This window comes from Rhinoderma darwinii, chromosome 4 (assembly GCF_050947455.1).
Source record: "Rhinoderma darwinii isolate aRhiDar2 chromosome 4, aRhiDar2.hap1, whole genome shotgun sequence".
Classification (NCBI taxonomy): Eukaryota; Metazoa; Chordata; class Amphibia; order Anura; family Rhinodermatidae; genus Rhinoderma; species Rhinoderma darwinii.
This window is the reverse complement of record NC_134690.1, coordinates 275,230,415-275,490,923: the sequence shown is the minus strand read 5'-3', so window position 1 is coordinate 275,490,923 and position 260,509 is coordinate 275,230,415. Positions and strand designations below refer to the sequence as shown.

Below are 260,509 nucleotides of genomic sequence, written 5' to 3'. Positions count from 1 at the left end.
AATATTATAACCTCTCAGATTTGGAATGTTAACTCCCCCCTGCCAATGATATCCCTGTAATTTAACTAGCGCTATTCTGGGTCGCTTATTTGACCATATAAATTTTGTTATAGCAGAGTTAAAGTCTTTAACATCCTTATGTTTCAGTAGAATAGGTAATGTTTGCAGTGGATACAATAGTCTAGAAAATGATATCATCTTGACCAGATGACATCTGCCAAAAGTGGAGAGCGGCAATGCATTCCACTTTTGCAGTTCTAGCTTTATTTTTCGGAAGATATGTTCATAATTCAGGTGGTATAAGGTTCCTGGGGTTCGCCCAATCCGGATCCCCAAATATGTTATCTGCGCTTTCGCAATCTTAATCCCCAGGTGTTGGAGGTTGGTATCTGTAGTATGATTGTGTGTTGTTAATCCTAAAAGTTCTCTTTTGGTTGGGTTTATTTTGAAGCCTGCAAATGACCCGTATTCCTGTATCACCTCAAATTTTTTTGGCAGATGTTCAGATGGTTGAGAAAGAAACAGCAGAATATCATCTACAAATACTGCAGATTTAACTTCTGCCTTGCCCAATATATCTGCCCATGTTCTAAGACCTGTATCAATGGTTCCAACGCCAGGTCAAATAAAAGCGGTGATAGGGGACAGCCCTGCCGTGTTCCTTTGTGTAATCTAAACGCTGCTGACCTAAATCCTGGTGTACAAACCGCCGCTGTGTGATTATTGCATAATGCTTTTAGATAGACTCTAAATTCCCCTTGTATGTTAAATTTGTCCAGGACCATGTCCAGCCACCGCCACTCAACATTATCAAATGCCTTCTCAGCATCTAGTAACACAAGTGCCGATTGGTTGTGCGACGCTGGTCAAGCCATCGTCCCGTCCATGACTCCCAACACTTTCCTGATGTTAGTGACTGCTGATCTACCCTTTATAAAACCCACTTGGGATGGACCTATCAAGAGAGGCATTAAGTGAGCTAGCCTGGCTGCCATAATCTTGGATACCAGCTTGAGATCTTGGTTTATTAATGATATGGGCCTGTATGAGCTCGGTAATAACAAGTCTTTTCCCGGTTTGGGTATTACCCTAATATGGGCCATGTTCGCTGCAGTCGGGATGGATCCACCCCTCATCAGGGAGTTAAAATAGGACAGTAGCGTCGGGGTGATTTGTTCCTGAAGAATTTTGTAAAATTCAGCCGGGTACCCATCAGGTCCCGGGGCTTTCCCATTTGGTAATGATTTTATCGTTAGCTGTAATTCTTCTACTGTTATTGGTGCATTCAGATCATCCAACTGTCCCTGATCCAGAGTAGGCAGGGCCAGCTTGGATAAGAACTGACTACCCCGTTTATCTCCGGGCTCGTCAGAGGTCGCGTAAAGCTGTTGATAAAAGGCATGAAATATGTCGTTCATTTCTCTGGGCTTAGCTCGAATATGGCCTTCACTATCTTTCAGTTTGGTAATATGTGTGTGTGGACGGAATCCTCTAGACAATCCCGCCAGCATCTTACCTGCCTTGTTGCCAAATCTAAAAAGCTTGGCTTCGTAGATTGACCTCCCAAACTTCTCCTTTTTATCTAGCCATATTTCAAACTGTCTTCTAGCCTCTATCCATTTATGGTTTTTTTCAGGTTTAGGATCAGCTAGGAAGGAGGAGTATGCCGCTCTCAGACTGTCACTACTTTCTCTGTATTTCTGTTGTGTCTGTTTTTTCCTGAATGTGATGTATGATATGAGCCTCCCTCGTAATACCGCTTTCGCCGTCTCCCAGAATAACGCCTGATCAGTAGCATGTTCCGCATTATCACTGGTATATTCCAACCACCATCCCCTTATCCGCTGTTGAAAGTCTCCATCTTCTGCTAGATTTGAAGGGAATCTCCATGGGATAAAATCCCCCCTGGTGTGTGTGTCTGCCAGCACTAGCCGTACTGGTGCGTGGTCTGATATAATCATGTCAGTGATGTCTACCTGTTCTATGAGAGTTTTGAATTTGGTGTAGTATAACTCAATTGAATTAATGTGACCACCAATTAACCATAAAACACAACTATTAGATAACAATTCAACTTTCTCCACGTTCTTCGGAGATTCCCAACTCCCCCCCTCATTTCTTCTCAGGACTTCTCTTTTTTTCTGACATGTGATGTTCTCTAACCTACTTCTATTTGTGGCCTAATCAGCAATCCCCAATTTACAATACATCTGTCATCAATACGGTTATGCATTTTTCTGATTTAACTTTATCTCACTATTATCCCATATCATTTAGCCTCAACTAGTGTTATATATATCATATATATCAAATAACAGACTAATTATTTCCAATTTCAATTGTCTCTGGTACTCACGACTCCCGTCAACTTAGGAGCCGACTCTCTTGTAATTCTGGGTGTCTGCTACCCGTGCCTTGGGGTCTGCGGCGGTCTTTTTTCTTTTGGCGGTGGTCCCTGTGAATGCGATGTTCTCTGCTGTGAGCGTCCTCTGGGAACTTTGTTTTCTGCTGTCGACGTTTCAGAGTCTTTAATTAAATCTTTATACACTGCTTCCGCCTCCTGGTGATCCGTGTATGTTTGCATAGTACCGCTTGGAGTTGTGACTTTTAGTGTCGCCGGGTATTGTAGCTGGAACTTCATTCCCTGGTTATGGAATGTTGTGCAGATTTTGCTGAATAATTTCCTTTTTTTTGAGACTTCCGCGGAATAGTCGCCAAACAGCATGACCGTGCCACCATTTATTTTCGTCGGTCCTTGTCTTGATTTGTACAAGCGGAGCAGCGTTTCTTTATCGGAGTAATCTAAATAGCGCACTATAACTTGTCGCGCTCTCTTCATCTGGCCGAGATGCTGCGGCAAATTTTGTCTGTCGGGGCCCACTCTATGTGCTCTTTCGACTTTGCATGGCCCCTCCATGTTTAGCGTTCTTGGTAGGTCGTATTCGCAGAGGCGTTTTAGGTGTGTGGCCAGTATTGTTTCCGGTATTCCCACTATCCGAATATTATTTCGCCTTGACCTGTTTTCTAGATCATCAATCTTGGATAGCATCTTTTGCTTCTCCGCCAATAGTTCCTGTATTGTGCCATGTGCGTCTGCTGCATCATCTTCTAGCAGAGATACTCTCTGTTCGATTTCATCTAAACGTGTGCCATGTTGTGACACTTCGTTTTGTAGTGTTTTCAATGAGTCTGATACAGTATTAGCCAAGGTGTCTTGGATGTCAGGTGTAATACGTTTGGCTACTTCAATGGCAAGCTTCTTGTAGTTTATCTTTGCCGAGGTCCCCTCCCCCTCTTCTTCGTCTGACATTATGTCCTCCTGATCTGAGGATGGACGGCTCATCTCCTGTTTCTCTTTCCGGGTGACCGGTGGCATCGTGCCCTTTTTCAAGTTTGTGGTTGCTTTCTTTAGGGATAAGTCTTATTTTTTTTGTCAGGATATGTGTGTTGCAAGGGGCCGAGACTGATCCAGCGTGGGACTATCTCTGAGCTCAGTGGCAGATGGCTCTCCTTATCTCCTGATATGCGGCTGTGGTGTTTGGCGCCAAAATGTGCTCCCCGTTTTAATATGTGGTCGTATATATCAGTTGCACTATACCTGTGCAGTCGATTGCCTTGTCTTTTCTCTGCCCGGTGTCTTAAAGAGGCTCTGTCACCAGATTTTGCAACCCCTATCTGCTATTGCAGCAGATAGGCGCTGCAATGTAGATTACAGTAACGTTTTTATTTTAAAAAAACGAGCATTTTTGGCCAAGTTATGACCATTTTTGTAGTTATGCAAATGAGGCTTGCAAAAGTCCAAGTGGGTGTGTTTAAAAGTACAAGTCCAAGTGGGTGTGTATTATGTGCGTACATCGGGGCGTTTTTAATACTTTCACTAGCTGGGCGCTCTGATGAGAAGTAACATCCTCTTCTCTTCAGAACGCCCAGCTTGTGACAGTGCAGATCTGTGACGTCACTCACAGGTCCTGCATCGTGACGGCCACATCGGCACCAGAGGCTACAGCTGATTCTGCAGCAGCATCAGCGTTTGCAGGTAAGTCGATCTTACCTGCAAACGCTGATGGTGCTGCAGAATCAGCTGTAGCCTCTGGTGCCGATGTGGCCGTCACGATGCAGGACCTGTGAGTGACGTCACAGATCTGCACTGTCACAAGCTGGGCGTTCTGAAGAGAAGAGGATGTTACTTCTCTTCACAGCGCCCAGCTAGTACAAGTATTAAAAACGCCCCGATGTACGCACATAATACACACCCACTTGGACTTGTACTTTTAAACACACCCACTTGGACTTTTGCAAGCCTCATTTGCATAACTACAAAAATGGTCATAACTTGGCCAAAAATGCTCGTTTTTTAAAAATAAAAACGTTACTGTAATCTACATTGCAGCGCCTATCTGCTGCAATAGCAGATAGGGGTTGCAAAATCTGGTGACAGAGCCTCTTTAAGGTCGGCACTTCTCGGCTTCCCCGTAGTCCGGTCTAAAGCTTCTCGGGCCCCTCGGCAACTACAACCTCCGGTATACGCGGGGAGTCGTCTGTTGATGTCGGAATTTCAGAATTTCGTTTGTCTGCCTGCCGCGCGGTGTAGTGTCACTATTGACGCTCTCGGTGCGATTTTAGGGATTGCTGGCTATGTTAGTCGGTGTTATTTTGCAGCGTAGGTCTGGAGAGCTCTTTTCTCCCTCCTCACATGTCAGCGCCGGAACCGGAAGTCCCTATTATTGCTTTGACCGAAACTCATTTGAGTAGGGACAAGCTAGGATATGTTGGGAAAAATATGGGCTGGCCAGGAATATCACTCAGTATACTCCACATACTCTAGAGGAATTAGTGTTTTGATGCATAAAAATATTGATTTCAAGATATCATCATCAGATATTGATCAAGAGGGAAGATTTATATTCCTTTATGGTTGTTTAGAGGGGGTCAGATGTATATTGGTATTTGTCTATATTCCCCCACAATATTCATCTTATATACTGAACCACTTGCTTGGATTTGTGCAACGGGATATCTGTCATATTGATAAACGGGGACAATAACTGTGTTATGGATCCCCAGATACATAGTTAGATCTGTTACCAGTAGTTATATGGACCCTCAGAGATCTCCATTAGCGAAATTTTGTGCGGAAACAGGGTTTAAAGATCTATGGAAAATTAAATATCAATATAAAAGAGTTTTTTCATGTTTTGATCAGACATATAAATCAATGTCTAGAATAGACCTGTCCCTGGTGGTCTCTTAGGTGGCCTATCAACCTTCGGGTGTATCGGATCACTTCCCTATGGTAAAAGATCTGAAACTAGGGAGAAACGGGGCCCATGGTGCTGCTCTAGGATTAACGCGCATTGGTTGTCCATTATTATTAGACATACACGGATGAAACAACAATTATCATTCTGCTGGGAAATCAACCTTAATTCAACTCCTATTCAATTTGTTTGGGACGCATTGAAAGCCTTTTTGAGAGGGGCACTAATCAAAGTAAACGTGCTGGAGGGCATGGCCAACAAGTGGCATGGACGGTTGCATCTGAGCGGAGCTCCCGGGGACCGTGAATTATCCTGACACTTATCCTGTCATCCCGGCTGGTAACACTCAGTACTGGGACCGGACAACATCTTGGCACACATACCCCCCTACCCGGGGACGTTCTCTGGTGACTTTTTTTCGGCCCTGCGGGCGCAGATAACGCACAGCAGCCTGGAGTTCTGTTGCAGCCTGCGCTGGGCGTGATTCCACGCGGTACTTACCCTGCCTTGGAGACCACGAGGGACTTGCATCCATTCCATCTGAGGTACGCTGTTCATCCCTGACATCTTCTGCTCCTCCCCGGTGCCTTCTGAGTTCCCTTTTGTCCACCTCTACGGTCCTGGTCGCATGGGCTTGTTTACCTCGTGGCGGCTGGAGGTTGATGGCGGCCTTTCTGTGTCTGCACGGCACACCTGATCATATTCATCCTGCTCTGTCTCCCCTGTTCATCGACAGCGGTGCAGTCATCGGGCTCAGTTGTGGACGACAGTGTTGACTTCACTCAGGGTGGCAACTGAGATTCCATTGCTGCCAGTGTTGGAGTGGTGAGTTGTGGCCTCGGGGAGCCATTTTCTATATCTGCCTGCTGTACATTTGGGTCATTGACTTGGCTCCTCTGCTCAATATACTGTTTGGGACTGCATCATACTCCATTTTCTGTCTATGGAGCTTGTGTGTCATTTGTGACCAGTGTGCTATACTGTGTTAAAAGTAGACTGTTTCTACTGCATTATATCTCCTGCTATACAGGTGGGGGGTACCAAGCCTGTTTCATTCATATTGCACACCATGCATAAATCTAAACCTCAGTCTGCAGTGGATAAGATTAAGGATTTTGCCCGTGCTGAGCAGGACGACGATACTTCCTCTACACGTAAAACGCGATCTACTCACCTCAAAAATAGAGAGGACGACGCCCGATCAAGTGGCGGCATGGATTCTGACACTGAGCCTGAACCTACTTTACGTCAGGCAGCTACTACAAGGAAGGCGGATGCTTGTTAGTCCAAAATTGATGACCTTGAAAACAGACAGATGTAATAATTTACGTATTATTGGCTTACCTGAAAAATCTGAGGGTAAAACTCCTGAAGCGTTTATTGAACAATGGCTCAAGACTAACTTGGAGGCGTCAGCCTTTTCCTCTTGCTTTGTGGTTGAGGGCACATCGTGTTCCGGCTAAACCGCCACCTCCGGGTGCTGCCCCTCGTCCGTTCCTGGTTCGGCTTCTAAATTACAGGGATTGTGATGCGGCTTTGCGTCAGGCCAGATTGAACGCTCCATTGAAATTCAACAATTCTACTGTTTCTATATTTCCTGATTTCTCTGCAGACCTCCAGAAGCAGCGTGTCACCTTTACAGAGGTCAAAAGAAAGTTTAAGGAGCGTAACATTTCCTACTCCATGGCATACCCTGCACGTCTCCAAATTGCTTACGATGACAAGGTGTTCTTCTTGCATAGCCTGGCTGAGGCACGAGAGTGGCTCCAGATGCATCCTCCAGTGGCTTGAATGACTCCTCAGCATTTGCCTGTGGGCCTTTTGGGACTGCTCTGTTGATCGGCCTGTCTTCACATGATGAACGTTGATGGGTGATATGTTGTATATTTGCTGTTGAGATACTGTGCCTTATTTTGCTATATCTGCCATTACTTAGGTTGGTTGGTCCCGAGGGGGGATCATTCTCCTTTTCAGATGTTTTATTTACCTGATTTAATGGAACAAGACCGGCTAAAAGTTCCATATAATTTTTATTTGATATTTACTATTGCCAGGATATATGCCTGACCAAGATATAGTCGGTTATTCCCCATTCTAATTTTTCTACCCTAGGTGTCTGCCTTACTATGGTTCTTGGTGGGGACATTTTGGGGTTCTTTTTCTCAGTTCCTTTGTTATGTTTGATAATTGTTCATATGTCTGTCTGTGCCACTAACTATGATTACTCTGTCCATACCTTTTATATGCTCATGCTTTGTCTGCTGCTGTACTGTCTAGGACTGGAAATTGCTCCTCTTTGATGTAATTTGTTTACTGTTACTATGGCAATGTCTTTAAATTGTATCTCATGGAATGTGCGTGGTTTGGGGATGGTGTTCAAGCGGGCCTCGGTTTTTGCTCATATTAGGCTATCCAGCCCCCACTTAATCTGTTTACAGGAGACTCACCTCACTAGTGAAAGGTCTAATTATCTTAAGAAGCCTTGGATACAATGGGCGTGCCACTCCTTTCATACTTCTTATTCTAGAGGGGTTTACCTGCTGGTACATCACACTGTGAGATGGAATCCTATACAGACACGCAGAGACCCAGCTGGACGTTTTGTCTTTGTATATGTAATCCACCGCAGGCTAACACCTCCATCCTTCAGGCAGCTATTGCTTTTGCACATCAGTTTCCTACCTCTTATGTTCTGTGCATGGGTGATTTTAATCAAGTGATGTCTACGGCTATAGACCGTTTCTCACATGGTCCCGCCCCTGGTTTAATACTCCCTACTCCTTTATGTCAGCTGACAGAAGGTGTGGGCTGGATTGATCTATGGCGACATTTTCATCCACAGCTTCTGCAATACACTTGTCATTCTTGTGGGAGACAGGCTCTCTCCAGGATTGATTATGTTTTTGGTTCTCCTGCCTTATCTCTTTATGTGTCTTCTATATCACACTCTCCCAGGGGGTTCTCGGATCATAGTGCGATACTGGACAGCGGTTGTTATCTGCCTGGAAGTTGCATCCTTTCTGGTTGACACTTATAGGACCCTCTGATCGCATCCCTGACCAAATTATAAATTTTTTGCAGGTACATGATGCACCTATTTCTCATGCCTTGAAGTGGGATACCTTTAAGGCTTACTTGCGAGGTTGTTTGCGATCTACAATTTCTTATATTAAAAGGTTCACGGTTCACTCTGAAAGGGAGGCGGGGGAATGTGTGGAATCCGCAGAGGCGCTCTATATTTCTGATCCCACAGACGCACGAGGATAGCTGGTTACATTTCACTCGTTTATATAAACATGTGATCCACCTTAAGACTAAGCGTAAATTATTTTTTACGTGTCAGTATTATTTTGAAATGGGGAATCAATCCAGTCAGTTGTTAGCCCACTTAATTAGACATAACCCTTACAATTCAGTTTTGAAAATTCAGGATTCTGACAGACAATTGTTACTATGCTACTTTATATAGTTCCACCTCTAAATATACCATGGCAGATGTTTTAGCTTATTTGAGTGATCTGACTTTTCTCACCCGCTCTTCATTGCAGGTTGCATTGCTTGACTCCCCTATTACATTAGAGGAACTTCAGGAGGCTATTCGAGAAATGTCTCTCCACAAATCCCCGGTGACTGATGGGCTCCCTATTGAAGTATATAGGAGGTATCAGGAACAAATGGGCCCCATGTTATTAGATACTCTTAATCAGGCTGTACTCACCCACTCACTTCCCTCTACTTTTTTATGATGCTTCTATTATTGTGCTATTGAAGCCTAATAAAGACCCTGTTGATTGTGGCTCTTATAGACCAATTTCCCTGGTTAATGTAGACTATAAGATACTAACTAAGATCCAAGCAAAGCAACTGAATCAAGTTGTTCTAACGATTATTCACTCTGATCAAACTGGATTCATGACCAGGAAGTCTACCACTATAAACATCAAACGTGTACAGACACTTATTCAAATGGGTAGATTGCGTGATATGCCTTGGGCTATAGCCTCCTTAGATACTATGAAGGCATTTGACTCTGTTGAATGGTCCTTCCTTTTGGCTTGCCTTCATCGTTTTGGCTTTGGTCCTAAATTTATCTAATGGATTCAACCCCTTTATAAATCCCCTATGGCTAATGTGGTGGTTAATGGCATCCCCTCTGATTCCTTTCCTCTTGCACGGGGTACGCGGCAGGGATGTCCCTTATCCCCGGTATTGTTTGCTATTGCCATTGAAGCTATAGCTATTAGGTTGCGGTCTAACCCTCTGATGACTAGTGTGCAGTGGGAAGGAGGGACTGCTGTGGTGGGTCTGTACACTGATGACATGGTCCTCTTCCTGCGCAACCCTTATGAGTCTTTTGGTCACGCTGTCCGCTTGCTAGATACTTTTTCGCAATTTTCTGTGTTGAGGGTTAATTGGCAGAAATCTGCTATAATGTATACGGCCCTTCATCCGACACTGGACCCCTTGATTTCACAATGTGGCTTGGCTGTGGTTACTAAATTTACATATTTGGGAGTAGTTATGGTTCTTGATCATACTGAAGTGAAGGCCACTTCTCTAGCTCCTCTTTTAACTTATGTAGAAACCAAATTAAAATTGTGGTCTAAATTGACGTTGTCGGTGGCACGCCGCATTAACCTTATTAAGATGGTCATTCAGCATAAATGTTTGTACCTCTTGCAGCATATGCTGGTTTCGGTTCCCCAGTCTTATTTTAGCTCCCTGAATTCCTTAATTATTAAGTTTATATGGGGCTCTTCCAGATCTAAACTCAAATTGGATACCCTACAGCGTCCCAAAGTAGATGGTTGAATGGCTTTGTCAGATCTATACCTGTGTTACCTGGCGGGACAATTGCAGGGACTGGTTTTTGGATGTGCCTTCCTTGGACTCAACTCATATGATGGCTTCCCGGCTGGCTGGTAATAGCCTAATTAGTTACCTAGAATACCCTCAATCTACTGAGGTTCTTCCTCTGCATAGGGTGGCATTGATGGTTTGGCGGGCTTCCAAGACAGTGTTACATTTTAGGGACACCCTTCCAGATATACCTTTGTGGCATAATCCTGCTCTACCATCCTTATTAGCCGTGTTCGATCCTCAGTTTTAGCGGGGGCAGGGAGTGAAGACAGTGGGAGATGTGTTTAGGGAGGGGTCCTTTAACTCTGCTTCAGTTGCAGGAATTTGGCTGGGTTCACACAACCTATTTTCAGGCGTAAACGAGGCGTATTATGCCTCGTTTTACGCCTGAAAATAGGGCTACGATACGTCGGCAAACATCTGCCCATTCATTTGAATGGGTTTGCCGACGTATTGTGCAGACGACCTGTAATTTACGCGTCGTCGTTTGACAGCTGTCAAACGACGACGCGTAAATGGACTGCCTCGGCAAAGAAGTGCAGGGCACTTCTTTGCCACGTAATTTGAGCTGTTCTTCATTGAACTCAATGAAGCACAGCTCAAGATTTACGAGCGTCTCAGACGGCTCGCAAAATGCGAGGAGCATTTACGTGTGAAACGAGGCAGCTGTTAACAGTCTGTCTTTTCACACGTAAATGCCTCTCATTGTGTGAACATACCCTAACATTGCATCCCTCAATTACAATGGTACCGTTACTTTCAACTCCGCCACGCTTTTTGCTCTCAATTCCCACCTCGTACTGTGGTTATTTCTGTATACCCCCTGATAGGCATATTAAAATCCCAGGGTCCAAAGGGGCTCATATCTGCATTCTACACATTTATTGTCGATGAAGGTGTCCTCCACACCTTTGCTGGTGTTTGATAGGTGGTTATTACAGATCCCGGATCTTACTCCTGACGATAAAACTGATGTGTTCAGTTCTCACTTGACGGTCTCTCCGGCGATTAGTAATAAACTGATCCAGTTGTATATTGTTCATAAGGCATATTTAACACCTGTCAAACTAGAAAGAATGGGCAGAATGTCCACTTTGGCATGTCACAGATGTTATGGTTTAGAAGCGGATTTCTGGCACCGTATGTGGGCTTGCCCTTACATCTCTACATTTTGGTCACATGTCTTTAACTTTCTCACATCCCTTTTACCAATCCCTTTGCCTTTTTCTCCAAAAATTGCATTGTTGGGCATTTTAGATGAAGATAAATGGCCACATTATACACGCATATTTTTGAAAGAGTCTTTATTCTTGGCTAGGAAAACTATAGATATACATTGGATGGCAGACAGACAAGAATCACTTTCCCAATGGAAGACGTTAGTGAATGCCATCGTACCCTATGAAAAACAGGTGTATCAACATAGGGGCTGTCCAGCTAAGTTTCAGAAAATTTGGGGATGCTGGTTGGACACCACTGACTATTGATGCGGGAGACTCTTGATGAGGTCTTTAAAAGTTATTTGGATGCTATTTTATTAGATATTCGGATGGTATATCCGGTTCTCTGTTGGGGCATGTACTTCCGGGTGGCACAGACTATGTGTTTTGTTCTTTCTGTTCATACAGATTAATTACTGTAACAATTTTTGAAAATGTTGCTCTTGCACTTAAAGGAGCTCCGTCACCACATTATAAGTGGCCTGTCTTGTACATAATGTGATCGGCGCTGTAATTTTAGTTTACAGCAGTGTTTTTTATTTGGAAAAACGATAATTTTGGACGGAGTTATGACATATATTAGCTTTATGCTAATGAGTTTCTCAATGGACAACTTGGCGTGTTTTACTTTTTGACCAAGTGGGCGTTGTGGAGAGTAGTGTATGACGCTGACCAATCAGCATCATACACTTCTCTCCATTCATTTACTCTGCAGATAGCAATATAGCTATATCGCTATGTGCAGCCTTATACACACTATAACATTACTGCAGTGTCCTGACTATAAATATACATTACCTCCAGCCAGGACGTGATGTGTATTCAGAATCCTGACCACTTCTCTGTGATTTACAGCACAGCGAGATCTCGCCGTGAATGACAGTTTACAGCATAATCTCGCGAGACTACGCCTGCTATGCTGTAAATCACAGAGACGCTACAGAAGTGATCAGGATTCTGAATAGACATCACGTCCTGGCTGGAGGTAATGTATATTCATTGTCAGGACACTACAGTAATGTTAGTGTTTGTGTATGTGACTGCACAAAAATCGATATAGCTATATCGCTATGTGCAGAATAAATGAATGGAGAGAAGTGTATGACGCCGATTGGTCGCTGATTGGATAGCGTCATACACTTCTCTCCACAATGCCCACTTGGCCAAAAAGTAAAACACGCCCAGTTGTCCATTGAGAAACTCATTAGCACAAAGTAAATATAGGTCATAACGCCGTCAAAAATGATCGTTTTTCTAAATAAAAAACACTGCTGTAATCTACATTACAGCTCCGATCACATCATGTACAATATAGGCCACTTATAATGTGGTGACAGAGCCTCTTTAAAATGTTTCTAATGTCTTTGCTCTGTTCTATCCTCTGATATGTGCATTGAAAACTTGTGTCGATATGTATATTTATCCTGTCTGCAACACTTTAAATAACACGAATTAAAAAAAAAAAAGTAAACGTGCAGAAAAATCGGAAGCAATGGCAAATACGGCGTTCTGTTCCGGCGGGGAAACTTCTTTTACACCTAGTTTTCCGAAAACGGCACGTGAAAATTGCATGTCACCTTTTGGTACGTTTTTGCAGCCGTTTTTCATTCCCTCTATAGAAACACGGCTCCAAGGACGGCCTAAAAAAAAAAAAAAAAAAAAAAAGAAAGCCGCGAAAAACGCCTGCGAATCGTATTTTCACACGTTTTTGAGTTTGTGTGTGCACATACCCTCATGTGTACCAACTCATGTGTATAAAAGATGGCTGGACCATTGTACAGAACACACACCGTTAGGGCTTATTCAGACGAACGTATAATAGGTCCGTGCAATGCGCGTGATTTTCACACGCCTCGCACAGACCAATGTTAGTCTATGGGGCCGTGCAGACTGTCCGTGAGTTTCACGCAGCGTGTCCGCTGCGTAAAACTCACGACATGTCCTATATTTGTGCGTTGTTCGCGCATCAAGCACCCATTGAAGTCAATGGGTGCGTGAAAATCATGCGCAGCACACGGAAGCACTTCCGTGTGACACGCGTGATTCGCGCAACAGCAGTAAAAACTATGAATGAAAACAGAAAAGCACCACGTGCTTTTCTGTTTACAAACAGTGTCATAATGATGTCGGCTGCGCAAAAATCACGCAGCCACGCATCATATGCGGCTGACAAGTACCTTTTGCGCGCGCAAAACGCACACGCTCGTGTAAATCCGGCCTTACACTTTGTCTCCCTTATTTCCTCATAGATTGCAAGCTCTTGCGAGCAGGGTCCTCACTCCTCGTGTTTGAATTGTAAATTAACTGTGACTATGTAAGGTCTAATATGGACTGTTCGTGTTCGCTCTAAATTGTAAAGTGCTGCAGAATATGTTGGCGCTATATAAATAAAAATTATTATTATAAAGAGATTGCCTTCTAGCGCAAATCCTTTGGTCAGAGGGAGAGAGAGTTGGTATCCCAAATAAAAGATTGGGAGGAGAAGCTTGTGGTTGATCCAACGGAGACAGGTTATGTTCACACGCAGTGTTTCAGGCACATTTCGGGGCGTTTACGCCTCGATAAACGCCTGAAAAAATGGAAGCTGAACGCCTACAAACATCTGCCCATTGAAATCAATGAGAAAAACAGCATTTAGCTCATACTGGGCGTCTTTTTACGCCGCGGTTTTAAAAAAAATAGAGCGTAAAAATACGCTCCGTAAAAAGAAGTGCATGTCAGTCCTTTAGTCTGTATTTTCAGACATTTTTGGTTAAGCGTGTGAACATACCCTTAGGGTATGTTTACACGGCCTATTTTCGGCCGTTTTTCGGGCCAAAAAAACGGAAACAGAATGCCTCCAAACATCTGCCCATTGATTTCAATGGGAAAACGGCCGCGAAAAAGTGCAGGTCACTTCTTGGGACGTTTTTGTAGCCGTTTTTCATAGACTATTGAAAACAGCCGTAAAAAACGCTGCGAAAATCACGAGTTGTTAAAAAAACGGCTGAAAATCAGGAGCGGTTTTCCCTTGAAAAAAGCTCCGTATTTTCAGACATTTTTGAGTTTGTGTGCGAACCCTTATAAATAATCTGGCAGTTTACAGAAATAAATATAAAGAGCATTTATTTCATAAGGTACAGCAAAAAAATCTTTTTTTGCGGGACAAAAATCTTTTTATGAAGTGGGCAAGCCGGCGAAAATGTTGGCTGATATTGTTCGAAACCAACAAATACACTGCACACGCAGTGTTTCAGCTGATTTCGTGCCGTAAATATGCAGAAAAATGGCTGAAAAATCGGAAGCAGAACGCCTCCAAACATCTGCCCATTGATTTCAATGGGAAGAACGGCATTCTGTTCCAACGGGGCGTTTTGTAAAAAAAACGCCCACGAAAAAGTGCATGTCACTTCTCTAGCCATTTTTCATAGACTCTGTAGAAAAACAGCTCCAAAAATGGCCATTAAAAACGCTGCGGAAAACGCGACTGAATAAAAAACATCTGAAACTCAGGAGTGGGTTTCCCTTGAAAACAGCTCCGTGTTTTCAGACGTTTTTATTTTGTGTGTGCACATACCCTTATTGTCTTGAGCAAGTTAATTATAACACAAGATAAGGAAGAAATTAAGTTGGAATTTAGTAGCTTTTTCTCTAAATTATACTCTTCCTCAATTGAGAGATCAGATTACAATAGGAAAATATCTTGAACAAATAAAATTTCCCACCCTCTCTGAATCTCAGAGGGCTTTTTTGGAGGAACCATTCTCTTCGAAGGAGTTAAGATTGGCGCTCAATTCATTTACTGAGAACTCTTCACCTGGATTTATAGGAAATATGAAAAGGTTATGTTCCCATTATTGCTGGGAGTTTTTAACAAATGCAAAAAACAGGAGAGGGTACTGGGCTCTATGATGGAAGCGGTTATCACATTGATATTAAAAAAGGATAAGAATCCCAGTGAGGTATATAGACCTATCTCCCTGTTAAATACTGATATTAAACTTCTCGCAAAGATGTTTTCATTGAGATTAAAGAAAGTGATAACAGCTATAATCCATCCGGATCAGTGTGGTTTTATTCCGGGCAGAGGTACAAGTACTAATCTATGTAGACTGTTTGCCAATGTGCAGTGGGGCCAGGGGGGAAACCCTCTCCATCCTGTCTTTGGATGCTTCAAAAGAGTCTGATGGGGTGGAGTGGATTTTTCTCTAGAAAGCAATGGACAAATTTGGCTTTGGTGGGGAATTTATATGGTGGGTAAAACTGCTGTATTGCTCTCCAAATGCAAGGGTGAAGCTTTTCATCGAACCATTAGCAATAATGATTAGAGATGATAATCAAGTGATAGGGTTTGGATGTGAAAGAGAGAGGGATAAGATATTACTATATGCAGATACAGGGGTGAACCTAGCCCGTCTTCCGCCTGAGGCGAACTATAAAAAAGCGCCCCCCCCCCCCCCAAATCTATCAGAGTTTTCTCATTCCTAGCTTTACACATCAAACACGCAATATATACATTTTTTAAATAAAAAAACATTTGATGTTTATTTGTTAGCCCCTGTTCACACGAAGTATTTTGACGAGTTTTTGGGCGCGGAAACCGCTCAGCAAAACTCGTCAAAAACCGTCCGAAAATGCCTCCCGAGAAAGAAGGGGCATGCCCTATCTTCGCGCGTTTACACCTCTGACCTCCCATTGACATCAATGGGAGGCAGAGAGAGGGTATTTCGCTGAATTTTGCCCCTAGCACTCAATGGCCGCGAGCGAAAAACGCGGTGAAAATCGCGGCAAACGACGTGCGGGAAGGACAAAATCTGCCTCAAAATCCCAAACAGAATTTTGAGGCAGAATTTTCCTCCTGCAAAAAACTCAAAGTGCTGTTTGAAGTATGGAAAATATTTAAAGAATTATTCTTACTGCCAATCAGTGCAGTGCAAATAGTACAGTCTGCACTGCACCGCCCCATATCTCTCCTCGGCAGCCAGTCTCATTTGCGGCGTCACTCTCTGCAATTACATTCAGGCCAGTCCAGGACGGACCCCACTTGGCGCTGTTTTGAAACGGCACGTCCTGGGCTGGTTTCTTTGCTCTACCTGCTGTATTGTAGTGGTCTGCCGGTGCTGGCTTAATGCCAGTGGTGGATTAATATGATCTTAGGCCCTGCGCTGTACACAAGTTATGGGCCCACATTCCACACGTAAGTATCACCTACATGTCAAAGTACATCACATGCCACTCTGCAGACAGTCTCTTAGCCTGATCATCTGCTGCCACACTCATACTTCCCCACAGCCCCCACCACAGTAATTTACATAGATTGTAACACCAACATTAACAATAATACCCCATACTGTTACTGAATAATACCCCCATACTGTTACTGAATAATACCCCCATACTGTTACTGAATAATATCCCATACTGTTACTGAATAATACCCCCATACCGTTACTGAATAATACCCCCATACCGTTACTGAATAATACCCCCATACTGTTACTGAATACCTCCATACCGTTACTGAATAATACCCCCATACCGTTACTGAATAATACCCCCATACCGTTACTGAATAATACCTCCATACTGTTACTGAATAATACCCCCAATACTGTTACTGAATAATACCCCCATACTGTTACTGAATAATACCTCCATACTGTTTTGAGATACAGCTGCTTTGTATCCTGTATACAGAGCAGCTGTATATAGCGCTGAGACCTGAATCCATTAGGTCGCCTATTACCGATCACATCTAAGTTATGAACTTAGATGTGATCGTTAACAGCTCAATCCTGCAGGACTCACTGATACTGAATCAGTCAGTCCCGCTGACCTGACGGATACAGGATACAGCGCTATATACATTATATAATATATTTATTGTAATTAGCGGGGGCAGGTTTATGGGGAAGGATTAGGGCCTGTTCACATCAGCGTTGGCTTTCCGTTCCGGGGTTCCGTGGGAGGTTTCCGTCGGGTGAACCCCGCAACGGAAAGTCAAACTGAAATCACAGCTTCCGAAATCAATGGTGACGAAACATTGCTAATGGTTTCCGTTCGTCACCATTCCGGCAGGTTTTCGTTTTTGTGACGGAATCAATAGCGCAGTCGACTGCGCTAAAGGGTGACTGAAACGGAAGCTGTGGTTTCAGTTTGACTTTCCGTTGCGGGGTTACTTCCGACGGAACCCCAGAACGGAAAGCCAACGCTGATGTGAACAGGCCCTAAGGCTTCTTTCACACTAGCATTAATATACGTTTACCTCTCTTCCGTCAGAGGAAGAGAGGATCGATACGTTAAACGGAAAGCAACGGCTCCATTAGAATTACCATTGCTTTCAATGGTAATTATTTTGTATCAGTTGCTTTCCGTTTGTCTCCGTTCGCTAGCTTTCCGTTCTTTTGAACGGCAATAAAAGTTCTGCAGACTGCACTTTTGTTTCCTTTAAAAAAAACGGAAACTTAGCGAACGGAGACAAACGGAAAGCAACTGATACAAAATAATTACCATTGAAAGCAATGCTAGTGTGAACAAAGCCCAATACAAGTAAGATATTAATATAAAAAAAAAACAAAAAAAAAAAAACACAAAAGAACCCAGCTGGGCTTTGAACCACCAACCTTCCATAAGTAAGGCAGACAAGCTGACCACTACACTATATAAGCCGTCATAGTCAATGCCTGTGAAACTGTAGTAGTTGAGGGTTTATCAGTCTATCCTGTCTGACTGCTGCGTGTGAGTGGTGACTGGTCAGAGACTCACAGTCAGACTGGCGGCCGCTGCTGCCGCATGCAGTGTGCACTGGGAGTGACTGTGAGACTCACCAGTCACAGCCCCGCTTGTAGCTTTCCCATGCTAATTAAGCACAGGAAAGCTACAAAGCCCTAATACTGCGCTCAGCTTCCTGCCCCGAGTATACTGCAAGGGGGGGGGGTCTGGGCGTTTCAATGACAGCAGAGGGCTCTATAGGGGGGAATTATCCCCCCACCATAGAACCCTGACTAGTTACTATACTGAAAGGTTAGGGGGGTCTGAGCATCTGACTGACTGCTCTAAAGAGGGGGGGGGAGCAGAATCCCCCCTATAGAGCTCTCTGCAGTAAGTCAGACCCTCACCCACCCACACTAATCCTTCCATTATAGTGATGTGAGGACTCTATGGGGTGGATTATTCCAGCCCCATAGAGCCCTTTGCTGTCGGTAAAATGCCCAGACCCCCCCTTGCAGTATACTCACATCACGGATCCCGGTCCCAGCAAGGCAGGAACTTAGCTCGTGCTGCATACAGCGTCAGAGAGGAGGAGTGTTCCAGACGTTCGGCACGTCTGCTATGTGCATCTGCATAGCCCGTCCCCCCGGTCCAGTCCGTCCTGGGGTGAAAATGCCGCCCCCCCCGTTTGGGTAGGTGGTGCCGCCTGAGGCTGTCGGCTCACCTGGCCTCATGGCAGGTGCGGCACTGTGCAGATGATATTTCGATGTGTCTTAATTCCAAAAAACTGTCCCCAGAGTAATAGAAAGTGTTTGGGAAGATAATTTGGAGTAAGTCAGTTCTTCCTCTGGACGGAGATGTCCCGAGACAGGTTGGAGGAATAACACCTCCCCGCACCCCAACGTAACTGCACGTCCTGGTGAGTAGTTACATTGCGCACCTTGACGTGCAGTTACGTCTGCACTTTAAAAGTTAACAGCCGCACAGCGCTACACCGCAGCAGAGGTTAAATATGCAGGGTGTAGGCCCTGGTCTCCGTGTTGCCAGGCAGTGGTCCATTGCAGCTGCTTTTGGCAATTAACCCCTTAAATGCGGCAATCAATTGAGATAGCCACATTTAAGGGGTTTGTGGCACATTGGCACCCCCACGATGCCATCTCTGGGGGTGCCAATGTTTGGCATGGCAACCGGAGGCCAGGCAATGGCCTCCGGATCTGCCATGTACGGAAACTTTAGCTGCAATTTCTCGCATTTTCAAGAAAATTTCAAAAGGATATTTTTTCAGGGACCAGTTCAGTTCTGAAGTGGCTTTGAGGGCCTTCTATATTAGAAACCCCCTATAAAACACCCCATTTTAAAAACTGCACCCCTCAAAGTATTCAAAACCACATTCAGAAATTATTTTAACCCTTTAGGCATTTCACAGGAAATAAAGCAAAGTAGAGGTGAAATTTACAAATTTCAATTTTTTTTTACGAAATTCATTTGTAATACAGTTTTTTCTGTAACACAGAAGGTTTTACCAGAGAAATGCAACTCAATATTTATTGCCCAGATTCTGCAATTTTTAGAAATATCCCACATGTGGCCCTAGTTTGGTAATGGACTGAAATACCGGCCTCAGAAGCAAAGGAGCACCTGGTGGATTTTGGGGCCTCTATTTTATTAGAATATATTTTAGGCACCATGTCAGGTTTGAAGAGGTCTTGTGTGCCAAAACAGTGGAAACGCCCCAAAAGTGACCCCATTTTGGAAACTACACCCCTCAAGGAATTTTTCAAGAGGTATAGTTAGCATTTTTAGCCCACAGGTTTTTTGCTAAATTTATTGGAACTGGTCTGTGAAAATGAAAATCTACTTTTTTTCTGAAAAAACATACGATGTTTTAGTTTTTACAAGGAATAAAGGACAAAAAGCACCCCAACATTTGTAAAGCAATGTCTCCCGATTACGGCAATACCCCATATGTGGTAATAAACTGCTGTTTGGACCCACGGCAGGGCTCAGAAGGGAACGAGGGCCATTTGGATTTTGCTGGAATGGTTTTCGGTGCCATGTCGTGTTTGCAAAGCCCTGGAGGGACCATAACAGTGGAAACTCCCCAAAAGTGACCCCATTTTGGAAACTACACCCCTCAAGGAATTTTTCTAGTGGTATAGTGTGCATTTTGACCCTACACGGTTTTTGCTGAATTTATGGGAATTATGCCATGAAATTGAAAATCTAAATTTTTTCTAATAAAATGTAGTTTTAGCTCAGATTTTTTCATTTTTACAACAGATAAAGGAGAAAAAACACCCCAATATTTGTAAAGCAAACTCTTCTGAGCACAGCAATAGCCCATATGTGGTAATAAACTGCTGTTTGGACACATGGCGGAAGTTAGAAAGGACGGAGCACCATTTGACTTTTGGAGCTCAAGTTTTGCTGGAATGGTTTGCGGCCCCACGTGACATTTGCAAAGCCACTGAGGGGCCAAAATAGTGCAAACCCGGCAAAAGTGACCCCATTTGGGAAACTATACCCCTCGTGGAATTTATCTAGCGGTATAGTGAGCATTTTGACCCCACAGTTTTTTTGTTGAATTATTGGGATTATGCAGTGAAAATGAAAATCTACATTCTTTCCACTAAAATGTTGAATTGTTTTCATTTTCAAAAGGAATAAAGGAGAAAAAGCGCCCCAACAATTGTAAAGCAATTTCTCCCGAGTACAGCAATACCCCATATGTGGTTATAAACTGCTGCTTGGATACACCGCAGGACTCAGAATGGCAGGAGTGCTACTTGGCATGTAGATTTTGGTTGATAGTTTTTTGGGCGCCATGTCGCATTTGCAGAGCCCCTGAGGTACCCGTACAGTAGAAACCCCCGAGAAGAGACTCAATTTTGGAAACTATACCCCTCAGGGTTATCATCTAGGGGTGTACTGAGCATTTTGATCCCACAGGGGTTTCATAGATTGTATTAGAATGAGGCAGTGAAAATGAAAAATGATTTTTTTTCCCAAAAATATGTAGTTTTGCACCCAATTTTTTTTCCCACAAGGGGTAATAGGAGAAAAAACAACACATAATTTGTTACCCAATTTCTCCCGAGTGCGGCAATACCCCATGTGTGGCCCTAAACTGCTGTTTGGGCACATGGCAGAGCTCAAAATGGAAGGAGTGCCATGTGGCTTTTAGAGCACAGATTTTGCTGGACTGGTGTAGGGGCGCCATGTCGCATTTGCAGAGCGTTCTTGGGTACCAGAGTAGAGTGTACAACCATGAGAAGTGACCCCATTTTGTAAACTACACCCCTCAAGGCATTTATCATTTGCCTGGACATATGACAGGGCTTAGGAGTGAAAGGCGCATGTGAGACCTATTTTGGTGATTTTCGCAGCATTAGCCCACAACGGCAGGGCTCTGAGGTCAAATAGTAAGACAAACCCCCAAGTAGTGACCCACATTTTGGAAACTGCACCCCTCAAGGCATTTTGACCACACAGGTTTTTTTTTCTATTAGAAATGAATGCTCAGTGGATGGTGCAAAGTGAAAATTGCAAATTTCCACAGGTATGTGCCTTTTGTGCCCAGTTCGTGCCACTGAAGACAAATACCTCAAACTGTTAAGCGGGTTCTCCTGGGTATGGCGATGCCATATATGTGGACGTACACTGCTGCTTGGGCACGCTGCAGGGCGCGCCATTTGGCTTTTGGAGCGTGGATTTTGCTCGCTAGTTGTTTTGTTTGGGGTTTTGCTGGTATTTCAGTTATGATGTGGGGGCACATGTAAGCTGTGCGGAGTACATCGGGGTATAATAAGTGGGTATAATAATTGGGTAAATAAATAATTATCCACAGATGTGTGGCCGGTGTCGCACTGATAAATGGCGCCCGATCTTATCCGCTTTTGGACACTTTGCACATTTTGCATCGCCATATACTGAGAGCCAAAACGTCTTTATTTTTTCTCCACCGGAGCTGGGTGAGGGCTTATTTGTTGCGGGTCAATCTGTAGATTTCATTGGTACCATTTTGGGGTACATGCGATTTTTTGATCACTTTGTATTTCATTTCTTTGGCAAGCAAGGTGACCAAAAACCTGCAATTCTGATGTTTTTTTACGGCGTTCGCCATGCGCTATGAATGACAATTTTACGTTATTCTGCGGGTCGGTACGATTATGGTGATACCAGATGTATATAGTTTTTCTTATGCTTTGAAGCGTCTGCACAATAAAATCACTTTTGTTTCAAATAATTTATTTTTGGTGTCATTCTGAGAGGCATAACTTTCTTTTTCCGTCAAAAAAACGGTGGCAGAGCTTGTTTTTTGCGGGACGGGCTGCGGTTTTTAATGGTATAATTTTGGGGTACATGCAACATTTAGATCCCTTTTTTTATTCTGTTTTGCGAGGGGTAGTGACTAACAAACAGCGATTCTTGAATAGTTTTGTATTATTTTTTTTTACGGTGTTCACCGTACGGGTAAAATAGCGTGATATTTTTATAGTTTGGGTCGTTACGGACGCGGGGATACCACATATGTGTACTTTTTTTAATGTTTTTTGGTTTTTCCTATAATAAAAGACTTATTATAGGAAAAAAGGCTGTTATAGTGTTTTTTTTTAACATGAAACATTTTTTTTTACAACATTTTTATTAACTTGTTTTAACTTATTTTTTGTCCCACTAGGGAACTTGAAGGCATGAAGCCCTGATCGCTATTCTAATACACTGCACTACCTACATAGTGCAGTGTATTAGAGCTGTCAGCTATTCACTGACAACAAGCCTATTAGGCTTCGCCTCCCGGCGGGGCCTAATAGGCTTCCGTACTAGGAAGCGATTGTTAGGCTATGGTTGCCATAGCAACCATCGGAACACCCGCGGGTGCCGATGGTTGTCATTAGCAACCATAGGGTACGATCTAAGGGGTTAATCGGCCAGATCGGAGCCTTGCTCTGGTCCTGGCCGTTAGGGCACGATGTCAGCTGTGAAAAACAGCTGACACCCGCGCCCGTGGCAACCATCGTGGTTGCCGACAGGCTACAAGAAACTTCGATGCAGCGATCACGTTGATCGATGCATCGAAGGGGTTAATCGGCCGGATCGGAGCCTAGCTCCGGTCCTGGCCGTTGCAGAGGGGCGTCGGACAGCTGATTCCCGGCGGTGATAGCGCTGGCTCAGCTTCTGAGCCAGCGCCATCACATACACACGTCATGGAGCTGTGATTGGTCAGTCTGCTTTGACTGACCAATCACAGCGATCGCCGGCAGGAGACCGCTGTGAATGGTCCCCTGCCGTCTTACTGTGCCGATCAACTGTCATAAACAGTTGACGGCACAGTTCTGTCACCTTGTCCTTTGACAGGGTGACAGTTTTTAGCCAGGACGCGCCGGTACGTCCCTGTGCCTTAAAGCACTTCAATGCAGGACGTACCGGTGCGTCCTGGTGCGCTAAGGGGTTAATAAGGTTGAGATGATCGCGGATAATAGTGTCTGTTTGGGATTTACATGTTGGCAATTTGGGGTGAATAGAAGGTGTATTGGGTAAACTGGGAGATGTTCCTAGATCCTGTATATTGCTATGTCCATCGTACATCATTCTGTTTCCACAACACTACAGCGATACTAAGTAAGCAACATTTGTTACATTTACCATTAGTGTTAACTTTTGAGTAACTAATATACAAATCATTCCTCCTTTTTTAATATATAGGTTTATATGTATATTTTTTTTAAATTAATACTGTCTTTTTTACTTTAACGGCTTTTTATTCTGACTTACCATTTCACACTCATTTTACTATATTGGTTTTAAATTATGATTTTATTGCTATTTTCTCTTATGCTTTCAAACACGAATGTATGACGTCATCGCTGATCTTTGACCTATACAGATTTGGCGGTTTCTTTCTCCTGCTTAATTCTATGTGCTGTATATAAGCTGCAACAATCAGTGTGATTTTGCTTGGCCTTATGAAGACATCAGTTCGATGTCGTAACGCGTAGCCTATCTATTAATAAAACATATTTATTTATATACTTCGATGTTTTAAACTTCATTCCAGCAGCGCCATTACAGGTGAATTTTTGGTCTTTTTCTGCATATGCAGATAGTCAAATGGATTATTAAATGGCAATGATTTGCTCAGGGCAGTATTTACAATTAATGTTTTCATATGCACATTTTGTGAGTACACCTAATTTATCATTTCTTCCCCAAACATGATTATTAGCCAACACCCCCCCACCACATAATTAGACTGGTTACACAAAAAAAAAAGTAGAGGAGAAAAATCCTAGTTTGTTTGATTTCTTGTCATTCAACATAATTTTTGACAGTTGCTGGATTTTCAAATGTCCCAGATGGATCTGGGCAGAGAAGATTTAAAGATCAGTTATAAGTGTGAAGCTCAAAGAGGGCTTTGTAGTGTCTAGTTCTGTTCTATTTTTTTTCTGACATTTTTGACTGGTTCTGTAGCGGAGGCTCATGACTGAGTCTCCTAACTTAGGGCCTGTTCACATCAGCGTTGGTTTTCCGTTCCGGGGTTCCGTCGGAGGTTTCCGTCGGGTGAACCCCACAACGGAAAGTCAAACTGAAACCACAGCTTCCGTCACCATTGATTCTGTTAACACCATTTTTATTTGCACTACGGTGGCGCCGTGCATTTTTTCTTTTTCTCCCCTACAGGTGTATAAATGTATGTTCCTTGATTACCTTTGTATCAAAATGTTTCTATTGCATTAGATACCCAAGGATTAGATATGAGAATATACTTTATTGATCATAGATAATTATCATTTTAGGGGTAGTTTCATAGTACAGCTATGTAACAGACATCAATCATTTCTAGTCTAGGTCTGTGTCTATTTTGTAGAACGATGTCGAGGAACATTGCTAGTATGATAGCTACAGTAGAGAAGAAGCCGAAGTTTAATTCAGTACTGGTCTGCAGTCTGTTCCCTTAATAAGTTAGATGCATGTATTCTTCCAAACATGTTCAGTCTGGAAACTTGTTGGAGTGGTGAACTAAAGGGGCGGAGGAGGCTATGCAAGGAATATTTGGACTTTTTAAACTACAAATTGGAATCAAGTCAACTAATTTAACTTATGACCTTCTCAGCTGTTGGATCAAGTTGTTTTATCGGGCACTTGGCCAGAACAAATAGAAAAAAATATGCAAGCAATCCCGCATCTAAGGGACGGAACATTAATGGGAGCAGGCACTTTCAGAGTGGACATCACATCTCTTTCTGCATTAAAAAGGTTAGTGTTTTAACTTATAAATAATGTCCCATCAAATATGATGTTTACATCAAAAACTAATCCTAAACTTAGAACACGTGAGCACAAGCAAACAGAGGGGTAAACTTTATGAATTAACATCTGTGTACAGATAAGCATCTTAAATATTATTACTAACAATAAAAATTAAAAAGCAAGAAATCAATCTGCTTTAGCAGCAACGTGGCCAGAAGGTTCTTCCGAATAGTTGATCAATTTATGATTTGTTTTGTATAGTACAAAATATTTGACATCGCAAAATCATCCAAGAAAATCCTGCGTTTGCCCAGGGAGAAATACAGATCAGATTAATAATCTGCGGAGAAATTCCGTTCGCAAAGCACCTCAGTAAGAATGTAATCCATGTGCAGGAAACGCAATGAAGCCGACCAGAATACTAGTCACTGAGTGTTCCGATCAGTCTATAAAAACCAAAGAACCGGTTTTATGCCTTGCAATTATGGTTATAGTTTACATAGAGTGGACACAATGTTTTGAAGGGGAAATTTTATTAAGAGAAATGTGTACAAAACAGCAGAATATAAAAGTCTGTTACTTAAGTTTTAAATAATTTTCATAGTTTGCTTTCAGAACAAACTCAAAGCACCTATCTGTCTTTAAGCTGTCAAGTTCTCCGGACTGAAGCAGCACATTTACATCTGGTAAGTAGTTCTTCAGGTTTTTACCTGTGGAAACACAAGCATTGGTTCAGCTATGCAGGAGGAAAGAACATGCGGTGACCCTGCACTTCTACAATAGAACACAAAGTCTACAAATACATTCGGATAAGATGAGGCGGCGATGTTGATGGTTATTAGGACAGTTGTCCGTGTGATTTAACACTTCCAACATTTACATCTAGAAGTCACTAATGAGATTTACTGTGTTTATTTTCCACTGATTGTCGCATTAGACTCTCCTTACAATCTGCCTCAGCATAAAGACAGACGATCTCCATTCATGCTAAAAGAAAAATATGGCTACTGAAGATCACTAAGATCTTCAGAGATTTCTTTAACAAAGGAAATTAAAGAAATAAAGTGACCTCGATATAATAATCATGAATACAAAGCTACACTAAACTCAACATTAGCGATGGTACTCTGCGTGATCGAAAACACGGAAAGCAGAGATTACAAGACGGTTCATCCACTCACGCGTCTCTTGTACAAGATCTCCCCTTATCCATGGTGGAAACATCTAACGCAACAAGGTATATGACCACTCATTCAGTAAAGGACCAGTGAATCTTGGAAATAAATATAGAACGTTGCAGTCTCTTTCCTTTTAGTGATCTGGTAAGTAATATGACTTAACAATTTTGTATTTCTGAACAAGGACTAGATAGATAGAGATCCACACCAGAATGGTTTATTGGTGTATGTCCCCTATTCACATGGATGTAGAACAAATATGTACCTTCATTTAGTAACTTCTGGAGCACTTTTACAAAAATGGAGTCTTTAGTGGTTTCTATTGGGTCATCTTTCCCATCTAGAGTAGACCACCTGTAAACAAGTGCAGTCCGTTAATAAAACAGCATTTACAAGAACTTCCAATGACAATGTTTATACAATATTACTTCGATAAATATAGTCACTTGTTAGATGCCGAATCAGCAGGCTTCTGCAGTGAACGGTGGGTGAGATCTGCTTTTATTTATTACAATGAGCAGCCTTGTTATCCAAACACATTATGGCTTCCGCATTGCAAAGTACTGACAACTTCCGAAAAGCAACAAGACTTCCGTCAAGAGCTGATCAGGTGGGGACAGTTTAGGTTTGTGTGCAGCGGCTCATGGAAACACATTTCATGGAGCTTCTCATGCACAGTTCTTGTGCGGTCGTCACTTCCAGCGGCAGTTTTTTACATGCCATGTGCTGTGAATTTGCGTGGTCTACCACTTCGTGAATGAGCTGTAATTTCTGGACACTTCCACTGAATAATAACATGTACATTTTACCAGAAAAGATGGGAATTGCCACAAACGGACTTGTGGTGGCATCCATAATACTACTAACACCAATTTTGGTCTATGTATGTTGCATGGCTGTGTGCTTGACTTTATGCATCTGTTTGTAATTTGTGTGGCTAAAACACCTGAACTCCATCTACTTTTGGCTGTTTAATGTCAGATATGCCTCATTTAGTAAAATGATACGAAAAGATTTTTCTTGACTAAACAACATGGTATTCTTCTTTTGTATTTCTTGGTCTGCCTCCCTAGTTCTTCATACTTCGGCATGGCTAGTGTAGTGCTCCCATAATCTGCCCATGGATTTCTAAGGATCAAGAAAAGACCAGAATGCAGATAACCAAGGTTTGCATGGAAACATTTGTTCAACTCCACTATATGTAAAAATAGACAACTGATATATAGCAGATCATCACTAGCACTGAAAACAAAACATTTTTTTATTATGAAAAAGGGAGTCAGCTTCTATGCAGGCAGACTAACATAAAAATATATCTATAAGAATAGGGCAGTGGATCAGATGTTTGGTTTAGGCTCCATGCAAAAGTCCTCTAGTCAGAGCTTGGCTGCTGTGGCTGGCACATGACTGTAGCCAAAATCAGGTATGGAAGACCCCATTGTTCTCATGAATCACCAGCTGGGCACCCTACTACACATCTGTAATAGCAAAAGGCAGAATCCATAATCAACACATTAAATTGTACCCCGGCACATACAGCTTTATCAGCTACTTGAACACTGCCTTTTCCAAGTTGAAGAAATTTGAAGCCGAGAGTTGCATTTCTTTTATCCATAAATTGCGCCTCATCCTCAATGGCGCCCTAGGAGGTGGCATACTCCACCTACCCCTCGTCCTACCCCTGCAGCAATCAGCAGATTTAGCAAAGGACTGAACAGAATAACGATAGTTTGTGCGCAGTCCTACTTTAGGCTACCTAAAGAATGCAGAGATTTTATACTCACGTGTCTCTCTTTATAGCTTTGCAAAGTATTTCCAGCTTCAGCTCTTCAATATCCACATCTTCGTCCTTAAGTAAAAAGCAAGCTTTTTTTAAATTTTGTTTCTCAAACGGGGCAGATTTGTAGCATAAACTGACAAGTTGCGACAAATGTTTTACCGATTAACAACAATAAGCTTCCAGGTCATGGATGCTCTTAACAATACAAAAGTCAACACCAATCAACTCATTCACACGTGCTTTTAGACAGATTTTCATTACCAGACCTCATTAAAAAGGGTTGTTTGCTTTGAAAAATCCCTACTTGTCAGAAGGGTCCTTTGTCAATAAGCAGATCTCAGTGTACCCATGACTAGGGCTGGGCAATTAATGGAAAAATAACCAAAACCGAAATTGAGCACCGATAACCGACGTCATCTTGCACATTTCGGTTCGGTTACATGCAGCCCAGCCACTGCGGTCAGTAACTGTATGCTATACAATGAGAATCGCCGATATGTGATTAACATATCAGCGATTCTGATTGGATAGCATAGTTACTGACGTTTTGGATAGCCAATTGCAGAGCAGGCTTAATGTGACGGCATTGACGCTACTCCTGCAGAGTTCGGAATGGCCGAAGGTATGGTATGCAGAGATCATCATTTTAGGTTAGTCAGTTACAGCAGCTGCAGGCTGGGTGCTGAGGCACATATACAGGCACAAGCAGACCCACCAAATCACCCGGTGGGCCCTGCCTGAGCCAAGAATGGTCCCCCATCCCCCCACATGAGCAGCGCACGGCGCCGTCACTGCACTATTTAAAGCTAGTCCACTAACACTTTGTTTTGGTCAGCCATCGCCGCTTACCCCCCCCCTCAGACAGCCCCCATACTTTGCTTTATTTCGTCAGCTTCCTCTCTGCTGCCGTCGCCCCCTGGACGGTCCCCATGTTTTCTGCTTTGTTTAGGAAACAAAGCAGAAAGCATGGGCACAGCATGGGGGTGGTGGGGTGAGCGGCGACGGCAGCAGAGAGGCAGCGACATTGTGCACGGCCTGACCACCTCGGGCGACAGGAGCTGTATGTGAAACGGGCCTGTGATTCCCATCTTATAAATTCTGCTACTCTTCAATGTTTCTATACTTTTCTTGATGCTGAAAAGAAGCTGGTTAGAAGGTCCTCGAAGATTAAGTACACACTAGTATGGAAGAACCTTGACTTTGAGATGCCTCAGCCAAGTGTTAGTGGGGTATACTACTGTATATAATATATACCCCCTGAGCCTGCCTGCTGTATAATATATATGCTGTATGTATACCCCCTGGCTCTAAACCTTCTGTATACTAGTAGCATACAGCAGACTCTCGGGGTATATTATATACAGTGGTATACTACAGGCTCAGGGAATAAATATTAATTCAATTGCGTATCATGCAATTAGGGGGCGTGGCATGCAAAAAGGGGTGTTGTCTAAATAAAAGTTCAATAATCGTAATCGAGGTTACATGTTCAATCGTGATTTTGAGTTAGGTCATAATTGCCCAGCCCTATATCCCACCCTCCCTGGCACAGGAAAAAGGGGAGGGTCTTGACTTGTAACACTAGGTTTATAACTGGCAGAAATCGAACACAAATGGATTTTGCCAAAAGATTTCAACTTCAAAAAATCTGCAGTATTCCCATGCTGTCTTTCCACTTGCATTGTGCTGTACTTTCTTTAAAAAATTTTCATTGGCTTTCAAATTCTTTTGGAAGCCAGGTGCATCACAACAGATGATCGAGGCAAAAGAAGGCAGTCAATTATCATCAGTACCAAGTATTTATTATCTTTTATTTGGCTCATTATGAACAACTAGGTCAAAAAGGTGCTGAAAATGTAATTTACCACCATATAAAAGTGCGTTCATACCTCATTGATATACTCTAGTAGATCGAGTGCTTTCTTGAAATCATATTCATTTGCCCTTCTGTTCTCCTCGCTTATGTATAGCTGTGACATGAAAGCAGAAACATGTAGTACAATATTATTTTTAGCCTGCAATCCATGTAACGGATACTATGAACCGGCCTTTGTTTCTAATGCAATTATATTTTTACTGAAGTATGTAATATTCTGAATCCACTTAAGACCAGGTTCACACAGTGCAGCTTGGTGCATTATTTTTTTTAATCTTATTTTTTTCACCAAAACCAGGTGTGGTTCTTAAACACCTTTGAAATAGTCATTTTTATTTAAAAGAAAAAAAAAAAAAAAAACTATCAGTGTGTTTGGTGCAACTTTCTACATACATTTTATTAAAAATTATTTTTGCTTTTTGAGATACAGCTGGTTTGTATTATGTATACAGATCAGCTGTATCTAGCCCTGAGACCTGAATCTGTCAGGTCAGCGGCACTGACTGGTTCAGTGTCAGTGGGTCTTGCATGTCTCTGAAACGCAGGATCGAGCTGCTATCGATCACATCTAAGTTCATAATAGAGACACGCAATACCCGCTTTCACGGAATCCGTTAGTCCCACGGACCTGACAGATTCAGGTATTAGCGCACGATACAGCTGCTCTGTATGCAGAATACAAAGCAACTGTATCTCAAAAAGTAAAACATTTTTTTTATTGGTTTTAATACAAACAATTACAAAAACATTCAGAGAAAATGTGTCCCCATAATAAAAAGAACATGACAAATAAGGGCACAGCCCAAACAGAAGGGTAAGCATCACAACCCATGAAGAGCACACAGTACGACAGCCATCTGAGCAATCATAACGGGAAGGAGCATTGCTTAAAAGTAAAGGAAAACATACAATAATTCAACTTCCTACACATCGGAAAATGCAATGGCCATAGCATGTGAGCGCAATCACAGGAAGCAAACGACCCATCAAATTAGACACAAAAAAAAAATTCAAAATGATTTTTAATAAAAAGTATTTTGAAAGGCATACCAATCAAAAGTTGTACACTACCTTTAACCCGTTAGTGACCGGCCCATAGTCTTTTTACGTCGGTCACTAACGGGCCTTATTCTGATGCCATAGACTTTTTACGTCGCGGCATCGGAATAAGTAAACAGAGCAGGGAGCTGTCAAATCTCCCTGCTCTCAGCTGCCAGAGGTAGCTGAGGGCTGGGAGCGTCCCTGCTCTGCCGGGTGAGATCGATATTAGTATCGATCTCACCCGTTTAACCCCTCAGATGCGGTGCTCAATAGCAAGCACCGCATCTGAGTGGTTTTGGAGAGAGGGAGGGAGCTCCCTCTCTCCCACCGACACCGGGCGATACGATCGCCGAGTGTCTGTCTCCCATGGCAGCCGGGGGCCTAATAAAGGCTCCCAGGTCTGCCTGTAATGAATGCCTGCTAGATCATGCCGCAGGCATGACCTAGCATATACCTGTCCGTTTAAACGGACAGGCAGTAATACACTGCAATACAAAAGTATTACAGTGTATTATAATAGCGATCGGATGATCGCATATTAAAGTCCCCTAGTGGGACTAGTAAAAAAGTTTAAAAAAAAGTTTAATAAAGTTTAAAAACACACTTTTTCCCCTTACCAACTGCTTTAGTATTAAAAAACCAAAATAAAGTTAAAAAGTTACATCAGCGGCGGATTATGCGGCGGTACCCGCCACGCAAAATAAGCCGTGTGAATAGGGCCTGAGAGTTCATATCAGTACTCTTAAAGGCTATGTACACCTTTGAAAACAATTTAAAAAAAAAAAAAACAAAAAAAAAAAACGTATCTCAGGGTGTTTAGTGCAACTTTCGAAATACTTTTAATTAAAAATTATTTTTACCTTTTCAAATAAAGCTGCTTTGTATCCTGAGCTGAAACCTGTATTCGTCAGGTCAGCGGCACCGACAGCGGGTCCTGCGTGTCTCTAAGGCTAGATTCACACGAATGTTGTATACGTCCGTGTGCAGTCAGTGAAAACAACGGAAAGCATACGGACCTATGCAACTCAATGGGGCTATTCAGACATCGGTGATTTTTCACGCAGCGCGTTTCCGTTGCGTGAAACCGCATGTCCTATTCTGGTACGTTTTTGCAGATTAAAGTCTATGGGTGCGTGAAAATCACGGACGGCACACGGACGTCATTCATGTGCTGTCCGTGATTCACACACCAGTTTGCTAAAGAAATGTAGAGAAAAGAATAAGGCCTCATGCACATGACCGTAGTGTTTTTCTGGTCCGCAAATTCCAGGACCGTGTTCCGTAAAATTTCCTCCGCAGTTCATCCGTATGTAATCCGCAGTTCATCCGTATGTAATCCGCAAAATGCGGATAAAAAAAAAAAGCCTAGGTAAAACAGGATGACGACAGAACTCATTCCCGGTCGTCGCCTAGCAACACTTCCGCAAATCCACAAACTGCGGTTGACACACGGAGGTGTACCCGCATTTTCCACGGGCCCATTGACTTCTATGGGCATGTCCACATCGAATTTGCGGGCCGTAATAAGACATGTCCTGAGTTTGTGCGGCACGGATTTGCGGACATGCGGGGACCCGTGAAAACACGGATAGTGTGTATGGGCCCATAGAAATGAATGGGTCCACAATTCTCCCGTGGATTTTCGGGGGAATTGCGGATGCAAAAAACACGTTCGTGTGCATGGGGCCTAAATAAAAAAATTTAAACCAACACAGACATCAAAAACGAATGCCACACGGAACACACACACTGAACTATAACTCAGGAAAAACGCTGCGTTTTTTACGGACACGTCCACGTGAATCTAACCTAACATGCGGGAAGAAAAAACAGAACCAAGATCCAGCGCTGGGTGTGCGTTAAAAAGGAACTCCTGTTCCAATTTTATTGGTATAACAAAGATAAAAATGATAGAACTATATGGAGTAGTTCTGTGGCAGAGTACAGGAATGAATGTTAGGTGAAGGATAGCAGTAAGCCCTGTTCAAATGTGCCTACGTGTTTCTGACACGTCTGTGTCCTTATTCATGGCATGCAAGCCATGCGCTGGATCTTGGTTCTGTTTTTTCTTCCTGTTGTGTACCGCTGGCCGCGCGGGAATCCGGGCGCTGTCTGCACTCAGACACAACCAAACGGTGAGCTGGAGGTCTACCTCCCCCCTCTTCCCCATTCATTAATTTTGTGCTAACATGCAGGATCGAGCTGCTGTCGATCACATTGAAGTTCATGTCTTTGATGTGATTGATAACAGGTGGATTGTGCTTGGTCTAGGGAGGAGCCACATATAAACCTTTTTCCATTGGTACTATAGTATTGAGTGAAGTTGCATGTTATTAGACACAGGGAATTCATTGCATCTGTGACCCCCTTGCTGATGCCGCAGCCATTTTCCATTATTATTTTTTCCTCCCCACCTTCCAAAAGCCATAACTTTTGTATTTTTCCATCGATACAGCCATAAAAGGTCTTGTTGTTTTGCAGGATGAATTGTAGTTTTTCCAAAGCACCATTTATTGTCCCATAAAATGTACTAGGAGGCTGGAGAAAAACTGCCGCTATTGTTTTCTGGATTTTGTTTACGGCATTCACCGTGCGATAAAAATTTGTTAACTTTATTTTGCGGGTCAATATAATTACGGCGATACCAACTTTATATTTTTATATGTTTTACAAAATCGTTAAAAAAATATATATATATTGTTTTTTGTCGCCATATTCTGAGAGTCATCTATATTTTTCTATCAGTTGAGTGGTGTGGGGTGAGCTGTAGTTTTTAATGGTACCATTTTAAGGGTACATAACTTTTTACTCCATTTTTTTGTGGGAAACGAAGTGACTGAAAAAGAGCAATTCTGGCGGTTTAAATTTTTTTTTTTATAGTGTTCACCGTAAGTAATGTTATATTGTAATAGTTCAGACTTTTACGGACGCAGTGATACGATATATGTTTATTTGCATTAATTTTGGGGGAAAAGTTTTTTTTTTTTTTACACACACGCACACACACGCACACGCACACAAACAAACAAACCATCTTTAATTCATCAGGTTTTTATTTTCCCCGCAGGAGACTTGAACTAGTGATCGTTGGATCGCTTGCACAGTATACTGCAATACTTATGTATTGCAGTATACTGTGTTTTTTACCAGCTCCAATTAAGCCCTGCCTCTGGTTTATTGACTGCCGCATCTAAGTGGTTAAAAGGGCAGGATCAGGAAGTGTCCGCTGTAACGCCGGATTCACACGAGCGCATGCGTTTTGCGCACGCAAAGAACGCAGCGTTTTGCGTGCACAAAAGGAACTTAACAGCTCCGTGTGTCATCACCATATGATGTGCGGCTGCGTGATTTTCGCGCAGCCGCCATCATTATGACACTCTGTTTGGATGTTTGTAAACAGAAAAGCATGTGGTGCGTCTGTTTTCATTCATACTTTTCACTGCTGTTGCACGAATCACGCGCGTCCCACGGAAGTGCTTCCGTGTGGTGCGCGTGATTTTCACGCACCCATTGACTTCAATGGGTGCGTGATGCATGAAATACGCACAAAGAACAGACATGTCGTGAGTTTTACGCAGCGGACTCACGCTGCGAAAAAATCACTGACTGTCTGCACGGCCCCATAGACTAACATAGGTCCGTGCGAGGCGCATGAAAATCACGCGTGTTGCACGGACGTATTTTACGTTCGTCTGAATAAGCCCTAACAGTGCTAATACCCGCCAAGTATGGACCGGGTTCAGCCCGTGAGACCGCTTCGTACCTCCCCATTCCGACTATGACATAACCCTATGTAGGCAAGGAGTTAAGATATGATTAAGCCTGTTTAGCATATATTTAAAAAAAACTTAAAATAATATAGAAATCAATGTATTGTGCCGAAATGCCCAATACAATACACCTTAATGAATTTTTTTTTTTTTTAAAGTAATATGACTGGGTCCTTAATAAAGCCTAGTTCATATCTGCCTTGAGGGCTTCGTTAGGGGCCTTATAAAAGATCCGTCCGAAAAGAAAATACTGGAAACAATAATAGTGCAGCTTCTGCGCTATTGTATCTGGTAGAACTACAGACACTTCGACAGAACGTAATAAATTTAATGGGCTCTATTGGTGTGAGAATGTAAAACTATGACAAATTAGTTGTCAAACCCCCAGCCCCATAATCGTTAAATGTAGTGGAACCTCACGTGCCCGGCCTCCACTCCATTCAAACTCCTCCATGCTGCAGTATTGCGGAAGGGTTGCGGGAATGAGGTCCCCCGTTCTGGCGATTGTGGGGGCCACAGATGTCGGACCCCCACCAATCTAGCATTTGTCACCTATCCAGTGGATAAGTGAAAAATGATAAAGACTGGGATACCCCTCTTGAGCATTTTAGATTTAAAAAAAAGTTTGATTAAGAACAAAATTTTCAAGGTCATATATTACTTACCCAAAATCCATAAAAAGTGTAAGAAAAAACGAAAACAAAACTACTATGATATCGGGCATTTTGTCTCTTATGTGAAGACTTAGGCCTTATTCACATGGACGTGTCAGTTTTGCGCGCGCAAAAGGTCCGTGTGTCATCAGCATATGGTGCGCGGCTGCGTGATTTTCTCGCAGCTGGCATCATTATGACACTCTGGTTTCATGTTTACAAACAGAAAAGCACGTGGTGCTTTTCTGTTTTCATTCATTTGTTTTACTACTGTTGTGCGCATCACGCGCGCCACCCAGAAGTGCTTCCGTGTGCTGAGCGCGATTTTCACGCACCCATTGACTTCAATGGGTGCGTGCAGCGTGAAACACGGGCAAGTATAGGACATGTCGTGCGTTTCACGCAGTGCACATACGCTGCGTGAAATTCACTGACAGTCTGAACGGCCCCATTCATTAACATAGGTCTGTGCGACGCACGTGAAAATCACGCGCGTAGCACGGACGTATAACACATTCGTGTGAATAAGGCCCTATAGAATACACTGTTCTATATTTGTAATATGCTAAACAGGCCCAAGCATATCTTCAAGATACAATCAATTCACTGTATCCAACATGCGATGTCACTTTACTCAATACTATAATTCCAATGTATTTTATTTTTTTATACATTTTTTCTCCCTTTACCATATACAAAAGGAGTTCATTATTGAATGTATGTATCACTTTGTGTCACTGGCAACTATTTTTGATTTAAAAAGGGGGTTATCCCCCGAAAATACATTTATTTTAAACTTAAATAACCTTTAAAAAGAAGTTTGGAATATGAAAACATGAAAAATTATTTATCAGTTATAATATGTCTTATATTGGTGTCAGTGGTAGCGCCCCCTGAAGTTTTTTCCCCGATTCTTTGTCCATCTTCTGACTGGACTTTTAGTGGACCCACATGCAGTATAATCCAGGCTCTCTCCCCAGCTCACTTAACCATGCATTGATTTTTAGGTGAAGCGGCCAGTGTCCTCTCTCCGATAGCGCTTCTGCACTTGTCAGCGCTTGACATTATATAGAGAAAACTATTATAGTGGAGGAGAGTGCATAATAGTTTTTCTAAATAACTAGTATTAGCGATTCTGCTTCTAACTACAGCACGGACAGTCTATAGTCCGTGCTCATAACTCTGCAGCAGAAGAACCGCCAGCACAGTAGGATCACATTACATTCGACAGAACTGGCGGCTGTTCTGGATACAGGAGCCATGGAGTAGAGCAGGACGCTCTGTCTCCTACTGCAGAGTTATGTCTATAGACAGACCGTGCTGTACTTAGAAGCAGAATCGCTAATACAATTATCTAGGAAAAAACAATTATTGTGCACACTCCGGCACTATAATAGCTTTTCTACATAACAGCAGTAAAACTATAGGTACACTTTAATTTCTTAGACCTTCAGATTTTCATCGTTAAAGGGGTTTCCCCATCTTAGACATTGATGGCATGTCCACAGGATATGCCATCAAAGTCTGATAGTTGCAAGTTCCGGCTCTGGGACCCACACCTATATCAATAACGGGGGTCTCCCAACCCCTGTATCGCTAGGTGCGTCGGCCGCAGAATGGAGACGAGGACTAGTGGAGAGAGGGATACAAATGCGCGCAACTCTCTCCATTGTGTTTAATGACAGTTTCGCAAACAGTCGAGCAGCGCTTGCTTGGCTGTCTTCGTAACTCCCATTGAGCAGAATGGTTGTTAACCCTTTCAAGACCGAGCTCATTTTGACCTTCATGACCAGCCCCATTTTCTCAAATCTGACATGTGTCAATTTATGTATTAATAACTCTGGAATGCTTTTACCTAGCCAAGCGATTCTGAGATTGTTTTCTCGTGACATATTGTACTTTATGTTAGTGGAAAAATTTGATCAATAAATTCATTGCTTATTTGTGAAAAACACCAAAATTTTGAGAAAATTTGCAAAAATTATGATTTTTCTTATTTTAAATGTATCTGCTTGGAAAACAGATCGTAATACCACACAAAATAGTTACTATTTTACATATTCCATATGTCTACTTTATATTTGCATTGTTTTTTGAACATTATTTTATTTTTCTAGGATGTTACACGGCTTAGTACTTTAGCAGCAATTTCTCACATTTTCAAGAGAATTTCAAAAGGCTATTTTTACAGGGGCCAGTTCAGTTCTGAAGTGGCTTTGAGGGCCTTATGTACTAGATAGACCCCATAAATCACCCCATATTAAAAACTGCACCCCTCAAAGTATTCAAAACAGCATTCAGAAAGTTTCTTAACCCTTTAGGCGCTTCACAGGAATTAAAGCAAAAGTACAGGTGAAATTTACAAATTTTCTTTTTTTTGCTGAAATTCATTTGTAATACATTTTTTTCTGTAACACAGAAGGTTTTACCCGAGAAATGCAACACAATATTTATTGCCCAGATTCTGCAGTTTTTAGAAATATCCCACATGTGGCCCTAGTGCGCTAATTTACTGAAATACCGGCCTCAGAAGCAAAGGAGCACCTAGTGGATTTTGGGGCCTCCTTTTTTTAGAATATATTTTAGGCACCATGTCAGGTTTGAAGAGGTCTTGTGGTGCCAAAACAGTGGAAATCCCCCAAAAGTGAGACGGTTTTGGAAACTACACACCTCAAGGAATTTATCTAGGGGTATAGTTAGCATCTTGACCCCACAGGTCTTTTGCTATATTTATTGGAGTAAGTCTGTGAAAGTGAAAATATACTTTTTTTCTGAAAAAATATAAAAAAAAATAATATTTGCAAGGAATAAAGATTAAAAAGCACCCCAAAACTTGTAAAGCTACTTCTCCCGATTACGCCAATACCCCATATGTGGCACTAAACTGCTGTTTGGACCCACAGCAGAGCTCAGAAGGGAAGGAGCGCCATTTGGATTTTGAAGCGCAGATTTTGCTGGATTGGTTTTCAGTGCCAGGTCGCGTTTGCAACGCCCTGGAGGGAGCAAAACCGTGGAATCCCCCCAAAACTGACCCCATTTTGAAGACTACACCCCTCAAGGAATTTTTCTAGGGGTATAGTTAGCATTTTGACCCCACAGTTTTTTTGCTGAATTTAGTGGAATTAGGCCGTGAAAATGAAAATCTACTTTTTTTCTGAAAAAACATAGAAATGTTTAATTTTTACAATGAATAAAGGAGAAAAATCACCCCAAAATTTGTAAAGCAATTTGTCCTGATTACAGCAATACACCATATGTGGTAATAAACTGCTGTTTGGACACACGGCAGGACTCCGAAGGGAAGGAACAATATTTGGCTTTTGGAGCTCAAATTTAGCTGGAATGGTTTTCGGGTGTCATGTTGCATTTGCAAAGCCCCTGAGGTACCAAAACAGTGGAAACCTCCCAAAAGTCCCTTTAGGGGACTGGAACGAGCGATCATTAGGTCGCTGGTACAATACACTGCAGTACTAATGTATTGCAGTATACTATCATTTTTACAGGCTCCTGTAACAGCGCGATCGCTGTTCCTGTCCGTTAGTCCCGGGTGTCAGCTGTAATACACAGCTGACACCTGCAGAATATGGAGCGGGCGCAGCGCATGAGTCCGCTCCATATATAACCCCTCGCACCACGACATGCTATTAAGTCGTGGTGCGCGAAGGCGTTAATGCGCAGCGGATGGTGCAAATTGAAAATTAACATTTTCCACTGATATGCCATTTTAATGCACAATACGTTGTGCCCAGTTTGTGCCACTGAAGACAAATACCTCATACAATGTTGAGCGGGTTCTCCCGGATATAAAATATCATATATGTGGACGTAAGCTGGTGTTTGGGCACGCTGTGGGGCTCAGAAGGGAGGGAACGCCATTTGGCTTTTGGAGCGCAGAGTTTGCTTGGTAACTGTTCTGTTTGGGGTTTTGCTGGTATTTCAGTTATGATGTGGGGGTATGTGTAACCTGTGCGGAGAACATCAGGACATAATAAGAGGGTATAATAATGGGGTACATAAATAATAATCCGCAGATATGTGGCCGGTGTCGCACTGATAAATGGTCTCCCGATCTCATCTGCTTTTGGAACACTGCAAATTTTGCATCGCCATATTCTGAGAGCCAGAACTTTTTAATTTTTTCTCCAACGGAGCCGTGTGAGGGCTTATTTGTTGCGGGACAATCTGTACTTTTCATTGGTACCATTTTAGGGTACATGTGATTTTTTTTATAACTTTTTATTAATTTTTTTGGAAGCAAAGTGACAAAGAAACAAATTCTGACAATGTTTTTTGTATTTTTTTTTTTTACACTTTTCACCGTGCGGTATAAATGACATTTTACTTTATTCTGCGGGTCGGTACGATTACGGCGATACCATATGTATATAGGTTTTTTATGTTTTGTGGCGATTGCGCAATAAAATCACTTTGATAAAATTATTTATTTTCTGTGTCACCATATTCAGAGAGCCGTAATTTTATATTTTTCCGTCAAAAAAGCTGTGTAAGGGCTTGTTTTTTGCGGGACGGGTTGTAGTTTTTATTGGTACTATTTTGGGGTACATGCGACTTTTTGATCACTTTTTATTCTATATTTTGGGAGGGTTGATGACCAAAAAAAAGTGATTCTGACATTGTTTTTTAATTATTTTTTTTGCGGTGTTCACCGTGCGGGAAAAATAATATTATAGTTTTATAGTTTGGGTCGTTACGAACGCGGTGATACCAAATATGTGTACTTTTTTTTAACATTTTCATTTTTTTCCTATAATAAAAGACTTATTATAGGAAAAAAAGCATTATTTTTTTTTGTAACTTTTATAACTTGTTTTTACACTTTTATAAAACTTTATTACTTTATTTTTTACTTGAAGCCTGGCAGCACTGATCGCTGCTATAATACGTATTATATATATACTGTCAGTGTGACGCTGAGAGTCACACTGACAGGAAGCTTATGAGGACCAGCATCCGGCTGGTTCTCATAGGCTGCTGTGCATGACAGACCCGGGGGCTGTTATATGGCCCCCGGTTCTGCCTTATAACCGACTGCAGCACCAGCAATCGGTCCCCGGGAAAGTTTGTTGTAGCAACAAACTTTCCAGTTTGTTATAGCAACAAACTTTCCAGTTCGTTGCTACAACACACTTTCCCTGCGATCACATGACCGGGACCTGAACTAATCAGGTCCCGATCATATCTCCGGGACCAGAGGCAGGTGATAACAGCGCGATCCGGGTGTCAGCGCTACTCTGAGACACCCGGATCGTGCTTTTAACACCCAAGGTGAATTCACGTCGGCACTGCACAGAGCCCAGCAAGCGCCGACGTGAATATACAGTGGGCGGTCGGGAAGCGGTTAAGGGAATAGGTGTTAAGGAAACAGTCGAGCAGCGCTTGCTCGTCTGTTTCCAAAACGGCCATTGACTCTCTCCACTAGTCCCAGTCTGGATTCTGCGGTCGCCACACCAGAAGATATGGTGGTCAGGAGACCCCCGATATCGATATAGGTGTGGTTCCCAGAGCTGGGACCCACATCTATCAGACATTGATAGCAGATCCTGTGGATATGCCATCAATGTCTAAGATGGGAAAACCCTTTTAATAAATAAATCAATACTGACTTTTTAGCACATATTTATTCTGTAACAAATATAATTTTTATTATTCATTTCTTTTGTAATGGGAGTGGACCGAGATTTGCATATGATACAAGCAAAACAAGGACATGCCTCGGAAAAAGCTGAAACAGGAAAACTTGTCGATCTGTGCCACGAGACTGATTGTTTGGTGAGATTCCGTTTCATCCTAGATGTGCGGTCTTTGGATTTTTGTGAGTATAATAAATCTGATTTATAGAAAAGAGAGGGCGTTGCGATACTTCAGGGGCCAGTATCTCCTTCCTATAGGGACGTGAAGTTTGATCACATTATCTAAATTCATCACTATTTCTCTGAAGCTGCGCAGTTCTAATATACTAATTGTGTATATTATTTACATTTTCAGAAAAAAAGTTTTAGCGCTTGTAGCGGAAATATGGAGCGAGATACCACACCCGATATGGAACACATTACATCTTACAGCCCTAAGCGCCTATACTGAAGACTGGATCCCAGGAGGCAGGGCAGGATGCTTTGTCGCCTCCGGTGTTATGCTGTTTCCGTAACTTCCATTCACTTTTATGGGAGTTCCAGAAACAGTATAGCAATACGCACTCGGCTCTATCCAGAAAACAGAAGGTAGGACAGAGGTCAGATGGCCACATTCTAGAAATAGGTGCCATAAATGGAGAATGGTGTACATTTTTCGAGAGGGGAATACCCCATTATATAATAACTACAGATACGAATATACCTAATCATTCCGGATATGACGAAGTAGAATGGAAAACGCCTAGTATGTTGTCACCTACCTTCACTAGTTCTAATGGGGGTAAAACAGGGAGTACATTCAATTCCCATCTTTTTTCCTCCAAAAGCTGCTTAGGCAAGGTCTCTTGGTAAAGAAGAAAACGTTCTTGGCTTGAAATGTCTACAAAAGGATACATTTGTTGAAACTTTTAAAGCAAATATACATACAACATACACATAAGCAAACTACTTTGAAATACGTAGATACCACTTGACAATTAGCGAGGAGTTTCGTTCTTAGTCACAGGGGACTAAGAGGAAGACAAAAAATTTCATCTTTGAGATATGTTTTTTGTTGTCGTGTTAGGAACTGGAAGAATTCTTGAACAGAGCCTGGCCGCTAGAAGGTGGATGCAAAAAAAAAAAGTCTACATCTGCAGTCACGGACTTCATATATTAGTAAGTCAGAAGTTAGTGTGATAGCCAAAGCTTATTAGTTTGTTACTGGTTTTGAACTTTGATATAACTATTTCTCAACTCTGTGGCTTGCATTTTAGCAAATGAAGAAATCAGGATTTCCCTCTCAAGAATCATGTATTAGTGACTGTTGCAAGTCAGAAGAATTGTTTTTAAATACCAAAGCCCCTTCCTCCAATTTCGGTAGGTGATATAACTCAAATCAAAAGTTAAACAAAATGAAAAAAATAAATAATAATATGCGGTGTAACTATAACCAAGAATGTGAAAATGCCAACGCATGCTCTTTTGTTGTCCTTGATCACTGCACATATATTCAATAAACCCTACATGTATTGCTGAATGAGAACTCGTTTTCTGCATGATAGCTTAATTCCTATAGACCTGCACATGTAATAAAAACAAAAAGCTTCTTAGAAGCATAGGATGGGAGGAAAAAAAACACAAACAAAAAAGTCTTCATTAAAACCTATTTGGAAAGATTGTCAGAGTATGAGGTAAGAAATATGGCTGACATATGGAATGAATAACACATTTATTACTGTATTTACCTCCAATCTTTAGAGCAGTGAACACTTTTCTATTATATACGGTTAAATCTTGGTGGCAGCAACATTGCATTTTGTTTATTCTAAGCAACAAGTCTTTTTTGTTACGGAGAAGATATGTCAAGTGACAGTGTGGTGGTAAATTCGGTCCTGTAAGATCAGGCAAGCGTTTTGAAACGCTTTCTTTTATCTGAAAGGACAGGATCAGATCCCGTCCTTGGCATTATGTATACGGATCCAGCATGGCTGTTTGCACAGAACAGTATTCCTTTTTAACAAAGATAAAATGTTTTGGACATTTTTACCACTCATTACTTGGTGGTTATAGAGTTGTAGCTTAAGTTAGGCATTTTGAGGTACATATAAAATTGTGCTTTATATTGTAGGGAAAAGTCAAAATGTGTGAAAAGTACAATACTTTTTTTTTCTACAACAAAAACAAAAGTATGTTAGTAACTTTTTTCAGAGCGTTCCGATGCATCTGGTTATATAGAAAAACTTTGCAAAATATATTATTTTTTTTTAATTATTTAATAAAACTATACTGCTGCTAAGAAGCATCACGGACCAGCCGGCATGTTTGCATTCTGTCCTTTTTTTCGTGGTACCAGCATTCCTCACATTTGGCCATGTGATTTTAATTTGAAAAGACCTCATTAGGATTTCTACTCATGTGCTCTCAGTTTGCCACTGGGACCACATGGAAAGGTAAATGTTTTTGATCTTTCCACTGGTTGCGGTGCTGTGTTGTGGTATCTGTTGTTGTGGTGCTACGCCTGTGGGGGGACGTGGCCCTGGCAGCATGGGTGTTGTTGGGCCTTTGGGTTGCTTCGGTGTTGAGGCGGCAGTAGCTGCCATGCAGCATGGCAACGAATAGAGTAGGGACCCACTTAAAAGAGGTCGCCATGAAGCCACAAGTGGGCTTATACAGTTTGATCAAAATGTAGATCTGCAATCTTTGTACTCCTATGAAGCCTCCGGCAGGGCTTCAAAGGAGACTGTCAGAATCACGATATCATGCAAGTGATCCAACGATCGCTGCTTTAAAGAGACTCTGTCATCACATTATAAGTGCCCTACCTCCTACATAAGGAGATGGGCGCTGTAATGTAGGCGACAGTAGTGATTTTTATTTAGAAAAACAATCTATTTTTACGTTATTAGCGGTTTTAGCGTTATGCTAATGAGTTGCTTAATGTCCAAGTGGGCGTGTTTTTACTTTAGACCAAGTGGGCGTTGTACAGAGGAGTGTGACGCTGACCAATCAGCAGCATGCACTCCTCTCCATTCATTTACTCTGCGCATAGTGACACTGCGTTATTCACTATGTGCTGACTTATACTGACGCTTTAACGTTACTGAAGTGTTTAGACAGTGAATAGACATTCCTTCCAGCCAGGACGGGATGTCTATTCACAATCCCGACACTTTGCTAACGTTTCTGTGGTACTTCGAGCAGAGCAAAGCGTAATCTCGCTGTAACCTGTCATTTACAGTATATTGTAATTTTTTCCAATAAGATGTAGTTTTGGCTCAAAATTTCTTATTTTCACAAGGAATAAAAAACCCCATTTTGTTGCCCAATTTCTCCTGAGTGCGGCAATACCCCATTTGTGGTGATAAACTGCAGTTTGGGCCCATGGGAGGGCTCAGAAGGAAAACACCACCATTTGGCCTACTGGGGATTTTATGGTGCTAAGTCATGTATGCAGAAGCCCCCGAGAAGTGACCCCGTTTTAAAAACTACACCCCTTAACCCGTTAGTGACCGCCAATACGCCTTTTAACGGTGGCCACTAATGGGCTTTATTCTGATGCATACGCCTTTTCACAGTGCTGCATCAGGATAAAGTAAACAGAGCAGGGAGTGTCAAATCTCCCTGCTCTCAGCTGCTAGAGGCAGCTGAGGGCTGGGAGCGTCCCTGCTCTGCCGGGTGAGATCGATATTCGTATCGATCTCACCCATTTAACCCTTCAGATGCGGTGCGCAATAGCGTGCACCGCATCTGAGTGGTTTTGGAGAGAGGGAGGGAGCTCCCTCTCTCTCCCACCGACACCCGGCGATACGATCGCCGAGTGTCTGTGTCTCTAATGGCAGCCGGGGGCCTAATAAAGGCCCCCAGGTCTGCCTGGAGCGACTGCCTGCTAGATCATGCCGCAGGCATGACCTAGCAGATGCCTGTCCGTTTTAAACGGACAGGCAGTAATACACTGCAATACAAAAGTATTGCAGTGTATTACAATAGCGATCGGAGAATCGCTTATTATAGTCCCCTAGTGGGACTGGTAAAAAAGTAAAAAAAAAGTTTAATAAAGTTAATGAAAAAAAAATGTGAAAAAAAAAAATGAAAAACCCAGCTTTTCCCCTTACACAATGCTTTACTATTAAAAAACCAAAATAAAGTAAAAAAGTTACACATATTTGGTATCGCCACGTCCGTAACGACCCCGACTATAAATCTATAACATTATTTAACCCGCACGGTGAATGCCGTAAAAAAATTAATAAAAAACTATGGAAAAATTGCTGTTTTCTGTGAATCCTGACTTTAAAAAAATGTTATAAAAAGTGATCAAAAAGTCGCATCTACTCAAAAATGGTACCAATAAAAACTACAAGTCGTCCCGCAAAAAAAAAGCCCTCATACGACCGCATCGGCGAAAAAATAAAAACGTTACGGCTCTTCAAATATGGAGACACAAAAACAAATAATTTTGAAAAAAAAGCGTTTTTACTGTGTAAAAGTGGTAAAACATACAAAAACTATACAAATTTGGTATAGTTGCAATCGTAACAACCCGCTGAATAAAGTTATGGTGTTATTTATATCACACGGTAAACGCCGTTGATTTAAGACGCGAAAAAGAGTGGCGAAATTTCAGGTTTTTTTCTATTCCCCCCCCAAAAAAAGTTTATAAAAGTTAATCAATAAATAATATGTCCCCCAAAATGGTGCTATTAAAAAGTACAACTTGTCCCGCAAAAAACAAGACCTTATACAGCTATGTCGACACAAAAATAAAAGAGTTATAGCTCTTGGAATGCGACGATGGAAAAACGTAAAAAATGGCTTGGTCATTAAGGTCTAAAATAGGCTGGTCATTAAGGGGTTAAGGCATTCATCTAGAGGTTATAAACTGGAGAAAAAAAAAAAAAAAAAAGAGTCCATACATATCAAAGTATGAAAAAATTAAACATCTTTATTGATATCAGATACACAGAATAACAAAAACGGAGAATCTAAAATAAATCCTTGTCTGGATCGCCAATATATACATTGATCAGAGTATATTAATATATTTTGTATATGGTATAAAAGATTTATTTAATTCAATGTTACTCCAACACAGGGTGCATCTATATTAATAATTTCAAGTACAGGTGGTACAAAAAATAAACGGAGTATGCAGAGTTCAAAAGTATAAGCCTGTATTTACTTAAGGTGACTAGTATCTTTGAAAAACGGCATAAAGCCCGAATAGGTCTAACAGATGCACTTACCCATGTTGAGGAGATTAGTGTGACCCGAGATGTAGAAGTGCGCCCCTACATGTATATATTGGGGATCCAGACAAGAATTTATTTTAGATTCTCCGTTTTTGTTATTCTGTGTATCTGATATCAATAAAGATGTTTAATTTTTTCATACTTTGATATGTATGGACTCTTTTTTTCTCCAGTTTATAATATCTATTATTAGAGTCTTTATCTCTAATTATCTATATGGGTGGTTGAGATTTGTCTCCCACCTTGATGCTTATATGTCTTGTGAGACTTCGTGTCTAATTATTCATCTAGAGGTGTAGTGAGCATTTTGACCCCACAGGTATTGTGTAAAAGATAATGCGCAGCAGATGGTGCAGAGTGAGATTTGCAATTTTCTATACATATATGCCGATTCAGTGTCCGATATATTGTGCACAGCATGCGCCACCGGAGACCTACATCCCATAAACTAATGTGGGTTCTCCCGGGTACGGCAATATCCTACATGTGGCTGTTAACAGCTGCTTGGGCACACAGCACGGCCCAGAGGGGAAAGATGAGGGGGATAAGCTGTGCGGAGTGCATCGGGGTAAGTAAAACTGGGGTACAACCACAATCCAGAATAAGAGAGGCAGCACTCCAGTGTTCTAAAAAGCCAACATTTTTATTCAACCTATATTTCCCCTGAGTATAGCACCCTCATTGCATGCTACGGTGCAGCTACTACTTTGTTTGTTCCTAAAACTGGGGTAGATTTTAAATTTATCATACATCCCTTGATTTTCAAAAACTTTCATACAGAGCTCTGGTTTTTCGGGACACGTGTCACATTGATATATTGTGTCCTTCCTTATCGCCCTCTTTGAGCAGACTTTGCACCTCTTTTTGACTTTTTCCCTTCTTGCCAGTTTGGGGAACTTCTCCTGGAAAGTGTTGCCGCCTTGGTACGATGCGTGTGGCCCCACTTCCAGAAGTACTGGGTGCCCCCCCTTCTTGGGCCCTAAAAATTAGGTTCTTGATAACCACCTCTTGAAATTCCAGGAAAGTTCCCCTCTGGCCTACACATCGATGTAGCACGTACACATTGTACAATGCCATCTGTATGATGTGCCCGGCCAGCTTCTTATACCACACCGCATGGCGCTGTAGGGCTTCAGGACTTGATCTGACAAGTCCACCCCTCCCATGTACCTATTGTAGTCCAGGATGCAGTCTGGTTTGGGGGTCCCTGTACTGGTGTGGCCATGTATGGTTGTCAATACAAGGACACACAATATGTTGCTGCTAGAATGTGCCCTGCTCTCACCCCTTCTGAGTGTTTGCCCAAGCAGTGTCTTAGGGAGGCCTCTCAGATTTCTTCTAGCAGTGCCGCATGCTGAAGTACTTCTGGAAGCGAGGCAGTTGAAGAGTGGGATGCTGGTATAAAAATTATCCAGGTAGAGGTGGTAACCCTGGTACAGCAGTGGGTGCACCAAATCCCACACAACTTTTACATTAACTCCCAGTAAAGGGGGGGGGGGGGGAGCATTCTGGGGGCTGAATACTGGTTTCCTTCCCTTCATATATCCTAAATTTGTACGTACACCCTGATGCACTCGCGCACAACATCTTCATGCTATACCTTGCCCTCTTACTCGGTAGGCACTGGCGGAATTGAAGCCTCCCTTTAAAATGTACCATGGACTCCTCAATAGAAATACACTTCTTGGGGGTGAATGCTTGGGAAAACCGGGCACTGAAACGGTCTAATAGGGATCTCCGTTTATACAAATGGTCAAAACTGGGGTCATCTCGGGGTGGGCACGGGTCATTATCAGTATAATGTAAGAAGCAAAGTATTGCTTCATAACACATCCTGGACACGGCCACGCGGTACATCGGGGTGTGGTATAAGAAAAAGCCACTTTTTTTTTTTTATGGTTCCAGTTCAGTTCTGAAGTTGCTTTGAGGGACCTATATATTAGAAACCCCTATCAAACACCCCATTTTAGAAACGAGACCCCTCCAAAGTATTCAAAACAGCATTTGGAAAGTTTATTAACCCTTTAGGTGTTTCACAGGAATTTAAAGCAAAGTAGAGGTGAAATTTACATATTTCATTTTGTCAGAAAATCTTTTATTAAATTTTTTTCTGTAAAACAGAAGGTTTTACAAGAGAAACGCAACTTAATACTTATTGCCCAGATTCTGCAGTTTTGAGAAATATCCCACATGTGGCGCTAGTGCGGTAATGGACTGAAGCACCGGCCTCAGAAGCAAAGGAGCATCTAGAGGATTACGAGGCCTCCTTTTTATTAGGCACCATGTCCGGTATGAAGAGGTCTTGTGGTGCCAAAACAGTGGAAACCCCCAAAAAGAGACCCTATTTTGGAAACTAGACCCCTTGAGGAATTCATTGTAGTTTTCTTGGGGTGCATGTGACTTTTTGATCAGTTTTTGTTCTATTTTTAAGAGGCGTGGTGACTAAAAAAACAGCAATTCTACTATTGTTTTTTTATTCTATTTTTTTTTTTTTTTACAGCGTTCACCGTGCGCACTGTATTTTAACACAATGCTATGAATGGCCGCGCTGAAAGGCAGTAACACCGTATTTGTGATATATACGCTCATGTGCATGAAGGCAGCTTTCACAGGTCCTCTTCTCTAGTGCATCCATCTAGACAGAATTAAAATTAAAAAAAAAAAAGCCAACCATCGAAAAGGCCAAAAAAAACACAAAATGATACCTTCAATTTTATCCAGTAGTATATCTTCTTGAAAATCAGATGCTAAAGCAGCCAATTTACTCAAGCCCAACAAGGTTTTCTTTTTGCAAAAGTATCGGCTTTCCATGTTTGCTAATGTTTGCAGTGTTCTATGTGCCTGCAAAGAACAGTAAGATGCAAAATTCAGGAAATAGAAATGGTAATACATCATAGCATGCATTAGATGACCAAATATTTTTCTTATTGTAAATCCTTAGTTTAGTAATAGATGGGAACTACTGCCATGCAGCTCAATGAAGCTGTAGTCCTATTGCAATGTGGGAACCTGAAAAGCAGTATAGAGAAAATTGTGCAAGAAGTCAAGGACGCAGCCTTAGGCGGTCAGCACCACGTCACTATGATTTCTCCCATTAACCTGGTCTTCAGTGAAACACTTCTATAGGCCACATCATACAGCCTGACTAAAATAGAATTGCTGTATTAAATAATAATAAAGGAACGATATTCAACTACCGTTAACAGTAACAATTTATATGCGCATTTATTAACGCGAAGCAAAAGTGATTTTAAATATTGTAAGTGAGACAGGATGAAGAAGAAATTTTTATTGCTGAACACCAAACAATTGATTTATTAAAGAGGATTTCTATTTAATACCAAAAAATAGCCATATATTAGTAAAATTAGATTTTTGTACTCAACGTAAATCTTTTTTCACATTGAAGTCATTGGGGGACACAGCACAATCGTTAGAGGTCCTTGCGACTAGGAGGCTGACACTAGGTAGGAAAAGTCTTGGTTCCACACAGACAGGGCATACCCTTCCCACAGACACGGACTAAATCTGTTCGCACAGAAGAAGTAGGAGGAAAAATAAAAAACAACAACATATCCATGGTCCATGGAGAAAACCCACCCAACAGCCAGAATAACAGGTCCCTGGCCAGGAACAAAATTAGGAGGGCGGGATCTGTGTCCCTGAATAAATTCAATGAGAAAAAGATTTTACAGCAAGTACAAAATTCCAATTTTCTCTTTAATATCATTGGGGATACAGCACCACAGGATGTTCTAAAGGCGTCCCAGAGGGAGGATAGAAATAAATGAAGAGATACAGCCATGCGACCTGCCTAACGCACAGCTGCCTGCAGCACCTTGCGACCCAGACTGAGGTGAATAAAGAGATGAGCAACTGAAGCTTGATGCCTGACAGTCCTAGGAGGCGCCAACAAGCCCTTGTAGAATGGGCAGTGAGCAGAAGGGGAGGAACTTTACTAGGGCCCTCAGAACCGTCGCTTCTATAGCCTCGCATTAAACGCATCTGAGGTAAAGTGTGGTGGAATAGCATATCTTGGGAAAAAAGGTTGGGTCGAGTTGGAAGATGTCAAGGTGAGCCTGCAAGTAAGTGGACTAAGTCAGCGTACCAGGCCAGATGAGGTAAGTCCGGCATCCGCAGAATCACAGGCATGCCTTCCCTATTGATTACTCTGTGCTTGGTTTGGAAAGTACAGCCTTTGGCGCCATAAAGGTGCCTCTTCCTGAGAAGGGGTGATGGGGGTCAACGTTTACATGAAAGGTACCACCTACTAGAAAGAGGCTTGTACTAGCTCCAAAAAGAAAAACCGGTGCCATCTAAATATTAAATGCCTCCTACTAAATGACAGCAACAATCACAAAATAATTATAAATGAAATGAAAACAATTTCATGTATTTTAATCTATTTATATGTAATAATAAAGTTTTCATTGAATTTATAATTATTTTGTGAGTGTTGCTTTACATGAAAGGTGTTCCAAGCAGAATGTATAAAACGCCTCCATGACAGTTATAAGTTGTGAATCCAATTGGAGGAAAGAGACTGATCCTGATTGGAAGCAGTTTCTCCATTGCTGACCCTTATAGGGGACCCTTGGAGGGAACCTGACTGTTAGCAGGACATGTCCCTGGCACTTTTGCAACCTTTCATGGGATCTATCACGATAGACTGTGTATTATCCAAGGGAGGGGGAAGGAGGGACATTAAAGGCTACGTGAACTATTGATGGATTTTTTTTTATTATTAACTTAATGTTTTCAATGCTTCTATGTATCCTGTATACATAGAACCAGTATAGTCTCACACAGCTGAGTTGATGAACTTAGATGTGATCGTCATTAGGTGGATCCTGTGTTTTAGAGATGCACAGGACTCCATCTCAGCTAAGCCGTCAGTTCAACTGAATTGACAGAATCAGATGAGAGAACAATACAGCTTTTATGTATCCAAGATACATAGAAGCTGTAATGTAAAAAGTAAAACATTTTTTTTTCATAAAATGAAAACAAAAATGCTCAAAAACACAAAAAACATTGATTTCATAAAAATGTAAATAGAACCATTCAAAGGTGTGTGTAAATAGCCTTTAAGTTCAGCCACAAAATGGGAAGGCAAACGCTCCAAGGGCTCAACCATGGTTCAAGAGAGTCTAGAAAGGTCTGTCCCTTAAAGGAACAGTGTCATGGCAAATAATTTTTTTATATGTTACAGATGTTAGTGCTGTAATAAAAACGTTTATATTCATTTGTGTGTTTGTGTTTTACTGTTTCTTATTTTTACACTTTTTCTTCCCTATGGGGGCTGCCATTTTTTGTTCCATTTCTGTGTGTGTCGATTAACGACACACACAGACATGGAGTACGGCAGCCACAGTCCCATAGGGACTGTGAACGGCTCCCGTCCCATTCACGTCCGTGTACGGCGTCTGTGTGGGAACTGCGCATGCGCCGCTCCCACACAGTCCTATTCGAAATTGGCGCCGTCCGGCGCCATTTTCCTGTGGACCGGAAGTCGCGGCCGGACTGTAATCTTACTACTTCCGGTCGCGGCTTCCGGACTTGTGCACATGGAACAGCGGCAGCAAAGGGAGCGGACGGGCCGGAGGGAGCCGCGGCGGCAGGAGCAGGTAAGCGATTTCAATGTATGTTAGTGTTTGTGTGTGTTTACTACTGTATGTAAACCTACTACACTGTGGGTTACCTCAAAAAATGGCGACACACAGTGTAGGAGGTTAAACCTTTCAAACCCCTCGTTTATCCCGGCACTAGCCAGGATAAAGGAGGGGGGGATGCTGAGAGCTCACTAGAGCGAGAGCTTTTAACCCAATGTTGCAATGCTGCAATTTTGGGAACTAGCTCCATCTAGTGACCAAAAATGGGTAGTATTATAAATTTGAAAAAATTTATAATATTTCCTGACTCGCGAAAAAAATAAAAAAAATTTGAACAATGTTTAATCACCCACACACTAAATGTTTACATTTTAAAAAAAAAACATGTTTTTCGGGCGACACCATGCCTTTAAGGCCCGAGCAAAAGACTTTGCCCATTCATGGTGGTGCCACACTATGGGCAGAATGTGGTAGGCTAGCTGCATGTACGCTTTTTATTACATCCGCCACAAGCATAGTAAGTAGCCATGCCCAAATGTGCAGGCTGCCTGATGGAATCCTCCAGAGATGAAGACATGTCACAAGGGACAGAGTAATAGAAAAAAAAACAAAAAAAAACAGACAACTAACAGACAAGCACAGTGTTAGAGGGCAAAAAGTGCCCCAGGGAAGCTTGCAATGAATTGGGAACGGCCGGACTGATAGGCCCACCGGGAACACGTGAACACTAGGGGGCGCGGCGAGAACTACCTACCTCTGTGGATTGAAGTCTAACGTTGAAACAAGTGGGGGACTGGAGTAGAGCACCGTGGATGGCGCAGTGCACTGCTGGAAGGAATCTGAAGAAAATGCACCATGTTTCCCTAAGGGTATGTGCACACACACTAATTACGTCCGTAATTGACGGACGTATTTCGGCCGCAAGTACCGGACCGAACACAGTGCAGGGAGCCGGGCTCCTAGCATCATACTTATGTACGATGCTAGGAGTCCCTGCCTCACTGCAGGACAACTGTCCCGTACTGAAAACATGATTACAGTACGGGACAGTTGTCCTGCAGCGAGGCAGGGACTCCTAGCATCGTACATAAGTATGATGCTAGGAGCCCGGCTCCCTGCAACTGTGTTCGGTCCGGTACTTGCGGCCGAAATACGTCCGTCACTTACGGACGTAATTAGTGTGTGTGCACATACCCTAAGTATCGTCCCCTGGATTGGAAATTCACTACCATAATAAAGCATTCCTACTAAGATAGGATGTCCTAGTTCCATTAAAGTATTCCCGTTGTAAGTCTCAAAGAGACTACAGTGGTGCATAGACAGGGGAGTGTTGTTAGGAGGGCTCACCCTCACCCTCATTAGTATCCTCAGTAACCTTGCACTATAGTGGGGTTACTGGCACTTCACCTGCGTATGCAGACAAGCTAGTGTCGAAAAAAAACCAAAAAAAAACAGCCTCGTTTCCCAGCACCTGAAGGGTGTTGACTAGACTGGTGACCAGGCTGACAACCCACCAGCAGCTAAGAAGAAAAAAAATGAATAAAACTTTAACAAAAGATGGCAGAAGGTCATGTCTGCCTACTACGGACGCTGGGCTACCTGGGCGGAGCCAAGACTTTTAACTACATAGTGTAAGCCTCCTAGTAGCATGAGCCTATACACATGGTGCTGTGTCCCCTGATATTAATGAGTAATCTGGAGTTGAAGCATTGCCAGCGTGTATACATTGTCACTACGATTACCTTATCAAAATCTTGACTATTGATTTCATGTAACCAGCTGAGATGCTCATGAGCTTGTAAGAAAGAAGCTAGCTGTCCGTGCTGAGAAACTGGTTGAGATAAAAGCTTTCCACGTTTTCCCTTTTCCAAATACCAGCGAAATAAGAAATCTGAAAAATTCTGATTTAAAAAAAAAAAAAAAAAGAAGTACATTTAATAACAACCACTTATTTACACAACTCCAAAATATTCTGCAGCTTTTTACATTTTAGGGATTAAAACAACAAACTATTTGACAAGTAATGAGAACATCGAGCTGATCTCCGTGGTCCAGCTGCCGAAAACCCAGGCAATCGGATGATATTGGCTGGGGGTAGTTGCGAGCAGGCACACATTAAAGAGGCTCTGTCACCACATTATAAGTGCCCTATCTCCTACATAATGTGATCGGCGCTGTAATGTAGGTGACAGCAGTGCTTTTTATTTAGAAAATCTATCTATTTTTACCACGTTAGGAGCGATTTTAGCTTTATGCTAATTACTTTCTTAATGCCCAACTGGGCGTGTTTTTACTTTAGACCAAGTTGGCATTGCACAGAGGAGTGTATGACGCTGACCAATCAGTGTCTTGCACTTCTCTCCATTCATTTAGTCAGCGCATAGTGACACTGCGTTATTCACTATGTGCTGTCTTATACTGACACATTAACGTTACTCAAGTGTTTAGACAGTGAATAGACATTCCTTCCAGACAGGACGGGATGTCTATTCACAATCCAGGCACTTTGTGTGTGACTTACAGCAGAGCAAAGCGTAATCTCGCGAGATTACGCTGTAAATGACAGGTTACAGCGAGATTACGCTTTGCTCTGCTCTAAGTACCACAGAAACGTTACCGAAGTGTCAGGATTGTGAATAGACATCCCGTCTTGGCTGGAAGGAATGTCTATTCACTGTCTAAACATTTCAGTAACGTTAATGTGTCAGTGTAAGACAGCACATAGTGAACAACGCAGTGTCACTATGCGCTGACTAAATGAATGGAGGGAAGTGCAAGACGCTGATTGGTCAGCATCATACACTCCTCTGTACAACGCCCACTTGGTCTAAAGTAAAAACACGCCCAGTTGGGCATTAAGAAAGTAATTAGCATAAAGCTAAATTCGCTAATAACATGGTAAAAGTGGATCGTTTTTCTAAATAAAAAGCACTGCTGTCACCTACATTATAGCGCCCATCTCATTATGTAGGAGGTAGGGCACTTATAATGTGGTGACAGAGCCTCTTTAAGGGAAAGGTTGTAATACATGACGGCATCAAGTCCTCCAGAGCAGTAGTTGCTCTCCCAAGCAGCTCACCGCTCTGGCCCAGTAAATGAACCACCTCTATGATGCCCCTATACCTTAAAAGAACATATAGGAAGGGGTTGTCCTGGTGGCACAGTCCTTCTATATGCAAATATCCATACATTTTGTATTTTTTAGATTTCCATTTTAGCATCCGGTAAACATTTTAGAAATACTACTACAAAGGGAATCTAAAAGAAAAAAAAGTGATATATGCTAAGCTAGCAGGGTAGGCAAATCACCTAGGTGCAAATATTCCTGCAAGTAACATTTCATTGATCAGTCAATTCTTGGAATTCTAAAAGTGAAAGAAAATTTATGCTTTTTTTTTTTTTTAATTACATGGAGATAGTTCTATAAGAACTTAGGAAACTTTTCACTACAATGCATCTGGCAACATTTTTCTTTTTTTTCTACTATGCTACCTAAACTGGGTTCACACAGCGCGTGAATATTACGCTTTTGAACCAGCCTAGAAATTCGCTAACTTTACATTTCGTTGCGGATTTAGATGTGAATTTCATCCATTGCGTTGCAACGGAAACAAATCTGAGGTGAATACTGGATTCATTTCAGCAACCCCTTTCAAACCCGCAGCATTCCTAGAATCCGCTGTGGAATCTTTATGTTGTAAGTGAAAAGAGTTTGTTAAACCTCTATTCGCTTACAATGCACAGTACTATGTTGCAATAATTTGCTGTGGATTCTGCAACAAATACGCGACGTGTGAACCCGACCTGATATGGAAATGATATGAGTCACAGCTTTGCATCATTTACTTCCTCACAGGATGCTTGGAACAACGTAATCATGCCTATTCTCCTTAGGGCTGCTTTATTTGGGTACATTGAGTAGTTTTTGGTCACAGCATAATAACTAACTAATAACTTCATAATAGAACATACAGAAGCCCTATACAGCAGCCCACTGAGTGCCTATGGCTCTGTAGTATGGAGACGCAGGGACTCCGTGTGCATTTATACATGCTCCGTGCACACGGCCCTGCCATGTGCATGAGGCCTTAGTGAGCTTGTCAAAATCTTGCACAACTGCATTAATGTCATCCCCCCCAAACTGGCCAATAGATTGCAAGTCAGGAGAATTCATACTCACAGCCTCATTAGCTGCAACCAATGCAGCAGTACACCCACTGGACAACGCAGTCAAATCATTTTATGAATGTACCAGGATGTTTTATTACTGTGGTCCAATGTCTACACAGGGCTGTGAGATACCAGCAGTGGGAGAAAGATGAAGAACATTAAAAGCCAAGTCTATCAGAATGTGTCTTGGTTTTTCATTTCCCTCAGGTTCTCTTTGATCATTTCAACCTCTCCTAAAGTCACAGATAACCACTTTAATGCAATAAAAGCATAAATGATACAAACCTGATCTGCAAATTGAGTCATGTAGCGCTGAAGTCTGTTCTGATTGTCGGTGATTTCACATATTTGCACCAAGATGTCAAAATCACAGAATTTCTCAGCAAGACTAGATGCCCACTGATACTGACCCAGAGTCACTAAAGGGCAGAAGTAGAAACATTTATAGCACAATGCAAGTAAAAGGACTTTTCAGTTATATGACGTTGCATGGGTACATTTATGCCCTCTCTCTTTACCTTACAGAGGGAAGAACTAGAAAGGCAATGAGTGCCTGCTAATAATGAAGTGCCATGCAGGCGCCCAATGAATCATTGCTGGGAACATTAACACATTGCAGGCTATGGAAATTGAGCAGTGTTCTGTGGAAGTTCCAAAGTCTGTTTGCTCTACCTAGTCATGGATCTGGCCTTCAAACACTGTATGATTTAACATTGTAGACCAGTGATCTCCTATCTATGGTTCTCTAGCTCTTGCAAAACTACAACTCCCAGCAGTACAGAAGTTGTAGCTTTGAAATAGCTGGAGAGCCACAGTTTTGAGACCACTGTTGCCGATAAAGCAGTCTCATTGTTCCTCTAGGACATAAGAATAACTGTAAATTATAGCTTTAAATCAAACTCCAAAAAGGTTATCAGAAGATATGTATTTTATGCTCAAGACATCTCGGTGGTCTGAAAATTCAGCTTCTACTTGCTTAAAATAAAATATTTGACTTACACAATGGAGACAAGAACTCAGATCTTTTCTGTGCATATTCCGTTTCCAGAATGCTATAGCGTTCCTGATCAGTTGGTCGATCCACAGATTTTAACTGAGTGACATAATCGTCAAGAAAATAATTTAAGAGTGCCACCAGTTGTTCAATTAGGTCACTACGTAGTCTGGAATCAGCTTGAGGATAGACTTTCTTCAGAATTATGGTGTGCTGACGTCTAATCACTGTACGGATACCACCAGTAGCTGCAGATACAAGAAGGCGGATTGTACAATAAAATCATTATGTTCTCGGAAAGTCCAAATATTGTGGTGTTCTGGCACAACCAAACCAAAAAATAAAGAACCGTAATAAATGATTCCACGTACCAGTCCAGGGTATATACTCTGGTTCTTTTTCCGTGTGATCACTGTTATAGAGAGAAGCTTTATTTTGTCTGTACTGGAATGCTGCATGCAACATATCCTAGAAATTATAAATAAAAACGAAGCTTTAATAGGATTTATAGACTGACAGAGGTTCAGGAGCCCTAACAAAACTTATTAAAATACATATATTTACATAAAAGGATACAAAGCTATTTAAAAATTTGTTTACATTTCAATACTCAGCCAGGTAAACCAATCCTTACTGAAATTCATTCAGCCAGAAATAGTCCATCGAGTACCTTTAATATTGTGTTGACATCAACAACTATATTAGCCCATTCAATAGAATCCATCATTGTTGATTGCAAATCCGCTTCCTGTTTGTCAACAAGGCATTCGAAGATTACATCTATCTGTGATACCTGGGTTGAAGAAGAAAGGATTACTTGTATTTCCTGGCTTTATTTTTCAATAAAATCAATGGAAAATAATGTGCAAAACAGCGTCAGAACATTGATCTTTAGAAGGAGGTGGTAAACATTAATACGATTATACTAAAGGCTTGAAGGGAGCCGGTCATCAAATTTGACATCTGCAACGTTGGTATTCATAGTGGTGAGATAATTCCAAGGATTCCTAGGTGTCCAGTAAATGCTTAAATTAAGAAATGAAATGTAAAAGATCTGACTGTATGCAAAGCGTACACTAGGCTCTAATGCGGAGGAGTGCTCAGATCACTAAACCCACGCGGACTGGCTTCACATGCCCTTTTCTTAGCTATGTCAAACTTGAATCCAAGTCTCGCACAGACACACCTCAAGGACAGAAAGTACAGGGTATACCAATGCACAAGTTTCTGGGGTGACAGGGAACAGAAATTATCAGCTCCCTATAAAAACAACATATTGCTCACACATCCTTCCTGCATTCAGACCATTGCCATAAAAACCCAAAACCCATGACGTCGCGATGATGTCATGGGAAACTATTACATTGGGAAGGATACTGAAGGGCATGACCCGCGTTCTCCCAGCATTCCGCTGAATGCGGATCACCGCTCTTAGTGATTGAATGGCCAGAAGTCATTAGATCACTATTATATGTGATCTAGATACAGAGGAATACAGGGAGATCACAGATCATGTCATCCCAGCATTCTCCAAACCAAGGAGCAGGGAGGAGAAAAGCTCTATACATAATAAAACACTGTATTAAAAGAATTATAAAATAAGCTGTAACAAATGAAGAAAAAATTGTTACCAGTCTACTAAACAGCACTGCAACGGACCATCTTTATTTTTACATAGATGCATTTTACATGGATGTCATGGACTCAGAACAGTTGGGCAGATTTACTACTAAAAATGCACCAGAAGTCTAGACAATTTATGGTGACGCGCTCGACAAGGGGCGTGGATTAGCCAGATCACACTTGTATGGCATAGGCAATAACTTCTTTAATGATGACAATTGGAACATACCTCTCTAAAGTAGACATCAGCGGCAGTAAGATTGTGGGGGACGGAGCACATCCTCTTGTTCAGTGCAAGTTGTATAGCAGAGTTAACCAGAGTTGGAAGCTTAGTGTGGTGGTTCTTCAGAACTATCGCAGCACATAATTTCTCAGCATGTGCACAGAGTAAAAGACGAGTGGCCATGGTATTTCCTCTCACTTGACAAGAGCTTAAACGATCAAAGAGTCCAACCTGAGTTTAAAAAATGTAAACGGACATTTCTCAACCATTCTTTACTTCGGGATCAATAAATGTATTAATAAATATTCAGTTGCGAACAGGCAGTGTAGCAAGAATCAGAAGGAAGAAACTACGAGGCAGACCATGCAGGAATAAGAGACCCCAGCCACAACTTTATAGTGACATAAATAAACCTGCTCACAGGAGTTTATAACTCAAGCATATGTTGCAACCAACAGAACAGCTCACCCATTACTTCTGGCCATTAACTATTTTATGAATGGGCTATTTTAACCCCTTAATGACAGAGCACAATTTACCAATTATTTGTACATTGTGGCTTAATGGCTATACATTTAAGATTAGAGCAATTTTTATTATTATACCTTTTTCAAGTTTGCACTCCCATTAAATAGAACGGTCCATTAAAAAATAGTACTAATATTAGATCCCATTGATCGGATGTTTATTTTGTTATATACTATAAATCGACACCAAATTAAATAAACAGTGCTAGTCTAACTCTATATAAAGTCTGTGCAGCCTACAGATTAGAACTAACAAAAAGAAATCATGCACAGAAATGTAACCAATAAATATATATTTCATTAAGGTTCATAGACATACATTGTAAAACAACTATTAGTACCGGTGAGTGCCAACCCAGGATCCTATACTGTAGAATTCCCCCATAGCTGTATAATAGTGCTAGTAGTGCAAAGGTTACCTCACCGTTTGTTATATACGTGCAGACATAGCGTCAACAATATACACACACACATGAGGAAGTCAAAACCACATAAAAGCAAACAAACAAGCAATTCCAGGTTGGGAGAGAAACCCCAGGGTTTTCCAGCCACAAATCCAAAAGAAAAATCCACAGCAAATAGGCTACTTGTGAACATAGCCTTAAAGCCCTTTTAGTTTTGGTCTAAAATGTTCCTTTCCTGGGAAATGTTGTCAGACCAAGGGGAGATGCCCGACCCCCAGCAGCCATTTCTCCCTTTTTTTACTTGACTAATAAAATGAATGCCCATGTTAAAATACAAACCTGATGTAGAAAATCCAAGAAAAAGGAGTGTGCTTTCATTTTATCTTCCAGCTGATGCAAAAGAATCAGGGATGTATTACTTAAACCAGTTGCCTCTGTGTAAAATAAAGCAGAAAAAAACAGTGAGGTATTCAGAAACAACCCTGTGCTGTCATATTTATTATATATATGTGTATATGTTCAGACAGCACCAGATACGTGGAAGGGTGGGGTTTTGCACGGATAGGGGCCCAACCCAAATATAAAAGAGTATCCGGCACACCAATTTTGAAACAAAGGTATTTTTATTTTGTTTTTAATGCAAGTGGCAGAGTGCGACGTTTCGGTCTAAGTGACCTTCATCCGGCACTGAGCCATGCTGGAAAACTGCATAGACGAGCGCTAGTGGTACTGATAGCAGCTAACCGATGTGTCATGGCGCCAGGTGATTTATTTTTTTAAATTAATTTATGTATATATTAATATTTCCTGAATTATTTGGAGTTTAAAAATAAAATACTTTTTATAAATTCATATCTACCCAAGAGTGCCTAGTCGTATTTCTGGAATATTTTCTTTTCTTTTAGTTTTTTACATATCTGTTTATTGTGAACTTTGGATATTTTATACGGATGGTGGCCAACCCCTTTAAGTGAAATGAATCCAAAACACGCCCACGTTAAAACTGCATGTTTCGGCAATGGTTAAAGAATGCAGAGTAGTTCAGTGGCGGTCAGGGGCTTGCAGATTGCGCAGTTGAAGCCAAAGACAGTACACTGCGCTTGAGCAGTGAAGCAACACATAGTCCTCAGCTTCAACTGCGCAATGCCCATGGGTCCAATGCCGCTTTACTCATCTTGGTAAGTTCTATATTCTTTCATAAACTATTGCCGAAATGCCCAGTATTTACGTGGCCATGTTAGGAACGCTGAACCCTATCTGCATAACGACATGCTAGGAGTTTAGTGGCTCCGAAACTAGAGCCGGTTCCCATTAATATATTTTTGTGACACAGGGACAGGTTTATTGGGATACTTCCTGGATGACCTATTGCCTTGTGCCCTAGTGATCCATTTTTGCTATGTTGAAACAAATTAATTTACATGTAGGACCAAGCTATTTTTTCTGTTGCTTATACAGCGACCAACATATTCTGCAGTGCAGAGTGTGACATCACATCAGTCCTTGTCCACAATGGGGCTCACAATCTAAAATCCCCACCCCAAACACACACATCCGGCCAAATAACCTAACAATAATTAGGAGGGACGTCAACACTCAGAAACTTGCTGAGTTTGGTGTTTCAGCTACCCATACTAAGATCTTCATGCAGAAACAGAGGGAAAGCGAAGTGTGACGCCTCAAGGACTGGAGGGCTACTGTCTCTAGTCTTTTTGGAGAAGAACACGCAATGTTAACGTGCCAAATAACACTCCCAGGAAGAGAATGCGTTCGGAAGGAGAAAGACACTACTTTGACAGCCTGATCCAACCTAAGCACGCGGGAGTGTATACACCGTGTTCCTTTTTATTATGCACATGGGATTTTTGTTTGCTTTTCTTAAACAGTCAGTATGTGCAAGGTTGTTTTTTAATTCTAAACAGTCAGATTACAATGTGGATGTTATTACAAGTACTGATAATGGCTTTATTTATATTTTGAAAAGAAAACAAAAAAATATGTTGTTCCAAATTATTATGCACAATGCAGTTTTGGAAAATATTCAATGGGACATAATGACATTCATATAATTTCAAACAGAAATCTGCTATTTGTTGCATGCACTGATAACTTTCCATTTAATTAGCACAAGTTAAATCCAAAATATTATATATACAGATCAAGTTACATATTAATGTATGAGCCCTTCTTTGAGATGACGAAGAACTCGGTTATCCATTGAACTTGTAAGTACATGTATAGTTTCTACTTGTATTTCCTTTGTGGATGCCAGTATTGTCTCCCAGTTTAGGTATACTGATGGCCACTCTCCTAGATCTTCCTTTTAAGGATGCTTTACAGGTTCTCAATGGGATTGAGATCAGGAGATGATGGCCAAACCATGATTTTTCTCTAATTTTAGGCTCACAGCAACCAGAGTCAATGGAGTTTTTTGCGGGATGGTGCATTGTCTTGCATGAAAAGGATTTTATTTCAGAAAGAACGATTCTTCTTTTTATACCATGGCAGGAAATGCTTAGTTGGGAACTCCACACATCGTTCAGAGTTCATTTTGACACTCTCAGGGATCCTAAAGGGACCTACCATTTCATCTCCTAATATTCCATCCCAAACCACTCCGTGCGGACGTCGCAGTCTTGCTGGAACAAAGTGGCGTTCGCCAGTCATCCAGAACTCCATCCATCAGGAGCATCCAGTGTAGCACGACATTCATCGGTGAATAAAACGGTTTGAAAATTAGTCTTCATGTATTTCTGAGCCCACTGCAAATGCTTCTCTGTGAGCTTTGTTTAGGGGTGGCCTAACTACAGGTTTACGCACAACTGCCAGCCTGTGGAGGATCCTGCATTGATTTGCACACAAGCCTTTGATCACCATGTGCAATGCCGAGTGAAGGCTGGAGTGGTGTAAAGCACACCGACATTGGACTCTGGAGCAGAGGAAATGTGTTTTCTGGAGTGACGAATTCTGGGTTTGGCAGATGCCAGTAAAATGCTGCCTACTGTAACGCATAGTGCCTACTGTAATGTTTGGTGGAGGAGAGATAATGGTCTGGGGTCTGTTTCCAGGGTTTGGGCTAGCCCCTTTTTCCAGTTAAGGGTAATATTAAGGGTAACGTTAATGCTACAGCATACAAAGTCATTGCGGACAATTGTAAGCTTCCAATATGGTCGCAACTGTTTGGGGAAGGCCAATTCCTGTTGCAGCCTAACAGTGTCCTTGTGCACAAAGCGAGGTCCATGAAGACATGGTTTGACGCGTTTGGTATAGAGGAACGCCAGTGGCCTGCAGAGTCCTGACCTCAACCACATCGAACACCTTTGGGATAAATTTGAAAGCCGATTGCTAGACAGACTTTCTAGTTCAACATCAGTGCCTGATCTCACAAATGGTCTATTAGCTGAATGGACAAATTCCCACAGACACTTCAAAATCTTATGAAAATCCTTCCCAGAACAGTGGATGCTGTTATAATTGCAAGAGGGGGCCCAACATCATATTAAGAGTCATGGTTATGAAGTGGGATGGTCAGCCGTCCATATACTTTATGTATTCGTGGCAAATAATGAATGACACACCTTCATCGTTTGCAAGCTTTTCTGCAAGTAAATATTCTTCTGATCTCTTCCATTTTCAGCTGTCAAATGGCTGTGGTGGTGGGTTCAGACAAAGGGGTCAGGCTTAACATTTTTTTTTTTGTCTCCTAATGCAGTCAGAACAGATAGGGAAAAAGTCTTCTACAGCAGTTGTCTTAATACCAGATACAGGATTGTGAGAAGGGGAGAAATTGCTGATCTGACACATCGTAGGATACTAAAACGGAGGAATCGCAGAGATTTTTTTTGATGTGTATTATTTACGCTTTGTGTTCCTTTAATATCACTTTAAGTAAAATTTCCGTAGTGCCCATAACGTTTTTCTTACCATCTGGTACAGATTCAGCCCATCTAGGGTCAGAAGCTGGGTAGTCATCCACCAAGTCCATACTTATCTGGGTCACTGCCTGGTCTAGTTCATTATCAGCTTCCAAATCTGTTAGAGCAGAGAACAAGTTGTCCACCATGTTCTGTGCCCCAACCATATCCTTTCTGCAAAACAAAAATATATAAATATTTTTATTAACACTATACGTTTCGATTTATTACCAGGAATAGCTGAACGGTGATACGGACACGGACCATACCCACAGCAGAACAGAGAGATTAAAAATAAACTTGCAGTAGAGTTTTCACACCTTTCTAGGCACACAAAACATGGAAGCAGTAATTAAAAACAGCCAACCCTACCCTCGGCAATATCATAGAACCTCTGATAGTATGCAATGAAAAGATAACCGATTGATTATATGCACTCTGCAAACCAAACAGGGTTGTATCAAATACAAAAACAATTAGGATGGGGGGACCCAGTCCTGTTGTGTTGGTTGAAGGAAAATACAGTTACCGGTGAGAATAATTTTTATCTTTGCTCGACATCTCCACAAGAACTTGATATTTATAAGTATAGTAAATATAGCAGTAATGCATTTTAAATTCATGCATATATTTAATGTTTGCATAATTCTTAGAGCCCGCACAGTGCAATGCAAAAAACAAACCCAAAGAAGCAGCAGCAGTCACGCTAGACGTGCACCTGCACATTTATTAATTTGGTAAGGGTGCGCTCACATACATGAGTTGCATCAGCATCAGTTTTATTGTCTCTCAAGTGGTTACAACTGATACAAAAAAAAGTATCAGTTGCCATCAGGCTTTTTCACAATTTTTTTACTACAAAACCATCAGTTGCCATCGGTTCTGGTTAGTAATCACCAATTTTTACCACAATGGACCACTAAAAGGGTAGTCTAGGGTCTGAAAATGTGCCAAAGTGGTGCATAGTTCGTAACAGATTGGATACATGATAGATTAGATACATGTTTGGTACTTGTCATTTCACAAAACTTCTGACTTGATCCTGGAATGTCAGAGCTCTCCTTCTCTGCTCCGGCCTCGGCAGTACACTGAAGTCTCACACACACATTGTAATGTCACGTGTGTCGTATTCAGTGCAGCGCAGAGGCAGACGCCGAGAGAGAGCGCCCAGAAGGCAGATGCTGTCCACTCACCTCAGATCAGTTCTGCGAAGCAGCCTTGTGAACCTGCAAAGGCACCAAACACTAGCCCTAACTTCAGGGGGGAGCTAGTTTATGACGCCTTTACAGCTACCCAATCCCACCCTGCATCTTCTATCCACCCCACACGACGCCAGGATTGCAGCGGTTTCTATTCGCATGACAGGGACCGGGTGTCGGCCGTTAAAAACCGTCTTGGTCCGTTTTTGAAGGCTGCTTTGCATCCGTTCCGTGTTTCCGTTTTTGACGGACGATTGTGACCCGTTTTTTATCCATTTTTCACTGTACGTTTCAAAAATGGATGAATGCCACCCACGTCCCCCCTGTAGATAGCGCCATTGGGGCTCCATCTAGGAGTGGAATCCCCAGCCAGAGCGTTGCCTACGCTCTAGCAAAGGATTCCGCTCCAGGAGGAGCCCGACGTCCCTGTCCATATATGGACGTCAGGGGCTCCCTCTAGTAGCACAATCCCTGGCCAGGTGTTCCGTTCCTAGAGGGAGCTTCTGATATCACTATCCATATATGGACAACGACATCAGGGGCTCCCCTAGGAGCGGAGTCCCCTGCCAAGGCGTCGGCAACGCTCTGGCCGCAGATTCCACTACAGGAGGAGCCCCTGGCGTCACTCTCCATATATGGATAGTGACGTCAGTAGCTTCTCTAGGAGCGGAGTCCAGGCCAGAGTGTCGGCAACGCTCTGGCTGGGGAGTCCGATCCAGCAGGACCCCTGACGTCACTGTCCATTTATGGAACGTCAGGGGCTCCCCCTAGGAGCGCAATTTCTGGCCAGAGCGTTGGCAATGCTCTGGCCGGGGATTCCCAAGGCGGGTGCTGCCGGAAGGTGAATGCGGCTGCACATGGCGTTCATCTGGCGAACAGTACATTTAGATAGGATATGGCTCCTTAGAAGGTGATAACTGTGGTGAGATCACTATTGTAATGTCATGTAATGTGCTGCGGTCCCGTGACACCGCGTCACCATGCACCAAAGAAAAAAAAAAAAAAAGGAGACAGGCAGGGGAAAGCCAGATTAATGCAGGAATAGTTAGCCAATAATAATAATGCAGATCAATACAACACAGTTTTGTACAATGACAACCCGCATCACAAATAACTAGATCACTCTAGGCTATAAACAAATGGCCATTATTTTATAATTATCCTCTACTGCATTACGCGACCATAATGAACAGATTTTGTGAAATAACAAAAGGCATTAAATAAGCATAATAATTACATGGTTGGAGAAGATGAGCTCTTCATATTAACAAAGAAATACTTCATTGTTTAAACATATTTCTTACCTACAAAATTGCAAAAATGCAGCCTTTAACAGTTTAGTCTTATCATCATGTGGAATAGTCTCTCCTCTTGTGGATGACTCCATTAATGTAGCCTTTAAAAACAGAAAAAAATCAACCAACATTAAGTGGAAATACAAAACATAAATGCTAAGAAATAAAAAATAAATAAAAAAACAACATACATATTCCATCAGTGAGAACAGAGACATGCCCCTTTGGCTTCATTCGCTTCTTTTTCAAAGATACTCAATACCAAAACGATACTTTGCCAACAATAAAAGAAAAAGCTCAAAAATATAAAGTTCTTCCATTTTCTGATGTGAGGCTCATGGTGTTAGCAATTTTGAACCTCCATGTGCCTCACATTAATAGTAATTAAGCCCTTAATGTACCTCACATTAAGACAATGGGATCACTTACTATAATAATGGGCACCATTGGGTTAATGTGTGAGGGAAATTATGTGGTTAATTTACATGGCTGTGTTCGGTGCTTGAGATACAGACCGTATATCACCCGCTTTTCCTGCATACAACATAGTTCAGAAAGCCGGGCTCCCGTACTGAAAACATGATTACACTAAGGAACAGTATTCCCGCGGGGAGGAAGTGGCTCACATCAGAATGGATGACTATGATGCTAGGAGCCGGCTTTCTGAACTATGTTGGATCCAGGAAAAGCGGGCGACATACGGTCTGTATCTCACGCACCAAATACAGCCATGTGGATTAACCACATAATTTCCCTCACCCATTAACCCAATGGTGCCCATTATAATCATTATAGTAAATGATCCCATCAAGTACCGTGCTCACTTTTGTAATGGGCAACATTGAGTTAATGTGTGAGGTACATGAGGAGGTTAATTACTATTACTGTGAGGCACATGGAGGTTCAAAACTCACAACACCACGTGCCCCACATTAATAAGTGACTTAATCATTTCCCTCACATAATGACAACACTGGGGTTAATGTGGGTCACATTAACCCCAATGTTCCTCCATGCTGGCTGTCTTTATTTCAAGCTTGTGCTCTGCTGTAATACCTGCCTGGGGCCGATCTGTCACTACACTGCAGTATGAGCGACACGGGCACGTCATAAGGAAACCTGTGTAGCTCGTGACCGTCCCCTCCCTGCCCCTTTCTCGCATTCTCAGATCATTGGTGGCAGTAGAGAAAGGAAAGAGGAGCGTTCCTCCCTCCTACTGTGACGCGGCTGGTACTAATGAAGAGCGGGGCATCCTCCTTCCTTTCTCTACTGGCACCAATGATAATCTGAAAACGTCAGAAAAGGGCAGGGATAGGGTCACCGTAAGAAGAGAACATCGCGGGTGGTTTGCACTGTGCGTGCGCCATGTTCTCTTCATTTATTTCAATACTCAGCTGTGCGGCCACACAGCTTAGTAACGAAATACATAAATTGACGGTATTGAACCGCTTGCCCCTGCACAGCATTGAAATTTCGATGCATCAAAGCCAAAGAATCCAGAATGGATATATATTCATTCATATTATATGAACAATTTGGCTTTCAAAATAAGCCGATGCGAGCCAACAGTAGCAGAAGGGGCACAGTACATTCCTACCATCACTTACACAATTTTGCTAACAATCGCCAGAGGTAACAGTGGTCAGAAATATGGCTGAAAAACTTTTACGCTATGGAAAGCAGCGGGTAAAAACCGTACACTTACAAAGGTGTTGCTATGGCGACACGTCCCTCCATCGCAGTTCGGTCTGGCCTCCCTGAATTATGCTGCAGCCCGTGTGACTGCTGCAGCCTGTGATTGGCTGCAGTGGTCACATGGGATGCAATGTCATCCCAGGCGGCTGGACTTCAGGAAGGAGGAGTGTGTTCTGGGTAATTATGATTTCTCTTTTCTTTTCTGTAGTTTTGATTTTTGTGGCGTAATCACTGCGAATACGCAGCAAAAGACGCAACACTGGCTTTCTGTTGCGGGTTTTGAACCCCCATTGAATTCAAATGGGAAAAACCTGCAACAGAAAATCAACAAAAACGCAGCATAAATTGACATGCTGCGGAATTAAATTCTGCACCGCAGGCCAATTTATTAACGTTTACGCTGCGAGTTTTTTCCGCAGCGTGGGCATGAGATTTTCTAAATCTCATCCATTTTGTTGCTACTATAAATGCGCATTGAGGCTAGACAAGAAGTAAATATGGCGGTCAATGAGAACATGGAGTACCAATTGGATGTCTGAAACGCTAGTATATTCCAGAAGTGCAGCAGAACCTGAAAATATGCACTGATCCACACAGATCGGAGGAGCGAGTATGTATTTTATTAGACATTACACTATGTGGGGGCAGCTATAGGGACATTATACTGTGTGAGGCGGTATATTATATACAGTAGTATACATCAGGTTCAGGGGACCTATATTAGTAAAATGGCGTGGCATGCAAATAGAGGGCGTGGCATGCAAAAAGGTGTGTGGTCTAAAAATAGTTAAACGGAATAGAGTTTACATCTTTTAAAAAAATCATGATTTTGATTTAGGTCCTAATCGCCCAGCCCTAGGGCAGACAAGAAAAAGTTAACTGCTAATTACTTTCATTCAAATTTAGGTCTGGACCCTGTAACAACTTCAGTCCACCTTATAATCTCACTCAATGTGGTGTGGTTTTCGGAGGGAATGTACTGCGGGTTCCAGGTCGAATACGCTGCCTGTTTTTACGCAGCGTATCCGTCCTGTTGGAACCCGGCCTTAATCCCAGAAAATATATATTTATTTTTTTAGAAAAAAAATTACTAACATTTGTATTTTACCTGATTACTAGCTCCAGCTAATGAAGAGGATAGAGAATCTTCAACATCTTCTGGCAAAACTGAGATGCTCTCACGAGGAACAACAGCTAGAAGGCCACTTTTTCTTGTAAAAAAGACTGGCATATCTGCACAGTACCCAGCTCCAATAATATGATCTCCTGGTGAAGAATAAAAAAACAAAAATCGGAAGAGCTGTGATACATTTAAACGATGGGCTGTCACAAAAAAATTCCAGTGGCCATCACACTTGTACTCCTCTCTTCTTTCTTTTGGCTATACAGCTCTGCCGCTCCAGTTGTTTTCCTGGTCTTTGTTTACAAGCAGACAGTGCATGACTAAGGCTGTGTTCACACAGAGTTTTTTTGACGAGTTTTTTGACGCGGAAACCGCGCCAAAAGACACTACTCAAAAACGCCCGAAAATGCCTCCCATTGATGTCAATGGGAGTTGGACGAGTTTTTTACCGCGAGTAAAAAAAAAGCGTCGCGGTAAAAAGAAGCGTCATGACCCATCTTGAGGCGGTTTCCGCCTCCAAAACCCCATTTCAATCAGTCAGAAAGAGGAAAAATATACCTTGACGACTGTTTTGACTAATTTTTGTCAAACCACTGTGCAAAAACCTACTGGAGCAGTTTTTGCAGGATGAATTTTCCTCCTGCAAAAAACTCAATGTGAACACAGCCACAGCCAAACCGATTATAGGGAAAACTCCTGCACTATAATCCTTTTTATTATTGGAGGTACGCTCAATTGGGGCAATCTGCCAATCTTGGCGGATGCGGCCGGAGAGCCGCCGTGTATTACAGCCATGCTTGCGCAACCACCCAAATGTAAACAACGTCTAGATGCCTTAACTACCTAAGGCGGGATTCACACGACCGGGTCGTTCCCGAGCCCGAGTGTCGGCCGGTAAAATCGGCCATTTTGCCCGGCCGGTTTGCATAAAGTTATGCATCCGTGCCGGGCCGGGCAGATCCGGACAGTGACATCAGCGGCAGCTCCTGAAGGGGAATCCCCATGTGTTCGGGGATTCCGCTTCAGGAGTTTCCCCTGATGTCACTGCCCAGATATGGACAGAGACATCAAGCGCTCTGTCCAGGAGCGGAATCCCCGAAAACACGGGGATTCCGCTCCTTCAAGGAGCTAAAGTGCGGCTAGCACATAGCAGAGCGGGGAGATACCTCCCTGCTCTGCTATAGTGGCGTCGCTGCAGTAGTAGCAGCCGCAGCAGCAGCGGCTGCTGCTACTAGCGGCGCCATCGAAGGTGTCGCCGGGCCAGGGTGCTTTTAACAAGCAGGGGAAGGGAGCCAGCGCAGCGCTCCCTTCCACCTGCTGTACACCCCGGCCCTGCAACACAGTGTACAGCGATGCCATTCGTCAGAATGGCATCAACTCCTCCTCCTCACATGCACTCTGCGCTGTGAGGAGGAGGAGATAGAGCGCAAGCGCCGGGAAACCCGGCCATCACTCGGAACACATTCCGGTGATGGCCGTGTAATACCCGGCCCCATAGACTTCTATGGGAGCCGGGCGGCCGGGTGCCCGAGCAAAGATAGAGCATGTCCTATTTTTTGACGGCCGGATTTCCCGGCCGTCAAAAAATCGGTCGTGTGAATAGCCCCATTAGGGGTCTATCATTCCTAATGCAGCCGGGTGCCGGCCGATTTATGAACGGCCGGCACCCGGCCGGGAAACCCTGCCGTGTGAATGAGGCCTAAGGCCCTTGATTCTCTGTTAGGTCATGATAAGGGAAAAAGTTAAGGTCAGCTGTGATGGTTTTTTTTTGTACCTTTTAAGAACCTTACACTGCTATCCCTGTTAGGGGCCTGTCATTATTCTTGCACATGAGATATCCAGTAAAATCATTCACTTTTTTTTTCTTTTTACTGCAGGATAAAAGGCAACACACTTAATTGCAGATACTGCAAAGATACGGATATACTGAACCACTGGACTCCTAGAGTCCGTTCTAGAATTTAGTAAAGACACCAGGGCAGTTCTTACATATAGCCTTTTAATGCACATAGGGGGGGGGGGGGGGTTTGAAATATTTAATGCCATTTTTTACGCCCGGTCACAAAAATTGACACTTCAAAATAATAGAGCAGTAAATAACTGCTAACCTACCTTGAGCTTCAAATGAGATTTTCTCCTGTGGCATAATGACTCGTCTGGTCCCTGTAGAGCATGCAAAAACCATATCCTTTGTATATATGCAAGTAACGTGGCTAGTAAAGTTTGGGATCACAAGCTGGGCAAACAGCATATCTTCTGACTACAGAAAAAAATAAATTCGATGTTTATTATTTATATATGCACGGACATGAAACAGGGGCTGGACAAATACCAGATGCGAGGTTGCCATGGTGACTATATAATCAGCGAATGGGTTGTCCTGCCAGCCCAGCTTAGGCCAAGTGCTTACCACACAGAACACTTGCCACTTCGGTTGTTCTAGTGCCATTTTTTTTTTTTTCCAAATTGATTAATTAAAAGAAATAATAATGAAAAAAACGAACCACAACTATATAGCAAAAACAGTACTGTGCTCTTAGCCGAACCAAGTCGGCCACTGTAAGTATAAAGGTCAGTGGCCACAACAAAACTCAGCCTGAGATTTATTCTGGATTTTTTTTGTGCAGATTCAGTACTGAAAATCCACTACAAAGAACCGTAAAATGCAAGTGAGGGAGTATTAATCACACACTGTGGAAAAAGTCCCCGAAAAAATAATTGTGTGCATAAGGAATAATTAAGAAAAAAAAACAACAACCCTTAAAGAGGCTCGGTCACCAGATTATAAGTGCCCTATCCCCTACCTAATCTGACAGGCCCTGTAATATAGATAACCGTGATTTTTATTTTGAAAAACGATCAGTTTTGAACAATTTTTCAAGTTATGAATAATTTTAGATTTATGCCAATTAGTTTGTTAACCCCTTAATGACTGCCTATGTGTGTTTTCACAGCGGCCATTAAGGGTACTTATGCCAGAGCGCCGCCTTTTCACGGTGGCGCTTTGGCATAAGATAGCACCCCCGGGAGGCGCTTAAACTCCGTGGACTCTGCTACAGAGTTAGCGGAGTCATCGGAGCACAGACCGAGGACCCTTTTTTCCGGTCCCCGGTCACGTGATCGTCGTTATTCAACGAATAACGGCGATCGCTGTAAAAACAGCGGCGGTTCGTTCTCGCTCAGAATATATTCTGCGAGAGAAGAGAGAAATGGTCTAAATAAGGACCAGCAGCCCCCTATTACACCCCCGATCAACCGCCCCCACCTACCTGATCCGGATCGTCAAGATGGCGCGTGACTGACTGTCCCGTCACAATGACAGAACACATTACACTACGTAGGTTATTCAGATAAAAAAAAGTAGATTGTTACCTTTACAGACTAATTCCAATGAATTCAGAAAAACAACTGTGGGGTCAAAATGCTAGCTTTCCCCCTAGAAAAATTCCTTGAGGGGTGTAGCTTCCAAAATGGGGTCACTTTTGGGGGGGTTTCCAAGGTTTTGGTCCCTCTAGTACATTGCAAACGTGACAAGGCACTGAAAACTATTCCAGCAAAATTGGAAATCCAAATGGTGCTCCTTCTCTTCGGAGCCCTGCTGTGGGTCCAAATAGCAGTTTATTACCACATATGGGGTATTACTATAAATCGGGAGAAATTGCTTTACATATGTTGGGGTGTTTTTTTTTCTCCTTTATTCCTTGTAAAAATGCAAAAAAATGTTTTTTTCAGAAAAAAAAAAGTAGATTTTCATCTTCACATACGAATTCAAATAAATTTAGCAAAAAAACGGTGGGGTCAAAATGCTAACCACACCCCTAGATAAATTCCTTGAGGGGTGTAGTTTCCAAAATTGGGTCACTTTTGGGGGGTTTCCACTGTTTTGGCACCACAAGACCTCTTCAAACCTGACATGGTACCTAAAATATATTCTAAAAAAAGGAGGCCCTAAAATCCACTAGGTGCTCTATTGCTTCGGAGGCCTGTGTTTCAGTTAATTCCTGTGAAACGCCTAAAGGGTTAAAACACTTTCTGAATACTGTTTTGAATACTTTGAGGGGTGCAGTTTTCAAAATGGGGTGATTTATGGGGACTTTCTAATATATAATGCCCTCAGAGTCACTTCAGAACTGAATTGGTCCCGGAAAAAATCCCCTTTTGAAATTTTCTTGAAAATATGAGAAATTGCTGCTAAAGTTCTAAGCGTCCTAGAAAAATAAAACAATGTTCAAAAAACGATGCAAACAAAAGTAGACATATAGGAAATGTAAACTAGTAACTATTTTGTGTGGTGTTACTATCTGTTTTACAAGCAGAAACATTTAAATTGAGAAAAATGCTAATTTTTGCAAATTTTCTCCAAATCTTGGTGTTTTTTTTTACAAATAAATATTGAATCTAATCGACCAAATGTTTTCACTAACAAAGTACAATATGCCATGATAAAACAATCTCAGAATCGCTTGGATAGGTAAAAGCATTCCGACGTTATTACCACATAAAGTGACACATCAGATTTCAAAAATCGGCTTTTTCATTAAAGAGACTCTGTCACCTCATTATAAGTGCCATATCTCCTATAGAAGGAGATCGGCGCTGTAATGTAGGTGACAGTAATGCTTTTTATTTTGAAAAACGATCTATTTTAAACCACTTTGAGCAATTTTTAGCTTTATGCTAATGAGTTTCTTAATGCCCAAGTGGGCGTGTTTTACTTTAGACCAAGTGGGCGTTGTACAGAGGAGTGTATGACGCTGACCAATCAGCGTCATGCACGCCTCTCCATTCATTTACACTGCACTAGCAATATAGTTATATCGCTATGTGCAGCTACATACACTAACATTACTGTAGTGTCCTGATAATGAATATACATCACTACCAGCCAGGACGTGATGTGTATTCAGAATCTTGAACACTTTTTGTGTGGTATTACTATCTGTTTTACAAGTAGATACATTTAAATGTAGAAAAATGCAAATTTTTGCTAATTTTCTCTAAATCTTGGTGTTTTTTTACAAATAAATATTGAATTTATCGACCAAATTTTTTCCCTAACATAAAGATCAATATTTCACGAGAAAACAATCTCAGAATCACTTGGATAGGTAAAAGCATTCCGGAGTTATTACCACATAAAGTGACACGTCAGATTTGAAAAATCGGCTTCGTCCTGAAGGCCAAAACAGGCTCAGTCCTGAACGGGTTAAGAAACTCATTAGCATAAAGCTAAAAATCGCTCATAAAGTGGTTTAAAATAGATAATTTTTCGAAATAAAAAGCATTATTGTCACCTACATTACAGCGCCGATCTCCTTATATAGGAGATAGGGCACTTATGTGGTGACAGAGCCTCTTTAAGGCCAAAACAAGCTCAGTCTTGAAGGGGTTAATAGACAACTGGGCGTTGTAAAGAGAAGTGTATGACGCTGACCAATCAGCGCCATACACTTCTCTCCATTCACGTCCATTTGTATTCACTGCACAGCGTGATCTCACGAGATCGCACTGTACTGTCACATACACCCACATTAAGTTTACCGAAGTATCTTGAGAGTGAATAGACCTCCCCTCCAGCCAGGACGTAATGTATATTCACACTCCCGACACTTTATAGTATCGGTATAGTTTTTGTGGGACTTATTCACACAGCACAGCGTGATCTCGCGAGATCACGCTGTGCTGTGATTAAGTCCCACACAAACTTTACTGAAGTGTCGGGTGTGTGAATAGACATCACGTCTTGGCTGGAGGAGATGTTTATTCACTCTCAAGACACTTCAGTAAAGTTATTGTGTGAGAAAGTGACAGCACAGAGTGATCTCTCCTGATCAAGCTGTGCGGAGTACAAATGGACATGAATGGAGAGAAGTGTACGGCGTTGATTGGTCAGCGTCATACACTTCTCTTTACAACGCCCAGTTGGTCAAAAGTTAAAAAACGCCCATGTCTCTATTAAGAAACGAATTAGCATAAATCTAAAAGAGCCCATAACTTGCTCAAAAATTATTGTTTTTCAAAATAAAACCACTGTTATCTACATTACAGCGCCGATCAGATTATGTAGTAGATCGGGTACTTATAAATCTGGTGACATAGCCTCTTTAAAAAGGTCTTTGCCACACCTAGGTTCTGAGAGGCTTACATGTAACATGAAATCTAAGACCATGTTCACACATGGCGGATTACTTGAGCCTATTTGGCGCAAATGAGTTGTAGAAAACCGCATTGTGTGGAAAGAAACCAATAAATCTAAAAACCTGTAGCACCTGCTCTATTCTGTTGTGTCAACCATGGGTGGGGAGAAAAAAAAAAAAAAGTTCAACCATTCCTTTAAGACAAACAGAAGGAAACAGTCTGTAATTCATGAAACTCACCTGAAATGGAGGATTGAGCTGAGTGACCTCAACAGTAATTTCATCAGAAAAGTTGTAGCCTTCATCTTTTACCGTTACAAGAGTGTAATAGTTTATACAAGGCGTATCGCCAGAATGCCAAGCAGCAGCCAATATGACTAATCCGTCACTGATTTGAAAAATGTAAAAGAAAATAAAAAGAAAACAACTTTTTTAAAATATGGGGGTAGATGGGCAGATAAAGAAAAACACAACATTCTATCTCTGATAGATCCACTGGTATCCGGTGGCATTTTTAGGTTTCTATTGATACAAGTAACCTATTCAAATATTTATAGTCTTTCTTCATTAAGTCCTACAAATTATCAAACCATTAGAATGATCATGCACTTGAAATACTATCCTGGTTTTACAACAACCTATTAATAATTGGCACGGAAATGTACACAGTGTAAATACAGAACGTATTGTGTGGAAGTGAAAGGGTCAATTACAGAAGGCAGGCACATCCTAGAAAGGTTTGCCTGGATATTGAATATTGCTGAAGACCATACTTTTGTTACTCATCGTAAAATCATTTTCTCGTCACGTTCATTGGGGGACACAGGTGATGGCCCTGGGTTTAGCTGCTGCCACTACGAGGCAGACACTAGTGTTAGCTCCTCCTACAATGCTACACGCCATCCTGCAGACATTGAGCTAATCAGTTTGTACATAAAGGCTAGGTTCTCACAATGTGGTCAAAATGTGTTTTCTCCCGCGTATCACCACAAATTGTTGGAGGTTTGTCTTGGTTTGCAGCAAAAAAAATATTTTGACTGCGACGTATGAACCCGGCCATAGCAGTAGGAGCAGAGAAACATCTAAACAGTTACACCAAATAATGAAGTCAATAAACCATGAGAATCGGAGAAAAAAATAAAATAAATTAAAATACTTGGGCGGGTGCTTTCCCCCCAAAGAATGGGAAAGAAAAGGAGTAACAAAAATCCAGTTGTTTTCTCATCCTTGACGGACACACGATGACCTTGGGATTTTCACAGTCTGTCCACTTTCAACATTACGCGGCAGAGAAAGGCATCGGAGGACGCATGGTATGCACCCTACAAAGCATAGTAATGAGCTACGAGTCCCAACGGTTTGCTTTTGTTGGTTTTCTGCAGAGGAAAAACTGATGAGCCAGGTTCACCAATTTCTCCTGTAGAAGGGACTGCCGCCAAAATGCCCTAGCCATTTCAAAAACTGTAGCGTCTGCCCTGGGAATAGATGCAGGCTTGGTCAGTTAAGAAACAAGTGGGTCTACCTTAGGCGATGCTGGCCGCTCAGCCAGAACTTCGGATCCTTGCATTTGGAGTAGGAGAAATACATGTCTGGGTGCTTCCACTCTATGAAATAACATTTTCAAAGTCTAAGTGGATAGGAGAAACTCATGACTGGAGTGGAGGTTTCAGGTGCCTCGGCCTGGAGTGTCTCCCAGACTTCAGCGAGAAGGCTGTCCAGCATAACAGCCATTCTAGAACTCTCGAGCATCTAAGTCCAATTCAGGATGGGGTTCCTCCCATTTGTAACAAGTCTTTGCCCTGTTAAAAAAAATTAAAAGGGGGGACGGGGACGTACAGCGCAGTACTAGCGAAGGTAAGCGAACTATGAAGTGCCAAGGGAACTGGTAAGTTTTATGCAGATTGCCATGAGTGGGTCCCTCATGCGAAAGTAATTGATCGGTGTGAGACAGTCCAGGATACCCATGACGGATAGGTAGACCTGGTTGGACAAAACCAAAGACCAGGATCGTGCCCGGTGAGGCTTTGTGGTGGCCATCTTGGGAGGAGGCTGTGCCACGGTTAGCACACTTGGGGCCTGACAAGTAGGGCAGAGGGGTCAAAAGGGACCATATTGGGCTTTAGAGTTGCACATAGGGCAAAGAATAAGAGGTGGCTACTGAACCCGGGCAGGATGTTTCACCCCAGGGTTCTGACATTTAAAGTAGCCACCTGGATACAATGTATAGCAAAAAGACTAACCTACATTGACTATGTTATTTTGTCTAAGGGCGAAATGTGATACTGGATACTCGCAACAGTCCTCGGCGTACCTGCGTAGCCACGCTAGATACAGAGTTAAGTATTAGCACCATTACTTCACCTATAGAAGGTGGATATATGGCGGTCTTGCGCTCGCAATAGTTGCATGCCCATATCAGTTACAGGATCTAGCAATCGCACAATTACTCCGCCTATGGAAAGCGAGCGAGAGAGAAAGCGAGCGAGAGAAAGCGAGCGAGAGAGAGAAAGCGAGCGAGAGAAAGCGAGCGAGCGAGAGAGAGAAAGCGAGCGAGAGAGAGAAAGCGAGCGAGAGAGAGAAAGCGAGCGAGAGAGAGAAAGCGAGCGAGAGAGAGAAAGCGAGCGAGAGAGAGAAAGCGAGCGAGAGAGAGAAAGCGAGCGAGAGAGAGAAAGCGAGCGAGAGAGAAAGCGAGAGAGAGCGAGCGAGCGAAAGCGAGCGAGAGAAAGCGAGCGAGAGAGAGAAAGCGAGCGAGAGAAAGCGAGCGAGAGAAAGCGAGCGAGAGAAAGCGAGCGAGAGAAAGAGAAATAGAAAGAAAGAAAGAGAAATAGAAAGAAAGAAAGAGAAATAGAAAGAAAGAAAGAGAAATAGAAAGAAAGAAAGAAAGAGAAATAGAAAGAAAGAAAGAAAGAAATAGAAAGAAAGAAAGAGAAATAGAAAGAAAGAAAGAAAGAAAGAAAGAAAGAAAGAAAGAAAGAAAGAAAGAAAGAAAGAAAGAAAGAAAGAGCAAGAAAGAGACCTGTACTAGCGGGCAATTGGAAATAAGGCTCTGCCCCGACTCCCTAGGAGTGCAGCCTAATAGACCACAGTAGCCTCGATTTTAGCATGCCCTAATAGGCCTCAATTAGAGCCGAGTGCTAGATTTGCAGACTGGAGAAGACTTGGATGAAGGAGAGCCAAGGAACCAGTGGAATCGGGAAGAGTGGACAACAGAAAGATAATGTAATAGTAGTGGGGGCTGAACCCGGGGTTCTGTATTAGTAGGCCTTAGTGAACACTAGGCCATCTGTCACTGGATTATTATCCTATAAGTTAGATAGAGAGGGAAAAATACTATATAAGGGAGAGGGATGATTGAGAGATATATACTTAACTCATCTCATTATAGTCAAGCAATCTTCATCCGCTTAGTCTCAGCTTTCCTGAGGACCAGCAGTGTCACCCCTTCAGCGACTTTCACCCTATTGTGAGAGTACCAATCTAACCAATCCAGTAACATCTGTGCTTCAAAATCCAAATGGCTCTCCTTACCTTCTGAGCCCTGCAGTGTCTAAATAGCAGTTTATGACCACATTTGGGGTATTGCCATACGCGGGAGAAAATGCTTTACAAACGTTAGGGTGCTTTTTCTCCTTTATTCCTTGTGGAATTTAAACAACTCTATGCTTTATTTGAAACATTTTTAGATTCTAGGAAACACATGTGGGGTAAAAATGCTCACTACACCCATAGACTAATTCCTTGTTTCCAAAATGGGCTTTATTTTGAGGAGGTTTCTTATTTTTTTGGCACCTTAAAGAGAACCCTTCACCTCCCCATACATATGCAGCATGTAATGGGGAGGGCTGCACAAACCCTGGGGCACTTAGAAAAAAAAATATGTTACCTTCCTCCGTTATTTAGATACCGGTGCCGTTATATTTGATGCCCGATATTTAAATAACCCCCTGAACGGTTAATGGGGCGTGTACTCGCAAGGGGGCGTGTTACTATTGCTATGACACTTGTCCAATCCGATTATGGACAGTGCCACAGCAAGAGCGAGGAGAGAGAGTGCGCGCGCACTCTCTCTCTTCAGCTTTGAAGATCAGTCCTTTCACCTGAATTGGCAAGGGGGCGTGTCACTGCTACAGACCGTGTAAGGCTGGGTTCACACACACTATTTACGGACGTAATTCGGGTGTTTTACCCCGAATTACGTCCGAAAATACGACTCCAAAGCGGCAGCAAACATCTGCCCATTCATTTGAAAGGGCTTTACGATGTTCTGTGCCCACGGTCATTTTTTTTACGCGCCGCTGTCAAATGACGGCGTAAAAAAGACGCCCACGTCAAAGAAGTGCATGTCACTTCTTGAGACGTAATTGGAGCCGTTTTCCATTGACACCATGGAAAAACAGCTCCAATTACGTCCGTAATGGACGCAGTGAAAAGCGCCTGCACATGCCATTACGTCTGAAATGCCAGAGCGGTTTTCTCGTGAAACCAGCTCCGTAATTTCAACCGTAACGGACGCTGCCGTGTGAACATACCCTAAGAGCTGTGGAGAGGAGAGTGCACTCATCTCTTTAGCTCTTGTAGCTTGTCTGCCGAACTGGCAAGGGGGCGTGTCACTACTACTACTACTAGCTGGGGAGCGCTTACACTGTCCGTAGCAGATACACCCCCCTTGACAGTATGGCAGACAATACAAGACTGATGAGCTGAAGAGATGAGAGCTCGCTCTAATCTCCACAGTTCTTACACGGTCCGTAGCAGTGACACGCCCCCTTGCCAGTTCGGCAGAAGACTAATCTTGAAAGCTGAAGAGTGAGAGCGTGCACGCACACACTCACTCACTCTCCTCGCTCTGGCACTGTCCATATCTGATTGGGCAGCGTCACAGCCATAGTAACACGCCCCCTTGCCAGTACACGTCCCGTTGACAGTTCAGGGGTTATTTAAATATCGGGCGCCAAATATAACGGCACCGATATCTAAATAACGGAGGGAGGTAGAAAAAAAAAGTAAAGTGCCCTAGGGTTTGTGCAGCCCTCCCCATTATATGCTGCACATGTATGGGGAGGTGAAAGGTTCTCTTTAAATCCTCTGAAAACCTATAGTGGTGCCTGGAAAACATCCCAATAAAAAGGAGGCGCCAAAATCCACAAGGTGCTCTTTCATTTCTGAGGCCTGCGTTTCAGTCAAGTAGAACACTAGGGCCATTTATTTCTAAAAACGACAGAACCGGAGAAATACATATTGAGTTGTGTTTTTCTGTTAACATCTGGTGTGTTAGAGAAAAACTGAATTTTATTTCTGCAAAAAAAACTTGAGAAAATAATCTCACAAAACTGTGACAAGAAAATAATCTTAGAATCACTTGGATAAGTAAAAGCATTCTAAAGTTATAGCCACATAAAGTGACACGTTAAAATAAAAAAATAAAAAAAAGGGTAGTGTCTCCAAGGGTTAAAACCTACCTAACCTTTTAGGTGACTTTCAGACTAAGCGATCATAGGTGTGTACATGAGGAATAACACTATTTCTGGCCATTATACGTAAATTATTATTATTTTGGCCTTAAATATTTTGGGAAAGAAAGGAAAAGGAAAGAATTTGTGTTCTGTGAGAAAATGGAGAAGTACACTACATCAATGAATCTTAGCCACTTTAAAATGGAAGAAGTGTACTCCATTTTCTCACAGAACACAAATTCTTTCTCCCACCAGCCCAGGTACAGGTTGGCATTGGTGGGGACACATGGACTGCCCATAGCCACCCCCTGAGCTGGTGAAAGAACTTGTGATCAAAGACGAAAAACGTATGCTCCAATACAAATCGGAGCAGAGTTAGTACAAATTGGTTGTGTGCACCAAAATGGGTCCATCTCCCCCTGAGAAAGTACACCATAGCTCCACACCCAAGGGAATGAGGAATGGAGCTGTAGAGAGCATCCACATCAAGGCTAGCTAGGAGAACATTGGATTCGACTCGAATACCTTCCAACTTTCTCAGCACCTCCATCGTATCTCTCACATAAGATGGAAGCGCTGTGACAAATGGTCTAAGGATCCTGTCCACATAGATACTCGCATTCTGTGAAACACTGCCAATCCCGGAAACAATTGGTCGGCCTTCCAATGGGCTAAATCCCTTGTGGATTTTGGGTAGACTGTAGAAAGTCGCCACCTGTGGACAGTTTCCCAAAATAAATGCCAGTTCTCTGGCATCAATAATCCTATCACGCTTGGCCTCCACCAAGAACCATTTAAGCTCGGTCAAATAGTTTTGCGTGGGATTATCTGCCATAATGTGATGAATCTAACTTGATCAATGACCTGGGTCTCTATTTCACTTTTGAAATAAAGGATAGAGTGATAACATTCCTTGACATTAAAATAGAAAAAACGGACCAGGGCCACATTCAGACAAAAATGTTTAGAAAGAGCACTGCCACCAATAGTCTATTAAGTTGGGACAGTTGGCACCCTAAACCACTGAAAATGGGCATACCGAAGGGCCAATACATCAGAGCCAGGCAAAATTGCACTACAATGTCAGACTTCAAGACGTCAGCCAGAGGTTTGAACGTAGGGGATACCCCAGTGGGGTTTTAAAATCAGCATATCAAAATGCCCTGGTGGCAGACAGAGATGCTCTACTTAATCCTAGGATACATCCAGAGAAGGATAACACCATCAGAGTAATAGGGACATTTGATGCTGCACACCGTGAAGTTAGGAAAATCCTTACCTCGTATTGGGATATTCTTAAGGCAGATCCGGATGTAGGCAATTTGTTTGGAGATTGGCCCCAAATTACCTTCAGAAGAGGCCGCAATATCAAGGACAGACTGGTACACAGTCATCTGGAGGTTGGGAATACTACTACCTGGCTGTCATCCAACCTTTTAGGATAATTTCAGTGTGGCAGATGTAAAGCTTGCATGTCCATTTGGAAAAGTAAAACTTTCAAAAGTAACGTAACCGGAGATGTCTTCCATAATAAATCTTTCATCAATTGCATCACCAAGGGGGTGGTGTACCTTATTACTTGTGTTTGCAAGACACAATATGTTGGTAAAACGAAGAGAGAGTTTAGACGTAGAATCAGGGACCATATATGCGATATCACTAGGAAAGTGGATACAACAGTCTCCAGGCATGTTTGGGAGTTTCACTCTGGGGACCCATCGGTCATCAAATTCCAGGGGATGGAACATGTCAAACCACCAGTGAGGGGAGGGGATAGGCGGATTCTGCAGGAGGCCGCCCAGTGGATTTTCAGGATGCAAACCATCAAACCACTGGCCTTAATGAATCAATATCCTACCATCCCTTCCTCTAATGATCGAGTATACTGGACTCTATTTGATGCTGGTTAACTTTTAACAGTGCCTTAATTCCCGTTAATACGGGTTCTTTACTATTCTATATGCTGTACCCGTTGCTAGGGAAAATTCTCCTCTTAGTATCATCATTTTGGAGGTTTGTACTCTAGTAACCAACCTCCACAAACGTTATCTTCCTACTTTCAGCATTCGTGACAGTGTTGATTAAGCGTTGTATGTCCGGCCGCCTGGAGCTCCCCCTGGTAACCATTGATGCGGTATGCATCCATTTGATTGGTCACGTCCTCACCTTGGGGCCATCTCATTCGGTGGGCGTCAGTTTTGACGTGTCACTTACCGATTCGTTCATCCCTTTATGACGCAATCATGGAAGGTGGGGCCTTTGCCGTATAAGGCTCTAGTGTTTCCCCGGCGCGCGCTAGACCAGCATCCGTGTCTAGTGCACGTCGGAAAAAGAAACAAACAGCATAATATGTTCTGACCGGCATTTTAGTACAATCAGGCAATTTATACCCCTGAGGACGCTCCCCTATGTTTTAGGGGCGCAGAAACGCGTTGGGAATCTTGTCTACCTGTGGCAATCAGACCAACTAATATTTGTTAGCACGTGTATGGAGCGAGGCGATGTGTTAATAAATAACAGCTATCCTCGGCACTTGTTACTTAGTGCACTTTGACTGTGCATATCGCTCACGCTCCACTGTGCGTCTATGATCTGTGTTGCCAACGTCTGTACCCAGATCTTTGGCATTCAGTGCCCTACTATTTTTAATAAAGTTTTGTCAATAAAATTATTTTAAACGTTTAGACAGGCAGTGAAATTGTATATTATATATTTAAACGTATACCTCCTACACTGACAATTTTGGAATCTAAAATACTAGATAAACCTAAGGAAACAGAACTTGAAATGGATAGAGCCCATCGGACCCCAAATGCACGCAACGCGAATATGGACCGGCCAAGAGATGTGTTGTATAGAATACACTTCGCGGATGTAAAGGACACAATTATATGGAAAGCAAGAGAAAAGGGGGAGATGGACTAAGATGGCACATATATTCAACTTCTGGCAGACCTGTCCAGAACAACCCTTTTAAAGAGAAAAGCACTAAAACCTTTGTTAGATGAACTACGAGGAAAGGACATTATATATTCTTGGGGACACCCGATCCAACTACAGTTGAGATGAGAGGTGACACTGCATGTAATTAGAAGACCTGAGGTCATTAAGACCTTCTGTATAGTCATGGATATTCTGAAAATTTGCATCCAAAGACAGTACCAAAAGAGGGTCAAAAGGAGACAATTTGATATGAGACAATGGAAAAAAAATAAAAATAAAAAATATATGAAAACAAGCATCATAAAATGGGACAAACTGAAGGGAAATATAGGGGTGGCCTTGGCCGATTACACGGCGCTACTGCAAATGGCGGATGGACCGTGGTCTTGGCCAACACCAACATAAACACTAACATAGAAATAATAATCCTAAAATAGATACTAGAAATAAATTATGAGTATTACGTATGACAATTTGACAATTGTAGTGTAGAATACGTTAAAAATAGAGTGAAGGGATCTACAAGATTTTAGTCAATGGATAACCAGAGTTCTAAACATCAACAGATGATCATGAAGATATAAGAATAATAAGGCCCATAAAATAAAGTCAGGCCTTATGGGGCTAAGATGAAATGTGACAGAATACCATACAAAGTGATGCTCGACACCCCAGGCAAAGTAAATTAGTAAGATATTAAATTTGACTTGGTCACTATTGACCCATTATGGTATTAGTGAAATGTATTTGGACATAGGAATACTTTAAACCCAAAGGTGGAGAATGAGAAATAGAGTATAGAGTGAGACTGTATAGGGTCAGGGCAGGGAGATTGTCCCATGGGCCAGGACGGTCAGATAAGCATACACTACTCTTAGTTTGTGTGATTAATGTTGGACGACTTGATAGTCGTGTGTAAATTTGATCAAGGAGAATACGTGTAGGCGAAATGAGGGTTGGTATATAGAATATATAGCCTTTTTCTCTCATAAGGTATGTTACAAATTTTATTCTACATTCGATTGTACTTTTTAATTATGCAAACTTTGTTGAAAAGTTAGTAACCATTATCAATGGTCTAGAAATAAACCTATCCACTGTCACTTTATTTAATGACAATATGGGGATCAAATAAATCTATGACATTAACAATTTGCAGCAATATTTGCAACAATCATTCAGCTATAAGAAAAAGAATGAACATAAGCTCACCTGTTCTGATTTAAATCCAAATAGGCAATGTTGATTTTATCTTTCATTTCTTCATAGTTGCTTTCAGAACCCTGTAAAAAAAATATTTACGTTTATTTAGTTTTAATTAGATGTATATATTTTTAGCCTTTTTTTTAAATAAATAAATAACATTACTAAAGGGATCAGTTTGCGGGTTTTAACATCTTCACCCACACAGGGTCAATAACTGGTTCATGATGTATGTTTTAAGTGATATGATTGATTAATTTTTTTTTATAGAAAGTGGTCTTGTTGGTGTCCCCCTTCTGCATCCGGGTGCAGTAGGGTTACATGTAAAGATTTCTGATCAATTTCAATCCAATCAAGGTCCCTTTACAATTTTTTTATTTTTTTTAAACCACTGATGAACGATCGGTGGTTTGACAAAATTACTGCCAGGGATCTGATAGACATTTCCGTCCTCCCTCCCTGCAGGGGTTGAGGATTTTCCTCCTGGTCAGGGAGGGAGCATCATTGTTGCCAAGAGAAAGCTCCTGCGAGAGCAGCAGCCATTGTAAATCTAACAAGACGCATTTATAGAGATTGTGCCTCCAATAGCAGTACATTTTATGCCAACATGATCGATTAGGATCAATAACCCTGGGCAATTGTCATTATGATTGCTACGAAACAAACAAACAAACAAACAAACAAACAGTGATGATAATAGATCCATGTAAGAGTGTATTGTCCGATTGCAATCTGCCAGAACACTGAGCGGACATGCCTAAAAAATTTGACAGTGATGTCAGAAGCTTTGCAAAGCCGGAGTCCCCAGCCAGAGTCTCGGCAGCGCTCTGGCTGGGGGTTTCAGCTCTGGAGAATCCCATGACGTCACGGTCCATACATAGACGTATACCTGCAACCGATGTCATACAGTGGCGTCAGTCACCCATAGGCTCCCATGTTAAAAGCAGGACCCCTTTGGATGAAATAGCGCAGTCTACTACGCTATTCCATCCTTCCAAAAAAAAAAAATGCAAGTAATACGACAAAAATAATTTATTAGAATATTAAATTATATATGTATTTAAATTTGGCGACTAAATTTTTCATTTTAAGAGCCAAAGGCGCCTAGGTAATTCTTTAGTCTGGAGCATTGACTGATCACTTGTGTGATCACACTGGGGGGTGATCAGAAGGCACAGACAAGAAATTGTGTTTTTTAGTTTTTACTATAATAGCACAGAATTTGGATGTAATTTCTGGTAGGGACCTTGAATGGGTCTTCGCTTACTTTCTTCTCTATCCTCTCAGAATATATTCTGTGAGAGCAAGTACTCTATTTTCCAAAGCCTACAAATGTTTTAACGTTGAAAACCGTAATTCATCAATAACAGCGATCACTTGAGTAGGGACCGGACAAAACGGACCCCGGGCGGTACTCCAAGCCCCAAGCTACATTCGGTAACTGAGTACACCGAGTAGTTTTGCCTCCCGGGAGAGCAGTCTTATGCTAAAGCTCCGCCGTGAAAACTCATAAGTAACCTTAATCACGTGAAAAAAAAACACGCACGAGTGGTCATTAAAAGGTTAAAAACTCGTCACACAAAACAACAAGCGTATGGCTAAGTTGACGTAAAATAATAAAAATAAAGATTGCTCTCAAAATGGAGTAAAAAATAACCCCCCCCCCCCCCAAAAAAAAAAAAAGACCCTGTTGTGTCCCGAATGTACAAAATTGCTTGCACCCTAATGAGCGATCTTCTCTACCCTCTGGAAATCAGCAGTTATCACCGGGGAAAGCCGCAGCAGAGAACATGTAGCATTACACGCAGGCCATTAAAATGTGCCGGTTCTGCTGGAGCGCCTCTCTGTTCCGTCACATAGAACTTATAAGGTACATCTGCCCTAATAGGGCATATGGACAGGGGTTGACCTGATTAGATAATCCCTTTAATGTGTTCACTAAACGAATATAGTAAAGCAAAAAAATTCAAGTAAAATATTCAAATATCAATAATCCAAGCTTGTCTGGTACGTCAATGCAGATAAACATTACTTTTGGATCTAGAACAATAAGTTTGGCACTATTATGAGGCGTGTTGGAGCAAAGGTAGTAGGCATTTTATTGACAAAGACATTTTATGTCAGAAGACATGTAAGAAGCTCTTATTAATGGCAGACCTTGTGCTGTGACCCCCACCATTAGCAAGAACAAAGGAGTTAAAGTGCTCTGTAATGCAATTGTATGCCCCTTCCTCACCTCCCTGTAATTTTGCAGTTTATGCGCGGTTTTTACTTATCCCAAATGAAGCTGTGAAAAGTTGAAGGAGTATTTTTGGTCCAAGAGCCAGGACTAAACCAATGAGAAATGTCTCTAAGACATATCAGAAGTTGTTTATAACTGGGGATACACTTTATGTTGGTCGGATAGGATGGCACTATGCCGGTAAATATCATTACCACTATACAATTAGCATGTGAAATATACGCTTACCCATATGGCATCAGATATGTCTTCTTTCAGCACACGGCTCATGTCCCAGCTTAGAACATGATATTCAGAGTTATCATCCATATCCCACTTATTTATGTTGTTGTTGGTAAGAGTGTAAAAACAATCCACTTTGTCCCACAGCACACTGAGGAGCTGAAAAAAAAAAAAAAATAAGGAAGGAAAAATTAATACTTGTAGCATAAACCTTTTACATTTGTGAACCTGGTTCTAAGGTGTCATTATTACTAATGATATAACGATCCTATACAAAGGTACAATTTCCATATCAATTTCAGCTCCTAACCATTCCCTGCTAGCCCCATCCTGCAAAACAAAGTAGTAACATCGCAATTACGACTTAACCCCTTAAGGACCAGGCCATTAGGCGCTTTAATGACCAAGGATTATTTTTTGTTTTTTCACGGTCACATTCCAAGAGTCGTAACTTTTTTTTATTCCGTCGACATAGCCGTATAAGGGCTTGTTTTTTGCGTGACGAGTTGTATTTTGTAATTGTACCATTTTTAGATGCTTATAATATATCGATTAACTTTTATTAACTTTATTTTAGGAGAGCATTGAAAATAAGCAGCTATTCCAGCATTGATTTTCACGTTATAAATTTACGCCGTTTACTATGCAGCGTAAATAACATGTTCACTTTATTCTATGGGTCGGCACGATTACGGGGATACCAAATATGTAAGGCTTTTATATATTTTCCTACGTTTGCACAAAAAAAAACCCTTTTAGAAAAAAATTACTTGTTTTTGCATCGCCGCGTTCCAAGAGCCGTAACTTTTTTATTTTTTAGTCAATGTGGCCGTATGTGGGCTTGATTTTTGCGGGCCAAGGTGTAGTTTTCATTAGTACTATTTTAGGGGAAAATAGGACTTCTAGATTAACTTTTATTATTTTTTATGGGGGGAATGGGAGAGAGAGGATTTTGCCATTGTTTTTTTGCGGGTTTTTTGTACACCGTTCATCCGGCGGTTTAATTAATGTGTTAATTTTATTGTTCAAGTTGTTACGATCGCGGGGATACCATATATGTGTATGTGTTATTTGTTTTGACACCTTTACTAAATAAAACCACTTTTTGACTGTAAATTATTATTTTTTTTTTGAAACTTTATTTAACTGCTTTACATTTTTTTTAGTCCCACCAGGGGACTTCACTATGCGATCTGGCCTAACAGGCATTTGCTGAAGGAAGACCTGGGGGCCTTTGTTAGGCCCCCGGCTGCCATGGAAACTCGACGGCGCCACACGATTTCTTTGCTGGGGTGCCGATGGGGTGACAGAGGGAGTTCCCACCCTCTGTCAAACACATTAGATGCCGCTGTCGCTATTGACAGCGACATTTAATGGGTTAAACTGCCGGAATCGAGCGCGCTTCGATTCCGGCAGTTGCAGCAGGAGCCAGGCTGTGTATAACAGCCGTGCTCCTGCTGCGGATCGCGTGTGTACACAGGCAGTGCCCACGCGATCAGAGGACGGATATATCTGTCCTCCTGCGCAAACTAGCATTTGCAGAGGATGAATATATCCGTCCTTCGGCGTTAAGAGGCTCTGTCACCAGATGATATGTGCCCTATCTCCTACATAATGTGATCGGCGCTGTAATTTAGAGTGGTTTTTATTTTGAACATTTTTGACAAAGTTCTGAACAATTTTAGATTTATGCTAATTAGTTTCTTAATATGGACGTGTTTTTACTTTTTACCAACTGGGTGTTGTGAAGAGAAGTGTATGAGGCTGACCAAATCAGTGACCAATCAGCATCATACACTTCTCATTGTTCCAGCCCAGCTTGTTTCACCTCGCCCAGTTGTCTATTAAGAAACTAATTACCATAAATCTAAAATTGTTCATAACTTGCTCAAAAATGATCGTTTTTCAAAATAAAAACCACTGCTGTTATCTACATTACAGAGCCGACCACATTATGTAGGAGATAGGGCACTTATAATCTGGTGACAGAGCCTCTTTAAGCAATCTGCAAACTAAAGAAGTCCATGAAAAATACATTTTTGTCATTAGATCCTGACAATTTGTGTGTGATAAACACGCAATCTATTAGGATTCAGGTGGCAAGTTGATAACGCTTGCACTTCGCAGAATCACAAGCGGAGTAGCGGTCGGCTTCTGAAAATACCCTGTTATAAGACAGAAGGCCTTTTAAGCTAATTTGATAAAATCTCATTCACGACCGTGTAACATCTGGCTTCTGCTGTGAAAGAGGACCATGTAAGAACTTGGCCTAAGACACACACTATTCATGTCTTATCACAGTATAATAATGTAAAAGACAGACAAAGCTGTAAAACATGTATCCAAAACTTACCGAGGATTCTACCGAAGGCGATAAAATACCAAAGAGAGTGGAAACTCTACGGCCAATTCCTGAGAGCATGCCTTGTCCGTGCTGCAAGAAACGTTGGTAGATCTTTCCAGAGGCTTCTGGGATCAATCTAATGTGTTGGTTCTTTGAAGACGACAATATAAAACTGCCAGCCTATGAAGAAACATGCAAAAGCAGCGTTAAACTTTTCTGAAAGTTTTATTCAGTTTGTTTTTTAACTTCGTTATGGTTCGGCTTCTACAAGTCAGTTTACGGCTGGGCGTTATGCCTCATAATATTCTTTTTTCTGACTTTTGAAATTTTTTTAATCCAAATTTACTTGTTCCCTATGTAAAAGAAAGGTGGCTCATTGTTTCCACATTGGAATTGCATGCACAGCACTTCCTTAATACAGGAATTATATTATTAGAATTAGTTTTCAGAGTTTAGTTATCAGAATGCAGACAGGCCTGCGGAGATGAATTATAGAACTAATATTTGCCAAGACAGATCGCCAGCATTTCCAGTCCTGGCTGCGAAGGAGAGGAAAATAGGAGGTGGATTCCCTAAGGCTTTTTTTTCCCAACTAGTGCAATACTGCAGGACTTTGTTTGGCTATAGGAGGTTTTTTTTTCATCTACATATGATGTAACGGTTTGGCATAGAATTGTTTAATCTCTGTTTTTGCCAAGCTGCTGAACTTTAACCCCTTAACGACCGGCGTATAGTGTTTTTACGTTGGCCGTTCAGGGTAGTTCTTCTGAAGTGTCAGCTTTTCACGTCGGCACGTCAGAAGAACTTTCCCCGCATCGTGCGGGGTGCTGCTGAAAACCGGCCGGCTGGTAACAGCCTCAGGCTTCAGGGCAAAGATCGGAGACCACTAACACTGGTCTATCATATTTAACCCCTCAGATGTGGCACTCAATAGCAAGTGCTGGCCGCATCTGAGTGGTTTGGGAGGGAGGGGGCCGCATCGGAGCGGTTTTTCCGGTCATCGGGTAATCTGCTTCTGAAGCCAAGGCTGTTCGCAACAGCCTTGGCTTCAGAGTGATGATCGGAGACCAATAACAGTGGTCTCCGTTCATGTGATCACTGTGAGAACCATTCACAGTGATTACAAAATGAAAAACAAAGTGTTTCTCCTACCTGTCTCTCTGTCTCTCCTCACACTTGTTACTCTGTATGAGAAGAGACGGAGAGAGAATTTTACTGTGACACCAAAGACACTAAATTACAAAAAATCTAATATATTAACTTTATATAAACTTTAATTGTATACCTAGGCTAGGGTTATCCTTAAGGCACGTTCACATCTGGCGGAGTTTTTCCGCTGCAAATGTTGGGGCAATTACGCAACGAATCTGCACCAACATTTGCAAATTTGACAGGTAATTCTTAGTTGCAGAAAACACAGCGGACTTTCCACATATTTCAGTTTTTGCATTGCAAAGGCTGAAATCCGCAGTGAAATTCTGCTTATTCTCCGTAACAGACAGTGCATGCTGTGGACTGAAAATTCCGCACCGCAGCCTATCGTCCGCAGCAGAGTTTCCCGCAACGTCTGAACTAACTTTCCTAAAAATGTATAGAAACAAATGTAAAAAACGGCTGCTGGAGAATTCCACTGCTGACTGTCCGCAGCGGAATTCCACAGCAATTCCGCCACGTGTGAATGTGCCCTTAGAGTTATTCTAGGTTCTATTCTAGAGTTAGCCTAGGTTTAGTCCAGGGTTAGCCTCGAGTTTAGCCTAGGGTTTTTCTGTAGCGTACGTGTGTGACGTCTGTATTTTATTTGTGCAAAAAATTTTTTTAAAAAAGTTTTATAGTCTACGTGTTTGTTCGACATCAGCCCACTCTAATCCCCCAGAATATATTGAGTGGGTACCCACAGAGTAATTTTCCCCTAATATCCCAGAATTTATTGCCACACCAGGGCTAAATATTAATGTGGAAAATTTTACAGCCCTCGATTTTTTTTTAAAACATTCATTACAGATGAACTATTGGAGCTGGTTGTCAACCAAACCAATCTGTATTCTCGCCAATTCTTTGCTGAAAAGCCAACGTCCTCCTATGCAAAGCAGTGGCACCCCACAAATACTGGCGAACGTAAAAATAAATTTGGGGCTCATCCTCAACATGGGGTTAGTGAAAAAGCCCTCAATCCAGTCATATTGGGCAACAAGCCCTACACATGCCACACCTGTTTTTCCAGCCGTTATGACCAGAAGCCGATATGAAGTGCTAATGCGCTTCCTTCATTTTAACGACAATCACCAGCCCCCCCCCCGCCGTAGTGATCCAGGCTGTGACCGCCTGTATAAAATAAGGCCCCTGATAAAAATGTTAGAGGAGTCATTTATGCCGGTGTACAATCCCGAAAAAAAACTAGCGGTGGATGAATCGCTGATGAGTTACAAAGGCAGGCTCTCATTCCGCCAGTACATCCCCTCAAAGAGAGCAAAATATGGGGTTAAAAATCTACAAGCTCTGTGAGAGCGGTACAGGCTATACATCTGCCTTTAGAATCTATGAAGGCAAAGACCATGATATTACCCACATTATTAACTCATTTACTTTCACACGGTTTTTGTAGGGAGAACCAAAAGGGGGGGGGGTTGCTTATTGGATAATGTTTCACTGTAAAAATGCAGCAATACTGTATTTTCTGGAAAAACCTATTTTTTATTTCTTTCCACCCATTAAAAATACTCACTATACCCCTAGATGAATATTAGCAGGACATTTATACTTTCAAAATGACCTGCAGTACCACAGCAAATACAGCGTGGTTCCCTAAAATCAGCTCTGGCGTAAAAAGGCCTCCAAAAGCCAAAATGGACTCCTATGATATGCCCTATAACGGGTCCGTATAATAGATTAGACACACATATTTGGTATCGCCGTACATGGGAGAAATAGCAGAATGTGGAAAGGTGTCACTTTTACCAGTATGTCATATGGTGTTTCGAAATGGCTTAAGAAAAGTGCCACTTTTGTAAAATAAAAAAAAATTACAAAAAAAAAAAGTACAATTCTGTAAAAAGTGTGAAGGGTTAAAACAGAAATTGAACTGCTAGAAATAGACTTTAGAGTGTCTAGTCTGTAGAACACAATGTTTTTTTACCATTATTTATTGGACTTTACCCATACATTAATACCATGGTGTAAAAAACTAAATTACCGTATATGTCGGCGTATAAGACGACTGGGCGTATAAGACGACCCCCAACTTTTACCCTTAAAATATAGAATTTAAGATATACTCACCATTTCGTGCAGGAGCGCTTCACTATGGCCATCGGCGGCAGGACCCAGGACTCTGTCTCTTTGAACTCGCGCATGCGCAGATAGGCGAGGTACATGATGGGGTTAATTACTATTAATGTGAGGAACATGGAGGGTAAATTCATCGCACCTCGCGCCTCACATTAATAAGTGAATGAAAGCCGTGTTTATTTCATTTTTTTACAGCGTACACATCATAAATGATGCAAAAACATTGTTGTCCGCGCCATTACTGAATGTGTGTATTTTATGTATTGAGACTTATTTTAATGTTTATTGTAAAAAAGGTGAAGGTGTATTTTTTTTAAAATGTAACCATACTTTGTTTTTACTTTATTTTTAAACTTTAATGTACTGACATATATCAGATATGTGCCAGTACATTAGCCTGTGGACGGATAGCACACAGGCAGTTGTTAGGACATACTTGGGTATATCCTAACAACAAGAGATATGGTCAGACAGCCCTGGGGTCCGTCAATAGACCCTGGGCTGTCTGCCCATATATGGTATGGCCCTCGATCGCGTCACAGGAATTCCCTGTGACGCGATCCAGGGGCATCCCCCCTTCTCACTTTCCCCTGAATGCTGCAGTCAGCTGTGATCGCAGCATTCACGGGAATAACGGCGGAGATGAGAGGTTCTCTGATCTCCGGCGTTATAGAGCGGGGCTGCGGCTGTGTAATACAGCCATTGCCCCGCTCCTGACAGGAAGTGCGCGCGCGGTCAGCATGAGGAGATGCGGCCGGCGCTGCACTAATGAGCGGCAGTTCAGGCACTGAAGACAACATGGGGGTGCTTTGTAGCGCGCCCGCCATGTTCTGTCTTCAGTGCCGCAGATCATTAGTGCAGCGCCGGCCGCATCACATGATGCTGACCCCGCGCGCATATGTCAGGACTCAGGAGCGGGGCTGTGGCTGAATTACACAGCCGCAGCCCCGCTCTCATAGTCATGTGTACTATACTGAGCTGTGCGGCTGCAACGTGCATCCCTAATATCCGACAATATCCGGCATATAAAACGACCCCACACTTTTGACATTTTTTTAAGGGTGTAGAAAGTCGTCTTGTACGCCGATATATACGGTAAGACATTTTAGTGCGCAATTGAAAGAAGGGGCACTTGTTTTATACTATATTTCTGGTCAAAAAAAATAAACTACCCCTCCAAGTCAGGTGTCCTTATAATCAGGATAAATGAAAAAATATATTTCAATACATTTGTATGATACAATTACTTTTATTTTCAAACCGTTACATTTTAAATGATGAAAAATCTAAATGTCTTTTTTTTCTGTCTTTCCACGGCTATAAAAAAAAAAGTTAAATTTTTTTTACCTATACATATATACCACAAAAAGGAAGCCCGACATGTCCCAAGAAAACAGTGCAAAATTCACATCGATACATAAAACACATACAGAGTTATACTGCGTTACATCTGTGAATAGCAAAACTGCGAATATTGCTCTTGTCACGAAGGTTTAAAACACCTTCGGTATTAACTGGTTGCCGACACAGGACGAGTATGCTCGTCCTGAGCGGCGAGCACTTCGCGCATTAGGACGAGCATACTCGTCCTGTGTGACAGCCGTCCCTGCCGTCTCTGTGTGTGCGATCGAGAGCGGGGCAACGGCTGTAATACACAGCCACGGCCCCGCTCTGACAGCGGAGAGGAGAGAAACATCTTCTCTCCGCTGTTAACCCTTTGAACGCCGCGATGACAGCTGATCGCGGCGTTCAAAGAGAGGGGACTGCACATTGATCGCGTCACAGAAAATAACTGTGACGCGATCAAAGCCAACAACTCGTATGGCCAGACAGCCCAGGGTCCAGTGAAGGACCCCAGGGCTGTCTGAACATATTTCCTGTTGTTAGGGCATACTGAGGTATGCCCTAACAACTGCCTGTGTACGATCAGTAACAGGCTAATGTACTGGCATATAGATCTATGCCAGTACATTACAGTTACAAAATAAAAATCTAAATGATAAATCCCTTTATGGGATTAACAAAAAAAGTTAAATGAATGTAAAAAAAAAATAATGGTAAATAAATAAATAAAAAGTAAATAAAATACACAGAAATACACATTTTTTATAATAAATAAACTTTTTAAAATATAAGTCCCAAAACATGAAATAATATGGACATATTTGGTATCGCCACGACCGTAACAACGTGTACAACAAATGTATACCATTATTTATGATGATCGGTGTATGGTGTAAAAAAAAATATATTAAAACTGCTGCGCAACTGCTTTTTTTCTGCATTTTAATCTAATTAAAAATTTATAGAAATTAAACGATAATGTATTTGTACCAAAAAATGGTACGCACATAAAGTACAACTCGTCCCGCAAAAAACAAAGTCTCATACAACTATGTCGTACAAAAAATAAAAGCGTTATGAGCGTCGGGATGCAAAGAGGGAAATGTAAAAAAAATTGCTCTGTCCTCAAGGCTAAAATTGGCCGTGTCCTTAAGGGGTTAAGGGGTTAAAGTGCTGTGGAATATATTGGTGCAATATAGAAAATAATATTACAGGGGTATTCCCAGAACCAAATATCACCTATAAAGAGGATAGGTAATAATTTTTTGATCACAGGGGGCTGAACTACCCATTTCTCCTCACTACACCCCCAGCAGTGAAAAGCTTTAATAGAGTGGCGGTCGAGCATGCAGCCATTGCTCCATTCAATGTATATGAGAATGATAGAAACAGCCTAAAACTGTACTCCGCTGTTTCTATCATCCCCATAGAGTTTGAATAGAGTGGCAGGGCACAGATCCCCCATGCTCGCAGTCGGGTGATATTTTTGATTCTGGTACAACCCCTTTAACCCCTTCCTGACCTTCACTTTATATATACACACACACACCGCAGAGATTGGGGAGGGGGAAGTATGGAGCGGGCTCTCGGGCTGATCCCGCTTCATAAGACGAGCGTGTCGACTTCAGTGTATAGAGTGGGATCTCACTCGCTTAACCCCTTGGATGCCGTGGTCACTAGCGACCACCACATCTAAGCCCAATGAAGGCCCCTAAGTCTGCCATCTTTGTACTCCTATTAAGCCCTTCCTTCAGCAGGGCTTAATAGGAGCCTGCCAGAAACACTATACACTAGTATTGCAGTATATTGTGCAAGCAATCCAACGATAGCCGGTTCAAGTCCCCTAAAGGGACTACATTAAAAAAAAAAAAAGTTAAACACAGTTAAAGAAAGTTTTTTTTAGTATATGAAAAAAATAATTTAAAGTAAAAAAAAAAAAAGCAAAAAACAAACACTTTTTCCCAAAAGCAATGTAAAAAAAAAAACCCTTAAAAACACAACTGGGATCGCCACGTACGTAAAGGTCTCAACCCGTAGGATATGTTCACACGCAAACTCAAAAACATCTGAAAATACAGAGCCGTTTTCAAGCGAAAGCAGCTCCTGTTTGTCAGACGTTTTTGTAGCAACTCACGTTTTTCGCTGCGTATTTTACGGCCGTTTTTGGAGCGTTTTTTCAATGGAATCAATGAAAAACGGCTCCAAAAACGTCCCAAGAAATGACATGCACTTCTTTTGTCGCGGCATCTTTTTACGTGCCGTATTTTGAAAACTACGCATAAAATCACGCCTCGTGGGAACAGAACACCGTAAATCCCATTGCAAGCAATAGGCAGATGTTTGGAGGCGTAATGGTGCCATTTTTCAGGCGTAATTCGAGGCGTAAACGGCCCGAATTATGTCTGAAACCACTGCGTGTGAACATACCCTTACAATATAGCTTTAACCTGCACAGTGAACGCTGTTTTTTGGTCATCTCATCTCCCACCACCACAAGTACGTCTTCCAAATGTCAAGGCAAATGTAGGCCGATGAAGGCTTCCTAGCCTTCAGCATTGTGTGGATGACCCGCTCAGACAAGCCCTGTGCCTTCAGCAATGCGGCTTCAACAACCACACTGTTAAATGTAGCGACTGTAAATTCGGGTAGAAAAAAAAAAAAGTCTCTAAAAAAGCAAAGGCGGCAGGACAGAAAAGTGCAGGAAGCGCAGATGGGGTCATGCAGGTACGCGTCCTTGATATCCACTGAAGAGAGAAAATCTCCATTGATTTTTTGTTTTCGGCACGCCATACCAAAAAGGTTGCCTACCCCTGGTCTAAGGAATTTCGAAATCAGATGGCATCTGTCACTAGACTAGAAGTAATCCTGGCTAAGAGAGTGACACGAGGGTACACCACTGTCGATTAAGCCCATTTGCAGGCGATATCGTCTTGGAAAGAGCAAACGTGACATCTGGGTAATCTTGTCAGGACGTTTCCATTCCTTGGCATCTTCCTCTGAATGAGAGTAAAGAGCTAAAGTCTGGGAAGACTAAAGCGGACCGTCTCTGTTGGGGGAGACCGTTCTCCATCAGTGATCTGTATGTTATCCCAGACGGCTTGCATAAGACGGTCCACAGTAGATAACCATTAAGAGAATTGTTCCTCGTTCAGTTGGAATCTGAAATTTCTCCTATGGAGGGGAGGAAGCAGCAGACCGCTCCCCTGGTGGGGTACAAGATACTAATAAGATAGGAGATAAAGATGACCGGTAAGTGAGCAGATGTTTTTTGGGGCCTGCCATGTGAGGAGGATGTGGATGGAGAGTCCATAGAGGAGAATACCTCCCAGAAGGGTATAATGGCCTCCTAAGTTCACTTAGGTTCTGCTAGGTATATGACTCCATGCTGCAATTAACACAGGCTTAGGGGCCTGTTGAGGGGCCTAAAGGACAAAAAGGATACCTAAGAACAGATCCTACCCTTTCTAGAGTGTGGTGCAATTCTAGCGCCAGCAGCAGCCTAGCAGGTGGTCCTGTTGATGTGTACCCGTCTCATCTGTGATAACCTTATGAGCAGAGAGCAGGAGAATAAAATCCGCTACTCCGTGATTGAATGCCAGCTGTCATGTGGTGGCTGTGGACCAATCGCAGGAAGTAATCAAAGATTTCCCCCGGGATGCAGGAAAGAGGCAGGAAATGTCGTCCTGCCTATAGTAAAAAACATATGGGGGCTGGGAGATGGTGAGCATGTGAAGTAGAAGTAGTGAAATGTGGCACTTGGCACAACATGCCTGCACGTTGCATCTGGGGGGGGGAGGTCGGGGGGTTGGAGATCCCATACTTACCCATTTCGTCCAGCCATCTTCACTCCCAAAAGTATAAAACCAGAAGGGATGTCCCCTCAATGTGCCAGCTACGGGTGAGGCGGGGCACTGGTGGACCTTTGGCTAGTAGGTGACAAAGGAGATTGCGCCTTTGTCCCTGTTGTTCTTATTGGCAGTGGGACAATGGTGCCACTGTTTCCCAGATATAAGGAAATCATAAAAAATAAACAAAAAAAAAACGAACAAGATAGCTTGCTGAACCAGAGGGGTGTCTACCTCCTGCAGACACTATGCTAAGACTGCCTCTCTTACAGGCACTAAGCTACTTCAAACACTTTTTTATTCTTAGGGTATGTTCACACGCTGTGTTTTCAGGCGTAGTATCAATTCAGCGCTTTGTTCAGACAGGGCGTTTTTTTACACCACTGTTTTAAAAACGGAGCCCCGTAAAGATGCCCATAAAAAGGAGCATGCCACTTCTTGAGCCGTTTTGGAGCGGTTTTTCATTGTCAATCGAAAAACAGCACCAAAAAACACCTAAAAAATGTTTCCGTTTTAAAAACAGCTCCATAATTTTCAGCCGTTTTTGACTCTGCGTGTGAACATACCCTTATTCCTCATGTCCACACATACGTCTTTTTCTGAAAGGTTGGGAACGCTTTAGAGTCCAAACATTTGAAATCATAAAATGTAAAGTTCTAGAATGTGATATATAATATATATAGACAAACAATTTGTAGTGTAAGGCCCCATGCACACGAACGTAAAAACGCCCGTAATCACGGGCCCATAGACTTCTATTGGCCACGGGTACCTCCCCGTGTGCCGTTGAAAAATATAGAACATGTCCTATTTCAGGCCGTAATTACGGCACGGGCAGGCCCATAGACGTCTATGGGGCTCCCGTAATTACGGATGACTACGTGTGTGTACCCGTAATTACGGGAGCGTTGCTAGGCGACGTCAGTGTATAGTCACTGTCCAGGGTGCTGAAAGAGTTAAACGATCGGCAGTAACTCTTCAAGCACAAGGGACAGTGACTTCCGATCACAATATAAATCAACCTGTAAAAAAAAAAAAAAAAAAAAAAGACGTTCATACTTACCCAGAACTCCCTGCTTCTTCCTCCAGTCCGGCCTCCTGGGATGACGTTACAGCCCATGTGACATGTCACATGGACTGCGCGTCATCCAGGGAGGTCGGGCTGGATGTCAAGAGGGACGCGCCACCAAGACAACGGCCGGGTAAGCATTAATTTCTTTTACTTTTATTATGGAAAGGGCTGTCCCTTCTCTCTATCCTGCACTGATAGAGAGAAGGGGCTGCCGATTAGTGCAATGCAATTTTGCAGCGAAAACTTGCCCGTAAATACGTGTGGAATACGGGTGACACCGGACCTGTATTTACGGGCACGGGTCCGTAAATACTGGTGCAATACGGGTCGAATACGTGTGACCAAGGACCCGTATTTACGCCAGTATTTACGGGTGGACAAAAATACGGTCGTGTGCATGAGGCCTAAGTCCTCATGCACACGACCGTGCTCGTAATTACGAGCACGGCCGGCCACGGGCAGCCGGCCGCTTTTGCGAGCCGTGCTCCCATTATAAAGTATAGCAGCACGGCCCGTAAAATGAAAAAATAGAACATGTGAGAAAACGGGAAGGTACCCGTGACTAACAGAAGAAGTCTATGGTCCCGTTATTGCGGGTCGTAATACAGATAGTCAAATGCCCCACATTGGGCGCCATTGTAAAAGAGGGCATTTGACTATCTGTATTATCTCCCTTTTCTCCGTTCCTAGTCCGTTACCTCTGTTTCCTATATAGTCCGCTTACTTTGTATTGTTCACAATGTGCACACACTCCAGTCCTTCACACACCACAGGAGTAACATACAACCTTCGCAGATACTTAAATATATAAAAATACTTTACTCATAACATAGACGTGACAAACCAATATACACTACATCAAGATACAATACATTACATAGACAACACAACCATACACAACTGCTTCTGTTCCTACCTTCCCTGGACACTTTGCACATGTGACTAGTAATGTGTATGTATATATAATATAAATCCAGGTACCAACCTTATACGGTCTCCTGGTACTACAACTAGAACCAAAGCCACATACAGCGCCTGACCATTAGTACATGTACATATAAGAGACTCATGCATAAACAGCATATATATATCTACTCATCTATAATCCACATAAGATTCCTAGAATATCTCTATGTACACAAATAAAGTCTGCTGTAATATAATTATACTTATATACATACACAGAAAGCACACATATAATAGAACTTCGCTTGCTCCTGATGTTAAGTGCTGAGCGTCCAGGGCTGGCAGGAAAGAGCCCGCACCAAGAGCTTCCCATGACCTATATGTTCCTATCCCTGGGTTGAACCCACCCATTCCATTGACTCCGCCTTATGACCACCCATACACCTTCCAATGTGCATCTGTACAGTATAGGTAAATCTATTCCCAGTATGCTCAGCTGTCTCTACATCCAGTTTACAATGGCTCCTTCCTGTACTGAGGTCCATTGTAATGCTAATAAGGCAGTAGATAAGAATCAATGATCAAATGGCTTCTGAGCATACTGCCACCTCAAAGGGTGAAAACCACTGAATAATATCAGTATATACTATATCTATTTACCAGGTATATTTTATGTGGTCATAAAACAGAGTGTCTGGATGGGAACAATATTCTCCTGTAACAACTCGCAATAACGGGTGTTTTTACGGTGGTGTGCATGAGGCCTAAGGTAAAGTATTAGCAGGAATATTTATTCTCTAATCTAATGGTTTCTTACCTTTACAGCAGTTAAAAAACAACAAACAGAATCTCCAAGATCAGCATACATTTCTGTGTAAATCTCTTCGTGTGTAAGACTTGGCCAATAACGGATCGATCCTTCACTTGTAGCTGCCATAACTGCAACAGACTATGTAAAAAATTAAAAATGTTGACAAATATGAACACATAATAAAGTGGTATTTCAATTCTAAAATTCATTAAGGTGCCACATGTTGTATCTTAATATGAATGTTAGTACTAAAAAGTGATTTAACATGTTTGTAATGCTGACAGTTGAGGAGTAGACCGCTACATATTGCAAAAAGTCTGTCCTTTCATTTTTTCTGAAACAACTGACAAAGATCGCGAGATCACGCTGCACTGTAAGTCCCACAGAAACTTTACCAAAGTGTCGTGCCGGGATTGTGAATAGACATTGCGTCCTGGCTGGAGGCAATGTCTATTCACTCTCAAGACACTTTGGTAAAGTTACTGTGGGAGTATGTGACAGCACAGCGTGATCTCGCGAGATCACGCTGTGCAGTGAAACGAGCTAAACATGAATGAAGAGAAGTGTATGACGCTGATTGGTCAGCGTCATACACTTCTCTTTACAACGCCCAGTTGGTAAAAAGTTTAAAAACGCCCAGTTGGGCATTAAGAAACTAATTAGCATAAATCTAAAATTGTTCATAACTTGTTAAAAAATGATCGTTTTTTAAAATAAAAGCTACTGTTATTACATTACAGCACCTATCAGATTAGATATGGGATAGGGCACATATAATCTGGTGACATAGCCTCTTTAAATTGGACTACCAAAAATGCCGTCATTTTAGATTGTACAGGCAATCAACTAATAATCTCTTTGCCTTAGAAGAGTAATTGAGTGACTGCTGGCACAAGGAACTGGCAAAAGGTTTCACTTGTCACCAAGACCTTAAAAGGGTAACTAGACTTTAAAAAAACTATTAACAAGTCATAATGACATGCTAGAAGCTTTGATCAATGAGAACCGAGAGCCCCACAATCAATAAAACAAAGCGGCAGAAATGCTCGGGTGAGCGCTGTGTTGCTTAGTTTCTGAGCGGCTTTCATTGGAAAACCGAGCGAGCGGTGTAGGGCTCAGACTGTCTATGGAGTCCACACACCACTTGGAATCAAAGAAACACAGCGCCCACACGAGCGCTTCTATAGCATCGTTTTAGTGAGTTAAGGAATAGTATAGTATTTAAGAGGGTAAGATTATAGTACATTCGATAAAAATAAGTTATTTGTATACATACAAGTATGAGTGAGTCAAAGTATATTTATCATTTAGACAAGAAACAGAACAGAAAAATTTATCTATTCTCACTTACTTGTAAAGTGGCTACATCACCAGCAGTCGATATGTCTACAAGATCTGCAGACCATGGAAAATCACTAGGTGGGAGCTGTAGTTCTTTACACGACATCGACTGTTAAGAAATTATTTTATTGTAAAAAGGCTTTATCATAAAAAAATAAAAATCATAGCAAGCATGTATTTATGTCATGAATTGGCACTAACAAATTTCATTTAAACTTCCCGCAATTTAGCATTTGGTGGTTCTGTGATCTCCCACTATAGCTGAGCGGTTGCTGCTTCTAGACAGCTTATTCACAAAAACAGCCCTTACAGCTGGGCAGCTTTGATAAAATTACTTGCTTCAGTATGACACATTCATTGCTATTATCTGACCATTGAGATTCCATAGCATGCATGCATATACATACATACTTTTTTTTTTCTAACTATGCACCAAGCGTAGGTGAAATTAGACAAAACGACTAATGAACCCCTTCCCGTCCAGCGAGTAACAGTATGTGTAATTTTATTAATTAAAAGTAATACAAATATTTAGTGCCATCGTAAAAGTCCATATAATAAATTGAACGTGTAAGGGTATGTTCACACGCAAACTCAAAAATGACTGAAAATACAGAGCGGTTTTCAAGCGAAAACATGTCCTGATTTTCAGACGTTTTTGTGGCAACTCGCGTTTTCACGGCGATTATGGCGTTTCAATGGAGTCAATGAAAACCGGCTCCAAAAACGACGCGAACTTACGCCTCATGGGAACAGAACATCGTAAATTTTTCATGCATAATTCGAGGCGTAAACGGCCCGAATTACGTCGGAATCCACTGAGTGTGAACATACCCTTAGGCTTCGTTCACAGCTGCGTCAGGGTCCCGTTCGGACGTTCTTTCGGAGCTTTCCGTCAGAACGGGACCCTGACTGAAACCATAGGTAACCGTTTGCGTCACCATTGATTTCAAAGGTGACGGATCCGGTGCCCATGGTTTCCATTTGTCTCAGTTGTGCAAGGGTTCCGTTGTTCTGACGGAATCAATACCGAAGTCAACTGCACTATTCATTCCGTCAAAACGACAGAACCCTTGCAGAACGGAGACAAACGGAAACCATTGGCACCGGATCCGTCACCATTGAAACCAATGTTGATGCAAACGGAAACCTATTGTACTGTTTGTTTGTCAGGGTCCCGTTCTGACGGGAAGCTCCGACGGAATGTCAGAACGGGACCTTGACGCAGATGTGAAAGAAGCCTTATGGTGATTGGCATTAAATAAAATATAAATAACAGAATTGATCTTTATTTGCACATGAAAAAAAACACTCCTTTAGGCCCCATTTCCACTGTCCTAATTTTGATCCGTAATTACAAACCGTAATTGCGGATCAAAGTACGGACCCATTAATTTCGATTGCCCATGGGAAGGTGTTCAGGCCATAGGATGGCTCCACAAAAAACAGGACATGTCCTATTTTTTGATTTTGCGGACCGCGCTCCCATACTTTATAATGGGAGCATGGCCCGCAAATGCGGGTGACTGTCCTCGGCCGACCGTTGCCTTATAAAGCTGCATCAATGAAAAAAAAGTTACAGCTGTCTGACTGCAGTCAGGAAAAAACAAAAATAAAATCCTGTATACATATGATTGTGACCTTGCAATATATGTGGATAAGTCAGATTTTACCTTTGCAGAAGACTGGTTAATTTTCCATATTATAATACGATCACCGTACACTAACCAGGCCCATCCAAGTTCATGAATCTTCACCATTAAAGAGTCATCGACTGCAGAAAAAAAAAATAATAATAATAAAAATAAACAGGAAAAAGACAAAAGAAACAAACAATTATTGGTTTGTAGTATGTTTTAATATAGCATATTTGGTCAAACAGGTGTATCAGCAAATGATATAGAACCTACAAATTTGCGCTTTAGTTTTTTGTTGTTTTTTTTTAAATGAAGTATTTTTATGAAAATTTTTGGCATAAAAATAGAAAACAGTGTCAATCGTCTCCCCCCCAATGCAAAACCCAATAGAGAAATCGGAAATTAACTGCTCAAAAACAGTCTATAAGACTGGGTTCCCACGGGTCAGATACGCTGTGTAAATATCACGTAGCTTTTCCGACCTGGAACCCGCAGTACATTCCGTCTGAAAAATCGCACCACATCATGGTGCGTTTTCTCTGACAGATTTTCCGCTGCGGAAAGCAGCGGTAAAAAACGCTCATACTTACCTAGGCCGTTGTTATGTTGACACATCCCTCCAGTGCTTTCCGGTTGGGCCTCCCTGGATGACGCTGCAGCCATGTGCAAATAAAGATCAATTGTTATTTTTTATTTAAATATGATTGGTTGCAGCAGCGGTCACATGGGATAACATGTCATCCCAGGAGGCCGGCCGACGTCATCCAGACCGGCCTCCTAGGATGACGTTTCATCCCATGTGATTGCTGCTACAGCCTATGATTGGCTGCAGAGGTCACATGGGATGCAACGTCATCCCAGGAGGCTGGACTGAACGAAGAAATACAGACTTCTGGGTAAGTAAGGGTTTTTCTCTTTCAGTAGTTGCGATTTTTGCGGCATAATCGCTGCAAATACACCGCAACACTTGGCTTTCTGTTGCAGGATTTGCATCCCCATTGAATTCAGTGGGGATAACCTGCAATGGAATATCAACTAAAACACCGCATAAATTGACATGCTGCCGATTTAAATTCCGCACTGCAGGTCAATTTATTAACGTTTACTCTGCGTGTTTTTCCACAGCATGGGCATGTTTTTTTTTTCTGCAGCTTGGGCATGAGCTTTTCTAAGTTTCATACACTTTGCTGTTGCTGTGAATGCTGTGGAATTTCCGCACAGAATTCCTTTGCGGAAATTCCGCAGCGTTTACGCTACTTGGGAACCTAGCCCAAGGAAACAAGTACAATGGCTGTCTGTTCTCAATTTGTAAGGAATAAGACATATTGTGGTCTTCTTAACCCCTTCCCGACACATCATAGACGGGTAGGGGGAAGTATGGAGCGGGCTCATGGGCTGAGCTCAGTCCATAAAATGCGGGTGTCGGCTGTGTGTTACAGCCGACACTTTCACAGTAACGAGCAGGATCGCGTTCGAGAGCGATCCCGATTGTTTAACCCGTTAAATGCTGCGGTCAATAGCGACCGCAGCATTTTAAATCGGTATATAGAGGGGTGCGACCTCCTTTAGCAGCTCATCGTGCCCCCCGCAATGCAATCGCGGGGTGGCGATGGATGCCACGGCAGCCTGGGGGCCTAATGAAGGCCCCCAGGTCTGCCATCTTTGTGCTCCTATCAAGCCCCGCCTCTGGCTTAATAGAAACTTGTCAGACAGACGATATACTGCAATACATTAGTATTGCAGTATGTAGTGCTGGTTGAAGTTCCCTAGGGGGACTAATAAAAAATGAAAGCCGTAAAAATGGAGTAAAACAAAGTTGTTTTTTATATATATAAAAATGTCCCCCTAGAGCAAAATAAACATAATTGGCATCGCCGCATCCGTAAAAGTCTGAACTATTAAAATATATCATTATTTAACCCACACGGTGCACACCGTAAAAAAAAAAAAAAAAGTGTAAACGCCAGATTCTCTATTTTTTGGTCACCTCATCGCCCACAAAAATGGAATAGAAAGTGATCAAAACCTCACATGTCCCCCAAAATGGTAGCATTAAAAACTACAGCTTATCCCGCAAAAAATAAGCCCTCATACCACTTAAAATCGATGGAAAAAAAAAAAAGTTATGGCTCTCAGAATTTGGCGACACAAAACTAATTTTATTTTTTACGCTTAGGTTTTTACTTGTAAAAGTAGTAAAACCAAGAAGAAACACACACATATATATTTGGTATCGCAGTAATCGTATTGACCCGCAGAATAAAGTTAACATGTTGTCTTAATTGCACAGTAAATTTCGTAAAAACGAAGCGCAAAAACAATGGCGATCACTTTTTTTCATTTTCTACCCCATAAATATGAAAACAAAACAGAGACATGTACACCAAAGATCTACACCGCAAACATAGGTCACAGATCGGTTAGAGTATGATAAAACTGGTCAGTTCAACACTATATTAGCTCCAGTCCATCTCATTATCTCTCAAGATATCATGGGAGAGTCAATCCACCTGAGCCATGTCATTTAGTAATGTTCCCACTTTTCAAGTATACCGCTTTTTTCTAACCATAGTAACCGGTAAATCTTATTGATATACTGTATTCCGGCAAAGTAGGTGCCACTTTATGCCACCAATGTTGTGTGATTAATCTCACTCATGCAACATATGCGCCATCGTTACCTTTTCCAGTTCAGTGATATGATCAATGATGTTATATTCTGTGGTTCTGACTCTTTCACCCTTTGTCTGCATATCAACGACCCCCCTCCAAAATGTCATTAGATCCAAAAAGGTCCACATCATGTGTATGAGGTCTGCTTGTGCTTTATGTCACAGACAAAATAGTCTCCTAAACACCAATGTTAACCCCTTAATGACCAGCCTATTTTAAACCTTAATGACCAAGCCATTTTTTAAGTTTTTCTATCGTCGCATTCCAACAGCTATAACCTTTTTATTATTGCGTCGACATAGCCGTATAAGGTCTTGTTTTTTGCGGGACAAGTTGTATTTTTTTAATAGCACCATTTTGGGGGACATATTATTTATTGATTAACTTTTATTAACTTTTATTTGGGGGGGAAATAGAAAAAAACCTGAAATTTCGCCACTCTTTTTCGCGTCTTAAATCTACGCTGTTTACCGTGTGATATAAATAACACAATAACTTTATTCAGCGGGTTGTTACGATTGCAACGATACCAAATTTGTATAGTTTTTGTATGTTTTACTACTTTTACACAGTAAAAACGCTTTTTTTTCAAAATTATTTGATTTGTGTCTCCATATTTGAAGAGCCGTAACGTTTTTATTTTTTCGCCGATGCGGTTGTATGAGGGCTTTTTTTTTGCGGGAAGACTTGTGGTTTTTATTGGTACCATTTTGGAGTAGATGCGACTTTTTGATCACTTTTTAATCACATTTTTTTAAAGTCAGGATTCACAGAAAACAGCAATTTTTCCATAGCTTTTTATTACATTTTTTACGGCGTTTACAATAATGTAATAGATTTATAGTCGGGGTCGTTATGGACGCGGCGATACCAAATATGTGTAACTTTTTAACTTTATTTTGTTTATTTAATAGTAAAGCAGTTTGTAAGGGGAAAAGCTGGGTTTTTCATTTTTTTCACATTTTTTTTAAAATTAACTTTATTAAACTTTTTTTTTACTTTTTTACTAGTCCCACTAGGGGACTATAATATGCGATTCTGCGATCGCATTTATAATACACTGCAATACTTTTGTATTGCAGTGTATTACTGCCTGTCCGTTTAAAACGGACAGGCATCTTCTAGGTCATGCCTCCGGCATGATCTAGCAGGCATTCACTCCAGGCAGACCTGGGGGCCTTTATTAGGCCCCCGGCAGCCATTAGAGACACAGACACTCGCTCCCTCCTTCTCTCCAAAACCACTCAGATGCGGTGCTCGCTATTGAGCACCGCATCGGAGGGGTTAAACGGGTGAGATCGATACTAATATCGATCTCACACGGCAGAGCAGGGATACCCCCAGCCCTCAGCTACCTCTGGCAGCTGAGAGCAGGGAGATTTGACAGCTCCCTGCTCTGTTTACTTATTCCGATGCCGCAACGTAAAAAGTCTATGGCATCGGAATAAGGCCCGTTAGTGGCCGACGTAAAAAGACTATGGGCCGGTCACTAACGGGTTAAACAAGCATTAGGGGGCTCTATACACTATGTAGTAAATACAGATGAGAAAATCATAGGCTTCACCCAAGGACAGTTGGGGTACTTTTTCTAAAATTTTTCTCCATTGATTATTTTCAATAGGGCCGACTTCCCCATCCCATTTGTCTTCACTTTGCAATGGAAAGTTTAGTCCACAGTGCAAAAGCCACAGCAATTGAGGGGCATTTTTAGTTGCCAATCATTAGTCTTCAATGTTTACAGAGATTTCGACGGAGTCGCAGGATTAATACTTATTGTGTGAAAACAGAAATATCTCGGCAATTAAATCTCCCATTATCACTACAGTACCCGCCTGTGCAGCCCGCTCCATCTTTTTATATATTTGACCTTCCATCTACTCAGTTATATTGGGGGGTCTATAGATTCCGCCAAAAGTAATTGTTTCAGTGTTTACCTCCCTTTCTAGTTCCACCCACAATGTTTCAACCTCCTCACAATCTTCACCCACTATTGTCTCTCACACTCACCTTCATATCCCTTCTCACATACAGACATACAACACCGCCTTTCCCATTTCTTTTCTAAACAACGTAAAATCCTGAAGATTTAGGGCTTGTCCACACGTAACGGAATTGCTGCGTATTTTCGATCTGGAATTGCGGAATACAGTAGCAGCATGGTGGGTGAGATTTAAGAAAGAGCATCCACACGCTGCGTAAAATATCCGCGCACACATTGACCTGCAGTGCATATTTTTCATATCGCAGCATGTCAATTGATGCTGCGGAAAGTGGACTGAATTCCTACGTTTTTCAGGAGGAGATGTCACCATCTCCCAGCATTGAGAAAAATGCTGCAAATTCCGCACCATTTTATGCAGTAAAAAACGGTGCGGTTTTAAAGCAGCAGAATTTCTGCTAGTTGCTGCGGAATTGCTGCAGAAAATTCCGTTACGTGTGGACAAGCCCTAAGGATCCAATCTTTTGAAGAGTCTAGCCATGTATCAGCAACACCAACTATATCTATATGTTCCTCTAGTACCAAGGCCTCCAGCTCCCCCATTTTGTTTGCTAGACTTCTTCCATGGGTGAACATCCACTTTAATGGCTATGTACACGTTTAAATGTATATTTTTTTAAATTTATTAAACCAATGTTTTTCGTGTTCAATGTTGCATTTTTAATCACTTTTCTAATTGACTTTTATTGAAAAAATGTTTTACTTTTCACAAAACAGGTTCTATTTATCCTGTATGCAAAGAAGCTGTCTTAGCGGATTATGTCAGTTCAGTTGAACTGACGGCTCAGCTGAGTCCTCTGTGTTTCTAACACACAGGATCCACCTAATATCAACTCACATCAAAGTTCAGAGACACGCAGGACTCGCGCTCTCAGCCAAGCAGTTCGTTCAGCTGAACAGACGAAAATCACCTGAGAGAGAATGATACAGAATCTATGTGACTATGAAGCTGTATTGTGAAAAGTCAATTACAAAAGTAATTAGAAACAAAAAAAATACTTTAAAAAAAAAAAAAAAAAAAAAAAAAAAGTGTACATAGCCGTTAACCAGTTCAGGACCGGCCTATTTTGATCCTTCAGGACTAGACACCGTTTAGCCATTTTTAGCACTCGTTAGTTAAATGGTTATAACTTATTTGTTTGGCTAGCGACGTGATTTTTGCAATGTTTTTTCGTGGACAATGAAGGTTTATTTTTTTTAATCTTTCTATACACACCCTTTTTGGTATTTTAGAATTTTTAGGCTTAAAGTTTGAAAATAAAATTGTAAAAAAAGAAGCTTTATAACTTTTTAGCTATTTTTTTTTCTGGTAATAACCTAGTTTTAGCCTGAAATAGACGTTTTATTTGTGATCATCCTTGTCTGCTGTAGATTTTAATATATTACATTTCTATATTTGGGTAATAGAGTCTGGGCTAGCATTACGACAATAATTGGCGGGGACGACTATTTGTGGGGTGGGTATTTTATGTGTATTTATTATTCATTTTTTTGCACTGTATTTTACTTCTTTTTTTTATTATTATGGTTTGTCCCTCAAAAGGTCAGAAAAGACCTTTGGGGGGACTTTATTATTTTTTTACACCATGTTTTTTTACTGTAACTGGGACTGCACCGCAGCCCTAGTTACAGGGGAAATCAAGCCTCTAACGCCTCATTCACACGACAGGGTCCGAGTGTCGGCCGATAAAATCGGCTGTTTTGGCCGTTTTTCCCGGCCGGTTTGCATCAGTTTTGATTCCGTTCCGGGCCGTGCTGCCGTTTTTAACGGCCGATTTTGACCCGTTTTGCATCCGTTTTTTTCCCTGTCAGTTTTAAAATTGGATGAATTTCATTTAAATTTGTTGCCACACACAGCCCTCTGTAGGCAATGCCACCCAGCCCCTGTAGGCAATGCCACACAGCCCCCTGTAGGCAATGCCACACAGCCCCCTGTAGGCAATGCCACACAGCCCCCTGTAGGCAATGCCACACAGCCCCCTGTAGGCAATGCCACACAGCCCCCTGTAGGCAATGCCACACAGCCCCCTGTAGGCAATGCCACACAGCCCCCTGTAGGCAATGCCACACAGCCCCCTGTAGGCAATGCCACACAGCCCCCTGTAGGTTGCACTCAACCCCCCCCCCCTTCCAGGAGAAGTCACTGACTTCAATGTCCATATATGGACAGTTTAATCACAGACTTTTCCTGGAGAGGAATCCCCGGCCACAGGGTCGGGGATTCCGCTTCTGAAGTGAGTGACGTCACTGTGTCCATATATGGACTGTCTAGTCACTCGCTTGTCCTGTAGCGGAATCCCCGGCCAAGGTGTCGGGGATTCCGCTTCTGGAGTGACGTCGCTGTGTCCATATATGGACAGTGTAGTCACTCACTTCTCCTGTAGCGGAATCCCCGGCCAAGGTGTCAGGGATTCAGCTTCTGAAGTGAGTGACGTCGCTGTGTCCATATATGGACAGCGTTGTCACTCACTTCTCCTGTAGTGGAATCCCCAATCCCCGGCGGGGATTGGAGATTCCGACTTCTACAGGGAGCGTAAAAAGACCCTCTGCACTGTGAGGTGGAGGAGGAGGAGAGAGAGCGCAAGCAACGGAATACATGGCCATCACTCGGGACACATTCCGGTGATGGTCGTGTATTACCCGGCCCCATAGACTTCTATGGGAGCCGGGCGGCCGGGTAAACGGTTGAAAATAGGGCATGTCACATTTTTTGACGGCCAGGTTTCCCGGGCCGTCAAAAAAATTGGTTGTGTATATTAGCCCCATTAGGGGTCTATTGTTCCTAATGCAGCCGGGTGACGGCCGATTTATGAACGGCCGTCACCCGGCCGGGAAACCCGGTCGTGTGAATAAGGGCTAAGGGTATGTTCACACGGAGTGTTTTCGGCCGTCTTTCAGGCCGTGAACAACCCGCAAAACAGCAGAAAAATCTGAAGCAGAACGCCTCCTAACATCTGCCCATTGATTTCAATAGGAAAACTGCGTTCTATTCCGACAGGGGGGGGGGCAACATAAATTGCCTGCCCCTGCGCCGTTCCCACACAGACGGCGTACGCTTCTGTGAATGGAACGGCTCACGTTCGCATTCTCCATGGGGTTGTATGTGCCGTATTCCATCTCTGTATGTGTCGTTAATCGACACATACAGAGATGGAAAAAAAATAGCAGCCCCAATAGAGAAGTAAAAGTAAGAACACAGTAAAAAGTTTAAAGTCACAACACTAATAAATAAAATTTTTGGTTATATTTTATCAAAAGAAATATAATTTTAAAAAATAAAATAAATCATGACACCTTCCCTTTAAGACAAGATAGACTACCAGCTCACATATGGATCAGGTTACAGGTGCCCATAGACATCTATAGAAAGGGAAGGGGGAGACCAAAAGCAGCTGTAGCGGTTTCTGGTAATTGTTCTATCTCACCCCAGAGCTGGGTTCAGAGCTACACTGCTAATTACTGCTGTATAATGTCCTCCAAGTTGCTGCTGCTTTTATATATGATAAAGATAGGAGAGCAGGACGATCTCTTCCATATGTGTACAATGTATGGCAGACATGATAGCAAGCTACACCCACTAGCTTAGAGTAAAAACTGAGAATTACAAAGAGCCTGCATAGGGGAAAACTGCTAAAGAGTATAGAATACAAGTCATATAATGGCTAGAAAAAGTGTTATTCCAAATGTGTACACACGCACGCGCTAGCGCGCGCGCACACACACGCACACACACACACACACACACACACACACACACACACACACACACACACACACACACAGCTAGAACCCCCTCCCCCCCATTCAGCTGCAAATTATCTGCAGAATACAGTTTGTACTCCAATGAAAAGACAGTCGAGTGCTCTAGGAACCCAAATCATTCTCCCCTACTCAAGGCTTAAAGGACGGGTGTCACGAAAAAAATAAATATATTTTTATATCAATTTGCTTTTAGGCCTCATGCACACGACCGTAGCCGTGTGCACGGCCGTGATTTTCGGGTCGGCCGGCTGCGGACTGTCAGCCGCGGGCCACCCGCAAATCGCGGGACATGCACATGGCCGCCGTCATTGTTTTCAATGAGCCCGGACCGCAGAAGATGTCCGTAATAGGAGATGTCCGTTCTTTCTGCGGTGCGGGTTCCCGGGCCATGCACGGACCGTAAAAACTACGGTCGTGTGCATGGCCCCATAGAAAAGAATGGGGCCGCAATTCTCCCGTGGATTTTTGGGGGAATTGCGGCCGCAAAAAACACGTTCGTGTGCATGGGGCCTTAGTGTTTTATTAAAAAATGTTTTATTTATTTGTGTGTTTGTGTTTCTTTTTTTTATTTTTGAACTATTTCTTGTCTGTGGGGGCTGCCATTTTTTTTTCATCTCTATGTGTCGATTAACGACACATACAGACATACAGCCCCATAGTGAATGCGCAGCTCCCACACAGTCCAAATGGAAGGTCTTCGGCTGAGCGACGTCCGGCGCCATTTTCTTGTGGACCGGAAGCCGCGGCCGGATAGCAAGATTACTACTTCCGGTCGCGGCTTCCGGACTTGTGTTCTAATGCAAGCACTTGGAGCGGACGGACCGGAGGGAGCGGCGGCGGCAGGTAAGTTATTTCTGTGTATGTACGTGTTTTAGTGTGTGATTACTACTGTATGTAAACCTACTACACTGTGTTCGCTCAAAAAATGGCGGCACACAGTGTAGGAGGTTAGACCGTTCAATCCCCTCCTTTCTCCTGGCACTAGCCAGGATAAGGGAGGGGGGATTCTGTGAGCTCACTAGAGCGAGTGTGTTTTCTCAAATTTTGCAGCATAAAGCAATGTGGTTGCTTTACCACATGCCAATGCTGCAATTTTGGGAATTGCTCCATATAGTGACCGGCACTGGGAAAGGTTATAAATTAGAATCTAATTTATAATATTTCCTGACTTGTGAAAAAATTAAAAAAAAATTAGAACAATGTCTAATCACTTATACACTAACTGTTTAACTAAAAAAAAAGACAACATTTTTCTAGCGACACATTACCTTTAAGCCATTTATTTCTTTTTCAGAATTACAAACTTTGTTACAGTGAAAGAAGATATGTATGTCAAGTTCAACCTTTACAGAACTCCTTGGTGACTGCTAATATTCTCAGTTTAGTAGCCTGCTGTCTCAGTGTTTTGCTGACTTGCATAACTAGGGCCCTGGGTTCAAAACCGACCAAGGGGAACATCTATATGGAGTTTCTAGGTTTTCCTCTTATTTGCATGGGTTTTTCAGGAGGTATCACTATCTCCCAGCAATATCAAAACGCAGCAAATTCCGTTACGTGTGGACAAGCCCTTAAAAAAAAGTACTGTTGAATGGAACTAAACATAAGATTTAAAATTAAAATTAATTACCATGAGCACCTGTCAAAGCCTCCATGACTTTAACTGGTAGGGTAGAACCAAATAATTGAACATTGTAATTGATCGTTTCAACAGCACATTGGTGAAGAACAACTCTTGAAGGTGTTGAACTGAAACAAAAACAGGAAGAAAAAAAAAAATCATTATTCTCATCTTAAATATGCGCACTACCGTGTCTGGATACATATGCATAACTGTGAACGAAACACTTTGTTCAGACGTTAGCTATTTTATCTAAGGCCTCGTTCATACAGTTTTTTTGCAGGCAGAATGATTTTGACCTGCCTGCGCTTTTTTGCTGTGGTTTTCGTGGCGTTTTTTCGCCCGTGACCATTGAAGCCAATGCAAGGACCTCAGGAAAAAACAGCCACGAAAAACTGCCTCTCGTTGATTTCAAATGGGAGATTAGAGGTGTAACCGCGTCACGAAACATCCAGCTTTTTTCCCCGAAAATGGCTAAAAGCCGCCAGCGGAAAACAAACACACCCCCGCCACCCATTGAAATCAACGGGGCGATTTCATCCATTTTCTGGTGCTGATTCAGACGTGGTTTCCACCTCAAAAAACTGTGTGAACTGGGACTAACTCACCATAAACACTCTTGGCTGTGTTTGAATGTTTATTTCAACGGGAAAAAGGAAAAAACAAACAAAAAAAAAAAAAAACAGCCAGACCCCTCTGGTAACGGCTTATCCTTCACAGGAACAAAGAATCAAACTTTTAAATCCAAAATGCTGAATCTTTCTTTACCTCAGATAGTGCCCATTCCATAGAATAAAACAAGAATAAAGCCGTTTTAACCCCTTGCCGCACCAGTACGTCCTGTATTGCAGTGCTTTAAGGCACCGGGACGTACCGGTGCGTCCTGGCTAAAAACGGTCACCCTGTCAAAGGACAGGGTGACAGAACTGTGCCATTAACAGTTTGTGACAGTTGATTGGTCCCCTGCAATCTTACTGTGCCAATCACAGCGGTCCACGGCCGGCAATTGGTCAGTCACAGCAGACTGACCAATCACAGCTCCTTGAGAACGTGTATGTGATGGAGCTGGCTCAGAAGCTGAGCCAACGCCATCACCGCCGGGTATCGGCTGTCCAACACCCCGCTGTAACGGCCAGGACTGGAGCTAGGCTCCGATCCCGCCGATTAACCCCTTAGATGCAGCGATCAAAAGTCAATCGCTGCATCTAGGTGGCTTCTAGCCGGTCGGCAACCCTGATGGTTGCTATGGGCGCGGGAGTCAGCTGTTTGTCACAGCCGACATCCTGCTCGAATGGCCAGGGCCAATCCGGCCGATTAACCCCTTAAATGCAGTGATCGCTGCATCTAGGTGGTTAGATCACACCCTATGGTTGCTAATGGCAACAATCGGCACCCGCGGGCAACCGTAGCCTAACAATGGCTACCTAGTACGGAAGCCTATTAGGCTCCTGCCGGGAGGCGAAGCTTAATAGGCTTGCTGTCAGTGAATAGCTGACAGCTCTAATACACTGCACTATTTAGGTAGTACATAGTATTAGAATAGCGATCAGGGCTTCATGCCTTCAAGTCCCCTAGTGTGACAAACAAAAAGTTAAATAAAAATGTTGTAAAAAAAAAAAAAAAAAAAGTTTCACATTAAAAAAATAACCACCATTTTTCCCATAATAAAAGTCTTATTATAGGAAAAAAAATTAAAAGGGGGGGGGGGGGGGGTTGGTTGTTTTACTATTTGACCCCAGAGCCCTGCCATTGTGGGCCAATGCTGCAAAAATCACCAAAATAGGCCTCACATGCGCATTTGCTCTTTCCCTCCTAAGCACAGTCATATATCCAGGCAAATTATAAATGCCTTGAGGGGTGTACTTTGCAAAATGGGGTCACTTCTCAGGGTTTTACACCCTACTCTGGTAACAAAGGGAGCTCTACAAATGTGACATGGCGCCTGAACACCAGTCCAGCAAAATCTGCGCTCTAAAAGCCAAATAGCGCTCCTTCAATTTTGAGTTCTGCCATGTGCCCAAACTGCAGTTTAGGGCCACGCATCGGGTATTGCCGTACTGGGAAAAATTGGGTAACAAATTATGTGTTGTTTTTTCTCATATTACGCCTTGTGGAAAAAAAAATTGGGCGCAAAACAACATTTTTGGGAATTTTTATTTTTTTCATTTTCAATACCTCATTCTAATACAATCTATGAAACACCTAAAAATGCTCACTACACCCCTAAATGATTACCCTGAGGGGTATAGTTTCCATAATGGAATCACTTCTCAGGGGTTTCTTCCGTACTGGTACCTCCTCAGGGGCTCTGCAAATGCGACATGGCGCATAAAAAACAATCAACCAAAATCGACATGCCAAGTAGTACTCCTGCCATTCTAAGCCCTGCCGTGTGTCCAAACAACAGTTTATTACCACTTATGGGGTATGCCCATAATTGGGAGAAATTGCTTTACAATTGTTGGGGTGCTTTTTCTTCTTTATTCCTTGTGAAAATGAAAAAATTCAACATTTCAGTTGAAAGAATGTAGATTTTCATTCTCTCTGCCTAATTCACACCAAAAAAAACCAGTGGGGTCAAAATGCTCACTATACCGCTAAATAAATTCCATTAGGAGTGTAGTTTCCCAAATGGGGTCACTTTTGCGGGGTTTGCACTATTTTGGCCCCTAAGTGGCTTTGCAAATGTGACATGGCGCCGCAAACCATTCCAGCAAAACTTGAGCTCTAAAAGTCAAATGTCGCACCGTCCTTTCTAAGCCCTGCTGTGTATCCAAACAGCAGTTTATTACCACATATGGGGTATTGCTGTGCTCAGAAGAGCTTGCTTTACAAACTACATTTTATTTGAAAAAAAATTTAGATTTTCAATTTCATGGCAGAATTCCCATAAATTCAGCAAAAATGTGTGGGGTCAAAATGCTAACTATACCCCTAGAAATATTCCTTGAGGGGTGTAGTTTCCAAAATGGGTCACTTTTGGGGGGTTTCCGCTGTTGTGGTCCCTCCAGGGCGTTGCAAACACGACATGGACATGAAAACTATTCCAGCAAAATCTTCTCTCCAAAATCTAAACGGTGCTCCTTCCCTTGTGAGCCCTGCCATGGGTCCAAACAGCAGTTTATTACCACATATGTTGCATTGCCGTAATCGGGAGAAGATGCGTTATGAATGTTGGGGTGCTTTTTCTCATTTATTCCTTGTAAAAATTAAAAATGTCTGCGTTTTTTTAGAAAAAAGTAGATTTTCATTTTTGCAGACTAATTCCAATAAGATTAGTAAAGAAACTGTGGGGTCAAAATGCTAACTATACCCCTAGATAAATTTCTTGAGGGGTGTAAGTTCCAAAATGGGGTCAATTTTGGGGGCTTTCCAATGTTTTAGCACAACAAGACCTCTTCAAACCTGACATGGTGCCTAAAATATATTCTAAAAAAAAGGCAGCCCCAAAATCCACTAGGTACTCCTTTGCTTCTGAGGCCTGTGTTTCAGTCCAGTAGCACGCTAGGGCCACATGTGGGATATTTCTGAAAACTGCAGAATCTTGGAAATAAATATTAAGTTGCGTTTCTCTGGTAAAACCTTCCGTGTTAACCCCTTAAGGACGCAGCCTAGTTTTGGCCTTAAGGCTCAGAGCCCATTTTTCAAATCTGACATATTTCACTTTATGTGGTAATAACGTCGGAATGCTTAAACCTACCCAAGCGATTCTGAGATGGTTTTCTCGTGACACATTGGGCTTCATGTTCGTGGTAAAATTTGGTCGATATATTCAGTGTTTATTGGTGAAAAATTGCAAAATGTAGAGAAAATTTTGAAAAAAAGTGCATTTTTCAGAATTTAAATGCATCTGCTTGTAAAACAGACGGTTATACCACCCAAAATAGTTACTAGTTCACATTTCCCATATGTCTACTTTAGATTGGCATCGTTTTTTGAACATTCTTTTATTTTTCTTGGACGTTACAAGGCTTAGAACATAAACAGCAATTTCTCATATTTTTAAGAAAATTTCAAAAGCCTTTTTTTTAAGGTACCTCTTCAGTTCTGAAGTGGCTTTGTGGGGCCTATGCATACCTTGCCCTCTTACCCGGCAGGTACTCACGGAATTGAACCCTCCCTCTAAAATGTACCAGGGACTCATCAATAGAAATACACTTCTCGGGGGTGTATTCTTGGGAAAACCAGGCACTGGAACGGTCTAATAGGGGTCTCCGTTTATACAAACGGTCAAAACTGGGGTCATCTCGGGGTGGGCACGGCTCATTATCAGTATAATGTAAGAAGCGAAGTATTGCCTCATTTATTAATTTTTTTAGGTTCCAGTTCAGTTCTGAAGTTGCTTTGAGGGGCTCATATATTAGAAACCCCTATCAAATACCCCATTTTAGAAACTAGACCCCTCAAAGTATTCACAACAGCATTTAGAAAGTTTATGAACCCTTTAGGTGTTTCACAGAAATTTAGAGCAAAGTAGAGGTGAAATTTACATATTTTTTTTGGTCAGAAAATCCTGTTTATACCATTTTTTTATAACACAAAAGGTTTTACCAGAGAAACGCAACTTAATACTTATTGCCCAGATTCTGCAGTTTTGAGAAATATCCCACATGTGGCCCTAGTCTGGTAATGGACTGAAGCACCGGCCTCCGAAGCAAAGGAGCACCTAGAGGATTTTGAGGCCTCTTTTTTATTAGGCACCATGTCCGGTTTGAAGAGGTCTTGTGGTGCCAAAACATTGAGAACCCCTCAAAAGTGACCCCAATTTGGAAACTAGACCCCTTGAGGAATCCATTGTAGTTTTCTTGGGGTGCATGCGGCTTTTTGATCAGTTTTTATTCTATTTTTATGTGGCGTGGTGACTAAAAAACAGCAATTCTACGATTGTTTTTTTATTCTTTTTTTTTTTTACAGCGTTCACCGTGCGCTATAAATGACATATTCACTTTATTCTGCGGGGTGATAGGATTACGGCGATACCAGATGTTTATAGTTTTTTTTTATGTCTCATGGCGTTTGCACAATAAAATATGTTTTGTAAACAATCATTCACTTTTTGTTACCTTATTCTAAGAGCCAGAACTTTTTTATTTTTCAATCAATAAAGCCGTGTCGAGGACTTATTTTTTTGCGTAACGAATTGTAGTTTCGATCAGTACCATTTTTAGGTACATGCGACTTTTTGATCTCTTTTTATTCCATTTTTTGGGAGGTGAAGTGACCAAACAATTGTGATTGTGGTACGGTTTATTATTATTTTCTTTTACGGCGTTCACCGTGCGGGATAAATAACGAAATAATTTTGTAGTTCAGGCCGTTACGGATGTGGTGATACCAATTATGTATAGTTTATTTGTTTGTTTATATATCTTTATTAATAATAAATGACTGATAAGGGAAAAAGGGGGATTTTTACTTTTAATACTTTTATTTTCACACATCTTTTTTTACTTTATTACTTTGTCCCACTAGGGGACTTGAGGGCAGGAGGCCCTGATCGCAATTCTAATACACTGCACTACATGCGTAGTGCAGTGTATTAGAACTGTCAGCTATTCACTGACAGCAAGCATAGTGGGTCCCGACGTTGTCAGGACCCACTAGGCTTCCGTCTATGGCATAGCCGGACGCCATTGTTTGGTGTCCGGTTGCCATAGTCACCATCGCCGGCCGCTATCGCGTAGCAGGCTGGCGATGGCAGCTTAACCCCTAAAAAGCCACGATCTCTATAGAACACGGCTTTTAAGGGGACACAGCGATCGGTCCCCGCTGTAGGATCTGTGACAGCTGCTGAACAAGACAGCAGCTGTCACAGCTCCTGTATGTGTCGGGAGGACGGCCGAAACGGCCGTTACTCCCGAGACGTACTATTAGGTCATGGAGCGCGAACGATACAGCTGCCATGACCTAATAGTACGTCCAGGAGTGGGAAGGGGTTAAAGAAAAAAAATAATTACCAATGAATTTTGGCAAAAAAAATGAAAATGGTAAATTTCCCCTCTACATAAGGCGTTTCATAGGAATTAAAGCAAAGAGTTAAAACACTTTCTGAATGCAGTTTTGAATACTTTGAGGGGTGCAGTTTTTAGAATGTGGTGATTTATGGGGACTTTCTAATATATAAGGCCTACAAAGCCAATTCAGAACTGAACTGGTCTCTCAAATTTTCTTGAAAATGGGAGAAATTGCTGCTAAAGTTCTAAGCCTTGTAACATCCTAGAAAACTAAAAGGCATTTGAAAATACGATGCAAACAAAGTAGACATACGGGAAATGTTAAAGAGGCTCTGTCACCACATTATAAATGCCCTATCTTGTACATAATGTGATCGGCGCTGTAATGTAGATTTTTAAATAGAAAAACGATCATTTTTGACGGAGTTATGACCTACTTTAGCTTTAGGCTGGGTTCACACGACCTATTTTCAGACGTAAACGAGGCGTATTATGCCTCGTTTTACGTCTGAAAATAGGGCTACAACACGTCGGCAAACATCTGCCCATTCATTTGAATGGCTTTGCCGACGTACTGTGCAGACGACCTGTCATTTACACGTCGTCGTTTGACAGCTGTCAAACTATGACGCGTAAATTGACTACCTCGGCAAAGAAGTGCAGGACACTTCTTTACAACGTAATTTGAGCCGTTCTTCATTGAAGTCATTGAAGAGCAGCTCAAGATTTACGAGCGTCACAGACGCCTCGCATAATGCGAGGAGGAGCTTTTACGTCTGAAACTACGCAGCTGTTTTCTCCTGAAAACAGTCTGTCTTTTCAGACATAAAAGCCTCTCATCGTGTGCACATACCCTTATGCTAAGGAGTTTCTTAACCCCTTGAGGACGCAGCCACTTTTGGACCAAAGGACAGAGCCTCATTTTTTAAATCTGACGTGTGTTACTATATGTGGTAATAACTCGAGAATGCTTTTACCTAGCCAAGCGATTCTGAGAGTGTTTTCTCGTGACATATTGTACTTTATGTTAGTGAAAAAATTTGGTCAATATATTCAATATTTTTGTGTGAAAAACACCAAAATGTAGAGAAAATTTGCAAACAATTTGCATTTTCTAAATTCAAATGTATCTCCTTGTAAGACAGATCGTTATACCACACAAAATAGTTACTAGCTAACATTTCCCATATGTCTACTTTAGATTGGCATAGTTTTTTGAACATCCTTTTATTTTTCTAGGACGTTACAAGGCTTATAAGTTTAGCAGCAATTTCTCACATTTTCAAGAAAATTTCAAAAGCCCATTTTTGTAGAGAACAGTTCAGTTGTGAAGTGGCTTTGAGAGCCTTATATATTAGAAACCCCCACTTTAAAAACTGCACCCCTCAAAGTATTCAAAACAGCATTCAGAAAGTTTTTTTTTAACCCTTTAGGCGTTTCACAGGAATTAAAGCAAAGTGGAAGGAAAATTTGCAAATTTCGTTTTTTTGCAGAAATTCCATTTGAATCAATTTTTCCTGTAATACTGAAGGTTTTACCAGAGACATACAACTGATTTATTGCCCCGATTCTGCAGTTTTTAGAAATATCCCACATGTGGCCCTAGTGTGCTAATGGACTAAAACACAGGCCTCAGAAGCAAAGGAGCACCTAGTGGATTTTAGGGCCTTCCTTTTCTTAGATTATATTTCAGGCACCATGTCAGGTTAGAAGAGGTCTTGTGGTGCCGAAACAAAGGAAACACCACAAAAAATACCCCATTTTGGAAACTACACCCCTAGAAGAATTCATCTAGGTGTGTAGTGAGCATTTTGACCCCACAGGTGTTTCATAGATTTCATTATAATTGGGCAGTGAAAATGAAAAACTACAATTTCCAATAAGATGTAGCTTTACCTCAAAATTTAAAATTTTTCCAACAAGTAAATGAGGAGAAGCACCCCAACATTTGTTAAGCAACTTCTCCAGAGTACGGAAATACCAAACATGTGGTCATAAACTGGTGTTTTGGCAAGCGGCAGGACTCGGAAGGGAAGGCACGCCATTTAGCTTTTGGAGTGCTGGATTGATTTCTCTGCACCATGTCACATTTGTAAAGCTATCAGTGCAGTGGAAACCCCCAAAAGTGACTCCATTTGGGAAACTACACCCCTCAAGGAATTTTTCAAGTGGTATAGTGAACATTTTGACCCACAGGTGTTTCATACATTGGGCAGTAATAAAAATAAAATGTTGATTTTTTTTCAAAGAAAATGTTGCTTTAGCTCCAAATTCATCCTTTTCACATTGGTTAAAGGAGAAAAAGCACCCACAGTTTGTTACGCAAATTCTCCTGAATACGGCAATACCACATTTGTGGAGATAAACTGCTGTTTGAGCACGTGGCGGGGCTCAGAAGGTAAAGAGTACCATGCAACATCTGAGGCCTACTACGATGGCATTTACTGCCCTGTGTCATGAAAACAGAGGCTCTGGGGTGTCATAACATTAGAAAAGTGACCCCATATAGGAAACTAAACCCCTCAAAGAATTAATCTAGCGGTATAGCGAGAAGATTTTGATTGTAATGAAACATCTTTCAAGGTATTTATCTAGGGGTGTAGTGAAAATTTTTAATTTGTGAAGTGACAACCCTCTAGGTATTCATCTAGGGGTATAATAAGAAATACTTTAATTTTAGTAAATAAGGAGGGCAACCTGGAAAACTCGCAATGGAGGGAGAGGGAATGGCAGGTCCCACCACCAACCTACCCACCATTCCATAAAATCCAGCCCAAAAAATAAATCAAAGGCCTCAGCAAAAAAAGATTTGCTGAGACAACCAATCTTATCTGGATTTATTCCTCTCACTCAGATTTGCAACCTGGATGAGACAGACACTCCCTCGGGTATAGTTAGAATTTTTAGTTTTGTTTTAGGTGTTTTTTTTACAAATTTTAAATAATCACATTTAATGGGGCTGGTCAGTAAAAAAATGAATAATTGGTCATGGCCAATATGGGAGACAGAAAAGGTGAATGAAGAATAAATTAAAAATCCAAGGAGGTATGGTATATTTTGAAACATTGTTTCATGCACAGGCCGGGATTTGTGGTACACGTCTCACATTGGTATGTGGTGTCCTCACGAATGTCTCGCTTGGCGCACACACAGCATTTTTTGGGGGGCTTTTTCAGTGGGGAAATGCTGTCCGGAAATTATCCTGCTGACGAAAGAACCGGATGAACTGCCCTCTCCTACCTGGTCATCAAATATCAGGGACTTGATGACCTTTTCCTGAAATTGCAGGAACGTATCCCCACTGCCAGCGTATCTGCAGAGAACAAAGGCGTTGTATAAAGCCATCTGTGTAAGATGCACAGAAAGCTTTTTATACCATACCTTGGTCTTGCGCATGGCGCTTTATGGTTTCATGATCTGGTCAGACAGGTCAACGCCACCCATATATTTGTTGTACTCCTGTACACAATATGGTTTGGGAACTTGGGTGGTGGATCCACGTACAGGGACAAAGCTGCCTCTGCTCTCGTGAATGCTGGTCAGTATAAGGACGTCCCTTTTATCCTTATACTTCAGGAGGAGCACATCGTCGCTGCAGACAGCGCTGCTCTCTCCTAATTTTAGGATCTGACCCAGCAAAGTTTTGGGGAGGCCCTTCTGATTTCTGCGGATTGTTCCGCACACCAATGTGGATCTGGATGACAGAACTTTTAGCAATGAGACACGGTTGTAAAAGTTGTCCAGATAAAGATGATATCCTTTGCCAAGTAAAGGATGGATAAGATTTTGGCCTCTCCCATAAAAAAAAAAAAAAAAAAAGGGGTCGGGGTTCTGGCCGATCAACTGTTCCGCATAAATGTGAAATAATCAATGGGGCTGAAATCCGTAGTTTCAATTTGAATGCCTGAGGGCGCTGTAAATTCAGGCACCTGGGGGGTAGAATTGTCCGCAGTTTCCCCATGTCAGCTCAGGCAGAGCAGGAGCTACAGCTCTTCTGCGCCGACGCCAGGGGCGGCGCAGACTCAGAGTCACTCGATAAAGATGAAAGCATGAACTGTGCTTCACCTTCACTTGCGCTGTCCGTATCGGAACATAGCATTTCATATGCTTCCTCGGCTGTGAGGACTCTTTTGGCCATTATTTAGTTCAGCAGCTGCCTAACAATTTTTTGTAATTTTTTAAAAAAAACAAAACAAAAAATAAACAGCGCTACTCTCAACTGCGGAATGAGAACAGACCAGCGACCCTACTGTATTCAAAGAGTAAGCGTACCCTACCTACCAGGGGGAAAACTAAATGAGACGTGGCATTGCTACCTAACAGGGAACTCGGGCAGTGGGAAATCTAGGGACACAGCAGGGTGATGGCGACCACGTACTGCGACAGGTGATAGCTGGGCACAGATCACACGGCAGAAGGACACTGTGGGTGACTGAAAGAATAGAATATATAATTATTTAACAAGTGGGCACCAAAGGTGGTGATCACTGCTCAGTGGGCACAACAGGGGCAGGTAGCTGGGTTTTGTTATTGTTTTTTGTTTTTTAACAATTGTTCACTTTCCTCTCACTGGCTTCGGACTGACAAGCTCTCTGACAGAAATGAGCTTGTCAGAGCCGGAGATGCCGGCAAAACAAGTCTCCTGCGCTGTGATTTGCCTGTCAGCACTGACTAGCCAATCACAGCTCATGCCGGTATAGGACCACTCTGATTGGTCCTGTGCCGCGAGTCCTGCTCGGCAACGGTCTATGACAGTTGCGATCAGGACGCTGTCACCATGCCTGTTGACATGGTGACAGTTTAAAGCTTGTGCGTAACTGTACGCCGTATTGCGGAAAATCACTGATTTCGGACGTACAGTCACGCCCAAAAGTGGGAAGGGGTTAATGGACAACTGGGCATGTTTTACTTTTGACCCACATAAGTCACCCCATTTTAATAACTGCACCCCTCAAAGTATTTAAAACAGCATTTAGAAAGTTGTTTTTTTTAACTCTTTAGGCATGTCACAAGAATTAAAGCAAAGTAGAGGTGAAATTTACAAATTTAAATTTTTTTGCAGAAATTCACATTTAATTTAAAAAAATTCTGTTACCAGAGAAACACAACTCAATATTTATTGCCCAGATTCTGTCATTTTTAGAAATATCCCATATGTGGCCCTGGTCTGCTAATTTACGAAAACACAGGCCTCAGAAGCAAAAGGATCTAGTGGATTTTGGTGCCTTTTTATTAGAATATATTTTAGGCACCTTGTCAGGTTTGAAGTGGTCTTGTGGAGCGAAAATAGTGGAAACCCCCCAAAAAAGACCCCATTTTGGAAACTAAACCCCACAAAGAATTAATCTAGGGTCGTAGTGAGCATTTTGAGCCCACAAGGGTTTCACAGATTTTATTAGAATTTGGACGTGAAAATGAAAAATTTTTATTTTTTTCAAATAAGATGTAGTTTTAGCTAAAAAACACAAACAATGTCCACAAGGAATAAAGAAGAAAAAGATAACAAATTTGTAAAGCAACTTCTATGGAGTACGGAAATACCTCATACGTGGGCATAAACTGCCGTTTGGCCACATGGCAGGGATTAGAAGAGAAGGAGCGCCATTTGGCTTTTGGAGTACAGAATTTGCTGGATTGGTTACTTGGCACCATGTTACTTTTGCAAAAACCATAAGGTACCAGTACAGTGGAAACTACCCAAAATTGACTCCATTTATGAAACTACACCCCTTGAGGAATTCATCTAGACATGTAGTAAGCATTTTGACCGCCCAGGTCTTTCCTTTTTCTTCAATAAGACGTAGCTTTAGTTAAAAAAAAAAAAATACATTTGTAAAGCAATTTCTCCTGAGTACGGTAATACCCCATATGTGGTCACAAACCACTGTTTGGACACACAGCAGGGCTCAGAAGGGAAGGAGCGCCATTTTGCTTTCGGAGCGCAGATTTTGCTGGATTGGTTTCTGGGCACTATGTCGCATTTGCTAAGCCCCTGTGGAACCAAAACAGTGGAAACCCCCCAGTAGTGACCCTATTTTGGAGACTACACCCCTCAAGGTATTCACCAAGGGGTGTAGTGAGCATGTTAACCACACAGGTGAATTCCAGAAATTGGCGTGCACTCGATGTTGCAGAGTGAAAATGTGATTTTTTTTCAATAGATATGCCAATATGTGGTGCCCAGCTTGTGCCACCATAACAAGACAGCTAATTATTATGCTGTGTTTCTCGGTTTTAGAAACACCCTACATGTGGCCCTAATCTTTTGCCTGGACATTTGACAGGGCTCAGGAGTGAAAGAGTACCATGCGAAATTGAGGCCTAATTTGGCAATTTACAAAGTATTGGTTCACAATTGCAGAGGTTCTGATGTGAAATAATAAAAGTAACCCCTGAGAAGTGACCCTATTTTGGAAACTTAAGGGCCGTAGTGAGCATTTTCACCCCACAGGTCTTTTCCATAAATTAATGCGCTGCGGATGGGGCAAAGTAAAAATTATAATTTTTACCTACATATGCCATTTTAGTGGCAAATGTGTCGTGCCCAGCTTGTGCCACTTGAGACACACATCCCAAAAATTGTTGAAAGGGTTCTCCTGGGCATGGTGATGCCATATATGTGAAAGTAAACTGATGTTTGTGCACGTTGTAGGGCACATTGTAGGACTCAGAAGGGAGGGAGCGCCATTTGGCTTTTGGAGCGTGGATTTTGCTTGGTAGTAGATTTGTTGGAGTATCTCAGTTTATAATGTGGGGGTACACGTAAGTTGGGCAGAGTACATCAGAGGCATAGTCAGGTGATATAATAGTGGGGTAAAATAATCCATAGATGTGTGTTACGCTGTGAAGCAATCCTTTCTGCACAGGCCGGTGTCACACTGATAAGTGGTGTCCTTTCTCATCCCCCTTTTGGTACACACTCTGCACCATGGCAGTTTGGGGAATTTTGCTAGGAAGTGTTGTCCTGGTATAATATGGGCACCCTCGCTTCCAGCAGATATGTTTGGGCCATACCCTTCCTGGTTCCCTAATTTTAGGGCCTCGATGGATCGCCTCTTGAAACAGAAGAAATGTTCCCCTCAGGCCAGAACAACTGCATATTCTTTCTTTCCTGACTTTTTGGAGCCTTAACTAATTTTATTTTTTCATAGACGTAGTGGTATGAGGGCTTGTTTTTTGCGAGACGAGCTATAGCTTTTATAGGTACCATTTTTGGATACATGCGACTTTTTGATCACTTTTTATTCCAAATTTTTGTAGGGCAAAGTGACCAACAAAAGAAATTCTGGCTTTGTTCTTTACTGTTTTTTTTTTTACACCGTTCACCGCGTGGAATAAACATAATATTTTTATAGTTCAGGCCGTTACGGTCGCAGCTATACCAAATATGTATGATTTATTTTCAATAATAAAGGACTTGATAAGGGAAAAAGGGCGATAGTGTTGTATTTTATTACTTGAAACTTCTATTATATTTTTTACAACTTTTTTTTCACACTTTGTTTTAGGCCTCATGCACACGACCGTGTTTTTGCGTCCGCAATTCAACCGCAAATCCACGGGTTAATTGCGGACCCATTCATTTCTATGTGGCCATACCCACTATCCGTGTTTTCACGGCTCTCCGCATGTCCGCACATCCGTGCCGCAGAAACTCCGGACATGTCCTATTATGGGCCGCAAATGCGGTGCGGACATGCCAATAGAAGTCAATGGGCCCGTGGAAATTGCGGATACACCGCCGTGTGTCATCCGCAGTTTGCGTATTTTCGGATCATGTGACCTTCTAAAGGGGGTTTGACCAAGCTTTTGGCATCCTGTTTAAAAGTCCTTCTTTTTTTTTTTTTTTTTTCATCCGCATTTTTGCGGATTACATACGGATGAACTGCGGATGACATTCCACGGAACACGGTCCTGGAATTTGCGGACCAGAATAACACCACGGTCGTGTGCATGAGGCCTTAGTCCCACTAGAGGACTTGAAGGACCAACTGTAATTTTTTTTTTGTATGTAGTGCAGTGTATTTGATTTATAAGTCGTTCACGGACAGCAAGTTGATTTAGATTAGTCTTTGCCACCGGGCGAGGCCTAATCGGCTTGGGTAACGGCAGAGGCGGAGGCTATTCTTAGGCCTCCTGTTGACATAGCAACAGTCGGCAGCCATGCGATCGCTGCATCTAAGGGGTTAATGGCAGGAATCGGAGCTAGCTCCGGTTCCTGCCGTTACAGGTGAATATCATAAACAAATGTCTCATGGGACTACAATGTCATATGGGTTGAGCTACCAGCAAGTGCGAAAATTCCCAGCTCCCCAATAATGGAAATAGAAACTCCAAACATCATATACTAAATACACGAGAAAAGGAGTCAAGACTATTTAAGCAAGAAGCACAAAGTATAGAAAAATTGCAAAATTTATTGAACAAATACAAACATACATTGTTAAAAAAGACTACAAACCCAAAAACTGCATATCTCCAAGGTGGGAGACAGTATGGAGCCACAAAGCTACTTTAATTAATAAAGTTTTTATTGGTCACATTCCTCGGGAAAATTTCCCAAAAGAGGTTTATCAAGAAATATGTTCTAAGTCATGACCCCAGAGCAATGTAACAAGGCTAACAAAACACTTGTGTCAAAAACTTTTGTCTAAAAGTTCCCAGTGTAGTGCGTCTCTATAAACAGTAGTAGAGGATACCGAGATAGTAATTTATTTGTAGCAGTGAGTACATATAATCCACTCAGTACTAAAGAAAAGGACCAATAGTAGAGATAGCCTATTTAAAACATTGTCTAAATATTATTGCAGGTAACCCGGTAACAGCATGACAAAAAACTAATAATTTAATTGAAAAAACCAGCAAGTACTAACCCATGTGGCTCCTAAGTTGTAACAGCTCCCAAGTATGGAGAAAAACCCCAACGCGCGTTTCGCGTAGATTGCTTTTTCAAGGGGTGTTCCAGGTGAATATCAGCTGTAACATACAGCTGACATCCACCGCGGACGCCGGCTCAGCTCCTGAGTCGGCGCCATCTTGCAGTCGGATACGAAAGCCTTTTAAGCTCCGCCTCCAGGGGGGCCTGGAAGGCTTCCATACTAGACAGACCGGGTGGCCAGTATTAGGCCTCCGGTTGCCATTGCAGCCACCGGTATCCCGGCGAGTTCATTGCTGGGGTGCCGATGAGCAGCAAACCCCTTAAAGGCAGCGATCGCTTTTGACCGCTGCCTTTAAGGGGTTAATGGCGGGGATCGGAGCCAATTTCAGTCCCTGTCATTACAGCAGGGTGTCAGCTGTAACATAAAGCTGACACCGGGTGGATGGTGGCACAGACTAGGCTCCATGCACACGACCGTATTTGTCATCAATAATTACGGTTTGTAATTACTGACCCATTCATTTATTTTGGCCACGGACACCTTTCATTATTTTTACTGATGTGTCCGTGCTGAAAAATTATAGAGCCTGTCCTATTCTTGTCAGTAATCATAGCACAAGCTCTACCATATAAGTCTATGAGAGCTTTCGTAAATACCGACGACTACAGATGTGCCTCCGTAATCCGTCTGTATTTACGGAAGTGTTGCTAGGCAACATGTCAAAATTTGCAACCCCCCTCTTTTTTACAGATCCATTTATACGGATGCAATATGGACCGTATTTACGGACACCCTTCTGTAACTACGGATGAATTACGGATGCCTACGGATCCATATTTACGGACAGTATATACTGATAGGCTCCATGCACGCGACCGTATTTTAATCTAAGGCTCCATGCAAACGGTCATTGCCCGTAATCACAAAAGTATGGGCGCACGGCCCGTAAAATGCAAAAGAACGGACACGTTCCATAATTTTCTGAATATTTTTACGGCACGGACACCCATCCATAGCGATACGGAAAGGTGTCCGTGGCCATTAGAACTGAAATGGTCCGCAATTACGGAGACTTGTTACGGTCATGTGCATGGAGCCTAAGGCCCTGTTCACAATGAGGTTTTTTTTACACTTTTTTTTATTACGCAGAAACCGCGCCAAAAAATTGCAGGAGAAAACCTCCCATTGATTTCAATAGGAGGCGGAGGCGTTTTTTTTCCACGCGAGCGGTAAAACCGGCTCGCAGGAGAAAGAAGCGACATGCCCTATCTTCGGGCGTTTACGTCTCTGACCTCCCATTGACATCAATGGGAGGCAGAGAAAGCGTTTTTCATTGCCTTGTTTGCCCAAGGCGCTCAATGGCTGCAGGCGAAATACACCGTGAAAAACTGTGTGCAGGCAGATCAAAATCTGCCTCAAAATTGCAGAAAACTCTGTGTGAACAGGATCCGTCAGTATTTAATGATATTTGTTTGAAAATGAATCCAGCATAGCTGCCATTATAAATGAAAGCCATATAACTAGTGTGAACAGAACTTAGAGACTCTGTCACCACATTATAAGTGCCCTATCTCCTACATTAGGATATCGGCGCTGTAATGTAGGAGACAGCAGTGCTTTTTATTTAGAAAAACTATCTATTTTTACCACGTTAGGAGTGATTTTAGCTTAATGCTAATTCGTTTTTTTAATGCCCAAGTGGGCGTGTTTTCACTTTAGACCAAGTGGGCGTTGTACAGAGTGTATGACGCTGACCAATCAGTGACCAATCAAGTGTCATGCACTTCCCTCCATTCATTCATTTACTCAGCGCATAGTGAACAACGCAGTGTCACTATGTGCTGTCTTATACTGACACATTAACGTTACTGAAGTGTTTAGACAGTGAATAGACATTCCTTCCAGCCAGGACGGGATGTCTATTCACAATAACGTTTATTAGTGACAAAGTTATGAGCATTTCAACATTTATGCAAATTTTTTGTAAAAGCCCAATTGGGCGCTTTTTATTTTTTACTTTACCTGGCTGGAGGCAATGTCTGGTCATTCTCCCGACGCTCCGGTGCAGGAACTGCGAGAGTACGCGACGACCCATATCGCGAGATCACGCTGTGCTGTGACAAACTGGACATGAATGAAGAGAAGTGTATGACGCTGATTGGGCAGCGTCATACACGTTTCTTTACAACGCCCACTTGGGTAAAGTGTCCCAGCTTTTGGGAAAAAGCGGAAACCGCGCCAAACACGGCCCAAAAATGCCTCCCGTTGATTTCAATGGGAGGCGGGGGCGGTTTTCTCCCGCAAGCGGTAAAACCGCCTCGCGGGAGAAAGAAGCGACATGCCCTATCTTCAGGCGTTTCCGCCTCTGACCTCCCATTGACTTCAATGGGAGGTAGAGAAAGCGTATTTCGCTGCGTTTTATGCCTCAATGGCCGCGGGCGGAAAAACGCTGCGAAAATCGGCGTGCAGGGAGAGGAAAATCTCCCTCAAACTTCCAAACAGGATTTTGAGGCAGAAATTCCACCTGCAAAAAACTCAGTGTGAACATAGCCTAAGGCTAAGTTCACACTGAGTATTTTGACGAGTTTTTTTGACACTGAAACCGCGCCAAAAAGCTTGGCAAAAACGGCCCGAAAATGCCTCCTGTCGATTTCAATAGGAGGCGGGGGTGGTTTTCTCCCGCGAGCGGTAAAACCAGCTCGCGGGAGAAAGAAGCGACATGCCCTATCTTCGGGCGCTTCCGCCTCTGACCTCCCATTGACTTCAATGAGAGGCAGAGAAAGCGTATTTCGCGGCGTTTTAAGCCCGCAGCGCCCAATGGCCGCGGGCGAAAAACGCAGCGAAAATCGGCGTGCAGGGAGAGTTAAATCTGCCTCAAACTTTCAAACTGAATTTTGAGGCAGAAATTCTGCCTGCAAAATACTCCGTGTGAACATAGCCTTAGGCTATGTTCACACGGGGTATTTTGACGAGTTTTTTGACGCGGAAACCGTGTCGCAAAACTCGGCAGAAACGGCCCGAGAACGCCTCCCATTGATTTCAATGGGAGGCGTCGGGGTCTTTTTCCCGCGAGCAGTAAACCTGCCTCGCGGGAAAAAGAAGCGACATGCCCTATCTTCGGGCGCTTCCGCCTCCGACCTCCCATTGACTTCAATGGGAGGCAGGAGAAAGTGTATATCTCGCTGTTTTATGCCCGCGGGCGAAAATCGGCGTGCAGGGAGAGGAATATCTGCCTTAAAGTTCCAAACGGAATTTTGAGGCAGATATTCCTCCCCCAAAATACTCCGTGTGAACATAGCCTAAAGGAGTTTTGAGGCAGATTATTTTTTTTGCCTGTCAAAAAACTGTGCTAGGCCTAATTTTAACCAGCTGTGCACCTGTGAGTCCATCACATGACCATGGACAGCATTTTATCCATTGGAAGTAAACCATGAATAACCGCATAACAAGCAGAGATGTGAGGAATATAACAAAGTATATTGGAAAATTGTATAACTTTTATTTATACAAAAATAAGTTTCAATTCGCAGACCCTGTACAAAACGGATATAGACAACGTAGCCAAGCAAACACACACTCAAGCGGTCTAGTCAGGTATCAGCTGTATGAACAGCCCCTAGATTATAGGTGGGCACATGTACTATTACACAGAACGTGCCACCCTCAGGTCTCACTCACCGCACGCCACCGATTGTGACCCTACGCCCAGAGGGTGAAAAAACTGTGGAGGGTGAAGAGCTGCCTGGGGGTCCCAGACTCATTCTTCCCGGAGGCCCACGAACTCCGAGGGGTCGCCGGGCTGTCGCCAAACCCTGAGCTCGGGGAGAAGGGAACATGACGAATCCTCCAGTCGTGTCAACGCTCGCGCCACAGTGTGGAGTAAATATCGCGCGTGTAACAGGGAGATGACACAAGCGGCCGCTTCCAGTGACGTGAGAGGAAGGAAGGCGGCCACTCAGCGCTGTGCATGTGCGCGCTAGACGTGGGTTTGTCTTCGGACGACCAGAACGTCGTCCCCGCACATACACGCTACACCATTTATTAATGCCCCCTCACAGCGTCAACGTCTATGTTGAACGGCGCCCGGCCTAATGGCAAATATCTGTACAAGGGACGATTCAGAGACAGGCAACCGAGCCAGCCCCTTCAGTCATGACCTGGAGAACCCGTGACTGCCGGGGGCGGGGTTACATGGCTGAGTGGCTAGTTGTGAAAAGGATCACCAGTACGAGGTATGAGGGAAAACAAAATGGAGCAAAAGATTTGAAGATAGGGGGGAGATGATAACATTATAATATCGTGGTATACGAGGGTGAGGGAGGGCAGGAGCTATGAAAGCAGCTCGCTGAAAGCTTACCACTAGTGTGAAGTTTGCTGGTGGCTGTTGGTGAAGTTTGGGTGGCATATGTATGCGAATTACGTTGGCACCGCTCGCACGTTTGTTGTATAAACACTGAGCCACCCCCTACAATTCCGTGTGGGAAGTTTGAGATATGTATGGCCATCAGAGGTAACGCTAGAGATCTGCATGTACCCCTGGTATTCCCAGAATCCTCATGAATTCATGTAAATAACCAGAGAGCTGGCACACAGGGTCCAGTGCCAGGGGCCTGGCTGGCTAATCACAATAGTATGGGCACCTAGTATTTATTGATCAATGGATCAGGGCTCTGTTGTATATAAAAGGCCATGGGCACCATCATAAACCCCTTCATTGCCACTTTCCTGCTGTCACCGGGATTTCTTTTGGAGGGGGTGGGGTGCAGTGACCATTGTACAGTGTTTATGATGATTTACGTATAATATAGTTTTATGTCGAATTTAGAGAAACGCGCTTTCCATTGAATTTGCCCTAATCCACAATCTCTCAACAATATCTGTTCGTTTTTCGGCAGTGGTGAGGATGAGGTTTTGATTTCTACTTTTTACCGGTCCTGTAGCGTTTTATCTTTTCTTTTATTGCTCCACGAAAGGTTAATAGAAGTATTTACCACCTTTTTGAGGTTTTCTGTATTGCGATTTCTCACATAAATATCCATTGTGGCGTCTGCAGTGATTATAACGTGACTGACCACAGTCCGCGCCTGTTGTGTGTGAACAGGCATTTATCAATTCCCCTTTAACAGATAGCACATCTGGCAGCTGTATTTTTTTTTACCTGGTTGGAAAAGCAACAGCAAACCATCAGTGATGTCCTGTGTGAACCTGGCCTTATAAGGCTGTTATTTAGAAAGGTGGGGGGAAGGGAGGGCCTGGCATGACAGTCACATCAGAAAGGACCTGATCCATATCCATTGCCTCCCACCTCTGCAGCAGTTGCATCAATTGTAAGGCTGATGCGAACGCCTTTTGCGACAATCGTTACAATATTTGTCCACAACTGCAACAATATTGACAATTTTTGATCACAATAAAGCAATATGAAGTAATGGTAATCTGATAACATTAAATCCGGTCACACTGAAAAAAAAATGGTTTACAACCATGGAAATCTCTGCATACTTATGTTAACATTATCATTTTTATTTATTTTTTTACACATAGACACACTGATTATTTTAAAGGGATTGTCAAGTCATAAGAAATTGATAGCCTATCCTCAGGATAGGCCATCAATATCTGAGTGGTCCGACTCCCGGCACCCTGCCGATCCGCTATTTTGAAGGGGCTGTGGCACTCGCACGTGCGCTGCTTCCCCTCCATTTCTACTGCTGGTACTGTGAATCGCCGACACACTTGTAGCAGCTGTTTACAGTATCACAACCTTCTCCCATTAAGTAAATAGGAGAAGGCTGTAATAATGTGAACCGCTGCTACAAGTGTGTCGGCGATTCACAGTACGAGCAGTAGAAATGGAGGGGAAGCAGCGCACGTGCGAGCTCCGTGGCCCCTTCAAAACATCTGATAGGCGGGGAGTCTTATTAAAATTATTTGAGGATGAAATGGGCAAAAAACATTGATTGTGCCATTTTTTTGGGGGGGGGGGTCATTTTTATGGGGTTCATTCTGTGGTAAAAACGACGTGTTCACATGTTTTTTTTTTAATGTTTTACCACTTTCATAAATAAAAAAACTATTTGTTAAAAAGAATTCCACATTCTGAAATCCGTAACTTTTTTACTTTTCCGTCGATTGAGTGGCGTGGGGCAAGCTGTAGTTTTTGTTGGTACCGTTTTGGTGACCAAAAAAACAGCAATTTGTGTTTTTGTTTTTTTTACAGCATCCACCGAACAGGTTAGATAACGTTAAATTGTAATAGTTCGGGCTCTTGCGGACACGGCGATAACAGTTAGGTAACTTTTATTTTTATAACATTACTTTAGAGAAAAATGGGAAAAAGTGTGTTGTTTTTTTTTAACTTTATTTTTTTGGGTATTTTTTACTCTTTTCATTTGTCCCCTTAGGGGGCTTAAACCAGCGATTGTGAGACTGCAATACGTTGTCATTTTTACAGGCTCCTGTTAAGTCCTGCCTTTGGCCGAAAGAAGGCAGACCTGGGGGCATTCATTAGGCCCTCAAGCTGCCATGACAACCATTGGCACCCCGCAAACGCATCGTGGGGGGGTGATGGGCTGTCAGAGGGAGGTGTCCCCCTCTTTCTAATGGCTTAGATGGCGCGGTTGCTACTGACAGCCAAGTGACAGAGTGATCTCTGTTCCTGGCCGTTAGTGCAGGGTGCCAGCTGCACTAACCGTTCAATACACAGCTGACACTGGCAGTGTATGGCGTGGGCTCAGCATGTGAACGCGCTCTATACTTTGCCGCCAACACCAGGACGTACGGGCACGTTCTGTTGCGTTGAGGGGTTAAAGAGTTTTCCAGTTTTATGTAAATAATGCTTAATCACTGTATGAATAAAAATTCTACATCTTTCCAATATATGTTGTTTCAATCCCTCACCTTTTCAAAGATAATTGTTTGCTGTGAGTGAGAACACTCTTTACATACAGATGTAGCAAACCCGTCCATACCTAGTCCTGCTCTCAGCGGAGAAGTAAGGGTAAGCTCACACTACCGTTAGTATACGTTTACCTCTCCTCCGTCAGAGGATGAAATGATCGAAAGCTTAAACGGAAAGCAACGGTTCCGTTAGAATTGCCATTGATTTCAGTGGTAATTCTTTTGTTTCAGTTGCATTCCGTTTGTCTCCGTTCGCTAGGTTTCCGTTTAGTTTTCACGGAAACAAAAGTTCTGCAGAGAGCTAAATGTCTATTATTTATTTATTTCCATTATTTATATAGCACCAACATATTACGCAGCGCTGTACAGAGGTCTTCTTTTTTACTGTCCCCATTGGGGCTCACAATCTAAATTCCCCATTGGTATGTTTTTTGGGGGGTGGGAGGAAGCTCCCGTTGTCCTTGGTAGGATTTGAACCCAGGACCCCAGCACTGCAAGGCAATAGTGCTAACCACTGAGCCATCGTGCTGCCCCTAGGCACTGGATAGGATTGTATGCACACGAACGCATGAAAAATCATCCACGTTACGTCCTGAAACCATAGTTGTACATAGGCATATTTTCAGCCGTATTTAGTTCTGTATGCATGCCCGTATTACGGCCGTTTGTCTATATTATAGACGTATTGGATCCGTTGTTTTTACATATGTACACATTTTCAGAAACCATCAAGAATAAAAGCCTCTATTGTCCCATCTGTAAAACGCTTTGAATACGGATCTTAGGGTATGTTCACACGGCTTATTTTCGGCCATTTTTCGGGCCAAAAATGGCCGATAAATCAGAAGTAGTACGCCTCCAAACATCTGCCCATTGATTTCAATGGGAAAAACGGCGTTCTGTTCCGACGGGCCGTTTTTTTGACACGGCCGTTTTGAAAAATGGCCGCGTAAAAAAATAGCCGCGAAAAAGAAGTGCAGGTCACTTCTTGGGATGTTTTTGGAGACTTGAAAACAGCTCCAAAAACGCAGCAAAAAACGTGAGTGGCTTAAAAACCATCTGAAAATAAAGAGCTGTTTTCCCTCGAAAACAGCTCTGTATTTTCAGACGTTTTTGGTTAAATGTGTGAACATACCCTCACTCGCATAGTTTTTCAGATCGGTATTACGGATGCGATCACTTAGGGGCTCCAATTTCTTCTATGGGCTATTCTTGGCCACAAACGGTGTCCGCGGATGCATGCTGCGTTATATCATGCATGTTGCATAGCAACGCTTCGGTAAATAAGGACGGTATATGGATGCACATCAGTAGCCGGTCCGTATTTACGGAAGCTCCCATAGGCTTCTATGGGAGAGTCCTTGCTGTGATTACTGACAAGAATAGGACAGGTTCTATAATTTTTTTCTATAAATCATGATTACAGTACGGGACAGTTGTCCTGCAGCGAGGCAGGGACTCCTAGCGTCGTACATCACTATGATGCTAGGAGCCCGGCTCCCTGCACTGTCTTCGGTCCGGGTCTTCCGGCTGAAATACGTTCCGTAGATTACGGACGTAACATGGTCGTGTGAACCCAGCCTGACATCCTTCTGTCAACGGATCTGTCACCATTGAAATGAATGGTGATGCAAACGGAACTTACTTCACACTTGCCTTTCCGTTGAGGGGTTCCCCTGACTGAAAGCACCGACGGAACCCCTCAGCGGAAACCACGCTGATGTGAACAGGCCCACATTAAAAAAAAAAAAGTATACTTACTTCTTGAATCAATTTCCCAACATCAATGTCCATTCGGTGGTACACCTCTGCTGTCGTCATTTCTGTTCCTGAAATGTTAAAAAAAAATAAAAAAGAGATGACATACATGAACAACTGCATAACAAAATTAAAAAATTAAAAATAAAAAAATAAATCTAAAAAAAAAATTAAAAAAAAAAATCTAAAAAAAAAATGCACAGCTCCATACATGTATAGCATGTATGGAACATAGGAGCAATTGCACTTACTTGTATTCGATTTGGATGCAGGACTTCGGTTTTCTGTATCCCTGAGTTCTGTCCACGATGTTTTTCAGGCTCCACGAGCAGACAGGAAATGACAGCCCCTTGCTGGGCTGGACTAGCAGCAGTAGACGACTCCTGCAAAACACTCGCAATATACTCGTCAGAAAACACCTCACTAGTTCGAGGTGTTTTTTTACGTGTCCCCATTGCTTTCAATGCGGTTTTGGACGCGGAAACCGCATCAAGAAGGGTCATGTCCCTTCTTTTTGCCGCGAGGCGTTTTTTTTACTCGCGGTAAAAAAACGCCTCCGTCTCCCATTGAAATCAATGGGAGTCATTTTGGGTCGTTTTTGGCGCGTTTTCCGACGCGTTTTCCGCGTCAAAAAACGTGTCATAAAACTCCGTGTGAACAGGGCCTAATGTGTTTTCAGGTGTATTTCTGACCGTAAACGCCTCAAAATACGCCTGGAATAACACTAGCAAAATGCCTACAAACAACTTCCCACTGAATTCAATGGGAAATACACTGCTGTCCACATGAGGTTTATTTTTACGCTGCTGAATTAAAAACAACGCCTCGTAAAAAGAAGCCTTGTATAGAGAAGTAGCATGTCACAACGTTTGTGGAGCTGATTTTCCATTCACACTGAAATGAAAAAAACCTCATTTTCGGCTTCAAAAAACGCCGGGAAATCAGAGGCCGTTTTCCCTTGAAAACAGGTCTGTAATTTTCAGCCACTTCTTTTGTTCGTGTGAACATACAATAAAGAGCAACTATTGTCGTAGGTGAATTATTATTATATATATATATATATATATATATATATATATATATATATATATATTTTTTTTTTTTTAAAAAGCCGTTGTGTAAGGAATTACGTTATCTTTGATCATTATATAACTTGTATCTGCATTTTTCAGCGGTATTCCCACTCGGCTGGCTCCATATCCAATTATCAGTTTTCCTTGAGCTGTGCTCCCGAGGGGGAGTGACCAGCTACTATGATGTCTCCCATACACAGCACAAAAAGAAGAGGATATCCTACTTTCTTATCTCTCTCATCCAAGAAGCAGCATAGAGGACATTATAAAGCTTTAATGAGGCCGTTGTTTTAACGGACCATGTGAACAGCCCATGAAAAAATAGGACATTTCCTATTTTTGCCTGTTTTCACGGATCCCTCAATAGACTCAAGTCTATTAGGGATCTGTGAAAACTGGTCACGCACGTATGCAAATTGGCCATGAAAAACGTCAGTTTTTCCACGACCAATTTGAAACACGTTCGTTGAGTAAGGCCTAAGTGCATGAAGTGGGAAGGGGGAGAGGTGTCTGATAAGTTGAGACAGACATTTCTTATCTAGACTTTTACTTTTGATTTATGGGAAAAAATTTAAACAATGGTCTTTAACCCCTAAGGCCTTCACACACACAATTTTTCTAGCAATTTAAACTGCATCTAAAAACACTGGCGATATTAAAATGTAACTTGCGTTTTTTACAATGTTTTTCGTGGCGTTTTTCTTTTGATGTAATTTTGTACATGCTATTTTTCTGGCGTTTTTGAAGTCCAATAGAGAAGCCAATGGGAAAACGCCTGAAAAAACACCATGCCTAGAACATTCTACGTTTGGAAAAAAACAAACGCACCGACCACAAAATTGCCAGAAAAATAGGGTTGCACAATGCATCAAAATATCGATACTGTTTCGATGCTGTGCATCCGCAAACGGTTCAATACCTGAAACTAAACTGAAACTAAACTGTATGGCCAACTAGCTTAGTATTGTAATACATGAATTTAGTCACCGGCATGATGTGATGCAGCCAGCGGCTGCAGAGAGCCCCCGTGTTCTCTGTTTTCAGTGTCGGCTCCGGCGTTCTTTAGTGCTTAGCCAGCCGCAACACATCATACTTATCACGTGGGCACAGCAAGTGTGCCAGCTTGGTCAGGGGCGGGGCAATCGCTGTAATAGTCAGCCGCAGCCCCATTCTATCAGAGAAACCGCTAATCTCCGCAGTTATCCCCTTGAATGTCACGATCAAAGCTAACAGCAGCATTCAAAGGGAAAATGAGAAGAGGGAACACCTTGATCAAGGGGCAACCCTGATATGGGTAGACCGCCCCGGGTCCATTGAAGGACCCCAGGGCTGTCTGACCATATTTTCTGTTGTTAGGGCATACTTAGGTATGCCCTAACAACTTCCTGTGTACTATCAGTACGCAGGATAATGTACTGGCATATATGCCAGCATGTGAAAGATATAAAAGTAAAATGAATTTTAAAAAAAAAAGTAACATTAAATAAAGTTATTCTGTAAAAAAAAGACACACAAAACAAGTTTTTTACAATAAATAAACAATATTAAAATATAAGTCCCAATTCATAAAATAATATACACATATTTGGTATCGTTGTGACTGAAATAACCTGCACAACAAATTTATAGCGTCATTATGATGATCGGTGTATCCTGTAAAAAAAAAAAAAATTTAAAAACTGCTTTTTTTCCTGCATTTTTGCCAAAATAATAATGTATAAAAAGATTTACCAAAAAACAGCAACGTCCTAAAGTACAACTCATCCAGCAAAAGTCTCCTACAGCTATATCGAGCAAAAAATGGAAAAGTTAAGAATGCCGTGATACAAAGAGGGAAAAATAAACTATTTTTTCTGTCCCCCAGGCCCACATTTGCCATGTTCCTAAGTGGTTAACCCCAATGTTGCCATTATATGAGGGAAATGATGGGGTCACTTATTAATGTGAGGTGCAGAGTGTTATGAATTTTGAACCTCCATGTACCTTACATAAATAGTAATTAACCCTATGATTTACTATAGGATAGGTGATCTATATCTCATCGGTGTGGGTCCGACCGCTGGGAACCCCACCGATAGCGATCGGCAACCTTATAGAAATGAATGGAGCGGTGGCCGAGCATCCGCACTACCGCTCCATTCCTATAGGGCTCCCAGGAACGGCAAGGTAAGCCTGTTCTCATGATCGCTGTGAATAGGTGATAAATATTGATTGTGGGAGACCACCTTTAAGTGGTTTTTGTCCTCTAAGGCCCCATGCACACGACCATAGATTACGGACCCATTAATTTCTATTTCCGACGTACACCTTTCCATATATTTACGGGAAGGTGTCCATGCCGTAGAAAGGCTCAGCAAAAGATGGGATATCTTTACTTTATATGTTTTTACTTTATATGGAAGCACGGCCCACAAATGCATGTGACTGTCCGCCGCCGGCGGTGCCCATAATCACGGACTGCTATTTCGGGCATGGTCGTGTGCATGAGGCCTAAGCCTGTGTTTGTTTTTTACAGTATAGGTAAAATTGACATTCCCAACAAGTTCTGCATTGTTAGAAATGACCAGATCCAACAGAGCATAACTTCTTGTTGGCTCTTCCACCAACTGGCCCATAAAATTATCCTGCAACAAGTTGAGGAAATGTCTCCCTTTTGCAGTTGAAGCCAAACCATGACCCCAATTAATATCTGGATAATTGAAATCTCCCATTATCACTACAGTATTAGACTGTGCATCCCGCTCCATCTCCTCAGTGATGTTAGGGGATAAAGTGATTGATATGTCTGCCAGAAGATAAATAGTTACTTCCAAGATATAAACTAAGATCTGGAGCAATTTTTCTCTTAGGCTTAATTCACACAACCGTGTTTGGTCCATGATATACGGACCGCAGGTCGGCATCATTTCCTGGACCGAACACAGTGCAGGGAGCCGGGCTCCTAGCATCATAGTTATCTATGACGCTAGGTGTCACTGCCTCCCCTCTGAACTACTGTCCCGTGCTGAAAACTTGATTACAGTTCGGGACAGTTTTCCCGCAGTGAGGCAGCGACTCCTGACATCGTACGTAACTATGATGCTAGTAGCGTTCCTGCCTGCACTTAGTTCAGTCCGGGAAATACTGCCGACATGCGGACCATATATCACGGACCAAACACGATTGTGTGAATTAGCCCTTAGAGTATTCCAATTGGTGAAGCATTTGACCATTCAGGTATCGCCTCAAAATTTTTACGGGAGGGTTTCAGTAAAGGGTTAAAATTTAGTACCCTAAAGGCTTGTCCACACGTAATGAAATTGCTGCAGAAAATTTCTGCCGCAATTCCGCAGAAACTAGCAGAAATTCCGCTGCGGAAAAAACGCACTATTTCCTGCGTTTTTTACTGCAGAAAATGGTGTGGATTTTGCTAGGTTTTTTCAATGATGCGAGATGGTGACATCTCCTCCTGGAAACGCAGCAATTCAGTCCACTTTCCGCAGCAGGAATTGACATGCTGCAGTATGAAAAATACGCACCGCAGGCAAATTTCTGGTTTGAATATTTACACAGCGTGTGGATGAGATTTGATAAATTTCACCCACTTTGCTGCTACTGTATTCTGCTGTGTATTTTATTGTCCGTATTTTCAGACGGAAAATAAGCAGCAATTCCGCAACATGTGGATAAGCCCTAAGGCAACATGCACAGAAAACCGCAAGTAAAATACGCACCTAATAGTGCATTTTATGATGCGTTATTAAGTGCGTATTTTACATTTTGATGCAGAAATATTTACATTTTTATTCAGCAGATTTTGGTGCCTTTTTTTTTATAAACTTGTCAGATACAATTCGTGACAAAAACTCAAGATAAGTTGGCGTGCTGCGAATTTGAAAATACGCAACGCAGGTCAATTTACCTGCGTAAAAATATTGCAACGTGTATATTTACTTTGCTGGTACTGTATTGCGCTATGGATTTGCCACAAGAAAATATACTCTGCAAATCCGCACATAATACGCATCGTGGCATTTGGCCTTATAGAGGCTCTGTCACCACATTATAAGTGCCCTATCTCCTACATAAGGAGATCGGCGCTATAATGTAGGTGACAGCAGTGCTTTTTATTTACAAAAAACTGTTTTCACCACTTTATTAGTGATTTTAGATTTATGCTAATGCATTGCTTAACCCCTTCAGGACTGAGCCTGTTTTGGCCTTCAGGACGAAGCCGATTTTTCAAATCGGACATGTGTCACTTTATGTGGTAATAACTCCAGAATGCTTTTGCCTATCCAAGTGATTCTGAGATTGTTTTCTCGTGACATATTGTACTTTATGTTAGGGAAAAAATTTAGTCGATAAATTCAATATTTATTTGTAAAAAACACCAAGATTTAGAGAAACTTAGCAAAAATTAGCATTTTTCTAAATTTAAATGCATCTACTTGTAAAACAGATAGTAATACCACACAAAATACTTACTAGTTTATATTTCCCATATGTCTATTTTATGTTTGCATCGTTTTTTGAACATTCTTTTATTTTTCTAGGACGTTACAAGGCTTAGAACTTTAGTAGCAATTTCTCATATTTTCAAGAAAATATCAAAAGCCTATTTTTTCAGGGACCAGTTCAGTTCTGAAGTGGCTTTGAGGGCCTTATCTATTAGGCCTCATTCACACGGCAGGGTTTCCCGGCCGGGTGCCGGCCGTTCATAAATCGGCCGGCACCCGGCTGCATTAGGAATGATAGACCCCTAATGGGGCTATTCACACGACCGATTTTTTGACGGCCGGAAAATCCGGCCGTCAAAAAATAGGACATGCTCTATCTTTGCCCGGGCACCCGGCCGCCCGGCTCCCATAGAAGTCTATGGGGCCGGGTAATACACGGCCATCACCGGAATGTGTTCCGAGTGATGGCCGGGTTTCCCGGCGCTTGCGCTCTATCTCCTCCTCCTCACAGCGCAGAGTGCATGTGAGGAGGAGGAGTTGATGCCATTCTGACGAATGGCATCGCTGTACACTGTGTTGCAGGGCCGGGGTGTACAGCAGGTGGAGGGAGCGCTGCGCTGGCTCCCTTCCCCTGCTTGTTAAAAGCACCCTGGCTCGGCGACACCTTCGATGGCGCCGCTAGTAGTAGTAGTAGCAGCAGCTGCTGCTGCTGCGGCTGCTACTACTGCAGCGACGCCACTATAGCAGAGCGGGGAGGTATCTCCCCGCTCTGCTATGTGCTAGCCGCACTTTAGCTCCTTGAAGGAGCGGAATCCCCGTGTTTTCGGGGATTCCGCTCCTGGACAGAGCGCTTGATGTCTCTGTCCATATCTGGGCAGTGACATCAGGGGAAACTCCTGAAGCGGAATCCCCGAACACATGGGGATTCCCCTTCAGGAGCTGCCGCTGATGTCACTGTCCGGATCTGCCCGGCCCGGCACGGATGCATAACTTTATGCAAACCGGCCGGGCAAAATGGCCGATTTTACCGGCCGACACTCGGGCTCGGGAACGACCCGGTCGTGTGAATCCCGCCTTAGAAAGTCCCCATAAATCACCCCATTTTGAAAACTGCACCCCTCAAAGTATTCAAAACAGCATTCAGAAAGTGTTTTAACCCTTTAGGCGTTTCACAGGAATTAAAGCAAAGTAGAGGTGAAATTTACAATTTTTTTTTCGAAAATTAAATTGTAATACATTTTTTCTGTACCACAGAAGGTTTTACCAGAGAAACGCAACTCAATATTTATTGCCCAGATTCTGCAGTTTTTAGAAATATTCCACATGTGGTCCTAGTGCGGTAATGGACTGAAACATCGGCCTCAGAAGCAAAGAAGCACCTAGTGGATTTTGGGGCCTCCTTTTTTTAGAATCTATTTTAGGTACCATGTCAGGTTTGAATAGGTCTTGTGGTACCAAAACAGTAAAGACCCCCCAAAAGTGACCCCATTTTGGAAACTATACCCCTCAAGGAATTTATCTATGTGTATAGTTAGCATTTTTAACCCACAGTTTTTTTGCTAAATGTATTTGAATTAGTATGTGAAGATGAAAATCTACTTTGTTTGTGAAAAAACGTAAACATTTTAAATATTTACAAGGAATAAAGTAGAAAAAACACCCCAACATATGTAAAGCAATTTCTTACAATTATAGCAATACCCCATATGTGGTAATAAGCTGCTGTTTGGACCCACAGCAGGCCTCAGAAGGGAAGGAGCACCATTTGGATTTTGGATTTCTGATTTTGCTGGGATAGTTTTAAGTGCCGTGTCGCGTTTGCAATGCACTGGAGGGATGAAAACCGTGGAAACCCCCCAATAGTGACCCCATTTTGGAAACTACACCCCTCAAGGAATTTTTCTAGGGGTAAAGTTAGCATTTTGACCCCACAGTTGTGTTGCTGAAGTCATTGGAATTAGTCTGTAAAGGTAAAAATCGACTTTTTTTCTGTAAGAACTTAGAAATTTGTAATTTTTACAAGGAATAAAGGAGAAAAAGCACGCCAACATTTGTAAAACAATTTCTCCTGATTACGTAAATACCCCATATGTGGTAATAAACTGCTGTTTGGACCCACATCGGGCCTTAGAAGGGAAGGGGCACCATTTGGCTTTTGGAGCTCAAATTTAGCTGGAATAGTTTTTGGGTGTCATGTCGAATTTGTAAAGCCCCTGAGGTACCAAAACAGTGGAAACCGCCCAAAAGTAACCCTATTTGGGAAACTACACCACTTAAGGAATCTATCTAGGGGTATAGTGAGCATTTAGGCCCCACACGTCTTTTGCAGAATTTATTAGAATTAGGCCGTGAAAATTAATATCAACATTATTTCCACTAAAATGTTGCATTTTTTAAATTTCACAAAGGAGAAAATGCACCCCAACATTTGTAAAGCAATTTCTCCCGAGTACGGCAATAGCCCCCACATATGGTCATAAATGTTTTTTCATTAGAAAATAAATGAACAGACGCTATGAAAGCAAATATAAGGGGGGTGTATATTCGGGAGATCACGATCATAAAGAATAAATCAAGACAGGTGGGAGAACATCTGAGGGGAAGAGTGACGTTAACCGAGGAGAACCATATCGCTAATAATACAGTAGAAACTTTGGTCCAGTGGAAGGTCGCCCAAAAACTACTAAAGGAACATCAGCTGGAACAAGCAGCTAATAAAAGGTTGTTTTTGCAACAAAAATACTATGAGGAGGGAGAAATGACGGGTAGATTGTTGGCAAATATGGCTAGGCCTCAGCGGGAGGGTGCGTTCATCCACCAATTGCAGGATAAAGACGGGACACTGGTGGGAGAAACAGGGGATATACTGGGAGTGTTGAAGTCCTTTTATACTGAGCTGTATCGCACGAGGGTAGATTATCCAGAAGATCTTCTGACAGACTATTTGGCGGAAATGACGTAGGTTACTCTGGGGGAGGAGGAGAGAGAGTGGCTTGAGGAGCCAATTACTTTGGAGGAACTGCAGGAAGCGGTGAGTTCTATGGCAAATGAAAAGGCTCCAGGGATGGACGGCATACCTACTGAGCTGTACAAAACATATGGGGGGGGGAGCTTCTGCCAGAGTTGTTGGAGGTGTTCCAAGATAGTTTTACCAGGGGGCGACTACCGCAGACTATGTATGAAGCAGCAATAGTGGTCATTCCCAAGGAGGGGAAAGATCGAACACAGCCAGATTCTTATAGACCAATATCCCTGCTGTCCGCTGATGTTAAAATTTTGGCAAAGGCTCTGGCTAACAGGGTGACAAGAGTGGTAACTAAAGTAGTGGGCCCGGATCAGTCGGGATTCATGCCATCAAGATCTACAGCGGTTAATATACGAAGATTATTCTTGAATTTGCAGACAGATGCTGCAGATGCGCAGTGTAGAGCAGTGCTGTCCTTAGACGCTGCCAAGGCATTTGACAGCGTGGAGTGGGGGTATTTGTGGGCTGTTTTGGAGCGGTTTGGTTTTGGGAGAAATTTTATAACATGGGTAAAATTGTTGTATAAGGAACCGGTGGCTAGAATCAGAGCCAATGGAAGGATGTCAGACTCTTTTAGATTGGGGAGGGGGACGCGTCAGGGATGTCCACTTTCCCCGTTACTATTCGCTCTAGCGATCGAACCTCTGGCAAACATAGTAAGGCAACATCCGGGTATAGAAGGGTTTCGATGTGGGGACCTGGAGGAACGCATAGCACTATATGCGGATGATATTTTACTATTCCTGGGAGAGATAGATCGATCACTGCCTGTGATAATGACCGTATTGGAACGGTTTGGTAAATTTTCAGGGTTACAAATTAATTGGAGCAAGTCGGCATTATTGCCACTCAAGTCATTAGAGGTGCCACTGCAGGTGGGGGGAATTAATATACCTTGTGTTAAGGAATTTAAATATCTGGGGATTACGGTCTCGGCAAGGGTGCAGGATTTTGTCGCACTGAATGTAAAACCATTATTGGACAAACTAAAAGACAAGACTAGAATATGGCTTGGGCTACCACTTTCAGCGCTAGGAAGAGCAAACCTGATTAAAATGATTCTGATGCCTCAGGTTCTTTATGTTGTGCATAATGCCCCAGTGTGGTTGCCTAAGTACTGGTTCAGGAGAATACATAATTTGTTTAGGGACTTGGTGTGGAAAAGGGGGATCCCCAGGATTAAATTGGAAAAATTACAATTACCAACAGACCAGGGAGGATTGGCTATTCCAAATGCGTGGATATATTATCTAGCAGCCCAAGTGCAACACTTTAAAGGTTGGAAGAATAGGGAAGAGTGGGACTCTAGTGGGAAACTGGTGTATTATTTGAGTCCGTGCACGGATATACTAGAGGCCATGGAGTCTCATAAGTTGCGGAGGGAGGCGAAAGGGAAACCAACTTTGCTATTGATACATAGGATCTGGTGGGAATGCAAGAAAATATTGGGCGTTACAGGGTGCTCCAACTATATGCCTCTATGGGACAATCCATACCTATGGGAATTTAGTATCTTGGCCGGCTTTCAGGAATGGGAACAAGCAGGGGTCAGATATGTATACCAGTTATATGAGGGAGGAAGTCTCAAATTGTTCTCACAATTGCAGCAGGAGTTTGGACTCCCACATCGGATGTTCTATCAATACCTCCAGTTGCGTCACGCAGCACAGGCCAAGGGTAGGTCGGTGGACTTGAGCTGCTCCACTATGGGAGCGATGGAACAGGTATTGGGGGCAAAGGACACTAAAGGGATTATCTCTGTAATATATAGTACATTACTTTCCAAATTCCTTGGAGATCCGATGGGGGAGATCAGACGCAAATGGGAAGAAGATGTGGGGACTATAACAGATGAAGAGTGGGAGGAGATACTTGAATCGCCCAAAATGCTTTCCATTAATGTAGCACACAGGCGGTCACAACTTTTTCTCCTGCATAGGGTGTATAGGACACCTAAGGTGTTATGGCAAATGCGGCTCAGACCAACGAAGGAGTGTCCCAGGTGTTCGTTTGATGGGGCAGACATAAAGCATATGTTCTGGGACTGTCCGATGCTGAATGACTACTGGAAGGAGGTTGGAGGCATGGTAGCGAGAGTATATGGGAGAGATTTCCCGTTGGAACCTAAGATCTTTATGTTGGGTTGTATGGGGGAGGAGGGAGGAGATGGGGCTGAATTACTGGCTATTAAAAAAGTTTTGTACCACGCTAGGAAGCTGATAGCAAAATATTGGCTGAACGCGGATCCCCCGGAGGTGCCTGAACTGGTAGGATATGTTAATCACACGGTGTCGTTGGAATATCGGATATATCTGAAACGAGGGGCAACACACAAACATGATAAATAATGGGGAAAGTGGATACATAACTATGGCACGGCAGGGAGGTAGGAGGCAGATTGAGGGGACATGATCAGGAGATCGCTTATGGATATATCAGTATGATGCGGGAGAGAAAATGTACGAGCCAGGGAAAGAAGGAGATACTGCGGGGGGGGGGGGGGGGGGAGTTCGGTTGGAGGGAAGGGGGAGTTATGTTAAATGTAACTGAATATTCTGTACAAAACTGAAAATGTATTGATTGTTGGAATTGATTAGATATACATGAGATTTATAATGTATGTTGTACTATCAATAAAAACTGGTTTGATTTAAAAAAAGAAAATAAATGAACCCTTTCCGGACTGATCCATGTTTTGCTTTTTCTTTTTCGTTTTTCCTCCCCGCTTTCCGAGAGCCACAACGTCTTTATTTTTCCGTCAATAGAGCGGTTTGGGGGCTTATTTTTTGCGGAACGAGCTGTAGTTTTTATTGGTACCATTTTTTGGTACATAAGATTTTTTCAGCACTTTTTATTACATTTTTTGGTAGCGCGAAGGTGACCAAAAAACTGCGATTTTGCCATTTAAAATTCTTTATTTTTCACGGCGTTCACCATGCGAGTTCAATAATGGTATATTGTAATAGCTTGGACTTTTACGGACGCAGCGATACCAATTTTGTGTATTTTTTTTTATTTTTTTACATTACTTTAGAGAAAAAATATGAAAAGGGTTTATTTTTGGACTTTAAATATTTATTTAATTTTTTCCACTAATAATAACTATTTACTTTTGTTTTTACATATTTTATTAGTCCCCTTGGGAGACTTGAACCAGCGATCGTTAGATCACTGGTAGAATACACTGCAATACTAATGTATTGCAGTATATTGTCATTTTTACATGCTCCTGTAACAGCGCGATCGCTGTTTGTCCGTTAGTCCCGGGTATCAGCTGTAATACACAGCTGACACCCACAGCGTATGGCACGGGCTCAGTGAGTGAGACGCTCCATATATATCACCCCCCCACACCACGACATGCTATTAAGTCATGGTGCGCGAAGGGTTTAATGCGCAGCCGATGGTGGAAAGTGAAAATTAAAATTTTCCACTGATGTGCCATTTTAGTGCACTATATGTTGTGCCCAGTTTGTGCCACAAATACCACAAATAAAATATTAACAGGGTTCTCCCGGGTATGGCGATGCCATATCGGTGGACGTAAACGGCTGTTTGGGCAGACTGTAGGGCTCAGAAGGGAGGGACGCTATTTGGTTTTTGGAGGGCAGATTTTGCTTGGTAGAAGCTCTGGCGTTTTGCTGGTATTTCAGTTTATAATGTGGGGTCAAATGTAGGTTGGGCAGAGTACATCAGGGGCATAATAAGAGGGTATAATATAGGGGTAAATAAATAATAATCCGCAGATATGTGGCCAGTGTTGCACTTATATTATAAATGGCGCCCGATCTTATCCGCTTTTGGAACGCTCTGCACATTTTGCATCGCCATATTCTGGGAGCCGGAACATTTTTTATTTTTTCACCACCGGAGCTGTGTGAGGGCTTATTTGTTGCGGGACAATCTGTAATTTTCATTGGTACCATTTTGGGGTACATGCGATTTTGTTGATCACTTTTTATTCCATTTTTCGGCAAGCCAGGTGACCAAAAACCATCAATTCTGACAATGATTTAAATTTATTTTTTACAGTGTTCACCCTGGGCTATAAATGACCATTATACTTTATTCTGCGGGTCGGTACAATTACGGCGATACCATATGTATATAGGTTTTTTTATGTTTTGCAGCGTTTGCGCAATAAAATAACTTATTTAGAAAATAATTGATTTTTTGTGTCACCATATTCTGAGAGCCATAACTTTTTTATTTTTCAGTCAAAAAAGCTGTGTAAGGGCTTGTTTTTTGCGGGACGGGATGTAGTTTGTATTGGTACCATTTTGGCGTACATGCAACTTTTTGATCACTTTTTATTGTATATTTTGTGAGGGGTGGTGACCAAAAAATAGTGATTCTCGCTTTGTTTTTCATTTTTTTTTTTGGCGGTGTTCACCGTGCGGGAAAAATAATATTATAGTTTTATAGTTGGGGTTGTTACGAACGCGGTGATACCAAATATGTGTACTTTTTTTTTACGTGTTCATTTTTTTTCCTAGAATAAAAGACTTATTATAGGAAAAAAAGCAGTTCATGTTTATGTCACTTATAACTTTTATTTTGACACTTTTTTTAAAACATTTTTATTCTTTTTTTTACTTTTTTACTTGTCCCACTAGGGGACACTTAGACTTGCAGCTCTGATCGCTGCTGGAATACATTACACTACACACGTAGTGTAATGCATTCCAACTGTCATTGTGACGTGACAGTCACACTGACAGGAAGCATACGACGACCACCCTCCGGGTGGTCCTCATAGGCTTCTGTACATGGCAACCCGGAAGCCATTGTCTGGCGTCCGGTTGCCATGGGTACGATCGCCAGCCCCCGTGATTTCACAGGGGGCTGCCGATCGGTGCTAAACACCTTAATTGTGGCGTTCAAATCGAACGCCGCAATTAAGGGGTTAACTGCCGAAATCAGCGGCGATAGGCCGCTGATCGGCAACGGGGAATGCAGGGCAGACACCCTGCACAGTTAACCGGCGCTGCGGTGTAGCGCCTGCTCACATTGACGTGCAGTTACGTCAAGGTGCGGGAAGGGGTTAATGCCCAAATGGGCGTGTTTTTACTTTAGACCAAGTGAGCGTTGTACAGGGGAGTGTATGACGCTGACCAATCAGCGTCATGCACTCCTCTCCATTCATTTAGTCAGCGCATAGGGATCCGTTTAGATCACTATGTGCTGTCTTATACTAACACATTAACAATACTGAAGTGTTTAGACAGTGAATAGACATTCCACGGGATGTCTATTCACAATTTCTGCACTTCGTTAATGTTTCTGTGGTAGTTACAGCAGAGCAAGCGTAATCTCGCGAGATTACGCTGTAGATGACCGGTTACAACGAGATTACGCTTCCTCTGCTGTAACTACCACAGACAGAGTAACGAAGTGCAAAGATTGTTGGGTAGTTATTTTCTCCAATTTCAAGGAACAAGATCTCATGGTAAAGATGCCATCGTGGAGGTTTCGTGAAAAAGGGATTACTGGTAAGACTAATTCCGTTTTTTTTTTCTCCTCCGTCAATGCAACAGTGTGAGGTCATTTAGCTCTATGAACACGCAGATGACTGGCCATACGCTGCCCAGTTGTTGCAGCAAAGGATATAGAATTTAGCACTTGGGGTTATTTGCGTGCCCAGTTTTCACATGGCTATATGTTGATGCCCGCTCACAGGTCCAGGCTGAAGGAGACAGTCAGAGGTTTCTTTAGCAGAAGTATATAAACTTGAGGGTCTGTAGCCAACTGAATTATAAGCTACACACAGACGTTGCAACTTTTGCGTAACAGTTGCAGGAAATGTAAATACATTGTGCAAACGAGGAATTTACATGTGTCACCACTTTTTATTTTTTTAGAGATACAGCTACACTGGATCTCTGTAAACTTTTTTTCCGCCTGGAGTATGTAGTTCACTTGAGTTGCTTGTGTCGTAAAACTGCACAATAGACCGGTCATTCAGCCGTCATAACCTCCATCCTCTGGTGAGAAAACAGGGACTCTTCTAGTAACATTCAGTCTGCACAGAACAGCTGGGAAGGAAGATGTACAGACCTGAAAGGTCTCCTGTATAAAAACAGTTCTAAAAAAAAAAACACTTTCTCATAGCAGCCAATCAGTCCAGCTTTTATTTTTCAAGAGCGAGTTTGGAAGTGAAAGCAGTGCTCTGATTGGCCATATGCATCAATATGGTTTTAACAAGTTTTCCCTAAAACCGCTAAAGTGTCAGCCTGCTGTATGTACTTAATTACCTGTGTTAAAACTGTATTCTTATAAAATGCCTTTTTTTATATGGATAGTCACAAGTAAAATAAACAATGTATTTTTGGTAATATCATTGTTAGGAAATTACTGTAGAATAATTTGGAGAATCATACGCTCCGTTTTCGGTGCAGTTTTTGGCTCCGTTTTCCGTGCCAAGACCAGAAATGGATCGAAAAGGAAGGAAGGTATAAAGAAAAAACTGATGCATCTCCTTTCTTTTGTGTCCACTCCTGTGCTAAAGCTGCGTGTGTGTGATCCTGAGCTTACGTCTTTTAAAATGGTGATAAAACCGTATGTGTAATTTTTTATTTTTTTTTATATAGGTGATTTTTTACAAAGAAGAAAATGTCTACAGAATGCCTAATGAATCCAGATTTCCTAATAGAATTCATTGAAATGTACCGGTCTCTTCCATGCTTATGGAAAGTGAAGTCCTCTGATTATTCCAACAGACAGAAAAAGGCAGAAGCTTATGAAAACTTACTCAGTCTTTGTAGGTCCGTTTGTCCCTCAGCAACCGTAGAACTTGTTAAACATAAAATTGCAAATTTGCGAACAGTGTTCAAAAAGGAATTAAAGAAAGTAGAATCTTCGATACAGTCTGGTGCCTCTGGTGATGAAGTATATATACCACGGCTATGGTACTTTGATCTTCTGAAATTTACTATAGACCAAGAGGCTCAACCACAGCCACAACTTGTATACCACTTTCCTGAAGCATACGAGGTGCGACACGAGGAAGAAAACACAGATGACAGCCTCGAAAGTACAGGGGAAAGTACAAACTTCCCCCAGGTATGTAATTGTCGATTTTTTTTATTATTATTATTTTTTTTCATTTGCCTTTTTTTAAGGTGTATTTACATGGAGCAATCAGTCAAATTCTAACAAAAATGAATGAAGGAAAAATAATAATCCTTTTGTTTAAATATCTCTTTAAAGCGTCTTCTAGAATGTCAAGGAGATATTAGAAGATGCTATCAGTGGGGTCTTTGAGCCGAGACCCCCATATTGATCACTAGAACTAAGGGTCTGTGGAACTCTCGCTAGCACTTTGCTTCTTTGTCTTCTATCTGTACTGAGTTTTGTGAGTGAAGATGATGGAAGATTTCTACTCAAGAACTTAGAGGCTCTGTCACCAGATTTTCAAACCCATATCTCCTATTTCAGCAGATCGGCGCTGCAATGTAGATTACAGTAACGTTTTTTGTTTTTTTTTCAAAAATGAGCATTTTTGGCCAAGTTATGACCATTTTTATATTTATGCAAATGAGCCTTTCTTAAGTACAACTGGGCGTGTTTAAAGTTATGTCAAAGTGGGCGTGTATTGTGTGTGTACATCTGGGCGTTTTTACTTGTTTTACTAGCTGGGCGTTGTGAATAGAAGTGTATGATGCTTACGAATCAGCATCATCCACTTCTCTTCGTTACCACCCAGCTTCTGGCAGTTCACAGACACACAGCGTGTCCTCGCTCATCCGACGCAATGAAGTTCCTGTGGGAGGAAGTGAGTGACGTCCCAGCGTGATCTCGCGAGGACACGCTGTGTGTGTGCACTGCCAGAAGCTGGGTGGTAACGAAGAGAAGTGGATGATGCTGATTCGTCAGCATCATACACTTCTATTCACAACGCCCAGATAGTAAAACTCGCCCAGATGTACACACACAATACACGCCCACATGGACATAACTTTAAACACTCCCAGTTGTACTTAAGAAAGGCTCATTTGCATAAATATAAAAATGGTCATAACTTGGCCAAAAATGCTCGTTTTTGAAAAAAAAAACACGTTACTGTTATCTACATTGCAGCGCCGATCTGCTGCAATAGGAGATAGGGGTTTGAAAATCTGGTGACAGAGCCTCTTTAAAAATTGCTTCATAAAATAGAGCAGTAGTCAAAGTTTAGTAAATATTTTTTACTTTAGGCTATATTCACAGCACAGTGAAAAAAATGGCCATTAAAAACTGATCAACTGTCAGTTTTTCATGGGCGGTTTACATCAGCGTGTCTTCAAATTTTCCTCTATTTCCAGTCCGTCTGCCCGTTTTTAATGGCCGTTTGACATCCGTTTTGCCTCCGTTTTTCATGGCCGTTAAAAAAACTGATGAATTTCATTTGTCAGGTTTTTTTTTTGTCCCAAACCCCTGAAAATACCCAAAGGAAGGTCATTGTCATGATTGTTTCACAGCCCCCCTGTAGATGATGGCACACAGAACCGCTGTATATGATGCCACACAGCCCCCTGTAGATGATGCCAGACAGCCCCCTTGTAGATGATGCTAGACAGCCCCCTTGTAGATGATGCTAGACAGCCCCCTTGTAGATGATGCTAGACAGCCCCCTTGTAGATGATGCTAGACAGCCCCCTTGTAGATGATGCTAGACAGCCCCCTTGTAGATGATGCTAGACAGCCCCCTTGTAGATGATGCTAGACAGCCCCCCTGTAGATGATGCCACATAGCCCCCCTGTAGATGATGCCACAGAGATCCCCTGTAGATGATGCCACACAGACCCCCTGTAGATGATGCCACACAGTCTCCCTGTAGATGATGCAACACAGCCTCCCTGTATATGATGCCACAGAGCCTCCCTGTATATGATGCCACAGAGCCTCCCTGTATATGATGCCACAGAGCCTCCCTGTACATGATGCCACAGAGCCTCCCTGTATATGATGCCACAGAGCCTCCCTGTATATGATGCCACAGAGCCTCCCTGTATATGATGCCACACACCTCCCTGTATCTGATGCCACACAGACCCCCCCCTGTATATGCCACACAGCCCCGATGTAGATGATGCCACACAGACCCCCTGTAGATGATGCCACACAGACCCTCCCCCACCCTCCTTGTAGGAATTTTCAGGGACTGTCTATGTAAATTCTGGACAGTACCGGAAAATTCACTACAGTTGACCACTATGTACAATGCCCCCTGTACTAGCGCTACACGAAGAAGGACCTACAAACACAAAAAATGATTGACTCAAGCACAAAGGTATAGAGTATAAAAATAAATATTTTATTAACGATAGACAAAACAGAATAAAAGAGATGAGTCACACAATGAATAGATGGCATCCATTTGTGCCAGACCAGGAAGCATGTATAAAACACATAATTATACGTAAGTGGCAAAATACAGTCGTATGTACAGATTGGAAACCACAGAGGATAACCAAAAGACATAAAATCGTGTTACAAAAGGATAAATGCCTATAATAGTCGCAGTAATATATAAAGTGCTAGATAGTTCAAGAGGTGTAACATGTAACCATAAACTGCTGAGCTGATAAACGTCAGTGCAAGCCAAGAGTCAATTCAGCCTAACGATTTAAAGAGCCAGAGTAACAGCACACCTATAAAAATATGCCAGAAGCACCAGTAAAGAGTAACTTACATACCAAAAGTCATGGTCTAATACAGGGAGGACGCCAACACCCGACGCGCATTTTGGCAGATGCCTTCGTCTGGGGGTGGCATCATCCTGACGGGACCCTCTCCTTTATAGTCACTAACCATATGTTCCGGGTCAGCAATCACCGGTCCACAGCTGAGGGAAGAAAACTACGCCAGACAGGGGGTACAAAGATGGCCGCCGCCCCACTTCCGGGACCGCGTCATCAGGGAGGATGCGGGAGAGCGATGTCTGACAGCGCCTCCCACATCCAACCCCGAGGGCAGACAGCGGACGAAAGGTGCATAGGCCACTCCCCCCCCCCCCTCCTGTCAGCGCACAGAAGCCTCAGTCGTGATCCGGTAAGTCGGACCCGGCAACTGAGCTAGCAAATGCTAAAAGCAATGTAAGTGCTATGGGGCCGTATATAGATATAGATAATATACAAAGAATGGATATCCAAGAAGGGCATATACAGTGGATTATTATACAGGGTAGGAAGATATATTTACATAAAAGCAATCTGTTTTCTAAAAAAGTTTTTAATGAATAAGGATATATAAGCGGCCCTATCAAGGTGAAGATGTGAAAAAACGGGGGGAATGGAAAGTGAATCTGAAAGAATAAATAAATAAAAGTGTATTGGTAGTAAACATATGTAAGGGAAGTAAAAAAAAATATTTATATATATATATATATATACATACAGTGAAGGAAATAAGTATTTGATCCCTTGCTGATTTTGTAAGTTTGCCCACTGTCAAAGTCATGAACAGTCTAGAATTTATAGGGTAGGTTAATTCTACCAGAGAGAGATAGATTATATAAAAAAATAAAACAGGGGGCCGTTTTTCACTTGTCGTGTGAATAAGGCCTTACAAAGATATTCGCATTTTTGGTGTGGTAGCCAGGAAGTTCAGCCATATTGGTTGAATTCGCTTCTCAGAAAATAACCATCAGCTGTCCTTTTGTCAGCATGTTCAATCTGTAAAAAAGTTGCAATATACTGAGCATCTTATTCAATGGTAACAACCAATATGGCCTTTTGTGACTGCCCGCCACAGCAAAAACAGAGAAATGTTTGATTTTTAAACTGCGGCTACAGCTCCAACTTCTGATTTACCTATTTATGACAATTCTTACATTTCAAATAAAATCCCGCTTTAAAGAGGGTCTGTCACCACATTATAAGTGCACTATCGCCTACATAAGGAGATGGGTGCTGTAATGTAGGTGACAGTAATGCTTTTTATTTTAAAAAAACGATCTGTTTTCACCACTTTATTAGCGATTTTAGATTTATGCTAATGAGTTGCTTAATGCATAAGGCATATTTTTACCTTAGACCAAGTGGGCGTTGTACAGAGGAGTGTATGACGCTGACCAATCAGCGTCATGCACTCCTCTCCATTCATTTAGACAGCGCATAGGGATCCTGTTAGATCCTTATGTGCTGTCTTATACTAACACATTAATGATACTGAAGTGTTTAGACAGTAAATAGACATTCCACGGGATGTCTATTCACAATCTCTGCACTTCGTTACTCTGTCTGTGGTAGTTACAACAGAGCAATCGTAATCTCGCGAGATTACGCTGTAGATGACAGGTTACAACGAGATTACGCTTGCTCTGCTGTAACTACCAAAGACAGAGTAACGAAGTGCAGATATTGTGAATAGACATCCCGTGGAATGTCTATTCACTGTCTAAACACTTCAGTATCGTTAATGTGTTAGTATAAGACAGCACATAGTGATCTAAACGGATCCCTATGCACTGAGTAAATGAATGGAGAGGAGTGCATGACGCCGATTTGGTCAGCGTCATACACTCCTCTGTACAACGCCCACTTGGTCTAAAGTAAAAACACGCCCACTTGGGCATTAAGCAACTCATTAGCATAAATCAAAAAAATAAAATCGCTAATGAAGTGGTGAAAATAGATAGTTTTTTAAAAATAAAAAGCACTGCTTTCACCTACATTACAGCGCCCATCTCCTTATGTAGGAGATAGGGCACTTATAATGTGTTGGCAGCCTCTCTAAGTCTGTAATGCAGCCTAATGTTCTAGAGTGGTCTGATATGTCATAAGATGTTTAATGTTGCACATGCCATTAAGTGTGAACAGATGTCTTAATTAATTAATGGAACGCTGGAAAATAGTTTAATGAGAATTATGTAGAGCAACTATAGCACTTTGTACAAGTAATTGGCGGTTATATAAAATATGTTGTGAAATACTATTCAGTGTTTAACCTTGATATGTTAGGCTCTGTTCACAACACGTTGGTGCTTTCCACCAGACATAAATGTCGGGAGGATTTCCCATGGTATATCTTTGATGGAAAGCTGCGACAAATACCATTGTATAGGCATACATTGGCATACGTCGCCACATATACCTAACGCAGTATACATTTCTCTACTGTATACCTCTGCATGAAATAGCGTAGTCTACTACGCTATTTCTTACAGCACAAGCAAGGTATGCCGAAGCATACGGCGCCGCGTATGTTAAAAGGACACACTTTTGTTCTACACTGGCTAAAGTCGGCCCTATGGATACATGCGCCAAGTCATACGCCAAGTCATATGTGATTTGAACACAGCCTTAGTAATCAAGAGTAAGGCGAAGGTCTGTGAATGGTTGTTGCTGGTTACAAAATATTACTGCATTGCAGCCATGCATTAATAAATCCCAATAGATTTTATTTCAGTATATGTGTATTTTTGCTTTCCTGCCTTGGCTTTGAGTAAATCATGACAGCTAATTGGTACAATGTTCTAGGCAGATTACTATGTTTCCAGTTCTACTTGGCCGTAATAATGTGCTTCTTACTGCCGCAGCACCTGGAACCCCCCTTCCCTTATTATGGTTCTACTAATCTGAACTGAGATCACTAATCCCTGTGGTAATCTAGTTCAGTAGAACACGGAGTCTGGATGTTGCAGACCTAATACGCTCAGGGGAGTATATGATAAGGGTGGCGCGTTGCATGTACCCCATAAGACCTCCCCTGTTTGGTGCTGTTCAGGGAAAAAGACAGCTGTATATCTCCATATCAGGGACTTTGTTCAGGTACAGCAATGATAGAGCGATCTCCACTTCTCTAGGGAAACATTTTCATGTCAGTTTTTGAGGTTTTCCCTGAATATTTCATGATTTTTTAATTCTTTTTCCATAAATTACATCTTTGTAACAGGGGCACTAAATGTTCTCAAATGTGTGTGGAAATGCTCTGGGCACTGGGAATGTAAGGCTGGGTTCACACAGAGTTTTTTGCAGGCGGAAAATGTGCCTCAATATTCAGTTTGGTATTTTGAGTCAGATTTTGCTCTGCCTGCCTGCCGATTTTCGTGCCGTTTTTTCGCTCGCGGCCAAAAAACGCTGCGAAATACGCTTTCTCTGCCTCCCATTGATGTCAGAGGTGTAAACCCCCGAAGATAGGGCATGTCCCTTCTTTTTCCCGCGAGACGGTTTTTCCGCACGCGGGAAAAAAACGCCTCCGCCTCCCATTGAAAACAATTGGAGGCACTTTCGAAAGTTTTTTGGCGCGGTTTCCGCGGCAAAAAACGAATCCGAAAACTCTGTGTGGACTCCCCCTTAGGAATCCTTGGGTGGCTGTGTTTACATAACTCCACCTATGATAGGATATACTTAAATATCAAGGTCTTCATCCACAGTACCCAAGATCAGCCCTTCAACTAAATTAACAAAAAAAAAAAAGTTTGCATCAACTTGGTGGTCGGTCAGATAAACATTAGTGTAAAAAAAAAAAAACAACCACTTTAAATAAAAACCCATTAGAAAATATATATAATTAAAATAAATAAATCTCTGCTCTGAAAATTCTAAACTGTGTAAGCTTTATATAAATTCTACAACTCCAGAAGTCTAAAATAAAAATCTCTTTAGTGCAAATGAAACAAACTTGAAAAAAAGCAAAACTTTTTGTTACGCCTGAAGCTCCTTTGTTATGGCGCCCTCATGATAACTCTTCCTGTTCTCTGCACTTCATCCTTTCATAGTGGTAGTGGGGAAGATTGATGAAAAGTAGTACAAATAAACCCAGAACAAATCGTCCTATTCCTGCTATAATGTTTCAGCAACTTCCCTACTGTTCTTTGCATTAGTTTCCAAAAATTTCTTCCTGCCCTGTTGCATTGATCCAAACTGTATCTGCATCCAGATTTCTATTCTTGCCATTAGGCAATGATGTGGATGATCATTTGGTCGACAAAATATGAATATGAGGAATTGTCCTAATACATGAAGGAAAATGTTATCATGGGGATACCAAACCAGAGAAGCAGCCGTTTTCGCCTTACGTAACAAATAAGCTATTATTTACATTTTTCATAGACACTAAATGGACTTCTAATACTTCCGGAAGTTCTTTTGACACCTTGTAATGATTCTACAACTTTATAGAAAATACAGTATGTTTTGTTAATGCTGGAAAGAAGGCAATATTATAATTCATAGTGTATTTTTGTAGGTAATTATTGCAAAGAAGAAAATGTCTACAGAGATATTTATGAACCCTGATTTCTTAAAAGAATTTATTGAAATTTACCGATCTTTTCCTTGCTTGTGGAAAGTGAAATGCGCTGATTATGCCAACAGACAGAAAAAAGCCGAAGCATATGAAAAACTGGTAAACCTTTGTAAGACCGTTTGCTCCTCAGCTTCCGTAGATCTTGTTAAACATAAGATTGCTAATTTGAGAACAGTGTTCAAAAAAGAATTAAAGAAAGTAGAGTCTTCAAGAAAATCTGGCGCATCCGGTGATGACGTCTACATACCACGCTTGTGGTACTTTGACCTTTTGAAATTCACAAATGATCAGGAGGAGCAAATACAATCTGCATCCAACTATCCTGAGACATATGATGTGCGGCAAGAGGAAGAAAATACAGATGACAGCCTAGAGAGTGCTGGGGAAAGTACAAACATAGCCCAGGTATGAAATTGCTGAATTTTGTCACAGAACATTAGTGTATTCTGTGTCCAGAACAAACTGTACTTTGAGGATCAGGCAACGAGATGAACAACTGATTTATCTATGACATGCATGGTCAGTCACTTCATAGGCTGGATCAAGCTGGCTTGCTTCCTGGCAGCCTGTTATTACAGTTACCAGACCAGAAAGAGATGTTGGCAGTCAATTTCCAGCCGCCTTCCAACATGCCCTGTAATGGCAGCTTCCATTTTAAATAGATATTTGCTGACTGTTGGACTTGTGTTCATCCCATATACTTTAAAAGTCCCAGAGTCCAACACTTGCTGCATGATTGCTTCGAGTCCGGTCAACTAAAGCTACATAAACCGTACCTTTGCATTACACACAAAATAGAAGCAAACTTGTGTTGTGCACTTTTTCATTAGATGTTAATTATATGCAAATATTCACTTATTCATTAGCTAAAGCACTACAATGAATGTTTACAGCACGACATTTATTCTTTGTTGTACATCATACTTTGTTTTCCTCAAACAGTGTTATATTACATTATAGTTAGTAGGGCAGGAGAGTTTGGCTCTGCTTACACTAGCGATATGGCTATAACGGAGCCATGACAGCTATGCCTGATCCATTTCCAAATGGGTACCGACAGACCCTAATGACTTTTAAAAGGTTATACCTATCTCAGACATTTATGACATATCCACAAGATATGGCATAAATGTCTAAAATATGGGTGTTCCTGTTCTAAATACCGCAATTATATCGACAACGTGGGTCACCCAATTTGGGTCCTGCCTGGTGAGGCAGCCACTGGCTGCCAATTCTAGGCGGGGACTTAATGGAGAGATGAAGTACCACAAATAGTTGAGAGGGTGCCCAAATCCAATGAAAGGAGGTAATATAAGAAGTGATCATACAAATTCGAAATAAATCACTCGGTATGAGGTGGAGATTTAAACCTTTGCAGGCCATATATATATTTCTTTTGTTTAATTTTTTATTCTGAACAACTTTTGAATTTTTGGTTTTATTAAAAAAAGTTTTTACTTTTTGGGATACAGCTGCTATGTGTCCTAGAGACAAAGAAGCTGTATCATGCGGTCAAAGCAAATATAAACCTATACATATCCATAGAAAAAGAAGATCTTGCAGCACGGTGTAAAAAGGGGTGATTTATTCAGTCAAGATCAGACACTGCAACGTTTCAGTCCTGCAATAGGACCTTTCTCAATCGTGGACTGAAACGTTGACTGAATAAATCACCCCTTTTTTTAACGTTTACTGGAGTGCTGCAAGATCTTCTTTTTCTATAGTATGTAGTCCATGGTTCGGGACTACTTGCCAGGCACTTATTCACTTGGTACGTTGTGAGTGCTGCTGCTTTCTATTTGCCTATACATATCTATAGATATATATAGATTAAAAAAATCCAATTATGAGAATCTATTTATGAAGTAGGGCTAAAATGTCGCATTTGGTGAGTAAATAGATCCTTTAGTTTCTTTTACTACTACCGGAGTGGTGCTTCCTAATTGGATTTTTTTGCTGTTATTAAGGGCACTGGTCAAGTGTGGGGTGAGGATTTGCACCTTATACTTCATTGGGCGGTGTTACTTTCCTAGATATAGATATATATATATATATATATATATATATATATATTTATATACACACACACACACACACACACACACACACACATACACACATACACTGGGTATATGAACCCTCAACAATTGCTTAACGATGATTGCAAACAATCAGTTAAAAGAGCATACAAAAATACCTAATGCAGCATATATATTAATATCACTGCGTATTATATTATTTAATTATGTAAAAACATAAATTGTGCACTAACATACGGTAATTAATTTATATTGTACAAAAGTATAAAGTGCATTGTGCTTTAATTATCCCCAATAGTGTCTCAGGTATAGCATAATAATGAACAACTCACCAGCATAGATATCTGTATAGCAATATGGTTGTAATAGCAACCGCGCCTTGCAGTTCTAACTGCATATATCAGGAAGTATAATGCCAATATGTAAAAAATTAGAGAAGGCAACAGGATTCGGCTGGTGCTCCCCAATCCACCCAGGACTACTGAAGAGAACCAGTATCCAGAATTGATCCCCCGCACTCAATTGTATCCGCTTACTTTGGACACGGATATAATTGAGCAGTCTCCCTAGCACTGGCGAGGCAAGAGAACTATCAGTTCCCTGCCCACACCATTTAGCACTTTACCTGTGATGCAGGTGGCGTGATGACATCATCACGCCGCCTGCATCTTTCTGTTGGAGCAGCCCTGATCAGAACAGACCAGGCCTGCTTCGCTGGACAATGGTGTGGTAACGAGGACAGGTGAGTATATAATGTTTTTTTTTCAGTAGGCAATGTTAGTGGCACAATCTACAGGGGGCAGTGTGATTGGCACTATCTACAGTGGGCACTGTGATACTATCTAAAGGGAGCAGTGTGAGTGGCACTGTGTGTGTAATGCTTTATTTTACAGTGTTTGACAAAATTGTATACCGGGGCACAGTGTGTGGTGGTATATTCAGGGGCACAGTGTATGGTACTATTATATTCAGGGGCACTTTGGATGGTGCTATTATACTCAGGAGCATATTGTGTGGCACCATTAGGATTTTGGCTTAGTTTATAGGTGCAGGAATGTTGAAAAAGTGAGGAGCCAAAGACATCTAAATGACAAACTCTGCAGAGATGAGTCGTGGCCATGAACTTGTCATGGAGGTCTGGACCGGATGGAGAAGAAAAGAGAAAAATAACGAGTAGAATCTGAGAGGACGTTACCTGTGAGTCACTGAATGTAAATGTTTATTCTCCCTCTCACTTATCAGTACTGCAGTCACTGTATGATCTGAATTGAGATGATGGGTGGTGGTATTCTTTTTTTGTGATACCACAACTCCCAACATACCCTTAATATTGTTCAGGCCATACTGGCAGCTGTAGTTATACGTCGTACAAACTTATATGGCAAGAGGTTAACCTGAATTTGCAAATGATCTCTGTAGTAAACTGTATTTAGGCTGGTGCTGTATTTATGAGGTAAGCTTGGTTCTGGTGCTCTTTATGTGCTGAGCTTAGTTCTGGTGCTGTTTTTATGTACTGAGCTTGGTTCTGGTGCTATATTTATGTACTGAGCTCGGTTCTGTTGCTGTATATATGTACTGAGCGTGGTTCTGGGGCTGTATTTATGTACTAAGCTTTGTTATGGGGCTGTATTTGTGTACTAAGCCTGGTTCTGGTACTGTATATATACTGAGCTTGGTTTTGCGCTATATATATATATTGTAGCAGTGCAGCTACTGGACAGTGCAGAAACTTAACCCCTTCCCTCTTTAGCCACTTTTGACCTTCCTGACCGAGCCTCATTTTTCAAATCTGACATGTTTCACTTTATGTGGTAATAACTCCGGAATGCTTTCACCTATCCAAGCGATTTTGAGATTGTTTTCTCGTGACACATTTGACTTTAAGTTACTGGCAAAATTTGCTCGATATGTTCAGTATTTAATTGTGAAAAACACCAAAATTTAGCGAAAAATTAGCATTTTTCTCAATTTAAATGTATCTGCTTGTAAGACAGGCAGTTATACCACACAAGATTTTTGCTAATTAACATCCCCCATATTTCTACTTTAGATTGGTATCGTTTTTTGAACATCCGTTTATTTTTCTATGACATCACAAGGCTTAGAACTTTATAGAACCAAAAAAGAAGGATTGACGCTGAGAAGCTAGGAGATAGTGAATATACAAAAAATACTTTATTGACAATGATGACACCATATAAAAAGAATCCAAAAAACCACAGTAAAAATAGGGATCTTTGGCTGATAAAAGTAGTCAGACCAAATGGCTATGCAAGAGACAAGTAAATAAAGTGCATGTGCGTCCTTAAAGAGGCTCTGTCACCAGATTTTGCAACCCCTATCTGCTATTGCAGCAGATAGGCGCTGCAATGTAGATTACAGTAACGTTTTTATTTTTAAAAAACTAGCATTTTTGGCCAAGTTATGACCATTTTCGTATTTATGCAAATGAGGCTTGCAAAAGTACAACTGGGCGTGTATTATGTGCGTACATCGGGGCGTGTTTACTACTTTTACTAGCTGGGCGTTGTGTATAGAAGTATCATCCACTTCTCTTCAGAACGCCCAGCTTCTGGCAGTGTAGACACAGCCGTGTTCTCCAGAGATCACGCTGTGTCGTCACTCACAGGTCCTGCATCGTGTCAGACGAGCAAGGACACATCGGCACCAGAGGCTACAGATGATTCTGCAGCAGCATCGGCGTTTGCAGGTAAGTCGATGTAGCTACTTACCTACAAATGCTGATGCTGCTGCAGAATCAACTGTAGCCTCTGGTGCCAACACGATGCAGAACCTGTGAGTGACGTCACAGATCTGCACTGCCAGAAGCTGGGCGTTCTGAAGAGAAGTGGATGATACTTCTCATCAGAACGCCCAGCTAGTAAAAGTAGTAAACACGCCCCGATGTACGCACATAATACACGCCCAGTTGTACTTTTACTTTTCTACACGCCCAGTTGTACTTTTGCAAGCCTCATTTGCATAAATACGAAAATGGTCATAACTTGGCCAAAAATGCTTGTTTTTTAAAAATAAAAACGTTACTGTAATCTACATTGCAGTGCCTATCTGCTGCAATAGCAGATAGGGGTTGCAAAATCTGGTGACAGAGCTTCTTTAAATGATGTAGTAGATGTATGTATGCATACGTTAGATAGCAGTCTGTACAAGAAGCGTATAGTTATAAGGTATAACAAACTACATAGGGGTACAACAGATGATTTAGTAGTCATAGGGAGATAAATGTAGCAGCAAAAGTGCTAATTGACATACTGAATGCAAAGGAGCGAAAACATGCAGAGCAAAGTAAATGAAAAGCTAAGTGAAAATATTTTACCAACAAGTCAATAAGGTCTCACATACCCATGGTAATTGAACGAAGTGAATGCAGCCAAAGTCCACCCCAACGCGCGTTTCGGCGCTAATGCCTTCGTCTGGGGGTGGTGTAGGGTTGAGGTCAGAGGTCCTTTATTTGGACTTGGGCCAATGAGCTGAAGGGAATGCAGCTGTTGCATATACGTGCCGAAAGTGTGGTCTTTCCCTGTGTAATTATAGGTCGCTGTCTCACTGTGGCCGAGATGAGGCAACAACGTCAGTACCAGCGACGGAAAGTCCAAGCCTGAAACACGCGACCGCGTCAGCAAGACTCGGTCACGTGGATCAAGCGAAGACTCGCCATGGATGACAGAGACGGGGGCCGGACCTCAACCACCAATGGGAGTGCGACACAGGGAAATTAGTGTAATGAATGAGCTATGTAAACAAAGTGGCACAGATGTACGCGGGATGACACAAGATGGGAAAGAGTATGGAATCACAGTAAAAGTAATATATATAGATTTAGTCGAGGACAATAAATATGCAATTTGGAACAAAAAGTTGATAGTTGATATGTTACGGATAGATGCAATGGAAATGTGTATGTAGAGCAATTGTATGCCAAAGTATAAGAAAGTGTATAAGTGTGTGACACTGCGCATATAAGAAACGCAATAGGGCCAGTGTGATAGATGCAATGGAAATGTGTATGTAGAGCAATTGTATGCCAAAGTATAAGAAAGTGTATAAGTGTGTGACACTGCGCAAATAAAAAACGCAATAGGGCCAGTGTGACTTGAGCTTTGTAGCTAATACAAAGGTGGGACATATGGATAAAGTGATGGCTCCGTGACTGGGAAAAGGGAAAGGTAAACAAGTGGAAATAAATATTAATGCTCATTGAATATAGAGCCAAGGAATGAATAAAGGAAATGCTTAATTTATTAAATTTGAATAAATGTAATATAATGAGAAAAAAATACAATACACATAAATAAATAAATAGGTAGTATAGATCCCGTTTTAAACAAATAAAATAATGTAAACATGATTTTAATAGTATTGGAAATAAGCATGAAAATAAAACTGAGTGATGGGAGTGATAAGAGAATGTGGCGAGGACAAAGTGCAAAGGTATTGAGAGCTCAACTCTACAACACCTATTGTGACATCAAATATTGTTAGATTACAGTACAACAGGTTAAAAAGTAATTGAAATAACCTGGTGTATTAATATTGAGAGGAAGGATATACAAGTAGGGGTCCCTAAATATCAAAAAGTACGTAATAAAGTGACAATATGAATAGTGTTAAGTGAAGGCAGGTACATACAATGGAATTGATAACATAAGATGAAAGTAAAACGATGAAGTAAATATAATGTATATTATATGAACTAAAAAAATAAATAAAATAAATGTGCAAAGGTGAAGATAATGATGTTGAATACATATTAAATATTTAGTAGATTGGAACTGGATAGAGTTAGTATAGTGGTTGTTAAATAGCATAGTCAAATGGACTTGACTAGAGTCTCAAATATAGCAGCATAAATAAAACAATAAATTTGCGCTGGCGCTGATGAGATGACCGAAAACAGGCATCTCATACGTCATAAGCAAACAAATATCAGAATAACAAAGTTGAAGTTGCTTGTCGTCGAGCGTGATAGATGTCCAAATTGTATGAAGGATTCCCAATGAAAAGGAACAGAAAGACCTCAACAGTTAGGGTAATAATATCGAGTATACGTCTCATCTGTATAACAAGAGATATAAAGAATTAAAATCATAAAATGGTAAAATACAAAGTTTAAACACCCAACACCACTAAAATTAGGCGGGCAATCAGAGAAAGGCAGAGAACCCGGCGGTTTCATTGAGGCCCTTAGGCACCATCGTTTGGAGTTTCCAGATCCATTTACACTCTTTTTGAAGGAGTCGTTGCTTTAGGTCTCCGCCTCTCATATGAGTGTTGATGTGGTCAATGCCACATACTCTAAATAATTTGGAATCACATGCATGGTGAGAGAGAAAGTGTCTAGGAATTGTTTTTAATGCTTCGATGTCACTTTCTGTTTTTGCATTTTCAATGTCTCTGACATGTTCTCTGACTCGTACTCGAAGTTCTCGGGTAGTCATGCCAATATAGATTTTAGGACATGGGCATGTAGCGTGGTAAATTACTCCTTTTGTTCTGCATGTAATGAGCCAGCAGATTTTAAATTAACCTTTACCGCTAGAGTCAGTAAAGGACTGAGATCTTATAGTATTGGGGCAACTGAGGCAATCGCCGCATGGTTTTACATCCCCATTTTAAGCCCTTAGTACCAAAGACTTGCCCTGGTTTAGCTGGTGTAAGATAGCTATGAATAATGGAGTCACGAAGATTGGGCGCTCTACGGGGTGCCATAGCGGGATAGTTAGGTAATATTTTTTGTAGTGTTACATCAGTTAAGAGAACTGGCCAAAATTTTGACATAATGTCGCGCATTTCCACCCAACGTGAGTTGTAGGTGGTTACAAATCTCACCTTTTGTTCTCGTTGGTTTTTAACAGATGTTTTTAAGAGTTGATCTCTTGGAGTTTGTTGGGGTCGATAGTGCGCTTGACGGATGTTCCGGTGGCTATATCCCCTTTGGGCAAATCTGTCCTTTAATTCATTAGAGCGAGTTTTAAAATCTTCAAAGGTTGAGCAGATCTTTTTCACGCGGAGGAATTGGCCCGTAGGAATTGCCTCGATTACATGACGTGGGTGTGACGAAGGAGTTAGTTGATGTTGCTTTACGGTATAAGTCAGTCTGTAAAAGACCATTAATGTCTTGTTTAATGCAGATATCTAGGAAATCAATGCTTTGTCGACTCCATTTATATGTGAGATTTATGTTGAGGGTGTTTCGATTAAGTGCCTTGATGAATAAGGATAATTCGTCATCGGTACCCTGCCAGATCAAAAAAATGTCATCGATGAATCGGGCCCAGAAAAGTACCCGACTCATCGATGGCATCCGATCTGACATGAAAAGATCTCTCTCCCACAGCCCCAGGAAAAGGTTGGCATAGGAGGGAGCGCAAGCTGCCCCCATTGCCGTTCCCTGGAGCTGTAGGTAGAAAGAGTTGTTGAAAGTGAAAAAGTTGTGTTTCAGGACGAAGTCCAGTAAAGTTAGAATTAGTCGAGACACCTCATTCTCAACATCACTCATGCGTAAAAAAACTCTCCACAGCATGCAAACCATCAGCATGATGGATGCTTGTGTAGAGAGATTCGACGTCGCAGGTGACCAAGATGTGATCCGGGTCTAAGTGTATCCCGTCTATTTTTGATAAGAGATCGGCAGAATCTCTAAGGTAGGATGGAAGACATTCGACGAGTGGCTTTAAATGAAAGTCAATCCACTTACAGATTTTTTCTGTTAAACCCCCGGAACCTGAAATAGTGGGCCTACCTGGAGGGGTTTTGATGTCTTTATAGATAGAGATAGTTCCATTGTCAGTAGCCCGTTGTAGGATCTGCATGAGTTCCGAACGAAAGGATAGTAAGGGGTTAAACGTAAGTCTAAACGTAAGGGGTTAAACGTAGGCCTGACATTTTCGCCTGCTTCCTCTTTTGATCCCTTCTTAGCCATAAAAGACCTGCAATTGTTTGGAAGATCTTTGATCTTTAAGAGGTGGTACTTGAAGAAGATATCATATTTACAACCACCCAAGAAAGGGAAACGTTGAAAAATTTGGAAGCACTATACAATCAGGATGAACCTACATCTGCAGGTGAGATACCCGATTGTATAAGACGCAAATCAACCAAATTGCCCCCCCTCACTATCTGCCCGGCTGTAGACTTGTTTGTAAAACTAGTTTCAAACGAATGGGCCACTATCTCCAGCAAAATTTAAAATGACAACTTATCAAGAGATGAAAGAAAAAGCCTAAAACAAATTAAATCGTGGCACGATACAATAATTAAACCAGCAGATAAAGGGGGAAATGTAGTACTATGGCCCCGCAAAATGTACGTGAATGAGGCTAATCGCCAACTCAGAGACCCAGTATGTTACAAAAAACTTACGTTTAACCCCTTACTATCCTTTAGTTCGGAACTCATGCAGATCCTACAACGGGCTACTGACAATGGAACTATCTCTAACATCTTGAAAGATTCTTTATTTGTCATGGAACCAACAATACCAACGCTATATTTTATGCCGAAAATCCATAAAGACATCAAAACCCCTCCAGGTAGGCCCATTATTTCAGGTTCCGGGGGTTTAACAGAAAAAATCTGTAAGTGGATTGACTTTCATTTAAAGCCACTCGTCGAATGTCTTCCATCCTACCTTAGAGATTCTGCCGATCTCTTATCAAAAATAGACGGGATACACTTAGACCCGGATCACATCTTGGTCACCTGCGACGTCGAATCTCTCTACACAAGCATCCATCATGCTGATGGTTTGCATGCTGTGGAGAGTTTTTTTACGCATGAGTGATGTTGAGAATGAGGTGTCTCGACTAATTCTAACTTTACTGGACTTTGTCCTGAAACACAACTTTTTCACTTTCAACAACTCTTTCTACCTACAGCTCCAGGGAACGGCAATGGGGGCAGCTTGCGCTCCCTCCTATGCCAACCTTTTCCTGGGGCTGTGGGAGAGAGATCTTTTCATGTCAGATCGGATGCCATCAATGAGTCGGGTACTTTTCTGGGCCCGATTCATCTATGAGATTTTTTTGATCTGGCAGGGTACCGATGACGAATTATCCTTATTCATCAAGGCACTTAATCGAAACACCCTCAACATAAATCTCACATATAAATGGAGTCGACAAAGCATTGATTTCCTAGATATCTGCATTAAACAAGACATTAATGGTCTTTTACAGACTGACTTATACCGTAAAGCAACATCAACTAATTCCTTGCTGCACGCAACATCGTCACACCCACGTCATATAATCGAGGCAATTCCTACGGGCCAATTCCTCCGCGTGAAAAAGATCTGCTCAACCTTTGAAGATTTTAAAACTCGCTCTAATGAATTAAAGGACAGATTTGCCCAAAGGGGATATAGCCACCGGAACATCCGTCAAGCGCACTATCGAGCCCAACAAACTCCAAGAGATCAACTCTTAAAAACATCTGTTAAAAATCAACGAGAACAAAAGGTGAGATTTGTAACCACCTACAACTCACGTTGGGTGGAAATGCGCGACATTATGTCAAAATTTTGGCCAGTTCTCTTAACTGATGTAACACTACAAAAAATATTACCTAACTATCCCGCTATGGCACCCCGTAGAGCGCCCAATCTTCGTGACTCCATTGTTCATAGCTATCTTACACCAGCTAAACCAGGGCAAGTCTTTGGTACTAAGGGCTTAAAATGGGGATGTAAACCATGCGGCAATTGCCTCAGTTGCCCCAATACTATAAGATCTCAGTCCTTTACTGACTCTAGCGGTAAAGGTCAATTTAAAATCTGCTGGCCCATTACATGCAGAACAAAAGGAGTAATTTACCATACTACATGCCCATGTCCTAAAATCTATATTGGCATGACTACCCGAGAACTTCGAGTACGAGTCAGAGAACATGTCAGAGACATTGAAAATGCAAAAACAGAAAGTGACATCGAAGCATTAAAAACAATTCCTAGACACTTTCTCTCTCACCATGCATGTGATTCCAAATTATTTAGAGTATGTGGCATTGACCACATCAACACTCATATGAGAGGCGGAGACCTAAAGCAACGTCTCCTTCAAAAAGAGTGTAAATGGATCTGGAAACTCCAAACGATGGTGCCTAAGGGCCTCAATGAAACCGCCGGGTTCTCTGCCTTTCTCTGATTGCCCGCCTAATTTTAGTGGTGTTGGGTGTTTAAACTTTGTATTTTACCATTTTATGATTTTAATTCTTTATATCTCTTGTTATACAGATGAGACGTATACTCGATATTATTACCCTAACTGTTGAGGTCTTTCTGTTCCTTTTCATTGGGAATCCTTCATACAATTTGGACATCTATCACGCTCGACGACAAGCAACTTCAACTTTGTTATTCTGATATTTGTTTGCTTATGACGTATGAGATGCCTGTTTTCGGTCATCTCATCAGCGCCAGCGCAAATTTATTGTTTTATTTATGCTGCTATATTTGAGACTCTATTCAAGTCCATTTGACTATGCTATTTAACAACCACTATACTAACTCTATCCAGTTCCAATCTACTAAATATTTAATATGTATTCAACATCATTATCTTCACCTTTGCACATTTATTTTATTTATTTTTTTAGTTCATATAATATACATTATATTTACTTCATCGTTTTACTTTCATCTTATGTTATCAATTCCATTGTATGTACCTGCCTTCACTTAACACTATTCATATTGTCACTTTATTACGTACTTTTTGATATTTAGGGACCCCTACTTGTATATCCTTCCTCTCAATATTAATACACCAGGTTATTTCAATTACTTTTTAACCTGTTGTACTGTAATCTAACAATATTTGATGTCACAATAGGTGTTGTAGAGTTGAGCTCTCAATACCTTTGCACTTTGTCCTCGCCACATTCTCTTATCACTCCCATCACTCAGTTTTATTTTCATGCTTATTTCCAATACTATTAAAATCATGTTTACATTATTTTATTTGTTTAAAACGGGATCTATACTACCTATTTATTTATTTATGTGTATTGTATTTTTTTCTCATTATATTACATTTATTCACATTTAATAAATTAAGCATTTCCTTTATTCATTCCTTGGCTCTATATTCAATGAGCATTAATATTTATTTCCACTTGTTTACCTTTCCCTTTTCCCAGTCACGGAGCCATCACTTTATCCACATGTCCCACCTTTGTATTAGCTACAAAGCTCAAGTCACACTGGCCCTATTGCGTTTTTTATTTGCGCAGTGTCACACACTTATACACTTTCTTATACTTTGGCATACAATTGCTCTACATACACCTTTCCATTGCATCTATCACACTGGCCCTATTGCGTTTCTTATATGCGCAGTGTCACACACTTATACACTTTCTTATACTTTGGCATACAATTGCTCTACATACACATTTCCATTGCATCTATCCGTAACATATCAACTATCAACTTTTTGTTCCAAATTGCATATTTATTGTCCTCGACTAAATCTATATATATTACTTTTACTGTGATTCCATACTCTTTCCCATCTTGTGTCATACCGCGTACATCTGTGCCACTTTGTTTACATAGCTCATTCATTACACTAATTTCCCTGTGTCGCACTCCCATTGGTGGTTGAGGTCCGGCCCCCGTCTCTTTCATCCACGGCGAGTCTTCGCTTGATCAACGTGACCGAGTCTTGCTGACGCGGTCGCGTGTTTCCGGCTTGGACTTTCCGTCGCTGGCACTGACGTTGTTGACTCATCTCGGCCACAGTGAGACAGCGACCTATAATTACACAGGGAAAGACCACACTTTCGGCACGTATACGCAACAGCTGCATTCCCTTCAGCTCATTGGCCCAAGTCCAAATAAAGGACCTCTGACCTCAACCCTACACCACCCCCAGACGAAGGCATTAGCGCCGAAACGCGCGTTGGGGTGGACTTTGGCTGCATTCACTTCGTTCAATTACCATGGGTATGTGAGACCTTATTGACTTGTTGGTAAAATATTTTCACTTAGCTTTTCATTTACTTTGCTCTGCATGTTTTCATTCCTTTGCATTCAGTATGTCAATTAGCACTTTTGCTGCTACATTTATCTCCCTATGACTACTAAATCATCTGTTGTACCCCTATGTAGTTTGTTATACCTTATAACTATACGCTTCTTGTACAGACTGCTATCTAACGTATGCATACATACATCTACTACATCATTTCAGGACGCACATGCACTTTATTTACTTGTCTCTTGCATAGCCATTTGGTCTGACTACTTTTATCAGCCAAAGATCCCTGTTTTTACTGTGGTTTTTTGGATTCTTTTTATATGGTGTCATCATTGTCAATAAAGTATTTTTTGTTTATTCACTATCTCCTAGCTTCTCAGCGTCAATCCTTCTTTTTTGGTTCTATATTGTATTTCTGATGCTGTCAGGGTTTCACGCCCTGAAATCGACCTATTTGTCCACACATATTTGTATGTGCGACTTCTCCTGCACGTTTGGGTATGCAGATTTCTGTTGCTTTACTTTTTTTGGTTATATATGGCTTAGAACTTTAGCAGCAATTTCTCACATTTTCAAGAAAATTTCAAAAGGCCATTTTTACAGGGGCCAGTTCAGTTGTGAAGTGGCTTTGAGGGCCTTATATATTAGAAACCCCCAAAAAGTCACCCCATTTTAAAAACTTCACCCCTCAAAGTATTCAAAACAGCATTTAGAAAATGTCTTAACCCTTTACACATTTCACAGGAATTAAAGAAAAGTAGAGGTGAAATTTACAAATTTCATATTTTTTTGCAGAAATAAATTTTTAATACAATTTTTTTTATAACACAGAAGGTTTTACCAGAGAAATGCAACTCAATATTTGTTGCCCAGTTTCTGCAGTTTTAGGGAATATCCCACATGTGGCCGTAGCGTGCTACTGGAATGAAGCACCGGCCTCAGAAGCAAAGGAGCACCTAGTGGATTTTGGGGCCTTATTTTTGTTAGAATAAATTTTAGGCATCATGTCCGGTTTGAAGAGGTCTTGCGGTGCCAAAACAGTAAAAATCCCCCAAAAGTGACCCCATCTGGGAAACTACACACCTCAAGGAAATTATCTAGGGGTACAGTGAGCATTTTGACCGCACAGGTTTTTTACAGAAATTATTGGAAGTAGGCCATGAAAATTAAAATCAACATTTTTTCAAAGAAAATGTAGGTTTAGCGATTTTTTTTCTCATTTACACAAGTACTAAAGGAGAAAATGCACCGTAAAATTTGTAAAGCAATTTCTACCGAGTAAAACAATACCCCACATGTGGTAATAAACGGTTGTTTGCAGACACGGCAGGGCTTAGAAGGGAAAGAGCGCTATTTGGCTTTTGGAGCTCAAGTTTAGCAGGAATGGTTTGCGGAGGCCATGTCACATTTACAAAGCCCCTGAGGGGACAAAACAGTGGAAACTCCCCACAAGTGACCCCATTTTGGAAACTACACCCATTGAGGAAAATTATCTAGGGGTATAGTGAGCGTTTTGACCCAACAGGTTTTTTGCATAAATTATTGGAAGTAGGCCCTGAAAATGACAATCTAAATTTTTTCAAAGAAAATGTAGGTTTAGCTAATTTTTTCTCATTTCCACAAGGACTGAAGGAGAAAAAGCACCGTAAAATTTGTAAAGCAATTTCTCCCGAGTAAAACGATACCCCACATGTGGTAATAAACGGCTGTTTGGACACACGACAGGGCTTCGAAGGGATGGAGTGCCATTTGGCTTTTGGAGTTCACATTTAGCAGGAATGGTTTGCGGAGGCCATGTCACATTTACGATGTCCCTGAGGAGACAAAACAGTGGAAACCCCCCACAAGTGACCCTATTTTGGAGACTACACCCATTGAGGAAATTATCTAGGGGTATAGTGAGCGATTTAGCCCCACAGTATTTTTGCAGAAATTATTGGAAGTAGGCCCTGAAAATAAAAATCTAAATTTTTTCAAAGAAAATGTAAGTTTAGCTTATTTTTTCTCATTTCCACAAGGACTGAAGGAGAAAAAGCACCACAAAATTTGTAAAGCAATTTCTCCCGAGTAAAACAATGCCCCACATGTGGTAATAAACGGCTGTTTGAAGACACGGCGTGGCTTAGAAGGGAAAGAGCGCTATTTGGCTTTTGGAGATCACATTGAGCAGGAATGGTTTGCGGAGGTCATGTCACATTTACAAAGCCCCTGAGGGGAAAAAACAATGAAAACGCCCAAAAAGTGACACCATTTAGGAAACTACACCTCTTGAGGAATTCATCTAGGGGTGTAGTGAGCATTTTGACCCCACAGATGTTTCATAGAATTTATTAGAATTGGGCAGTGAAAATAAAAACATTCCTTTTTCTTCAATAAGACGTAGCTTTAGCTCAAATTTTTTCATTTTCATAACAAATAAAGGAAAAAAAGAACCCAACATTTGTAAAGCAATTTCTCCCGAGTACGACAATACCCCATATGTGGTCATAAACTGCTGTTTGGGCACACGGCAGGGCTCAGAAGGGAAGGACCGCCATTTGGAGTGCAGATGTTGCTGGATTGGTTTCTGTGCGCCTGTGAGCCCAAAACAGTGGAAACCCCCCCAGAAGTGACCCCATTTTGGAAACTACACCCCTCAATGCATTTACCTAGGGGTGTAGTAAGCATTTTAACCCTGCAGGTGATTGGCAGAAATTGGTGTGCACTCGATGTTGCAGAGTGAAAATGGGATTTTTTTCCATAGATATGCCAATATGTGGTGCCCAGCTTGTGCCACCATAACAAGACAGCTCTCTAATTATTATGATGGGTTTCCTGTTTTTAGAAACACCCTACATGTGGCCCTAATCTCTTGCCTGGACAGTCGACCAGGCTCAGGAGTGAAAGCGTACCATGTAAAATTGAGGCCTAATTTGGCGATTTACAAAGTATTGGTTCACAACTGCAGCGGCTCAGATGTGAAATAATAAAAATAAACCCCTGGGAAGTGACCCCATTATGGAAACAGCACCCCTCAAGGCATTTATTAAGGGGTGTAGTGAGCATTTTCACCCCACAGGTCTTTTCCATAAATGAATGCGCTGTGGATGGTGCAAATTAAAAATATATATTTTTCCCTAGATATGCCATTCAGTGGCAAATATGTCGTGCCAGCTTATGCCACTGGAGACACACACCCCAAAAATTGCTAAAAGGGTTCTCCCGGGTATGACGGTGCCATATATGTGGAAGGAAACTGCTGTTAGGGGACGCTGTAGGGTTCAGATGGGAGGAAACGCCATTTGGCTTTTGGAGCGTGGATTTTGCTTGGTAGTAGTTTTGTTTGGAGTCTTACTGGTGTTTCAGTTTATAATGTAGGGCATATGTATATAATAACGGAGTATATAAGGGGCATAGTCAGGTGGTATAATAATGGGGTAAAAAAAAACAATAAAATGATCCATAGATGTGTGTTACGCTGTAACACAATCATTTCTGCACAGGCCGGTGTCGCACTGATATATGGCGTCCTTTATTATCCCCCTTTTGATCCACACTCCGCGCCTTTGTAGTTTGGGGAATTTTGCTAGGAAGTGTTGTCCTGGTATAATACGGGCACCGTCGCTTCCAGCTGATATGTTTGGGCCCTCCCTTTCCTGGTTCCCTAATTTTAGGTCCTTGATAAATCGCCTCTTCAAACAGAAGAAATGTTCCCCTCGGGCACAACTGCATATTTTTTTATTTCCTGACTTATTGGAGCCATAACTAACTTTATTTTTCATAGACGTAGCGGTATGAGGGCTGTTTTGTTGCGGGACGAGCTGTAGTTATTATTGGTACTATTTTGGGGTACATGCAACTTTTTGATCACCTTTTATCCTATTTTTTGGGATGCCAGGTAAACAAAAAAACGCAATTCTGGCACAGCTTTTTTCGGTTTTTTTAGACAGCGTTCACCATGCGTTATAAATTACATGTTAACTTTATTCTGCGGGTCAGTACGATTCCGGCGATACCTATTTTATAGGACTTTTTTATGTTTTACAACTTTTTGCACAATAAAATTACTTTTGTAAAAAGAATGTATTTTTTCTGTCGCCAAGTTGTGAGAACCATAACTTTTTAATTTTTTTGTCGACGGAGGTGTATGAGGGCTTGTTTTTTGCGGGACGAGCTATAGTTTTTATAGGTACCATTTTTGGATACGTGCGACTTTTTGATCACTTTTTATTCTAACATTTGTAGGGCAAAGTGACTAAAAAACAGAAACTCTGGTAAAGTTTTTTACGTTTTTTTTTTACGCTGTTCACCGCGTGCAATAAATAATATAATATTTTGATACCTCAGGTCGTTACGGTCGCGGCGATACCAAATACATATGGTTTATTATTATTTTTCAATAATAAAGGACTTGATAAGAGTAAAAGGGGATTGTGTTTTATTTGATTACTTGAAACTTTTTTTATTGTTTTCAAACTTTTATTATTTGCACTTTTTTTTTACACTTTTTTATAGTTTTTTTTACACTTTTTCGCAAGTCCCACTAGGGGACTTGAAGGTCCAACGGTCAGATTTTTTTTTTTCTAATACATTGCACTACCTATGTAGTGCAATGTATTAGATCTGTCAGTCATTCACTGACAGCAAGCCGATTAGGCTTCGCCTCCCGGCGGGGCCTAATCGGCTTCCGTAATGGCAGAGCAGGAGACCATTGTGTCTCCTGTTGCCATAACAGCAGTCGCCAGTCCCGATTGCCTGTCAGGGCTGGCGATCTGCTAGTAACCGCTACGATGCAGCAATCGCTTTCGATTGCTGCATCGAAGGGGTTAATGGCAGAGATCGGAGCTAGCTCCGGTTCCTGCCGTTACAGGTGGATGTCAGCTGTACAGTACAGCTGACTTCCACCGCTGATGACGCCGGATCAGCTCCTGACCCGGCGCCATCTTGCCGGCAGCTACGGAAGCCGATCAGGCTCCGCCGCCGGGCGGATCTTGACCGGCTTCGGTGCTAGGCAGACCGGGAGGCCAGTATTAGGCCTCCGGTTGCCATTGCAGCCACCGGAACCCCGGCAATTTCATTACTGGGGTTCCGATGAGCTGCAAACACCTTAAGTGCAGCGATCGCGTTTGAGCGCTGCACTTAAGGCGTTAATGGCGGGGATCGAAGCTAATTTCGGTCCCCGCCGTTACAGCCGGATGTCAGCTGTAAGATACAGCTGAGATCCGGTGATGATGGCACCGGCTCAGCTTCTGAGCCGGTCCCAAACATTCGGCGTAAATGTACGGCAAGATGCGGGAAGTCAATGCTTTCCATGACGTACAGTTACGGCAAATGTCGGGAAGGGGTTAAGCAACCAGGGAGCATGTATAGCAGAGAGGGTTTTCTCTGCTATTGCTTGGGTGTAAAGCCTGGAGTAGGGCCTGGTTTGCTGGAGTGTGAAGGAGAAGGGCAGGCTTCCACTCCATACAGACAGTCCATGTCTTGGGCTGTCTGATGAGCCTAGTTAGGCTTCACCTGAGACGGTTCTTTAATTCTGGTGTGTACAGTTCACACAGGGCTCTCAGTCTGGGGAAGACAGGCTTGCTAGCCTGTGAGAGTCACCACCGTGTGAGGTAAAGCTGTGAAGGTTTTGAGGTGCTGGGCACAAGGCTCAGTGTCACATAGTGAGGGACACTGAATGTGTTAGTTAGAGGCTGGACGGCCTAGGGTTTATTTTGTATGTTTATTGTTGTACCACTGATTGCTGTTGTGAAGACAATAAAGCTAGCTGCGGCTGGTTTAAACCTTTTACTCAAGGAGTTGGAGTGAACTTTCTATGTGTGCCAACCATTTCACCTGGGAGATGGCGATCCCATGAGCTAAGTGGTCCCCAGGATGTCACAATATATATATATGTGTATATATATGTTCTGAGCTTGGTTTTGGCGCTGTATATATGTACTGAGTTTGGTTTTAATAACGTATCTGTGCATTAGCTGCAAGATTTGTTGCGACGTACTGCGCACATCGCACTGTCCTCTACAATTCTCACACTGCACAGACTGACTAAATGGACTGAGCAAACTTATGATACTGCATGTGCACATATAGGTCTGTATGTATAGGGTGACTTTAATAAGTGTGTATAGGTATGTATGCTTATGTAATTATATACATAGTGTGGAAATTCAGGTAAACATTCTGGACAGGAAGCCACACAAGATTGGAAAATTTTAGGATATTACTAATACATAGGAAAATAATTATTTAAAGTCCACTGTAATGTATGGTGTATTTGGAATATTGTAATTACTTAATAATTAAATAAAACAATTTGGCATGGCGCGACACACTGCAACATCCCCCCCCCCCCTCCCAGGCACGTACATCTTTGTCGGCAAATCAGGGAACCTGTTGTTAAAAATTTAAATCCCATCACTCTGGGAACAGCGCACAACTAGCAGATGCCAACAATTAAATATTGTTAAACGGCAACCATCTTACTAAAGGGAAAACGTGCCATCTCCGTATTACCAAGCTGCAACAATAGAGTGCAGGCTATGAAAAAATATAATAGTCATATTATTTTGGGATTCATATATGAAGGTTTGTTTTGATGCTGTGAGCTTATCATGTAAAGGAGTACAGTTCCCACGATTCCTCTCTCGTCTTCACACACAACACAGGCTCTGCTACTGACACTGCAGGATCTACTGCCCAGAAGGGGAAATACGACAGGGAGGGAGGGGAAAGAGCAGAGGAGATAATAGTCATGTGAATTTTCGTTCTTCAGAGAGGGGAGATAACCACATGGTCAGAATACGAAACCTCTTTAAAGTGTAACTAAATGTTCGACAAACATCTGACATGTCATACTGATTTTGATTAATGGGGTTCCGAGTACTGAGACCCCCACCATTCACTAAAACTAAGTGGCAGAAGTGCTCGTGTGAGTTCTCGGCCCCCCACCAATTAAAACTTCTGACATGTCAGAAGTTTATCGAATGTTTAGTTACCCTTTAAAATCTGACTTCAAACGAAATCCTACGATGTTACAGTTCCCTTATTGAAATTTTTTATATCACTACAGGCTATCCCGAACCAAGGGGTTGTGTGTTTCCTCAAGTTTATCTCCCCACCTCATACCCAGTGAGCTATTTCAAATTCCTATTATCGCTTCTTATATTACCTTCTCCACTTTTTGTTGTTCTTCCTTGTAACCCCATTTCCCTGTCCAATTTGTTTTATGGAGGATACACATCTTATGAAATTAGCTGATTTGAACTACATGTCCATTTTCCCGTTTAGGGTGCACACTCGGTCTATCTATTTCAAGGATAACCGACACCACACCCTGGTGTGTTCTCTTCCAACTTATATGTTATCACTTATGATAAGAAGAAATAAAAAAACAACTGTCTGAGATATTTCCTTGGTACCATGACAAAAATCTGGTTTTCTTTGTATTTGTTAAGTGGGGAGGTGGCCAAGCATTTGCGCAGCTCTCTCCATTTTGTTCTATGAGAGTTACGGAAACAGACTAGTAGCGCTTGCTCAGGTGTTTCCATAAATCTCATAGAACAGAATGGGGAAAGCCGCATGCATGCGTGGCCACCTCTCCATGTAGTCGCCACCTCACCATGGGGTCGAATGACCACCGTTCTGTCCAGAGCTAGGACCTGCATCTATCATACATTTCATTCTATATTCTTTGGATATGCCATAAATGTCTGAGATGGGAACAACCCTTTTATGGAGTTTAGGTTTTGGTATTTATGGCAGCTAGACTAACACTGCAGACTGCACTGTTCTTGCCGTCAAAAATTACGGAGAGGGTGAATGAAACCCAGATAGGTGCAAAAATGAATAGGCCCCTTTCACACCATTGATTTGTTTTAGTTTTTATTATCCAAGAAAACGGCATACTAAACAATGCAAAAAAAAAACAAAACAAAGCAACTCCATGGCATATTATAGTGTCATTTTTACTGCATTGAATTAGGGATTTGCGATGCATCGAAACTTCGATACTGTTTCGATACCATGCACCCTGAAACTGTTCAATACAGTTATTTCATGTATTTCAATACTAAGCTGTGCGGCCGCACATCTTAGTATATTAATACATAAACGTTGTTAGAGTAGGGCTGCGGCTGTGTACTACAGTAATTTCCCCGCTCCTTTGTCCTGTCAAGTCTGTGATGCGACCAGTGCCTCACTAATGATTGCTGACACTGAAGACAGAATATGGCGGGCCCACTAAAAAACATCCCCATGCTCTGTCTTCAGTTCCTGCGCCGCCCCTCATTAGTGCAGTGCCAGCCGCAAGAGACCACCGCAGGCTGACCACGCACACACACTTATTGTCAGGAGCAGGGCAATGGCTCTATTACACAGCCGCAGCCCCGCTCTAACGGTGGAAATCAGAGAAACCTCTCATCTCTGCCGTTATTCCCCTGAATGCTACGATCAAAGCTGACCGCAGCATTCAAGGGGGGAATGAGATGGGGGGATGCCCTTTTGATCGCGTCACGGGAAATCCCTGTGACGCGATCGAGGGACATACCATATATGTTCAGCCAGCCCAGTGTCCATTAAAGGACCCCGGGGCTGTCTGACCATATTTCCTGTTAGGGCATACTGAGGTTGGTCCTAACAACTGCCTGTGTACTGTCAGTACACAGGCTAATGTACTGGCATATAGATATATGCCAGTACATTAAAGTAAAAAAAAAAAAAATAGGTAATGTTAAATTTAAAAAAAAAAAAACATTTTGTACAATAAACATAGTCTCAATAATAAAATATTCACATATTCGGTATCGTCATGACCGTAATTACACATGTATAGCGTTATTCATGTTTACGCTGTTATAAAATAAAAAAATTGCTTTCACTTATTAATGTGAAGCACGAGGTATTATGAATTTTGAACCTCCATGTGCCTCACATTAATCGTAATTAACCCAGTCATGTACCTCACACATTAACCCAATGTTGTCCATTATGACTGAGGAACATGATGGGGTTAATTACTATTAATGTGAGGCACATAGAGGTTCAAAATTCATCACACCACGTGCCTCACATCAGAAAATGGAAGAACTTTTTTTAATTATTATTATTGATGGCAAAGTATCGTTTTGGTATCGAGTATCGCAATACTAAATGAAGTATGGGTATCGGAGTCCAAATTCTGGTATCGTGACAACCCTACATTGAATATGGTTGCACCAACAAACAAGAAAAGTATCCCACTCTTTGCCGCTCAAATGTACGCCAAAAGGACACACGTTTGACTTATGTTTAGCCCATAGAACCCTATACAGTACCTCATAGTATTTACATGTAGATACTTTTTACTTTTTTTTGTTTGCTATTCATATGTTTTCTTCTTACGTGGCCTGTAGATGTGGTATAAAAGGGACCTAACTTCCAGCTTAATAAAGTCCTGCATGTATTCCTAATGAAACTTCTTACCCCCAATAAAAGTGAAAAAAGTTGATACTTGTCAGATAGCTGAACATTCTAGATTGATACACTTCTAGATATGGATAAACTAAGCTTCAAAGTAGGTTATTAAATGATAACTTGTGCATGGTGCTGGTGGACAAAGGAGGAACGAGGACAGAAATAAAATAAACTTATGCAAATGTGTTTCTGTCCCAAAGATCCATTGTCAAGTTAGGGCGCGTTCACATATATAATTTGCGTCAGCATCAGGTTTTTTTTTGTCACTCAAGTGATTTAGGCTATGTTCACACGGGGTTTTTTGACGCGGAAACCGCGTCGCAAAACTCGGCAGAAACGGCCCGAGAACGCCTCCCATTGATTTCAATGGGAGGCGTCGGCGTCTTTTTCCCGCGAGCAGTAAAACTGCCTCGCGGGAAAAAGAAGCGACATGCCCTATCTTCGGGCGCTTCCGCCTCCGACCTCCCATTGACTTCAATGGGAGGCAGGAGAAAGCGTATATCTCGCTGTTTTGTGCCCGCGGCGCTCAATGGCCGTGGGCGAAAAACGGCGCGATAATTGCCGCGAAAATCGGCATGCAGGGAGAGGAATATCTGCCTCAAAGTTCCAAACGGAATTTTGAGGCAGATATTCCTCCCCCAAAATACTCCGTGTGAACATAGCCTAACACTGATGGAAAAACTGATGCAAAAATATATCAGTTGCCATCAGGCTTTTTCACAATTTTTTACTACAAAACCATCAATTGTCGTTAGTTGTCATCAGTTTTTAACATCCTTTTTTAAAATCAGTATTTACCACAATGGTCCACCAAACAGGCAGTCTAGGGTCTGAAAATGTGCTAATTTGTGGTGCATATTTTATGATAGATTCTATACATAATAGATTAGATACATGTTGGGTACTTGTCATTTCACAAAACTTCTGACGTGATCCTGGAATGTCAGGGCTCTCCTTCTGTGCTCCGGCGTCGGTGCTACACTGAAGCCTGATACACACATTATAATGTCACATATGTCATATTCAGTGCAGCGACGAGGCCGGCACCGAGAGGGAGAGCCCAGAAGGCAGCTGCTGTCCACTCACCTTCAGATCTTCGAAGCAGCCTTGTGAAACTGCAAAGGCGCCGAACACTAGCTTCAGGGAGGAGCTAGTTTTGGCACCTTTACACCAACCCAATCTCACCCCACGTCTCCTACCCACACCACGCCAAGATTTCTGTTGTTTTTATTCACAAGGCAGGGTCAGGGTGTCGGCAGTTAAAAATGTCCATCTTCTTCCATATTTTATGGCCGTTTTGGATCCGTTCTGTGCTTCTGTTTTTGACAGCTGATTGTGACCACCTTTGCATCGGTTTTTCACTGTCCGTTGTAAAAACGGATAAACTTCATTTGTAGGTAATTCCACAGTGTCTTCTGTAGATAATGCCACTATGCCCCCTGTAGATAGTGCCACACACGCCCCCCTGTAGGTAGCGGCATTAAGGAGCCCCTGACTTCAACATCCATATATGGACAGGGACGTAAGGGGATCCCTCTAGTATCGGAAACCCCGAAAGAGCGCTGCGGACGCTTTGGCCGGGCATTCCGCTCCTAGAGGGAGCCCCTGATGTCCCTGTCTATATATGAACAGTGACGTCAGGGGATTGTCTAGGAGCAGCATCCCCGGCCAGAGCGCTCTTGCCCAGGGATTCCGGTCCAGGAGGACCCCTAATATCACTGTGCATATATGAGCAAGGTTGTCATGGGCTCCCTCTAGTAGCGGAATAGGGCCTTATTCATCCATGCCGGGTGCTGCCGGAAAGTGGATGCGCCAACACCCAGCGTTCATCCGATGTACAGTGAATGTCCTACATTTTGTTAATTTTGTACGGCAAAAGGGACATAAGTAAAAAAAATATATATATAGTTTACCTTATTTTGAGGTAGTTGGTTTGACCAAATACATACAAGGTACAAAAATAATCCTCTCATAATCCCTTGTAAGGGTCTGTTCACATCAGCGTCCGGTTTCTGTTCATGGGTTCCGTTCGACCTTTCCTTTGAAGGAACGATTAACGGAAGCCATAGCTTCCGTTGCATTACCATAGATTTCAATGGTAATGCTTCCGTTGCAATTTGTTTCCTTTCCGTAAGGTTTTAGTTTTTTTTTCGCGGAAATAATAGCAGAGTCAACTACGCTATTGTTTCCGCGAAAACAAGTGGAAACCTTACGGAACGGAAACAAACTGCATCAGAAGCATTATCATTAAAATCAATGGTAATCCAAACGGAATCTATGGTTTCGGTTTGGCTTTCCGTTCGCCGGTTATTCCGACGGAAAGGTCTAACGAAACCCATGAACGTAAGCCCAACGCTGATGTGAACAGGCCCTTATAACTGTGCAGTTTGTCTGACATTGCTATGACGCCTGACAGCAAAGTTTCTCATTCTAGCTCTATATTGTCTCCAATACTTTTTATGCATGATCTGCAAAAATGGGTACATTATCACATGACAGATTGTAAATTTCATCCAGATCACTTTTTTTTATATATATATATATATATATATATATATATATATATATATTATTGCGTGTATTTATTCAGATTATTTATTTGCTTAGGGTTAATAATAGCAGGGAGTACATGATTATCCTTGCATTCTTCTATATTCAGGGTGGCCACAATGTGGCTCAGTAGCCGCATGCAACTCCTGCCTGCCTAGGCCCTGTCTCAAGTGTCCAGGATTTACAAGCGCTTTTATGAAAAGTAATACTTCTGCGATCCTTTCTGTTCATCTTGTCTTTGATTTCTGTCTCTGTAGTTATTGAAAATAGCTTAACATATAAAAAGATGGCTGACTGGCTGCTCACAAGAAAGATCCTATTCGAGTAGTAGCAGTGGAGAGCTGTGCAAGACCATGGAAGAAATAAGTGCGGTGTATTATTGGGGCACTGTGGCTGGCATAATTCTATGGGCACTGCTTAGGCTGGCACATTTGTAGGAGCAGTCTGCTATGAGCATTATTATTTTAAACAATTTGTGGGCATCATTTGCATCACTGGCTCTGAGCACTTAGGCAGTGGAAAAAGAATTGTCTTGAGGTTAAAAAATGTGTGGCCAGGACAATAAGGGGAGAGTTCAGAGTAGAACATATATATGAAATATTTTCAGTGGAATTTGCTTCTATTCATTCATGATTGTAACTCCCAAAGGGCAGTTATTCGGCCTCTTCTGCACTAGATACAGATCGCAGATAAAAAGTATGTACAGGATACAAGCCATTAAATCAACATAAGCAGGGTCTGTGTACAGAGGTATGCAGGGAGAAAAGAGCTAAGGTTGAGTTCACATTGTCTGTTTTTGTTGCGTTTTGGAAGACTTCCAAAAACCGCACCTTAAAAACCGCACGCATTTTTTAACTACAGCAGGCTTTTACAAAGTGTTTCAGCTGTTGTACGGGAAGTCTATGACCATTGAATTAAAAAGCAGATTACTACTGAAACGCTTTGTAAAAATGAGTAGGTGTTTAAAGTGTAGCTAAACGTTCTACAAACTTCTGACATGTCATAGTGACATGTCAGAAGTTTGGATTGGTGGGGGTCCGAGCACGGATACCCCCACCAATCTCTAGAATGAAGCAACTGAAGTGCTCGTGTGAGCGCTCATCTGCTTCGTGTATGTTTGGCTTTTTCCAGAAATAAATGTATCGGTGTACGGACTCAGTACAAAGTCTATGAGCCGGTTCATCGATACATCAGCTTTCCTGAAAAAGCCGAACAGAAACGAAGCAGCTGAGCACTTCAGCTGCTCCGGTCTAGCGATTGGTGGGGGTCTCCGTGCTCGGACCCCCACCAATCCAAACTTCTGACATGTCTCTATGACATGTCAGAAGTTTGTCAAACGTTTAGCTACACTTTAAAAAACACATTTGTTTTTTAATAATTCTCTACCTGTTTCCTTACCTGCCCTATGCAACCAGTGGAAGTTTCCGATGTCATTGTGATTACATTTTGGTTTCCATAGAAACAGTTTGGTCATGTGTAAGTTTGTTTTCTCATTCGCGCTCACTTTTGATAATGTGATCTCCCGGTCGATTCATTAAAATCAGCTGATCGTATCAGCTCATGCTCTTTAATGACAGCGATTAAAGAGAAGGACTTATTTTCACTTACTATTGTTACATGGGTTGTCCCAGTAGGATGTGAATAGATAGTCAATGAGTGATCAAGATTTTGTTAAATATTTGGGTATTTTTTTTTCTATTAGCCAAAATGACTGCTAACAATCATTCTGGCCAGTAGTCTGATTTTCTGATCTGCTCAAAATTTCTTCTCTGCCTATTACCTTTGAGATATTAACAGCAAAGACCATACATTTTTGCAATGGCAGTGTGTGATTTTTTTATTGCTACATTGTAGCAAAATATGTTTGTATTTAAAAGAAGAAATGCTACTTAAGTTCTATAAATAGTGAGCTTAAATAGAAGTTTGGGTTATATATAACATCAAGGGTATATATGTCTACACCTTGATCCGTGTAAAGCCAGGATCACACACACCGTTTTTATGCATATCTAAAAGTGGATCCAAACAGAAGGATAGGTATGATAAGAAAAGATTGATACATCTCCTTTCTTTTGTGTCCACTCCTGTATTTGGGAAAAAAAAAAACTGAGATAAAAACTGCGTGTGCGATCCTGGCCTTAGCGTACCTTTGATTATAAAATACCTTTCCATAAATCAATAGAACACGAGAAGATAACAAACTTTAGGCCTTATTCAGATGGTACGGTCAAATCAAGTCTATTTACCGCGACTGACACAAAAATGCCGCTATTAAAAAAAAACAAAACTTGCCATTACACTTAGAGCAAAGTGGAGATGGATTGACTGCTTCACTGACATCCGGATACAGCTGCTCATAAAAGTCTATGGAGAGGGGAAGAGGAAGCAGAAGCAAAAGACTAGCTGCTCACAGTCTTCTATAAAACACATACAATGAAGATCCTGCTCCCCTATGTCTATTTCTCACACATGCTCAGAAGCAGCAGCAACATGGAGGACATTGTACAGCACTAAGGAACAGTGTAGTTGGGAATTCAGCTCTGGAGTGAGACAGTAAAACATTACTAGAAGAAGCAGGGTCTGCGTGTGTCTTTCTCATTTACAGCAGCTTCCTCGTGCTGTTTCCTTCTCCATAGACTTCTATAGGCAGCTGTCATCTGATCAGTCTGAAGTGGAGAATCCTCTCTGCTCTAAGGATTCTATAAGTGAATACTAAATGAACATTTAAGCAGGCAAGGTGTCACGAAGGGTCTGTGGACCCACTGGGCCGTACCGCCTTGGCGGTAAGGCAGCTGGCCAACAGGGCGCAGGTCAGAGTCTATAGTATATAGGGTACCTGTGGCAGCACGGACAGTAGCTTGGCAGGAACTAGGCAGCTGGTGGACGTCAGGCGTGGAGAAGTAGACAGGCGTGGAATCCAGCACAGCACGACTATAGCAAGCACGGCACTAAATCGGGATACAGGTTACAGGAACAGGTAAAACTGGGAGCAGGAAACACTAGGGGACCATTTTCATAGACAAACTAGAGGGAACACAACAACGCTCAGGCATAGAACTAGGGGGCTGGACCCCTCTTATAGTCCAGGGTACTCACGGGTCAAGATTCGTCCATGAGGTCCGGTGCGCGCGCTGCCCCTTTAAGAGTGGGCGCGCGCGCACCGTACAGGATCCGGAAGAGGTGAGTCGACGGGAGCGCTGGCGTCTCCTGAGGAGGAGGCTGGGGCCAGCGCTTGCTGACTCGTGGCTGCGGCTGCCAGGGGGAGGTTGGAGCTGATAGCCCGCAGCCACGGACACTACAGTATCCCCCCTCTTACGCCCCGTCTTGTTGGGACCAGAGCGAGAGAGAAACTTCTTCAGGAGAGTAGGGGCATTGAGGTTCTCCTCTGGCTCCCAGGAACTCTCTTCAGGGCCGAACCCCCTCCAATCCACCAAATAAAAAGTCTTTCCTCTCACTCTCTTGGTGTCCAAGATCTCCTTGACCTCAAAGATGTCCGAGGGGCCGCTGGAGGCATCCGCAGGGCTGGGAGTCTTGGAATAGCGGTTCATCATCACTGGTTTCAGGAGGGAGACATGGAAGGAGTTGGGAATCCTGAGGGTAGGAGGCAGCTGAAGCTTGTAGGTGACAGGGTTGATCTGTTGCAGGACCTCGAATGGTCCGAGGAATCTGGGGGCAAATTTACTTGACGGCACCGTCGGTCGGATATTCCTAGACGACAACCAGACCTTAGTGCCAGGAAGAAACCGAGGAGGCTCTCTTCTCCTCGTGTCAGCCTTCCGTTTTATGGGGTCCACTGCCACTTAGGATGGAGGATCGAGTGCTGCCAGATCTGCAAAAAGTCTCTAAACGTGGAGTCAGCTGCAGGTACCTCGGAAGTATCAGGCACTGGAAGAGGAATTAGTGGGGACTGGCCGTAGACCATGCAGAACGTTGTATTCCTAGTAGACTCGCTGGTGTGATTATTGTAGGAGAACTCCGCCCATGGGAGCAGCTGCACCCAGTCATCATGCTGTTTGGAGACGAAGTGGCGTAGGTAGTTCTCCAAAATCTGGTTGATCCTCTCGACCTGACCATTAGACTGAGGATGGTAGGCAGATGAAAAGTCCAACTTCACGCCAAGAAGTCCGCAGAGGGCTCTCCAGAACCTCGAGGTAAAGTGAACCCCCCGATCAGACACAATATGCTGCGGCAAGCCGTGCAGGCGGAAGATGTGTTGAATAAATAACTTGGCCAACTGAGGAGCAAAAGGAAGACCGGTCAGAGGAACGAAGTGGGCCATCTTCGAAAATCGGTCCACCACCACCCAGACAACACTGCATGCAGCAGAGAGAGGCAGGTCCGTGATAAAATCCATCGCTATATGCTGCCAGGGAGCATTGGGCACAGGCAATGGCTGGAGCAGACCAGCAGGTCTGGAGTGGGTGGCCTTGTTGGCTGCACATACAGCAAAGGAAGAAACGAAGTCCACAATATCCTTGGGCAGAGTGGGCCACCAGAAATGACGAGCAATCAAATCCCGGGTCTTACGTAACCCCGCATGACCTGCCAGTCTAGAGTGTCCCCAGCGGAGGATTCTTCCACGATCAGCCAGGCGCACAAAAGTCCTCCCTGGAGGAATGTCCCCAATTTGCAGGGGATTGACCGAGACAATGCAAGATGGATCGATAATGTTCTGTAGACTCTCAATGGTGTCTTCTGTCTCGAAAGACCTGGACAAGGCATCGGCCCTCACATTCTTGTCGGCCGGGCGATTAATGAAGCTCAAACTGAAAACTTGCAAAGAACAGTGACCACCTGGCCTGACGAGTGCTCAGCCGTTGGGCCGTCTGGAGGTAGGTCAGATTCATGTGGTCCGTAAAAATCAAGATCGGATGAGCTGTGCCCTCTAGTAGATGTCTCGACTCTTCCAGAGCCAATTTGATGGCCAGTAACTCCCGATCCCCAATCGAGTAGTTGCGTTCTGTGGAAGAGAACTTGCCCTTGGGACCTCTCTGGAACAGGAGTGCACCAGCACCGACAGAGGATGCGTCCACCTCCAACGAGAACTGCAGAGAGACATCCGGATGATGGAGGATAGAGGCTGACATGAAGGCACACTTCAGGCGATTGAATGCGGACTCTGCCTCTGGTGTCCACACCTTGGCGTTCATACCCTTCTTAGTAAGGTTAGAGATGGGAGAAGTCAGTGAGGAGAAGTTCGGAATAAACTGCCTGTAAAAGTTAGCAAATCCCAAAAAGCGCTGTATGGCCCTCAAGCCTTGGGGACGTGGCCACTCCAGGACAGACTTTACTTTCTCAGGGTCCATCTCGAGACCTCGATTAGATATGATGTAGCCCAGGAAGGGTAGAGCATCCTTGTCAAATACGCATTTCTCCAACTTGGCGTACAGACGATTCCCCCGTAACCGTAGCAGAACCTGACGGACATGCCTCTGGTGGGTCATAGGACCTGGGGAGAAAATCAAGGTAGACTACAACACAAACATACAGGAGGTCATGGAAAATGTCATTCACAAACTCCTGGAAGACCCCGGGAGCATTACACAGGCCGAAGGGCATTACTAGATACTTATAGTGTATATCACGGGTGTTAAAGGCAGTCTTCCATTCATCACCCTGGCGAATCCGGATTTGGTTGTAAGCCCCACGCAGGTCTAGTTTAGAAAAAAAAATTGCACCACGTATACGATCAAACAGTTCGGAGATCAGTGGCAACGGATATTTATTCCTCACCGTGATCTGGTTGAGACCACGGTAGTCGATGCAAGGACGAAGAGAGACATCTTTCTTTTTGATGAAGAAGAACCCGGCTCCTGCCGGGGAGGAAGACTTTTTTGTATGAAGCCCCTTTCTAAGTTCTCTTTCACATAGGAGGACATGGACAGAGTCTCTGGCAAGGAGAGAGGATATACCCTATCACGGGGAAGGGATGCACCAGGAATCAGTTCAATAGGGCAGTCATACGCCCGATTTGGAGGCAATGTCTCCGCCTCCCTCTTGCTGAAGACGTCCGAAAAGGTAGCATAATGACCCGGCAATCCTGCCAATGACCGAGGCAGCGAAGGCTGAGCCTAATGAATCCGCGCCAGGCAATGACCTTGACACTCAGGACCCCACTGAAGAACCTCTCCAGAATTCCAGTCCAGAACTGGGGCATGCAGTCGGAGCCAAGGCAGGCCCAGCAACACAGGGTTAACAGCTTTGGGCAGGACATAGAAAGGCAGAAGTTCGGAGTGAAGAGCTCCCACTTGGAGCCTCAGTGGCTTGGTCACAGCTAAAACAGTATCTGGCAGAGGTAGTCCATTTACTAAAGCTACTGTCAACGGGGTCTCCAGAGGGGTGGTGGGTAATTGCAGAAGGTGCACCAGATCTCTGCGGATGAAATTAGCAGCGGATCCAGAGTCCATATACGCAGAGACCTGATGCGTTTTCTCGCTGGACACTATGGTCACAGGCATGGACAATTTAAACGGAAGTCCATCTTTACCCAAGGTCGTCACTCCAAGCAACCCTAGCTTTTGGGATTTTTGGGGTCACAGTTGCACCAGATGGCCATCAAGACCGCAATAAAGACAGAGTCCAGATGTGCGTCTGCGTTGTCTCTCTTGGGTAGATAACTTATACTGATCCGTTATTACCGACTTCTTGGGAGGATCGACGTCTGAGGACAGCAGGGGTTGCTGCAACGTAGGGACCAGACTAGGAAGGGCTCCCTCCCGTTGAACCTCTTGGAGGCGTTCACGGATCCGTAAATCAATCCGTGCAGACAGAAGGATGAGGTCATCCAGGGTAGACGGCAGATCCTGGGCGGCAAGTTCGTGTTTAATTCTGGAAAATAGTCCGTGCCAGAAGCCAGCCACCAGTGCCTCATTGTTCCATAAGAGCTCTCCCGCCAGGGTGCGGAAGTGGATGGCGTACTCATTCACGGAGGTGTCTCCTTGGCGCAGGTTAATCAAAGAAGCCGCTGCAGATGAGACCTGTCCAGGCTCCTCGAACACCATGCGAAAAGTCCAGAGGAAGGCAGGGAAGTCACGGGTCACTGGTCCTTGTCTGTCCCAGATAGGGTTCGCCCATGCAAGAGCCTTTCCGGTGAGGAGAGAAATGATGAAAGCGACCCTGGCACCATCAGACAAAAATGTCCTAGCATACAAGCTGAAGTGGATCTGGCATTGATTAAGAAAACCATGACAGGTACTTGCTTCTCCATCATAGCGGTCAGGAAGTGGCAAAAAAAGATGTGGGTTAATACTGCCAAGAGGTGTAGACTGAGGATCCACAATTCCAGGAGGTGTAGTAGGAGGAACGGCAGCTTGTACCTCCTGCCTACGCGCAAGAATGTTCAACGCCTGGAGGAGTTGGTCCTGTCGAGACCGGAGGTCCAGCATATCCGCTCGCATCTCCTGTTTCGACGTCATAGTCTTAAACCGACCAGCGGGGTCCATGGCCTGAGCGTACTGTCACAAAGGGTTTGTGGACCCACTGGGCCGTACCGCCTTGGCGGTAAGGCAGCTGGCCAACAGGGTGCAGGTCAGAGTCTATAGTATATAGGGTACCTGTGGCAGCACGGACAGTAGCTTGCCAGGAACTAGGCAGCTGGTGGATGTCAGGCATGGAGAAGCAGACAGGCGTGGTATCCAGCACAGCACGACTATAGCAAGCACGTCACTAGATCGGGATACAGGCTACAGGAACAGGAAACACTGGGAGCAGGAAACACTAGGAGACCATTTGCATAGACAAACTATAGGGAACACAACAACGCTCAGGCATAGAACTAGGGGGCTGGCCCCTCTTATAGTCCAGGGTACTCATGGGTCAAAGTTCGTCCATAAGAGCGGGCACGAGCGTGTGCGTGCACCCTACGGCATCCGGCAGAGGTGAGTGGACGCGAGCGCTGGAGTCTCCTGAGGCGGAGGCTGGGGCCAGCGCTTGCCGACTCGTGGCTGCGGCTGTCAGGGGGAGGTTGGAGCTGACAGCCCGTAGCCACGGACATTACACATGGGAAGAGGAGGAAAGGAATATAAGTGAAAAAAGTGGCATTTCTCTGTAATAAGATATACAAAGTTTCTTATCTTTGCTTGTACTATTAATGCCAAATTGTTTTATACTCGGAGGTACACTCTAAGGGCTTACTCACACACACGTGTGTCAAATCGGCCGAGAAAGTAATTTCTATCCCGTTAGGATATTTGCATCATGTGCATCCGTGCAGGAGCCGATTTCACAGATCCCTCATGGACTTGAGTCTATTGAGGGATCTGTGAAAACGGGCAAAAATAGGACATGTCCTATTTTTCTCGGGCCATCGAAGTACATTGCTTTTAACGCAGTCGTGTGATGGCCGTTAAAAAAAATTGTCCGTCACACGGCCGATTAAGTCGTTTGTGTGAATAACCTGTTGTGGTAATTTTTGGGGTTTTTGTATTTATTTTCTTATTCCTTGGCAGTCAATTGTAACTGTTTTTTTTCTTTCTAATCTTTAGGTTTGTATACGTACCCCACCACAAGAAGTCATTGAGATACGACAACACCAACAGAAGCAGCAACAACCACCTATTCCAATGCCAAGCCAGAAAAAACGAAAGCCTGTGAACGATGATTTAAGTCGACATCTGCTTTCTGAAGCAGCAGCTGTTTTGAACCAAAAAGAAGATGAATTTGATGCATTTGGCGTCACAGTTGCTGCAAAACTACGCAAAATGGATGACAAACAAAGACTGTTATCAGAAGTTCTTATAACTGATATTTTGTTCAAAGGGATGATGAAGAAACTCACAGAAGAATCTAGCATTTCCCTATTTCAAATGCCACACTATGCTTGTCAACCACCAAGTTGCTCTAACTCCATTGACTATAATATTCAACATGCTCAGGCAATGACTTCCCCACGACAAGATTATGTTTCCATTAATCATGAATATAGCTGTAGTCCTACGCGGATGAGGGCAAATCAGTCTTTTTGTATGTCTCCACTGCCTAATTCACATGTTATAGAACCTTCCCAGTACAAGGAAGAACATTTATAACCAGTGCGCATTTGTAACAGTGTTACATTCAACACTTTTTAGGGCTTTTATTGGGACACTTACAATTAAAGCTGTTCCTTATTAGGATATAATTTAAGTTGTTTTTATTACAAAACTGGCATTTCTGTTTTATATGAAATTGTATAATTATTACGGATATATATATATATATATATATATATATATATATATATATATATATATATATATATATAGTTTCTTTAAGAAAAGAAAAATAACATCAGGTTTGTGTTATAGAAGATTAGCACCAAAGCTTAATTTTCAAGTAAGAAAGTATTTATTGAAATTTGTCATTTTTCAAATCATCAACAAACAATCAAAACCCTCCTCCTCCTACAATACACTCTCTAAATAAGACTATTGCCTTTATGTTCAATGCGTACTTGAGCAAAGTTGGCTTAGGAGAGATTTTAGATTTGAGAAACGGGTGGTTGGAAGCAGCTAATACCGTCTACTTCAGTAGTGAAGCCTGCACGCCTTAATGCCCTTTTACATGGGCAGATGTTTGTACAAATGCAAATTTTTCGATCATTACCCCATGTAAACATGGCAGCGATCAATCGACTAATCAGCAAACGCTCCTTTGTTGGATGAGCGCATCTTTTATGTGTGCAAAAAAAATCATTGTTTGGCGGCAGGGGACAAGTTCGTTGCCACACTCACCATGAGTGCTCCATGTAAATGGAGCTAAACAAAGCCGTTCTACATGATTTTATAGTCAATCACCACTTGTTACCTGCAGAAAGAGGGCTTTGTAGTGATAATAAGTATACATAAATAGCTTTATTATAAATCAAAAAACATTACATAAAAAATTAGCGACACTCGGAATATATAGTTGGCAACATCATAGGGACATGATGGAATAAATAACTGATCTAACAATCTAGTAATAAAGAGATGACAAACTAGATAATATAGTAATAAAGTGCAATAGTGCATATCCAATGTGTTATACGATAATAATCTCTCTTACCCCAAATAATGGCGGTTCTCCGGACGACACCAACCCCGACGTGTGTTCGGCAGAAGCCTTCGTGTGGGAGTGGAGTCATGCTGGTACCAGCCACCCATTTATGTCTGCACTGAACCAATCAGAAACCAATATATTCATGTGTATACACTAACTCAAATCCCCTTTGGTCATAAACCATACGAGACGTTCTCCATCCCGGCTCTCTGCATTTTCGCGTCATGTGAGCGGCGTCATGACGCAGCACTCCCGCCTGACGCGGTACGCATCACGTTATATAGGTTGTCCCCATAGATACAGAATGCCGAGTTCATGATGACATCACTCACGAATGTGCAATACCCTAGATGTATTATTTCCTAACTGGACAGAAATTACGGAGCGTCTATCCACATATCTATATATTGTGTAATAATTAGGTACAACCAGACATTAAAGTGACCACGCATATTATAACTTAATAATATCTAACTAGTTACTAAAGTAACTATAAATCAGAAAATCAGTTGTTATAAATATATATATATATACACTACCGTTCAAAAGTTTGGGGTCACCTAGACAATTTTGTGTTTTCCATGAAAACTCACACTTATATTTATCAAATGAGTTGCAAAATGACTAGAAAATATAGTCAAGACATTGAAAAGGTTAGACATAATGATTTTTATTTGAAATAATAATTTTCTCCTTCAAACTTTGCTTTCGTCAAAGAATGCTCCATTTGCAGCAATTACAGCATTGCAGACCTTTGGCATTCTAGCTGTTAATTTGCTGAGGTAATCGGGAGAAATTTCACCCCATGCTTCCAGAAGCCCCTCCCACAAGTTGGATTGGCTTGATGGACACTTCTTGCGTACCATACGGTCAAGCTGCTCTCACAACAGCTCTATGGGGTTGAGATCTGGTGACTGCGCTGGCCACTCCATTACAGATAGAATACCAGCTGCCTGCTTCTTCCCTAAATAGTTCTTTCATAATTTGGAGGTGTGCTTTGGGTCATTGTCCTGTTGTAGGATGAAATTGGTTCCAATCAAGCGCTGTCCACAGGGTATGGCATGGCATTGCAAAATGGAGTGATAGCCTTCCTTATTGTACAAATCTCCCACTTTACCAGCACCAAAGCAACCCCAGACCATCACATTACCTCCACCATGCTTGACAGATGGCGTCAGGCACTCTTCCAGCATCTTTTCAGTTGTTCTGCGTCTCACAAATGTTCTTCTGTGTGATCCAAACACCTCAAACTTCGATTCGTCTGTCCATAACACTTTTTTCCAATCTTCCTCTGTCCAATGTCTGTGCTTTTGCCCATATTAATCTTTTCCTTTTATTAGCCAGTCTCAGATATGGCTTTTTCTTTTGCCACTCTGCCCTGAAGGCCAGCATCCCGGAGTCGCCTCTTCACTGTAGACGTTGACACTGGCGTTTTGCGGGTACTATTTAATGAAGCTGCCAGTTGAGGACCTGTGAGGCATCTATTTCTCAAACTAGAGACTCTAATGTACTTGTCTTGTTGCTCAGTTGTGCAACGGGGCCTACCACTTCTCTTTCTACTCTGGTTAGAGCCTGTTTGTGCTGTCCTCTGAAGGGAGTAGTACACACCGTTGTAGGAAATCTTCAGTTTCTTGGCAATTTCACGCATGGAATAGCCTTCATTTCTAAGAACAAGAATACACTGTCGAGTTTCACATGAAAGCTCTCTTTTTCTAGCCATTTTGAGAGTTTAATCGAACCCACAAATGTAATGCTCCAGATTCTCAACTAGCTCAAAGGAAGGTCAGTTTTATAGCTCCTCTAAAGAGCAAAACTGTTTACAGCGGTGCTAACATAATTGCACAAGGGGTTTCAAGTGTTTTCTAATCATCCATTAGCCTTCTAACACAGTTAGCAAACACAATGTACCATTAGAACACTGGAGTGATGGTTGCTGGAAATGGGCCTCTATACACCTATGTAGATATTGCATTAAAAACCAGACGTTTGCTGCTAGAATAGTCATTTAGCACATTAACAATGTATAGAGTGTATTTCTGATTAATTTAATGTTATCTTCATTGAAAAAAACTGCTTTTCTTGCAAAAATAAGGAAATTTCTAAGTGACCCTAAACTTTTGAATGGTAGTGTAGGTTTTCTTAACTACAGACTATGTCTTATGGTTATAATGCTGCCTAAGGGCTATTATAGGTGTTAATTCAGTCCTTTATTATTAATAAAAATAAATTAAAAAATAAACATAATTGGTATCGCCGCGTCCGTAACGGCCTGAACTACAAAAGTATTTAATTTATTTATCCCGCGCGGTGAACGCCGTAAAAGAAAATAATAATAAACCATACCAGAATCACAATTTTGTGGTCACTTCACTTCCCAAAAAATGGAATAAAAAGAGATCAAAAAGTCGCATGCACCTAAAAATGGTACTGATCGAAACTGCAGTTCGTTACACAAAAAACAAGTCCTCACACGGCTTTCTTGATGGAAAAAAAAACAACTTTATGGCTCCTAGAATATGGCAACACAAAAAGTTAATTATTTTTAATAAAAAGTATTTTATTGTGCAAACGCCATAAGATATAAAAAAAACTATAAACATATGGTATCGCCGTAATCGTATCGCCACGCAGAATAAAGTGACTATTTCATTTCTAGCGCACGGTGAACGCTGTAAAAAAATTTAATAAAAACAATAGAATTGCTGTTTTTTAGCCGCCCCGCCTATTAAAAATAGAATAAAAACTGATCAAAAAGTCGCATGCACCCCATGAAAACTACAATGAATTCCTCAAGGGGTCTGGTTTCCAAAATAGGGTCACTTTTGGGGGGTTTCCACTGTTTTGGCACCACAAGACCTCTTCAAACTGGACATGGTACCTAATAAAAAGGAAGCCTCATAATCCTGTAGGTGATCCTTTGTTTTAGAGGCCGGTGCTTCAGTCCATTACCACACTTGGGCCACATGTGGGATATTTCTAAAAACTGGAGAATCTGGGCAATAAGAATTGAGTTGTGTTTCTCTGGTAAAACCTTCTGTTTTACAGAAAAAAATTGAATAAAAAGGATTTTCTGACAACAAAAAAAAAGAAATATCTAAATTTCACCTCTACTTTGCTTTAAATCCCTGTGAAACACCTAAAGGGTTAATAAACTTTCTAAATGCTGTTTTGAATACTTTGAGGGGCCTAGTCTCTAAAATGGGGTGTTTGATAAGGCTGTCTAATATATAGGCCCCTCAAAGCAACTTCAGAACTGAACTGGAACCTAAAAAAAAAAAAGAGGCAGTACCCACCCAGTTTTGACCGTTTGTATAAACGGAGACCCCTATTAGACCATTTCAGTGCCTGGTTTTCCAAAGCATACACCCCCGGGAAGTGTATTTATATTGATGAGTTCCTGGTACATTTTAAAGGGAGGTGTAAGTCTGGGTTCACACGACCATGTTACGTCCGTAATGTACGGAACGTATTTCGGACGGAAGACCCGGACCGAACACAGTGCAGGGAGCCGGGCTCCTAGCATCATAGTGATGTACGATGCTAGGAGTCCCTGCCTCGCTGCAGGACAACTGTCCCGTTCTGTAATCATGATTACAGTACGGGACAGTAGTTCCACGCAGAGGCAGGTACTCCTAGCATCGTACATCACTATGATGCTAGGAGCCCGGCTCCCTGCACTGTGTTCGGCCCGGGTCTTCCGGCCGAAATACGTTCCGTACATTACGGACGTAACATGGTCGTGTGAACCCAGCCTAAAGGATCTGCCAGGCACAACTTCTGTGTATACGCCCATAGGTAATCAGTCTGCACCTGAGTCTATGTCTCTGAGACTGACTCCAGCTTCCACCACTCAGAATGGCAGGCTTAGGAGTGGGAGAGCCTATCGCAGCCTGGCCAGACGGAGCTAGCTCCCGCCCTCTGTCTATTTATACCTGCCTTTCCTGTTGCTCCTTTGCTTGTGATTCTTCTCGTGTGGTTTCCTGGCCCAGCTACAGCTTCTAACGATTTGATCCTGCTCCATACTCACCCTGGCTTTCTGACTACTCTCCTGCTCTGCGTTTGGTACCTCGTGCACTCCTGGTTTGACTCGGCTCGTTCACCACTCTTGTTGCTCACAGTGTTGCCGTGGGCAACTGCCCCATTTCCCTTTGCTTTGTGTTCCCTTGTCTGTTTGTCTCTTGCACTTACTGAGCGTAGGGACCGCCGCCCAGTTGTAACCCGTCGCCTAGGGCGGGTCGTTGCAAGTAGGCAGGGACAGAGTGGCGGGTAGATTATGGCTCACTTGTCCATTTCCCTACCCCCGTCATTAGAGGAGGCTTCAATTCCTCCAGTACCTGCCGAGTAAGAGGGCATGGTATGGCGTGAAGATGTTTAAGCTGTGTGAGAGTGCATCAGGGTATACTTACAAATTTAGGATATATGAAGGGAAGGACACCAGTATTCAGCCCCCAGAATGCCCCCTCATCCTGGGAATTAACGCAAAAAATGTGTGGGATTTGGTGCACCCACTGCTGAACCAGGGTTACCACCTCTACCTGGATAATTTTCATACCAGTATCCCACTCTTCAAGCGCCTCGCTTCCAGAAGTACTACAGCATGCAGCACTACTAGAAGAAATCTGAGAGGCCTCCCTAAGACACTTCTTGGTCAAACAAGAAGGGGTGACAGCAGGGCACATTCTAGCAGCAACATATTGTGTCAAGTACAAGGACAAGAGAGATGCCACACCAGTACCCATGTACCAGAACGAGGTACCAGTACAGAGACCCCCAAACCAGACTACATCCTGGACTACAATAGGTACATGGGAGGGGTGGACTTGTCAGATCAAGTCCTGTAGCCCTACAGCGTCGTGCAGTGTGGTATAAGAAGCTGGCCGTGCACATCATACACATGGCATTCTACAATGCATACGTGCTGCATCGATTTACAGGCCAGACGGGAACTTTCCTGGAATTTCAAGAGGTGGTTATCAAGAACCTAATCTTTAGGGACCGGGAAGGGGGGGCAGCCAGTACTTCTGGAAGCGAGGCCACACGCGTCGTACCAGGGCAACACTATCCAGCAGAAGTTCCCCAAACTGGCAAGAAGGGAAAAAGTCAAAAGAGGTGCAAAGTCTGCTATAAGAGGGGGATAAGGAAGGACACAATATATCAATGTGACACGTGTCCCGAAAAACCAGTGCTCTGTATAAAAGTGTTTTAAAATTTATCATACATCCCTTGATTTTCAATCTACCCCAGTTTTACTTATCCTGATGCACTCCGCACAGATTATCCCCCTCATTTTTCCCTTCTGAGCCCTGCTGTGTTCCCAGGCAGCTGTTAACAGCCACACGTAGGGTATTGCCGTACCCGGGAGAACCCACATTACAGTTTATGGGATGTAGGTCTCCGGTGGCGCATGCTGGGCACAATATATCGGACACTTAAATGGCATATATGTATAGAAAATTGCAAATCTCACTCTGCACCATCTGCTGCGCATTATCTTTTACACAATACCTGTGGGGTCAAAATGCTCACTACACCTCTAGATGAATGCCTTAAGGTGTGTAGTTTTTAAAACAGGATCACTTCTCGGGGCTTTCAACTGTACTCGTACCTCAGGGGCTTCTGCATACATGACTTAGCACCAGAAAATCCCCAGTAGACCAAATGGTGGGCCTTTCCTTCTGAGCCCTCCCATGAGCCCAAACGGCAGTTTATCACCACAAATGTGGTATTGCTGCACTCAGGACAAATTGAGAAACAAAATGGGGTATTTTATTCCCCGTGAAAATAAGAAATGTTGAACCAAAACTACATCTTATTCACAGCCCAATTCGAATAAATTCTGTGAAAAAACTGTGGGGTCTAAATGGTCACAACACCCATAAATGAATTCATTGAGGGGTGTGGTTTCTAAAATGGGGTCACTTCTGGTGGGTTTCCATTGCTTTGATACCTCTAGGGCTCTGCAAATTCGACATGGCACCCGAAAACCAATCCAGCAAAATCTGGACTCCAAAGAACACATAGCGCTCCTTTCCTTCTGAGACCTCCCATGGGCCCAAACGGCCGTTTATAGCCACAAATGGGGTATTGCCGCACTCAGGACAAATTGGGCAACAAAATGGGGCATTTTGTTCCGTGTGAAAATAAGAACTTTTGATCAAAAATGACATCTTATTGGAAAAAAGTAAATTTTTTAAATTTCACAGCCCAATTCAAATACACGCTATGAAAAACAGTGGGGTCAGAATGGTAACAACAACCATAAATGAATTCCTTGAGGGGTGCAGTTTCTAAAATGGGATCACTTTTGGGGGATTTCTACTTTTTTGGCACCTCAACACCTCTTCAAACCTGGCATTCTGCCTAACATATATTCTAATAAAAAAGAGGCCTCAATATGCACTAGGTGCTTCTTTGCTTCTGGGGCTTGTGTTTAAGTCCTCAAGCACACTAGAGCCACATGTGGGACATTTCTAAAAACGGCAGAATCTGGACAATACATATTTAGTAGTGTTTCTCTGGTAAAACTTTCTGTGTTACAAAAAAAAGAAAGTTGAATAAAATTGATATTCAGCAAGAAAAATGAAATTTGCAAATTTCACCTCCACTGTGCTTTAATTCCTGCGAAATGCCTAAAGGGTTAAAAAAACTTTCTAAATGCTGTTTTGAATACTTTGAGGGGTTCTGGTTTTTAAAATGGGATGTTTTATTGGGGTTTCTAATACATAGGCCCCTCAAAGTCACTTCAGAACTGAACAGGTACCTTAAAAAAAAGACTTTTGAAATTTTCTTAAAATTATCAGAAATTGCTGTTTATGTTCTAAGCCTTGTAACGTCCAAGAAAAATAAAAGAATGTTCAAAAAACTATGCCAATCTAAAGTAGACATATGGGAAATGTGAACTAGTAACTATTTTGGGTGGTATAACCATCTGTTTTACAAGCAGATGCATTTAAATTTAAATCGACCAAATTTTACCACTTACATAAAGCGCAATGTCTCACGAGAAAACAATATCAGAATCACTTGGATAGGTTTAAGCATTCCGATGTTATTACCACATAAAGTGAAATATGTCAAATTTGAAAAATGGGCTCTGAGCCTTAAGGCCCAAACTAGGCTGCGTCCTTAAGGGCTTAAGGGTCAGTTCACACAGAGTTTTTTTTACGCGAAAACGCGCCAACAAACAGCCGAAAATGTATTGATTTCAATGGGAGGTGGTGGCTTTTTTTCCCGCGAGCGGGCGTTTACGTCTCTGACCTCCCATTGACATCAATGGGAGGCAGAGAAAGCGTATTTCGCAGTGTTTTTTGCCCGCAGCACTCAATGGCACTCAATGGCCGTGGGCAAAAAACCCCACAAAAAAACGCCACAGAAAACGTTGCAAAAATCAGCGTGCAGGCAGAGCAAAATCTGCCTTAAAAAATACCAAACTGAATTGTGAGGCAGATTTTCTGCCTGCAAAAATCTCTGTGTGAACTCAGCCTAAGCCCTTATTCACACGACAGGGTTTCCCGGCCAGGTGACGGCCGTTCATAAATCGGCCGTCACCCGGCTGCATTAGGAACAATAGACCCCTAATGGGGCTATTCACACGACCAATATTTTGACTGCCCGGGAAACCTGGCCGTCAAAAAATGGGACATGCCCTATTTTCAGAAGTCTATGGGGCCGGGTAATACACGGCCATCACCGGAATGTGTTCCGATTGATGGCCATGTATTCTGTCGCTCGCACTCTCTCTCCTCCTCACAGTGCAGAGTGCATGTGAGGAGGATGAGGGTCTTTTTACGCTCCCTGTAGAAGTCGGAATCTCCAATCCCCGGTCGGGGATTGGGGATTCCGCTACAGGAGAAGTGAGTGACTACACTGTCCATATATGGACACAGCGACATCACTCACTTCTGAAGCGGAATCCCCGACACCTTGGCCGGGGATTCCGCTACAGGAGAATTGAGTGACTACGCTGTCCATATATGGACACTGCGACGTCACTCACTTCTGAAGCGGAATCCCCGACACCTTGGCCGGGGATTCCGCTACAGGAGAAGTGAGTGACTACGCTGTCCATATAAGGACACTGCGACGTCACTCACTTCTGAAGCGGAATCCCCGACCCCGTGGCCGGGGATTCCGCTACAGGAGAAGTGAGTGACTACGCTGTCCATATATGGACACAGCGACGTCACTCACTTCTGAAGCGGAATCCCCGACACCTTGGCCGGGGATTCCGCTACAGGAGGAGTGACTACGCTGTCCATATATAGACACAGCGACGTCACTCACTTCTGAAACGGAATCCCTGACACCTTGGCCGGGGATTCCGCTACAGGAGAAGTGAGTGACTACGCTGTCCATATATGGACACAGCGACGTCACTCACTTCTGAAGCGGAATCCCCGACCCCGTGGCCGGGGATTCCACTACAGGAGAAGTGAGTGACTACACAGTCCATATGTGGACACAGTGACGTCACTCACTTCAGAAGCGTAATCCCGGACCCTGTGGCCGGGGATTCCTCTCCAGGAGAAGTCAGTGACTAAACTATCCATATATGGACATTGAAGTCAGTGACTTCTCCTGGAAGGGGGAGGGGATGGGTGCAACCTACAGGGGGCTGTGTGACATTACCTACAGGGGGCAGGGTGGCATTACCTACAGGGGGCAGGGTGGCATTGCCAACAGGGGGCTGTGTGGCATTACCTGCAGGGGACTGGGTGGCATTACCTGCAGGGGGCAGGGTGGCATTACCTACAGGGGGCAGGGTGGCATTACCTACAGGGGGCAGGGTGGCATTACCTACAGGGGGCAGGGTGGCATTACCAACAGAGGGCTGTGTGGCATTACCTACAGGGGGCAGGGTGGCATTACCTACAGGGGGCAGGGTGGCATTACCAACAGAGGGCTGTGTGGCATTACCTACAGGGGGCAGGGTGGCATTACCTACAGGGGGCAGGGTGGCATTGCCTACAGGGGACAGGGTGGCATTGCCAACAGGGGGCTGGGTGGCATTACCTGCAGGGGGCTAGGTGGCATTACCTGCAGGGGGCTGGGTGGCATTACTTGCAGGGGGATGGGTAGCATTACCAACAGGGGGCTGGGTGGCATTACCAACAGGGGGCTGGGTGGCATTACCAACAGGGGGCTGAGTGGCATTACCTACAGGGTGCTGTGTGGCATTATCTACTTAGGGCTGTGTGTGGCAACACATTTAGGCCTCATTCACACGACAGGGTCCGAGTGTCGGCCGGGAAAATCGGCCGTTTTTTCCCGGCCGGTTTGCATCCGTTTTGCATCCGTTCCGATTCCGTTCCGGGCCGAGTTGCCGTTTTTACCGGCCGATTTGGACCCGATTTGAATCCGTTTTTTTCCCTGTCCGTTTTAAAATCGGATGGATTTCATTTAAAATTTGTTGCCACACACAGCCCTTTGTAGATAATGCCACAGCCCCCCTGGTAGGTAATGCCACCCAGCCCCCTGTAGGTAATGCCACCCAGCCCCCTGTAGGTGATGCCACACAGCCCCCTGTAGGTGATGCCACACAGCCCCTGCAGGTGATGCCACACAGCCCCCTGCAGGCGATGCCACACAGCCCCCTGCAGGCGATGCCACACAGCCCCGTGCAGGCGATGCCACACAGCCCCCTGCAGGCGATGCCACCCTGTCCCCTATAGGTAATGCCACCCAGCTCCCTGTAGGTAATGCCACCCAGCCCCCTGTAGGTAATGCCACCAAGTCCCCTGTAGGTAATGCCACCAAGCCCCCTGTAGGTAATGCCACCAAGCCCCCTGTAGGTGATGCAACCAAGCCCCCTGTAGGAGATGCCACACAGCCACCTGTAGGCGATGCCACACAGCCACCTGTAGGCGATACCACACAGCCCCCTGTAGGTGATGCCACACAGCCCCCTGTAGGCGATGTCACCCTGCCCCCTGTAGGCGATGCCTCCCTGCCCCCTGTAGGTGATGCCACCCACCCTGCCCCCTGTAGGTGATGCCACCCTACCCCCTGTAGGTGATGCCACCCTGCCCCCTGTAGGTGATGCCACCCTGCCCCCTGTAGGTGATGCCACCCACCCTGCCCCCTGTAGGTGATGCCACCCTGCCCCCTGTAGGCGATGCCACCCTACCCCATGTAGGCGATGCCACACAGCCACTTGTAGGCGATGCCACACAGCCCCCTGTAGGCGATGCCATCCTGCCCCTGTAGGCGATGCCACACAGCCCCCTGTAGGCGATGCCACACAGCCCCCTGTAGGGGATGCCACACAGCCCCCTGTAGGTGATGCCACCCTGCCCCTGTAGGCGATGCCACCCTGCCCCCTGTAGGTGATGCCACCCAGCCCCCTGTAGGGGATGCCACCCACCCTGCCCCCTGTAGGTGATGCCACACAGTCCCCTGTAGGTTGCACCCATCCCCCCCCCCCTTTCCAGGAGAAGTCACTGACTTCAATGTCCATATATGGACAGTGTAGTCACTGACTTCTCCTGAAGAGGAATTCCCTGCCACAGGTCAGGAATTCCGCTTCAGAAGTGAGTGACGTCACTGTGTCCATATATGGACAGTGTAGTCACTCACTTCTCCTGTAGCGGAATCCCCGGCCATAGAGTCGGGGATTTCACTGCAGAAGTGAGTCACTTCGCTGTGTCCATATATGGACAGTGTAGTCACTCACTTCTCCTGTATCGGCATCCCTGGCCATAGAGTCGGGGATTCCGCTGCAGAAGTGCGTGACTTCGCTGTGTCCATATATGGACAGTGTAGTCACTCACTTCTCCTGTAGCGGCATCCCCGGCCATAGAGTCGGGGATTCCGCTGCAGAAGTGCGTGACTTCGCTGTGTCCATATATGGACAGTGTAGTCACTCACTTCTCCTGTAGCGGCATCCCCGGCCATAGAGTCGGGGATTCCGCTGCAGAAGTGCGTGACTTCGCTGTGTCCATATATGGACAGTGTAGTCACTCACTTCTCCTGTAGCGGAATCCCCGGCCATAGAGTCGGGGATTTCGCTGCAAAAGTGAGTCACTTCGCTGTGTCCATATATGGACAGTGTAGTCACTCACTTCTCCTGTAGCGGCATCCCCGGCCATAGAGTCGGGGATTCCGCTGCAGAAGTGCGTGACTTCGCTGTGTCCATATATGGACAGTGTAGCCACTCACTTCTCCTGTAGCGGCATCCCCGGCCATAGAGTCGGGGATTCCGCTGCAGAAGTGCGTGACTTCGCTGTGTCCATATATGGACAGTGTAGTCACTCACTTCTCCTGTAGCGGCATCCCCGGCCATAGAGTCGGGGATTCCGCTGCAGAAGTGCGTGACTTCGCTGTGTCCATATATGGACAGTGTAGTCACTCACTTCTCCTGTAGCGGCATCCCCGGCCATAGAGACGGGGATTCCGCTGCAGAAGTGCGTGACTTCGCTGTGCCCATATATGGACAGTGCAGTCACGCACTTCTCCTGTAGCGGAATCCCCAATCCCCAGCCGGGGATTGGGGATTCCGACTCCTACAGCGAGCAATAAAAGATCCTCCTCCTCACATGCACTCTGCACTGTGAGGAGGAGGAGAGAGAGTGCGCGAGCGACGGTAGACCCGGCCATCACTCGGGACACATTCCGGTGATGGCCGTGTATTACCCGGCCCCATAGACCATGTCCTATTACCCGGCCCCATAGACCATAGAGCATGTCCTATTTTTTGACGGGCGGTTTTCCCGGCCGTCAAAAAATCGGTCGTGTGAATAGCCCCATTAGGGGTCTATTATTCCTAATGCAGCCGGGTGCCGGCCGATTTATGAACGGCCGGCACCCGGCCGGGAATCCCTGTCGTGTGAATCCCGCCTTAAATGAAATTCATCCGATTTTAAAACGGACAGGGAAAAAAACGGATGCAAAACGGGTCAAAATCGGCCGTTAAAAACGGCAACACGGCCCGGAACGGAATCGGAACAATTTTATCGGCCGACACTCGGACCCTGTCGTGTGAATGAGGCGTAACACTTGTAGGTTTAGCAGTTAAAAATAAATGCACATAATATAGAACAGTCTTCAGCAATGTTTGATAATGTAATGGAATATGTTTGATGCTTTGAATGTAACCTGCATTTACTAGACAATTAACCCCTACCCGCACGAGTAAGTAACTATACGTCGTCGCGGGAGGTTACGTCCCGCACGAGGACGTATAGTTACTGAGTTGCCGACAGCTGACACTCCACTCTTGCCGGCCAGCGGTCCTTTGCCGCTGATTTCTGCGAATTAACCCCTTAAATTCGGTTGCAATATCGGCAGACCCCGGTCCGAAATCGCGGGGTTTGCCGATAGTTAGCATGGCAAACTGAAGCCAAACAATGGCTTCCGTGTCTGTCATGGACGGAAGACCATCAGGACCAACCTTCGGCTGGTCCTGATAGGCTTCCTGTCAGAATGCCTGGAAGTCACCGTGTCGTTTCCGATGCACACTGTCGGCGACAAGGTGTGCATCGGGAACTGGGAGATCAGCTGTCCCCAACAGCTGGCACTCCAGTGTTGCCAATCAGCGGCTCATCGCCGCTGATTTCGGCAATTAACACGTTAAATGTGGTGCTCGATTGCGATCGCCACATTTAGGGGATTTGTAGCACATCAGCATCCCCCATGCAATTGTGGGTTGCTGATGCTTGTGATGGCATCTGGAGGCCAGGCAACGGCCTCCGGGTTTGCCATGTATGGAAGCCTAGGAGGACCAGCCTCTGGCTGGTCCTCGTAGACTTAGGCCTTATTCACACGAACGTGTTATACGTCCATGATACGCGCGTGATTTTCACTCGCGTCGCACGGACCTATGTTAGTGAATGGGGCCGTTCAGACTGTCAGTGATTTTCATAAAACTCACGACATGTCCTATATTTGCCCGTGTTTCGCGCAGTACGCACCCATTGAAGTCAATGGGTGCGTGCAAATCGCGCACGGCACACGGAAGCACTTCCGGGTGACGCGCGTGATTCGTGCTACAGCTGGTAAAGAAAAGAAGGGAAATCCCCTACTTCTTTACTGTGTCATCACATAAAAAGGGAGTGTCATAATGATGCCGGCTGCGTGAAAATCACGCAGCCATGCACCATATACACATGTCACACCGAACTTTTGCGCGCGCAAAACTGACGCGTTCGTGTGAATAAGGCCTTACTGTCTGACGTCACACTGACAGTTGGAATACGTTACACTACCTTGGTAGTGTAATGTATTCTAGCACCGATCAGAGCTGCAGGTAAAGAAAATAAAGTGTAAAAAGTAAAAAAAAGTTAATAAAAATGTTTTATAAAAGTGTCAAAATAAAAGTTTTTGTTTTCTTTTTGTTTTCCTATAATAAGTCATTTATTATAGGAAAAAAATGTAAAACATTAAAAAAAGTACACATATTTGGTATCACCGTGTTCGTAACGACCCAAACTATGAAACTATAATGTTGTTTTTTCCGCACGGTGAACGCCGCAAACAAACTATGTCAGCATCGCTATTTTTGGTCACCACCCCTCCCAAGATATAGAATAAAAAGTGATAAAAAAGTCGCATTTACCCCAAAATAGTACCAATAAAAACGACAACCCGTCCCGCATAAAACAAGACCTCCCACAGCTTTTTTGACTAAAAAAATAAGGCTCAGAATAGGGTGTCTCAGAAAATAAATTATTTTATAGAAATGTAATTTTATTGTGCAAATGCTGCAAAACTTAAAAAGAACTATACACATATGGTATTGCCGTAATCGTACCGACCTGCAGAATAAAGTAAAACGTAATTTATTGCGCACTGTGAACGCTGTAAGAAATAAAGAATTGAAAGCGCCAAAATCGCTGTTTTTTGGTTACCTTAGCTCTAAAAAAGATCCTGTGGGGTCAAAATGCTCACTATACCCCTAGAAAAATTCATTGAGGGGTGTAGTTTCCAAAATAGGGTCACTTTTGGGGGGTTTCCACTGTTTTGGTCCCTCCGGGGCGTTGCAAACCCGACCTGGCACTGAAAACCAATCCAGCAAAATCTGCACTCCAAAATCCAAAAGGCGCTCCTTCCCTCCTGAGCCCTGCTGTGGGTCCAAACATCAGTTTATGACCACATATGGGGTATTGCCATAATCGGGAGAAATTGCTTAACAAATGTTGGGGTGATTTTTCTCCTTTATTCCTTGTAAAAATGAAATGTGACTCCATTTATTGTGAATCCATTTTATAGTTTAAAGTATCTGTCTCTGTAAAACTAACCTCATGTTGGGACTTTCTGAGAAAGCATGTGTTGACCTTGAGACCCTTGTCTTACTCAAGATTGGCTCAGCTCGAGCCAACTCCCTACTTGTGAGATATAATTGTAACTGCGTACTAACAGTAGACTAGAGAAGGATTGTGGGTATACAAATCATGTCTCTGTGTGTCTTACTTCTCTCCGATGCATATTGATATAACTAATTGGGTCTGGATAAGTGGCTGAAGGGTGCCTGTCAACATACCCATCAAAACCTTCAGTATAATATATTAGCACCCGAAATGTGTCAACACCCCCATAGTGCATTATTTTGATAGTACGGGTCTGTACGTACGTGGCAATACCAATGTGTACTTTTTTAGTTTATTACAAAATAAACCATTTTTTTTATGGAATATTGTTTATTTTTTGTATATTTGTTTTTCTTTATTTTATATGTTTTTACATTTTATTACACATTTTGATAGGAGACTAGAATATGCGATCGCTTGTTCGCTCATATAATACACTGTAAGGCCTTATTCACACGGCGCTCGAAAAAAACGCAGTGAAAAGTTTACAAAAATGCTAGCGGTTTTGTAAAGCTCTTTTTAAAATACAGGCTTTTTTACGCTCTTTTGTCGTGGTTTTTTTTTACGCATTTTGTGCTCGTTTTTGGCGCTGATAGGGGTGTGACAGTCCCTCTGTCAATTCGCTCTGTCACTATTAATTACGGCATCTAAGGCTTTAACCCGTTAGTGACCGCCAATACGCCTTTTAACGGCGGCCACTAACGGGCTTTATTCTGATGCATATGCCTTTTTACGGCACTGCATCAGGATAAAGTAAACAGAGCAGGGAGCGTCAAATCTCCCTGCTCTCAGCTGCTAGAGGCAGCTGAGGGCTGGGGGCGTCCCTGCTCTGCCGGGTGAGATCGATATAAGTATCGATCTCACCCGTTTAACCCTTCAGATGCGGTGCATAATAGCGTGCACCGCATCTGAGTGGTTTTGGAGAGAGGGAGGGAGCTCCCTCTCTCTCACACCGACACCCGGCGATACGATCGCCGAGTGTCTGTGTCTCTAATAAAGGCCCCCAGGTCTGCCTGGAGCGAATGCCTGCTAGATCATGCCGGAGGCATGACCTAGCAGATGCCTGTCCGTTTTAAACGGACAGGCAGTAATACACTGCAATACAAAAGTATTGCAGTGTATTACAATAGCGATCGGAGAATCGCATATTAAAGTCCCCTAATGGGACTAGTAAAAAAGTAAAAAAAAAGTTTAATAAAGTTAATAAAAAAAAATTTGAAAAAAAATGAAAAACCCAGCTTTTCCCCTTACAAAATGCTTTACTATTAAAAAAACTAAATAAAGTAAAAAAGTTACACATATTTGGTATCGCCGCGTCCGTAACGACCCCGACTATAAATGTATTACATTATTTAACCCGCACATTGAACGCCGTAAAAAATGTAATAAAAAACTATGGAAAAATTGCTGTTTTCTGTGAATCCTGACTTAAAAAAAATTTGATAAAAAGTGATCAAAAATTCGCATCTACTCCAAAATGGTACCAATAAAAACTACAAGTCTTCCCGCAAAAAAAAAAGCCCTCATACAACCGCATCGGCAAAAAAATAAAAACTTTACGGCTCTTCAAATATGGAGACACAAAAACAAATCATTTCGAAAAAAAAGCGTTTTTACTGTGTAAAAGTAGTAAAACATACAAAAACTATACAAATTTGGTATCGTTGCAATCGTAACAACCCGCTGAATAAAGTTATTGTGTTATTTATATCACACGGTAAACGCCGTTGATTTAAGACGCAAAAAAGAGTGGCGAAATTTCAGGTTTTTTCTATTCCCCCCCAAAAAAAAGTTAATAAAAGTTAATCAATAAATAATATATCCCCCAAAATGGTGCTATTGAAAAGTACAACTTGTCCCGCAAAAAACAAGACCTTATACAGCTATGTCGACGGAAAAATAAAAAGCTTATAGCTCTTGGAATGCGACGATGGAAAAACGAAAAAAATGGCTTGGTCATAAGGGTATGTGCACACACACTAATTACGTCCGTAATTGCCGGATGTATTTCGGCCGCAAGTACCGGACCGAACACAGTGCAGGGAGCCGGGCTCCTAGCATCATACTTATGTACGATGCTAGGAGTCCCTGCCTCGCTGCAGGACAACTGTCCCGTACTGAAAACATGATTACAGTACGGGACAGTTGTCCTGCAGAGAGGCAGGGACTCCTAGCGTCGTACATAACTATGATGCTAGGAGCCCGGCTCCCTGCACTGTGTTCGGTCCGGTACTTGCGGCCGAAATACGTCCGTCAATTACGGACGTAATTAGTGTGTGTGCACATACCCTTAAGGTTTAAAATAGGCTGGTCATTAAGGGGTTAAAGGATCACAGTTATTTCCATTCCTGGCCGTTGCAGAAGGGTGACAGCTGTATGTTATAACTAACACCCACTTCTGATGGTGAGGGCTCAGCTTCTAAGCCCGTGCCATTAGGTGCCATAAATGTAAGGCAATTTGCGCTAAGGCCCCCAAGCCAGTTAAAGAGACTCTGTCACCACATTATAAGTGCCCTATCTCCTACATAAGGAGATGGGCGCTGTAATGTAGGTGACAGTAATGCTTTTTATTTAAAAAAACGATATTTTTTCACAAAGTTAGGAGCGATTTTAGTTTATGCTAATGAGCTTTCTTAATGCCCAAGTGGGTGTACTTTTACTTTCGACCAAGTGGGCGTTGTACAGAGGAGTGCATGACGCTGACCAATCGGCATTATGCACTCCTCTCCATTCATTTACACTGCACTAGCGATATAGTTATATCACTATGTGCAGCTACATACACAAACCCTAACATTACTACAGTGTCCTGATAATGAATACACATGAAATCCAGCCTGGACGTCATGTGTACTCAGAATCTTGACACTTCTGAATCTTTTCTGTGAGATTCCAGCAACGGATACGAAATCTCGCGAGATCTCGGAGCTAAACGAGATTTGGTTTCACTTGCCGGAATCTCACAAAAAAAGATTCAGAAGTGTCAGGATTCTGAGTACACATGACGTCCAGGCTGGATGGTCATGTGTATTCATTATCAGGACACTGTAGTAATGTTAGGGTTTGTGTATGAGGCTGCACATAGCGATATATCTATATCGCCAGTGCAGTGTAAATGAATGGAGAGGAGTGCATGATGCTGATTGGTCAGCGTCATGCACTCCTCTGTACAACGCCCACTTGGTCGAAAGTAAAAGTACGCCCACTTGGGCATTAAGAGAGCTCATTAGCATAAACTTAAATCGCTCCTAACGTTGTGAAAAAAGATCGGTTTTTAAAAATAAAAAGCATTACTGTCACCTACATTACAGCGCCGATCTCCTTATATAGGAGACAGGGCACTTATAATGTGGTGACAGAGTCTCTTTAAGTAGATGTCAGTCAGGGTGCGTGAAGGGGTTAAACTACAGTGTGTAAACCTGCAGCAGATAACAAGGAAAGGAATTCTGCAGATGTTTACATCCCCTTTCTTTATATATATTTTTTTGTTTTTTTTAAATGTATAATTTACCATAATTGTTGGCCCCTTTCTACAGTTGGCAACAAGTGTCCAACTGTATATAAGTCTAAACTGTTTTTGTATTTTCTAATAAATGTTTATAGGGGTTGGAGCTCCAGTTTTTGCGATGCAGAGCTCTAAATTTACTACTTCACATCACACAGCCATAAAGTGAAATTGAAAAAAATGTTTGGGGTTGGCTACAGAGGGAGCTCGGCGTATACCATATCAGGAGCATATAATGTGCACTGCCCATGAAGTGTCCTTTTGGAATACGTTTGGCCTGTATATGTTGGTATACCTTTTCTTCAACTGCTTTTCAATACAAGTGGATCCTTAAAAAAAACAAAAAAAAACAACAAAACAATTCTGCAAGGTATGTATATGTTTTTTTTAAAAGTGGCAGTCAATGGCAGATATATACAACTGTATAGACATATAGTTGCATATGTTTTGGGCATATGTTTGGCGGCACTCTTCAAACGATCCCGCCTAATGTAAAGCCCAAACACTGGTGATCTGTTAAAGATTTATCCAGCTCTGTGATAAGGGGATTATGTAAAAGAATCTCCATCTCCTAGGGTACATGGAAACAGGGCAGAAGGTAAAGAAATTCATATAATCTTTAATTAAATCTCGCAAGCTTTTTCACAAGTTTACTTAAATTAACCAGCCATGCAGCTTTGTTCACAAGAGCACTAAACCTTAAAGGGGTTTTTCAGTCCCTAAAAATTGATGGCCTATCCTCAGTATGGGCTATCAATAGCTGATGGGTCAGAGTCCGACTCCCAGGACACCCGCCAATCAGCTGTTTTGAAGGCGGGGGAAAGCGCTCATACGAGCACTGCTTCCCCTTCATTTCTACTTGCCCACTGTGAATCGTCGACACAGATGTTGCGGCGATTCACAGTTTTGCAGCCTTCTTCCATTGAAGTGAATGGAAGAAGGCTGCAACACTGTGAATCGCCACTACACACTGGCGTAGCTATAGGGGTCGCAGCGGTCGCAATTGCGACCGGGCCCCGAAGCCAGGGGGGCCCACGGCCCCCCGCACTACATCAATAAAAAGTTACTATAGTAACTCGGGCCGCGGGCCCCTGTTACTATAGTAACATACTTTACTTACCTTCCTGGTTCCGGATGGCAGCGGAGGTCCTGACGTAAAGCGCTGCGCGCAGCGCATGACGTCACCACGCTATGCGCCGCGCACAGCTTCGAGACCACAGAACTCCCGCCGCGGCCGAAGAGGAAGGTAAGGTTAGCCCTGACTGGCGGGGTCCGACTCCCGGGACCCGCCAATCAGCTGTTTTGAAGGGGCCGCAGCACTCGTACGAGAGCTGCTCCCCTTCATTCCTGTCACTTCATTCCGGTCACACTGTGAATCCGTTTTGGCGATTCACAGTGTGGGCGAGTAGTGAAATGAAGGGGAAGCAGCTCTCGTACGAGTGCTGCGGCCCCTTTAAAACAGCTGAATGGCGGGTCCCGGGAGACACATCAGCTATTGATGGCCTATCCTGAGGATAGGCCATCAATGTTTAGAGACTGTACAACCCCTAAGCCTACGATGTAGCAGGCTTAGGGGGCCCATGAGACAGGATCACAGATTGTGTGATCCTGTCTGCTGGGCCCTGTATCTAAGCCAATCACATGGTAGGCTTAGATACATGGCCCATGCGTGATCCTGTCTGCTGGGCCCTGTATCTAAGCCAATCACATGGTAGGCTTAGATACATGGCCCATGCGTGATCCTGTCTGCTGGGCCCTGTATCTAAACCAATCACATGGTAGGCTTAGATACATGGCCCATGTGTATTCCTGTCTGATGGGCCCTGTATATAAGCCAATCACATGGTAGGCTTAGATACATGGCCCATGCATGATCCTGTCTGATGGGCCCTGTATATAAGCCTACCACACTGTAGGTTTAGATACAGGGCCCCAGCACACAGTAATCTTATACTGTATAAGATTACTGTCTGCTGGACCCTGAATCTAAGCCTATGTTGTGGTAGGCTTAGATACAGGGTCCCACAGACAGTATCACACATGGGCCCTGTATCTAAGCCTAACACACGTGTTACTAATCATTTTTTGTGTGTTTTCTTACAGGTTCGGTCGTTGGACTACGGCGGATTCCAGGACTACTTCGATGACGGCTTTTTTTTTATTAATAAAATGGTTAATGAGGGCTGTGTGTTTTTTATTTTTTATTTCAATAAAATATTTTTTCTATGTCTTTGTGTTTTTTTTTAAACTATATTACTACCGCCTTAGTAATGGCCACCGGCTGATTGACAGCATCCATTGCTAAGGCGGGGCTTAGTGTTAGCCGATGCAGAAGCTAACACTAACCCTCTTTATTACCCCGGTACCCACCGCCACCAGGGGTGCTGGGAAGAGTCGGGTACGATCCAGTACCTGACCATCTGTAGTGATGGTCGGCCACTGGGGTGGCCGCAGGCTGGTATTATCAGGAGGGGAAAGGCTAAAAACAGTGGCCCTTCCCACCCTGGTGATGCTGCCTGCTGCTGCTTTATTGTATCTGGCTGGTTATGAAAAATGGGGGGGAACCCACGTTATTTAAAAAAAAAAAAAAATTGGAAAGAACGATGTGGGGTCCCCCCCAATTTTCATAACCAGCCAGATACAACACAGCAGCAGCAGGCAGCATTACAAGGGTGGGAAGGGCCACTGTTTTTGGCCTTCCCCAGCCTAATACCAGCCTGCGGCCACCCCGGTGCCTGCCCGTCACTACAGATGGTCGGGTACTGGTTCGTACCCGGCTCTTCCCAGTACCCCTGTTGGCGGTGGGTACCTGGGTAATAATGGGGGTTAGTGTTAGCCTCTGCACCTGCTAACATTAAGCCCCGCCTTAGTAATGGAGCTTGTCAATCAGCCAGCGGCCATTACTAAGGCGGTGATAATAAAGTTTAAAAAGATACAAGCACACAGAAAAAATATTTTATTGAAATAAAAAAACACAACCCTCATTAACCATTTTATTGAGAATAAAAAAAACGCCGTCATTGAAGTCCTCGTATCCGAAGTCCAACAACCGAACCTGTAAAAAAAACACAAACACACAAAAATAATCAGTAACACATAAAGAAGCAAAATTATTATTCTTACCTATCCTGGGTCCAGCGCTGGAGACGCAATGTCAGCGAGCTGGGCCCTGTATCTAATCCAATCATGTGTGATACTGTCTGCTGAGCTGTGTATCTAATCCAATCATGTGTGATACTGTCTGCTGAGCTGTGTATCTAATCCAATCATGTGTGATACTGTCTGCTGGGCCCTATATCTAATCGTATCTTGTGTGATACTGTCTGCTGGGCCACTGTATCTAATCCAATCATGTGTGATACTGTCTGCTGGGCCCTATATCTAATCGTATCTTGTGTGATACTGTCTGCTGGGCCACTGTATCTAATCCTATCATGTGTGATACTGCCTTCTGAGCCACTGTATCTAATCCTATCATGTGTGGTACTGTCTGCTGAGCCACTGTATCTAATCCTATCATGTGTGGTACTGTCTGCTGGGCCACTGTATCTAATCCTATCATGTGTGATACTGCCTTCTGAGCCACTGTATCTAATCCTATCATGTGTGATACTGTCTGCTCAGCCACTGTATCTAATCCTATCATGTGTGATACTGTCTGCTGAGCCACTGTATCTAATCCTCTCATGTGTGATACTGTCTGCTGAGCCACTGTATCTAATCCTATCCTGTGTGATACTGTCTGCTGGGCCACTGTATCTAATCCTATTATGTGTGATACTGCCTTCTGAGCCACTGTATCTAATCCTATCATGTGTGATACTGTCTGATGAGCCACTGTATCTAATCCTATCCATAGTTTATAGGGTCGTAGTGCTATAGATATGCTGTCTCATATACACACTTTTTTTTGGGCGGACACATATGTATTGGGGCTATTTCCCTGACATGTTAAGCCCTGAGGGTATGTTCACACGGCAGCGTCTGTTACGGCTGAAATTACGGTGCTGTTTTCAGGAGAAAACAGCACCGTAATTTCAGCCGTAATGGCATGTGCAGGCGTCTTTCGCTGCGTCCATTACGGACGTAATTGGAGCTGTTTTTCTATGGAGTCCATGGAAAACGGCTCCATTTACGTCTGAAGAAGTGACAGGCACTTCTTTGACGCGGGCGTCTTTTTTACGCTCCGCCTTTTGACAGCGGCGCGTAAAAAAAAATGACCGTCGGCACAGAACATCGTAAGACCCATTCAAATGAATGGGCAGATGTTTGCCTATGCTATTGAGCCGCATTTTCGGATGTAATTCAATGCTAAAACGCCCGAATTACGTCCGTAAATAGGGTGTGTGAACCCAGCCTTAGTGACGCCCCTGGCTGCTAGTGCTGCATTGTTGGGTCACTTAGGAGACCCAGCGATGCAGCTGAAAGCTGCGGACCGTCGGCCATGAGAAGTTTGCGGGGGGGGGCCCCAGTAAGAATTTTTGCATCGGGGCCCATGAGCCTTTAGCTACGCCCCTGCCACTACATGTGTGTCGACGATTACAGTGAGCAAGTAGAAATGAAGGGGAAGCAGCGCTCATACGATCCCTGCACCCCTTTCAAAACATCTGACCGGCACGGGTCCCGGAAAACCCCTTTAACAGAAACAAATGATTTCCTTTTCTTGTCCAGCACTAACTAAATGCGGACATCTCTTGGAGCACAGGGTGTACACCCAATTCCAGGTGCTACTGTCATAAAACATACTAAGTTCATACAAATTGCCGTGTCAATACAAGCAAGTGTCATCATGGCTCACCATAGGCTTGTGCCACTTTTTTACTGCTGGTAGCACCACCTCAATGAATTGCACCCTTGGTAAAGAGATGCTACAGCTAGTACTAATTACCTCTTAGGATAGCACGTTCGTTGTATAGATCATACAAAAGGAACAAGGTTTGCTAATTACATGTTGTTAAAAAAATGATCCAGTGAAGAGTTATGACATTTATTTATTTAGTATGCCGCCACCTTGTGTTCAAAGTGTATAGCAATGTGCACGTCAGCCTAATGAGATGAGTGCTGGAAACAACCACACCTGTACAGCCTTCCTTTGCTTTGACACAGGATTCAAGGTTGAACTAGATGAATTTATTTATTATTATAATTTATGGATTTTCTGTTGCTTACACAATACCAACATATTCTGCAGTGCTGTACAGAGATTGTCATCACTCACATCTGGTACTGTTCCCATTGGGGCTCACAATCAAATTTTCATATCTCATATACACACACATTAGTGCCAATTTAACCTATGTTTTTGTAATATGGGAAAAAAAACAATGCAAACAAGGGGAGAACATACAAGCTTCATGCAGATGTTCTTGTCGACACAAACCCAGGACCACAGTACTGCAAGGCAACAGTGCTAACCACTAAGCCACCTTATGTTATATAATCATTCCCCACACTGCCCCCGGTAGATAGTGCTACACACTGCTCCCTGTAGATATTGCCACACACTGCTTCCTGTAGATAACGCCACATGGGCCCCTGTAGATAGTGCCACAGTGCCCTCGGTAGATAGTGTCACACACCCACTTTTTAGATAGTGCTACAGTGCCCTCTGTAGATAAAGCCACAGTTCCCTATGTAGATAGTGCCACATCCCCTGTTGACAGAGCCACACAACCCCCCTGTAGATAGACCCATACAGCTCCCCTGTAGATAGTGCCACAAAGCCCCCTGTAGATAGTGCCACACAACCCCTGTAGATAATGCCACACCACTCTGTAGATAATGCCACAGTGCTCTCTGTAGGTAGTGCCACACATCCCCTGTTGATAATTCCACAGTGCCCTCTATAGATAATGCCACAGTGCGCTCTGTAGATAGTGCCATAGTGCCCTCTATAGATAGTGCCACGCAGGCCCCTGTAGATAGTGCCACAGTGCCCTCTGTAGATAGTGTCACACACCCACTTTTTAGATAGTGCTACAGTGCCCTCTGTAGATAAGGCCACAGTTCCCTATATAGATAGTGTCACACCCCCTGTTGACAGAGCCACACAACCCCCCTGTAGATAGACCCACACAGCTCCCCTGTAGATAGTGCCACACAACCCCTGTAGATAGTGCCACACCCCTCTGTAGATAATGCCACAATCCCCTGTTGATAATTCCACAGTGCCCTCTATAGATAATGCCACAGTGCGCTCTGTAGATAGTGCCACAGTGCCCTCTATAGATAATGCCACAGTGCCCTCTATAGATAATGCCACAGTACCCTCTGTAGATAGCGCCACAGTACCCTCTATAGATAGTGCCACACACCACCCTGTAGATAATGCCACAGTGCCCCCTGTAGGTAATGCCACACAGCCCTCTGTAGATAGTGCCACAAAGCCTCTGTAGGTAATGCCACCGTGCCCTCTATAATCAGTGTCACACCCCCTGTAGATAGACCCACACAGCCCCCTGTAGATAGTGCCACACACCCCCTGTAGATAATGCCACAGTGCGCTCTGTAGCTAGTGCCACACATCCCCTGTAGATAATTCCAAGGTGCCCGCTATAGATAATGCCACAGTCAAGGGCGTAACTAGGAAAGACTGGGCCCGACAGCAAACTTTTAACAGGGCCCCACTGCCACACAACCCCCCCCTTGTAGATAGTGCCTCCCTGTAGATTCTGCCACACAACACCCCCTGTAGATAGTGCCATACAGCCCCCTGTAGATAGTGCCATACAGCCCCCCTGTAGATAGCGCCATACAGCCACCTCCCTGTAGATAGCGCCATACAGCCCCCCATGTAGACAGAGCCATACAGCCCCCTGTAGATAGCGCCATACAGCTCCCCCTGTAGATAGCACCATACAGCCCCCTGTAGATAGCGCCATACAACCCCCTGTATTTAACGCCATACAGCCCCCTGTAAATAGCGCCATACAGCCCCCCCTGTAGATAGCGCCATACAGCCCCCACTGTAGATAGTGCCATACAGCCCCCCTGTAGATAACGCCATACAGCCCCAACCCCCACCCCAAAAAAATGGCCTGTAGCCTATGGGTTGTCCCACAAAACACATGTATCCCCTATCCACAGGGGATACATGTGTTATTTCTGGGGGTCCGACTGCTGGGACCCCTGTGATAAGGAGAACGGGGGACCGAAAGTCTCCCGAAGTGCTCCATGAGAAACCTTGGACTTACGGGGTCTCTGTCCGGCAGATCCATAGAAATGAATGGAACGCTTGTGCGCATGCGTGGCCAGCGTTCCTTTCATATTTTATTGAGCTGACGGACACCGACTTGGAAGTCCAAGGTTTCTAATGGAGCACTTCTGGGGACTTTCGGTCCCCCGTTCTCCTTATCGCTGGGGGTCCCAGCGGTTGGACTCCCAGCGATCACACATGTATCCCCTATCCTGTGGATAGGGGATACATGTGTTTTGTGGCAGAGCGGGGATATACCTCCCTGCTCTGCCGTAATGTTCAGTGGCGTCGCTAATACTGTAGCAGCCATAGCAGCTGCTAGAGGAGCCTACGCTAATAGGGGGGCCGTGTCTGATGGGCGGCAAGGGCCCCCTCATGCCATGGGCCCCGTAGCAGCCACTATGGCTGCTATAGCGGTAGTTACGCCACTGGCCACAGTGCCCTCTGTAGATAGTGCCACGCAGGCCCCTGTAGATAGTGCCACGCAGGCCCCTGTAGATAGTGCCACAGTGCCCTCTGTAGATAGTGTCACACACCCACTTTTTAGATAGTGCTACAGTGCCCTCTGTAGATAAGGCCACAGTTCCCTATGTAGATAGTGTCACATCCCCTGTTGACAGAGCCACACAACCCCCCTGTAGATAGACCCACAGCTCCCCTGTAGATAGTGCCACAAAGCCCCCTGTAGATAGTGCCACACAACCCCTGTAGATAGTGCCACACCCCTCTGTAGATAATGCCACAGTGCCCTCTGTAGATAATGCCACAATCCCCTGTTGATAATTCCACAGTGCCCTCTATAGATAATGCCACAGTGCGCTCTGTAGATAGTGCCACAGTGCCCTCTATAGATAATGCCACAGTGCCCTCTATAGATAATGCCACAGTGCCCTCTATAGATAATGCCACAGTACCCTCTGTAGATAGCGCCACAGTACCCTCTGTAGATAGTGCCACACACCACCCTGTAGATAATGCCACAGTGCCCCCTGTAGATAATGCCACAGTGCCCCCTGAAGATAGTGCCACACAGCCCTCTGTAGATAGTGCCACAAAGCCTCTGTAGATAATGCCACCGTGCCCTCTGTAATCAGTGCCACACCCCCTGTAGATAGACCCACACAGCCCCCTGTAGCTAGTGCCACACATCCCCTGTAGATAATTCCAAGGTGCCCGCTATAGATAATGCCACAGTCAAGGGCTTAACTAGGAAAGACTGGGTCCGATAGCAAACTTTTAACAGGGCCCCACTGCCACACAACACCCCTTGTAGATAGTGCCTCCCTGTAGATTCTGCCACACAGGACCCCCTGTAGATAGCGCCATACAGACCCCTGTAGATAGCGCCACATAGCCCCCTGTAGATAGTGCCATACAGCCCCCCTGTAGATAGTGCCATACAGCCCCCCTGTAGATAGCGCCATACAGCCACCTCCCTGTAGATAGCGCCATACAGCCCCCGATGTAGACAGAGCCATACAGCCCCCCTGTAGATAGCGCCATACAACCCCCCTGTATTTAACGCCATACAGCCCCCTGTAAATAGCGCCATACAGCCCCCCTGTAGATAGCTCCATACAGCCCCCACTGTAGATAGTGCCATACAGCCCCCCTGTAGATAATGCCACAGTGCCCCCTGTAGATAATGCCACAGTGCCCCCTGAAGATAGTGCCACACAGCCCTCTGTAGATAGTGCCACAAAGCCTCTGTAGATAATGCCACCGTGACCTCTATAATCAGTGCCACACCCCCTGTAGATAGACCCACACAGCCCCCTGTAGATAGTGCCACACACCCCCTGTAGATAATGCCACAGTGCGCTCTGTAGCTAGTGCCACACATCCCCTGTAGATAATTCCAAGGTGCCCTCTATAGATAATGCCACAGTGCCCTCTGTAGATAGTGCCACAGTGTCCTCTATAGATAATGCCACAGTCAAGGGCATAACTAGGAAAGACTGGGCCCCATAGAAAACTTTTAACAGGGCCCCCCTGCCACACAACCCCCCCTTGTAGATAGTGCCTCCCTGTAGATTCTGCCACACAGTGCCCCCTGTAGATAGCGCCATACAGACCCCTGTAGATAGCGCCACACAGCCCCCTGTAGATAGTGCCATACAGCCCCCCTGTAGATAGTGCCATACAGCCCCCCTGTAGATAGCGCCATACAGCCACCTCCCTGTAGACAGCGCCATACAGCCCCCCATGTAGACAGCGCCATACAGCCCCCCATGTAGACAGCGCCATACAGCCCCCTGTAGATAGCGCCATACAGCTCCCCCTGTAGATAGCGCCATACAGCTCCCCCTGTAGATAGCGCCATACAACCCCCCTGTATTTAACGCCGTACAGCCCCCTGTAAATAGCGCCATAGAGCCCCCCTGTAGATAGCGCCATACAGCCCCCACTGTAGATAGTGCCATACAGCCCCCCTGTTGATAACGCCATACAGCCCCAACCCCCCCCCAAAAAAAAACGGCCTGTAGCCTATTGGTTGTCCCACAAAACACATGTATCCCCTATCCACAGGATAGGGGATACATGTGTTATTTCTGGGGGTCCGACTGCTGGGACCCCTGTGATAAGGAGAACGGGGGACCGAAAGTCTCCCGAAGTGCTCCATGAGAAACCTTGGACTTACGGGGTCTATGTCCGGCAGATCCATAGAAATGAATGGAACGCCGGTCGCGCTTGTGCGCATGCGTGGCCGGCGCTCCTTTCATATTTTATTGAGCTGCCGGACACCGACCTGGAAGTCCAAGGTTTCTCATGGAGCACTTCTCCTTATCGCTGGGGATCCCAGCGGTTGTACCCCCAGCGATCACACACGTATCCCCTATCCTGTGGATAGGGGATACATGTGTTTTGTGTCAGAACGGGGATATACCTCCCTGCTCTGCCGTAATGTTCAGTGGCGTCGCTACTGCTGTAGCAGCCATAGCAGCTGCTAGAGGAGCCTACGCTAATGGGGGGGGGGGGCCGTGTCTGATGGGCGGCAAGGGCACCCTCATGCCACAGGCCCCGTAGCAGCCACTATGGCTGCTACAGCGGTAGTTACGCCACTGGCCACAGTGTCCTCTGTAGATAGTGCCACACAGCCCTCTGTAGATAGTGCCACGCATGCTCCTGTAGATAGTGCCACGTAGGCCCCTGTAGATAGTGCCATACAAGCCCCTGTAGATAGTGCCACGCAGGCCCCTGTAGATAGTGCCAAACAGGCCCCTGTAGATAGTGCCACACAACCCCATTTAGATAGTGCCACACCCCCTGTAGATAGCGCCACACACACACACACACACACACACACACACACACACACACACACACACCCTGTAGCTAGCGCCATTGGGGCTCCCTCTAGGAGCGGAATGCCCAGCCAGAGTGTTGCCGATGCTCTGGCCATGGATTCTTCTCCTGGAGGAGCCCTTGACGTCACTGTCCATATATGGATTGTGATGGCAGGAGCTCCTCCAGGAGCAAAATCCCTGCACAGAGCGTCGGCAACGCTATGGCCGAGGATTCAGTTTCAAGAGGAGTGATTGGCAGAGCAGGGAGCGGAGAGTTTCCTGCCTTGCCATAGTATTCAATTGTATCTGTGTCCTGAGAACGCAGATGCAATTGAATATGCTAGTTGCCGGAAAAAAAGTCTGGGGCAGAAATTTGCTGGGACTATCTCCGTACATTTGTGACAGTCCCAGCAAATTCGGGACTGTTGGGAACTGGCAACATGTGAATGATATGGCGGCCTGAGTGAAGTTGGTGCCAGCCTGGGAGTGTACCAGTCCAGTCACCTGACCTGAGTCACCTGACCTTACGTCACTGACGTGAGGTCAGATTACTCAGGCCAGGTGACTGGACTGTTCCACTCCCGGCACCGACCTCAGTCAGGCCGTTACTCACTTGGCTCCGTCCACCCTGCTCCTGCTCCTAAATGTATTTGCCGTGGCCCATGGCCTACTCTTCCCTTCTTTGCGCTGCGCATGTACATTTTGGCAAATGCGCAGTGCAACGTTTCTGGGAATGGAGGATAAATCCAGGACGGTGTTTTTTTCTGCCGGACTCTACCGACGATAGAAAAAAACACCCATTTTTTGTGGACTGTCTGTACATTTATGGACAGTTGGCAACCCTGATACTTTGTCGTGTGTTTAGAAATTTATATTAAGAAGCAGACACACAGTTGTACTAAGGCCCTGTTCTTACGACAAGGTTTCTCGGCCGTGTGACGGCCATTCAAAAACGTCCGTCTCATGGCCGCAGTAGGAACAAAAGACCCCAAATGGGGCTATTCACACTACTCCTGAAACAGAATACCCGGCACTGTGGCCGGTGTTTCCGCTCCAGGAGAAGTCCCTGACGTCACTGTACATATATGGACAAAGTGACGTCAGGGACATCTGAACCGGAATCCCAGGCGCTGTGGCCGGTGTTTCCGCTCCAGGAGAATTCCCTGACTTCACTGTCCATATATGGACACAATGATGTGAGGGACTTCTGAAGAGGAATCCCCGGCGCTGTGGCTGGTGTTTCTGCTCCAGAAGAAGTCCCTGACTTCACTGTCCATATATGGACATTGAAGTCAGGGACTTCTCCTGCAACGGTCACCTACAGTGGCGCTATCTACAGAAATTCAGGAAAACAGAAGCACAGCCACAAAAAATTCTTCAGTGTGAAAGGACAACTCCCCAAACATGGGTGGTGCACACAGCAAAGAATCCCAGGTCCAAGGGAGACAATCAATATGCAATCGAGGAAAGGAACTGCAGCACTCAAGATAATCCAAAGAAGTGCATTTGATTTTTTCACAAAGCATAAAAACACTTGCAACGTTTGCATGACGTCATCGCGTCACTTGCCTCTATGAAAGGTGCTGATTGGCAAGGCAGAATGACTTGCCCTGTCAATCGGTGCCTTTCAACGACGCAAGCGGCGTGATGACGTCATTGCACCGCTTGCGTAGTTCAATCCCAGCAGACCTGCTCAGAGGAGAGCATGTCTGCATTGCCAACGGACGGTGCGAGACCGCGATTAAGGTGAGTATGCAAAGCTTTGTTTTTTTTTATCCTAATAGAAATTTGAGTAACATTATCTACAGGTGGGCTCTATCTACAGGGGTTGGATCTATTTACAGGGGGGGGGGCTATATACTGGGGTGGGCTATATGTGGAGCACTATAAGGGGAGCTACATGTGAGGCACTATATACAGGGGGAGGCTATATACAGAGCTGGGCTATATGTGGAGCACTATAGGGGGAGCTATATGTGAGGCACTATATACAGTGGTGGGCTATATGTGGAGCACTATTTATAGGGGGAGATATATGTAGGTCACTATCTACAGGGGTGGACTATATGTTGGACACTATATACAGGGGTGGGCTATATGTAGAGCACTATCTACTGGGTGGCTATATGTGGGGCACTATCTACATGAAGGGCTATATGTGGGGCATTATATACAGGGGGCTATATGTAGGACACGATCTACAGGGGGCTCTATGGGGGGCACTATCTACAGGGGGCACGGTGTGTGGGTGGGACACAGTGTATGGCGCTATTATAATTAGAGGTGCAGTGTATGGTGCTATTATATTTAGGGGCACAGTGTCTGGCACCATGAGAACTTTATCTTTGTTTATAGGTGCAGAAATGTTTGAAAAGCGAGAAGCTGAAGACATCTGAGTTGCAAACTGCAGAAATGTGCTTTTGGCCGGGAGAAGTCGTCATAGAGGTCTGGACTGGATGGAGAAGAAAATAGAAAAAGAACAACTAGAATCTGACGTCACCGTCACTTAATGTAAATGTTTATTCTGCCTCTAATCAGTACTGTAGTCACTGTATGATCTGCAGTAAGATGATCCGTGGTATGATTTTTGTTGTATACAACTGCAAACCTATACGGCAAGGGTTGTACTAAATTGAGCTGTATTTCTGCTGGTGTTGTATTTATGTACTGAGCTTTGTTCTGGTGCTGTATATATGTATTAAGCTTGGTTTTAGCACTGTATATATGTACTGAGCTTTGTTCTGGCACTGTATACATGCACTGAGCTTGGTTCTGGTGCTGTATATATGTATTGAGCTTTGTTCTGGTGCTGTATATATGTACTGATCTTGGTTCTGGCACTGTATATATGTCCCGAGCTTTGGTCTGGTGCTGTATATATGTACTGAGCTTGGTTCTGGCGGTGTATATATGTACTGAGCTTTGTTCTGGTGCTCTATATATGTACTGAGCTTTGTTCTGGTGCTGTATATATGTACTGAGCTTTGTTCTGGTGCTGTATATATGTACTGAGCTTTGTTCTGGTGCTGTATATATGTACTGAGCTTTGTTCTGGTGCTGTATATATGTAATGAGCTTGGTTCTGGTGTTGTATATAGTATATTGCTTGTAAAATGTACAAATGGCTTTATGCTCGAGTTACATAAAAAACAATGTAACGTCCCCTGTAGATAGGGCCCCTGAAACATCCCCTGTAGATAGGGCCCCCTATAGAGTCCCCTGTATCTAGTGCCCCCTGTAGCGTCCACCAGTAAATAGGGCCCCTGATAGTCCCCTGTAGAAAGCGCCCCCTGTAGCCTCCCCTGTAGATAGGGCCCCCAATATAGTCCCTTGTAGATAGTGCCCCCTGTAGCATCCCCTGTAGATAGGACCCACTATAGAGTCCCCTGTAGATAGTGTCCCCTGTAGAGTCCCCTGTAGATAGGGCCTTCTATAGATAGGGCCCCCACCCCTTCTTAAAGTTGTTTTTTTCAAGTATGGATAAAATCATACAGATATATTTGTTGTATCTGCGTGATGACACAGATATATTTTGACATAAACAAGGTGATGTAAATTGAGCACACATAGGAACAAATGACAAGTCATATAAAATGAGAGTAACGACAGATCATTTTATATGTACAATAAAATGTCTATCACACAATGAAAAGATGACAATGACTATTTTAAAGACATTTTCATTGTTCGTGGAAGTAATGCAGAGATTATAGAAAATTACAGATGCTGCTCACTTTTAAGCGTTTGAATCATCTGTCTTCTAGTTCCTTTTTTTATTATTCATTTCATTTTATCAGGATTTTTTTAAGCTGTATTAGGTGGACTTTAAACAAAAGTGAATCTTTAAAGTATTTTTCCGCTAGCTATTTGAGTATAAAGATCCTGTATTAATGTCAGTTAGTGTTAGGAATTTTGTTGTGTCCTATTATTGGTTTTGCTTCTATTGGCATTTATTTCTTGTAACCCTTTAACAAAAACTTGAGTTACCAAGTGATGAATATCAGAAATCAGCCTAGCTCCTTCCCCTTTGTAATGGATGGTTGTGTGATGAAAATAACTCAATGGCTTGCATATCTAAAATCTTCTGAATGCATGCCCCTGACCGCTGGGATGCCCACCAATCAGCAAAATAAAGGGTACTCATTTGAAAGAGGTTGAACTTCAGTACCAGGCAAAGCCACACATACGGACAAGCTGCTGGATAAACATTAAAGGGTCTACGGCATTCACTGGAGTAACGCGGCCCCTTTGTTCTGCTCATTGGCTGGGGTTCCTGTGGTTGAACCCCCTGAATCCACATTGATAGCCTATCCTAAGGTTTAACAATAAATTCATATTCTATGAAAATCCATTTTAAAATGGCCATAAACAAAAAAATATCCTCAGGAGATAATAAGCATTCCGATGTATTTTTTTTTGCGATTGAAATGCTTGTTGGAAAAGATTTTACCACTTTGAAACATGAATGAACCAATATTTGTCAGTATCATTAATGATCAAACATTTTTCGTTATCAACAATCATTCGTCTATGGCCAGTTTATATATATATACACGTTTCTCCCAACTACCCCATAGACAGGCATACTCTGCTTATCTACCAATAGGAGCAAAGAATCAAATGGTTTTTTTAACCACACACAGGAGTGGACAAAAGAAAACAAATGCACCAGTCTTTTATTTATACCATTTCTTCCTTTTCGATCTGCTTCTGGCTTTGGTTCAAAAGAGTGAGCCAAAAACTGCCACAAAAACTGCATCAAAACTCTGTGTGTGATCCTAGCCTTAATCGATCCTACTAACCCTTGCATAAAGAATTTAAACCTCATGGAATATTTTTAAGACTTTCACTCCTATTCTGTTTAGGATGAATAGTGCTAAGCATTTTTTATGTTTTTTTTTGCTTCTTATTCTACTCGCCCAGGAAATATTAAAAAGTAAAAATATTTTTTAAGATTATGGCAACCCAGTTACAGGCAAAGAAATTATGAGTATATGTATTTGACTGTGTTTTACTTTTTTTTAACTCTCATCAATGTCACATAACTACAATTTATATGTGTTTAAGTTACTATTTCTGTAAACAACGGCTAAAAAGATGCTCCTTACAGCATAGAACTATTCATAAATGTGCAAATGTTTTCAGTCATCATCATCAAAGAGGTAATTAGATTTAATTCATTCAAGTGGCTCAATTCATATCCTGCCATTTTCAAACCGTGTGGATATGCTCAAGTTAAAGGCTTAGTATAATCAATGTTTTTGGATGCACGCCCTGATTACTAATCTCTGTAGTAAGAAATACAGGAACCTTAAGAGGGTTTTATTAGCACGTGTAATGCAAATAATATACTGAGCAACGAAATAGATGACAAGCTCACTAGTGTTTAGCTATGCTGCTGCGTACACTATACGAGCTATATCTAACACTCATTGAAAGTATACATATAGTATATAAGTGCATAGAACTGCTTTCCTCGTAGCAGTTGCACCTTCTGATGTGTAATCAGAAAAACACCCAGGTACATGTTATGTCTCATGCACACGACAGTATTACGCCTCCATACAATCTCCAAGTTGTAAGGAGCCATAATATAGCACCTATAGAAATGTGGGACCTTACTGTGCCTCCATTTGCCTCTGATTTTTTTTGCCGTATTACAGGGGTATACTTCACTAGAATCATTGCTCCATAGTATGGAGCCAGAAGGGACTCCATATTTTGCCGTACCTTCTCCTCCACATAGCGTTGCCAGTGCATAAAGGCCTAAGGCTTTATTCACACGACCGGGTGTCAAATCAGCTGTGTAAAATGGACGTTTTTTACGGCCAATTTGCACACGTGCGGGACCCATTTTCAAGGATCCCTCATAGACTTGAGTCTATTGAGGGATCCATGAAACCGGGCAAAAATAGAACATGTCCTATTTTTTCCCGGGCTGTTCACACGGTCCGTAAAAAAACATATGTCCGTGTGACTAGCCCCATAGAAATGCGTTGATTTTAATGCAGCCGAGAGACGACCATTAAAATGTGAAAAGGGTCTTATGGAACTGATATCAGAAAAAGATTCACAAATTAAATGGATGTATGGTTTCTCCATTTAACAGAAATCCTATGGACATACAGTAAGGCCTAAATAGCGTTTTTCCTGCTATATAATATAATAACATGGAAGGATATGTTGGACCTGATGGACCTGTATCTTTTTTAGCCTTTTCAACTATGTAACTATATAATAGAATGGATTCAGCTGTTAACAGATGCAACTGATCCAGGCAACGGACCTCCATGCCAATGGCTCCAGTCATGGAATAGCGTCACGAGCTTCAAGTGAATAGGAGCAGAGCTGCAGTTCTGCAGCACAGGCGCTATGCAATGTATGGAGCCAACTGCTTCCAGCTCCTTACATTGCATAATGTGCCATAACATTCGGTGCCCGCAGGCCAACGGAGCAGCTGTTTCGCCGGTGGCTTTCTCAAGGGGGGCGTCGGGGCACTCTTCTATACCGCTGGGTCACACTCAATCTCCCATATATGGGTAAGTGCATCTATCGGACTTAAACTTGGCTTTATGCCGTTTTTCCAAGGCACCAATCACTTTTGAGTTATTACAGGCCTTTTTGAGTTAGGCATATTGTCCCTCTTTGCACAGCTTACATTTAAAATTACTCCTATTTGATGCACCCTATGTTGGAGCTACATTGAGCCACAGTAATTGTGCATACCATCAGTGTATTATATATATATATATATATATATATATATATATATATATACACTGCTATCAATGTATACATATGTGATCCGTACAAGGATTTATTTTAGATTCTCTGTCTATGTCATTTAGTGTATTTTATGTTATCAATAAAGATGTTTAATTCTTTCATATGTTGATATGTATGGACTCTTTTTTTCTCTTGTTTATCATATATTGTTAGAGTCCTTATCTCTAATTATTTATATGGGTGGTTGAGTGTTGTCTCCCACCTTGACACGTATTTGTCCTGTGAGACTTCTTGTCTAATTTATATTTTAATATAGACTTTAATGTAAGATCTGGCTGCAATAAAAAACATAAAACGCAGCAAGACACGCTGTTAAAAAACCCATAAAAAACAGACAAAAACAAAGCCAAATGCTGTGTGTGAATCCAGCCTTAGGGAAGCATTTTGGGTTACCTTTTACTTATACCAATAGTGTTAGAGCAGCTATCAGGAAAATAACATGTAGATCGAATTTGTTAAACAGATTCCATTCCTTGTTCAGGAGCCTCATCTATTAGCCAGTGTGGAGCGCAACTACAAAGAGCATTGTCCAGATAGGACAGAACATTGATTTCAATGGGAACTGCATAAGGACAGGATCCCACATACGTAGTTTTGGTGCAGTTTTTGGCTCCGTTTTTTTAAGCCAAAGCCAGAAGTGGATTCCGGAGGAAAGAAAGCCATAAAGAAAAGACTGAAGGATCTCCTTTTTTTGTATCCACTCCTGTGTACAAAAACAGAAACAGCCAAAAAGTGCATAAAAACTGAAATAATTCTTAAAGGCTATGCGCTGCAACCTAAATCCGTCAGATCAGCGGGACTGACGGCTTCGGTGACAGCGGGTCCTGCATGTCTCTAAAACACAGGATCCACCTGTTATTGATCACATCTAAGTTCGGATCAATGTATATATTGTGGATTGTGTGGTCCATGTCTAGTTTCTCACAATACTGATATTGTATATTCTATCCTCTCCAATTTTTTTGTTTTACTTGGCACCAGCACTCCACACATTTGAAAAAACCCCAGCTGATTTTAATTCAGGAATGACCTCATAAGTGTTTCTGCTCTTGCTTATGCTCTCAGTTTGCCACTGGGGGTGCATGGTAAGGTGAGCTTATTCCATCTGTTCACATGTTGTGGGGTGGCGTCTGTTGCTGTAGTGCTGCACTTGTGGGGGGACGTGGCCCAGAGCTAAGGAGGCTTGGCACAGTCTGATAGCATGGGTGCTTTTGGGCCTCTGGGTTGCTCCCTCTGCAGGAGTGGTGTGGCGGTGGTTGCCATGCAGTGCTGCAACCGATAGAGTAGGGTCCCACTTTGAAAGAGGTCTCCGTGAAGTGGCAAGTGGGCTTATACAGTTTGATCAAAATTTTAACAAAGAACCTCATGTTCAGGTTTATAAATTATGCCTAGCGGCTCAGATCAACGTATATATTGTGGATTGTGCGGTCCATGTCTAGTTTCTCACAATGCTGAAGTTATGAACTTAGATGTGATCAATAAGAGCTGGATCCTGCGTCTCGCAGACATGCAGGACCCGCTGTCACCGAAGGCGCTAGTCCTAATGTGACTGTAAGATACAGCTTCTATGTATTCAAAAAGTATGTACTCAAAAAGTAAAAAATGTTAATAAAAACAAATTACAAAGTTGCCCTAAATACTATAGCACATTAATAGATTCTTGATATTCCTGTACTCACCGCCACACCCAAGCAACTGTAAGCAGTGGCGTAACTACCGCCGTAGCAGCCGTAGCGGCTGCTACGGGGCCCGCGGCATGAGGGGGCCCGTGTCGCCCGCCGGCACGGGCCCCCACCATGGCCGGAGGCTCCACTAGCAGCCGCTATGGCTGCTACAGCGCGACGCCACTGAACACTACGGCAGAGCAGGGAGGTATCTCCCCGCTCTGCCATTAAACAAAAGACATGTATCCCCTATCCACAGGATAGAGGATACATGTGTGATCGCTTGCATTGATAGGGAGAACGGGGGACTGAAAGTCCCCTGAAGTTCTCCATCACAAACCTCGGACTTCCGGGGTCTGTGCCGGCAGCTCCGTAGAAATGAATGGAGCGTCGGTCGCGCTTGTGCGCATGCGTGACCTGCGCTCCTTTCATTTTTATTGAACTGCGCAGACGCGAGAAGTCAGAGGTTAGTCATGGAGAATTTCAGGGGACTTTCGGTCCCCCGTTCTCCCGATCGCTGCCAGCGATCACACATGTATCCCCTATCCTGTGGATAGGGGATACATGTCTTTTATAGGACACACTGTAGGTCGGATTTTTTTGGGGGGTTAGCGCCATACAGCCCCCACTGTAGAGAACGCCATACAGCCCCCACTGTAGAGAACGCCATACAGAGTACAAAGGGGGCTGTATGGCGTTATCTACAGGGGGGACTCTGTATGGCGTTCTCTACAGGGGGTCTGTATGGCGTTCTCTACAGGGGGGCTGTATGGCATTCTCTACAGGGGGGCTGTATGGCGTTCTCTACAGGGGAGGCTGTTATGGCATTCTCTACAGGGGGGGGCTGTATGGCGCTATCTACAGAGGGGACTGTATGGCGCTATCTACAGAGGGGGCTGTATGGCGTTATTTACAGAGGGGGCTGTATGGCGTTATCTACAGAGGGGGCTGTATGGCGTTATCTACAGAGGGGGCTGTATGGCGTTATCTACAGAGGGGGCTGTATGGCGTTATCTACAGAGGGCTGTATGGCGTTATCTACAGAGGGGGCTGTATGGCGTTATCTACAGAGGGGGCTGTATGGCGTTATGTACAGAGGGGGCTGTATGGCGTTATCTACAGGGGGGCTGTATGGCGTTATCTACAGGGGGCTGTATGCCGTTATCTACAGGGGGGCTGTATGGCGTTATCTACAAGGGGTGGGTTGTGTGACACCCAGGGGAGGTGGGGCCCCAGTCAAAAGTTTGCTATGGGGCCCAGTCTTTACTAGTTACGCCCCTGCCTGTAAGGGTATGTTCCCATAGGTCAGATACAAAAGTATGCAGCGTATCCGACCTAGAACACGCAGGGAATTCTGGTCGCAAACCCGAACCAAATTGTGATGCAGATTTTCGGTCGGAATCGCAGGAAAGCAAAGTGGAAAAAAAAAGCCAGCGCTTACCTCACTAGCGTTGCCACAGTGACGTGTTCCTTTGTTGTCCATGCAGCCCAGCATCCTGTGATGATGCCAGTGGCGGATTAAGTGTGCCGCGAGCACTTGGCTGATAACACAACTTGGGCCCCTTCCTTCTCCCTTACACACAATGCAACCCCCCCACCCCATTTCCCCTTGCGGGACACCTTAACAACGCTTTTCTTCTTTGAACTTTTATTAAAAGTTTAAAACAGGCAATCCTATTAATAATTTTTTTCAAATGTAAAACCGTAGTATATACTTAGAACTTAGATGTGATCAATAACAACTTGAACCTGCGTGTCAGAGGAACGCAGGACATGCTGTGACTGAACCCGTCAGTCCTGCTGACCTGATGGATATAGGATTTAGTGCTAGATATAGCTGCTCTGTATACAGGATACAAAGCAGCTCTATCTCAAAAAGTCATTTTTAAAAGGTGTACATAGCCTTTAACACATCAAATAATTATTTATTTTTTTAAATCGACTGTGCTATTGATACTGCCCAAAAAAATGGAAACCTTACAAAACGGAGACAAACAGAAACCATTTGCAATGGAAATATTACCATTGAAATCAATGGTAATGCAAACTGAAACTATGGTTTCCATTTTCCTTTCCGTTGATGGGTTCCTCTAACCCATCAACGGAAAACCCAACACTGATGTGAACACACCCTCACTGTATCAATAATGCAGTCAATTCAGAAGGCGTTGTGCAGAGAACTGCATTGCTGATTTCTAGCGCGTCCAGGAGTGTTGCAATACCCAAAGCATATGTCCCCCCTCTTACACAAAAAAAAATATCTATATACTGTTATTAAATCATACCACTATACCAGATGAAATAATACCTGCATACTGTTATCAAACACAACTCACTATTATAAGGCCAATATTACCAAATAATAAAAAAATATAAAGTCCAAATAATACCGCCACACAATAACCACATAGTGACTGAATAATACCCCTATACTCTTACTAAATAATACCGCCACACCATAACCACAGTGACTGAATAATACCTCCACACCGTAACCACATAGTGACTGAATAATACCCCTATACTCTTACTAAATAATACCGCCACACCATAACCACAGTGACTGAATAATACTGCCACACCATAACCCCATAGTGACTGTATAATACCGCCATGCGGTTACTGAGTAATACCACCATACCATAACCACAGTGACTGAATAATTCCCCCATACTGTTACTGAATAATACCTCCACACCATAACCACATAGTGACTGAATAATACTCCTGTACAGTTACTGAATACCGCCACACATTAACCATATATAGTGACTGAATAATACCCCCATACTGTTATTGAATAATACCGCCACACATGAACCATATATAGTGACTGAATAATACCCCCATACTGTTACTGAGTAATACCGCCACACCATAACCACATAATGACTAAATAATACCCCCGTACTGTTACTGAATAAAACCGCCACACCATAACCACATATTGACTTAATAATACCCCCATACTGTTACTGAATAATACTGCCACACCATAACCACATAGTGACTGTATAATACCGCCATGCTGTTACTGAGTAATACCTCCACACCATAACCACATAGTTACTGAACAGTACCCCATACTTTTACTGAACAACACCGCCACACCATAACCACATAGTGACTAAATAATACCCCCATACCGTTACTGAATAATACCACCATACCATAACCACATAGTGACTGACTAATACCCCCATACTGTTACTGAATAATACCTCCACACCATAACCACATAGTGACTGAATAATACCCCTGTACAGTTACTGAATAATACCGCCACACATTAACCATATATAGTGACTGAATAATACCCCCATACTGTTACTGAGTAATACCTCCACACCATAACCACATAGTGATGGAATAATACCCCCATTCTGTTACTGAATAACACCGTCACACCATAATCACATAGTGACTGAATAATACCCACATGCTTTTACTATATAAAAACCACTATAAAAAGGCCAATATTACCACCATGTAGTGACCATATAGTGGAAGATTCCAGTTATGCACAGGAGCCCTGCAGACAATATAAGTGATTACAGCACATTTATATCTAGTGACTCACAGGTGATGTCTTCTCTGATTAGAGTCGTTAACTTTCCCTTTTTTCTCCGTCTGGCCCAGACCACTGTGAAAACATATTCCAGCCATGACTCCTCTCTGCAAAATTTGACACACAGACATGTTGGTTTCTCACTTTTCCAGCACCCTCCACACCTATACCCCATCCTCTAAAAAAATATGTAATCCACAGTGCCCCAGACAGTAATAATGACCCCCTCAGTGCTCATCACAATAAAAGTGCCCCATCAGTAAATGTGCCCCCTTTGTGCCCCCACAGTAATAATGCACCCTTTGTGCCCCCTGTAGATAGAGCCACACACAGCCCCAAGCAGATAGCAACACACAGCCCCCCTGTAGATAGCACCACAGTCCCCCCCTCTTGTATATAGTGCCACACAGCCCCCTAGTAGATAGTGCTGCACAGCCCTCCCTTAGTAGATAGTGCCACACAGCCCCCCTTAGTAGATAGCGCCACACACAGACCCTTGTAGATTGCGCCACACACTACCCCCTGTTTATAGCGCTACACATAGTCCCCTGTAGATAGCGCCCCCTCATGATCTCGTGTCTGACTAATTTAGGGGTCTGAACTAGGGTCTGATTAATTTAAGGGGTCTAAATTTGTGTTGCTACAGAGGCTGGGAATGGCTTTTGAAGTGAGAGGCCAAAGATATCTTAGCAGCAAACTCTGCAATCATCAGGAGAAGTCGTCATAGCGGTATGGGCCGGATAAAGATGAAAAGCAAAAATCGATGTCCACAATCAAAGAAGATGTCACCCGTGAGCAGGGTTGCCAACCGTCCGTTAATTCACGGACAGTCTGTGAAATTAGAGGACTTTTGACAACTGTCTGTTGTGTCCGGAATAAAAAGAATGTGTCCGTGATTTCTATATTTTTTTGTTGTTCAAAGAGCTGCGCATGTGCAAGTTGTATGTGCCGGGTCACACGCAGGCTGCGTGATGACCTCATGTAGTACATTGTTAGCGCCTTCCCAGTCTTCGCGCACCATGTCTGGAGTGCGGTACTAGCAGGGGCCTCCTGCCCGCCACAGAGGAGCAGAAGGAGGACAACGGAGAGCAGGAAATCTGACAGCGGAGAGAGCGGCTTGACCGGACAGGTGGCACAGGAGAATATATGCAGAGTAGGATGCTGGGCGGCCGTTACTTCTGCTTGTACTGCTGATGTGTGAAGCCCCTGCCCAGCGTCCTGCTCTGCTTCTAATTCACTGCCCAGCAGCTGTACAGGTCAGCAGTACCCAGTTCCATCACTGTGTCTGCACCGCTGACCTGTATAGCTTCTGCTGCTAAAATGTCTCCTAAACCTTGTACAGCCCAGTACTCCCTTGATAGCCCCTTCAGCTCCTAATCTCCCTCTGTGCACCCATCCCCCCAGCACTGGAGCACCACCCCGTGCTGAAGAAGTGAGAGGAGGCAGAAGTTGCCGAAGGAGCAGATTACAGGAAGGAGATAACTAACTGTATGTCAATGTGTCTAAAGCCAAAGAGTGTGTGTGTTGGATCCATATGTGTGTGTATATGTAGCATGTGTGTGTGTGTGTATATATATATATATATATATATATATATATAGATATATATGTGTGCATTCTGTCTATATATGTAGTATGTGTGCAGTGTGTGTATATGTAGTGTGTGTGCAGTATGTATGTGTGCATTGTGTGTAAATGTAGTGTGTGGGCAGTATGTATGCGTACAGTATGTATGTATGTATGTGTGCAGTATATGTATATGTGTGCTGTAGGTATGTGTGTGCTGTAGGTATGTGTGTGCAGTAGGTATATGTGTGCAGTAGGTCTGTGTGTGCAGTAGGTATGTGTGTGCAGTAGGTGTGTGTGTGCAGTAGGTGTATGTGTGCAGTAGGTGTATGCGTGCAGTAGGTGTATGCGTGCAGTAGGTGTATGCGTGCAGTAGATGTATGTGTCCAGTAGGTATATGTGTGCAGTAGGTATATGTGTGCAGTAGGTATATGTGTGCAGTAGGTATATGTGTGCAGTAGGTATATGTGTGCAGTAGGTATATGTGTGGGGATCCTTGTTGTGGATTGCGAGCTTGCGTCCTTTTGGCCAAAATGATTACTAATACCCCAGGTATTTTTCATTATCACTTATATTTGCTTCTTTTGGACACAGCAGGGTCTTTGATGCTGGGAGAGAATGGTGTGCTGTTGTTTGGCATAGTAAGCAGGGTAGCCCGCTCTATGAATTATCAAGGCATCACAAATAGGCTTCTACCTGGATATACATGCTGCGCCTCATGACCTACACACTATCCCTCCATGTTTCACACACACTGGCACCCCATTATTCATTTATCTTTATTTATGCACTTTACTCATTACTGCCCCCTATATTTCACCCCTATTATCACTTGCACATACACTATTCATTTATTATTTTTTACTACACATCCCATGCACCACACGCCACTCCCCTCAAGACTAGTGGGAGTGGTTACTATTATTTAAAGCACCTGCTCACTCCCCTTCATCAGCGTTTCTGACCTGGCTGTGTCCATTTGTAAGTATGGCCTTTTTTCGGTGTTTTTGTGAGATATGTCCCCTTGTTTTTATCCACTTCCCATAGAGACAAAGCCGCTATATGACCACAACGCCCCACTGAAAAGACACGGAAGAAAAACCAAATGTTACATCCTGAGACATCCCAATCTATAGCTAAGGCAAGTTACGAAACGCCTTCCACTGATCCCATATAGAAACAAAAGTGTGCCTTGTACGAAGCTCCCAGTTTGAAATTTCCTCAAATCTGTATAGCTGATCTATCTTATTAAGCCATTGTTCTAAAGGCGGTAAATCGACTGAAAGCCAGTATCTGCGTATAAGTAATCTAGCCGCAATCAGCATTTGTCTAAATAGAAGTGTCGACTTCATCCCTAAGTTCCCGGGGAAAATAGCAAGCAAAGCCAGTTTTGGATGGTGCACAAAAGCAGTACCACAAACAAAATTACAAGTATTGAAAATCTCCTTCCACCAAGACTGTATCTTCTTGTACGACCACCAAATATGGTAGTAAGACCTAATTTCCTCCAAACATCTCCAACAAACAATGGACGCGTCTGGAGCAAAGCGAACAATTTTATCCGGCGTCTTATACCACCTTGATAGAATTGTGTAGCCATTCTCCTGAATTCTTACATATCTTGATGCTTTATGGGGAATGCGTATAAGCAGCGATACTTCTTGCTCAGTAAATGTTTCACCAATATCTGACTCCCATTGCTGCACGAATCTTCGGGTTGAGACTACAGACGAATATGACAATCTCTTATATAACACCGAGATGACTTTACATGGGTATAATGGGTTTGTAAGGATGGATTCATACCACGTTTAAAAAGTGCTAATTCACTTATCTTAACCATGTTGTTCTTTAAATAAACCAGGATAGGAAGATGCAACGGAGATATACCTAACTTCTGAGCTAAGTCAGCTAAGGACAAAGGCTGGCCCTGAGGATCTAGCAAGTCCATGACAGGTCTCATTGAAGACCTAGTCGGTCTCGGGGTGCTATCTCTCAGCGGCAGGGGTGCGCTCTCCACCAGATCTCGTATCTGCAGTAAGGGAAATGGCTAAAAGTGAGCACTATCTGAGCGGATAAACCAGTGCCAAGCCAACCAAGTAGCCTTGGTGATTGGATTGGTAATGGGCCTGTCATCAAGTTGTTGCGGAGGCACAAATAGTAACGCTCTAAATGTCATGGGTACCATCTGCTCCTCTATCGCTAACCATGTCTTATGTACAGGAGCCCTGACCCAATCCACAATATAAGCAAGATGGACCACCCTGGAGTATCTTTCCAGGTCAGGAAGCCCTATGCCCCCCTGTCTTTAGGAGCAGACAGTAATGATCTCGCTATTCTCGCTTTTTTGCCCTGCCATATAAAGCAAGACATCAACCGTCTTATGGAATGAAAAAATGACTTCGGAACTACAATAGGCAAAACTTGAAGCAGGTAAGTCAATTTAGGCATTATCAGTGACATGACAATATTTTTCCTCCCGAACCATGAAAGGAGTGAAGGAGTGGGACATCTAATTTCTGAATAGCGGATTGTAAGGTTTTCAACATTGGGATATAGTTCAGTCGGTACAAATGCGATAAATCTGTATCGTAACGCCCAGGAATGTTAGTTGTTGTGAGCTCCAATCAAAAAGAGAATTTGCAGTTATTTTTGTAACAATATTAGGCGGAACATTAAAGCTAACAGCTTGCGACTTACTGGGATTTACTTTAAAGTTAGATAAGCCTCCAAAATCAAGAAACACATTTTGGATCTGGGGGAGAGCCACACCTGGATTAGTCGTTAACACCAACAAATCATCAGCATATGCTGCCACTTTCTGCTCCCTACCCTCCACACTAAGCCCCTCAATAAGAGGATGGCAACGGATGGCCTGCAGCAAACTCTCCATCACCAGTACAAATAGCATCGGTGAAAGTGGGCAGCCTTGCCTCGTGCCGTTCGAGATCTGAAAAGGTGACGACAGTAAACCATTAACGGAGGGAGAAGCCGAAGGGGTGTCATACATTGCAAAAATAGCAGATATTAAGGCAGATGGAAAATTGAACTTGTGATGAACTTTCTTCATGTAGCCCCAACTATGCAGATGACACCAAGCTATGCAATATAGTTCAGACTATGGAAGATGTTTGTGAATTGCAGGCAGATTTAAACAAACTAAGTGTTTGGGCGTCCACTTGGCAAATGAAGTTTAATGTAGATAAATGTAAACTTATGCACCTGGGTACGAACAACCTGCATGCATCATATGTCCTAGGGGGAGCTACACTGGGGGAGTCACTTGTTGAAAAGGATCTGGGTGTACTTGTAAATCATAAACTAAATAACAGCATGCAGTGTCAATCAGCTGCTTCAAAGGCCAGCAAAATATTGTCGTGTATCAAAAGAGGCATGGACTCGCGGGACAGGGATGTTATATTACCACTTTACAAAGCATTAGTGAGGCCTCATCTAGAATATGCAGTCCAGTTCTGGGCTCCAGTTCATAGAAAGGATGCCCTGGAGTTGGAAAAAATACAAAGAAGAGCAACGAAGCTAATAAGGGGCATGGAGAATCTAAGTTATGAGGAAAGATTAAAAGAACTGAACCTATTTAGCCTTGAGAAAAGACGACTAAGGGGGGACATGATTAACTTATATAAATATATGAATGGCACATACAAAAAATATGGTGAAATCCTGTTCCATGTAAAACCCCCTCAAAAAACACGGGGGGACTCCCTCCGTCTGGAAAAAGAAAGGTTCAACCTGCAGAGGCGACAAGCCTTCTTTACTGTAAGAACGGTGAATTTATGGAATAGTCTACCGCAGGAGCTGGTCACAGCAGGGACAGTAGATGGCTTAAAAAAAGGCTTAGATAATTTCCTAGAACAAAAAAATATTAGCTCCTATGTGTAGAAATTTTTTACTTCCCCTTTCCCATCCCTTGGTTGAACTCGATGGACATGTGTCTTTTTTCAACCGTACAAACTATGTAACTATGTAACTAACCCTGTCAAAGACCTTTTCTGCGTCTGTTCCCAAAAGTACCAGTGGTGTTTTATGTTGTCTTGCAAGATATAGTAGATGGAGGACCCTGGCAGCGTTATCCTTCCCCCCTCTCTATTTTTTGTACAGCCGACTTGATCAGAGTGGATCAAGTTAGGAAGGATATTGGACAATCTATCTGCTATAATTTTAGCCATCAATTTCAGATCTATATTAAGTAGGGAAATGGGCCTATAATTAGAGCAAACCGATAAATCTTTCCCTTCCTTTGGGATCAATGAGATATAAGCATGAGTCATAGACGCAGTAAAGGGGCACCCTAACAATGCTGAATTACAAATAGATAAAAGGTGGGGGAGTAATATAGATTCAAAGGTAGAGTAATATGTAATAGGGAATCCATCTGGCCCCAGGCTCTTCCCTTTAGGGGTACTTTTTATGGCTGCTCCCAGCTCTGATAACGTAAATGGACTAGCTAAAAATTCAGACTGCTCTACAGTGAGAAATGGTAAATCTAAAGATGCAAGAAACGCATCAGTCTCCTGTTGTCTATCTAAAAGGGTAGTAGCATCCGAGCTGGAGTCCAAATTATACAAGTCAGTGTAGAAAAGTCTAAACTGTTCTGCAATATTTTTTGATGAGGAGACCATACCCCCCGTCGATGACTTAATCAGGGGAATAAAACTCTGAGCCGACGTTTTCTTGAGTCTCTGTGTCACGAAGTGGGTTAGTGGACCCACTAGGCCGCTGTACCGCCGTAGCGGGGAGGCAGCTGGCCAAACAACAAGAAACCCCAGCAATACAATGTCCCGCACAAGGGTACCTGGATAGTCCAGACGGTTGCCACAGCTCTGGCACCCATGGAGATGGTTGCAGCAGATAACGCCAAATGTGGCGGATGACACAGGTGCCGCAGGTTGCGCCAGACGTGGCGGATTCCTCCGGACGTGGCAGATGACACAGGATGAGGCGGATTCCTCCAGACGTGGCAGATGACACAGGACATGGCAGATTCCTCCGGACGTGGCAGATGACAGAGGACATGGCGGATTCCTCCGGACGTGGCAGATGACACAGGACGTGGCGGATTCCTCCGGATGTGGCAGATGACACAGGACGTGGCACGACTTGATACTAAAGGCACAGTACGGGAAACAGGAACAGGGAACAAGGCACGGGTAACAACTGGAACGGGAAACACTAAGGGACTATTTGCAAGACAGACTGGGAAAACTTAACAACGCTCAGGCAAGGATCAGAAGGCCTGGGGCCTTCTTATAGACCAGGAAATCATGGCAGTTGATGATGATGACGATTTCCTTTGTGCGCGCTCTGGGCCTTTAAGGCCAGGCACGAGCGTGCGTGCGCACCCTACGGGACACAGCAGAACGAACGGAAGTGAGCGCTTGTGTCTCCTAGGAAGGAGATGGGGACCAACGCTCACAGATCCATGGCTGCGGGCGTCGGGAGGTGAGTAAACCAGATGGCCCGCTGCCATGGACGCTACAGTATCTCCCCTCTTATGCCCCCTCTTCTTGGGGCCAGAACGAGAGAGGAACTTTTTAATAAGAGCAGGAGCACTGAGGTTCTCTTCTGGCTCCCAGGACCTCTCCTCAGGACCAAACCCTCAACCAGTCCACCAAATAGAAAGTCATTCCTCCTACCCTTTTGCAGTCCAGGATCTCCTTTACCTCGAATACATCAGAAGGAAAGCTGGGAGCAACTGTGGAACTAGAAGTCTTGCTGTAGCGGTTCAGGACAACTGGTTTCAGGAGGGACACGTGGAAGGAGTTGGGGATTCTGAGGGTAGGAGGCAGCCGCAGCTTATAGGAGACAGGGTTGATTTGTTGCAGAATCTCGAAAGGACCAAGGAACCTGGGAGCAAACTTGTGTGAGTGTACCCTCAAGCGAATGTTTCGAGAGGACAGCCAGACTTTAGTCACCGGAAGATACTGAGGCGGCTCTCTTCTCCTAGTATCTGCCTTTCGCTTCATGTGATCTACTGCCAGCAAAATAGAGGACCGGGTTTGTTGCCAGATTTGCAGGAAGTCCCCATATGCAGAGTCAGCCGCGGGTACCTGAGATGAAGTCGACACAGGAAGAGGAACTCTAGGATGTTGACTGTATACAATGTGAAATGGAGTGGAAGTGGTGGACTGTGGTTGTTGTATGAGAACTCGGCCAATGGAAGAAGCTGTACCCAGTTATCGTGCTGTGAAGAGATGAAGTGGCGGAGATAATTCTCCATGATCTGGTTGATCCTTTCAACTTGCCCATTGGACTGAGGATGAAAGGCTGAGGAATAGTCCAAACTCACATCCAGGAGTTTACAGAGGGCTTTCCAGAACTTTGACGTAAACTGAACCCCAGAGTCGGACACAATGTGTAGAGGCAAGCCATGCAAACGAAAGATGTGTAGAATGAAGAGACTCGCCAGTCGAGGAGCAGAAGGTGGGCCGGTCAGAGAAATGTGCCATCTTAGAGAACCGGTCCACCACCACCCAGACGGTGTTGCATCCTGCTGAGGGGGGAAGGTCTGTGACAAAGTCCATCGCAATGTGCTGCCAGGGGGCATTGGGTACAGGCAGAGGTTGAAGCAGGCCAGCAGGCTTGGAGTGAGGAACTTTGTTAGAAGCACACACCGTGCAAGAAGAGACAAAGTCCAGAACATCTTTAGGTAGCTTGGGCCACCAGAAGTGACGAGCGTTCAGGTCTCGGGTCTTACGGACACCAGCGTGCCCAGCCAGTTTAGAACTGTGTCCCCAGCGGAGAATTCTTCTCTTGTCTGCCAACCGAACAAAAGTCCTCCCAGGAGGATGTCTCTAACCTGCAGAGGATTGGCAGTGACAATGCAGGACGGGTCTATGATAGTCTGAAGGGACTCCACCGTGTCTTCCGTCTCAAACGATCTGGACAGGGCATCGGCCCTCAAATTCTTGTCCGCGGGACGGTAGTGGAGCACAAACTGAAAACGGGTGAAGAACAGCGACCACCTGGCTTGACTGGGATTCAGTCTTTGAGCGGACTGAAGGTAGGTAAGGTTTTTGTGGTCAGTGAAGATCAGGATGGGGTGAGCAGCGCCCTCTAGAAGACGTCTCCACTCCTCCAGAGCCAATTTGATGGCCAGCAGCTCCCGATCTCCAATAGCGTAATTGCGCTCAGAAGAAGAAAAAAGTATTGAGTAGTAGCCACATACAACTGCCTTTCCTTTCGGACTCCTCTGGAACAGAATTGCACCTGCACCAACACCTCCAGTGAGAACTACCGAGATACATCAGGATGATGGAGGTTCGAAGCTGAAGTGACGGCATTGTTGAGGCTAATAAATGCGGACTCTGCCTCTGGAGTCCACACCTTGGTGTTCACACCCTTCTTGGTAAGGGTAGAGATGGGAGCCGTCAGAGAAGAGACGTTAGGAATAAACTGCCGGTAGAAATTGGCGAATCCCAGGAACCGCTGTATGGTCCTTAGGCCTTGAGGACGTGGCCACTCCAGGACAGCTCTCACTTTCTCAGGATCCATCTTGAGACCTTGATCCGAGATGATGTAGCCCAGGAAGGGCAGAGAACTCCTCTCAAGCTTCTCTTTTCCAGCTTTGGCGTATAAACGATTCTCCCTTAATCGTAGTAGAACTTGATGGACATGCGTCCGATGAGTCGTCGGATCTGGGGAGAAAATCAAAATATCATTGAGATAATAAACAACACAGACATAGAGGAGATCTCGGAAGGTATCATTAACAAACTCCTGAAACACTGCGGGAGCGTTACACAGTCCAAAGTGCATCACTAGGTATTCGTAGTGCCCATCCTGGATGTTAAATGCCGTCTTCCATTTGTCACCCCGGCGAATCCGGACTAGGTTATAAGCCTCCCGCAGGTCTAGCTTAGAAAAAATGTTGGCTCCACGTAAGCGATCAAACAGCTCGGATATAAGTGGCAACGGGTACCTGTTCTGGACCGTGATATGGTTGAGACCCCGGTAGTCAATGCAGGGTCGAAGAGATCCATCCCTCTTTTTAACGAAGAAGAATCCAGCCCCGGCCGGGGAGGAAGATTTTCGTATAAAACCCCTCTCCAAATTCTCCTTGATATAGGCTGACATAGATTAAGTCTCTCGCAAGGAGAGAGGATAAACCCGTCCACGGGGAAGTGAAGAATTTGGAACCAGTTCAATGGGACAGTCATAATTCCGATGTGGAGGCAACGTCTTAGCCTTTCTCTTGCAGAAGACATCCGCAAAACTGGCATACTGAGATGGTAGACCGGAAAGTGACTGAGGCAGAGGGGACATAACAGGACGGACTTGTGACAGGCAATGGCTATGGCATCTGAAACCCCATTGAAGAACCTCTCCGGAACTCCAGTCAAGAACCGGGGCGTGCAGGCGAAGCCATGGCAGACCAAGGAGGATAGGATTGATAGCCTTAGGTAGTACAAGGAAGGCGATATGAAGTGAAGAGCTCCGACCCATAGTGTCAACGGCTCCGTGATGAACACAATCGGATCGGGCAATGGTAGACCATTCACAGAGGCAACAGCCAGGGGTCTCTCCAGAAGAACTGTTGGTAGATGCAAACGATCCACTAGATCCTGCTGGATGAAATTAGCAGCCGCTCCGGAGTCAAGATAGGCAGAGGGGGGATGTGACGTTGGGGATGGCCACAGGAATCGACAATTTGGGAGAGATTTTAACATTTGAAGACGTTCCACCTAGAGTTGCCCCTCCAACCAACCCTAGGTACTGGAGTTTCCCGGTTTCTGTCGGCAATAGCGCACAAAATTACCCCTAACGCCACAATACATACATAGTCCAGAGGAGCGTCTGCGCTGCTTTTACTGTTCAGATAACCGGACTCTTTCTACCTGCATGGGTTCTTCAGGTAGCGTACTAGGGGAATGCAATAGAGGTCTCTGGACCAAGGGTGCTGGTCTGTGGACCCGGCTCTCCTGACGAACCTCTTGAGTGCGCTCCCGGATTCTCATATCAACCCGGGTGGCTAACAGGATGAGGGCATCCAAGGTAGAAGGAAGGTCGCGGGCTGCCAATTCATCCTTAATGTGAGAGGAAAGTCCCTTCCAGAAGGTCGCCACCAGTGCCTCATTGTTCCATGCCAGCTCGGCTGCCAGAGTACGGAAGGAGATAGCATACTCCCCTACTGTGGAACCCTCTTGCTTGAGGGTCAACAGAGTAGCAGTGGCAGAGGATGTTCAACCCGGCTCCTCGAACACGGCACAAAAGGACTGCAGGAACAAGGCTAGGTCCGAGGATACAGGTCCTTGTTGCTCCAAGATTGGGTTCGCCCATGCGAGGGCCTTGCCAGCAAGAAGGGAGATGATAAATGCTACCTTGGCCTCCTTGTTGGGGAACAGATGAGCCCGTAGCCTAAAATGAACCGTGCATTGATTAATAAATTCTCTACATGCTCTGGGATTACCGTCGTAGCGAGGAGGAAGAGGCAGAGGAACTGTGGATCTGGAACAAACAGGAGGAACAACGGGCGGTGGCACAGCAACAGCCTCAGGAGGAAGATCCGGAGGTGGAACAGTGAGTAGATCCAGGGGGACCATGATAGTGTTTACCGCCTCAAGGAGTTGATCCTGACGTGTGCGTAGGTCATGCATCTCCATCTGTATCATCTGGACTGCGGTCTTGGGCTGGGCAGCAGGTTCCATGGCCTGAGCGTACTGTCACGGTCCCAGGGTATGTGGATCCACTAGGCCGCTCTGCCATAGCGTAGGGGCAGCTGACCAGGTCACAGTCTATACGAAAGGCTAAAGTAGTAGTAACACTTGGTTACCTGAACTAGTCCAGACAGCGGCTGTGGCTTCAGTACGGATGGAGGTTGGTTCAGCAGGTAGTGCCAGACGTGGTGGGCAGTATCCGATGTGGCAGAAGACACTGGACGTGGCAGAAATCACTGGACGTGGCAGAAGACACTGGACGTGGCACACAACAGCAGGTGCAGAAGGCACGACTCCGTCACTAGTAGGCACATGAACAAGAACAGCACGGGATACAGGAACAGGTGACAGGGCACGGGTAACAACTGGAGCGGAAAACACTAAGGGACCCTTTGCAAGACAGACTAGGGATAACTAACAACGCTCAGGCAAGGATCAGAAGGGCTGGGGCCTTCTTATAGACCAGGAAATCTTGGGCAGTTGATGATGATGATTTCCTCTTGTGCTCGCGCTGGCCCTTTAAGGCCGGGCATGAGCGTGCGCTCGCACCCTTCGGGATACAGCAGACCAGAGCGGAAGTGAGCGCTGGCGTCTCCTAGAAAGGAGATGGGGACCAGCGCTCACGGATCAATGGCTGCGGGCCTCGGGAGGTGAGTAAACCCGACGTCTCGTGGCCATGGACGCTACAGGCAGGACAAAGAACGAGAGGAGCTCGGAGTGAAGGGCTCCAACTTGGAGCCTCAGCGGCTTGGTCACAGCTATAATTGGGTCTGGCAGAGGTAGTCCATTTTCAGATGCAACAATCAACGGCCTCTCGAGAGGGGTAGTTGGCAATTGGAGAAGATCCACCAGGTCTCTACGAATGAAATTAGCTGCAGATCCAGAGTCCAGATACGCAGAGACCCAATGCGTTTTCTCGCCGGACACTATGGTCACGGGAATGAACAATTTAGACGAAAGTCCTTCTTTTCCCAAGGTTGTCTCTCCCACCAACTCTAGGTTCTGGGGCTTTTGGGGACACAGATGCACAAGATGGCCTCCGAGGCCGCAATATAGACAGAGTCCCGAGGTGCGTCTTTGTTGTCTCTCCTGGGTAGACAGCTTAAACTGGTCCATCCTCACAGACTCCATAGGTTGATCGGCTTCTGAGGACAGCAGGGGTTGCTGCAATGTAGGGACCGGACTATGGAGTCCTTTCTCCCAACGAGCTTCTTGGAGCCGTTCTCGGATCCTTATATCATTCCAGGCGGCCAGAAGGAGGAGGTCATCCAGGGTAGACAGTAGATCTCGGATGGCAAGCTCGTCCTTAATCTTAGGAGACAATCCCTGCCAGAATGTAGCCACCAGGGCCTCATTGTTCCAGAACAGTTCTCCCGCCAGGGTGTGGAAGTGGATGGCGTACTCGCCCGCGGAGGGGTCTCCCTGGTGTACGTTCCGCAAGGAGGCGGCTGCAGACGAGATTCGTCCAGGCTCCTCAAAAACTGTGCGAAATGTCCGGAGGAACCCCTGGAAGTCACGGGTCTCTGGTCCTTGTCTCTCCCAAATAGGATTCGCCCATGCAAGGGCCCTTCCAGTGAGGAGAGAGACGATGACAGCGACCCTTGCGTCATCAGACGAAAATAGAGGCTAAAGTGGATCTGGAACTGGTTCAAAAATCCACTGCAGGTCCTTGCATCTCCATCATAGCGGTCAAGAAGTGGCAAAGAAAATCGGGGATCAGCATTGCCAGGCCGGCTGGTTCCCTGGGCTGAGTTCTCGTACAACAACCATACTAGTGAGTCCACCACTAAGAGTCCATTCTTCATTGTTCGTGGCCAACACCCTCGAATACCTCTTCCTGTTTCCACTACGTCCCAGGTGCCTGCAGCTGACTCTGCATTCAGGGACTTTCTAAAGATCTGGCAGCAGACTTGATCTTCTATTCTGCTGGCGGTCGACCGCATGAAAAGAATAGGCAGATACAACAAGACGAGAGCCTACCCAGTTCCTTCCAGGTACTAAGCTCTGGCTGTCCTCTAGGAATATCCTCTGAGGGTGCCATCGTACAAGTTTGCTCCCAGGTTCCTTGGACCCTTCGATATTTTACAAAAATCAACAATGCTTCCTACAAGCTTCGGCTGCCTCCTACCCTCAAGATCCCCAACTCCTTCCATGTCTCCCTGCTGAAGCCGGTGATCTTGAACTGCTACTACAAGGCTTCCACTCTTGCAGTGGCTCCCAGTGGTTCATCAGAGACTTTTGAGGTTAAGGAGATCCTGGACACTAAAAAAGTAAGAGGAAGAACCTTTTATTTAGTAGATTGGAAGGGGTTTGGTCCAGAAGAGAGGTCCTGGGAGCCAGAAAAGAATTTCAATGCTCCTACCCTCATTAAGAGGTTTCTCTCTCGTTCTGGTCCCAAGAGGAGGGGGCATAAGAGGGGAGATACTGTAACCTCCGTGGTCGCTGACCACGAACTCCTTCCATCCAGTCTATGCCCTGCTCTCCAGAGATGTCTGTACATACGGCCGTCTTGTTCCACAGTGACCACCAGGGTGCGCTCGCGAGCTCAGTCCAGACTTAAGGAGCCAAAGCGCATACAGGTGGGAGATTGAGCTGATTGCTCCCAGAGCACAGTGGGCTATAAGAAGGGTTGTGCCCCTCCGTGCTTTGCCTGAGCGTTGTTTTCGTACCCTAGTCTGTCTAAGCAAATGGTTTCTTATAGTTTCCCAGTTCCCAGTGTTTCCCGTTCGTGTTACCTGTAACCTGTTGAGCTGAAGCCGTGCTGTATACAACGCCTGTTTTGCTACACCATGCCTGGAGCCTGCCTGCCTAGTCCCAGCTGAGCCTGTCTTGCTACTGTCTGAGTTACCACAGGTACACTATACAAACCATAGACTGTGACCTGTGTCCTGTTGGCTAGCTGCCATACCGTCAAGGCGGTACGGCCCAGTGGGTCCATGTACCCAATGTGACAGTAACTACTGTATGTATCGGACCAATGGCTTTCTTTAAACTGAACTTTTGTCCCTGATGCTGCAAAAACTGTTTGACTTATTTCCCAAGTTGGGTCTACGCCCCATTTCCCCTGTTCTTCTGTTCAGTGCCCGACTTGTGGATACTGCTCCAGTTATGTTGTTTCACCTGAAGAGAAACAATGCCCTATTGTGCCGGTGGTCACTGACCGCCGCCACGTCATACTCACCGGCAGCCGTGACTGCATATAGATCTATGATCATGAAAGATATACAGGTCATGTAACCATGCACTACGATATATCTACCCTCTGGGTCCACAAGTGTCCTAGTTGCTTCCCATCGTACTGAACGATGAAATAACAATGAAACTACACGAGAGTAGGAGGAGTACCAAGAGTGCCTGGTCAATTGGACCCATGGTTTCTGTAATCTATTAACAGAATCAGCCGAATTTCTTAATGTGAGCAAATACCGGAATTCCCTAACAGGATTTACCCAATCCTCGGATATTCCATGACATCACTTTCAACACAGACATGATGAGATTACAAATACAATATCTAACAAGGCCACTGCCGTAGTCATTACATGCGACATATGTGCTACATGTGAGAATTTAATACATTCACGGTGTGCAAAAATAATATCAAGCTTTACAACAAATAACCAAAATAACATAACCAAGCCCTGTAAGGGCAAACTTGGGAGGGGTCTCTTCCCACAATTAGAAACTTCAATAACCATTTTGAGTTATGGTATGTTCACACACAGTGTGGTTTTACCCTTCCATTCTCACCCCTCCAGGTCAAAAAAGAAAGCATAGTCACCAGTACTTGTGGATTACATTCATGATCAGCAGGTCTGGAAGTGGCTTTCCAAATTATACTAGTGTCAATGACGTGAGCCAGTCCTCAGCTTCCTTCGGGTCTCCAAAGAAGATGGCTTTTTCTCCATCAGATATCCTGAGACGTGCCGGGTAGGCCATAGCATATAGAATGTTTAAATCACGCAGTCACTTTTTTACCGCAATAAATGTTGCCCGCTTCTTTTGTAATTCAACTGAGAAGTCCAGGAATAACAAAATACAAGAGTTCTCATAATGGATCTCTTGTTTTTTTCCAGGCCATTTGCCGAATCATATACCGATCTTTCCTATTTAGGAGATGTGCAAGTAAGGGTCTTGGTGGTAAGCCAGGTTTTGGTGGTCTTGTCGGTACCGTGTGGACCCGTTCTACCGCAAATGCAGATGAAAAATGGGCTTCTGGAAAGGTGCTCCTGAGCCATTGCTCAATGAAGGTCCCAGGCGTTGACCTCTCTGCTCGCTCTGGCAGCCCTATAATACGGATGTTATTTCTGTGCGATCGATTTTCCAAATCAACGCATTTCTGCTGCCATAGCTGTACTTTTTTTCTCCACCGCAGGCAAGTGGTCTGGAATGTGAGCACTATTATCCTCCAAAGTTTAAATGTGTTGCTCTGTCTCCTTCACACTGTGTCAGAGCTTCTGAACGTCATGGCAGAGAAAGCCCAGGTCCACCCGTAGCTCCACTATGTTTCCGGTCAGCGAGGTGGTAGAGAAGGTGATAGCCTGTAGCAGTTGTTCATACACCTGTTCAGGTGAGTTCAGGTCCAGGTTCCAGCTCCTCAGAGTGGCTTTCAGAAGCGCTTTGACAACGCTGCGGTCTGTAAAGTGGGGTTTGAGAGGCCGTGGAGCCATTTTGATAACTGTCTCTGGCGAATTCTTTTAGTTCCTCCGCCGCTGTTGACACTTTTGTGGGACATCATGGGGGTTTTGCCTTCCTCTAGATTAACTGTAATGACGAGGTAGGGAGACAGACAGGTGAGCCCTAATATACCCGCCACTCAGTCCCTGCCTACTTGCAACGACCCGTCCTAGGCGACGGGGTACAACTGGGCGACGGTCCCTACGCTCAGTAAGTGCACGACAGACAAACAGACAAGGGTACACAGAAGCTAGGGAAACGGAGCAGCTGCCCACGGAGACACCGTGAGTAACGAGAGTAGTGAACGAGCTGAGTCAAACCAGGAGTGCACGAGGTACAAAACGCTGAGCAGGAGAGTGGTCAGTAAGCCAAGGTCAATAACAAGCAGAGGATCAGTAGTTCAAGCAGCAGCAGCAGCAGCAGCAGAGCCAGGAAACAAGCAGAGCAGAATCACAGGCAAAGGAGGAACAGGAAAGGCAGGTATAAATAGACAGTGGGCGGGAGCTAGCTCCGTCAGGCTAGGCTGTTATAGGCTCTCCCACTCCTAAGCCTGCCATCCTGAGTGGTGGAAGATGGAGTCAGTCTCACAGACATAGGAGCAGTAGCAGACTGATTACCCACGGGCGTCGACACAGAAGCTGTGTCTGGCAGATCCTTTACAGTACCCCCCCTTTTATGACGGGCCACCGGACCTTTTCTAGGTGGACCTGGTTTATTGGGGAAACGAAGGTGGAACCTCCTGAGCAATACCCCAGCGTGAACATCCCGGGCGGGTACCCAAGTCCTCTCCTCAGGCCCGTATCCTCTCCAATGGACCAGGTACTGGAGGGAGCCTTGGACCATCCTGCTGTCCACAATCTTGTCCACCTCGAATTCTACCCCCTCAGGGGTGAGAACAGGGACCGGAGGTTTCCTCGAGGGAGCCAAGGACGGGGAGCAGAATTTAAGGAGGGAGGCATGAAACACGTCGTGTACTCGAAAAGACGGGGGCAACTCCAGTCGGAAGGAGACAGGGTTAAGGACTTCAATGACCTTGTACGGCCCTATAAACCGGGGAACAAACTTCTTGGACGGGACTTTAAGGCGCAAATTTTTTGAAGATAGCCAGACCAGATCCCCGACCACAAACAAGTGGTTAGCAGAACGTCTTCTATCTGCCTGAGTCTTTTGTATGCTCTGGGACGCCTCTAGGTTCTTCTGAACCTGGGCCCAGACTGTGCACAGTTCCCGATGAACGACCTCTACCTCGGGATTGTTGGAACTACCAGGTGAAGCGGAGGAGAACCGTGGATTAAACCCAAAATTACAGAAAAAGGGGGACACCCCTGACGAGTTACTGACCCGGTTATTAAGGGAAAATTCGGCGAGGGGAATGAATGAGACCCAATCATGTTGACAGTCAGAGATAAAACACCTTAAATATTGTTCTAGAGACTGATTAGTCCTCTCAGTTTGGCCATTAGTTTCAGGATGGAAAGCCGAGGAGAAGGACAGATCAATCTCCAACTTTTTACAGAAGGCTCTCCAAAACAATGAAACAAATTGTACCCCTCTGTCAGAAACAATATTGACAGGAACCCCATGGAGACTCAGGATGTGTTTGACAAACAAGGTAGCTAACGTCTTAGCATCGGGTAGTTTCTTGAGGGGCACAAAGTGGCACATTTTATTGAAGCGGTCTATTACAACCCACACCACCGACTTGCCTTGAGATGTAGGCAAATCGGTGATAAAATCCATGGAGATATGGGTCCAAGGTCTCTGGGGAATGGGCAAAGAACATAGTAAGCCCGCTGGTCGGGACCTGGGAGTCTTGGACCTAGCACAAACTTCACAAGCGGTGACGTAGGCCTTAACGTCTTTAACCCCTTCCCGCAATTTCACGTACAGTTACGTCATGGGAGATGGCCTTTTCCCGCATCTCCACGTACGTCATGAAGATGAAGCTGGCTCAGGAGCTGAGCCAGCGACATCACCGCCGGGTGACAGCTGTATGTTACAGCTGGCACCCTGAGGTATCGGCCAGGACCGGAGCTAGCCTCCGATCCGACCGATTAACCCCTCACATGCTGCGTTCAATAGAGATCGCAGCATGTGAGGAGTTTATAGCCATCGGCACCCCAGCAACGTGATCGCTGGGTTGCCGGTGGCTGCAAAGGCGATCGGAGGGCTAATGCTTACCTTCCGGTCCGCCAGCAACGGAATCCTCCTATGCCCCGTCGTCGGCGGGGCCCAGGAGGCTTCCTGTACCATCGGCAAGATGGCGCCGGCTCAGCTTCCGGCTCAGAAGCTGAGCCGGCGTCATCAGCAGTGGGTGTCCGCTGTATGTAACAGCGGACACCCCGATCTATCGCCAGGAACCGGAGCTAGCTCCAATTCCTGGCATTAACCCCTTCGATGCAGCGATCCACTGTGATCGCTGCATCCTAGAGGTTTGTAGCAAATCGGCAGCCTTGCCACGCGATGGCAATGCTGGCGACTGCTACCATGGCAACAGGAGCCCTAACAATGGACTCCTGTCTGCCATTACGTAAGCTGATTAGGCCCCTCCCAGAGGCGGAGCCTGATCGGCTTGCTGTCAGTGAACAACTGACAGTTCTATTACATTGCACTACATAGGTAGTGCAATGTATTAGAACATCAAACAAACAGTTGGACCTTCAAGTCCCCTAGTGTGACTAAAGAAAAGTGTAAAAAAAAGTGTAAAAAAAGTAACAATAAAAGCTGTAAAAAATACAATAAAAGTTTCAAATAATAACACAAAAGACAATCGCCCTTTTTCCCTTATCAAGTAATTTATTATTGAAAAAAATAATGAAGCCATACATATTTGGTATCGCTGCGACCGTAACGACCTGAACTATAAAAATATTATGTTATTTATTCCGCACAGTGAACGCCGTAAAAAAAATAACTAAAAAATACTGACATAATTGCTATTTTGTGGTCACTTTGTCTTCCAAAAATTTAAATAAAAAGTGATTAAAAAGTCGCATGTACCTAAAAATGGTACCTATAAAAACTATAACTCGTCTCGCTAAAAACAAGCCCTCATACAGCTCCGTCGACTAAAAATTTAAAACCGTTATGGCTCTCAAAACTTGGCGACAGAAAAAATCCATTCTCTTTACAAAAGTTATTTTATTGTGCAAAAAGTTGTAAAACATAAAAAGTGCTATAAATTAGGTATCACCGGAATCGGACTGACCTGCAGAATAAAGCTAACATGTAATTTATAACGCATGGTGAACGCTGTATAAAAAGAATTAAAAAAATATGCCAGAATTGCTGTTTTTTGGTCACCTTGCCTCCCCAAAAAAAAGGATAACAAGTGATCAAAAAGTCGCATGTACCCCAAAATGGTACCAATAAAAACTACAGCTCGTCACACAAAAATAAACAGCCCTCATACCACTACGTCTATGAAAAAATAAAATTAGTCAAGGCACCAATAAGCCAGGAAATAAAAATATGCAGTTGTGCTGGCCCGAGGGGAACGTCTCTTCTGTTTCAAGTGGCGAATTATCAAGGCCCCTAAAATTAGGGATCCAGGAAGGGGAGGGCCCAAACATATCTGCTGGAAGTGAGGGCGCCCGTATTATACCAGGACAACACTTTCCCAGAAAAATTCCCCAAACTTCAAAGGTGCGGAGTGCGGACCAAAAAGGGGAATAAGAAAAGACCATTTATTAGTGCGACACCGGCCTGTGCAGAAAGGATTGTGTCACAGCGTAGCACACATCTATGGATTATTTTATTGTTTTTTTTACCCCACTATACCACCTGACTATGCCCCTTATATACTCCGCCCGCCTTACATGTGCCCCCACATTATAAACGGAAACACCAGTAATACTCCAAACAAAACTACTACAAGCAAAATCCACGCTCCAAAAGCCAAATGGCGCTACCTCCCTACTGAACGATACAGTGTGCCCAAGCAGCAGTTTACTTCCACATATATGGCATCGCCATACCCGGGAGAACCCTTTTAACAATTTTTGGGGTGTGTGTCTCCAGTGGCACAAGCCGGGCGCCACATATTGGCATATCTATTGAAAAACCATTTTCACTCTGCAACATCACGTGCACATCAATTTCTGCCAATCACCGGTGGGGTTAATATGCTCACTACACCCCTAGGTGAATACCTTGAGGGGTGTAGTTTCCAAAATGGGTTCACTTCTGGAGGGATCTACTGTTTTGGTCCCACAGGGACTTTGCAAATGCGACATAGCGCCCAGAAACCAATCCAGCAAAATCTGTACTCCAAAAGCCAAATGGCGCTCCTTCCCTTCTGCCCCCTACTCTGTGCCTAAACAGCAGTTTATGACCACATATGTGGTATTGCCGTACACAGGAGAAGTTGCTTTACAAGTGTTGGGGTGCTCTTTTACATTTATTTGTTTTCAGCTAAAACTACGTCTTATTGAAGAAAAAGGATTTTTTTTATTTTCACTGCCCAATTCTAATAAAATCTATGAAACACCTGTGGGGTCAAAATGCTCACTACACCCCTAGATGAATTCCTCTAGGGGTGTAGTTTCTACTGTACTGGTACCTTAGGAGCTTTGCAAAAGTGACATGGTGTCAAGAAACCAATCCAGCAAAATCTGTGCTCCAAAAGCCAAACGGCACTCCTTCTCTTCTGATCCTTGCCGTATGCCCAAACAGCAGTTTATGACCACAAATGGGGTATTGCCGTACTCCAGAGAAGTTGCTTTACAAATGTTGGGGGTTCTTTTATTCCTTTATTTGTTGAGAAAATGAAAAATGTTGAGCTAAAGCTACATCTTATTGGAAAAAAAGGATTTTTTTTATCTTCACTGCCCAATTCTAATAAAATCTAGGAAACCCCTGTGGGTTAAAAATGCTCACTACACCCCTACATGGATTCTTCAAGGGGTGCAGTTTCCTAAATGGAGTCACTTTTTTGGTGTTTTCACTGTTTTGGTCCCGTAGGGGCTTTGAAAATGCGACGTGGTCTCCGCAAACCATTCCTATTAAATTTGATCTCCAAAAGCCAAATGGCGAGCTTTCCCTTCTAAGCTCCGCCGTGTGTCCAAAAAGCCGTTTATGACCACATGCGGGGTATTGTTTTACTCGGGAGAAATTGCTTTACAAAAGTAGTGGTGCATTTTCTCCTTTTAGTCCTTGTGGAAATTAGAAAAAATTAGCTAAACCTACATTTTCTTTGAAAGAATGTAGATTTTCATTTTCACGGCCTACTTCCAATAATTTCTGCAAAAAACCTGCGGGGTCAAAATGCTCACTATACCCCTAGATAATTTCCTCAAGGGGTATAGTTTCCAAAATGGTGTCACATTTGGGGGATTTCCACTGTTTTGGTGCCGCAAGAGCCTTTCAAACCCGACATGGAGCCTAAAATATTTTCCAATAAAAAGGAGGCCCCAAAATCCTCTAGGTGTTCCTTTGTTTCTGAGGCCGGTGCTTCAGTCAATAAGTGCACTAGGGCCACATGCGGGGTATTTCTAAAAACGGCAGAATCTGGGCAATAGATATTGAGTGCGTTTCTCTGGTAAAACTTTCTGTGTTACAAAAAAAATAGATGAAAAATGAATTTCTGCAAAAAAAAAAAGAAATTTGAACATTTCACATCTACTTTGCCTTAATTCCTGTGAAACATCTAAAGGGTTAAGAAACTTTCTAAATACTGTTTTGAATACTTTGAGGGTGACGTTTTTAAAATGGGGTGACTTATCGAGGGTTTCTAATATATAAGGCCCTAAAATCCACTTCACAACTGAACTGGCCGCTGTAAAAATAGCCTTTTGAAATTTTCTTGAAAATGTGAGAAATTGCCGCTAAAGTTCTAAGCCTTGTGATGTCATAAAAAAATAAAAGGATGTTCAAAAAACGATGCCAATCTAAAGTAGACATATGGGTGATGTTAATTAGCAACAATTTTGTGTGGTATTACCATCTGTCTTACAAGCTGATACATATAAATTTAGAAAAATGCAAATGTTTGCAATTTTTCACAAAATGTTGGTGTTTTTCACAATTAAATACTTAATGTATCGAGCAAATTTTGCCAGTAACATAAAGTCCAATGTGTCACGAGAAAACAATCTCAGAATCGCTTGGATAGGTAAAAGCATTTCGGAGTTATTACCACATAAAGTGAAACGTCAGATTTGAAAAAATTGGCTGTGTCCTGAAGGCCAAAACAGGCTGTGTCTTGAAGGGGTTAAGCAACCCAGGCCACCAGTAGTTTCTGGCAATGAGGTACTTGGTACCCAGGATGCCTGGATGGCCAGATAGTGCAGAGTCATGATTTTCCCTAAGTACCCTTAGCCGAAATTGCAGGGGAACAAACAGCTTGTTCTCAGGAAGGTTCCCGGGAGCTGAACCTTGATCAGCCACAATTTCGGAGACTAAATCCGAATCAATAGAGGAAATGATTATACCTGGAGGCAAAACACAAGCAGGATCTTCCTCCGAAGGAGAGCTGGCCATGAAGCTACGCAACAGTGCATCAGCCTTAATATTTTTAAACCCAGCCCTATAGGTGACCAAAAAGTTGAATCTGGTAAAAAATAACGCCCATCGAGCTTGTCTCGGGTTTAGCCTCCGGGCAGATTCTAAGAAAACCAGATTCTTGTGGTCAGTAAGGACCGTTACCTGGTGCCTAGCCCCCTCCAGGAAGTGGCGCCACTCTTCAAATGCCCATTTAATGGCTAAGAGTTCGCGGTTGCCAATATCATAGTTACTCTCAGTGGGCGAAAACTTCCTGGAGAAGTAGGCACAGGGACGGAGATGGGTGAGGGACGTGGTATCCTGGGACAAGACAGCACCCACTCCCACCTCGGAGGCGTCAACCTTCACGATGAATGGCTCCATTTGGTTGGGCTGATCCAGCACTGGGGCCGAGATAAAACACTTCTTAAGGACCTCAAAAGCCTGGACAGCCTCAGGAGGCCAGTGGAGGAGATCAGCACCTTTGCGAGTGAGATCCGTAAGAGGCTTAGCGATGACCGAGAAGTTAGCAATAAATCTCCTGTAATAATTAGCGAACCCCAGGAAGCACTGTAACGCCTTCAGGGAGGCAGGTTGGACCCATTCCGCCACAGCCTGGACCTTGGCGGGGTCCATGCGGAATTCATGAGGAGTGAGGATTTGACCCAAAAATGGTATCTCCTGCACCCCAAACACACATTTTTCGGTCTTAGCAAACAGTTTTTTTCCCGAAGGGCCTGGAGCACCTTCCTGACATCCTCAATATGGGAGGACCAGTCATTGGAAAACACAAGTATGTCATCAAGGTACAATACACGAAATACCCCCAGGTAGTCTCTTAAAATCTCATTTATGAAATTCTGGAAGACCGCGGGAGCATTACACAACCCAAAGGGCATGACGAGGTATTCGAAATTACCTTCGGGCGTGTTAAATGCAGTCTTCCACTCATCCCCCTCTTTGATGCGGATAAGGTTATAAGCCCCCCGTAGATCAAACTTAGGGAACCATTGGGCCCCCTGAACCTGATTGAAGAGATCAGGAATCAAAGGAAGGGGGTACTGGTTCCTTACAGTGACCTTATTCAAGTTCCGGTAGTCACTGCACGGCCTAAGACCACCATCCTTCTTCCCTACGAAGAAGAAGCCAGCACCTACCGGAGAAGTAGAGGGGCGAATGTAACCCTTGGCCAGGCATTCCTGGATATACTCTCTCATGGCTTCACGTTTGGGACAAGAGAGATTAAATATCCTACCCTTAGGGAGCTTAGCTCCTGGTACCAAATCGATTGCGCAATCGTATTCTCTATGAGGAGGTAACACTTCGGAGGCCTCTTTAGAGAAAACATCAGCGAAGTCCTGAACAAACTCAGATAGAGTGTTCACCTCCTCAGGGAGAGAAATAGAATTAGCAGAAAAACATGACGTCAAGCATTCATTACCCCATTTGGTAAGATCCCCAGTATTCCAGTTAAACGTGGGATTATGCAACTGCAACCAGGGAAGGCCTAAAACCAAATCGGACGATAATCCCTGCATCACCAGTACAGAGCACTGCTCCAAATGCATGGAGCCAACAAGGAGTTCAAAAACAGGGGTATGCTGTGTAAAATAACCATTAGCAAGAGGAGTGGAGTTGATACCCACTACCGGGACAGGTTTAGGTAAAACAATCAATGGCATAGCTAGAGACAAAGCAAATTCCACAGACATAATAATAGCAGAAGACCCTGAATCCACGAAGGCACTGCCGGTAGCAGACCTACCACCAAAATAAACCTGAAAGGGAAGCAAGATTTTATTAGGTTTAATATTTACGGGAAATACCTGTGCGCCCAAGTGACCTTCCCGACGATCACTTAGGCGAGTACAGTTTTCCGGCTGCTTATTCTTATGCCTAGGACAGTTGTTCACTTGATGCTTGTCATCCCCACAGTAGAAGCAGAGACCATTCTTCCTGCGGAACTCTCTACGTTGTTGGGGGGACACGGAGGCCCCGAGTTGCATAGGTACATCCGAGTCTTCCATGGAAGAACAAAGCAACGGAACCTCGGGAGGCATCATGGGGGAGTCAGAGGAAAAGACACAAAAACGTTCAAGTCGTCGTTCCCTGAGACGTTGGTCAAGTCGTACCGCTAAAGCCATAACCTGATCTAGGGAGTCAGAAGAGGGATAGCTAACTAGCAGGTCTTTCAGGGCGTTCGACAGACCCAATCTAAACTGGCACCTCAAGGCAGGGTCATTCCACCGAGAAGCTACACACCACTTCCTAAAGTCAGAACAATACTCCTCAACAGGTCTCTTACCCTGACGTAAGGTCACCAGCTGACTCTCGGCAAAGGCAGTCTTGTCAGTCTCGTCATAAATGAGCCCGAGAGCAGAAAAGAAAAGATCAACGGAGGAAAGTTCAGGGGCGTCAGGAGCCAAGGAGAAG

General features: G+C 43.3%; 2 protein-coding genes across 2 annotated transcripts; one reads left to right on the top strand and one right to left on the bottom strand.

Annotated features, from left to right (window-relative positions):
• Positions 1 to 25,795: 25,795 nt before the first annotated feature.
• NUP133 (nucleoporin 133) lies at positions 25,796 to 133,081 on the bottom strand. Its single transcript, XM_075862516.1, has 26 exons — positions 132,587 to 133,081; positions 114,085 to 114,203; positions 104,060 to 104,160; positions 102,397 to 102,495; positions 101,052 to 101,183; positions 89,792 to 89,962; positions 87,445 to 87,597; positions 84,984 to 85,054; positions 75,616 to 75,763; positions 71,351 to 71,498; positions 69,224 to 69,381; positions 66,430 to 66,521; positions 63,937 to 64,100; positions 60,352 to 60,446; positions 59,088 to 59,312; positions 57,906 to 58,028; positions 57,607 to 57,703; positions 57,241 to 57,483; positions 56,527 to 56,660; positions 53,814 to 53,972; positions 49,165 to 49,300; positions 41,990 to 42,108; positions 30,127 to 30,207; positions 28,242 to 28,306; positions 26,723 to 26,811; positions 25,796 to 25,989 (listed from the first exon to the last, which is right to left on the bottom strand). Exons 1-26 carry the CDS (start codon positions 132,742 to 132,744, stop codon positions 25,856 to 25,858), a joined length of 3,414 nt encoding a protein of 1,137 aa, XP_075718631.1. The 5' UTR covers positions 132,745 to 133,081; the 3' UTR covers positions 25,796 to 25,855.
• Positions 132,636 to 194,472, top strand: LOC142759857 (uncharacterized). Its single transcript, XM_075862517.1, has 4 exons — positions 132,636 to 133,140; positions 152,694 to 153,165; positions 160,277 to 160,741; positions 193,838 to 194,472. Exons 2-4 carry the CDS (start codon positions 152,716 to 152,718, stop codon positions 194,378 to 194,380), a joined length of 1,458 nt encoding a protein of 485 aa, XP_075718632.1. The 5' UTR covers positions 132,636 to 133,140; positions 152,694 to 152,715; the 3' UTR covers positions 194,381 to 194,472.
• The last annotated feature ends 66,037 nt before the right edge of the window (positions 194,473 to 260,509 follow it).

Bases quoted from the DNA above. Each gene is read 5' to 3' on its own strand.
- NUP133 (XM_075862516.1), bottom strand. From the start codon at position 132,744: ATGTTCCCTTCTCCCCGAGCTCAGGGTTTGGCGACAGCCCGGCGACCC. The intron at 57,484-57,606 runs GTACGTGGAATC...TTGTATCTGCAG, and splicing joins AGAGTATATACCCTGGACTG to CTACTGGTGGTATCCGTACA. The intron at 53,973-56,526 runs GTTTGTATCATT...TTTTTAAATCAG, and splicing joins TGACTCAATTTGCAGATCAG to AATTTTTCAGATTTCTTATT.
- LOC142759857 (XM_075862517.1), top strand. From the start codon at position 152,716: ATGTCTACAGAATGCCTAATGAATCCAGATTTCCTAATAGAATTCATT. The intron at 153,166-160,276 runs GTATGTAATTGT...GTATTTTTGTAG, and splicing joins AAAGTACAAACTTCCCCCAG to GTAATTATTGCAAAGAAGAA. The intron at 160,742-193,837 runs GTATGAAATTGC...TCTAATCTTTAG, and splicing joins AAAGTACAAACATAGCCCAG to GTTTGTATACGTACCCCACC.